The sequence below is a fragment of the Rhinolophus hipposideros genome (assembly GCF_964194185.1).
Source record: "Rhinolophus hipposideros genome assembly, chromosome: 7".
Taxonomy (NCBI): Eukaryota; Metazoa; Chordata; class Mammalia; order Chiroptera; family Rhinolophidae; genus Rhinolophus; species Rhinolophus hipposideros.
In genome coordinates, this window is record NC_138053.1 from 54,706,767 (window position 1) to 54,955,980 (window position 249,214).

The following is a 249,214-nucleotide window of genomic DNA, read 5'->3' on the forward strand; positions in this document are numbered from 1 at the left end:
GATTGAATCCTCTTCTTCATCTAGTCTGCTGGTGATTCCTTTTAGTGCATTCTTCATTTCAGTTATTGTGTTCTTCACTTCTGCCTGGTTCTTTTTTATGGTTTCTATGTCCTTTTCTATGCTCGCTGGCTCTCTGTTAAAGTTCTTACTAAGTTCCTTGAGCACCCTTATAAGCATCATTTTTAACTCTGTACCTGGCAGGTGCTGGCCTCCATTCTGTTTAGTTCTTTTTCTGGAGTTTTCTCGTATTCTCTCACCTGGAATGTATTTTTTTGTTTCCTCATTTTGGCTGCCTCCCTGTGTTTGTTTCTATGTATGATCTGCTACGTCTCCCTGTCTTGGGCAGGTGGACTTATGTGTAGTAGGGGCCCTGTAGGGCCCTGGCAAAGTCTCCCTGGTCACCTGCTCTGGGTGCTCCAGGAGTATCCCTTGTGTGGGTTGTGTGTACCCTCCTGTTATAGTTGAGCCTTGATTGCTATTGTCATGTCAGTGGTTGGGACTGACCCTCAGGCTGTCTGGCTTTGGGATTTGGCCACATCCACAGCTTATGGGCTGCTGTGCAGGAGCCTTACCCCACTGAGTGGGATTCACCCCAGCAGGCTCTGGTGCCTGTTGAGACTGCCCTTTGTGTGTGCCACTTGTGGGGCTAATTGGGTGGTTCTCTGCTATGGTCTGAAGCCCACCTCCAGGTATGTTTGTTCTGGGGCCTCTTGGGAGGGGCTTTAGCACAGCTTCTGGTTATCCACTGCCTGTGACCAGCCGGGGACTACCTGATAGGAGCTACAAAGTGATCCATGGTTGTTTGCTGCCTGTGTTAAATCTGGAGGCATGTGGAAGAGTTCATGCCGTGAACCGAGGATAGCTGCCACCAATACTGGACCTGGAGTAGCTCCGCAAAATGCCATGACACCCCAAGGTCTGCTGCCACCTGCCAGCTCCCTTAAAGTTCAGTCACTGATAAAGCCTTGTGGGGTATGCAAGTTGGGTGAGGCAGGGTCTCAGGGAGTCTCTACAGTGGGAAGTGTTGTGGTCACCAGGTTAATGTAGACTCTGATTTGGTGCCAGTGCTGAGCCCGGAACTACTCAGCAAAAGTCTCAGAGCACACCTAGGCCAGTCACTGCCAGCCTGCGGCTCGTGGACTCTGATATTAATAGTTTTCCAAGAAAGTGAAATGTGAGCGGGGCTGGCTACTCACAGAGAAAGTGCCTCAGGCATTGGGGAATTGAGTGGGGCAGGATCCCAGTGAGTCTGCAGGGCAGAGCCCTGGAGCTCACCAAACCAATCAGATCCAAATTTGGCCATAAGTGTAAGGGGAGGGCTCAACACATTAAAGATGGCTGCCACCTGCTGGCTGCTGCACAGGAGGACCTCACACAGGGGAAATGGGACTGTCCTCCAGCCCTGGCCTCGAAGCTACACACACCTCAGTCTGCTCCCCATTTGCCTCTGATGCTTCCTGTGTCACTGTCCCTTCGTCAGAGCCGAATGTGAGTGCCTGTGAGTGAGTGAGTCTATGGGTGGACAGACTCTTTAAGAGGACATTTGGGTTTCCCTCAACCCTCCATCCCACTTAGATGGTTGGAATGCCCACTGTTTTCCACAGCCAGATGCTGTGGGGCTTCTTCTCCCAGCACTAGTACTATAGGCTGGGGAGCCTTGTTTTGGGCTGGGGTCTCTTGCTCCTCTGGGGAGAACCTCCACACCAAGATATCCCTTCTGATTCTCAACCACACACAGAGGTTTAGGGCCAGCCTTTTTCCCATCTCTGCCTACCAGTCTCATCGTGACTTCTTCTTTATATCCTTAGTTATAAAACTTCTGTTGAGACAGACTTCAAATGGTTTTCCAGTTTGATTGTTCTATAACTTGGTTGTAATTTTAATGTGTTCACAGAAGGAAACAGGCACAGTGTTTATCTACTCTGCCATTTTAGGTCTCTCCCTCTAGGGCTGTTTTTAATTGAAACACCTCAAAGATACAACAGAGAATGTGCCAGCAGCTGTTTACCTATTGCTTTTCATTTATTTCAGATTTTATCTTTAACTCCACTTTTTTTTTTTAAATTTATTGGGGTGACAATTGTTAGTGAATTTACACAGATTTCAGGTGTACAATTCTGTATTATATCATCCATAAATCTCATTGTGTGTTCACCACCCAGAGTCAGTTCTCCTTCCATCACCATATATTTGATCCCCCTTACCCTCATCACCCACCCCCCACCCCCTTACCCTCTGGTAACCACTAAATTATTGTCTGTGTCTATGAGTTTTTCTTTCTCATTTGTTTGTCTTGTTCTTTTGTTGTTTTGGTTTATATACCACATATCAGTGAAATCATAGGGTTCTCTGCTTTTTCTGTCTGACTTATTTCACTTAGCATTATACTCTCAAGATCCATCCATGTTGTCACAAATGCTCCTATATCATCTTTCCTTGACGCCGAATAGTATTCCATTGTGTATATATACCACAACTTCTTTATCCATTCATCTATCGAAGGACATTTTGGTTGTTTCCATGTCTTAGCCACCGTAAACAAAGCTGCAATAAACATTGGAATACACGTGTCTCTATAGAGAAATGCTTTCAGATTTTTTGGGTAGATACCCAGGAGAACGATTGCTGGGTCATATGGTAATTCTATTCGTAATTTCTTGAGGTACCTCCACACTGCCTTCCATAGCGGCTGCACCAGTCTGCATTCCCACCAACAGTGTATGAGGGTTCCCCTTTCTCCACAGCCTCTCCAACACTTGTTACTATTTGTCTTGTTGATGAAAGCCATTCTGACTGGGGTGAGGTGATATCTCATTGTAGTTTTCATTTGCATTTCTCTGATGATTAGCGATGTTGAGCATTTTTTCATATGTCTACTTGCCATTTGTATATCCTCTTTGGAGAAATGTCTCTTCAGGTCCTCTGTCCATTTTTCAATTGGGTTGTTTGTTTTTTTGTTGTTGAGTTTCATGAGTTCCTTGTATATTTTGGATATTAACCCCTTATCAGAGGCACTGTTTGCAAAAATCTTCTCCCATTCAGTTAGTTGCCTCATTATTTTGTCAATAGTTTCTTTTGCTGTGCAGAAGCTTTTAAGTTTCATATAATCCCATTCGTTTTAGTTTTTACTTCCATTGCCTTTGGAGTCAAATTCATAAAATGCTCTTTGAACCCAAGGTCCATAAGTTTAGTACCTATCTTTTCTTCGATGCAGTTTATTGTGTCAGGTCTTATGCTTAAGTCTTTGATCCATTTTGAATTAATTTTGGTACATGGTGACAGATAGCAGTCCAGTTTCATTCTTTTGCACGTAGCTATCCAATTCTGCCAGCACCATTTATTGAAGAGGCTGTCTTTCCTCCATTGTATGTTTTTTGCTTCTTTGTCAAAAATTATCTGTCCATATTTATGTGGTTTTATTTCTGGGTTCTCAATTCTATTCCATTGATCTATGTGTCTGCTTTTCCGCCAATACCAAGCTGTTTTGATTATTGTAGCCGTGTAGTACAAGGAAAAATCAGGGAGTGTGATACCTCCAGTATTGTTCTTTTTTTTAAATATTGCTTTGGCTATTCGGGGTCTTTTGTGGTTCCAAACAAATCTGATGATTTTTTGTTCTATTTCTTTAAAAAATGCCATTGGGATTTTGATGGGGATTGCATTAAATCTGTATTGGGTTTGGGTAATATGGCCATTTTAACTATGTTGATTCTTCCAATCCGTGAGCACGGAATGTCTTTCCATTTCTTTGTGTCTTCTTCAATTTCTTTCAAAAATGTCTTATAGTTTTCAGCGTATAAATCCCTCACATCCTTGGTTAAGTTTATTCCTAGGTATTTTATTCTTTTTGCTGCAATTGCAAAAGGAATTGTTTTTTCTATTTCTTTTTCTGAGATTTCATTGTTGGTATATAGGAAAGCAATGGACTTTTGTACGTTGATTTTGTAGCCAGCAACTTTACTGTATTCATTGATTGTTTCTAATAGCTTTTTGGTGGAGTCTTTAGGGTTTTCTACATATAGCATCATATCATCTGCAAAGAGTGACAATTTAACTTCTTCATTCCCAATTTGGATGCCTTTTATTTCTTTCTCTTGCCTGAATGCTCTGGCAAGGACTTCCAACACTATGTTGAAAAGCAGAGGTGATAGGGGACAACCTTGTCATGTTTCTGAACGTAGAGCAAAGGGCTTCAGCTTTTCACCATTAATTATGAGTTTAGCTGAGGGCTTGTCATATATGGCCTTTATTATGTTGAGGTATTTTCCTTCTATACCAATTTTATTAAGTGTTTTAATCATAAATGGATGTTGTATCTTATCAAATGCTTTTTCTGCATCAATTGATAGAATCATATGATTTTTGTCCTTTATTTTGTTTATGTGATGTATCACATTGATGGATTTGCGAATGTTGAACCATCCTTGTGCCCCGGGGATGAACCCCACTTGGTCGTGATGAATAATCTTTTTAATGCATTGTTGTATTCGATTTGCTAGAATTTTGTTTAGGATTTTAGCATCTGTATTCATCAGAGATATAGGTCTGTAGTTTTCTTTTTTTGTGTTGTCCTTACCAGGTTTTGGTATCAGGGTAATGTTGGCCTCATAAAATGGAACTCCACTTTTATTGTCCCACTTATAGGTCATTATTTAAACACCCTTGGAAATTGGTTCAACCATACTCAAGGGCCCCTATGGGTTCATCAGTCTATGACAAGCTCCACACTTGTGTTCACCTTTATAAAGTTGCTTTCCTTGATCTCATCTCGTCTTCCTTAATAAATCAACTAAGTAACCAACCAGTTACTATAGGGTGAGTCACTCACCTACTATGTACTCTAAGTTTCATGAATATAAGGGAGGAAAATTATTGCTTTTATCCTCAGGGAGCTCAGAGCACATTTAGAAATGCCCAGAATAAAATAAGAGGCTAGGTAGAGAATAATGCGAGGTAGAGTTAAGTGCTAAATAGTATTAGGAGGGGAGAAGTCAGAGTGGCTGGAGTCGAGGGCTTCTTGGAAGGAGAGGACCTAAGCTGGGCTCTGAGCATGAGGCGGAGAGTAAGGATGAGAGGGAGGTGTCGTGCGTCACAATGGCATCCAGGCAGACCAGGCTGTCTGAAGCAGAAGCTTTGTGTTGGAGATTGGTGGGGAAATTTGGATGCATTGGGGGCTAGGTACAGGGTGCAGAAGCGGTTATAGGAGGACTTTATTTGGAGAAAACCAAACGAGTCAGAGAGGCAAAATTCTGTGCAGCCTCCAGTGTGTGAGTGGCTAAGGATATGGGCAGCAGGGATGGGGGGAAAGAAGAACTGAGGAGACAGTGCGAAGGGTTTGGGACCTCTTCCCCTATTCCATGAATTGTCTAGTTAGCGCCCTTCCTATTCAGTATTTCTCAGAATATGCTCTATGAACCACCTACACTAGACTTGTCAAAAAGGTAGACTTCCACATTCTGCCTGGAATCATTGGAAATAATAGATTGGTAGCAAGTCTTCCCATATGTTACATATTAGGAAACTGAGGCTCAGGAGGGCTAAATAACTGCCCAGTTATCACAGAACTCAGCAAGTGATGGAGCTGGGGTTTCCACCCAGGCTCGGAAGTCCGTTCTGTTTCCACCCTGCCAAATGCCCATCTTTTTAGTTTCTCTATCGTCTGAAGAGGCTAGACTGGCAATGTTTGTCTTGTTGTGACTTTGATGTTTTTACCTTAAAAAAAATCTCTGCGTTTTCCTTTGTGGGAAAAACATTCTAATAATAAAGGCAATAAAAAAAGAAAGTCATCTACAGTATTTGATCTCATCAAGTCAACTGTATTCGTTTGTAATGTTTCTCATTGGCTGGTTGATCTTCCCTTTCTATTGTATGAAATATTCCTTTGTGTAACTTTCAGTATTTTCCTAGTTATAAAAAGAGAGACAAAACAAACATGGTAAAATAGCCACAACTTATAAATCTAGGTAAAAGATTCTAGTTCCATTTTTAAAAAAATCTTTCCATCTTTTTCTGTAGATTTGAAATTTTTCAAAAATGAAAAGTTGCTCAGAGAGAATGAAGCTGCTTGTCTTCCTCTTCCTCTTTGTACCTTCCCACTGACTGGGAAGTGCCAATTATCAAGGAACAGCCTTGCATTTAGAGACAAAAGCCATAAGTTGAGGAAAGCAAATTCTTCCCTGCAGCCCTGGGTCACGTACCTCTGTATTGTAATGCACAACCCAGAAATAAACATCTATCTTATTTAAACACAACACAACAAAACCCCAAAATCATGTGTGGTTATGAATGTGGTTTCTGCAGCCAGATTGCCTGGATCCAATTCCAGTCCCACTGCTTGCTAATTAGGCAAGTTATTTAAAGCTATGTCTCAGTTTACACATTTAAAATGGGCATACCACTACTTTCCTCATAGGGTTGTGGTGAACATTGAATAATCACAACATGTGAAGTGTTTAAAATAGTGCCTGGCATATAGTAAGAACTCAATAATGTAATTATTATCACATGTATTTAAAACATGTATCACACGTATTTCAATATAATTATGAAATGCCAGATGAAGTTGAATGATGATTAAACCCAGACCTGGCTCTGAGGGACACTAGGCAAGTTCCTGTGGTAGAGAAGGAAAAGGAAGAAAGTGATTTTCATTTTGGCTTGGGATTTGAGATAGCTCTACAATAAAAGGAATGTTGGAGCCAAACTAGGTTATGGATCTGAATTTTATGGAATAAACAACCTATAAAAAGGGCATGGGAAAGGAAAGCCTATTCATGTACGTTCAGACTCCTTGTGCTAGCAGAAGCCAAGAAGAACCTCTGGGGCTATCAGTCTGTGAGTGCCGGGGTTATACTGCTGTCATACTGGGGTCAGTGAGGGCAGTTGAAAGGGCTCTGGCCTGGCAGGTGGGGACCAAGACTATGGGCTGTGTGATTTCGCTGGCTTCAGTTTTCCTATCTGCAGGAGAGGGTCTGATTTTAAAGGTCTGTTTTAGCTCTAGGATTTTCAAGTAAGCATTGCCCTGAGGAGTTCTTTGAATTTAAATAGAAATAATTCATGACTTCTTCAGTTTTCATTTCTGATACAGCAGTCAGATATTTACTGATATGCCAGCCCTCTCATGTCCATTGACTCAGCCCCTGCTCTCACCTTCAGAGTCTGATGTACCTGGGTCTATCTGGGTGAAGACAGCTGCCTTCCTGCATGGATCCAACTGCACTCATTCACTCATTTATGCACTCATTCATTCAAAACATACGAATGTGCCAGGTTCTATGCTAGGCACTGTGTGTACAGTGATGAACAAAAGAGCCGTCGTCTCTACCTCTTGGCATTTCAAGTTTCACGGGCAAGTGAGACAGCCAATAAACCAGGAAACAAACAAAAGAACATATAACTATAAAATTGTCGGGTACTATAAAAGCCGGCGAGTTTTACTTAATAGGCTAGCTAAGAGATGCATTTAGGTATTCATGTAAAGGTAAGAAAGAAACAACCATTTGAAGAGTTGACGGTGGAGCTGGGCGCTTAACCCAAGTGAAGGGACTAGCCTGTGCAAAGCTAAAATTACCAAGAGGTCTTGTTAATTTTAGGATAGAGTAAGAGAGTTAATGCTTCATGTTCTTGTCATGAATATGGCAACTTAAACTTTTTCTCTAATATCTTTTTGAAAAACAAAACAGAAAAAAAATTAAAAATTATAGAAATAAACATGTTCATTATAAAAGATTTGGAAAATACAGATATGCCACAAAGAAGGGGAAAAAAACCTTTTACTACATCCAGATACAACACTTTGGTATTATTAGACCTGTTATCTATATCCATTTCTGCATCTGTGTCTCTGTTTCTCTCTACATTAGTCTATATCTATGTCCGTATCTAGTCTTGTAGTTACATCTATCTCCAAGGAAGCGTATAGCTTGTATTGTTACAACTTGCTTTTTTAGTTGTGAAGCAAATCTCAGGCATCGTATCATTTCATCTGTGAATATTTCAGGGTGCACACATCTTTTTCCTAGAGGTGTTCATACTCCACTGAGGTGCTGAGGGAAGTGACAATAATGTTGGTGTCACTCATTGCACTTGGGCCACGAAAAATAATTGGGCAAACAGTTCTCATTCTAATAGCTTTCCAATAATAGCAACCATCACTAACATTTATATAACAATTACAATGTTTTCACCCCCATTTTCTCATTTCATTCTGTTAGGAAGCATTTGTATTTATCTTTTATAGATGAGAAAATGGAGGCTCAGGGAAATGGCACAGACTTCCTGCAGTCGACATAATGCAGTCAGCGTAGGTCCGAATTCTATGTGTGCTCTGTCAGCACACTGTGATGCCTGCTGACCTCTGAGCAGGGTGCGTCAGTGCTCCCAAGTGCTGATCAACAAGATGCTTTGCGATTTTAATTGGATAGTCAGTCATTAATAATTTGGATCAGAACCGTTCTCTCATGACAAAGCAAACAAGACCAAAATGAATATTTGATGATACATTTAGTGAGATTCCACTTTTAAGAACTTACTGCCATATACGCAACATAAAGTAATTATTCCCTTCTAAAAATATACCTATGCTCTTAAATTCTAGAAAAGATTGCATAGTAACTGAGCTGGTTGGTTTCCTTTCTGCTTTTGTATTTTTGGAGCTCTTTGTAAAGTAACTAACATGGTCTTCCCTCGCATGTATATTTGAATACAAATTTTAAGCCTCAAGCCATATTGTTAAAGTAAGAACAAAGAGCTAGATATGTGATATATGGAAAGGTAGACAACAATGGATGTGTCTCCTATCCGGCAGGGGAAATCAAACTCTCCTCCTTGTTATTCCTGTCTATCAGAGCAAACTGATGACTTGGATGTGTTTTGAATAGTTCATCTAAAACAGCTCCAGGCAAGCAGACACTTGAGATTTTATAATCAGCCTTCAGCCTTCTATAGGTCATTCTTATGCACAGAAGGCGCCTTCGAGAGGCTGCCGATCAGGCCTGGCTTTTGCCGAGGATTAAATTGGTCATTTTTATATGATGCTAAAAAGATTTTCTGTCTGGGTTGACGGGTTTTCATGGAGATAGAAAAAGAAGTATTTTTAACTTGAAAACATCCCATGATTAATATTAGTAATAATAATGAACACTTTCATAGTGCTTTGGAGTTTATCAAGAGCTTTTAATTATCTTATTACAATAAGTCATTGAATTTGTCATTATTTCACTTTCATTTTTTTAGATAAGGAAACAGACTAAGAGACAGTGACTGGAAACTACATCTTTCAAGACAGATTCCAGTGTTTTCTGTAACAAAATCTGTTATATTTTTGCTTTTGCCTTGCATACTCAGCAATCATAGCATACAGTGAATTCAGTTCAAGGGACAATCCTTTCACGAATCAAAGTAATGTCTGTCTTTGATGATGAAGGTTATTCAAAGAGGAAACCTCCCAATCTGTCACTTTTTCATGCTCTGCTGTACTGAGGGGAATGCCTTTTGGCTCCAGGGCAGATTACCCCCCTCGCAGGCATTTCCCATGGATACCCTGGGCCTTCAGATACTCTGACCAGGAGCAGGCTTCCCAGGGCTACAAGCACACTGCATCTTTGGGCTCAGTTTCAAACTGGACACAGGCACGGAAAGAAAAGATCTTTCTCGTTCACTTCCCCGGAGAAGGCTTGAGGAGATGGCCCTCTTTGCTAGTGGTATCCAATTGCCCTGTGAGTGATTTTCAAATTGTGGGTCTTGGAGTGGTGTAGAGAGGTCTGCAAGAGGATAAGGGGCACCAAGCATGTCCTGTGGGTGAGATAAATGAAGTGGCTCCCATCTAAGTGCTACTATTTTTCAAGTAAATGAGGTTGCTATTGGGCTTAATTAAAATAAAAATTAATTTAAGAGCAATGCCGAGGCTTGGTAGCTTTTTGTCAGGATGTGTGTTCCTAACCAGTGGTTATGAAAACCACAGCCACCATCACATGGGGAATGGCATTGTTTAAGGTGAGCATCTCTTAGCAGGGCTGGGAACGACTGCTTCCCTCCAGAGGAGCAGGGCATCAGCATGCAGTTTATTACATTCTCTTTGTCACACTGCTCAGAGCCATTATTGATACCACACAGATTTTCCTCCTTTGAAGCTTGAGCCACAAGAATCCTCTGACATCAGCTAATCAGACTCCTCATTTTAACGAGGAAGAACTTGAAGCTAGGAGAGGTGACATGACTTGCCGGAGGTCACACAGTTGAAAGAGGCTGGACCCGGGTCTGAAATCCTCTGACTCTTGAATCCGGAGTACCCACTCTGCTGCCAGTGCAAACAGCAGTCCTTAATTATAATGGCCTTGTTATCTGAATTGATCTTCACAGCAGTCCTGTGAGGTAGACAGTATCATTCCCCCTTTATAGACGGAAGAGCTGTAAGATGGAGAAGCACTAAGCAATTAGGAACTTGCTCAAAGTCATACACAAACACACAGACTGGGTGACTTCAACAACAGAATTTATTTTCTCACAGTTCTGGAAGCTTGAAGTCCAAGATCAAAGTGGCAGCAGGGGTTGGTTTCTGGTGAGGTCTGTCTTCCTAGCTTACAGATGGCCACCCTTTTGCTGTGTCCTCACGTGGCCCCTCCTCTGTGCGGGGCCTGATCTTGTCTTTTCTACTTCTTATAAGGACACAAATCCTGCCAGGTTATGGCCCCACCCTTATGACTTCATTTAACCTTAATTACCTGCTTAGAGGCTCTAGCTCCAAATACAGTCATGTTGGGGGTTAGGGTTTCAATATATGGAGTTGAGGGACACAATTCAGTCCATATTTCTTTTCTCAGGAGGGAGCGATTTGCTTCAGTGTTTCTAAATAATACGCTTACACTACTATTTCTTGATTTTTCAATTTTAGACGTTATTCGTGGACTTCCTACTATGGAAGATAAGAATTTACCTGTCTTAGGTATTCCCACCTCCTAACCCTTCACATCCCTCTTCCCCAGATACTTTTTCTCCTTCGTTCTCCCAGTATAGATGAATAATAATTTGGGAGTCAGTCAGTATTCAGGATATACATTGTTACAACTACAAGAATACCATGACAGCTAAATTTCAAAATATATTATGATTATATTCCCTTTATTGTTCAGCTTTTTGTTTTTCCTGTAGTTCATTGCCTCAGTTTTTGTTTTTGTTGCTGATATAACTCCAGACTGTCTAGTAAAGCTGTAAAAAAAAAACCTTTCCACATAACCATAGACTTCAGATAATGTATTAATTCCATTTTATTTCTTGAAGGTCCCTTCTGAAGTCCCTGTCCTTCTGCTCTGATCTTTTCTGGTTGCTCTCTGAGCCTGCTGCCTAGCCATCCTGAGATTTTTCACCACCATCCTAAGCATTCTCTTCACCTGATTCCTAGCAGCCTGGATTCTACATCTTTCTTTGTTTTACTCCCTTATTTTTATGGAGTACACCCCCTACTTGCTTTCTCAAGAAAAGATGCAAAGAAGGTACATTTTTGACCACTTGTTTCTCCCCCGCCCCCCGCCCATTTTCCCATTTAATTGATGGTTTGCATGACTACAGAATTTCAAGATACTTCATTAGTCAGAATAGGCTAATTGTTGTACAAACAACTCTCAAATCTCAGTGGCTTAACACATAAAAGGTTTGCTCCATTCATTGCTAAGTACAGATGTGAGATGTTTTCTACTTGATTAGGACCCCGGCTTCTTCCATGTGGAGACTCCACGAGGGTCTTGGAGTCCTCTTGGCCTTCTGCATCCCTTCCAGTGACAAGGACAGAGAGCATAGAGGATCTTGTGAAAGGTTTTAGATGCCTGGCTGGACGTAGCTTTCACTTTCACCCACATTCCATTGGTCAAAACTCAGTCATATGGCCTGCCTAAGTGAAAGGTGGCTGGGAAATGTAGTCTAGTCGTGTATTTTAGGAAGAAGAGGAGAAACAAGAATATTATGAACACTAGCGTTCCAGCCACAGCTGGAAACATTTTCCCTTAGTTTTAAAGTCTTTCCTCTTTTGTGTTCTGGCTTCTCAAGTTGCTGATTTCTAATTCTTTTCTTTTTTTTTGAGAATTGAAATGTTTTATTTCTTTGTAAAAAGTTACCAAGAGTATTTTGAATAGTACTTGCCTTCCTGTCATATATAATTTATAATATAGAGCAAGCATGTTTTCTATGCCTTGGTGAACTATCATTTCTTTGTATCTTTGTTTCTTTCTTTTTTCTTTTCTTTCTTTCTTTCTTTTTTTCTTTCTTTCTTTCTTTCTTTCTTTCTTTCTTTCTTTCTTTCTTTCTTTCTTTCTTTCTTTCTTTCTTTCTTTCTTTCTTTTTCTTTCTTTCCTTCCTTCCTTCATTCCTTTTTTCTTCCTTCCTTCCTTCCTTCCTTCCTTCCTTCCTTCCTTCCTTCCTTCCTTCCTTCCTTCCTTCCTTTCTTTTTTCCTTTCTTTCTTTCTAGTTCCAGGTATACAAAACAATGTAATATTTAGACATTTATACCCCTCACAAAGTGATAACCCCCCTCCCCCAAGCTACTACCCGTCTGACATCGTATATAGCTGTTACAGTTCCACTGATTTTATTCCCTATGTTGTACTCCACATCTATATATAGATATTTCTATATATATTTATAGTTGACATTCATTATTATTCAGCTTCTAATTCTTTATATCTGGGATGTCTCATTTGGTGATTGATGAAAGTCCAGTGGAAAAATAGGTTGAATGAGGGAGAAAAGTCCACAGGAAATGCACTCCTTTGTTACATTATATGCTAACCCTGTAGTGGGTCATTTTGCTCTGTAGGGGATATTTGACAATGTCTGGAGACATGATGGTCATAACTGGAGTGTGTGTATGGATGGTACTAGAATCTAGTGAATGGAGGTCAGGGATGCTGTTAAGTGTTCTACCATGCATAGGACAGCACCCTAAAACAAAGAATCACTAGGCCCAAAATGTCAGTGGTGCCAGGGTTGAGAAACCCTGCAGTCAATGTTATTTTTGGGATTTTAGGTTAGAAAGAAGGATTACCACCACCGCAAGAGAAGCATGCACAATGGTAGCACACAGAGAGATATGATGAAATTTCCCTGAGGAGTGGGAGGATCACACATGTGGTCCTTGTCCCTTGTGCAAGGAGCCGGTCTTAACTACTTTGCTGTATTAAAGGCTTGGGTTAGTGGAACAGGTGATTCTGGTCAGTAACCAAATTAGATCAATTGGAGGATAACTGACATCTTTATGATATTGAGTTTCCATATCCATGAACATGGATTTCTGTTTTATTTTGGTATTCCTTAATGACTTTCAAGGTAAAATTTTGCAATGTCCTTCATTAACGTTATTTTCTACTTTTGTTAGATTTATTCCTAGGTATTCTTTTTCTATCTATCTATCTATCTATCTATCTATCTATCTATCTATCTATCTATCTATCTACCTATCTATCTGTTGTCTGTCTATCTATCTATCTATCATCACCTATCTATTTTTGTGGCCACTATAGATGTTATATCTCTGTTTTCTTTTATTTGTGTATTATTCTTTATTTTCAAAAATTTAGAATATATAGAAAGATAAAATTAACAATACAATGAATATTGACAAGTTAAAAGAGTTACGTTTTAAGTGCTTATTAATATATAGAAATACCAGGGGTGCCAAAAAATGTATACAAGTGGACACTTTGGTCAGCGTTGCTCAAGTAGTAGTTCGCCATAATCAGAAATGTCTGAACGCTAATGATAACCACTTTGAGCACCTTTTTAATTGCAGAAGTCAAACGTGATTTGTATTCATCTTTTGTTATTGGTATATATTGAATAGTACAATTTTAATACAGTTTTCCTTTCTTAAAATACGTATACATTTTTTGGCACCCTCTGTATAATTATTTTTGTATGTTGTCCTTTACATAACTTCTTGTAAAACTCTTCTATTAATTTTTAAAAAAGTGTCATTTGTTTTCTATGTAGGAGGTCATAATTGGCAAATAATGATAAGTTTTGTTCCTATCCGTTCTTATACTTCATATTTCTTTTTCTTGTCTTACTCCATAGGACAATATTGAATAGGAGCGGTGAAACAGCAGACATCTATTTCTTATTTCTGATTACAAAGGGAGTATTTCTATTTTGTCTAATTCCTGATAATTAGGAAAATTCTTCTATAAAGGTATTGTTCACTGTGGAGTACGAAGTTTGCTGCAAGTTTTCTGGTAGTTATCATTTGTTAGATTAAAGAATTTATTTTCTATACCAAGTTTGCTTAAAAGTTTTTAGTGAGAATAAATGCAGTATTTTTATCAAGTACTTTTCTGAATCTGTTGTGAAGTTTATGTAGTTTTTCTACTTTAATCTGTTAATGTGGTGAATTACATTAATAGATTTTCTTGTGTTAAAATACATTTCTAGGATAAATGAATCCAGTAAATATAGATTATTTTTGTTATACATGCTGGACTTGGTTTGCTAATATTTTGTTCAGGATTTTTGCATCTATATTTATAAATGCTATTGATCTGTAACTTTCCTTTCTTATACCAGTCTTATCTAAATTTTGCATTAGGGTTATGTTAAGTCTTTTAGAAAGACTTGACTATTTCCATTTTCCCCCTACTCTGGAAAATTTTGCATAAAACTGGAAAGACCTGAACTTTGAATAGTTGTCTGAAAATATCATATGGGTCTAATATATTTTGGGTGGGGCCAACGATTTTAATGGCTGAGTCTACTTCTTTAGTGTTAGAAGCTTATTAAGGCTTTTTATTTTGGTAATATGCTTTCTGGAGAGTTTTTCATTTTGTCTATGTTCTCAAATTTATTGTAATAAAAGTGTTATTATTCTTAGTGTCTTTTAAATCTTTTCTTTATCCGGAGTTATATCTAGCTTAATTCTTTATTTTTATTTTTAAATAATTTCTTGCTTGAGGCTTTTAAAAAACAACTCTGGCTTTAGTGAGCCTCTATAATTTTAGTATTTACCATTAAATTTTCAGTAAGATAATCTGCATGGTAGTGAATATGTTTTTCCTCTTTGAGAACAATAAAAGGACCTTAAAAATTTGAAAGCCACAATCCTTCTTTTCTGAATTCAAGCATTTCCCTTTTTTACTGGTATTTTAGCTCCACCTGTTTTAGTTCAAAACTTAAATCTTACTGTTTGACATTGCTTTAATACATCAATGTTTGTGTAGAGTTGATTATATCTTTATTATATTATTTATTTTTGTCAACATTTCTTTGTATGTCTCAAACTTCCTTCTGGAAAATTTCCCTTCTACTTGAAGTACATCCTTTAGAAATTCTTTATTGAGAATCTCAAGCTTTGTTTTTGAAAACATTTTTTTATTTCACCTTTATTCTTAAATGGCAGTTTTTTGAAGCATAAAATTCTAGGTTCACTTTTATAATATTTATCTTCTCTCAGCACATTGGAAAAACTATTCCACAATGGCTTCCACTGTTGGTGCTGAAAATCAGCTATGAGTCTATTGCCTGTCCTTTGCAGATAATTTCTCTTGTCCCTAGCTGCTCTTAAGATAGTCTCTTTATTCTAGGGTTTCTTCTAATTTATTATAACGTGTGTAGGTATTCCTTTATTTATCCGTTTTGGAATTCATTGTGCTTCTTCATTTGAGAATGCATGGACTATTCTTCCCATAATCTCTTTAAATGTTGCTTCTCCTTTGTTCTTTCTATAATCTTCTGTTCCTCCTGGAACTCTAACTAGACATATATCGGTCTTTCTCATTGTATCTTCTGTACCTCTGAACTTCATTTAGATATATGAAGTGTGTGTGTGTGTGTGTGTGTGTGTGTGTGTGTTTGTGTGTTTGGTCTTTTTATGCTGTGTTGTATATAATTTCTTTTTAGTTTATTAATTTTCTCTTCATCTATGAGTATGTCTAATCTGCTATTTAATTCATCCATATCTGAAGTATTATAATATTTCAAATGTTTGCAGGTCTGGTTTTGTTATATACTGTTTTTGTGATTTGAATTCATGGCGGCTTGTGTGTCTCTGTGGTGGAAATTTTGTTTGGAATTCTTAGAGTCCTTGGTTGTCAGTGTGCTTCTCCAAGGAAGATCTGTGTCTGCTGTTATTAGATATCTGGAGGCACCACAGACTTGGAATCACTTAAAACTACCCTTCTTACATGATAGTTTTTAAAGGATCACATAACTAATGTAGATTTGGGCCTTAAATCCACTTTAAGTACTAGCCAGTAGGCACAAATTGCCAGAAGAGACATTTTTATTCCCAACTTTTAGAGCCACGGTAGAGACAGATACTATTTATTTTTCTTGCAGTCTCTGTGGGTGTTTTCATCTTTTTCTTTTCCTATTTCCCTTTTATCCTGGCACTATATTAATTCCTGTATCTCAGATTGTCACCTCCCTCCACATGTCCAAGACTTTGTGTGCTGGGCCAAGGCTTTGTTTGTAGTCTGCCTGTGTCCCCATGCTACAGACTACACTTACCCAGTGGCTTTCGAACTTGCTTTCCTTCCTAGACTCATGTTTTCTGGGCTTTGGCAGGACACTCTCACCTTGCTATTGCCTCAAATATTCAATTAAAAGTATCAGTCTAACAGACAATAGTTTAGTGGTTACCAAAGGGTAAGGGGGGTGGGGGTAGGGAGATGAGTGTAAGGGGGATCAAATATATGGTGATGGAAGGAGAACTGACTCTGGGTGGTGAACACACAATGGGATTTATAGATGATGTAATACAGAATTCTACACCTGAAATCTATGTAATTTCACTAACAATTGTCACCCCAATAAATTTTTAAAAAGTATCAGTCTATCTATATATCATCTATCTGTCTATCTATCTATCTATCTATCTATCTATCTATCTATCTATCTATCTATCTATCTATCATCTATCTATGATTTATTTATATTTTATTAAGCATTAGATGTTTTGTAACAGGGCGTTTCAGGACCTCTACTCTGCCTTACGCCCTTCAGTCAGTTTTTTATATTCCATTATATTTGCCACTCTAGAACCTAAAATCTCTTTCTTCTAACCTTTTCTTTTCTTCCATTTTTCTGTAGAATCCCACCACAATGATTTCATATTGGGAGAACAGTATACACTAGTTCAAAATGTTGCGATTATGTGTCTAAAGTCATCAGTTGTCATCCTGGCTGTGCCAGTTGAGACTTACTAACCGTCCCGCACCTCACTTTTTGTCATCTATAAGGGATGGTGTTGCCCTCGGAGATCGTGCAGCCGCCTTCCAGCCTGACATTTGATACAGAGCACGGATTCCTTCCTGAGCCTGGCACCTGTGACTGTCAGCTCTTGATTTATGATTCAGCACACTATTTGTCCTTCTGAGTATTTTTAAACACAGAAATTTATTTCAGCTCGAGAAGACAGAACTCTTGTGTAGCTCCTCCATTCTGTTGCCCTGGCTAGCCTTGGAGATGTCACTGAGCCTGTGACATATTGGAGAAAGACTGTATGGAACCCTGGGGTTAGAACCCTCAGATTGCGGAGCAAAGCACACTAGAGGGGGAGGGCTTGGCTTTGGCATTTAACATTCTCCCTTCCTTCCTCCCATTCTCTCTTCTCCCCTTCTTTTCCCTTCATCTAATTCTCTTTTGTTCCCTTCTTCCCATAGATATTTATTGAGCACATACAGTGTGGTGTGTAAAATAGTCGTGGACAAAACAGATAGGGTCCTATCCTATAAGAAGCTTACAATGAAGTGAGGGAGATAGACATTAAACAAATGTAACAGATATAAATTTGTGTCATATCACTTAAAAATATCCAATTAATTTTAGCTTACACACATAATTAGTTGGGTCAAGGAATACATATGTAATTTTTGGGTAGCCTGTCTCCCTTCCCTGGGACTTGCAAAATCCAGGCGATAAGGAAATCCAGAGATTTGGGAAATCCAGGAAACTTAGGGAAAGCCCTCTGGTCTTCAGCTCTTTGACTGGCCATGCAATGATTCCAGTCTAAGCCTGCAGTGTCCACCTAAAGGTGAGATATGCGGCTGCTCTCAGCATTTACTCTCTTGAAGCCACAATATTATATTGGATTTATGGTAATTTACTCAGAAATATTTAAGTTAGAGGAGTGTGACGTAAGTATGAGCAAATTAATCTCAATCAACACTTTGAAGTTGGTTAAGTATCAAAAGAGATATCAGAATAATTTTTAATGAGCAATATTTGTTGTATTTAAGATATCTTATTGGTTAGGAATGATATGACAAGAGCCATAGCCCTGGCATGAATAAGGAATAAAAACTCAAGCTTGATCTTCTAAGCTAGGGGACCTACCTTCCCCACTTTTCAGAGGATGCTGTTGACAACCTCTAATGTTAGAAGTCTCCTAGTAGTCACCAAAATGTCCCTGACAGTTGTGATTCGGTGAAGCTGGCCCAAATCTCTTTCCCACACACTTGGCCAATAGTGTCTTGACTGAGGCCCACAAGGCCTGGGTGAATGGTGGTCATTACGTGGCTCTACATAGGCTCTCCATTAGAGACGTCACCATCTTGGAAACGCTGTGTGGAAGAGGTGTCCATCCTGACCCTCCTAGACTGCCCACCTCTCTCCCCTTCCTCATCTACTCCTCAATCCCTCCCTTCTCAGGTGATCTAGTTCTACATCTTTTGAGATGTAGAATTTAACACATGGTAGACTAAATTCAAAGGCTGTGTGTGTACTCTGCCCTGGAGAAAGGGAGGCCCTTGTCATCTTTCGAAGGGGAGGGTCTAATGCTACGCAGACTCTTCTAGAGCCTATTGCTGAGAAAAGACAGCCCAGTGTAATTTCTCAGTCAAGTTATTCCATCACACAAGTAATTATACAAATAAGGTTCTCACTTTCAATTCTGATTCCTCTGAATTGTCTATCCAAATTGAGTTAGCTATTTTTTAGGATCGGATGACATCTATGTGCTAGTTAGGACTTGTCCTAAAAGATATGAGAGAAATGGCAAATAAAGTGCTCGATGTGAAAAATTTATTTGTTTAGGCGCATACAACCTGAAGGATCCAGGGTAAGCATATTTCAAAGAAATCACCGATGTCCTTGGGATCGTAATAATGATTGTACCAAGAAAAGAATAGAAAGTTGAATCTTATATGCATTTGTATTATTCTCCAAGCAATTGGTCTAGTTTGGTCCTGGTGGGGTGTTTTGTTTTCTAAAGCCATGCTCATCCACACACGTTTACTGCAAAACATAATAAAATTCTTTAAAAGAAAAGAAAGCATGCTCTTCAGGGTTTTGCACTCTAGTGTGTTTTAGTACATAGAGATACTGTTTTTTCCCTTTTGGCTATGCAAATGAAAGGGGTATAGCGCTTTGATGAAAATACAAGATTTCTGCTCTGCCCAGAGCACATATGTCTTCCCTGCGGATGTTTATGCAATTGGCACTATGAGAACATTAAACCAGGAAAAGAAACATCAATTTATGCTTCCATGTTATGTCCTACAAAATGGTAAATGGCGTGAATACAGCAGTCATGCAACAAATTGAACCAAATATATAATAAACGGGTTGAACTTTTCTATTAGTATGTAAAACATTATTATATTTTCCCTGATTTGCAACATTTACATATCTCGTTATGAGTAGGATGTTCAAAATGCTGTAGAGGATTTCATTTCACCCCTTTTATGCAATACCTGGTTTCCATGAAATATTAGTGAAACAATCTCATAAATCTCCATTTACTGTGTCTAGTGTCTCCCCTAAGTTTACATCTGGAGACTGTGATTGCGTTATGTTCCTGGAAGTCTGGGATATGAATTTCCTGTTGTATATGCAGGCAGCTTCGTTAAAGCCTCCTTAATCAAGGAGTGATGGAGGAGGAGAAATAACCACTGATAAAGACATATTTGAAATTCATCTGAACACATTCTTTTGTATGTGTTTGATAGAACTTACACCTGCCAAAAAATTACATTTGTGGGTTGTTGGGTTTTTTTACCCCATTTTAAGGGAACTTCCTCTAAATTTTTTGAATTTATGCATTTTGGGATATCATATACATTCTGTTATCTGTAAAGCCATTCCTGAAAGGCTGAACTTTTAAAGTTAAGAAATAAAGAGTAGAGTACTAATAGTAATTCTAATACCCTCTGGGGAGATTGTGTTAACTTTTAAATTGCAGTGTATTTGCATTTTGTGGTGGCAATCATGTACGTGCGTCATCTGGAGATCAAACTTCATACCCCTCAACCTCTGATGAACTGTGCCGTATTTAGGAGGTGGACAAAAGGTTAATCTTAACTCCGGAAAACAGATTTTTCTTTAAAAACTTTCTCTGTCCTAGAGGAAGGGTGGGCATCACAAGGTTTTCCCCAGGGAAGGAACATAATCCCTGCCCTCCAGAAGCTCATGGAGTAAGTAAAGGGATGTTTTCCTAAGGATAGTGCTTTGATTGCTGGTCTTTCTGTAAATACGTTAGTAGTACAAAGACTTATCTTAAAATGTCATTAATTATGTATTTTTTATAATGCATGTTTTAAGAAAAACCATCTAACCCAGATATTATTTTTCAGGATATGTCTGAAGGAAGTGACAGTATTAGATGCATTGATATAAACAAATACATATTAGTTAAATAATAATAGAGGTGATAGACATGGCAAGTTTTCTCCACCTTCTGTCCTGTCTGAGCATCTGAAAAAGGCTTCCAGGGTGTTCTTTGTCAAACTCTTTCTTTCCATCTCGCTTGCACTGGCACTTTACTCTTCCCTCCTCAGACTCTAGTACCACCACCCTTTCCCCCGTCCCAAGTTTTGGGTGACACCATGGCCATGAGAAAGCCCCACGAAGGGGTAGAGTTAAATATAATTCAGAGTCCTTAGGTAATCTTCAGAGCAGTATTGCCAAAATGGGTCCAGGAATGGCCTATATCAGAATCACCTGGGCTACTTGTGAAAAATACAGTTTCTGTTCTGGGTTGTATCCGAGTAGATTTTAAATAAGCACCCCAGGTGATTCTGATCCTGAATAAAGCTTAACAGAGGTTTTATGGATAGCAATAACTCCGTGTTTCCCTGAAAATAAGACTGGGTCTTATATTAATTTTTGCTCCATCAGGGCTTATTTTCAGGGGATGTCTTATTTTTTCATGTACAACAATCTACATTTATTCAAATACAGTCATGTCATCTTCTTCTGGAACATCATTGTAACATACTAAATGCATTCGTCGGGCTGATATCTTACCTGGGGCTTATTTTCGGGGTAGGTCTTATTTTCAGGGGAACACGGTAAGACAGTTCCAACTGCTTATCATAGGGTAAGCAAAGGGGCCCAGGAAACTTGTGTAGGTAACAACTTCTTTATCCAGTGGAATATTCTCATCATCTCACTTGAAAATGATACCTGGAAAAAACAGATCTTTGTGGATGTTTGAGGTCAAGAGCCCTTTTCCAGCTGGCAGGGCTGCTGCCCTCTGCGGCTTGGTTCTGACCTTCTCGAACACCAGCTTTGCATAGAGGCTATGATGGCCAAGTAAGAGCTCTGGGAAGTGGCAAGTTCTCAGCAGGAAAGTGGTTATCCTGGGCGTGGCCCAGTGACACCTGCTGCAATCTTTTAAAAGAGAAAGTTCTGCAGTCACAGGGCTCCTACATTCCACTCTCATAACTTCTCCCAAATTAAAAAGGTTTCAATTTGCCAAAGGCTGGGGTAGGGGTAAGGGTGGAAGGGTGAAGGAGAATTGGGAGTAACTGCTAAACGTTCCTTTTATAAGGCAATGAAAATGTTCTAAAATTGTAGCAGTGGTTGTACAATTCTTTGAATATACTGAAAAACCTTTAATGGGTGAATTGTTTAATCTGGCCCCTTTCCCCCAGCCATTAAAAGCTTGGTTCTATAATATGGAAGCTCTACTGTGTGTCATTCAATGTACTTGATGCTTGAGATTAAAGAATCCTGAAAATGAGAGACAAGGAAAGAATTGCAAAGCCTTGGCTTTTGCATCAAAGGAATACTAATTACATTCATTTATGTGATTTTCTATGCCTGGATACCAGGTAGCACAATGATTGTTTGTGCTGGAAAATTTGAGTCAGGTTAATTTTATTGTGCATTTTGATGACTAACTGTTTTCCTTAAATGCCCTATTTTCAAAGCTTCTTATTTATAACATGGTCATGGCTTCCTATAGCTGAAAGTAAAATTAAAGGGAATAATTGTGTGAAATGTTTTCGACTAAACCTTGCCCTCCTTACAAGGCAATGGGTTAACCTGCCACAGTTTTATAGATGCTGGCAGAAGACCTGACACTCCTGGGTTAGAAACCAAGAACGGTTTATTACTCACAGCCATAGTAGCAGCTAGAGTATCAGCAATATTGAGCAGGGTCCCTGAGTCCTAATTCTCCAAGCTTGAGACTGCTACCGTGTTTCCCCGAAAATAAGACCTAGCCGGACCATCAGCTCTAATGCGTCTTTTGGAGTAGGCTCAGTTGAGGTGCGAGCTCTCAACAACAGGGTTGCTGGTTCAATTCCCTCATGGGATGGTGGGCTGCGCCCCCTGCAACTAAAGATTGAAAACGGCCACTGGACTTGGAGCTGAGCTGTGCCCTGCACAACTAGATTGAAGGACAATGACTTGGAACTGATGGGCCCTGGAGAAACACACTGTTTCCCAATATTCCCCAATAAAAATAAAAAAAATATAAGACCTGGTCTTATTTTAATAAATATATATAAAATATATATTTAATAATATATTTTAATATATATAATATATGATATAATACCAGGTCTTATATTAATTTTGCTCTAAAAAACATATTAGAACTGATGGTCGGGCTAGGTCTTATTTTCGGGGAAACACGGTAGGACCAGGTGACACCTGCACAGGCAGTGTGTGGCATTACAGAGAAGAATCCTGAGCTGAAGGAGCCCAGATCCTTTACAGTGGGTAACAGGCAAGCCTGACCGTGCTCTGGAGGGGGACACTAGCTCTGACTGCCAAAGCTTTTCTTTATGCAGCAGCCTTGAAAAGCTGCTCCAGAACAAGGGGCAGTCAGTGCTTCGCTGTAAGACACACAGGAGCTTGAGGGACCCACAGAGAATTGCCTCCCAACACTGAGGACGTACAACAGTAGGCTTTTCACTGTATAGTGGCTGGGAGAGAATTACACACTTCAGCACCATAATGAATTACTGTCAGATGTTTGCAGAGACCTGTGCTATCACGAATCGGCACCATACGGGTGTGCTAAGTAAGAGAGGTGTGCTTCTTTTACTTACCTGATGCCTGTCTTGTCTCTCCAGCTGTCTGTCTGTATGTCTCTCACAGAGAGCACAGAGATGATTGATAATCTTCAGGGCAGTGTAAGAATTAAAGGAGTGTTTCTTTAGTGTTTAGAAGGCAGCTCTCCCAGGCCTCCTCAGGGCTCAGGGTGGTAAGGTGTTAGCATTTTCAAGGTAATTTCTGCTGTTTTTCTAGCATTTTGGTCCAGTGTCCAGGAAAAACCCTTTTCAAAAGATGCCCACCTAGAAAATCTGTTCACCCGGATCCTGTCAGCCACCCTTTTGGCCACTCCCGTCCCGGAGGACTTGGCTGGGATCTTGTTTGAAGGGGGCAAGGATAGGTTTGTCCTCCAGTGTGAGGGGAGAAGACCACGCAGTGGTGAGGAGCAGAGGACGATGGGTCAGGAATGGGCAGAGGGGAGAGACGTCGCTGTTGCGCTGGAGCTAAGTAGCTGGGTGGACACCGGGGTCTAGTTATCTGGTTGTGAGCTGCAGAAATCACTGCCTTTGGAGGTCTTTTGTATTATTTTTTCCTTATTTAAAAGCATGTCTCTGTTGTTTTGTTTTCAGTAACATCCACCCTTCCTCCAAATGCAAAAATAATAAAGCTTAGCGTGTAAAATTTGGGAAACACAGGAAAGTAAAAAGAAAAATCAGACCCTAGCTGTTAGTCTCACAACCTAACGGCCCCCATCGCTCACATCTTGGTGTGTGTGAAGGCTGGAAGGAGGGATGGCAATGTGACCAGGGTGTGTGTCCGTCAGCCTGGGCTTCATTCTTCACTCCACCTTGAGTGATTTATTTAATCTTTTGAGTTTCAGGATGCTCGTACCCACCTCATAGCATCCCCACCTCACCGTATTGCTCTGAGGCTTAGTGACAGAAGTAGCACAGTGGCTGGCATATAGTAAGTACCCAACAAAGAGCTGTCATTGTTCTCACTAGTTTTTTCCTCCCAAAGTACTATCATAGCTTACATATTATTTTGTAACGCGGTTTTTAACTTTAGCGATATATCATGAATGTTGCTACTGATTTGGGGGTTCTTTCTTCAGGTAAATGTTATCTCTTGCTCAGCAGTGGATGTCAATCACGTTGACTCCACCAGCCCTCAGGAAACAATTAGCCACTCTCTGAAGATGTGCCCAGGAGACTCTGGGGCACATTGTCCTTGGGCCTGACTGGGGCTGTGGTCAGTGAGAAGGCACAGGGTCACAGGAGAAACAACGGTGTGATCCTTCTGAAACCTGTGAGGACTCTTCTAACTCAGCCTGGCCAGGGACTCCTGTCCTTTCACCTCCTTCACAGAAATGAAGGCAAACTTTGGTTTGGGAGAACAAAAGAGTTGTTGGGTCCAGCTCATGAAGCAGGGTGACAGTGTATTTACAGGTGAGCTGGCGTTAGACCCTTTTACGTCAGAAAGGATATGCTTTTCTTATTCCAGCTCCCAGCTCAAACCTAGGATATTCTCTCCTCTGAGCAGTCCTTTGGGCTTACAGGCACCCACGTACAGGGCTCAGAAGGCAGCTTTGTTACAAGAAAAGAAAATCAACACTCATATTCTGCAATAGGCAGGGGTCACCCAGAAACCCACACTTCACAGCTTTATAATAGTCACCCCTAAAATTACCCCATAGACACGTTCCCACAGTTTTCCATGGATCTCCTGTGTTCAAATCACAGCTCTGCCACTTTCTAGCTGTGTGATCTGGAGTAAGTGACTTAACCTCTCTGTGTCTTACTTTCCACATCTGTAAAATGGAGATGATAATAATACTTCATAGGGTTGTCACAAATATTAAATGCATAAGTAAAGTGATTAGGTCAGTGCCCAGCATACGGTAAATAAAGGATGATGATTTTTATTTGTCATCATCATGACACATGAGCCTCAGTGTTCTCAGCTTGATGAGGGTGGTTATTGCTGATTTTCCACCAGATACTTCAGCTCCAATACACACCAGGATAAGGTCCTCATGGCCTTAGCACCTAGGAAGGTGGATTTACTTCTTTGCCAAAAGGTAGCTTTCCCCTGCTTTGGGGCTCACTTTCCCTTTTGGTGGCGGGAGAAGCAGCAGGGTCCATTTTGCTCTTTATAGAGCCTGCTTATCACCCGCAGCCTAGTCCCATCTTGACGGTAGGAGGTGTGGCCCTTCTTGGAGTCAACTCTGCCGTCCGCGAGCCTCAGTTATGCTCTCACTTGGTGCAAGTGGTGAAAGAGTAGGGATTCTCCTGGAAAGCTTTTCCGTGCCCTGCAGCCCTCAGAGGCTCTCCAGTGGCAGGTCAGAGTTCCTAGAACTTGCTGTTACCAAGGAGGGCTCTGCGGGCATAACAGCAGCACGTGCTTTCAGGCATCTGTCCCCTTGCACAATTTTTAAACAAGTCACTTTGGGAATATGTCTATACTAATAGTCTTTTGCTCATGCAGAAGCTCCGTGGTGCGCCAGGGCCTGAGAAGGCCCCTCTTTGTCATGGTTGAGTGTAGGTAGGTACTGGATCTTGAGCCCTTCTCTGGAGCAGGAAGCAAACAGCGATGATTTAGGGACAGGCTGTGTGTAGGGAGTGGAAACGTGCTTCTCAGAATAGCACCGCGCTGTGTTTATCCTGAAAGAGAAAGCACAGTGGCAGGACTGGACATTCTGTGTTTCATTGTTAAGCTCTCAAGGTGGCCTTTGGTTCATTCATTGACAGAACAATGGTGGCCACCACCAGCTCTGGGGCTGCTGACTGAACACAACCCAGGGCTCAAGACTGGGCTTATACTTCTTAGCACAAAGAAATAAGAAGACAGGAATGGCTAAATGTCCAGGGCACGGAGTTCGTGGCTGGCTGTGGGTAACAGCCTGAGCTCCTGACCAAGGCACTGTTCCGTCCTCTCACCGGATTAGATTTATGCGTTTGCATCACTGCTCTGTCGCCTGTGTGACATTGGGTGAGGTACGTGACCTCTCTGAGCCACAGTCTGCGTCTCTATAAAATGGAGATAATAGTACCACAGTCGTAGTACGAGGATTAAATTAGACAGTTTATGTAGAGGCTGAGCAGAGGCCCACCCCATGGCAAATGCTCAGTGAATGTCAGCCAAGGTATCATAGTTCTTACTCCCTCAGGGACATGAGCGATGGCTTCCCAGGCTGTCAGCTTCTTGAGTGAAGAGTGAGCCTCCACCTCCCCTCGGGAGGCAGTGCAGTGAAGAAGGGAGCACACAGACCGTGTAGCCCCTCTGCTTGGCCCAAGCCCTGCCTCTGCTACCTTCTCGCTGTCTGACTTCAGGCACATTCCTTAACCTTCCTGTGCCTCAGATTCCCCTCTGCGAGTGGAAGAACAATAGGATCTGCCTTTTAGGGGTGTTGTGAGGGTTAACACATTCATCCACAAGAAGCCCTTCCGCTCAGCGCTGGGTGAGTGCCCAGGAAACAATGATTGTCCCGTGTCCACGCAGGACCTGGCACAGCGCCTGTCATCAATTTAGCACTCAACAAGTGACTCTTTTGTGTTGGATCCAACATGGCAGACCAGCTACCTTTGGCTCCTTCTTGTTCCCCACTTTCCCTGTGTTCCATTGAAAGTCTTTAAATGTATGGCCCATGAGAAACGTCAGAAGTATCCTGGGGTGACCAAATGCCCTTGTTTGCCAGCAGTCTGTGTGATTTCTCAGGATCCAGGACTTGCAGTACTAAACCAGTTCAGCCCTGGGCAAACCAGGATGACAAGGTATTGCGGGGAGGAGCAATGAAATGCCCTACTTCTACTCACATCTCCCCTCTGAAGTGCTGGATTCAGGTGTTTCCTCTTAGAAGCAACCAGAATGGAGGGTGACCTCTCCCCCTCCCTCTTTGTTATTAATGCTTCCTCTTTTCTCAGTACCACTGAAATCTGTATCCTGCCCCTCCAACCATAGATGCTGGGATGGGCTCCAAGGGAGTGGAACGTGTTGACCCGGCGTGGTGGAAAGAAATACCTGAAGCAGCTCACAGTTCATCTTAGTCCTGCTTCCAGGCAACCACACTGATTTCTTAGCAGGTTGGTGCTGAGGGGAACCTGAAGTCCTGTTTCGTACCAGACGGGAAGGTGACACACCTGATTCTAATCCTCTGAGCTATGTGAACTCGGACAAGAGACCAAACTTCTGAGGGAATCCAGCATCCTCATCTGTAAAACAGGAAGGAAATTAGGTGATCTATCTAGATCATTCCCTTGTACCCATCAGGGTGGTAGCATTGGCCATGCTTGCTGGGGCCAGAGCTCTGCCCGGTGTCACTGCTATGCTGTGCTGCTCTGCTCCTCCCTGCTGACCACTGGCCATTTCACTTTGACAGAGGCTCTCAGTAGGCTTGGTGACTTCACCTGCTGTTACATGAGGCCATGCCCTGAGAGTGTCTCACCTCGGGCATGTTACTTAAGCTCCCTTAGTCTCACTTTCCTCATCTGTAAAGTGAGGATAATTATAATACTCTCTTATTGAGCTGTGAGAATAATTCTTTAAATTATCAGGATTTAAGAGATGGATTTGCACATAAGCCTGTCAAATAAGTCTTATTATTTTATATCCGTATCTTATCCTTTAGTTCAGTCATTAAACTCATACATGTATTTACTGAGCACTTACTGTGTGCCTGGTACTGAGCGAGGCCCTGGGGACACAATGATGAAAAAGTGCAGTCCTGGCTACAAGGAGCTCATAGAACGTCAAAGGGATATGTTAGCAGGTCATTTCTTCTCCTTCTCCTACTCCTTTTGTCTTTTTTTTAAAAACAATAATTTATTAAGAGTTCACTGTGGCAAAGATTGCTAGGTCTCTAATGAGTATACTTCTTCCCTTTTTTTTTGCTAACAGAATCCCTCTATTTTTGGATGTGGCAAGGTGTTGGGGGGAGAGTAATGAAATAGAATTGGAAGTCATTGAGTGGGGCTTACAGGTAAAGCTTTTTAAAGGAGGATGACTCAGCCAGAAGGCCCCACTTGTCTTTCCCTGCGTCTTCTTTCTCTTTGCCTGGAACACTGAAGTGAGGCCTGGAGCTCCAGTAGCCATGTTATAAGCATGAGGACAAAGGTTACACCCTAGGGATAGTGGAACTTAGAGCTGAAAGGAGCATAGGACCCGCTGATATTTTGGGGTCACCCTATCCTTTCTGGAATACTTAACTTCTTATTTTGTAAGGGAAGAAGAAATCTCTGCTTGATTTAAGCCAGTATTTTCAGTTTCAGTTACCAGTAGCTGAACAAAATTTCTAGTTGACCTATCTAATAGATGCGGAACACAATGCAGAAACACTTGTAATTTTTTTCTCCTAAATGTCAAGAAGTGAAAGTCTGAAATCTAACAAATAAGAACTTAATATTAAACCATAAGACATCTGTTAATCTTTCCCAGTGTATACCAAGAGAAGCTGACTAAACCTGCCTTTTCCTTCTTTGTCCTCCATAAGAAAATTAAGTTTGAAATACCGTTAAATTCTGGTCTTTCAAATATGACACCAGGGGATTAAATTCACAGAATTAAGTGTTTTATTTCAGCTTTATTGGTATTAGATGATGTGCCTGAGTCATCTTTTATCTTAGTAGAGTGCTCACAAATGCTTTCTTAGAAATCCAGGTTGTTTTATTCATCTGCGTAGCCCCATTATGGTTGTGTTTTTAATAATGTTAATAGAACTAGAATCTTAAAATTCATCTAGCACACATTTGTACTCATTCTAAGCAATAATAAGAATAGCTTGCATTTATTGAGTACTTACTCTTTGCTAGTCACTGATAAATAGTTAACGAACATAGTCTCATTTAATCACCTCAACATTCCTATGAGATAGATGCTTTGTTATTGCATTATGCAGCTTGGGAAACAAGGCAAAGGGAGTTCAAGTAGCCTGCCCAAGGTCACACAGCTAAGACATGATGATGGGATGTGAACTCAAGTAGTCTCAAAAGTAAGTTATCCTGTCCTGAAATAAATGAGTGACTTTGAACAAAGCTGTTTCCTTATATATCAAAAAGGGGATACATTTTCTAGAAACTTAAATCTGCCCAAGGATATATTGAACTCACCCAAGAATTCTTAGTAAAGAGGATGCTCCCTTATTTGAAGGAAACCAACAACGTGTGCAACATGGTGCTTTCCCATCCTCATTTAGAACATCTGAATTCTATAATCATTCAGTTATGTAGGTCAGGAGGCAGGAGAGACATTCAGTATTCAAGGCCTGGTAAGTAACCAGATGCTTATTAGAACGATAACCTGTTTGATAAGACACCATTTATTGGCTTCCTTCTCCTACCTGTCTCACTTCCACTTCCCTACTCCCCATCAGCATCTCCTGGGATCACCTCCCAAGTAAATGACCTTGTCTCAGGATCTGCTTCTGGGGAACTCAAACTAAGACTCATGTGATTTACAACATCCATCCATCCATCCATCCATCCATCCATCCATCCATCCATCCAACCTTATTAACCTACCATATGTCTGGAAACATGAGGTACTCAGGATAAGAGATAAAAAAATCACTGCTCTTGAACTTAAAGTTGCTTACTTGAATGGCTTTATGTTTTTCCAAATCACCAGGCAGAGAGAGCCGATACATCGGCTGCCAAAGCAGCACTGACAGGACTACAGAGTTCCCCTTTTAGAACTTGAGTGTGCTGTACCAGCACAGCCGTCCCAGCAGGGGCAGACAGTGCCTGGCACATGGTGCGTGTTCAAGAAATGTTTACTGAGTGAGTGTACGAGTGGGCAGAATGAACAGTTGGATTAATTACAAGGTCCATCATGTTTTCTCTGGGATCCATCTCCCTTGCTGTCTGACACCTTGCCCCAAAACATTATAAATTCACAATTGAAAATACAGTCTCGAAAAAAATCAGGAAACTTACTCAGGTAAGGTGAGTGTGGGATCCTTCCGAGCAAAGATATACACACATAACAGAAGAGGGAACAGGGAGACAGATGAACCCAAAGGGACCTGTTCTAAAGGCCCTCTCTCCCAAGGGTCTGGAGAGATTTGGGGGTGGGAGTCTTTTCTGGTACCCCTCAAATCATAGAACACAAACAAGGTTAATCCCAGCTGCAAGAACAAACGAGGCCATATTTTGAGTTCCTGCATTACCAGTTATTATGTGCAACCCATGAGCTGCTGATGGTGATTCCTGTACACTTGGGAGTTCTGAGAATGACAGCTAGTAACTCTCTCCCCCTGCAGTGTGGAGGGGCCTGGTGAAGCCGGATCCCTGACAAGCTGCTACAGGGAGGAAGCGTGTAAATAGTCAGTGTTATTGAGGAGTTTATGACGGGCCGTTGGTTCATGGTGGGCTCTTGGAGGACTTTATGAAGGAGAAGGGGCCTGAGCTGGTTCTTGGTCTGTGGGTAGGATTTGGCTGGGTGGAGAGAATGGTAACAGTGCTTGTTTATCAGGCACTTACTGTGTGTAGGCTCGGGGGTAAGGGCTCCTAAGCAAAATCTCATTGAATCCTCCCCAAATCCCAACAAGCACTTATATCATCATCCCTATTTTAAAGATTAGTGTTAGAAAGGTTAAATAATACGTTCAGATCGAAACAGTGAATAGAAGGCAGAACCACGGCCAGAGGCAGGTGGTCTGCTTCCAGAACCTGCCCTTTTAGCGGCCATTTTGAACCACTTCACTGCTGTGCGATTTCTTGTAGGGCCAATAAGGAGGCAAATTAGAAATGGAAAAGAAAGAATAAAAAAAAAAGCATTCTGCAATGATTATGCCCTTGAGTGTCAGGAGAGATTCTGTCTATAGCTTCCTGCGGGCTGTGAACCAGAACTGGCTTTCCTCTTTGCAAGGGCTCAGCCAGAGACACCCTTGAGTGTCAAGCATTCTTGCGGTATCATGGCCTTGTTGCCAGAACAGTTGGGACACACGAAAACGGATTCCTCACAGGCATGCTTTCACATGTACCTCATCTACTGTCACCATTGTTTCTTCCTTGTTCAAATTTTTAAATTGTGGTAAAATACACATAACATAAAATTGACCATCTTAATCATTTTTAAGTGTACAGTTCAATAGGATTAAGTACATTCCCATCGTTGTGCAACCCATCTCCAGAACTCTTGTCATCTTGCCACATGGAAACTCTACTCAGTAAACAACTCCTCATTTCTTCTTCCCCCAGCCCCAGGTAACCACCACTCTACTTTCTGTTTCTATGAATTTGACTACTCTAGGTACCTCATATAAGTGAAATCATACAGTATTTGTCTTTTTGTGTCTGGCTATTTCACTTAGCATAATGTCCTCAAGGTTCATTCATGTTGTAGCATGTGCCAGAATTTCCTTCCTTTTTAAGGCTGAGTAATATCCCATTGTGTGTATAGACCACATTCTGTTTATCTGCTTATCCATTGATGGACACTTTGTTGTTTTTCACCTTTGGGTATTGTGAATAATGCTGCTATGAACGTGGGTGTGCAAATATCTCCTTGAGATTCTCCTTTCAATTTTCTTGGGGATACAGACCATTGTTTCTTGTGTTCGGTGGCCATAGTAGAAGGGAAAGAGGAAGAAAACTGCAAAAACAGCCATAAAGACAGTGTAACAGCCGAGCCAAGAGAGGAGAGGAGCCCCGCAGCTATATTAAGCAGTTCCAAAGACCGTTTCTAAGCCCAAAATATCAGCTGATTATTCTCGTGGGGCTGGAAAAGAACCTGGAGTTACCACATCTAATTCCCCCATGAACTCTTCAATGGTACCAGTGTTGGATCCATGCTTGTGGTCCTGCATTCTGTTGGGAATTATTTGGAATTTGTTCTCATGAAGAGCTGAGTCTGGAGACAAAGTCCTAGATCCAAGCCATAACAACCAATCGCTTCCAGCTGTGTTCCAGAGGCCCCAGATGGGGGTCAAGGGTCTTGAAAAAGATCTTGTAAACGTTCAGCTGTCCCGTCTCCTAGCTCTGGAAAGAAAGGCTCAGCCTATCACCAGAACCCGATTGTGTACTGTCTGAGCTCTCAGGCAAAGCTGTGGCCTTGCTGTTTAGTGCTAGATACACGACAGGTGTCCATTACAGAGACCATATGTATAACCCCAGCCCCCCAAACGTACCTTCTGGGAGAGAGGAAATGACTGTAGGGGGTCCCCTTTTCCCTTTGAGGACCCTGGTCCTGTGGGAGGCAGAATAACCCTCAGCACAAGGCGAGGATGCCTCGTGTCTCTGGCAGGGGCTGTCCTTTCTAAGGCTCAGAGCCACAAGGGTCAGGCTGCGTCTGGCTCCAGGGAGACAGGGAGGGCAGAAGGCAGTGGAAACTAGCTCAGGGCTCAACATTTTTGTGCAGAGAGTCCAAAAGAGAGGCCCTGGTGCTCTTCATACCCACTCTGCATGTAGGGGACTACTGGCTAGTGTTCCCCTGTGGGCCAAGTGAAACAAGCCTGGGAGGGAGCACAGTGTGACTCTAGTCCCACAGGCTATGTTCTCTGGCTCCAGAGGGCAAAGGGCTTCTTGTGGCTATAGCTAGCAGACTAGACCCTCCTCAGGGTCTGCACTTAGAATCCTGTTAGAGCTGAAAGGGGCCGTGGAGATCATCTGGGTCAAGGCAGCCATTTTATGGAAGCTTTACTCGAGCCGGACATATGAAATGACTTGCCCCAGGTCACAATGTTAAAAGAGCAGATCCAGCAGTGTAACCCCAAAGATTATTTCCTCTGCCCTGTCGGGCCTCCTCTGAAGTTAGTAACCAGTGTCAGGCAAGTTGTCTCCAGCATGACAAACACCAGCTTTAGTCAGGAATGAGGCCATTCTGAGGGCACATACTATGCGGGCAGGTAGTGACAGGTGCATGCAGGAGATAGGAAATTTGGCTAAAACTGGGCTTTGCTCAGTGCAGTAGATGACTCTTCCTGAAATCTCTCTGTTAATGAAATTCTCAAAGAATTCCCTTTTCACAGACAGAATCCATATTCTCAGGTTCCATTTGGTTAGTTTCTTGTGCTAAGCAAATATCCTCTCTCCTGGTCACCTAAGTAATAGTTCTCTTCTGAGACTTCGAATCTATATATATAAACGATCTTTTCTTTTAGCAATCTTTCTTCTGTTTCCTCCTTGGTTGGCTTCTCTAGACTTTGACATATTTGACCTGTCCTGGGGAAGCCAGGTCAGTACTTGTCCCAGTAATATAGCACCTCCCATATGGAGTCCAGACCGTCCGGATTGCCCAGCTATTGCCAATCCCTATGCAGGGGACAGAGATTGATTTTGAAGAGTGAGAGAGGATATTTGTGCCCAGGCCCGACTGTGAAGAATCTTTTCCCCATCCCACCTCACCATGCCCCAGCAGTGCCTGGTGAGAGACTCTTGGGGGCCAACTCAGTAACACACAAGACCTCAGGATTCAAATTGTTGACAAAGGGGGCCCCGGAAACTGGACATCAGTTGGCCCTTTGGTATTATTTGAGGCTATATCTGAGGACTGGACTTCAGGATGAATGGTCATGGGAGGGGTAGTCTCAGCGGCCTGTTCCCCCTGCAGCTTCTAAAGGGTTAGAGCTGAGGTACATCTGCCTGCATCAGGAATCTTCCCCCACTGGATGGGCAGGAGTCTAAAGAGGACACCATCTTCTCTCAGAGGACGATGCTGTCCCTTTCCAAGGACATAGCAGCACTTCCTATGCCTGTTCGTCCCTTCGAGGCATATCCATGAGGGAGCTTGTCAGGCCCTGGACCATAGAGTCACAGGGCTGGAAGGCACCTTGGAAATCCTCCAGACTAGTGATGTTCAAATGTGTGCTAAAAAAGTACAAGAAACTTGATCCCAATGAAGTCTTACAGGGAGGCTGTAGCACAGATCCCCTCAGCCCACCCCATGGTGGGCTGCAACAGATTCCAGGTGCTCCCAAGTCTCTGATTGGCCAGGCCCAGGTCACGTGTACTTTTGGGGGTTAAAGGAACAAGTTGGTCCCAGCTCCACATTCTGAGAATGAGGGAAGAGTTGGCTTCCTAAGGCAAACTAGAGGTGTTATTGGAAGAAGAGTAAGTGGACGCCAATCAGGCAAAAACAATAGATGTCAATTCCAGCAGTGTTACTCAAACTTTAATGTGCCTACAAGTCACCTGGGGATCTTGTTAGACATAGATTTCTGCGACTCACACTGAAAGATTCTAATTCAGAACACTTTGAGGAGGGCCCATGAATCTGCGTTGCTCAGAAAGCTGATGTTGCAGGTGTCTGATCATTGCACTGTGGTGCTCAGTGACCATTATGTTTCTCAAGCTGCTGCCAAAGCTCATGTAGCGGTGTGCCCCTGCAGGCATGTTTCTTGGAGGTTATTGCTGGCTGTGGCCAGAGAGAAAGTTGCTCTGCCATATTTTCCTGGGTATTACTATCCTCTCTGCTCTTCGTGTAGATCAGAAGATGATGGGACTTGGCCAAAGAATGCAAGTGTGGGACACCCAAAGCTATCACAGAAAGGGTTTCCCTCCGAGTCCCTGTGGGCAAGGGCTCTTCCCCCTCCAGATCCTTCCCTAGGTGGTCTTCTGTCTTAGGAAGAGGAAAGGGAAAGGGGAGTCAGTGGAAGGGCCCAGGGCTAGGGTGGGCCACAGGGGAATGATTTCCCGAAGAAGGAAGTTTCTGAAAGTGGAGATAGAGTCCTTCGCCTCTTAACCCTTCACATGCAGCAAAGGACAGAGAGGGCTTGGTCTTCTAAGAGACCTGAAAAAGATCATTGCCCTGGAATTGCTATATGTTGGGACAGAATCCTTTCCGACACATCCAGATGTACCTGAGGACTGATCCACTGAGGCAGGGGCTGGGTTGAGGTGCGATCTGATTGGCCGCATGGCTGCCAAGGCACCGCGCACGCTCAAGTCCTGTCTTACCTACTTGAGCCAGCGGAACTTAGAGCAGCCCAATAGGAGTATAATAGAGATGTCATATGAGCATATATACAATCAGAAATTTCTAGTAGTCAGATTACAAAAATGAAAAACAGGTGAAGTTGATTTTAATAATATATTGTATTTAACCTGATTTACCCAACATATTATCATTTGAACACATACTCAATTAAACAAATGATTACTGAGATATTCTACATTTTCTCATACAAAATCTTTGAAATCTGGTGTGTATTTCACAGTTCTGTCTCAATTTGGACAAGTCACATTTCAAGTGCTCAGTAGCCACGTGACGCTAGTGGCTGCAAATTGGACAGCGCAGCTTTCGTCCCAGCAGGTCAAAGCTGTCCTCCATGTCTTCCCCGTTTTCTTCCTCTTCTAGAATAAAGTGGATGCTGGACAGAGATAGTACCAGGCCCTGCAGAGGCTTAACTGCAATGGTGGTGATGGCTGCAAAAGCCGAGACTGAAGGATGGCAACCGGCCTGTTTCGTGAGCCGTTCCCTTCTGTTTTGGTGGCTCTGTGCAATGTGTGAGTCACTGTGGGGGCAGAGAGACTGGGAGGCAGGGTGGGCGAGGTCCTCTCTATTCTGAGACCTCCTGGGGGGCCTTTGTGCATGTGGGGGTGGGAGGGAGGGACTGACAGAGTGGAGGAAGGGATAGTGAGGGAATATGGAGGGATGTGTCAGGATTCACAAAAATAGACTTGTGTCTGTGGGCTGGTTACAAAAATGCAAAATACCATTTCCCTGCACAGGGGAGGACTAGGGCAAGGGACATGTTAAAGAACTACATGCTTTTATGATTAAAGCACGCAGGAAAGATAATAAAGACCAGGGCCCTCAGAAATGTCAGGATCTGGGGCTCTTTTTAAAATTGGATCCTAGAGTCGTTTCAATTTTCCAGAGTTGTGTCTGAGACCCATTTTTCTTTCCCGTGTCACACATCTGTTTTTAGTACTTCCCTTGATTTGAACATTTAAGAAAATTTGCCTCATGTACAGTCTTTCATTGGCTTCTAAAATGTGCAGATGTGTTATCTTCAAAAAGCAGCTGGTCAAATGCTCTTTCACAGGACGTAGTCACAGCCTAGAGTCTTTGGGAAGAGTGCTTTCCCTGAGAACAAGCAATAGTCATCCAGGGGCTACAAACTCAGGCGGGGTTTGAACCCCATCTTGTTGCTGGCTAGGTCTCTGCCCAGGTACTTCACCTCCCTGAGCCTCAGTTTCCTTTTCCACCATATGCGAATAGTAACAGTTCTGACATCGCTGGGATGTTGGGAGGATCAAAGGAAACAATGTGTGTACAGTGCTTAGCATGTTGCCTGGCACGTGCCATCACGACTGTTTCTCTGTAGGAAACACCACTCTTCTGCATTCAGTGCCATGGCCCGCCAGGTGGAATCTTTTCATTTACCAAACTGCTTTATGTTTGAGTTAGAAAATACACCATGACAGCTGGGGGTTATGATACACAGGTAAGAGGGATTTGGCCACAGCTGTTTAGGGAATTGGTGGCAGAACTCAAGACAAAACCCAGAATTTCTGTTTTCCAGGGCTTATTTACCAGGGTCTTCTGGGTCTCAGAACCTGCATCTCACATTTCAGAAATCACAGAGAGGAAAGGGATAAGGCAGGGTTTGGATACTAACCACAGAGTAAACACAACAGCCTAATATAAAAAGGCAAACAAGAAACCCTTAATGCAAGTACTAGACATTCAGTGGAATGGGCTAGTATGTAGTCACTAAAAATGCTTACAGTGAATATTGATTTGATATGGGAAAACGCTTTTGATCTATGTCAAGTGAAAGAAAAAAAGGAAATAACACTGCACATAATTTAATGCTAAAGTTAAATGCATATATGTATGCTCTAAACCAGAGGTTGTGTTTCCTTATCTCTGTTGGATAATAGTTTTTTCTTGATGCTTTGGTGTATTTTCTACAATGAACACTCACTACTTTCATAATCATGAAAAACAATGAAGGTTATGAAAGATTTCCAGTCTCCGGTTTCCACCAGGGAGTCTGTAGCTTATTCTCATCTCTCTCAGCCTTGCAGGACTCCTAGTGGCTTCAAAGCCTGCTTTGTTTACAAAAGGATGATTATGTGGGGTGTCCAGGGAGACTGACTGAGAGAGAACAGAGTGAGACATGTTTTATTGAAGATGCTAACCAGAGACAAGACACTCTCGCAAACAAAAACCTGTAATGAATTCAGTGGGTGGCTGTTCCAGGCAAAGTAAATTGGGTAAATGGCAAATGGGAATGTTAGCAAGCTCCATGAGAGACGGTGATAGACTTCTTTGTGTCTGTAGGGAAGAGATTACAAATAAAGTCCATGATGATCATGATTTTTATTTAGTCGGGGATAGGGTAACTCAGGTTTTAGGAAGTCTGACGAGATCAGTGGCCGAGGTTCATCCTCATCCCACTGGCTTTCTGACCACCTTCTCTCCAAATCATGAGTGGATTTTGCTTCCGTTCTCCCAAGTCTCAAGGTTTTGCCCGTGGCTGTCTTCCCAAACCTGCCTATTCTTTCTTGCTACCCAATTGAAGTTCTTTTGCCTTGGATCTGGTTGTTCCTCTCTGCCCAGCCACTTTGGGTCTGCCCATTGTCTCCACATTTCCTTTTGGCATCCAACCCTACATTTGACCTTTTGCCTGTTCCTCAGGTCCTTGCTCTGTATCTTTAGTGCACTCAGCCTGGCTCCTCTTCCATGTCTGATTTCAGCCGTGAAGGCCCCCACTGCCCACATCAGGGCCCTGCTCTTCCTGTGTGTTCAGGAGAGATGGCTGAACATCACTGACCATTTGGCTTTTCTCTGTGCTACAACTGTAGAAGCTCTGTAGACAGCCCTTCTTTAGCCAGAAGAGATGGCTATACTGGGAGATGGGGACTGATGGGGTGGGCTAGATCCATCTTATGAAACTGGTTCTGCCACTTCCTGGTTGTGAGACTTCAGGCAACTTATTTAATCTCTGTCAGCCTCAATTTCCTAATCTGCCAAGTGGTGATTAATAATAGTTACCTGATAAGGTGAGTTATTACATATAAAGTACATTTAACTTGTCTGGCACTTAGCTAGCATTCAATGAATATTAGTTGTTACAATGTTATTATTTTACCTTAAAAACAACCTAACCTATATGTGGTAAGAATGTGGCCACTGGCGTCAGACAGACCTGTTTAAACTGTTCTTCTGTCCATGGCTACCTGTGACATACCCATGTGCTTCAGTTTCTTCTTCCATAAAGTGGGATAATCAAGAGTACTGGCTCACTGTGGTGACTGAATGAAATAATGCATATGAAACTGTCGTGCGGGAGACCCTGCTCGCTGCGCCATTTGTTGTGCAGGGTGGGGCCTCTAGTCCCACTCCCCACATAAAAACACAGGATATGGTGAAGCCAAAAAGGAACACTCATGGAGCCATAGATAGGGGAGTCATACCACTATAGTCTCACTGAAGGCACTGTAGTTTCACTGGAGGCTGGATCCACATGACCTGCAACCTGCTATCCGCTTCTCTGCCTGCCAGCCAACCAACTGACCAACCAAGATAGCTGCGGCAGTTATATCAGTGGCCATTGGCTAGCTGGTTACAGCTGACGGCCAACTAGCCACAGCTGACTGCCATCTACTATCCGAGCCAGCACCCCTCCATGTGAAGCCGAGAACCTGGAAACTGTTCTCTGGGACTCTGTCCCCACAAAACACTACACAGCCCTGCAAAATGTACATAGCCCTGCAAAATGTTGGCTATCACTGGCATTACAGATGATGGATGGTCTTACCAGCTTTTTCTAGGAAGGATGTCTATGAAATTATTTATTATCCTTTTCTTAATAGTATTCCAGAGTTGACCTTTGAATTCTAAAGTAGACCAAGCTTTCATGGCTATGCTGAAGAATCATAACAGTATAAAAGTGAAATTAGGATTGGAATTGGCAAGGCTAGGTTTCCCTCTGTCCAGGAGAATGAGTTCATTGTGTCCTAAACCAGATTCTCTTTGTCTCCAGGGCCTGTGAACTGAGACCAAGGGGCCTCTGAATGGGTGGACCTTGTGGCTGACAGCCATGTCTTTGGATGTGAATTATAATGTTAAAGATCTAATCTCTCTGCTTCATATTATGTAAAGTGAAAACAAGAATCCTTTTAGACAATTATCTATTTTGTTCAAGACTACATAAGTGACTCAGAATCATTCAGGGAATCACTAGGAACAGGAAAATATGGCCTCATGGAGTCAGCGAGGGTGGCTAGTCATCTTCTAGAGAAAGCAGTTTGCCATCATTACAAACCCTCCCTAGTTTGGAATAATCATAGGAGGAGAATTTTCCCCCTTGAAGGAAACGTGCTTTATGAAAACGAAGTTTTGCTATCACTTAAATCAGCCATACATGAATTCCCATTTCCTGAAAGCCAATGTAGTGAAATCTACCTGTTATAAAACATCGTAACTGAATTCTCGATTTGCCAAAACAAACTACTCAAGTATTAATGCAATAAGAGGGTTGCTTTGTACATGAAATGGGGCTTTTATGTCAGCTATTAAAAAGGTTTTATGTCCATTGGCTCATTAATGGTGACTGGGCTTTGAGAACCAGGTACCAGACATTTTTTTTTTCCCCTAAGAAAAAATAAGCATCCAGGAATCCAGAGACCAGGGCTAAGTTCTGAGTCTGTCAGCGGATAGTTGCACATCAGATTGAGATTTCTGTTTTCAAACTTAGACTCTGGGGCCATATTATTCCCTCACCCAACACGTAGATGATTGGTTTCTATAGCAGGGAAGAAGTACTTGAGGTTGAACCTGTTTACAAAGAAGCTTGGCAGAAAACAGCCGGTGTTCCTGATCTCAAGATTTATATGGATTCAGTCGAGATGGTTAAAAAAGAGGGTAACACCCCAAGCCAAACAGAAACACAAACTCAGCAGCTCTTCTCAACTAAAAGAGTGTTTTGCTTAGCAGAGACTTAAGTAAAAGTGGAAGAGTGTTGTGGGGACAGAGCCAGGAGTGCAGTTTTCAGGCTCTCGGCCTCATGTGGAAAGGTGCTGGCTCAGTAGTAAATGGCCATCAACTGTGATTGCATGGCCATCAGCTGTGGCTAGTTGGCGGTCATCTGTAACCAGTGAGCCATTGGCCACTAATATAACTGCTGTGGCTATGCTAGCAGCAAAAATGGGGGCTAGCAAGAAGATGGTGGCTGGCAAGCGTGGATTGCAGTTATCATGGCGGGTTGCAGACAGTGTGGCTCCTGCTTCCTGTGTCTCCAACCCAGCTGCCAGCAAGACTATAGTGGTATGACTCCCCTACCTATGGCTCCGTGGGTGTTCCTTTTTGGCCTCACCATGTCCTGCGTTCTTATGTGGGGAGCGGGACCAGAGACCCCACCTGACACCCTGCATGACAAGTGTGCTTTAACAATGACAAAAAACCACTGTAAGGCCTTGTGCAGTTATTACAGTCAGCATCTTCTGCCCCCCCCCCCAATGACAACGATCAGATAGTGTTTATTAAATGCCCATGTTTGTCTAGTGCTATGGTGCATGAATGCAACTCAGTCTGAACACACGGGAGTCCTTCTCTTATACTTTAGTGGCTCACACTTTGCTGCAGGTGCTTGTTAAGACCACTGATTCCCAGGCACCACCTTCAGAGGCTCAGCTCCAATCGTCTCAGGTGGGTCTGGGGATCTTCATTTTCCTTAGAGAATCACATCAGGTGGTGCTGTCATAAATGGTCCAGAGACTGTACTTTGAGAAACACTTGATTTAGCAAAAATGTTAAATTATAAAGCCAAATCAGAACGCGACACATTGTAAACGGAGGAAGACTAATAAATCCAACAATATAATAATGTAATAGTTCCATGAGAAAGCCAATATACTTAAAAGCTGTCTAAAATCTGTGTTTTTTAAAAGTTGCTGATAAGTGTTTATAGGGGCTAGTTAGCCCTTATAAGAGGTATGAAAGTGAACCCAAACCAGCTGTCTTATTTTATAAATGATATTGACCAATGCCATGTCTATTAGTGTTTAGTGACAGTCCAGTGGTTCTCTACCCTGGATAGATGCATATTAGAATTATCTGGGAGCTTTTAACCAACTGATCCCTGGGCCACAACTCCACGGAGTGGTCCAGCTGACCGGGACTGTCCCCCAGGCATGGGCCTGTTTATAAAGCTGCTCAGGTGATTCTGATGTGCATGTAGGACTGAGGATCACTGTCCACCTCCTATATCCTCTCTGTCTGTCTGTCTGTCTGTCTGTCTGTCTCTCTCTCTTTCTCACACACGCACACACACACGCACACACAAACACACTTTACAAAAGTAACAAAATTGTAGTGCAGAGAGATTAAGTAATTTGTCCAGGCCATAAACCTAGTTGGTATACACTGAGGTAGGTTCTGATGTTAGAAAATTAGACAGCAGATGGTCAGGGGAAGGGAGATCCCCTGACTGAGAAGAGATGTGTGAAATAAAGCTGCTCTGGTCTCCCTGCCATCCAGGAAATGAAAAATCTGCACCGAACAAAGGGAATTGCAGGAAAGACTATCTTTTTTAAAAGGATGTTTTTCTTTGATGAAAAGGGACAGAAAAACACTGGGAAGTATAAAGTAGCATCCCAAGGAGGCACATTAGCCCCTTCTCTCTAGTGAGTAGAAACTAGGTTGTGAGGTTGCGTGATATTTGGGAGGCGGCTTGGCACCTACCACCCTCTGCCTTTGTCTCCACCAGAGCCCACGTAGATATTACTCATCGTTAACAGCACTCTCTCCTCTAAGCCCAGGCTCAGCCTCAAAATGTTTTTTTAACACAGCACTCAGCTACCACCAATGCATCACATTAGGCACATAAGTTAAAATCTATTTGCCTTCTCTGGTAGAGTGAGAAAAGGACAGTCTTTGGACTCAGACCTAACTTGGAGTACCAGCTGGGTCCATTCTTAGCTGTGTGGTCTTGGACAAGTTACTTACATTCCTGAATCTCAGTTCCCCCATAAGTTCAAAAGAAGAAGAAAGAATCCATCTTATAGTTTCATAGAGAGTAAGTGACGAGTAGAATGTCTGGCACATAGTAGGCCCTTAATGCTGGTAGCTAGAGATGTAGATTGTCTGTAAAGTCATGGGCGTGAATGTGATTCTCAATGACCTTGAGGTAGAAATAGAAAACTAGGTAAGACTCCAACATGGAACCTTATAAGGCCTCATCCAGTAAGAACCCTAGCTGCGTGGAATCCTATATTTTGCAGGGAAGTTTCAAGCTGTGGATGGAATAAATGGGACTTTCCAAATCACACGAGTTCACTGCATGACCCGCTAACTGCACATAGAGTAAATGCTCTTTCAACATAGCAATTCTCTGCTCTGTGATGTTTGCATTTAGTCACCGGATTAAGAGAGCAGTGGGAAAACAACAGGGGTGAGAAATATGCTGGGGCCAGAGCCTAAAAAGGGGAAGCAAAGGGAGAGGGGTCTCTGACCATGCCCTTTTCCCACCTCCCCTGTCCAAATTCCCTGTCATCTTCTCTCTTTTCATCCTTCTCACAGCCCAGCAAGCTGCATTATTGTGGTGATGGTACCTATTCCATTCATCAGAACACTAAGGTCAGAGAAGGTAAATAGCCCTGTGGAGGAGGCGGTGCTAAGATATGATGAGTTCCTGCAGTTCGACTCCAGAACCTGAGCTCTGTGCCAGGGACTAGACTTCTTGATCAAGATAAATAAATAAATCCATCCAGAGGGGCATATATGTCATATTCTGTGTGCCCTGATCACTCAGATCATTGAAATAATCTAAGCAGCATCCTGCCCCCATTAAACAAGAGGCTCCATCCTTCCCTGTCAGTCATGCTTAGTTCCACTAGAAAAGTATAAGAGGTCACGGAGTTTTAAAGAGGCAAGCAGAGGTAATTTGTGGGTATTTGTCAATTTGCTTTGATCTTTCCAATGTAAAGAATGAAGAGATTCAAATGCAGTCTTTATCAAATACCCTTCCATGTGAGAAACATCATAAAGTAACACTTCGGCTCCTTCAAGAGTTAGAACAGCCATCATTGGCAGGCAACGCAGAACGCAATATAAAGAAAGTAACATAAATACAGCACTTGTATAAGCTATGCCCTACAGAATCAAGATGAATTTTCACAGAACAAAAATCAGATAAATAACTAAGCATGCACAATGATAGTTTGTCCTTTAAATGGATTTTTATGGGCTGCGTGGTTGTGACCTCTCTGGAGTGGTGGCCACAGCCTTGGACCTCACTGCCTCCAAGATGTGGGAACTTCTGTGTGTGGGGGCTGGGGTTCTGGGAAGGTGTTTGAAAGAGAGCAGGGCTGGCAGATGCTCAGAAACCAGTGGTTTTGAAACCTGCACAGAATGCACTTTCTTTCTTTTCCTGCAGCTACAAGAGAGAGGATTTTATTTTAAAGAAGGATTTATAGTTTGAATTAAAATAGCACTATAGTGACAATGTTAGCTTTCAGTCTAAGTGATGTATTTGCTGAAAAATTATATCGATGCCTTCAGTGGGAGCTCAGAGTGGGTTATAGCTTACTTCTATGTTTTGAAAATAAGTCTATAAGCAGCAAGAGAGCAGAAGTTTTTTAGAGTGATATTGACTTAAATATCATTTTCCATCAGCCTAGGAGTTGTGATGATATAGGTTTGGTTCCCTGGATGAATACTGAAGGTAGTTTGTTAGTATAGTAGTAGAGTTTAGGATGCTTCTAGAGTTTCATGGGAAAAAAAAAGGGGTATTTGGTCATATTTGGACTATAACCTTGAAGTGCTTAAAAATGTGCTGGGAAATTTGGACCAAATTTTCTAAAATGGTGTCTATTTCTCTCTCATAAATCCACCTTTGAAAAGGCGAAGTGAAATGTCACATTGGGTAGATCAGGGATTATTCATTTGGAAAGTTTATGAGATGATATGGTCCAGGCAATGAATAGGATTAAGTATTCAATGACACCCAGAGAAACATCAAAGAGAGTCAGACCATAGATCTCAGAATACCAAATAGATCTTCAAACCTATCGGTTTTCTTCAAGCTCTAAAATGCATGGACTGCATGACCTGACAAATATTAATAATGGCATCTAAGATCATTTCTGCCTGAAATCTCATGTCCTGGGAATTGGATTGGGAATGGACAGAGAGAGGTATGCAAGGCCTTGCTGGAAATGCTTAAACATAAAAGTACCCAGAAATCTCAGCATATTTAGGATAATGCTTTGCTCATTAGGAAATTAATGAAGTGGGGACAATTATATCCTCAAGTCCTTAAGGATTTTTTAGAGAAAACAAGGCTAAATGATGGTTATCTTGAGTTGCAAAGATAGAAGCCAGAAGTTGCTAGGTTTGAACATTTAACCTATACATTCTAAGAAAACTAAAAGAAACCAAAAGCAAATTGGTAATGAATTCATTGAAGATACAAACACTATTCTCAAAATGGGTTATGAATCACTCAGATTAGGGACATCAAGAGGCAAGTAGATTATGGTATTCTGGGGATTTTGCTTCCTTTTCTACTTGTCTTTATTATTTAATTTGGCTTGGTATATTTTACTATTTCTAATATTGGATTTTTTGCTCAACTTTCCATAACTTTTTAATGAAACTAATCCATCAGGTTGTAATTCAATTTGGAAAATAAATAGACAATAAAATATTTTGGAAACATTTTAATAGCAAGATTTGTGGGGGGCAGGGAGAGAGTAGTAATAAACAGAGGAAATAAATTGCATATTGCTGATCCTAAAATATCCTTTCATAGTTTACTATGTATCTTTTTATATTTAAAAATTTGAGTTTTCTTTGTTTTCAAGAATGAATTGACAGTGGATATTTCTTTTAAACATTTCCATATGTATTTCTGCCTCATAATTACATCAACTGTTTATGTTATGTTCCACTACATAAATCAGATTTGTTCCTATTTCAAGAACCTTGCAAGATGTCTATCAAGCAATAATTTGGAAGAAAAATGCAGGCCAAATAATCGTCAGCAAAATAAAACCTGGTGAATGCGGAGTTGTTCAGATAATCCCAGGGAACTCGGTGCCCGTTGTTTGGCCACAAGGACATCAGACTTAGGTGGAACAAGTCAGGCCTCTAATATTTCCAAATGCTTTGCCTGTCTCTAACTTTGCCTAACTTCTGGATTAGGGGGACAACCAGCATGTCCTATCCTATATGTACACAGGCATTCTCTGCATCTTTGTGGTGCGCAATGGTAAAAAAATAAAAAATAAAAAATATAACCCCGATAATTATGACCAGAAGGGAGTAGTAGAAATTTTTAAGTTCTCAGGTTTTAAAAGGCCACATTTAGAAGTGTTATATTTGCTTTCATTTTCAAAGAGGGCGTGTTCTAGGGCGATTCTCAGCCTGGCATGGTTGTTACAGAGCTGCTGCAAATGCTAGCTGGGCCCCTCCTTCAGTGCGAACTCAAAGAACAGTAAGCTGTTCCTAGATGATTTGTTCTCATGAATTATTCTTTTCTAGCTGCTCAGCCTGTAGTAGAAACAACTTTACAAAAAGACTGAGAATTATGCATGTTTATGATAACCAGAAGTGGTTAAAAATAAACTCATTCTGTTGGCTGAATTATGTTATTTTACTGGGCTCCTTGGCTATCCTTTGGTGATTTTCTGTGGACAAACACACTTTGCATCTCCAATTAAAAACCTGCCTTGCCCCATATTAGTTACTATGAATGTCATCTTAATCCACATTGCCTCATAAACTAGAAGCCTGTGATCCTGCTACCTACCCTTGCTCCCCACCCCCAACCCTTACAGCCAATGGCCCCTGTACTGTGGATCCTTAAAGCTATCTCTCAAATTCATCCCTGTTCCTCTGTCCCCACTGACAATATCTTGGTTCAGGACAATCAACATTAACGTGGATTTGTGCACTATTCTACAGACCCTTCCATTTCCCGGTCTCTTCACACTGTCCCTTGTGGGATCTGTGTTTGAAATCTGTGGTGGAAAGGCATTCAGAACTGTCATTACTTAGCCTCCAATCCATCTCTCCAGCTTCTTTCCAAGCTCTACTGTTTATCTCTTTGTACAGGCCTCAAAGCATGGAGGAATTTGCGAGGCATGTGGACTTTGGGCGTAGACCAGGGTCCTCATTCTGACTCGTGTAGTAACTTTGGGCCAGTTATTTACTCTATATTTCATGCAGTGTTCGGGGTGCCTTGGATGGGATGAAGGTCTAGAGTGAACCAAACAGATGATGTTTCTTCTCCCATGGCACATATGGTCTGGTGGAATCAGTAAGTACTTAGTGGTGGCGTGTTTCCAATAGGCAGATTGTGTCAGAGACTGTTAGTTGCTTATTAAATACCTATTCTCCCCATCTCGGATGGAAATGTGTTCTGCTGTTCCCACAATTTCCAAACTCCCTATTGCTTGAGGTGGTCAATGGGATGTAATTGAAAATTATTGAGTAGGGCTTCTGGGGAAACTACTTAAAACAGTCTGACTCAGCAGGATAATATCAATTTGCCATTTTCTTCTTCCTTTTTCTTCCTGGCTAGAATACAAATATGATGGTTGGAGTTCCAGCAGCTGTCTTGGGCAGTGAAGCAGCTTTGAGGATGGAAGCCTTTTGCTAAGGAAGGTGAAACACAAAGATAGAAGACAACCAGATTACTGATGATTATGAGGCCTCCCTACCAGCCTTGGATTGCCTGTCTTGGGACTTTCACGGGAGAGAAAAATACAGTAAGCTTCTATCTCATTCAAGTTTTCTTGAATTAAGTTTCCTGTTCTGTGTAGCTGAAACTAACCCCAGTTTAACACACAACGTAACTACCGTGTTTCCCCAAAAATAAGACCTAGCCAGACAATCAACTCTAATGTGTCTTTTGGAGCAAAAATTAATATAAGACCCGGTCTTATTTTACTATAAGGCCAGGTCTTACATAATATAATATCACACAATATAATATAATATAATATATTATAATATAATGTAATACCGATTCTCATATTAATTTTTGCTCCGCAAGAGGCATTAGAGCTGATTGTCTGGCTAGGTCTTATTTTCGGGGAAACACGGTATACACAATCACCAATTTAATACTAGATTTGGAAACTCATGACTTTAAAGGGTAATTAACAGATCACTTAACTATAATCTTGATAATCATCTCTTATTCTATTATCATTTAAATAATCACAATGATGATGATAATGTCTAATGATAAGGTAATAGTTATAGAAACAAATCTTGCCATGACATAATCTATCTTACACCAATTCTCAATCATCTCTAAATTGAGGACACAGTTACAATACCATATCTCATCCCTGCTTCAAATTGGTCTTAGTTTTCTCTATATAAATCTGATTTTCATATTCCTTTTAATTTCTGAATATGGCCCAGAAATGCCAACTGTTTAACATACATGCCGCCACTACCCAATCCTGTGTCCATGCCAGACATTAATAATTGATGATGGTGTTTTCTCTGTCTCAGCCTCTTTCTCATAAACTTTTTCAGTATAGTACCAGGCATCTCCTACCATTTGATGAGAATTAGCAGCAGACATACATTTATTTTAAGCCACTTTCAATAATTTTTAAAATGTTGGGTAGGGCGGAGAATGATAAACTTTTTCTGAAAAGTGAAATACTTAGAGTTTTCTTTGAGTAATAGAAACTAAGTCAACTCCCACTTCATTGAATGGACACTGGTTTATGTCTTAGGTTTGAAGGAAAGGCAAATGGGGGCACAGCATGCTTACAGGAGCTCTGATATCAGTATAGATTCATAAGCTTTCTCTTGGGCACCTATTATTCACAAAGCACTAAATGAGGATGATATAGTGGGAAACATAATGGTCCCTTCTCTCCATGGATAAATAATCTAATAAAAGATATAGGGTAAATCCAAAACTTTAAATGTACAAATATTAACAATAACAGCTAATGGTTTGCAAAAGATCTTTAGGGATGAGGAACTTAAATTCTAAATGCTACCTTTGTCACAGCCATTGAAATAATAATGGCTAACACGTCATGGGATTTCTGTATATTGGGCCCCATATGCTATGGCTTTTCTACAGGTAGTGGGGGCTACATGGCTCATCCAGATTTCTCTTCCCCAGGACTGCCCTTTAGACATACCAAGGTGGTTTTGCAGTGCCGTGTCCCCTACCTGACTGTCGGAACCTCTTCCCATCCTAACCATGGTTGGTCAACTCAGTATATTGACCTGATCCACGTTGAGCCAATAAAATTCTCGCTCCCTGGAACATGTATTGGGAATGAAGAGGCCATGGACTGTAACCATTGAGCCACATATCCACATGTTCCAGAAGGAAGGGGCGCAACTGCTGCTGCCTGGATCCTGGATTTGCTGGTTCCTGCTCTCTCGGAGATTAACCAAGCTTGAAATTATTAAGAACTAAGGTGAGGTCTATATTTGATATAAACATTTTAATCTAATCTTTCTTCACTTCTTCCTTGAACACTGAGATACCCCAGTATTTTAAGAAATACTCTACTTCTCGTTTTCTTTCTTTTTCATCTTTCTTCCATCCCTTCCTCCTCCACCTTCTCTCTCTCCCTCTCTCTCTCTCCCTCTCCCTCTCCCTCTCCCTCTCCCTCTCCCTCTCCCTCTCCCTCTCCCTCTCCCTCTCCCTCTCCCTCTCCCTCTCCCTCTCCCTCTCCCTCCCTCTCCCCCTCCCCCTCCCCCTCCCCTTCCCCCTCCCCTCCCCCTCCCCCTCCCCCCCCCCTCTCTCTCTCTCTCTCTCTCTCTGTCTCTCTCTGCCTGATTTGCAGGAATCATTCATCACACTCGTTTCCCTCTCCTGCCCCTTTAATGGGATCTCTGTGTGTATTTTTCAGGTGACATCCACACATCTGTCTGTAGAAAGACGAGAGCAACTGTGGATGTTGACTCTTTTGGGGACAAGCACATATGGTGTTTGCTCTGAAAATTCTGTTCCATTTTAATTCTTCAGATGACCTGGACAAATATGCACAACCCTCAAATTTTGGGGCAAAACCAGACTTTCATCCCAGAGGTCTCTCTAAATTGTCACAAAAATTGTACCTAACATTCTCACAACCAAATTAGAACTGACCTGATCATTAGAGACTGACGTGGCTTTCTTTTTCCTCTGTTTTTTTTTTTCCATACTTGCCAATTTATAGTTAAAAATGCAGAGACTCAAAAAGTCAGACAAGATCATCCAATAGTAATTTCTTGTGTCCAAACTGTCTTTGAGTTCAGTTGTGTTGCCCACAGTGTGGGTGATTTGGTTATCCGTGGACATTACATCCTGAGAAATGCTATTGATTATGTGACCTGCTTATGATGGTTTGATCATGATTTAGGATATAGCTAGCTTTATGCAGACTTATTCAGATTTTGTAACTGAACAATTTCTCTATTGGGGGTGGAAAATTCACGGTGTAATAAGCTGATTGAATGACAGACACAAACGCCCTGAAGTTTAGGGCAGATAATCCATGCAGAAAATACAGCCTCAGCGAAGTCATCAGTGCTGTTTTGCTCAAGAGGGATGGAAAGTGCACTCGATCGTACTCTAGTAGATGTGGCCTGGCCTGAGAATGTGGGCCCTCAGGAAGGAGCCAGGGCTCTGTTTTTCCTGGCTGAAGTTCTTGAGTATGTGGTGGAATTTCCTCATAATTTATTATGCAACATCATTTTGTCTGTGTACCATTTCTTCTGCCAAATCACCTATTCTTTGAATGGCTTTGTCTCGAAAGGCTATTCCCAATTTCTAAAATCATATGTACATGTGGATCAGTATTCACAAACAGCCATGTTCTCAATATTGAGTCCCACCTCTAGAGTCGTTGCCAGGACAGTTGCTCTTAACAATGAAAGAAAAAAGAAGTGGAGATTTTAGAGAGTCTGCTGGCTCAGGATTGAGAGAAAGGAAGATGTGTGTGGCAGGTCAGGCTTCCGTGAAGCAGACTCTGGGATGCAATATATTTATGGGGGAGTGAAGGAAGCAGGACTGGGCAGAGCGATTAGCTGGGTGGTGACGCAGCCACAGCAGAAGCTTCAGAGTCTTATGGTGGGACTCTGGAGCTGGACTGGCCTCGCAGAGTTGTCCCCAGTTGGGGCAAAAGGGCAGACTTTCATACTGCTGTATACCAATGATCAACCAGGCTGCCCCAGGGAATGGGGGTGTGGCCTTGGGTTAGGCAGCTGTCCTCAGTCTAGGCAGTCACTGGCATGGGGGCTCAGCTGTGAGCTAGTGACATCCAACACTCCACACTCCCAGCAGCTGCAGGAATGAGTGCTTCCGTCCTGAAGGGGTGATGACCAGCAGTGACTGCTGGGAGCTGAACCCAGTTGTCCCCCTTGGTCAAAGTCTCTCCATTCTGCCTAGTTGCTTTGTCACTTAGCTAGGAATGTGACCAAGTACAGAACTGCTGGATTAGGAAATATTCTCTTTCTTTTTAAATTGTGCAAGAATTTTCTAAGATGACCACTTTAAAGTGCAGAGCAGTTTTGTGTCAAAATGTAACTGGACTTACCACATATATTTTCGTAAAGAAAACGTCCCCAGGGACACCCCCATTACATAAGGCTGAATGCACAGCGATGGGCGTGGATTGTGTACACTTCACAGTGGTCTTTTCCAGGGGATTTTAGTTCCTGTGAGGTCAAGGCTCACCCTCCTCGAGAAGTGGCTCGTGGTCTGGTCCTTGGGAAGTTACTGCTCTCTACTGACTATAACATTTGGGTTGGTTAACTGGAAAACTCACTTTTTTTGGGGGGAGGAGGTTAACTATTATTGAAAAAAATCTCACTTTTTTCACAATAGATAATAAAACACAGAGGACTTTTCCTTTAGAGGCAGGCTGGTTCCAAAACCAGGGACATGGCTTTGAAGTCAGCAACCTGGTTCCCAAACCTGGCTCTGCTATCTATTAGCTCTGTGACCCCCCCCCCGCCCCCCCAAGCAAATCCCTCATCGTCTCTGCATTCCAGTTTCTTCAACTCATGAGTTGTAGTGAAGACTGGGTTAATTGATGTGTAAAGTCTTTGTAAATTGTAACGTACACTTCAAATGTCTTGTTCTACTTGTTAGAGCTGAAAGAGAGTTGGGGTATCATTTTGGCAAGTTCTTCAGTGCTCAGATGATCCACAGAGTCCCAGGGAGGTCAGGGGACTCCTGTAAGCTTGCACATCTGGCTAGTGGCAGAGCCAGTACCAGCCCCCAGCTCTCCGGAATCCTCGGCTAGTATTTTTCCATTGATTCAAGTCTGCCTCTCATCTCCCCCCCATGGTTCCTCTCACTGCAGCTCCAGGAGACTGTGTGTTGCTCACAGTCAGAACCGTCAAGAGGACTTCAGAAGGCACAATGTTTGCCAAAGCTTTGCGTCTATAATCTGGAAACAAGACGCTCTTCAGATCTGAAGAACTATTATTCAAAAATTGTTACCTTAGTCATTATGTGAAAATCCCCCTTGGGTTACAGTAAAGAGAACAGGAGCCCATCTTGTATCGATAATAGAATTACTGAGCATGCATATCCGTGCACATGTGTGCATGTATGTGTGTGTGCGTGTGTGTGTGTGCGTGTGTGTGTGTGTGCGTGTGTGTGTGTCTAGTCAGAGAGAGGGAGACCAGGAAAGAAGGGAAAAGAGAAAGAGAGATATTACTGAACCATATATCTTATATTATTTTCTACCCCCCTTATTGAATAAGTCTTAACTGAGAGTGCTTGTCATTCTCTCGCATCCGTGAACAAGCTCTCAGCATCCTCAAGTCCTACAGGGCCTGCAGTTTTTCTGCTTTTCTGTAGATATTCATTTCCAAATTTCATTACCATCCCACATGTGAGTCATTCACTCCCATGCAATCCGTTGAAAACATCCAGCACACTCGGGGGACAGAAGGAGACAGCTCAGAAAAAGCCAAGCCGATTCCTTTGCTGTGCTGAGGACAGAGTGAAACACGGGAGAGGAGACCCAGCAGGGTGCCCCCAAGGTAACCAGCAGAGAATGTGGCAGCATCTCATCCCCACCCCCCTACCCCCTCCAGGAGTACGCCCTTTTGTTTTGCTGTATGTTTCCTGCGTGGGAGACTGGGGGCAATGCAGTTGATGAGAGAGAACAGAGATGAGAAAAATTCCTTTAGCAGGATAACCAACATATAAGCTGAATTTTGTTAAGAGACAAATCCATAGGCCACATGTGTGCAAGCACCTCTGATGGGGAATCAGAGGATGAGCTGGAGTGCTGGCCTAGCCATCCAGCTGGTCCTGTGATTTGGGGCAAGTTTTTTAACCTCCCTGGGACCTCAGGGTCCTCTGTTATTAAATGAGGATAATGACACTTGCTCTCGCGGTTGCACAGTGAATGTAAAAGGTCTGGGGAATGGAAACAGCTTTATAGAAATGTAAATTTATTTTATACATTTACTATGAATTATATACCTGATTTCAATCAGTTCTTCTATATGATAGGCAAGCCCGTAGCTTCTAAGGGGATGTTTGTAGCTCCCTGTGCCTTGGAAAGCACACAGCAACACAGCACTGCTGGCCTGCTTTTTCTTATGAAGTCGGAAGTCATTTAAGACATAAATATGATAGGTGCGTCCCATGGAAATTTTCAAGCTAGTACCTTGGGATGCGTGCGTATTGGCGGTAGGCAGCTGGGGCTGTCATGCTAACCAGGCCAGGGCAGTCCTCACATCAAGGTATCACTTACCAGTAGGTGCCACACTCCTGGTCCTTCGGCATCACTCATTTCCAGCTGTACTTAGCTGTACTTAGGAATTTTTCATCTTCCCCTAGGAGTGCCAGCTTAAAAAACACAGTGTGAAAAATGCCCAAGGGATGGCCATCCTCGGCCTTCCTCTGTGGAGAGGATCCACATGGAGAGTCCTGCTGCCGGGGGTGGGGTGGGGGGCAGAGGGTGGGGAAGGGCTCCCACAAATAAGCTATTGCCTCAAGGAGCAGGTGGTGAAGAAGGAAGGGGGCATGCTTCCCACATCCTTATTAGCAGTTTTCATTGTGTGGCATTTAAAACCAAAGGAGGAGTTAGATATTAGCTCTTGGCTGAGTTTAACACTCAGAAATTCATGCCATCGTTTACGGCACTCAGATACAGCATGGCATGACCAGCATAGTGTTCTCCACCCTCAGAATGGACTCAGGTTTCAGAAGGCGTTCTGTTCTTGCACGTAAATATTTTCTCTGTCCTCAAAAGTTTTCTCATGGGGAAGAGTCATATTGCCCTATAGACAAGAAATTCAGCATATGGGTTGAAGAAATTTTGGGGACTGAATATATTAACACACCAGAATTGGGTTGGGGTTTCCATTGACATTTGGTGGCTAAGAGGTTCTTTCCTTAAGCTTTTCAGCATCCAGCAAAATTGCTTGAATTTTTATATTAGAGGAAGAAAATAGAGTTTGTGGCACAGCTCACTTAAACTTGGAGAGAAGGGGAATTCCATGACCTTGGCATGGAGTTGGGCCCAGGGAGTGCAAGGCAAGTCTTTTTCTGATTCACATCATTTTGTGGTGTGGGTCCTCTCAGATTCTAGGAGCCTGGGTTCCTTCAGATCTATCTATTTAGTTGGTTCTAGAGGGAGAAAACTCCAAATGGATTAGAGGCTATACAGAAAATCTAAATTAGAGACAGCGGCAAAGCGAATTGTAGGTTTAAGGTAGTTGGAGTAAGGGCCTGATGATACAAGCTAAAATCCTGATTTTATCATTTATTAGCTCAGAGATGCTAGAAAGTCACCATTACTTGTCTGAGCCTCCTGAAAATAATGCAGATAAATTGTATCTGCCTCCTCCACCAACACCCTACCCATCTCACAGTTGTTAGGATGGGCATGACATTTTTTTGCCAACTATAAAGCACAATGCTTCCAGGATTGGACACATCTTACTTGTGTGTGTGCATGTGAATATGGTTAAGTGAAGAGCAGGCAAGCGCAGTGTTCTTGTATGTGTTTGAGATTTCCATTTTAATTTTCTGTTTGGTTTGCTAATGGAGTAAATTGGATATAAGCAGGTTAGGGACGGGACGTTGCCTGCGATGTTTATGGCAGGGTGGAGGCACCAGCCAATCTGCACTTGCCTAGGGACTGAAAATCTACAACTGCAGAAATTAGGCCTCAGTTAGACTTTGTCCGGAGGTGGGTGTCACATTAGATTTTGAAAAAAGACAGGTGGGTCTGTGACAAGACTCCAAGAGTCAAAGACTTGCAAGCGAAGAGTGTCAAAGGCACACAGTGGGGACTCAACATTGCTTTTCTATTCCTAGAAAGTCCCATGATGGTCTAAACTATTTTCCTTCACATCTCCCTGGCCTGACAAAGTCTTATCTAATTTTCATATTTTGATCTTGAAAAAAAAAAGTAACCTAATAACTATTTTAGTTTGTTTTGATTTGTTTTTGGATATGATTCTTAGAGACAAATCTTTAGATTTTTCTTTTATTTTAAAAATAGGCATTTTTATATGAAAGTCCTCTTGAATTAAAGCAATAGTATCCATATAAGGAAAGATCATTGCATAGTGATAATTGTGGAACTAGTCATAGTCTTTGTACACTCGTACAATTTAAAACAAAACAAAAGAATGTTGTTTCCCTTCCACTGCAGGGAAACTATCAGATTTCAACACCACAGCATTAGGCCAAGTTTACTCAGTACGGCTTTCAGGTGCAACAGACAATTAGTGTGTTAAATAACCCTCCCATCGGCACTGCCCTAAAATCACATTGCTAAACTTGGAAGCTAAAGCAGTTGAAATTAAACAGGTTAATGTAAAGACAACCTATTGTGTTTCAGTGAAAAAAGGGCCCTCAGGTTGTCTTGTGAAGTTCAAGAACAGTGAAGGCTTGAAAATGTTGCCCAAGAACATTTTTGAGAGAGAGAGAGAGAGAGAGAGAGAGAGAGAGAGAGAGAGAGAGAGAGAGAGAGACTTAGAGAGTACCTGAATTTTGGAACAACTGGTAATAAAAGTATAAATTTACACTCTTATATTGCACCTCTTTTATCCAGAGAACCTAACCACAAATATTAAGCACTTACCAATTTCTTAGTCCTTATAGCTTTAAATTCATTTTATTCATAGACGATGTAATTTTCTATCAGGTTTCAGATATCCACGGAGGTGGTAGTGATGAGAGGAGCCCTGTGCTGTCATTGGACCTGTTTATTAGTTGAATGGAACTCAGATTCAAAGGATCCTTCTTTCTACAGGGATCATGCTAAGATTTTATTTTATGTATAACATAGAGTTTTGTTAGCAACAACCTCTACTTTTGTCGATCTGAAATCTCAATGGTCTTTTCCAAAAGAATATTGCTATATGGTCATAAAATGCTTGAACCAGTAGAACGTTCATTTGACCTCTTTCACTCTCACTTTCATGATAACCAAAGCTCTTCACCCTGGCCATTGACGTGAATGAAATAAGCAGGAGAAGGTCTAGGAGGTGGTTGGTTTCTTCATGTGGTTATGCTGGGCTTTGATTTGTGACTGGAAAATCAATGACTTCTGCCTAAGCTGAGTTTCTGCATCTTCATTTTTAACCAAATATTGCTCTCCTTATTCAACCTATAGCTGTCTATAGTAAATAAAATCATTGTCAATTATGACACAGTGAAGCAGGAGATGTGCACGGTGAAAATGTAACCTGTGCATCTTATAAAGTACTATGAATTGTCTGTCAGCACACGATAATATCTTGCAGTTTTAATAGGAGAAAAAAATGTTAGCCTGTATTTTGCTGACTAAGGCCTTGCCGCGACCATGTTATAATTGAGAATGTTCAAAATGTTCTCATTTCAGTATTAGCGTACATTGAGAATCACATTCCAAGAATTAAATCAGATGAAGACCTAAGGCCTCATTCCAACAGTATGAAGAGGCCAGGAGAAAACTGGGACCTGACTAGTCATCTGCACTACATGCTTCTCACAACTGTGCCAAAGGTGTCTGTGAAACCACGGTCAGCGGCAGCCACCTCAGAGGGAGGCACTCTTGACCTTGAGGCCATCTCTGAGCACTCACCTTGCGGCAAATGAAGACTGAAGCACGGTCTGTGTTTTTCCATATGCTCAACTCACTCTAAGCCCACAAATGATCACCGTGCTGCATGAATTTTGTAACTAGCCTGTGAAATTTGGCTGCTGCCACATGGGCAAGTTAGAGAGCGGTGGCTGGTCCTGGTCCAGGGATAGCCACTCCAGCTGTGGTTATAAATCACTGGGAGGTTGTGAAAGAGCCTCTATCAGAGAGGCTGGCTACTTAAAGCCCCCTTTCTACTTGGAGACCGTAGAGAAACGGATACCAATAGCTGAACCTACGCTATTCAGAATAGGGCGCCAGCATCAGACCTTCCCTCTCCATTCCAGTCTCAAGCCCCGTCCTTCTCTCCTTTGTTTCCTTTTAGTCTATGTTTCCTCCCTTTGGCAATTACTGCCTTGGTTTTTAAAGAACATAACATTCTGCCACGAACAAAGCCATTTTGGTTGTTTTGAATTCCAGAGCATTTGATTAATGTGGCAATATCCTCTCCTCCATAGCATAAATCCCCAGCCCCTCTTTGGGAAATTGACTCATAGTCAGGCTATGACACTGAAGTGTGACGACTGGAGGTAAAAGTGGTGCCTCCAGTTAAAGCTGGAGGTGATAGTTAGAAATCACTTTTTGAAACCCTGAAAAGAGAGTGTTACCTACTGACTCACTGATCCTATTTCCTTAGGACTCTCAATTCAGGGTGATATCATTTACCCATAATTATCAAAACATTTCTTGTTTTGATAATTATAGCAATCAGTGTAATTGAAATTCATAACAATATAATATATAATATATAATTTTAGAAAGTTTCTAATCATGTATTAAAACAAATCCTGACACTGAAGGAAGGGGGAAAAAAATCCAAGGGAAATAATGAAGAGAAATAGATTGGCGGCACAAGAACCTTTCATGAGACATTAAAAAAAAAACCAAACACCCCAAATATTTTGATTTTATTTTTACCTTTCAGTGAAGGCAACCATGCTGTCTGAAACTTGAGAAACCATTGGTAGAGAATTGAAAATGAAACAAAATAAAATAAAACAGAACTGGGATAAAATTTTCACCAAATCTGTTACCCTCTGTAAGCCAAATGTAACTTTGAAACTTGATGCCAGTCCCCAGTGGTCCAAGTTACTGCCTTTGCTCTTTTTAATACATCAGCTGATTATGGAGTTAATAATAAATGTAATTGAAAATCACTGTTGGTTCCTTTGAAGTTTGCTGCCAAATAACGTTTTGTGGAGGAATGTTAAAGAAAAAAATCCGAGGGAAACTTCAAACAATATTTTAAATATTCAGAATCAGCAGTCATGGTGTTCGATTTACCTCAAGAAATTCATAGTGATTATAAATATAATATCAACTCAAGAAAGCACTGTAATTTCCCATCTCTAATAATTGTCACCAGGGCAGTCATTGTCCTAATTACTTAATCTCTGCCTAGCTCTGAATGAAGTTAATTTTTTATTCCTAAACAAATATATGACCAGAACAAAGTACCCAAATTAATAAGCTATTGTCAGTCAATTTCATCCAATACTGTGGGAACAATGTCACTAAGACAATGCAGTTCTTTCTCAGCAACAATGTCATTCTGCCCAGACTTTCATTTTAGGACAGGGTTCCTGCAATGAATTAATAGCCTCTGGAAACGCTGCAGAGCTACAACAACAACTTTCTGGTTTTGATTATAAGGCAGAATGGTTGTTGGTTTTCTGTAATATTTGCATTATGAATGGGATTTCATTTTTTTTCTCATCTAGATGCAATATTCAGGTGAGAGAAACCTGAGCTTTGTTCGATCAAAGCCCTATATTGTAACCAGAATAGAAGTCACTTGATTCTGGTTCTTTAAGAAATATAGCTTATTTCAAAACAGAGAAAGTATTAGGGTAATATACAATTGAGAATTTGAGATGGTGTGCATATTTAAGATGAAATCCCTGTGTATTGCTCTGGGTTTCATGGTAACTAGCTGCATACCCCTCCACCAAAATGCTTTCATGACACTCCTTCTAGTGCATTGAATTTTAAAAATTTAATGTATAAAAAGAAACATAGCTTAAACAGAGGCAGGTGGTGGGTGAAATGTTATCCCAAATGATTGCCATATTTATAACTCCAAGGAGATGGCTATTGGAGATAAGAGGCATCAAAGTCCATTGATTTCAGCAGGCAGAGGTTTGAAGAGATAAAAATGGAGTGGTGAGTTCTAATCTCCCTTCAGACTTGGGAAAATTACTGGAGCACCTTTCCTTTAATTTTCTTCCCCTGAAAATGGGATGGTGATGATACGTACCTAATCACAAGGCTGACCAAAATCTATATAAAGGGCTTTTTCAGAGAGATGGTCCCCCATGTTTAATGATCAAAAAATGGCTCAAGGCTGAACTAGACTTTCTTTAGAGTGAAACCTCTTATTTCACTATTACTGTTTATATTTTCAATCAATTAGTACCTCTTCCAAAGCCCTGGAATTTCCTATGTGGAAAGATTTTATACACCAATTTGGCTCTACATTGAACAAAACTAATTCCTCTCCCATGTGACTGTCCTAAAAATATTTGAAACAGCTGTCGTGATGTCCATAAGAATTCTTTTCTCCAAGCTAAAAGAGTCCAGTTCTTCGTAGGCCATGATTTTAAGGGCTCTTGTTGTCTTAGGCTCTCCTAGCTGGATGGGTTTCAGTTAACAAAGGCCTTTTCTAATGCAGAATATGGAGCTCACATCGTGGTCTGTCCATGTGAACTGTGGCAAGAATTGTTGCTTCACGTATTCAGTCTACCATGGCCCTTCAAAGACAGCCAAAGTTGAATCAGTTATTTTTGGAGGCCACATCAGATCATTGGCTCATGTTGAACTTGGAGTCAATTAAAACCACAAGTCTTTTTCACACATTCTCCTGCTAAGCCACTGCGTGTATACAGCTATATATAGTTATTATCTGTTGAGTACTTACTATGGGCAAGGCAATGTGCTAAATGCTTTGCATCTCATTTAATCCTCACATTAACCCAATGACGTATCATTAGCTCAGATTGTGGACAGGCTGATGCTCACATGAGTACAGACTTGCCTAAAGAGGTCTGACTCCAAAGCAGGTGCTCTTGAACTTGACACGCTTCTACCTTCTCTACTGGCACAATGGTTTTGTTGCTAATCTTTCTTGGAAGGGGGGTGCAGAGGACCAAAGATCAAAGAGTACAACCATTAAATATAAATCAGGTTTGACCTCCCCATCTTTTTAGCCTGCTGAGATTGTTTTTGGAATCTTGGTCTTGCCTTAAATATATTAGCCATTCCCTTAAAGCTTCATGCCACCCATGGATTTCATCAGTTGCCATCACTATTCTCATTGAAGTCATTGCTGCAAAAAAAATAAACCGAGGCTAAGGACAGAGCCTCAGAGTCCACACTAGAGCCCCCATCATATTGGCATTGATCACCACTCTGATCAAGTTACAAATCCATGGAATTGTAATTTAGCTCAATTTTTTTCTTTTCTCCATCATGAAGACCGTGCCAAATTCTTTTCTAAAATTCAGGCGCAAAATTTCTAAGTCATGCATCTAATCAGTCTAGCATTACTGCCACAGAGAGTAGGATGGAGCAGTCTGACAAGGTTTTTCATTGTGAATCTGTTATTTTTAACTGATCACCATTTCCTGTGCTAAGGAAGCAGGGGCCAGCCCTAAGTCGTCAATCTAGACTCTGGTCTAGGACTAATATCAAGGACATCATCTAGTTTACAGTTTTGGCCTTCTCCTCTTTGAACATTTGTTCTACATTTGACCATGTTTAGTTTTCTTAGTTTTCAAAAGAAACGTCAGTGACAGTGGTTGGGTGCCCTCATGTGTAAGTTCTTTCATATCTTGGAAGGCATTTTTTATTGGCGATTTGAATACAGTTAGGACACCTAACCATATTTATTGAAACTTTTCCAACTAAATATAATTTTATTTTACAAAAAAGACAGAAATAAAATGATGGTCAAGTGGTTTGTAAGGTCTTCCACTCCACGATCTGCATTTTACTCCTTTTAAGCTATTGAGACGCATTGGTCGTATCAGTAAAGCATACTGCATCATTACTTCTCAGTTTTGGATCTGCTTTTTAAAATTTATTTATTTTAATTTTAATTTTTAATTTATTGGGGTGACACTTGCTAGCAAAATTACATAGATTTCAGGTGTAGAATTCTGTATTACATCATCTATAAATCCCATTGTGTGTTCACCACCCAGAGTCAGTTCTCCTTCCATCACCATATATTTGATCCCCCTTACCCTCATCTTCCACCCCCACCCCCCTTTACCTTCTGGTAACCTCTAAACTATTGTCTGTGTCTATGAGTTTTTGTTTCTAATTTGTTTGTCTTGTTCTTTTGTTGTTCTTGGTTTACATACCACATATCAGTGAAATCATAGGGTTCTCTGCTTTTTCTGTCTGACTTGTTTCGCTGAGCATTATACTCTCAAGATCCACCCATGTTGTCACAAATGTTCCTATATCATCTTTTCTTAACACTGAATAGTATTCCATTGTGTATATATACCACAACTTCTTTATCCATTCATCTATCGAAGGACATTTTGGTTGTTTGGATCTGCTTTTAAAAATGGTGTTCCAAGGTGTGTACACACTCTTCCAATGTGAAATGAAGATAATAATAGAATGTATTACCAGTGTCCTAGAAAAGCAGCAGATTAGAAGGTAGAGCTCATACTGCACTGGATATTTGCAAACTTTAGCATAGAGTACAATTCAGCTAAATGGAGAGAATATAGCTTTAATTTTTCTGTAATTAAGTGCTCAACAAATAATAGCTAATTTGATTTTTCTACCAAGCCCTTACACTAAGTTGAATCTGATACAATAATTTCAAATGTTTCTCTAGGAAACAGTGTTCTTTGAATAAAAACAATCAGTCTCTGAAGGTTGCTTTCACCTCTCCCCGCTTTTATCCCCAAGATGGTATCCAAGTGGGAGGGGAATTTATATGCCATGATGGCATTTGCAAAGATGAGATGATTAGCTTTGTTTGTTCTCTGTACTGACTCATTCTTGATTGGCCTCTAAAATGATGGCCTGGGTACTTGACTTTTGGCTTTCTGGGTGCTCTGGTGGCCTTCAAAGTTGCTATATATGACCAGTGAACTTGTGATCCATTCTTTTGGCTTGTATGCGCTCCCAGGAAGTAGAAGCCATTCTCTCTCTTGATTACTCCACTGTCTTTTAGCTCTCACAGGAGGCAGACCCTAGGGTTTCTGTGACTTCTCCATTCAGTACCCCGGGCAGGTAGGTCATCCCATCCTCTGCTACTAGGTCAGCTTATCCCAGCAGGGTGCCTCATGGCTGGCTTTCAATTCAGTGTTGATCCCATGCAGCAACTGGGCTTAGCTCCTGAGTGCCAGTCAGAGCCTCTCTCTGTGTGACCACACATTTTGACCTCTACTCCTCAATGCAACGTGAGAACTGAGGGAAATTAACTTTGCCCTTGATGCTCCCTCCCCTCACTGTCTTTAACACCCCCACTCCGCCCTGCAGGCCAAGGCTCAGTGAGCGGAAGTCAGGAACAGGTCTTACTGTTTACTGCCCTGACTTCTCTCTCTTCCCCTTCTGACCTCTTTCCAATTTCTCCAAGGCAGAAAAAGAGCTGGCATTTCTTTGGTTTCCCCAACATTAAGACCTATTTCTTTCTAGCTCTAACTAAGCTATAAGAGTGGGTGTGAGTATCTCCTCCTTGTTGTGGTGATTCTTTCTCCCTGAGCTGAGTTCACAGAGTTCAATTGTTGATAAGGTGAGGGGAAGACAGAATAATTCAAACAGTTTTGTCTGAAGGCAATGAATGTCCTGGCTTTGAAGGCTATCCTCCTGCTGTTCATTCATGAGCATGCGTGCGTATGTATACATATAAAACATATGTTACTCTATACACGTGTATATGTATGTATGTTTGTATGTATTATAATTTGTTTAAAGGTTTATTCCCTTGGGTGAATACACAAAGCTTCTTTACTGTGACTCTAGCTGGCCTCTCTAATGAAGTACCTGACACTGCATGAATGGGACACTTAGTTTATATCCCTCACCATTTCCGGAAATGGCGTGGGTCCAGGCAGGAGGATGGATTTAAAATTAGGAAGGCTGAATTCTCAACCGTTGGTAGTAACTTGCGGGGCTGACTCAAACCAGTCACTTGATCACTGCCTACCTTGTTTCCCTGTGTCTAAAGGGAGTCCAGAAATGCTTGCACGGTTAACACCTGCAAAGTAAGCCGACACTACGTAGGAAAGGAAGTGGCTACCAGTTGCCTATGCTTTGCCTCTGTCACTTTTGACCTCTTTTCCATATATACTTTGCCAATTCCCTCTAAAAATATATATCTGCTGGTTCCACAGTTCTAGAGCCATGTGACTGTAATCCAACGCCTTGACCAGAGAAAGTGAAAATATTCCTCTCACTATTCTGTCCTTTCATCAATGACACAGACGGTAAACAAGGCCAAGATCAAGGGACAGAAACACCTAGATAATAAAACTAATTTGTCTCCACAAAACAATAGGGAAATTTATTTATATATATATTTATATATTTACAACAGATGAACTCCATTTATTTCTTTTCAGTTTTTAAAATTTGTGCTCGTTCTACACGTAAAGATAGAGAAATGGGAAAAAATCTTTTTTCCTGTTATTCACCAATGATTATCAGTGCTTTGGGTCTGTTGAATCACTACCTCCAACCAGCAGTCTGGATCAGCATCACTTGGGGGTCAGTTCTAGCACCCGGAACCACATGCTAGCGAGGCTGTGAGTCTACTTCTCTGAGAGGGAGCAGGGAAACCGGGATTCCATCCTGGAACTTGGCAGCCTCTCAGTTCACCTTAGAACTGGCAAGGTCTGAAGGCACTCCCAGGGCACTTGGCAACAGACCTAAACTCCTGAGGAACTGGCATCTCAGGTGCCAGAACATGAATTTTTTTCCCCCTTGAAGTAAAAGTTTAAACGTTGATAATTACCCCAGGTTACATTAGGCCGAGACACAATCTTGGGAGCCAATGCAGGTAGCAAAGATATTTCTTTCCTGTTAGCAAAGAGGGTAGTTCCCCACCTTTCACGTCTCAGTGAAGTCACAAACCACAGTTCATGGTGGGATTTGCTGTGGGAACAGCCCAAATACCCTCGGCTTCCAATCTACACACAGGAACATTGTTATGTGGTTAGTATAAACCTGTTCTTTTTATGTCTCTCCCCATGCTCTGTAGTTTTTGATTGATTGTGGAAAGGAGGAGGAAAACATTATTAATAGATGCATGCTTTCATATTTTTCTCCTGCTTATGTCATTATCTTTACTTCTTCTTCCTAGGAAGGTTTTTTCTATGTATTTCCATCTGCAAGCTGGAGACCCAGGAAAGCCAGTGTTGCAATCTGAAAGGCCGAGAACCAGAGAGCCTGGGGTATAGATTACAGTCTGAGTCTGAAATCCTGGGAACCAGCAGCACCAACAGTGGGAGAAAATCGATGTCCCAGCTAAAGCGGTAAGGCAGAGAGTCAATGCCTCCTTCCTCTTGCTTTTGTTGTAGTCAAGCCCTCACTGGGTTAGGTGATGCCCACCCACATTGGGGAGGGCCATCTGCTTTAGTCAGTTCGCCAGTTCAAATGCTAATCTCTTCTGAAAATACCTTCCCAGACACATCCAGAAAGAATGTTTAACCAGCTATCTGGGCATCCTGAGACCCAATAAGTTGGTATTTAAGATCAACCATCACATCACCTCCACAGGGGACATTTTTGTTTGATTTGAAAGAAAATATTATCTGTGCAAACCAAATCCTTTGCAAAATTAAGCACCCAATATAAAGATAGCAGCCACATGATTTATTTACAATTTGGCATCATCCACACGTCTCTGAATGGGTCTCTCTTGGTATACTTCTGTTAGCTCACTATAATAATCTTTCTCAGATCTCCTTGCTTAATTGATCAATAAATATGTCCTTTGACCGCCTTAGTAGTAAGGTTAGAATCTTAAAGCAAAGGTAGTATTTTTTTGTCAGAGCATGCAGAGAGGAATTTAGGGGAAGGAATTTGGTACCAGGAAAGTCCCCAATACTCTTCAGTGATTACCGATCACCATACTGTCGCATGAGTAGGTGCAGAGCTCAGATAAGATACTTTGACACTACGATCCTTAAGCACCCCTGGGGACAGGATTCATTCCACTGACCTAGCACAGAATATGGGCTCAGTTTGCTTCTCGGGTAAATGAAGGAAGGACAGCCTTGGTGCGCTTGGACTTGACCTGCCTGCCCCCACTTGACTTGCCCCACCCTTTCCCAGTCTTAAATCTCAGTAACTGATGTACTCAAAACAGAAAGCATTTTTTTTTAAAAGCTGGGTATAATTAATTGAATGCGTTAAGGACCAAAGCTCAAATGCTATCTATGCAATAGCTGCTCACCTTGGTGATTATTTATGAAACTTGAATCCTATTGACCAGCCACTTTCCAGTTGTGAGCAACATTAGCTTGAAACACACATTGGGGTTTAATGATTCTTCACATTTACAGGGACCTAGACTAGGAAATATTTGGCTCTAATGATGGTGAAAAAGATGCAATATAGATTGCATTATTATATAGATTTTCCTTTGCTGTGTCCCTTTTTTAAAGTTACAAAAGAACTATCTTAGTCTTAAAACAGCCATTTAGAGCACTCAGGCACATTGCATATTTAATGTTCCACTTTACCGCTTAGTGAAAGAAATAAATGCATAACAAAATGCTTTGAAAAATGCTTAATTTTTCAACTGTTGATTTAATGTGTAATGGTTCAATAAGGAGATGAATCACCCTGGTCTATAACTACTGAAAAATAGAAAAATTACCTACGCTGGTCTGTTGAATCTGTGAATATTAAGTTTGTCAATGTAATTTATGACTCGGCAGGTAATATACCGGTAATTTGCATACTAATTGCTATGGTGGAAGCCAAACGACTTTAATTCAGTAAATTAGTCTGCTTAAGCAGAAGCCAGCAGTTGCCTCTGTGTTGGGGAGAGAGATGAAGCTTGATTTGGAGAAAATGGGGCTCTGGCCAGGGGGCCTTTTGGAGCTGGAGAGGCCCCCTGCTGGCAGACAGGGCTCAGGCTGCTGAGATCCTAGGGTCGGCTTTTCAGAGCCAAAGCGGTGGGTTAGCCAAGTGATTCAAATTCAGAAAACAGAAAACAGGTCAAAGGAGTTCTCTCTGGGTAAAAACAATACATGCCTGTGTGTCCATAGGAGAAACAAATAGAAATTTGAAGGCAGAAAAATAATTAATTCCAGCTTCCTAAAAGAGGTTCTTTTGATGATAGGCATATATTCTTTGATTCTTTCAAAAACAGGTTAGATTCTCTCTCTCTCTCTCTCTCTCTCTCTCTCTCTCTCTCTCTCTCTCTGTCTCTCTCTCTCTCTCTCTCTCTCTCTCTCTCTCTCTCTCTCTCTCTCAACTAAGAGTGTGTCTGGAGAATTGTAGGCGAATCAAATGTTATTTTAAATGCTACGAAAGCAAAATGCATACAAATAGATGTTCAGCCTTTTCAATAATAACGAAAGAAAAGCAAATCAAAATACCGAGGTGTAATTTGCTCGGGAAAACTAAAAAGATTAAAAGCTTTTATTATTGTCAAGAGTGTGGGGAAATGAACATAGCATAAATTATGTGGGCAGTGTAGTGGTAGGTACAAAATTTTTTAAAAATGCACATATGCTCATATGCTTTGACTCACCAATTTCACTTGAAGAAATGTATTCTGTAGAAATACAAATGGATAGTGGTAACCATGTGAGATTACTGCAATTCAACCATTTTGATACGCAAAAACAGTAATTTCAAATGATTCAACCTATAACAAGTGTGTTCATTGTAGCGTCTTGTAATGATGGCAGTTTGAGAAAAGCCTAAATGTTTAGCAATATGAGACAGATTAAATCAATAGTGGCACATATTTTATGCAGCTTTTAACAAGCATGAGGTGGAGCTAATCTACACGGAAAAGGAAAGGTGACTGTGGAATATTAAGTAAACAGACCACGTTGTGTGACATGGATAATCCCAGTTTTGTTTTTAAAAAGTGTTTGTATGTGTGTATATATTTGTATATTTTGATTTGTGTATACTGTAGGTATAGAAAAAGATTGGACAGGCCGGCCCAGTGGCTCAGGCGGTTAGAGCTCCATGCTCCTAACCCCGAAGGCTGCCGGTTCGATTCCCACATGGGCCAGTGGGCTCTCAATCACAAGGTTGCCGGTTCAATTCCTCGAGGTCCCGCAAGGGATGGTGGGCTCCACCCGCTGCAACCAAGATTGAACACGGCACCTTGAGCTGAGCTGCCGCTGAGCTCCCGGATGGCTCAGTTGGTTGGAGCGCGTCCTCTCAACCACAAGGTTGCCGGTTTCGACTCCCGCAAGGGATGGTGGGCTGTGCCCCCTGCAGCTAGCAACGGCAACTGGACCTGGAGCTGAGCTGTGCCCTCCACAACTAAGATTGAAAGGACAACAACTTGACTTGGAAAAAAAGGCCTGGAAGTGCACAGGGTTCCCCAATAAAGTCCTGTTCCCCTTCCCTAATAAAATCTAAAAAATAAAATAAAATTAAGAAAAGATTGGACAGCTAAATCCTAACATTTAACTGTGGCTACCTTTAGAGAGTGGCACTCAGGATAAAGGCTGGAGAGAAGCATCTTCTTTTATATTTCTGAATTGTTTCATTTGACACAGCCAGTGTGCCCTTTTTATGGCTCAAAAAAAAACCCCAAAAAACCCCACAAAACAAAAGATAATGAAAATAAGACATAAAAGTTATGGGGGATCTACCCAGTTAAAAAGAATACGTTGTGAACTAAGCCAATATTAAGTAATATAATATTTGCTCTGTTGGGCATGTTAAGATTTTTATATATTAAACTTTTAAAAAAAGTGGGGTGCACCTTTATGTTTTGTGTGTAAGTGTAGTTTAAGAGTGGAGGTAAAATTAGGATAAATATTGTGTTAAAAGTAGTTATATGTGAATTAAATAAGCTCAATATTGTCGGTGCTGTATTCTGTCACTAAGAATTTCTATGGGACTGTACCAATTCATGATGGTTGTAAGCCATTTCCTCATGGTTTTCCAAAAGAGCCATTTCCAACTGCCATAGAACTACTATTTTTACAAAGAAGGAGGGAAACAATGGGATCTTGAAGCAGTTGGCATTCTAAATCATTACTTCCCATTGGAAACCCACCCCCGTAAATTCTGATCAGCATTTATTTAAATGTATTGTTTGGGGCTAGGTGAAAATTGGGAATGGATTTCAGGGAAGAATTTCTGACCACTTGTACTGATTGTATTTTTATTATAAGCAGAGCTAAACTTTTGGGTTAAAATGAAATTCTATCGACCCAGCACACAGCCTTCTTCTTTCAACCAGGAGGACTAGCCCAGCTGAGCCTTGAGACCCATGGCCTTGAGCGCTGGTCAAATGGTTGTCTCAAGTGCCTTTGGAGGCAGGTTTGAGTTTCTGCAGCTTCCTGCTTTTAGGATGTGGCCTGTCTCCTCTGCTCTGGTGTAGCTGCACTCAGATGTCTGGTTGTCCTCTCTCCTCTGCTCTGGGATGGTACTGGGCTGAGGCAGGGCAGCTTAGACTGTTGAGCCCATGGAGACTCCAGGGGAGAGAGGGAGTGGGGACAAATTCCATCACTGCATCTGCACTGAGGGCATGCCTCCTGTAGGCTGCTCCCTACCAGTGACCACCTGTGGCAGGGATACTAAAGCAGACCCATTCCAGGGAAACATGGGGATTCCTTTTCCAGCCTACTCTGGGCTCATGACTCCCTAAAGGCTTTGCTGAAGCTTCCTTGAACTGTATGACAGTCTACGGTGTTTTCACCTAATCTGCCCCTTCTGTCCTTCACTCAGGGTCAGAATTGCATCTTGGTGATGCTCTCCTAGCCTTCTCTGGCTCCCTCCCTAGTTCTTTTATTCAGGCATTTCCACTAATAAAATCCTTGCACGTTTAATCTTTGCCTGACATCTGCTCAGAATATCCAGACTAATACAGGCTATTGAAGCACCTCCTGTAAGCTACTAGGGAAGGATAGTAAAGGCGGGATTCTACATCAAGCAGATAGTTACTTGCTGACCTGTAATTCTCCCCCAACACTGACATGTAGGATCCACTTTTCCAAGTCCCCTGAAGTGCCTGCCCTCCCTGTCTTTGGCTGAAGAGGGGCTTCTCAGCAGGAGCAACAGGGATCCTGGCTGCTGCCCAGCGGAGAGATGACTGTGGATGAGCAGCCCCCAGCATTGCCTGGCAAGGCTTCCTTCCCCAGAATGTGGTCTCATCTTTTCCTTATCCGCGCCATCTCTGTGACATGCAGGACACCTCCTAGGCACTAAAGGGAACCTGGACTTGAAAGCAACAGCCAGATGTGGAAATCTGGACCAATATCCTCAGTTTCTCTAGAATCAGCCAGAAGACAAAGGAGTGCTGTCCAGACACTGGTCCTTCCAAATGAACGTCACAGAGGGCAATAAGAGTTTTGCAGCCAGGCCAAATTTCAACAATAGGCAGCTAGAGGAGCCAAAGAACAAGAAAGAAGAGACTGAGGCTCTTTCCACAACATTTCTAGCTCCCACATTTAACTAATTGTTGACAATCTCATAGAAAATAGCAGAACAAAGATCCTAAAGCAAATATGTTCCATCCTCAAAGGGCCACTGACTCATTAAGTGCAAGAATGTGGTCAGATTCAAAGTGGGTAAAGGAGGCTGCTTTCTTTCTGGTGGTTCAGTTCTACCAGAACTGATGATTCTGGGTCCCTGGGATTCCTCAGGGGTTGTTTTGTACCAATCTGACAGGGACAGCTAGTCCCTTGTCTAGTGGGCCCAGAGCCCAGGTCAGTCCAAGGCCTTGCTGGAGACACTCAGAAGAGAGCCACGGCTGGATCCAGCTTTTGAGCCCAACCCAACCAGATTATACTCGGGGGACTGGGCTGAGTCCTATTTGTATCTGAGAACTGGAGCAGGATTTGGGACTGGGAAAGGGTGGATGATATTTTCCAGGGCTCACACTTGGTCCTCAGCACAATCAGGCTTGGCTGGACCACCCCAACTCGCTCAATTTTGAAGTCTCTCTGGTTGTAGAAAGAAGAGACCCTTGTGTTCCAGGCCATTTCCTTCTCCTTCTCTCACTGAGGGTTTCATCAAGGCCAATCTGCACATGTGTAAACCACTGCAGAAAGGTGTCCAGTGAAACTGTTGGTCTTACTTCAGTTTACAAGTCAAATAGGCATCTTTTCATCAAAACGATGAACTGGAAAGAAGAAGCAGAGACGGGATATAGGTGAGCCAGAGCAGTTTGGTATTTGCTTGTTAAACCATCATATTTTGAGAGGAAAATCAAGCTGTCCTCCGGACCCCATTCACAAGGCAACCCTAAGCATTTAGAAACACGTGGCTGACAGGTACTGGTCCCACTAAATTAGCTCCCAGATGCACAGTCTAAACTCTAGGCATACAATTTGAATACCAATTGTCTCTTGGCCAAACCTAACAATTAACACAGCTTATTGGGGAAGATGGTCTCATTTCAGTGTATCCTGCTCTTGGAATCTTCGCAGCCAGTGGAGACTTGACATCTGTATCTTTCCTCCTCTCTGAGGAAAGAAGTCGTTTCTAAAGCTAAGTCCCCTGGCAAGGTCCTCAAGGTTGCTCTTATTATGGACCATGGGACATGAATTAATTCTCTCATTTCTATTCTGGACACAGTTCTACGCATATGAATTCCACAGGTGCATGCTTTTTATTAAAAAAAAAAAATGTCAAGGGAAGTGGAGTTAGACCTTGGAACAATTTGTTCCCCAAAACAGAGTGAATCATCTCCTGTAATGAGCAGTGTTGGCCAGAGCTGCAGCAAACACTGAACGGTGCCATTCATCAATTATTGAAGGGCCCTCTGCCTACCAAGGGCATTCATTCATGCATTGAGGACTGATTAGTTCTCTGCCCTGTTGCTCATTGTCCATCTGAAGGATTTGGATTGCCATTGTGGCTCCACAATGGCGTGCAATTCCATGGAAGATAAAGGGTTTAGTCAAGGAGAATTTTCATCAGGATTTTTTCTCCGCATGGCTGAGAACCTGATACCACATTTTTGGAGAACCAGGAAGCAGAGGCGGGGTATGTTCTGTGAGCTTAGGTTCCTGGAGCAGTTCTTGTCCAGCCAGCAAGCCTGTGAGCTAAGTCTTCGCTACTTAATGTGCAGTGTGTGGTGTGCACCTGGGAGCTTGCTGGAAACAGATTCTTACCTCCACCCAAGACCCACTGGACCAAAATCTGCACTTTAATGCAAGTTTGAGAAGCACTATAGGAGGTGAGAGGGTACTGAATACTGGGGATACAAGGTGTCTTGACTGCTGCCTTCTTAGAGCTGCAGTCCGGAGGCAGGTGGAAGTCTGTTGAAGAGAACTCATTCCATGAGGGGGAGGGCTGTGGTACAAAGTGCTGGATAACAGAAGAGGCAGTGGTTAATTCTTCCAGGGGTGATGGGAACTCTGGGAACTGATGGCTTGTCAGGTGAAGAAGGGGCAGTAGATCTCCCTGCTCCATTATTATCACCTCATTACCTTAGGCCAGGCCTTCATCGTTTCTCAGTTGGATTGTGGTAAGAGTCTCCTTGCCTCCACTCTTTGGAGCCCCTCAAATCCACTTCCTAAACTGATCCCCGAATTATCTAGCTAAACACAAAGTATCCCATCTCTGCTTAAAGCAAAGTACAGACTCCTTAGTTGGCACACAGCCATTTGTATGGCACACATAGACCTTTCTAGGGCCAACTCCTGCCATTCTCCAGCCTGTCTCCCTCTGCCGAGCCATCTAGAATCACCCATCACTTCCCTCACGTCACTTTCTGTTTTCGCCACTCTGCCTTTCCAGTGCCTCTTCCTTCTGCCTGGTTTGCTTTTCTGGTAGTTTACTTGGTGAACTCTTCATCCTTCAAAGCCCTTCTCTGGCATTACATCCTTTGTGAAGCTTTTTATGAACTACTCCTAGAGGGAGTTAGCAATTTCCTACCTTTCTCTACTTCTGCACTTTGAAAATCTCTTATTTGATGTATTCTATTCTATAGCAAATTCCATTGATAGTATTTGCTTCATGGGAGCTTCAGCTATGATGGTAGCTGTGAGTTTATTCTGTGGGGGTAGGGAATGGATTCATCTGAATCCCTGAAGTGGCACATAAAAAGCTCTCAGTATTGGCTTCTTTTTTTTTTTTGCATTAATTATAACTTGGAAAAATCTTGAAAGCGTGAAGATGCTGCGCATGTTGAGAGATATGCAGTTCTCTAAGTCTGGCTAGAGCACACAGGGAGTGAAGAAGGGTGGCTATTTAATTGCAAAGGGAGGAAGAGCCAAACTTGAACTCTGAGAAATTGCTGATGTTGCTTACAGCACGAGAAAGATGTGACCAGTCTTTGTTTGGATAATTGGCTGGGGACAGATAGGATATGGGTGTCAGGACAGTGGGGAGAACAGGAAGCAGTGAGACCTGAGAAGTTGCTTTCGTACAAGCCTGAGTGAAGAATGACGGAGGCCTGAAGTAGAACATAGACTAGAAAGAAGAGGAAAGAGTCAAGGCTTATCTCCTAGAAAAGTATCTTAAAATGGGTTTAAATAGCGATCTTGTTGTTCTGAATGTTTATGCTAAGGCCGGTGTGGGATTGGCAGAGTTCACTGTAGTAGAGCAGAACTTTGAGAAGTTGGGTTGATGCGATTGAAGCACAGCGTAGGGACCCAGTTTGGGGGGGTGAACAAGGTGGGGGTTCTGATTAATTTAATTTTCCGGTTAATTCAGTTAATCTGAAAACTCATCCTTTTTGTTTTCATCAATATTGAATTTTTTTTCTACAAAGACTTCTTTCCTGCCATAAGTTTGATAACAGAAAGAGCATCTCACACTGCCGTTGGTAGGATGAACACCAGTGTATTTCAGGGGATTTGATTGTAGTTCTAGTTTTATTGTGACTTTGTGAAAGTCACTTAAACTTCCTGGGCCACAGAATTCTTATTTAAAAATTGAGGCATTTTCCTCATACATTGCTGGTGGGAATGTAAAATGGTGCAGTCACAGTGGAAAATAGTCTGGTAGTTCCTCAAAAGGTTAAACATAGAGTTACCTTATAACCCAGAAGTTCCACTCCCAAGAGAACTGAAAACATGTCCAAACAAAAACTTGTACATGAATGCTCATAGCAACATTATTCATAATATCCAAAAAAAGTGGAAACAAGTCAATATCCATCAACTGATGAATGAATAAAAATGAATTTTAACATGTGGTATATTTACATAACAGATATATTCGGCCATAAAATGGATACATGCTACAACATGGGTGAACCTTGAAAACATGATAGTGAAAGAAACCAGAGACAAAGGTCACATATTATAGTGTTCCATTTATGTGAAATGTCTAGAACAGGCAAATTCATAGAAACAGAAAGTAGATGAGTGTTTGACAGGGCCTAGGAGGAGGGAGAAATGAAGAGTGACTGCTTAAGTGATCAGGGCTTTTTTAGGAGATGATAAAAAATGTTCTGGACCTAGATAATAGGATTGCTGCACAACTTTATGAATATACAAAAGAACACACCGAATTGTACACTTTAAAATGGTTAAAATGGTACACTTTATGTTTGTGAGTTTTACCTCAGATAAAAATATGAGAGGTTAAACTCAAGATATCTTAAGGTCTAAGACCCTATGATTTAATGAAACCACTCTAACATACAATAAATATTTGGTGAATTGAATTGAAAGAAACACTGGAGTGTGAATCTTTGGATGAGAGACAGTACTTTCCAGCACTTAAATGTATCTGGATCAGATGACATCTTCAGGGTCTTAATATTGTGTAACATGTGGGGCAGAATCACCTTGAAATGAATTCAGTTCACCAGTAGTGCTGGCGAAGGTTTAACAACCACAAGGAAAAAGAAAATAGCCTACATATGTACATAAGTTTATTATAAATTTTACTGATATATAGGACGTACAGCCACAATTTATAAATAATGAAATATGCAATACTCTTTATTGTAAATTCCATAGAACAAAATGACTCTCTCAGAATGCTTTGATTGATTTTTATTGAACTCTTGCATGTACAGCCAAGCTATCGTTGCAGTTGAACCGTGATTTAACAAATGGACTTGCATCTTCTCTTTTCCCAGTAAATTTATCATCAATTATATTGACATAAAATCTACTGTTAAACTATTTCTTACCCTTTTACAATGATATCGTTAAACTGAAACCTCTTTCCGTTTTGGCATTATGCACGTCAGAACTTCATTCATTCATCCATGGTGTTAGTAATTTCTGTGCTGGATTGGTTTATAGTTTTTAAACACTGGAAGAATATTTCCTCAATTTTTGTGTGTGTGCTATTCATAGACCAACGTCCATAGAATGACAACTTTTAAGTTTAATTTACATTATTAACATTTTCTCTATCTTTTTAAAAGTCTAGACAAACAATAAAATAACCAATCAAGCCCTGAGGTACAGCATGTTCTGACTTCCCCGGTGTAAATACTCCCAGCATAACTGATTTCAAGCTACCAGTGTACCATCACTGAACATGGAATTGGGAGGAGAAGCACAGTAACATCGGCATTACATAGTATTTCTACTATACAATAGACACGAATCACCAAAGAACACAGATAATAGTAAAATAACTACATAGTGATGAGTTTTCAATATTTATTACCTCTGTTTTTAATAGAACATATTTAATTACAAGTTAGTATAATTTTTTTAATACCAACCAGCTTTTAAAATTCTAGGAAATTTGACATTGGCTGTCATGAGCCAGTGCAAGCTGACATCATGAGCACACGAGTGCATGTTACAATATTTAGGGGCTTATCATACTTTTTTTTTCAGATCTAGACCTCTCTGGAAATTTTATAAATATACCCTCCTAGAGATTACAACACTCTTTTTTTTTTTTAATTTACTTTTTTATTTATTGGGGTGACACTTGTTAATGAAATTACATAATTTCAGATGTACAATTCTGTAAGACATCATCTATATATCACATTGTGTGTTCACCACCCAGAGTCTCCTTCCATCACCATATATTTGATCTCCCTTACCCTCATCTCCCACCTCTACCCCCCTTATCCTCTGGTAACCACTAAACTATTGTCTGTGTCTATGAGTTTTTGTTTCTCATTTGTTTGTCTTGTTCTTTTGTTGTTTTTCGTTTATATACCACATATCAGTGAAATCATAGGGTTCTCTGCTTTTTCTGTCTGACTTATTTCGCTTAGCATCATACTCTCAAGATCCATCCATGTTGTCACAAATGTTCCTATATCATCTTTTCTTACCGCCAAATAGTATTCCATTGTGTATATATACCACAACTTCTTTATCCATTCATCTATCGAAGGACATTTTGGTTGTTTCCATGTCTTGGCCACCATTCAACACTCTTCTAATTGCAAATTTTTTAGTTTCATGTCTTAAACTTTGGGCTATAAATTTTTTTCCCCCTTGAGATTGTAAGAGGCAGTTCACATTAAGAAAAATGGGAAAGGGTGGTGTTCTAGACTCAAAGAAGTCTTGAGAAATGTTGTAGGACTTCTCAATGCTAAGGACACACTTTGAATCTTCCAGAAGAGTATATAATATTCAGTTATAATGGTTATTTAGCAGGATATAGTTTTAAAAATGCTGCTAAACCATGAGTGAACTTGTGATGACTTTGCACCTTCCCCACACCCATCTTTATACCTCTCCGCCAGCACTCTTGAGGCCCCCAAGTCCCTACAGCGGAGATTAGTACTGCCCTCCTGTAGATTCCCACACCACACCATGGTCCTTTGCCCCACTCGTAGGCTCTTAGGGATGTGGGGGTCAACCATGTGGATCATATGGTTAATGAACACCTGTGTTACCACATTTATTATCCTCCCAGGATGGAGGCCTGGATCACACAGGTTCCCAGGTCACTGTATCTGCTTGGGGACTGATACACCCTCATCTAGAACTCTTCTTCGTCCTATTCCTGTAAGGGGAGCATGTGCAGAGGAGGTGATAGGGAAAACTGATTCACACCGTCCCGTGCCATCTTAGGCCAGTTTGCTTTCAGATCCATGCCTTACCATTTCCCTGCTTTGCTCTGCATCATGGTAGGATAAGGGGGTTGCTAAGAAGAGAGGGGCAGCCACTAACCTATGAAGGCTCCATTTTCCAGCTCCCATGTTAGCTGGCTCCCAGCTAGGTTTGGTCCTTGGTGAGAAACTGAAAAGGGGGAGGAAGAGAGAAGCCATGGTATTTGCCCCTACTTCTGCCTTGGGCAACGTCTCTGGCAATGGATGCCTCTTCTCTATTCTGCCCTTGCAGGACCATCGCTTTTTCCTTGGTCCCAGTTACTGCCATGTGGTCCCAACCCTTGGATCCAGGAACACGGATACCCACTTTTGTCTTTCTGGCCTAGAATTGGTAGATACTTTCTGCTGTTGATGTGTTCTTGGGTGGCCTCACTCTCTTTTGTTTGCCTTCTCAGCTCTTCCATTACCTGTTTAGCAGACACTGTGGCACAATGTCCTTATCCTCTAGGTGTTTACCTTTACAAGCCAAAGCCTGCTTCCTGAAACACCTGGGACCACTGGCCGAGTCTGGTTCTGGCCATTGGAGCGTGCTGAACCTGTGTTCAGAGCAAGCTGGAGAATTAATGTTCCCAGAAGCAGCCACAACTCAAAAGGAGTGGTGATAGATAAATACCCTAGGCTGTTCTACGCCGGCTCCCAAGGTTCCCAGCAGTATGAAGCTCTAGTTTCACACTGGGAATATGCTTGATAAGGAACTTTTAGATTGGTTTCCTTTCCTTGCCCATCTCACTACTTCTCCACTTGTAATTTTGGGGATCACCTTCTAGCTAAACTACTTGCACACAAATCCTTGTCTCTGGGTCTCTTGGGGACCCCAACGAAGAAACTTGTATAACCTGTTTCCTGCATTCAGTTCTCTCTGCTTTAGGTACTTGTACGATTTCTGTTTCTCTGGTGAGGCACCTGGATAGGTGCCCACTGACACACCTGCACTCTGACACAGGACCCCTGCCCACCTTTCTACCCTGTCGGGAGGCAGGAAGAGACCTGCTACGTCACGGTTCCTCAGAGCAGCCCTGAAAGGTAGGCTGGGGCAAATTACGTAAATTGAGAACCTAACAGGGACAGAGAATCCCCATCACCACTATGTATGACATCATTTAACAACTCTGCAAGGCTGATGGAAGGCATTTAAATCTGGCCTGTGTCTATTTGAGATTCTTTCAGATACTGTTCTCTGGTGATTCATTTTCCTAGAAGGCAAGTCTTCATGCTCATTTTACTCTTTTCTTAGAATGAGATTAAATATGCCCATTCTAGTTTTCTGGTACCCCGGTCACCTGCCAAAGCAGGGAGCTGCCAGGAGCCTTGTGGTAGGTTGCTCAGTGTTCGGTTACTCAGTGGGTGGGTTACTCATGAGTGTGTGGTTCCTAACAGAGTGCTGGAGGGGAGCCTACATGTGCTATTTCCAAACAAGCAGTAAGTAGTTATGAGGAAAAACCCAGAATTTTGTGGCCCTTTATTACGTTTGGTTTATGGCCTAGCATTGTATTTGTTTTTCACAACATCTGTGCATCATGTTGTGCGACCGTCCGATAGATGGTCGGCCCTGTGTAAGCTGGGTGGGGCAGCAGCCCTGGGAGAAGGAGGCACGGGCATAAGTTTGAGGCCGATGGTCTCCATAGATTTCAAACTGATTTGGGGCCTTCGATATAAAGGTGGAGTAGAAATCAAGACATGATCAGTGACTGCATGGCAACCTGACCCCTAGGAGGTCAAAAGAAGCAGAAATCTAATAACAAACAAGCAAACTAACTAACCACCAAGGTGTTTGTGTAAAAGAAATCCTTCTCGTCAAAGGGAAGCAGGCTTGATGAGAAGTGCCCAGGAAAATCACTTACGTAGGGTGTCAGCACGTGGAGAGGCTGAGCAGAAGAGAGGGCCCATGGCTCCCATAGCTCATTGCAGCAGAAGGAAGAGAAAAATAACATGATTAGTATGTTTCTCTCCTTCCCTTGATTGAGATGACAGAAGCAGGCAATCTGCTGTTTGTGCAGAAAGGCCACTGGGAAGGAGGGAAGAGAGCATCTGTTCTAAGAAACTGTTGTTTAAAAATGCAAGAAGTACACAAAGCAAAGGAGGAACTCTCCATATTGCTTGCCAGTGGCTCAGTAAACAGGGAGAACCAGAGAGGCACTGCTGAGAAAGCCTCAGGTTGCCCCAAATCCCGCAATGGGGCTTTGCGGTCCCGTGGAGGGCCAGCATGTCTTTCCTCCAGAGCTGTGGCTGTTGGCCACGGTCCCTGACTCCAAACGCCCTTCCTAAGGAGAGAAGCTCCATCCCAGCCTCCTCACTCTCATTGACCAGTGCTGTCCATCTCTGGAACGAATTACTGTGCCGACCCTTATACCTTCTCCTCTGTTCTCTGTCCAAAGGGTGATGGTAACTATTTTTGATGGAAAATAAGGCAAGCCAATATCTCTAATGGGACAAGGTCGCACTGAACCCCCCAAGTTGGAAAAACCTGTATCTAGAAGAATAAGGGAACTCATTCAAAGGTGCCAGCAAAATGGCTTGCCACTGGGCCAAACTATCTGAGGCCCTGAGAGTTACAATTGGCCTCTAAAGTTCTCTCTCTTCCAGGAGGCAGTTGGGTGCAAAACAAAGTCCCCTCACCAAGCATCTCCAGTTGCTTTTGATATTTCCGGCTCTTGGTTGGAAGGGGTATAGTGTGACTCCAAAGTCTTATAGGTACTTTTCTGATGGTGTGTGCATTCTACCTCTGTTAATTTGTAGGCCGACTAGATTGTAAGGTGTGTAGACAGCAGCCCTCTGAGCATTCTTCTCGTGATTAGCTTAATGCTGTTCTCACAGTAGGTACTTAATCACTGTTCACATTTATGACTAATTGGCCTTCAGGTCTTGCCCCTCTCCCAGTTACATTAAACCAGCCTTGAAAATAAGAACAGAAAATTGAACAATCTTCTTTCTTGAGTCCCAGGGGTCTTTTTTCCGTCTACTCAACTGGCCTAAAGGATCATTTTCACACATAGTTTCTCATAGTAAAATAGGAATAATAATAGAACCTCCTTACACGAATTTAATGAGGTCAGGTATATAAACAGCACAGCATCTAATGACTGCTATTATTATTATTATATTATTATTATTATTATTATTATTATATTATTTGTAACATGAAGCGTATTTTATCTAGGAATTCTGTGAGCAACATGGAAGCCCTCTGGCTCTCCCCTTTGAAAGAGAAGAGGGCACCCTATACATGTGTCTGATGCAGATGGAGCCCAGTGGTAGTCACCGTGATATCCCATCAGCTCCTAGCAGCCATTCCTCAGTGACAGAGCATTTGCTCACCATAGCCTGTCTGCAAACCCAGTAGTATCCACAGACACATATCTTTTCTTTTATTATTCTGGCCAAGCCTTGACAATTCCTTGAGAGAAGTACTGCCTGCAGCCCTGCCTGGGGTCTGGATGGGCACTCTATTTGCTTTGGCTTGCTTTGAGGTCCAGACCACTTCTCAGATTTCAGGCTGGGAAGGTTATTAGCCATGGTAAAGGAAGGACTCGTTGGTACACCTGTGCTCTGTGAAGCCACGGCACCCACAGCCCTGCTCAGCCTCATCTTACCTGCAAGTTCAAGAGGCGAGAGGTCGGCAGGGATGACTTTGGTTCTGAGACCGGCCTTGCAAGAAAGGCCTTTGCTGAATTACTACATGATTACTAATGTTGCATCCTAGGCTTTTAAAATCAAGGGCTAATGTAATAACTGTCATTTGAAGAATGTTTTTGTGTCTCCTATAAAACCCTCACAGAACACGTTATTATGATGGCCAGTGTTGATATCCTGTCCCAGCTCTACTAACAATACCTTACATTTGTAATGTGTTCAGCGGGGCAGGTCACATTACAGATGAATAAATGAGGTGAGAGAGCTGAAGTGATGGGATGAGGCTGTGCTGAGCCTCAGGCCCAGGTGTTCCAGGTGTTCGAGCTCTGTATCCCACCATCGCTTTGGACCACACCAGCCAGCATGCTGTTCTGTGGAGAGAGAGATCTTTATGAATTAGGACCAGAACAAAGCTTCAGTCACCTGTGTCCTTGTATCAGGTATTTTTTCTTTTGGCTTTGGGTTGCCAAAGAGTTTAGAAGGTAGCATAAAGATCAACCACAACCATATCAGTCTGGGCTTTGGAATTCAAACTTCCCCATCTGTTTCTGTTTCTTTTGATTTTCTAGTTCTCTTTGAATGGTCTGATGGTTTGTGCCTTTTATTTTATGCCTTTTTAATCCTTTTGGGAAGTAAATGGAGCTACATTTTAAGAAAGACAAATCAGTCAGCCACTGCAGTGTTATCCAGTAGGAAAAAGGACCACAGAACTTTTCCTTTATTCCAGTTGTTTCGTTGCTCTGCTCTTTAAGGAATGATCTATTCAGAGTAGGTTTGCCAGATAAAATACAGGACACTCAGTTAAGTCTGAATTTTATATAAATAATGAATAATTTTTTTGTATAAATATTGTCTCATATTACATCCCAATTTTTTATACTAAGAATTATTCGTTATTTATCTGAAATTTAAATTTAACTGGATGTGCTATATTTTATCTGCTAAATCTGGCAACCCTAATTCAGAGTGACAAAGATCTTAGATGTGTAGCTTGCTTTTGCACCTGTGCATAAAATGGCTAAGGATAAAGGGGCAAAATTAAAACAAGTTTGTGATAATAGTTAAAAATCCTGATGATGAGCTGGACGCAATTAAAGTCAAAGTTTGAACAACTGGCCTTTGGAGACATTGAGGTTCATGGGCCAGAAGTGTATGGTCCGTCCCAGAGGTGGCATGCTCTACTGAGGCTGGATCTGACTTCGGCTTGGGACCCTTGAGGACCACGTGAACCTGCCCGTGGTTTCCCAGGAGCTGCTGAGCAGCACTTGACTGGGTCGGCCTCGCCACGATATACCAACACGAGTTTTGGCCAGTGTCCCCAACCTTTGGTTTGGAATTTTTAAGTCACAAATTTAACTCCAACTTCCATGTAAAAGAGGCCAAATTCTTTTTCTGCCCCAATCAGACATGTCTGCCAGTTGCTTCTGGGATCGCTGGTAGTATTTTATAGGAACTCCCAGAGTTCTTGCTTGTCTCGCCTCCAGTCTCCCCGTTGTGGTCACTCATAGGAGAGGCGCAACATGTGAGCAAAGAGGGCATGGCTGCTTGGTCCCTCTGCCACTGGCCCCAAAGCCTGAAACCCCATGAGATGACCTTATAGGCCACATTTCCTCTGGCCTCCCTGGCCTGCTGTGCTCCGGGGGTACGGGGGGATGGAGAGGACCATCTCCCCTGAACTCTGTCCCACTGCTAACATGTGGCCCCAAAGCCACTCTGCGTGGGCCTCTGCAGGCCCTAGAGTGCTTCAGGACAACACTCCTTCTGGCCTTTTCTGAAGTCTTCTCTACAGGGCTTACGTGACCGATGCCATGGGGTCTGGCAGGGAATAGTGTCCCCGAGAGCAGTGCTCAACAATAAACGCCCTCATACCGGCTGATAATATGGACTGGTCCTGAAGCTTTTCCAGCAGTGTGCTAGACACACTTAAACTTAACTAAAGTTCAGCGGGGAGCAGAGCCTAACCTTACTCTGTGATCCTCTTGGCACAAACCATGTCTGACAAGGGGAACACTAGGTGGCCTTAAAGAAGGTTGTGGTTGGGATCCCAATCTGCTTAAATCCGTGTTTCAAGGACATTGGTACAAAAGGACATTAGGCTGCCTGTCAGACGCTATTCCCCTTCCCCTTGATGCTGCTCTTTGAAGGATATGGAGGATATGAAATCCCAGATTTTTCAAATTTACCCCAACTATACCAACAACCAAAGCTGCTACAGAAGTTATCCTGTGTCCAGGAACAAAGCATCCCCCTGAGTCACAGTGTGTGCTCCCCACTGAAGGCAATCAGTTGCTAAAACCAGGCCTTTACAGAGCTCTCTGCAATGGTCTCTCTTTTTCCTCCTCTACTCTTCTCTCTCCTCCTATACACGTTATGAATAATGGTGCCTGCAGAACACTTAGGATTTCCATCTCCACGTGCTAGAGCTTCACTTCTCAGCACAGGGGCTCTGTCCTGGCTTTTCCCTGTAGGTGTCTCTGGGTGTCTTTGTTCCACGTTAAATTCTGACTTAAAGACACTGACAGGAGAGCCACAGGACGCATTTGTCCTTCCTAAGCAAGGCACCTCTGGTTTTCTCAGTGACGCTTACTCTAGTGACTCTGCAGCCTCAATAATAATACAGATGCCCCTACGACTACCCTACGACTGCCCCAAAAGCAGATCCTGAGACAAGGTTTTGGGTACAAGTAGTTTATTTAGAAAATGATCCCAGGAAGCACAGTGAGAGTGAGTAACTGAGACAGGGAATGGAGGAGAGACAAGAGAGAGCGTTAACGACATCCCTAATGTGGGTTCAAGAACTGAGGCTCAGTTCTATTGGGGAGCCTTGAACAGTCTGTAAAGAGCACACCTCACACTGTCCCACCAAAGAGTAAGGAAGCTAGGACATTTACGCACTACCCTCCACCCCTCGTGGGCTGAGCGGCACTTCTGTGCATGAGCCGAGCATGCCATGGCCAGAGAACACGTGAGGCACTGAGAGGCTGGAAGTCTGGCCTGGACGGGAGCTGTCTGCAGGCGACCTTGGGTACACGATGAGTGCGGCATCAACAGCCTCTGCTGCAGAGATTGTCTTCTTGCCCTGCCTCATCAGCACCTAGACAGTGCCTGGTACTTCACAGATGTTCAAAGGCATTAGTTGGATGAGCAGAAAAATAAATGAAGAGCACATGTGTACCAATACCATCTAATGGTTCAGCAAATGCTTCTCAATTGTCAAAAACTATTTGGGACCTTTTGAAAACAACTCAGTTGTCCATGACAGTGGCTGATAGTGGGCGTATCAAGATAATCTGCTTCCAGTTTGAAGTCCTTGACCAGAGTAGATGGGGAAGAACTCCCAAGACCATCAAACCCAAACTAAGAAGGGGAGTCTCCTATAAAGCACCTTGGAAATTATAAAGGGGATGTAAACTTTTTATTTTGTTTTTAAGATTTTTATTAAAAATACAGCTAACATATAATATTATATGAGTTTTAGGGGTACACCGTAGTTTTCAACACTATATACCTGAAAAACTGATCACCATGATAAGTCCAGTAACCGTACTACGCTATCACAATATTATTGAATATGCTGTATGTTACATCCCCATGACTTACTTGTTTTATACCTGGATATTTGGACCACTATTGCCCTTCACCTCCCTCCCTTTTAATTTTTCAATTACAGTTGACATTCAATATTATTTTGTTTTAATTTTAGGGGTACAGCATAGTGGTTAGACATTTACATAATTTAAGAAGTGATCCCCCTGATTAGTCTAGTACCAACCTGGCACTATATACAATTATTGCCATATCATTGACTATGTTCCCTATGCTTTACTTTACATCCCCATGACTATTTTGTAACTACCAATTTGTACTTCTTACTCCCTTTGCCTTTTTCACCCTGCCCCCAACCCCTTCCCATCTATTATCCCAACAAATCTAGTATGCACCTGACACCATACATAATTTATTACAATATTCCTTATGCTATACCCTATATCCCCATGACTACTTTGTAACAACCAGTTTGTACTTTGTAATCCCTTCCCCTTTTTCACCCACATGCCTAACTCCCCTCCCATCTGGCAACCGTCAAAATATTCTCTGTATCTATGAGTTTGTTTCTGATTTGTTTATTTCTTTATTTTGTTCTTTAGATTCCACAGATAAGTGGAATCTTTCTCTGTGTGACATACTCCACTCAGCCCAATACCCTCCAGGTCCATCCACGCTGCCGCAGATGGCAAGAATCCATTCCCTTCCATGGCCGAGCAATATTCCATTGTTTATATGTACCACCTCCTCTTTATCCATTCCATCGACGGACACCCAGGCTGCCTCCACATCTTGGCCGTTGTAAACAATGGTACAAAGAACATATGGATGCACATTTCCCCTCAAAGTAACATTTTGGGTTTCTTCAGATAAATACCCAGAAGTGGGATTACTGGGTCCTTCTTTGTCTCTTGTTATAGCCTTTGTTTAAAAGTTTCTTTGTTTTAGAGTCTATTTTGTCTGGTGTAAGTATGGGTACCTTAGCTTTGTGTGTGTGTGAGTGTGTCCATTTTTATGAAATATTTTTTTTCATCTTTTTACTTTCCGACTGAGTGTGTGTCTTTCAATCTGAAATGATTCTCTTGTAGGCAGCATGTATAAGGGTTTTGTTCTTGTTTTCTTATCTATTCAGCTCTCCTATGTCTTTTGATTGGAACATTTAATCCATTTACATTGAAAGTAATTGTTGATAGATATGTAGCTATTGCCACTTTATTAATCATAATTTTGGTTCCCCTCTCCCCCCGTCTTAAAGAAGTCCCTCTAACATTCCTTATAATATTGGTTTGGTGGTGATGAACTCCTTTAGCTTTTTCTTGTCTGGGAAGCACTTTACCTATCCTTTGATTTTAAATGATAGCCTTGGTGAGTAGAGGATCCTTGGTTGTAGGCCCTTGCTTTCCATCATGTTGAATATTTTGTGCCAGTTCCTCTGGCCTGCAAACTTTCTGTTAAGAAATCAGCTGACAATCTTATGGGAGCTCCCTTATAAGTTACCAGTTGCCTTTTTCTTGCTACTTTTAGGATTCTCTCTTTGTCTTTAACCTTTGGCATCTCAATTATAATGTGTCTGGGTGTGTGCCTGTTTGGGTTCATCTTGTTTGGGACACTCTTCAAATAGGTTCTCAATCTCTTGCTTTCTCCCTTCTCCTTCTGGTGCCCCTATGATCCAAATGTTGTTATGCTTGATGGTGTCCCAGAGATCTCTTAAACTATCCTCATTTTTTTTTTTTGGATTCTTTTTTCCTTTCGCTGTTCTGATTGGGTGTTTTCTGCTACTTTGTTTTCCAAATGGCTGATTTGATCCTCTGCTTCATCTAATCTGCTGGTGATTCCATCTAGTGCATTCTTCATTTCAGTTATCGTATTCTTCACTTCTGACTGGTTCTTTTTTATGGTTTCTATGTTCTTTTTCATGCTTACTATCTGTCTGTTGAAGTTCTCACTAAGTTCCTTGAGCATCCTTATAACCAGTGTGTTGAACTCTATCTCTGGTAGGTTGCTTGCCTCCATTCTGTTTAGTTCTTTTTCTGGAGTTTTCTCCTGTTGTTTCATTTGGGATGTATTTCTTTGTTCTCTCATTTTGGCTGCCTCCCTGTATTTATTTCTATGTATGAGGTAGATCTGCTGTGCTTCCCAGTGTTGGGCAGGTGGTTTTATGTAGTAGGTGCCCTGTGGGACCCTGGCCCAGTCTTCCTGGTCACCTGCTCCACATGCTCCAAGAGTGTCCCTCGTGTGGGTTATGTGTGCCCTCCTGTTATAGTTGAGCCTGGATTGCTATTGGCATGTGAGTGGTTGGGATTGACCCTCAGGCTGACTGGCTGTGGGGTTTGGCCACATCCACAGCTTTTAGGCTGCTGTGCAGGGGGCTTACCCCACTGAGTGGGATTTGCTCCAGCAGGCTCTGGTGTCTGTTGAGTCATCCTTTTGTGTGTGCCACTTGTGGGCCTAATTGGGCAAGGCTCTGCTGCGGTCTGAAGCCAACCTCCAGGTATGTTTCTTCTGGGGCCTCTTGGGAGGGGCTCTGGTGCAGGCTAAGGTCACCCACTGCCTGTGACCAGCCAGGGACTACCTGTGGCATGTGGTTTTTCACTGCCTGTGCTAAATCTGGAGGCATGTGGGAGAGGCTACACTGTGAATTGAGGATGGCTGCCACCAGTACCAGGCCTGGGGCAGCTCCACAAAAAGCCTGAGCCTGCTGTCACCTGCCAGCTTCCTTAAAGTTCAGCCTCTGATAAAGTCTCTTGAGGTATGCAAGTTGGGCGAGACAGGATCTCAGGAGTCACTACAGTGGGAAGCATTGTGGTCACCAGTTTAATGCAGACTCCGTTTTGGTGCCAGTGCTGAGCCTGAAAAAACTCAACAAAAGTCTTAGAGCATACTGAGGCCAGTCTCTGCCAGCCTGGAGCCCATGGACTCTGATAGTTTTCCAAGAAAGAGTGCAATTTGGGTGGGGCTGACTGCTCACAGACAAAAGTGCCTTTGGCATTGGAGGAGTTAGGTGGGGTGGGGTCCTAGTGAGTCTGCAGGGCAGAGGCCTGGTGCTCACCAGACCAATCAGATTCAGATTTAGCCATAAGCGTAGGGGGAGGGCTCAACACATAAAAGATGGCTGCCACCTGCTGGCTGCCACAGAGGAGAACCTCACACAGGGGAAATGGGACTGTCCTCCAGCCCTGGCCTCAAAGCCACATACCTCAGAGTGTTCCCCATATGACTCTGATGCCCCCTGTGTCACTGTCCCTCCGCCAGAGTCCAAGGTGAGTGCCTGCGAATGAGTGAGTCTGTGCGTGGGCCATTTTTAAGAGGATGTCTGGTTTCCTGCAGCCTTCTGTCCCACCCGGATGGTCAGAATCTCCCCTGTTTTTCACAGCCAGATATTGTGGGGGCTCTTCTTCCCAGTACCAGTACTCTGGGCTGGGGAGGCTGGTGTGGGGCTGGGGTCCTTCACTCTTCTGGGGGAACCTTTGTGGTCTAGGTATCCCTCTCAATTTTCATCATGGAGGTTTGGGACCAGCCCATTTTGCATCTCTGCCCTACCTACCAGTCTTGATGTGGCTTCTTCTTTATATCCTTTGTTATAAAACTTCTGTTCAGTCAGACTTCAGTAGGTTTTCCAGGTTGTTTGTTCTAAATTTAGTTGTAATTTTAATGGAGAAGAAGGCACAGTGTTTATCTATTCCACCATTTTGAGTCTCCTGGATGTAAAATTTTAAAAGATATTATCACTTCTTTTCCTGGATGTTTCTGGGCATAAGGGACTCAGAACCCCACAGGACTGTTATGGGTTTTGCCACTTAGACAAGTCATTTTATATTGAACCAAAATTTCCTTCCCAGTTGCTCATTGGTTTCCAACGGCTTCAAATTCTGGCTTCGTCACTATTAGCAGTGTGTCCATAGTTCAGTGGCTCATAGTTCTGTGCCTTATTTTCCTTACCTGTAAAATGCCTCTGAAAATGCTGTACAACATCATGCATAAGAGCTGGACTCTGATTTCCAACTATCTCTGTTCAAATTCAGCCTCTATCATGTATTTACTAGCTTGACTTAGAATGGATTGCCTTAACCTCTCTGTGCTTTAGTTTTCTTATCTAGAAAACAGGGGTAATAATAATGCCTAACCCATAGGGTTGTTGTAAAGCACTTGGAAAATAATATGTGTTATTGTTTTATCTCTTAAGGGTGTTGTAGTTTTTCAATAAGATAATACATGTAAACCTTATGTAATGCTTAATACCTTATATAGGTTTAATAATTATCATTCAATTTTTTTTACTGTAACAATATTAAAATACTTTACTGTTATTTATTTGTTCCTCCTACTTCCTCTCTTTTCCAGGATAAACATCTATTCCTCCTGGCATACATAGTAAAGTTTTCATTCCCACCTATGATCTGAGCTGTGCAACTACAGTGTGACCACCATCCTGCCCTCTATACACTGACTGCAATACAAAATTTCTGTGGTTCAGTAAAGTATATCCCTTTAACCTTCTTCACACTCACACATCAATTATCATCAGAAATGGCATCAAATTTATATATCTACAAAATGATTGGAAAATAAGCCTGCACCCTACAGTTTCTTTTGTGTCTATGGAAACCCAACTTTGTCTTTTGGTCAAATAACTTCATTCCCCCCGCCCCCAAACAAATACGGCCACATTTGCCCAATTTCAAAATGAACAACAAAATCTATGTTAGGAACGGATAGAGAGATTGCATGCTAGAGTGAGACTGTGGTTGAATTGTGAGATTATGGGAAAGGAGGAAGGTGTGAATAAAAAGAAAAAAGGAGGAAGTTTGAGACTCTGGTGAAGGGTCATGTTATAGGAATGAGGTTTCAGGATTCAACTTGGACAAGCTTCTTCTATGGCTACATCCTGGACACTGCCATCCATTTGACATTAGTTTTCTCTGAGTTCTAATCATCAATGCCCTTTAGGTTTCCCTTGCTCCAGCCTTTTGACTCTTTGAGATGTTGGACCTGTGGTTTTATTAACTGCCGTCACCCTCTTGTGCTCCCACCCACACAAGGCCTCAGGCACCAGTGTCTCTCCTGTGCCTCTAGGAGCTCTTTTTCAAGTTCTTTCATGGGCCTGCTTGGAATCTTAACATCCTCCTCTATTCACTCCCTCATTGGCATCCATGCCTTCAACTACCATGCATGCTCTGACAACCCCCAAATCAAAATCCCTAATCCAAACTTCCCTCTTCCCTTTGAGATTGGCCCACACATTTATAACTTCTCACTAGATATTTTAATCTGGATTTTGTGCTGGCCCCAAAACTCCAAATGTCCAACATGAAATTCTTTATTTTTTTTCCCATGCCCGACTTCTGTATCATGCTGCATTTCCTATTTGGGTAATGACACAACTGTTTAAGCCTGAAACCTAGGAGTCATTGCCAATTGCCTTTTCTACTTCAGTGAGATCCCATTGATTGCATTTATTATGTATCTCACGCATCTGTCTCATCTTTTCCATGTCCCCGGTCATTGCCATTATTTAGACATTTTCCCACCTGGACCATTCAACAGCTTCCAAAAAATTTCCCTGCTACCACCATCTCCCCACCTGCTTTCCCCTTCTAGCCCCATCCTCCATGCAGCCATCAGAATTCCTATGCTGCTCATGTTATTGTCTTCTTTAACATGGCATTTATAACTCTTTATCAGCTGGTCCCTCCTTACTTCTCCAGCTATACGTTAACACCTAAAGATTAATATTTTATCTGTTGAAATCAACCAATTAGAAATATTTCTTGAACTCCTTCTATATGCTTAATATTGTGCTAGGTCTTGTGGAGGACATAAGAGAAATTTAGTACTTCAACTTCGAAACTAACATGTAAAAAGAATTAGTGCATAATTAAGTGCTTAATTGTGTAGTATTGACTACAAAAGTAAATGAAGTATATTTCTAGGTTGGTTTTCTTAGGTTGGTTTTCTAAGGTCCATAAAATTCCACAAGTATGTGTATACGTATAAATTATACATGTGTAATTCCCTGATAAAAAGTTTATAATACAAATTTGCCTTGGTAACGCTGGTTATTTACACTATGAAGGGAAGAGGGGGTCATCTCTTTCAGGCAACAAGCCCTCATTAGTTTGAATGCTTACCTCACAAAACTACTTATTTTATCACATATTCATCCTACTATCATTTCAGTAGGAGGGAAAATGGTCTGTGTAATTGAAACCAAAAATGAACCATTGCTTACACTTTTTAGAGGGGCATAGATCAGACAAAATCAACATCAGATGAAACAGGCAGGTAAGGAAGAAAAACTACTCATAACTATATTATGCACCTCATGTTTGTTTCCCCTAAAATCCACCTATTGTAGCCTAATCCCCAAAATGATGGTATTTGGAGGTGGGTTTATTAGGTCATGTGGGTTGGGCCCACATGAATGGAATTAGTGCTCTTGTAGGAAGAGACAGGAGAGGGATGATCTCTGTTTCTTGGCTACATGAGGATCAGGCGAAGGTGACTTATCTACAAGCTGGGAGGCGGGTCCTCAAAAGACATCAGATCTACCGGCACCTTGATCTTGGACTTCCCAGAACCGTGTCCAGAACTGTGAGAAATAAATGTTTGTTGTTTAAGCCATGGGCTATGGTATTTTTGTTATAGAAGCCTGAACTGATGAAGACAAACTCTTTAGCATTAACAACCTAAATCAGTGTACTGCCCAGCTTCCAGCTAAAGAAATCTAGCTCGAAGCAGAGAATCCTTCAAATGATAAGAACTTTCTGCAACCTAATGGCTGGCCCATTGTGATGTTCCCATCTTGTTAAATCCCAGTGCAGAACTCCACAGGGAGCCATAAGCACCCAGCTGTTCTCCCCCCAAAATAAATGGAGTCAGCTTTGCGGAAAGGAGACCAATGTAGATGAAACAGGGTGCCCGTTACTTTCCCTGTGAAAATTGTTCTTAGGCGAGGTATCAGAAGTCCTAGGAAGTGGTATCATCTCTCCTTGTTCCTGTTCATTAAACTTGCACTGGCTTGAAATAAAGGAAACTGTGCTAACGGGTTTAAATCATGCTGGACGGTTTTCCTGAGTTTTAAACTGGGAGCCAGGAGGCGGGAGCCCCAGGCCTGGCTCTGCTGTTAGCCAGTTGTCTGTGCCTCGTGAGCCCCTTAACTTCCAGAGTCCCAGGCACCTGTTTCCTTATAAAGTCTTGCTAGCGATAAACACATTTTATGTGAAAATATTTGAGGAAGTCAGGGGCCCTAAAAGCCGTAGGGTATCTGACACTCCTACTGCAGCCCTTTAAAGTGCTCCTGGGCTATTTATAGCTGAGGGCCATAATCCTTTCGTGACTTGCCTCTGGGCTGAGTTTATTCTGGAGAGCACCTGCTCACTTGTTCCAGTGCCAAAATGAGATCTAAAAGGACCTATTGTATTAACATAGTGTTTTCAAGTTTTGAAAACACTTTTACGTACAATCATTTCAGTTAATCCTCACAACATCTGTTTGAAATAGGCAAAGCAAGGATTATTCTTATTCTTATTTTCGGGATGAGGCAACCAAGGCTCAGGGTCCAGGAGTATTTCACATCTTTTGACTCCTACCAACTCCCCAGCTGCTCTCTCTTACTTCCTGTAAGGTTCACATCAGTTTTTCAGGTCCTTCTTCACCTCTGTGCCTTCCAGCTTAGAACCTAGTAGCTTGGGTTGGCCTTCCCACCCCACCCTACAGACAAATGTTTTCTCTCGCTCCTTTTAATCTTAGGTTATCTACAATTTTTTTTTTAATCTGGGAGAAAAAGGAAAATCCCAGCTTTTCTACAAGCACATATTTGCTGCCTACCCTCTCTGCCTGGTGTTCTACCCATTCTCAATTTTCCTCCCTTCCTTTTACTCTCTGTCACTATGAAAATCATTTATTTAGTCTGCAAATGTTCCTCAAGTTCCTACTTTTTTCAGGGCAGCATTTAGATATTTAGTAATGAAGGTAGCAGATACATGCAAGGTGCTTACAGTTGGTGGGAGCAGCTACCTGCATTTTAAATGGTGTGTCTGTTTTATGATTGCCCTATATTTCTCTATATTTGAATTTTCAGTCTTGGATTGTGTATTACACAGGGATGGGTCCCTGCATTTGAACTCACCCCTCATTAGTACACGAAGAGAGAAATCTCAACAGGGCATTTTTGTCTAACTCCATGATTTCCACTGATGTCAAAAGCCAGGACTAGTAGAAACATGAGAACAAAACAGAACAGTTCCATCTCAAAAGAAATAGCTGAAGAAATGGTGGCAAAAACAAGATCATTTTAAATATTGAACGGTATCTATTCTTTAGTCATTATTTCTAACACTACAGAGATTCACCTACACCCAGCTGCTGGGTTAATGGAAATTTTCTACTAAGAACCAGCTACATTTACAAATGCTCATTTGTGCATCTGCTTCATGAAGCCTGTACTGACGTGTAAGTTCAAGACCTTCTTAATTCATTAGTTGGTAACTTATTGATTCTGAAAGCTACAGACCCTGTGCCTTGTCATCATTTTCATAAAGCATTCCTCAGGGTAGTGTTCACTGTAAAATATTGAGCTTATTAAGAGTTTTTGGGCCTCTGATTAACTTTCACAGCAAAAGCTATGTTAAGTAAATTAGGTACCAAATAAATCTAAAATGGTTGTGGAAAGTCATCAGCTAAATTAAGATGCTGACAGCTCACATAATAAGATGCTAAGCATTGGTAATTAAGAAAAATAATCACCTCTGCTGCTGAGAAGACAGGTTTGACCCCCGTGTAGTAACTCCCAAGGCATCTGTTTTCTAATGGAAAAATTGTGCTATTTGGTTGCTGTGAAGGGGGAGAGGGACAAAGGATCCCTTTCTGTATTCCAATATTCACTATATACCCTAAGGCAGAGAATTAGGTTTGGGGAATGATCTTGTTTGAGGCGGGAGGACTGATTCGCAGAATTACCCAAGATGTCTTATAGTCCTGTGTGTGGCAGACTCACAATTCTCTTATCCCTGCTTTCCTCTCTTGAAGAGGCAAGCAAACAGAAAAATTCTCCTTTTTAGACTCCTTTACAGGTTGGGATGGTCATGTGACCTACTCTGGCCAGTGAGATGTGAATGAGATCACTGGCTACAGGTTCTGGGGAAGCTTTTCAAAAGGGAAAGCTGTGACTGGGATGGCCACCCTGCTTTTGCTCCCTCGCCCTTCTGTGTCCTTTCTGCTTGGGAGGTGACCAGGATGCCCGCTGGAGGTGCAGCAACCGTGTTCAAAGCGTGGCAGAGCAGGAAGCCAAAAGGAGCCCGCCTGTCAGCTGCATGCTTTCTTACTTCAGAGAAGAACCTCTATCTGATTAAACCATTTTCAACAGGGTTTTGTGTTTGCCATCAAACACAAACCTAATTTTAGTCGTTTTCAGCTCAGAGGATAATTCCTCAGCAGTGCTGTTGGGTTTCGTACAAGTAGAACAACCAGAACAACAGTAATGACAAACAACAACAACAACACACTTACGTCCTTTAGGGTAACAACTTACATTAGGAATCTTCAGACACAGATGTGAATTTCTCTGAAGAACTCAGGGCCAGACCCATGGATACAGGCCCAGAGTCAGCACTGTTCTCATCTGGCGCTTCAACCTCTCAATCTGGTGACAGTTCTCTTCTTGGGAGATAACTTTCCATCAATCACAATGGACTTATTTGAGAAGCAGGGTTATGTCTTCCTTGCTGGCTTCTTGGAATCATGCATCTGTGTTTGCTTTCTTGGGATCTAGCATTTAAACCCCTCCTGCTCCAAGGAATGCTTCTAAAGGTATAAAAACAAGATGAAGTTTCCTGGCTATATTGCTTTCATCTACCATACTTGGGTTCTTTCATTTAGTCCAGGAAAATGAAACAATGACAACAAAGATAAATCGAGACCTAGGAGGGAAGGAAGAAGGGAGAATGAGAGGATGCCAAAACTTAACTCCTGTAGAATATGATCCCCTAGGTCGCAACATGCTTGCCATGCCCCCCCACATATAGTTTGTACACTCCTCGAGCATTCGAGTAAGAGGACGACAGTGGTAACTGGTGCAGTGAATCATAATACCTCTGCTTGCTTCCTCTGTAGTATGTGTCTCTGTAGAAGACATATGATTCAGAATGAAATTGTCTCCCTGCCCACGGCCTAGTTGTATACATTTCAGGAGATATTTTTGTACTTAATTATGGGGAATACTGGGCTTTAGTTGTATTCCTTCTTTTTTTTTTTTTTTAAAGTTATACAGGAGTGATGGTTTTATTCCTCATTAGAATTAAGTTAGTCTAACTCTGAAGTAGATGCTGATAAGTTAAGATGAATATGTATATCCTAGTGCAACTACTACAAAAATAAGTTTAAAAATATAGTGAAAAAATTATGAAATGTACTAAAGTATTATAGTAGAAAATATTGGCTTAAAGCAAATCAAAACATTAAAGGATAATTGAGGAAAAAATAAATGAGACATAAAAATAAAAAAGCAATATGGCAGACATATTTCCAAATATATCAATATTAACATTAAATGTGAATGAATTAAACAATCCAATCAAAAAACAAAGACGGACATATTGGACATAAAACAAGTTTCAACTATATACTTTCTAGAGAAGATACAATTAGATCCAGCAATAGAGATAGATTGAAAATTAAAGGAAGAAAAAATGATATATCAAACAATAAAATAAAAAAGCTGGAATGGCTATGTTCCTGTCAGACAAAATAACTTTTTTTTTTTAAAGTAATTTATTTATTTATTAGTTTCAGGTGTACAAAACAAGGTAATACTTAGACGTTCATCATTTATATCCCTCATACTGTGAACCCCCCTCCCCCCATCCACTATCCCTCCGACCTCACACTGAACCATCACATTATATATATAAAATTATAGTTGGCATTCATTAATGTTTAGCTTCTGGTGTACAATGCCATGATCAGGTATCCACAGTATCCCTGAGGTGGTCTCCCAAATAGGACGCATGTCCATCGGATACCCAACAAAATCTTTACAACATTATAGAATACCTTCCCCAAATTAATTTTCAAAAAAACCCTGAGGCCATCTTGTGGTTACCAGCTGCTTCCAAATCCCTTCACCTTTCCCCTTATCCCCAACCCCCTCCCACACACCCATCTAACCACTCTCGGTTTTTTCTCTGCGTCCCCAAAACTGTCTCTGATTAGTTCATTCACATAGTCTTTTCTTTAGATTCCATATATAAGTGAGATCATATGGTACTTGTCTTTCTCTTTCTGACTTATTTCACTTAACATAATGTTCTCTAGATCCATCCATGTTGCTGCAAATGATAAGATTTCTTTCTTCTTTATGGCTGCGTAATACTCCATTGTATAAATGTACCACAGCTTCTTAATCCAGTCATCTACCGATGGGCATTTCGGTTGTTTCCATATCTTGGCTATTGTGTAAAGTGCTGCAATAAACATAGGAGTGCATACAGATTTTTGAATTGGAGTTTTGGATTTCTCCGGGTAGATGCCTAGGAGTGGAATTACTGGATCATAGGGTAGTTCCATTTTCAGATTCCTGAGATACCTCCATACTGTTTTCCATAGTGGCTGCACTAATCTGCAGTCCCACCAACAGTGCACTAGCGTTCCCTTTTCTCCACATCCGCGTCAGCATTTGTTGTTTGTTGATTTATTGATAATAGCCATTTTGACTGGAGTGAAGTGGTATCTCATTGTGGTTTTTATTTGCATTTCTCTGATGGTTAGTGAGGTTGAGCATTTCTTCATATGTCTTCTTGCCTTCTGTATGTCCTTTTTAGAGAAATGTCTCCCCAAGTCCTCTGCCCATTTTTTAATTGGGTTGTTTGTTTTTTTGGAGTTGAGTTGAGTAAGTTTTTTATAGATTTGTGATATCAATCCCTTATCAGATATATCATTGGCAAATATCTTTTCCCATACAGTAGGATCCCTTTTTGTTTTATTGATGGTTTCCTTTGCTGTGAAAAAACTTTTTAGTTTGATGTAATCCCACATGTTTATTTTTTCTCTTACTTCCCTCGCGCGAGGGGATATATCAGTGAAAATCTTACTCCGGGTAATGTCCATGAAGTTTCTTCCTATATTTTCTTCTAGATATTTTATGGTTTCAGATCTTACATTTAAGTCTTTAAGCCATTTTGAATTTGTTTTTGTATATGGTGTAAGGAGGTGGTCCAGCTTCATTTTCTTGCATGTGTCTGTCCAGGTTTCCCAACACCACTTATTGAACAGACTGTCTTTACCCCATCGTACATTCTTGCTTCCATTGTCGTAGATTAGATGGGCATATAGGCATGGATTTACGTCTGGACTCTCTATTCTGTTCCATTGATCTATGTATCTATTTTTATGCCAGTACCATGTTGTTTTGATTACTGTAGCCTTGTAGTATAGTTTGAAATCAGGTATCGTTATACCTCCCACTTTGTTCTTATTTCTCAAGATTGCTGAGGCTATCCGGGGTCTTTTATGGTCCCGTATAAATTTTAGGATTATATGTTCTATTTCTGTGAAAAACGTCGTTGGTAGTTTGATAGGAATTGCGTTGAAAATGTATATTGCCTTAGGCAGTATGGACATTTTAACTATATTAATTCTTCCTATCCATGAACATGGAATGTGTTTCCATCTATTTATGTCTTCTTTCGTTTCTTTCTTCAGTGTTGTATAATTTTCTGAGTACAGATCCTTTACATCTTTGGTTAGATTTATTCCCAGATATTTTATAGTCTTTGGAGCAATTGTAAATGGAATTGTTTTTTTAATTTCTCCTTCTGCTATTTTATCATTGGTATATACAAATGCAACTGATTTCCGAATATTAATTTTATATCCTGCTACTTTACTGAATTCATCTATCAGTTCTAATAGTTTCTTGGTGGAGTCTTTAGGGTTCTCTATATATAGTATCATATCATCTGCATATAATGATAATTTTACTTTCTCCTTACCAATTTGGATGCCTTTTATTTCTTTCTCTTGTCTGATTGCTGTGGCTAGAACTTCCAGTACTATGTTGAATAGAAGTGGAGAAAGTGGGCAACCTTGTCTTGTTCCTGATCTTAGGGGGAGTTGTATTCCTTCTTGAGATATGAGTTACTTAATTTCCTCAACAAATATTTATTGAACACTATATTAGTCATCTATTACTATATGACTTAGTAGCCTAAAACACTTAGCAGCCTAAAAAAAAAAAATAAGCATTTTTCTCTTACACAGTATTTGAGTGTCAGGAATTCAGGAGCAATTTAGTTTGGTAATTTTGATTGTGATCAAGTATCAGCAGGGCCGCAGTCATGTAAAGGCTTGGCTGGGGCTGAGAGATCCACTTCCAAAATTGCTCACTCACATGGCTATTGGCAGGAGGCCTCAGTTCTTCACAAGCTATTCATAGGAGGCCTCCCTAGTGCTATTCCTTCCCAGAATGATTCTCAATGGCTCTTGGCTCTACCCTCATGTCACTTTTCTTTTTCCATTATAGGTAACCCATGCGAGCAGCTGCATGGTTTTCTCAGCTTGCGTCCTCTTATAGAATTTGGGAGTCTAGAGTCCACTTTTGCTGTTGTACTGTCTCTGCCCTCTTAATACTAAAAGCTAGCCACACTTCTGACAATACAATATGTGGGTCTGTTTGTGAGTTTTTGTCATTCTATTGAGGTTCATTCCATTAGATAAAAAACCACGTCCACAAATTGCTTCCAAATAAGCCCTTCTCTATTTGAGCTTTGTGAAACTATGGGGGTACAACAACGACAAACATTTCAGAAGCACTATTGTTTCACGGAATAGTTCTCCAAGCACAAGCTTGGATTTTTCTTAGATCTTAACAAAGTATTTTATAGTCAGTTCCTTGGCTTCATCTTTAGACTATGTTTTTCTGAGAGCAAAGCCAGAAGAATTTGCTAGAAGAGCATACGGGGGAACTTGAAATATAACACTTCCTGGGTTCTTTTTGTTTATCCACCCTTCCTTTAGTTTATCTCTCTCTTACATTTTACCATAAGCAGCAAGAAGAAACCAGGCAGCACCTTCATCGTTCTGACTGCAAATCTCCTTAGACAGTTTATCAGGTATATTTTCCATTTTCCACTGTGTTTTCAACATTGCCACTTCATAAAAAGGATCATCTTTCCTCTAATTTCCACTGACATTTTCCTTACTTTCCTGTAAGCCCTCACCTACAGACTCCTCAAGGGCTATCAAGGGTCTACTATCAGACCCTTCAAGGTTCTTCAGGCTTCTCTAACAGTTTCTTCGAAGTTCTTCCAATTTCTGCCTGCTTCCCAGTTCCAAAGCCACTCCCATGTTTTCTATTGTTATTATAGCAATACTATTGCCCTTTCAGGTACCAAAATCTGAATGAATCTATTGTTGTACAACAAGTTACTCAAAAATTTAACATCTTAAGATAAGAAGCCTGTATTATCACACAGCTAATTTCTGTAGGTTAGGAATTAGCTGGGAGATTCTGGCTCAGGTTCTCTCATAATATTGGAGTCAGGACGAGGGCTGCAGTCATTAGGAGGCTTGATGGGGGCTGGAGGTTCTATTGCCAGGAAGGCTTACTTGGCTATTGGCCAGAGGCCTCAGTCGTAAATCTGCCTGAGTGTTCTTGTGACATGGCAGTAGGCTTCTAGAGTGAGTGATCCAAGAGGGAGCAAGACAAAGCTGTAATGTCTTTTGTGACCTAGCCTCAAAAGTCACAAACCATAACTTCCTCAATATCCCTGTTGGTGACATAGGTCACCACTGTTCAGGGTAGGAAGAGACAACACGTGGTATGAATAGCAGAAGGTATGGATTTTTGAGACCCCTGTCAGAGGCTGATTACCACAAACACTTACCAAGGCCAAGGTTCTATGCAGGGAACAATTGGAGACTGAAGAAAAAGTCCCTTTCCTCAAGGAACTTCTACTCTAAATTGAGAATTAGACAGATACACAAGTAATGTGAAAAATACCATTGAATTATATAACGGAATTCCTGGGACTATTAGGAAAAAGCACTCGCTTGATGCATTTCTGTATTTATTTCTTCTACTAGTTTGTGAACTCTTGGCAGAATATCACTCATCTTTATTCCCCACAGGGCTCAGCTCAGGGCCTTGCCAAAATAGGTGTTTAGTAAATATTTCCTGAGTGAACAAAACCCTGCAGTAAGATCAAGGAAAACTGAAAACTAAGAATAGGCCATTGGGTCTAGTGATTATATTACTATTATTTTAATTTTCTAGAGAAATGATTTCAGGACACTATTTGAATAAAATTGAGATTAGAAGGACTTAAGGAATGATGAAAGTAAATCAAGTTTGGCAATAAAAGGAAAGGTAGAGATGGGGTTTCGTTTAAGAGGAATTGGCCAAAAGATCATTTTCTTAGTTTAAGGGAAATTGGGGCATTTTTCTAGGTAGTAAGAGAGGAGTCAGAAAGAGGAGAAGAGAAAATGGAACTGAAGAAGAGAATGTTGATAATTGATGGAGCAATATTCCAGGAAGGAGCACAAATAGAGGACTAGACTTTGAAAAGAAAAGGAGCCTTTCTTCCTTTGAAAAAGAAATGAAGACCAAGAGACATATTAGAATGAAAGGGGAAGTTTTGTTTCATCATGTTGAATGATTGTTTTTCAGTGAAGTTGGGGCAAGATCATTCTACAGACTGAGGAGATCAAGAGGGGATGAGAGTTTGAGGACACTGGAAGGTGGAAGAGCTGTGGGAAGGAACTGGAGAGGGAGTGACCCTCTGAGGACCCAGCTAAAGTTTGATCTTCTGGGTCTGTAGGAGAACCAGTGTACACGGTGGCGTGATGCCCTCTGGCTTCACTCAGCAGGCTGTGAGCAGAAGGATAGGAAATAGATGGAAAATAACAGCTGCCCACACAAATGGCCATAGAGGGAAATCTCGGGAGACTTGGGCCATTTGATTTCCACCCTGACTGATTGTTCCCATTACATGGTGTAATTACTTTCCTTTGAAAATCACTATGAACTTTGGGCTGAGAAGAAATGGCATAATCTGTCACTGAAATGTGTGCTGTGTAGTGGGGAAAATATGGAAAGAGTTTGAAATCTTTTTAACAATTCTTAACATGAACAATTTAGAATTCACTTACTGATTAGTGCTGCTTCAGATCAAATAAATGATGTAAGTATCCTCTTTATAATTCAGCCCACAGGAAATAAACACTTAGTTTTCATGATCTTCCATAGAAAGGTCTTATAATGAGCTACATAATGCCAACTGCATTTTATGAGAAATAGTCTCAAGAGTATAGGAAATAGTACTGGACTAGGGTTTAGAACACCTGGGTTCCATTCCAGCTCTGCCACTATTTAAGTGTTTGACCCTGGATGAGTCACTTAATCACTCTTGGGCCTTAATCACTCATCTATAAAATAGCAAACTGGATCAGATGCTCTCTAGTGCTTTCCAGCTCTAACATTTCATGGCTTTATGGTTTCCAGTCCATCAAATCACCTGGATTTTCCTGTGTGAGTGTCACATGAGTTGGATACTAGGGGTCACATTTAGAACTCAAAAACACACGTGTCTTAGTAAACATGCCCCATTTCCTTCAATAAATGACTCTCAGCAGCTAGATGATGATTGGCCTGTTTCTCACTAAAAACATCCTTAAATGAAATTGTGTTGTTTTCCTTTTAGCTAGCTGAGGATTGTGGGGAAAGTGAGAAGCCCAGGTGTTTCTGACTCAGAGCTTTCCCTTTGGCTTAATGCTATTTTCTTTCTTTCACACATGACTCCAAGGTAGTTCAATCGTTCGGACACGGGGCAGATAAATTCTTTCATAAGCTTTCATTTTTTTCCCTTTTCCAGTATTCCTTCTTGGCTGGGTAGGTGGTAACCCCAATGAAATCACTTCTAAAAAATCAGAGTTACCTTCATGGAAAACCATTTTTAATAGCTCCTTATCGAATGATCAGTGTTTCTTCCACAATCTGCTTTCATGGTCTATTGTGCTTTCAGGAGAAGTCACCTAGCGAGATGGGCACCTTCCCAAAATTCTTTGCCAGAAGGTCCCTGCAATCTTTCTTTATCATTTTCCAATTTAAGCATTCCTCTGTCTAGCCTTGGTCACATTTGCCCTGTCTTAATGCTCAATTCTCAGGGAAGTTGGGAAATGAAAAGTCATCATGGGAAAGGATAATGTTATAAACCATTGTACCCTTAATAGTAATACCTCCTTGCGTTTATATGGCTTTACAGTTTTCAAAGTGTTTTTACAGGTATTGTTTCCTTTTAGTATCACTTTTTATTCTCAACCACCCCCACCCCACCTCTCATCTCTCCTTTGCTAAGAAGTAAAATCCAAGAGGGACACAGGAAGGAAGGTACAGCAGAGAAGGCAGGCAGCCTGGAGAAGTGGGTGAAACACCACAACCTGGATTAAGCCCTGACTCTCTTTCTTACCAGTGATATATCTTTGGGCAAGTCATGCTCACTCTCTGAGCCTGGATTTCCTCATCAGCAAATTGTGGATATGAATGCCTACTCTACCCACGGGCTCTGGACTTTAAGGAAGATGGTCATTTCTCACCTTCCTGGAACCAGTCATCCATGCTCAGCTCCCTGGATGAGCGTTTAAAGGAAATGCCAATCTAAGGTACAGTATTCACTGCTGGGCAGAGCTACTGTGCTGGCTGCCTCCTTCCTCTCACTCTTTGTACCTTGAGCTATGTAAACAACCTGGAAGAAAATCAGGAGGACCCTTTACTCCTAGAGATAGCGGGAAGACATGGTTCCCTGCCTCCTGTCCTTTGGAGCCTACCTTCCAAAGCACAAAAGACAGTGCTCTCCTCTCCCTTCCTGCTCTCATTCCCCCAGAAGGCCCAGTGTCTCCACCTTTAGTCATCTTGCTGCCCCCAATCCCTCAACTCAGTGGACTCTGGGCATGAAGCGTGGGTGCCACAAGAGACGATGGCTTACAAGCTCTTTGCTTTTCCCACTAAAGCTTTATTCCTGCTGCAGTTTTATGGTAACTCTCCCAGGGTAGGAAGTTGTTTAATTTCCTCCAAATATTTTCTAGACTTAGAATATCCTCTTTTACAGCAAAACGTGGTGGAAAGCATTGGCGTTGGAGTTAGAAAGATTTCTGTTTGCTTTCAAGATCTCCAGGCTTCTCATTTGGCAAGTTATACGATTTCTCCGAGTCCTGGTTTCCTGCCAATGCGGACATGGCCCAGTGTGGAAGCTCGGGATGCTGAGGGGGGCTTTTCCTCTTGTTCCAGAATTGTGGCTCCACCAAAGGTGAGCAGAGTAGGCACTAAGCACTCAGCATTCCCCAATCAGTGAACAGCCGGTGTGCTTGGGAGGAAAAGAGGGGGAGCCTCCACCCAATCTGTGGGCCTGGAAGGATGTAGAAAGGGATTTCTGTGTTTATACAAAGGACCTCAAAGTGTAGAGGAGAGGCAGGAGCTGTGGGGCTGCCAAGTGGCCTCTGGGTTACATGGTGGGATGCCCAGCAGAAGTATCACAGTGTATGCACAGGTCCCAAGGGAGATACAGCTGCCCCTTGGAGAAAGGGGTTCAACAGCAGAGGGGAAGGAGTGAAGCCAAACACCACCCTCAGAATGGTACCTGGAGTACCGTTTGTGAGTAGAACACCCAGAAGCAGAGGCCACCAGAAGTATGTAAGAGTTTGGCCCAGAGTCTGAAGGGTGGAGGAGAAAGTTCTAAGTCAGAAAAAAAAAAAGGAGGAAAACAGTATAAAGAGCAGACTTCCTTTACTCTCATCCTAGAACTGAGGGGAAGAGCTGAGATTGGAATGAAGTTTTAAAATAAGTAAGATTGAGTCTTAAATAAAGCAGTCCCCCTTATCTACATTTTTTGCTTTCTGCAGTTTCAGTTACCTGTGGCTAACCACAGTCTGAAAATGTTAAATGGAAAATTCTAGAAATAAACAATTCATAAGTTTTAAATTGTGCACTGTTCTGAGTAGTGTGATGAAATCTTATGCTGTCCACCTCCATCCCACCCAAGACGTGAATCATCCTTTTGTCCAGCATTTCCATGCTGTGTATGCTGCCTGTCCCTTTAGTCACTTAGTAGCCCTCTTGGTTATCAGGTTGGTTATAAGAGAGAGAGAGAGAGAGAGAAAGAGAGAGAGAGAGAGAGAGAGAGAGAGAGAGAGAGAGAGAGAGAGAGAATGAGCTGTTATAATTGTTCTATTTTATTATTAGTTATTGTTGTTAATCTCTTAACTGTGTCTAACTTAAAAATTAAACTTTATCATAGGTATGTATGTATAGGAAAAAACATAGCATATATAGGGTTCAGTATTATCCCCAGTTTCAGGCATCCACAGGATGTCTTGGAACGTATCCCCCCCTGGATAAGGGGGGACTACTAATCAAAATGAGATATAGTTCCAATAACCTTAAATGGTAAGAGTGTTACAAAAGCTGGCCAAAAAATATTTATAGACCAGCTACCTGATTGGAAAGCATGGTGTCATGAGAGCCTATTTAGGAAAATTTAAATATTTTAAATGTTTATATCCTAGTTAACTCTTCAGTAATCCAGTAATATCGATGATTGGTAGTTTATTGTTTTGGTGGCTCTTAAGCTCTTTCTAGCTGCTGCTTTCCCTACCATCTAGGTTCTATTTTTCAAAATAGTGTTTCATTATTAGACCTTTTATTTGGTTATCTTACAAATCAGTCTGCTGTTTCCTTCAAAATCCCTGCCTAACGAGTTCTGTTTCTTCCTCATCTTGAACATTTTAAACATATTAATTTTAAAATCACTTTCAGATTAATCTAACATTTATAGTTCTTTGAATATAATTTATCCTATTTTTGCACCTGTTGGTTATCTGAGCAAATTGCATTTCCTTATTTGTTTTTGGCTCATCTAAAGTGGAAATTATCTTCAAGTATGTTCTGCATACCCTGGCTGTAGAGACAGCCCTTCCTCTCAGTTTTGAGTTTCCATCTGACAGGGTCCTAAGATTTGCCAATTTATCAACTCTATTTATCTCTCTCTCAAGTCTGGCCACCCAGCTGCATGCAGAGCAGCCTGGGAATTCTGATTTTTCAAGGCTAACTCTTCTATCAATAACAGGGATTGGCAGTTGCTTCCAAGCCAAGTCCTTGAACTGTACACAAAGATTTCTCCAGTTTCCAGCCTTGTCCAGGGAGTCCATTTAATTTCCCCACCGTGCAGGACCCATGGCGTCTGCGCTGGTCCCTCTTTCCCACACACTCCAGCGCCTAAATTGTAAGAAAACCTGATGTAAATTTTGCTTACTTCTTGGGTCACAAAACCCCAATTCCATTAGCACCAAGGGGCCCCCTCTTCATTTCTGGCACCTAGAGCTTTCTCTTTGTTTTTAACTTAACAAATATTGTTAAAATATTTACCCAATATTTCTGTGTATTTGCCAGGGAGGGAGCTGGATCCAAGGAATATTTTGTGTTTCCCGTTTCTTTAGTTGGAGATGGGAGCAAACTTGGGAAAAAACTTTGATAGATTTTTAGAATCTGGTCGCCTTAGAGGGTGTATAGATTACCAGCCTTAGAGGGTGTATAGATTACCAGCAGCGGTGACCCATGTATTCTCGAATGGGTATGAAATTAGTCTTGGTGTATTTATTGTTAAATGTTCTGTAAATTCCTGAGGGAATTCAGAAAGGTGGAAAAACAAGAAGATTAAGAGCTGTTTTCAGCACTGGATTTGGGGAAGATATAATCTAATTCTGAGAGTAATGGGCTAGTGCCTCTTTGATTTGGGGAACTATTTCAGTTTTGGAGCAAGATGTTTAGGCTGCAGTTGCTGGAGAAGGAACCCACAATCTGATGCAATAAGCACCCATCTCACCCTCGCTTCGGAATAATCAGAATGAGAAAAATAACAGAAGAAATGCTTTTTGGTATGTATCTTAGGACTTCACTTTTGTGTTTTAATCTATAAAAGAGCTTCTCAACCTCAGCACTCTTGACATTTGGGCCAGATAATTCTTTGTTTGGCAGGGGTGGGGTGGCTGTTCTCTGAGTTGTAGACTATTTCATGGCTTCTGTCCACCAGACATGAGTAGCAACCCCCAACCTTAGTTGTGACAACAAAACAATGTCTCCAGACATTGCCAGATATCCCTGAGTGTGTGTATATGTGTGTAGGGGTTGGGAGGAAATATCATTGAGAATCTCTGATCTGTGAGAACAGGGGATTGTCAGCCTTATCTAATTGGATCAATCAATTTGACAAAGATGTACTGAGAGCTTTCCAGGTAGCAGGCCATGGCACACAAAATGAGCTTAGATCCTCTCCTGAAAGTGTACACAGCCTAGTAGCAGCTGAGACACATATGGGAACAAATGTGGAGATTATACTACAATGTCACATAGACTGTCTGGGGATGGACTGAGGAGAACTTCAGAGAGGCGACAGCACTTGTCTGGAGTTCACCCAGGGGGCAGTTCAGAACCAAACACGCCAGGTATGAAGGTAAGAGAGAGCTCGCTATGTTCCGAAAATCCAAAATATCAGCTTCAACATTTGCGAGGGACACTCTCCTTGAAAATCTCCACTTTTGCAAACACCATTTATAAGGCAGAGTTTTCCCCATAAAATTCATTAATGTTTTAACCAAAACTTCTGAGATAGCATCTCATATCCTTAATGGATTCTACAAATGGGGACCTAAAGTGTAGAGTCTGTGTAGGGAGACAGTTCATGGTTCCTGAGTTCAGATTCTCACTCTGCCCGTTACCAGTTGTGTGACTTTGACAGTAACTTTAACTCTCTGTTCCCCAGTCTTCTCAGCTGTGAAGTGGGAATAACAACAGTTCTTACCTCATCAGCTTGCTGTGATGATTCAGAAGGACCCACCTACCTGTAAAATACTTAGCATAGTTCCTGGCACATGGTTTCAATCATTAAAGTCCTTGACTTATCCCTCTGCTGAAACACTTCCATTAGCATTTAGAGATGCTATTAAAATCTAATTTTAAAAAACCTGTGGACCTCACTACCCTATTGTTCTCCTTTTTATAGCAAAACCCCTAGAACGAATTGTCTGTAGATTTATTACCACCTCTTGTTCTCATTCTTTCCTGAAGCCCCACCAATCAAGCCTTTGACTCCATCACTCTACCACAATGGCTATGATTGAGGTCACTAGTCTCACAGGTCTAACACTGTACCTATATGCTGAAACTCCTACATTCCTAGCTCCACTCTCGACATCTCTAAACTCCAGACTCATTTAGCTTACTGCCTATTCAGTACCTTTAGTTCAATGTTTGGTGAGCCTCCTAACATAACAGGGCTGAGACAGAGGCCCTGGTTTTCCTTCTTTCTGCAAACTGCTCCCTCGAAGGCTCTCTCATTTTAGTTGAGGGAAACACTCTTCCAATTGCTCAGGCCAAGGGTTTTGAAGTCATCCTGGACTTTTCATTTCCTCTCCTGCCCCACCTCTAGTTTACTAGTAAATTCTATCAGCTTGACCTTCAAAATATATCCAAAATCTGACCATTTCTCATCACCGCTGCTGCTTACCACTCTGGTCCAAACTACCATTATTACTCATCTGGATTATCCAAATTGTCACCTTCCTGATCTCCCTGACTCCATCCAAGTCCCTGTGATGGCTGATTGCATGTGGCTGGGCTATGGTGCCCAGTGGTTTGATCAAACACAAGTCCAGATGTTGGATTCAAAGCTGCAGCACCACATCTTTTTGTTTTCTTCAATTTTTTTATTGTGATAAAATATATATACAACATACAGTTTACCATCGTAACCATTTTAAGTGTACAGTTCAATGATATAAAGTACATTATAATGCTGTGCAGCTATCACGAACATAACTCTTTTCATCTGGTAAAACTTAAAATGAGTACCCGTTAAAGAATAACTCTCTATTTCCCCTTCCCCCCAGCTCCTAGAAACCATTTTACTCCAAATACCTCATATAAGTGGAATCACACAGTATGTCTTTTGTGACTGGCTAATTTCACTTAGCATAATGTGTTCAAGGTTTATTTATATTGTAGCATTTTAAACAGCACAAACGCCGAGTATTTACAATAACCTGTGAGGCCCTTGGTGCTGGGCCGCCTGTCCTTTTGTAATGCTGTCTCGTACTCTCCCTTTCAAGCAGGTTCAAGTTAAAAAGTGTTGTTATAAAGATAAAGTGAATACTGGTATGGACATATGTGGACAATACAATGACAGGAAACAAATGACATATCAGAGGCCTAGTGAGAGCCAGAATTGGAAACTGGTTAGTTGAGGGTCAAGGCTTTTCTTTCTCTCAGGGTTCATGGTCTCTTTGTTCTGCTTCCCTCCCATCCCACCACCATCTCTGCTCTCTTCTCCTCTGCCCTCCTCTGCTTGCCCATACTGCTCATGAACTCCAAGTGGCTGATTCATGCCCCAAGTCATCCGGTCATTTAGCAAGTATTAAATAAGAGCCTAATCTGAGCCAGACTCTGATCTACTCCTTGTGGATAAAGCAGTGAAGAAAGCCAACAAAAATGCTGTCTTTTTAGAGCTTCCATTAGATATGTGTCTGTGTGTGTGCGGTAGGGGGAGTGTTGAGGCTAGAGGGGAGATGTAAAAATATACAAGGTGCATATGCAAAGTAGATATTACATCACATGGTTAAAAGTGTTTCAGAAATAAAGCCGGGAAGAAGAATAGAGAAAATCAGAGGGGTACGATACCAAATAAGGTGGCAAAGGAAGGGCTCCTTGAGATGACTATAAGAAAGCCTGCAGGAAGGAAGGAAATAAGCTAAGAGAGCAGGGCAGCTGAAGAGAGTAGGGGTGCGATCAGATTGCTGCGAGGCAGGGAGCAGATTAGGAAGCGCCCCACAGGCTCTGAAGGTTTGGGCTTTTATTTTGGGTGAGATGGGGAACTATTGGAGGGTTTTGAGCGGAGGAATTCTGTGCTCTCTCTCACACGCTAACAGGATCACTCTGAGCACCGCATGGAGGGCAGACTGTAGGGAGACAAGGACAGGAGAAGGCCGCCCATTTAGAAGGTAATTCCAATAATCTGTGAGCTAGGGCAGCTCAAACCAGTGTGAAAGCAGCGAGAGCCCCTTACTGCTCTGCTGTGATTTGAAGCTGATTCTTCGTAAAGGAATGGATGAGGCAGAGGCCAAAACATGATCAAAACATGATCAAAGTCCTCTTTTAGTACTTCTGCAGAAGGTTGCCACACCATCTATGAGCAGACAATCACCACATTTGACTACAAAAGCCTCATCTGTAACCCACCTTATCCTTTCCTTGGGGTATTGGATGGCATGGTTCTAAATGGGGAAACTAAATTTTAACAAAAATTGTTCAAAGAATTAATTAATTAGAAAGGAGCCTTTGCATATTTCACAGGCTTTTATCTCTATTCTGAAATTACTTGATAACGCCTTCCAGGAGTTATCCTGTTGATATGAAACAGATCACAATTGCCTTAGTGGATACCAGAGAAAAATTATGTTGGAAGGTATTAATCTCTCACAGACTTCACCATTTATCTAGTTGATGCAAAGGGCCTTGAGATAATTTTAAAACTTTTTCCCCATCGTATCTTAAGAAGATAAATGAAATGAATTGAAACATTGGAAAACGTATTAAGATAGTTTGAGGATTATTCTAAGTAAAAAAATAAGATAACCTCCAGGATTCTTACTTTGGAGTACTTTGTCATTCCCTTAACTCACTGGGCCTCTTCCTTTTATGCATAGTAGGGCCTCCCAGGACAGGGGGAGGAGGAGGCTGGCCCTGGTAATATGTCATCTTTGCAGCTGTTAGATGGTGAGCGTGAAGTTGCTTCTGTTCAGGACCTACAAAGAACAGAAGGAACGAGACATCCCAGAAGCTGCACCTGCTTCTCAAAGTCACCCCGCATCGTGCCTCAGAGTTTGGAGTTTTGGAGGAGGGAAAAGAAGGCCTGAACAATGGCTTGGGAACCACGTTAGGTGTAGCTTTGTAGGCCTTGAGCACAGATCAGTGTGGGCAGCGCACAGGGAGAAAGTGACCCATCCGTCTTTGCCTCGGTGTCCATAGTCCCATTCAGAATAAAAGATTAGAAATTTCCCTCCATGTCACTGCTTCTCAGACATGTGGATATTAATCTTTGGTGCCTAAAAGGCCATGGCCATTTTTCTTTGGCTTTCTCCTATTCATTAATATACATTTAAGTTGAAAGACTACACAGTCCCATAGGAATCCATGAAGCCATGCTCACTTTAAAGGAAATAGAATACAGGTTGTAAAAATATATAAACTGACCCTCGAACAAAAAGCTATTGCTCACCTTGGGATAAAATAAAGGCCCTGAAGATGAGTAAGGAGGTTCAGGATGCCGTAGGGCCGACTTGGGCTGCTGCCTGTCTCTGGCATTCCCTGTGGCAGAGAGGCTATCCAGACGCATCTCTCATTTGGATGGAGTGCTGGTTGGGGTACCAGTTTCATCTTTAAGGACAGCTTGACAGCTTGTGTACAGTGTGTGTCAAATGACTGTCAGCTGAGCTGAAGGGAATCTCTGCCATGCCGATGTGTCCTGCATGAAGATATGCCAAACCTACAGGCTTAAGATGACTATGAAAGGAGTATTGGAAACCACTGGGAAATTCATACCACAACTGGTGGTAGCCCCCTGGTTCCCATAAGAAAGACAGAAAGTAGGAAGGAGAATTCCAGGCTGGGTTCAAATACTATGGGCCCAACCCCAGCTTCTCCTTTTGGGTTGAATAGCCAGGCTGAGCTTAAGAGGAGAAAGAGAGAAGCTTGACTTTCTCCAAAGGGGCCTGTAGTGGGTTAGGAGGAGGTGGTTTTGTGACCATAGTGAGTACCCAGGATGCTCTGAAATTCATTATAAGGCTGGAAATAAAATTATTCATGCATTCATCACCCTCAAGAAGGAGAGATTTCCTTTCTCTGAAGACCCAGGCTAAAGACACCACTTGTTCTGGGGGTTGTGTTTTGAAATGTGTTTTGTTTGCCTCTACTGGAATGAGCTAGAATGCCCTGAGGTTTGGTTCCTGGGGCAGGAGACACCTTTCTGGCATTGTTTTTTGGTTGGAATCCCGAGGCCAAAGCCAGAGGAACGTGTTAGGCTAAGTTCAGCAAGCAGGCTTGGGAGCAAACTGGGGATGTCCAAAAGATGGAGGAGGCAAGAGCAAAAGAGTGAGCAGGCAGGTGGAATGGGTACTGGGAGTGGGCACTGGGACAGCAGGCTGAGGCTCCCAAGGGCCCAGCTAAATGGGCAGCAGCCTGGTGAAAAATGAGGGACCAAACAAGCAGTGGGCTTTTATTCTTCATGCCATAGTGAGGTGCTCAGGAGAAGCCTTATCAGTCTCAGTGTCTTTTTACCCTCCCCTTAGGAAAGAGAGCCCAGTGCCATGTTTCTAAAATCTGAGAAGCCCTCAGACAACAGCCTGTGCCAAAAGGACAGTACACACACACACACACACACACACACACACACACACACACCCCTCTGGGAGGGGAAGTAAAGAGCTTTCATGTTTTCAAGAGGAAGTTTAAACAGGGTAGTCCCTGGGGTGGGGAACAGTGGGGGGAAGGGATTCAGATGATAGAGGGTAGATCTTGACCCAGTGAGGTACAAGTGGCTGAACCCAGAGTGTCTTGCTCAGGGAGTCCCCTGACCCTGGGAAGATGGAGGGAGAGCAGCTGGGCGTTGTGGCCTGAGAAAGCAGACTGGAGTTGCACTTGATCACCAGGAGCAGCCCACCCTCCTTCCCTTAGGGACGCGTCCACATCCCACTCCACACTAACTCGTTCTCTGACTTATAACCCAGCATTCAGGTTTCTCAGTCTTTTCTAACCATCCCTTTGTCCAGACTTTGCAAGTTCTGCTTTTGCATCTAAGTGTCAAGACCCAAGAACCTTTTCAAAGGGCAGCCATCCTTGGGAATTAAACCTCTTCCTAGTAATCTTTTAAACTGAAAACAGATTTCAGGGTTGGCATAAAAGATAGCCCCAGTAAAGCCAAATCCCCACTGTTTAGCATTTTCCAAAGTTCTTGTCCTCTTTTTATCTTTGCACTATATACCTGTGTTTACATGTCGTCCAGAAATATTCTGCGCTAAATTATGGATTAAGTTTGTTTTCAGCAATAATGCAAATGCCTGAAAGTCTTCAGACTCTCAAACAACTAATTTCTACTTTCTTTCTGCTATTCATATGTAAAAAGGGAAATTTTACTTGATGCTGTTTTGAGTCCTCACCATAAAAACAGTCATCTCAATTGATTGGCTGAAGTAGAAAACTAAATGTTAGTTGATTTTCAAAACAAAGTTTCCACTCTGAGTTCCCACTGTTCACAAGTGATCACATGCCATGTTGTGAAATTAAACTCGAAAAGAAAGTCCCTACTCAGTGTATTAATTCCAAAAGATAATGTGGCCATAGTAACCTCCTAGTCATCACTGTAGTAGCCACACAACTTGGAGTAATTTTTTCTGCATTCATTTATTACGTCTACACCTCTATTTCCACAAAGGGTCTGAGGCAATCCTTTGGAATATCAATAAACGTCTATCTCCACCTCACATACGTAACAATAGCTCACAATAGCCCAGAGACATTTTCATGTCAAAGGTATATTTAAATATTTTTTATCTAAAGCTACATATATAAAACACATATTGAAAATAACTATACTTTTGTATATTACCATGTTCCTGAACAATGTAACTCCATGGTACTTGAAATTCACCATTTTGAACTTCACATTATCATGAGCAAGTTGACCACATGGTTTAGTTATATGTGAAAGCCATCCAGAAAACTCAAGATCACCACTCCTTCCACTATTGTCTTGGACCAGCAGCTGGTGTCATATTGGTTCCCACACATAATCATCAAGTACTGAGGAGAGTCTTATCAGTTCTCTTTTTGCTCAGCTGGTTGGTGTGGACTCTACTTTAATTGGGACTCCATCTTTGCACACTCTAGAAGACAGCTTTCCTTCTCATCACCCCTCCCTTTTTTGGGTATCCTCCGAAAACTTACCTTTAGCCCAACTATCTCTTTCTATGTGATTAACTATCTCTGAAGTTTTGTCATAGTTTTCCACTGCAGCTTCCAAGGCCATTTGATATCTGTGCTAGTGACAATTACCACTCTGCTAGAATGTTAGAGTAAAGGCAGAAATTATCATTTGTTTTATACTGGCCTTTGTCAAACCATACTCCACACTAGTTCCCCCAAATGTTAACATACATTATGAACAAAGGTTCCATGATTAATATGGTTTGTGAAAAGCTGGTGATTCTTATGCACATTCATTAGCATTTTAAAGACTCAAAGAAGACCTACAGTAAGGGCTTAATTTGGCTTAACCCAGCATTTCCCAAATTTATTTGCCACAGGCCCTTACAGACCTCTCCACCCACAACTATTTTTATGACATACAGTTTGGGACATGAATATTCATGGATCTTGCAAGGTATAGATAGTCATTATTCAGATAATATAGATGAGGATATATTTACAAACTGAAATAATTACTATCATGACCCTGACTTTGGCTGTGGGTTGGAGAAGATTTTCCCAAGGATGTCACTCTTTTGCTGAGACCTGAGTGGTGAATAAGAGTTAGGTACATGCTGGTGAGAGTGGAGTGAGATGAAGAGCTTTCCCCAGATTATGCAGTCCAACCTTCTGTCTCAGTGGAGTGGCTTCCAGGCTTCTAGGTCAGCTCAGAAGACAAGGATTAGGAAAAGATACTTCATTTTCTCTGACATATGGCCATCCATGCTAATCTCTGGTAACATTGAGATTTCCTTAGAGAAAGAAAATGAAAAGCCAGAGAAGCCATTAAAGCTTTTTTGGGAAACAAAAATACCCTCATAGGATTAGGAGACAGCTGTGATGTAGGAGGTGGTAGTTGGAGACAGTGAGGAGGGAGACGCCAAAGATAACACCCATTTTTATAGCAAGACTCGGTTATTTTTACAAATAATCGTACAGATTTTTCAACTATGGTCTATGAAACATAGACTGTCACTCATCAGTAGTTATAAGATATTGTATAGTACAAACCTCAAGAGTTTAGCCTATTTTCCACATTTGTTAATTGAATGCTGAAATTATCCATTTTCACCAATGAATCAACTGAATTTAGTGTTTAAAGGATTGAGACCAGGTGCAAGAAGCATTCACAATTAGGGAAGCAATTATGGGTTTATTCGAAGACCATAAAGTTGAGGCTTCTGACTTTTTTTCCCCCCAATTTTCAGGGAAGATGATCTAAACATTCTTCTCCCTTTGCAGAGAATCTAGTTTTGAGAAATCTGATGTTCACCCTCTTCTAGGCTCCCCTAAGTGCACTACAGTACAGTAAGCCAGACTTCCGTGCAGCGTTAACAGATGGTGATGGTTTGCCTGGAGTGACATGCATCTTCATGGTTGACAACAGAGCACTACTGACAAGTGATTTACCTGAGCAGGTACCACCTCTCCTGTGAGCTCACATGGTCAGAAATCCAGGAAGCTAGCAGAGGGAGGGAGAGAGAGAGAGAGAGAGAGAGAGAGAGAGAGAGAGAGAGAGAGAGAGAGAGAGAGGCAGGGAGCATGCAAAAGAAAGTGCACAAACGAAATACTTACACCTGGGTGTGTAAGTAGGATGTATTATCATGAAAGGATGGGGTCTCCGAGGGTTTAAGCTTAAAGGAGGGGCAGTGAACCAAGAGCATGAGGAAGAAACTATATTGTTCTCAAGCAGTAGCAAGCCTAAGTGAGCAACTTGAGATTTCAGCCTGCATTAATGGTGCAAAGTCAGTGCCATGAGACTGCCTCAGCTCATAGCAAATCCAGTTCTCCTAGATTGGCGCTGAGGGTTCTGAGAGCAGAGTCAGAACAGGGTAAAGTGTTGTAGTGCCAGAGGCAGCCCTTAGAAATGAACTCCTCCAGCTCCATTTTGACCTCTGGGTTTGTGGCTTTGTAAAGTTTACTCATGACGATGAGCAGTGAACACACGAAGTGCGAAGCCTTCTCATGGTCTTGCTCTGGGAGAAATAAAACAGCACTAGTTTGCAGGTAAGGTTCAGAGAAATCTGTCTGTGACTTCACTGTCAATATATTGGGGTCTTTGGAGTGCGGGTTCTAGAATCAAATGGACTGAACTCTGAATCCTTACTCAGCCACTTAGTAAATGCTGTTGTCAGTCAGAGTCCATTCACGAAAATGGAGCCATGACAGTTACTAGAGGAAACTTAATATGGAGAACCAATTACAAATGGAATGAAAGAGCCAAAAAACCAAACAGAAGACAGTGACACCTCCCAAAGACTAGCAAAAGTAGGAAGCCCTAGGGCTGGAGAGTCAAAGGCAGAACGGGGCTGCGTGGTGGGAGCCGGGAACATGGAAGGAAGGCACTCACGTGGGGTCTGGGACATGAAGAAGAGGCAGGTATTGCCAAAGGGGAAAATAGCCTGGCTTCTCCTTTTCTCCTGCTATTCAATTTCCAGCCAGTGAACTTCATGGTGAGTCAGAAGCCAGTTGGCAAGGGAGCCTGAGAAATATAGTTAGCAATGCCAGCAAAGCAGAGGAAAGCTGGGAACTGGATGTAAGGGCCAACAGGTAAATGACCAGCCTAGGAACTGTGTGATCCAGCCTCTTAATGTCTTACAGCCTCAATTTCCTGTTTGTAAAATGGGAATATTATTCCCACTCTTAGGATTGTTGGGAGGATTAAATGACTTAATATGTTTCAGTTGGGTTTTCTTGGTTGTAAGGAACAGTGTCATTCAAAGAACCTCGAGTAATTGGAGTGGGAGCAGGGAGACAATTATAAAGATCCCTGTAAAACCAAGGAAGTATGGGTCCAAGCCCAGGGTCAAGTTTCACTGTAACTGATGAGGAGCCAAACAAGCAGCCTCCCAGAGGAAGGGCAGGAATCACTGCCAAGTTAGGTCTCCTGGTGGCTGGAATCAGAAAGACCTTCAGAAACCGGAGCACTTCTCTGGATCTCAGTTGTGGGAATTGTAGAACCTTGCTTTTCTTTTAATATATTAATATGACTCCAAATTTCTCTGTGGACCTGGTTTCCTCTTGCAGCTGCCAAATGGCATCTTCGTACTTCACTCTAAAGCTTATATGTTTTGTGCTCTCAGAGTCTCTGCTTTCTCATGACTACGTCTTAATGGTGATTCATCAGAGCCCTTTGCCCCCTCTCTGCCTCAGGATCTTTCAGCTTTAGTTCCCGCTGAAAATTATTTTCCTCTCCACATATTTTCTGATCTGATTTCATTGGAACAAGGATTCTGTGGGGCCCGTTCTTTTGCCTTTGGTAGATCTTCATTTTAGGCCTCTCATAGGAACCTTACAGGCTTAGATTGCCTTGGTCTTTGGTCCAGTCAGCAGTTTTGAAGAAAGTAGGAAGGGTGATATGGTCCAAAATATGACTAACCAACACTGTCCCTTCAGAAGGGGCCATGGATGAGTAACTAGCCTGTTCCTCACTTCTGTCCCCACCTGTCTCTGGCATATTTTGGATCCCGTAGCTCCACAGAAGTTAGAACACCTGGCTACCTCTGCTTACTTGTGGTTCAGACCCCAATTGCTCCCCTTTCCATTTTTTTCCTCTTATGATTCTAGTAAATAGAGATATTTAGCTTGTTTTGAACGTGGCCAAGCATTTTCTTTTCTTTGTTTGTATTTTACATATTACAGAAAGCCCTTAGGAGCAAAACAAAGCCTCAAATTTTGAACTTACAACATCATCTTGACTAGAATTCATGCCAATAATTCCTAAAATTTATGACCAATACAAAGCTGGAAGTTATCAAAATTAAATTCTTATGAGAAACTCTTTTAAGAAGAAAGGGTGACCAAGTGGAGAAAAGAGAAAAGAGTTGAAGATAATCTAGCTCACAGATTAAGAGAACATGATTAAGAGAAGGTGTTGATGCCATTGAAGGTAACTGGAAAACTAGAGTATAACTTCAGGCATAGTCAGTTTAGAGACTGAGGTAAAAATGGACTCCTTATCTTAAAAATCAATAACCTCACAAAAGCAAAACAAAAACATTTAAATGACAATAAAATCAGTAAACAAGTGGCTGAGTCAGGTGATGAAGGGAAAATGAGCTCAAAGACAATTTTAGAATTGAAGTGAGTGACATACTTTGTCTTAAAATTGTTAAATTCTACTCACCTCCTGCCACCTGACACTGGCCAAAAATCCCAAAGCAACCAACCGAAAATCAAGAATATACCAGGATGAGCAATATATGGAACCATGTGAAAAAATGAACTGACCGTGGGATTTACTGCGGAGTGAATAGAATTTCTAGGGAGAAAAGAATCGTAGCAACGGATTTCTCAGCACATCTCAGTTTCTGCAGTGGGGGTGGACAGAAGGCAGGAGAGGCAGAACTTACCCACTCATCTCTGTCTGCCACACTTCAGAATCCGTGCGGGTCCAGAGAAGTGCCGCAGACTGGCTGTGAATGAGGACATGGCCTTTCCTCAGCCTCCCTATGGCCTGTCAGGACTTACACCTTGTTTTCTTCATCAAAGCATTTGGGGGCACCTCTTTCTTTCTGGAATGGGGGATAGGGCAAAAGATAAATGAGAAGGGTCTGGCCTTGGCAGTCTCAGGGAGAGAAAAGCAAAGCTATTCCTACTACTTGTCAGACTTACCGAGTGAACCCAGACTGAGAAGCGAGTGAAGGAACTGTCTTCAGGGATGGGACACTTCCCTCCTTGGAAATATTCTGGCTGGACAGGCTGACTGAAGAACGAAAGGCTTAGTTAGTGCTGCCAGAAAAGAAAGATCTTGGCTGACATCTGTGGGGTTGTTCTTGTCTTCAGAGCAGACAGAATATCGACTAACTGCCTCCTGAACTATTGTACTGGGGCTGTAAAGTAGGTCAGGCCCTGGTGAGTCAGAGAGGACAAGTCAAAGGTATTTGAATTTAATATAGAAGAATGGAAGTTTAGCTGGAGAGTCACGAGACTTGGGACCCCTTTTGGTTCCTGAGACCCTCTCACAGTGTGGCCTGGCCTTTTCTTTCCACTTCAACAAAAGGAAGGATCAGACAAGATTATTTTCAAAGTCCTTCCAACCCTAATTCTCAATCACATAGATGGGGTGGGAGGATGAGGGCATACAGAGCACAGAAAGTGGTTCAGTTGGAAGCCAAGGAAACAATTTAAGTTTAAACATTAAAATGGCAAAAATGGTAAAGAAAAGAACCCAATTTCTCTCCCCCCAAGAAAGATCAGAAGATTTTAGATTTGAACTCATCAAAGTTTTTTCTCTCTCAAAAAACCACACTTTGTTTTACTCATAATCCCTTCTAGTGCCTACAGTGCTTTACCAGCCTCTGTGTAGCTACTGGTTTTCACATTTATGGTCAGAGATCTTCATTTAATGCTCTTAAAAGTGTTGGTATGAAGCTCACTAATGGCCACACTGGGAAATTATAGAGATTCTGTCTAATGTTTTTGTCCCTTTACTGTTTATTCAGATCCATCCCCTCACCTTTTCTCCCAGATAAAGGAGTCCAGAGGAAATGCCATTTTAGATTCAAGATGTTAAACTCATTCACTACGAGGTGTGGTCAAACAATATGTTGAATGTTTTAAAAAAAATTATTACAACAAAAGACATGCTGCATTAAATCCCTCAAAATACTCCCCCTCTCTTTGAACACACTTATCCCATCATTCCTGCCACTTTCTGAAGCAGTTCTGGAAGTCCTCTTTCGTGAGCGTCTTTAGTTGTACTGTCATGGCTGCCTCAATGTCCTGAGTCATTTTGACTTTGGGGAAGAACCAGAAGTCACACGGTGCCAGATCCAGTGAATAAGGTGGATAAAGACACACCATAATGTTTTATTTGACAGAAATTGCTGCACACCAGAAGTGATGCGTGACACGGAGCATTGTCATGATGGAGGATGATTTACGGCTCACTTAACCACACCTTCTCTCAACCGTAGCTCACACCCTACTGACTGCACCAAACAAGTTGAAACTTGTCACACACTATTACTAAGCTTTGATGTACCACTTCCGACATTGAAGATCCCTGCTTTTCCATTGGATGGCACTCTGCAGGAACATTCACTGTATTTTGTCATCACAACGGAAAGGTTCCGTGTCACACATAGCCTCTGGTACAGCAATTTCTGTCAAATAAAAACATTACAGTGTGTCCTCATCCACTTTATTCACCAGATCTGGCACTGAGTGACAACTGGCTCTTCCCCAAAGTCAAAATGATTCAGGACATCGAGGCAGCCACAACAGAACAACTAAAGATACTCACGAAAGAGGACTTCCAGAACTGCTTCAGAAAGTGGCAAGAACAATGGGATATGTGTGTTCCAAGTGAGGGGGAGGATTTTGAGGGGGGTTAATGGCAATGTGTCTTCCGTTTACTCTAATAACTTTTTCATTTAATCATTCACTGTATTTTTTGGTCTTACCTCGTACTTATTCAATATTTGTTGAGAACTGCTATGTGTTGGGAACTAGCACTGAGATAGATACTAGTGACAAAGGAGAGAATCAGATGTGATCCCTGTCTTCTTAATACCAGTAGACATGTTCCAAGGGGCACAGCCTGGAAACAGGAAAGCAGAAAATAAGTTACGTAATTATTTATTGTGATAAGGCTTCTGAAGCAGACAAAGGGCTGAGAGACGAAAGGGCAGTGTGATGGTGTACCCATCTGGGTGTTGGGAAGGGGTGAGGGGAGCTTTTCTGAGTGTGTGGTCAGGGAAGGTCTCTTTGCAGAGTTAATATTCCCTCTGAAACTTGATAAGGGGAAGCAGCTATGCCAAGGTGCAGACCTGATTCTAGGCAGAGGGAAAGTGCTGGGGCCTCCGGCAGGTGAGAGTAACTGGTGGAAGGAACTGATGAATTTCCAGAGAGGCTGGGAAGATGGATGTATATGTCCTTTTTACATACTAACATGGGTGGAATTTTCATATGTAAGATTTAGTTTAGCTACTGACAAAAATTTCCTAAGTTCATGTGTATGAAACACTGGCAAAGGCTCCTATGGAACCGCTCAGCAAGCCTCATCTTCTTTAGCATAAAACCCAGCAGAAGCTGGCTCCATGTGTTGGCTCTTTCAGTGTGAACACCAACCAGGGATACTTGTTTGCAAATTGAGGACTAGAAAAATAGGAGCTCAAAGAATGGGAAGTATATCCAAATGATAATAGTTAACCTTTATTGAACCTAATCTGTGCCAGGCTCTTTCTAATTGTTTTTACATGTTTATTTTAAGCCTTGTTTCATTTCTGTGAGGTAAGAATTATTGTTATTCCAATTTTACACATAAAGATAGTCACAAATAGGTGCATATGCTTACCCATGGGCCTGCAGCTGTGGGACTCCAGAACTCATTCCCTTAACCACTAGGCAACACTGCTTGAGGGATCAGTTTCACGTAAGGACTTCGGCTAGCACATTAGTAAGGAGGGGTGGGGATTGTCTCTCTGGAGTTCTTTAATTTTCCATCCAAGAGAGAGATTTCTTGGCCCTTCATATATGCTAAATTACAATTTCCAGGGGTAGAAATCAGGAATTTGCATTTTTCAATTGCTGTCTAGTTGATTCTAAATGATATCCGCTAATGTCTGAAAAGCAAAGACATGGGCATTCACAAGTCTGGAGCCAAGAGGCCAGACTCTGAATTCCTCCAATGAGAATAACAGCAATAACAGTAGTAGTAATAATAATAATAGTAAGAATGCCAATTCATGAATGCCTTCTCTGGGCCAGACATTATATTAGGTGTTTCCCCATGGGATTATATTTCATCTTGATTTAAAAAAAATTCTGCAAGGAGCATATGCTTTGACATTTTATAAGTGAGGAAGGGAATCAATCAACTCAGAGAGATAAGTAACTTGTCTGAAGTCACGCAGACAAGGAGTTGCAGAACTGATGTTCAACCCCTTCTGCCTATTCATGTCGTACAGTATCATTGACATATGTAATGCTGTAGGGTTATGTTTAGAATACAGGGTAACTTGATCAACCGCAATGGTTTTCTTGTCTCATCTCGAAACATAACCAAATAATTGAATAAAATCTTTCTAGATACATGGCCTTTGACAAATTGTTTAGCCTCTCATTTTCTCATTTGTAAACTAGGGAAAAAAATAATGCCAACCTCATAAAATCGTTGTGAGGATTCATTAAGGGAGTCTGTGTAAAGCCTATAAAGAAGTACCCAGCATTTGGTAAACACTCAATAAATTGTAGCTGCTACTGCCTCACTGCTATTACACTCTCCAACTCTTTCTCAAATGAATTTGCACAATTGTTCCCTGGTCAGACTTTCGTATGACCAAGATTGATTGCTAGTCTTCTCTTGGTCCCCTTGAACTGGCAAAAATCAGTATACTCCTTAAAAAGCAAAACCAGAGTCGTCAGATATTGTGTTTGACCACTCTTCACAAGATAGCAGCATAACATTTCTGGGCTCAGAACCCTTCAATGACAGCTTGAGTTCTAGCTGTGCACCTGCAAGTTCACTTTCTCATTCCTGCTGCTTTCCCTTGGTCAGGTAAACTGCCACTTTTCAGTAGTTATTAACATCCCAGCCGGCCAACCGGCCAGCCAGCAAATATTTACTGACGACCTGTTCTGTGCCAAGCACTCCCTATTCTGGGCGCTGTAGATGTAGCAGTGAACAAAACAAAAATCCCTACCCTTTTGGAGCTTACATTCTAGTGGGGCTGAGACACTGACATAAAGAACCAAGTCAAGTATAAAATACGTTTGTTGGTGATAAGATCTATGCAGGAAACTAAAGCAGGGCAAGGGTATAAGGAAAGCCAGAGACGATTGGATGCAGTTTTAAATTGCATTGTCAGGGAAGCCTTCACAGACAAGGGACTATTTTAGCAAAGGCAGATAGGAGGTGAGAGAGTGAGTTTTGTGGATTTCTAGGGGACGAACTTTCCAAGGAGAGTTTCATCAAGTGAACAGTCCTTGAGGCAGGTTGAGGGGGGGAGGGGGTAATGGCAGTGCAGTGAGAGGAGCCACTCAGCGCCTTAGACCACTGTAAAAGTCCTTGACTTTGAGTGAGAACATATACCATTGGAAGGTTCTGAGCTGAGAAATGTTATGCCATGAGCACGCTTTCACAAGAACACTCTAGCTCCTCCATTGAGAATAGACTATAGAAGGGCAAGGGGTGAGGTCGACAATTACATTACTGTTGCGATAATCCAGGTTCACTTAGCTGTAAAGAAATTTTTTATTAAAAGGATATTGGGTAGCTCATCAGATATCTGAGAGGTCTGACAGCTACCTCTATCATAGTGTAGAGTGGCCCTGCAATGCCCTTCCACTGCCAGCACTGCACCCTCAATGTTGTGGCCTGTACCCCCAGTGCTGTTCATGCTGGACCCGTCTGCTAGAACCACTGCCTAATGCTAACAACATGTCATTCCTGATCACTGGCCTTCTGATTCTATGTCTGTAGGTTACCTGTGATTGGTGGAGCCTAGGTCACATGGCTATGCCAATGCCCGAGCTGCAAGAGCAGCAGGCAAAATGAGTGTCTGACATTCTTAGCTTCTATAGTGGGAGGTGGGTGATTCCACAGGACAGGAATTCAAAATGTTAATTGGCTGAAAGGAATAACAAGTGTCCACCACTGGTAGGTTCCTTCTGTTCCTTAGCCCTAGCACTTCTGCCTGGCTGTGCACCAAATGGCAGTTTGGATTAAGTCTTCTCATGGTCTTTCCTCAATGGCAGCAGCAATGGAATATCATTGTCTCCATAGCGATCTGTACCACACCCACTCAGCGTTGGTGATTCAGGTACATAATGTGAGTCATGCTGAGATGTTATTTCCGTACTTTTCCATCATTCTGTAGCATTTTACTTATTCCATCATTCAAGCCATATTGATTGCCTCCTATGCTCCTTTCTTATCACTATAATTGACAGTTCGGAATGGTAAATAGATGGGGAAAGTGAAGAGATATGTGGAGTCAGGGATGAGTAATAAACAGCCTGGTATTCTCACCCCTGTCAGTATTATGACCTCAATCACTTTGTCAACAGATGACTCATGTTATTGAATGAACCAAACATTTAAATAAACAGAATTTAGAATCTGCCACTCCTCCCTTATCTTAGAGAGACTGGACAACCAGGCATTGTGTCACATCCCTTAAAGACCCCTTCTCTCCTTCCACCCCGCCCATTTTCCATTTAAATTCGATATTAATAGGTACACAATGACCTAGGAGGAATTCATACATATGATTTTCAAACCCAGAAGCTGAAATGGCCCAAAGACTAATTCATCGCCCCTACTTGCAAAACTGTGAACTCAAAAGATACTATTTGTAGACAGTTATTAGGGATTGGGAATTATTACCCTCTTCTACTCTTGTTTGACATTATGCTTTCAATTTTTACTCCTTTTTTAAACCTTTCGGTTTTATAAGTAAAACCTTGACAAGATTTTAGAAGACAGTTTCCCTGGTAAAATAAACTGGGAAGCTATTAAAAATGCCTACACCTGGACTCACTCAAGATCAGTTACATCAGGCTGTCCAAGGCCCAGCCTCCTACCTCCACCCCCTTTATTCTAATGTGCAGCCAGGGAGCTGAGAACCACTGGTCTAGACCTTGGAAGCATTTGGATATTGAATCAAAGAATATCCAGGCGGTGGCTCAGCTGGTAACTGAACTTGACTCAGACTAGACTTGGGAATGTACCTGGTGGTCTAAAGATAGTGTAGGAAGGGATAAGGTAATAACTTGGGGCTGTGGGGGGGATGCAGTGGTGAAGTTGCAGGGAACGTTGGTGCTTCCTGCCAAGGTTACACAATTTTATTCTCAAAGAAGAGTTAAAAAGTTGAATTTCACCCAAGGGTGGAATCAGCCTTAAAAACAGGCAGATGACTGTCTCAAATAAATCAAAAATTATGGAGGAAAGTGGGTCACAGAGGGTAGGTCTTGCCAGGGCCAGAGAGAGACCTTTAGGGATGATAACAGAGGGAACTATCAGGTTGTGCGAGACTTTGGTTTGGACTGCAGTGCTGCGAAGGTGGTATCTGGAGAAGTCTAGCTCTAAGAAACAGCAGCAGCAGAAGCCCTAGTGAGGCATTGCCAGCCTAGGACTGTGCTATAAGCTGTGGAGCCCATACCAGCTGCTGCAGCAGAGGCCCCTCCTGCTGCAGGAGCACCTGGTGGTATAATTTGGGAAGCCTTCCTGGCTTCATTGCCTCCAAGCCCCATTCACCAGCCTTCCTATGGATTGTGGTCCCTCAGCATACCTTAATAAACTGCTGTTGTGCTTAATCCAACATGGATAAGGCCGTGTTTACAATGAAAGACTCTGAATGAGACACATACATTCTTATTTAATAATACCTATTCAATTCAATGGGATAAATGTATTCTTATTTAGTAGAAAGGAAAGCAAGAATCAGAAGTTAAAAAGCTTGTCTGAGGCCAGTCAAAAAAAAAAAAAAAGGCAAAACTAAAGTCAGATTTCCTTGTGAATGGGCCTCAGCCTATGCCCTTTCCTCTGTACAGGCCCAGAAGGGGTCCACAGATGCTGCATGGTGGAGGATTGAATATCTTGGGCTTGGCATCCTTCTTCATGGTTCAGCCAAGGGAAATAATCTGGAGTTCGAGGTTGACTAAAATTTGCTAACCAACGTCTGTCTTTTATTGAAGTTATTCAAAGAATGTAGGGTCTGACTGATGCTTCTATGGTTTTGTGTTTTCATGCTTTATAATTTCCTAGCAAAAAGTTAGATGAAAAATTTATTCCTTTTCAGGGTTGAACATATAGGAGAGGGGATGTTTCCTACACTTCAGCCAGTATTAGAGTGGTCACAAGTGTATGGCCTGGTGACCCAGTTTTAGAAGACTTGGGGCAGGCAGTGAGTGTCCAGGAGGGAAGAAATTGGGGTCATTGTAGGTTGGCTCTTCTTCCTGATAGCTGCTCCCAGATGCCACCCAGTCATGACCTCCAGAAACAAAGCATTTAGACCCCAAAACCACTGTAGCTGGAGCAGCTACACTGGAGCTACACTGGAGCAGCTCTCTCCAGTAAATAAACTCCTTGGAAATTTAAAAGCTACGAGGAACCTTAGAAATCTCATTTTGCACATGACAGAAACTAGCTCAGAAGGATTTTCCAGAAGTCATGCAATTAGTGGCCAGTGAGGGTCATTGCTTTGGGTTGAATACAACAGAAACTACAGAAACACTTTATAATGAGAGAGAGAGAGAGAGAGAGAGAGAGAGAGAGAGAGAGAGAGAGAGAGAGAGAGAGAGAGAGAGATTACAATTTAATTTAACTGGGAAGCACACACTGAGAGATGAGAGATCCTGTGAACCATAAAAATGCTGCAGGAATTCAGGAGCGAGGGTATCACGAAGGGCCACGGCGGTCAGAACAGGCTTCAGGGGAAGTGGAGGGACCACCAAGAGAGCCTGGCAACGTCTGTGGGTTGGAGCAGAAAGAGCAGCTGGTCCCAGTCTGGCTGGGCCTGAGGAAGGGGAGGAGCCCTGCTCCCTTTCCGCATCCCTGAGCTAAAATCCTGGATTCTGGAGCCAAAATGGGAAAAGCCAGGAAGACGGCCCTACAGGCTGACCCCTCGCTCTCTCAGCGAGTGCGAGAAAGCCCTGGGAGCGGCTTTCGGGTTCGAGCGGAGCTCTACCTACATCCAGGCTCAGGGAAGTCGGCTCCCAGTGCCTTCTCCACCCGCTGCCTTGGGTGCCAGCGGTTGCTTTGGCGGGTTTTGCATAAGGAGGCCCAGGACCACAGCCCATCGCCTTTGCTCTGCAGCAGGTCTTAAGAACGAGATCCTGCAACTGAAGGTCGTGCCTTCAAACCCCGGTTTCATTATTTGTGTTTCCCATCTACCGGGTCCCACCACTGCTGTTTGTGCTGCAGCAAGGGCGGGGGAAGGTCATCCTTCTTCAATTTATTTATTGAATAATAAATAAACAAACAAATAAATAAATAAATAACCATGATGTGCAAAGAACAGTACAATATAAATAGGGCTGGAATAGGGCTGCCAAAAGAATGGGAATAGAGCTGTCAAAAGAATGGGAACAAGACAAGCAGGAAACACAGCCAACATTCCAGAAAGCAGAAGGGACCTTGCCTTCTGGTTGCGGCCTCTGCCTCCTCTGTAGAGGAGAAGGGATTCCCCACTCCACCCACCTTTGCTTTCCAGTTTGAAAAAAAAAAAAAAAAAAATATATATATATATATATATGTATATCAGTCTCAGTCAGTTATCCAAGTTTTGGTTGGTTTTGCCTTTTGAAGCCCTCAGTAAGGGCCCAAGACTTTTCCAGGGTTGATTGAAAGTTTTTTCCACTGAAATTTTCATTCATTCGTCCCATAAATATTTACTGAGTGCATAATATGGATCAGGCATTGCTCTAATGAACAAACCTAACATCTTTGCCATCATAAGAATTTACGTTCTCATGGAGAAAAGAGAAAATGAAGAACAAACCCAACAAGTGAATTGCATGTTAGAAGATGAATTGAAAACATTGATTAAGGATAGTAAAAGAGTGTAGAGAGGGTCAACTACTCGTATATGGTCATGGAAGGAGAACTGACTCTGGCTGGCGAGCACACAATGCAATATATAGGTGATGTATTACAGAATTGTACAATTGAAACCTATGTAGTTTTGTTAACCATTGCCACACCAATAAATTTTAATTAAAAGAAAATATTGATTGGGTAAGGAGGATCAGAGTGTCCTGGGTTTCAATTTAGAATCAGGTGGCCTGATTAGGCCCCCAGAAGACCACACAATGAAAATCCGTCAGACAGAAATTAGGCCACTAGCAGATTAGCTTCCTCTACCCCAGGACAGCCCTTAGGGGCACTTTTTGTTCACATTTGCATCACGCTGGAGGTGCTTGAAGAGGGAGGCTGCCTTTTACTTTCAGAATAGAATGGGAGGGAGATCATTAATTATTCATACTTTAATAGATCATTATAGCTCTGACTTCCCTAGCTTCCATTCATAACCTCTGGGAAGCTGGAAAAAGGGTTGTGACTTTTGAAAACCAGTAGGGAGGTTGGGGAGGGGAAGATCATAAAATATGAGGAAGGAATTCTGTGCTCAGATAGGTACAGAAGTCCTGAGATTGGCTTCTGAGAAGGCTAGTGCCAGGTGATTCCATCTTTAGGGTAGGAAACATCTCTATATGGTGTGAAGTCAAGGGACATATTTTAATCCTAAATTAGATTTTTAAATTCAGTTGATAATAACAACAATAACTAAAAGAGCTATTTATTGAGTGCTTACTATGCAACAGGCATTGTGCACAGGTTTCATACCGTGTTTCTCTGAAAATAAGACCTAGCCGGACCATCAGCTCTAATATGTTTTTTGGAGCAAAAATGAATATAAGACCTGGTTATATTATATTATATTATATTATATTATATTATATTATATTATATTATATTATATTATATTAATGTTAGACTGGGCCTTATAGTAAAATAAGACCTGGTCTTACATTAATTTTTGCTCCAAAAGATGCATTAGAGCTGATGGTCTGGCTAGGTCATATTTTCAGGGAAATACGGTAGGTAACCTCTTAGTCTTTGGCTTTTCTTCAACTAGAATGTTAAGGGGTTCAGAATAGGCCTCCCCAAGATGTGCCACTTTGGCGTGTGAATCATTTTGAGTTAAAGGCAGTCAAGATCCTGTGGCCCAAGGAACACTTTCACCTCTTTGTTAAAGAATTTAAATTTGGGGCCTTGCCCATAATAAGAGTTTTTACCAGAAATAACTTTTTATGACCTATCTATAAGGCAGGGCAAACATCTAATTACTGAACAGATGTTCTTATCATCCTGCAATGACCTTCTTCCCCTTTGAAGCCCTACAGTGCCTTACCTCATCCCTAGCTCAGAATGTCATCTGTACCTCAATTTCTCTTTCTGTTTCTGAACTTCTCATGTATATAGGGGTCTCCTGACTCTTCTGTATGTGGAGTTCCCATATGTACACATGTAATGACATCTGGTTATTTTTCTCTTGTTAATCTATTCTGTTTCATGTAGATTTAATTATTAGACCAGATGACAGAATGTAGGAGGGTAAAGTTTCTTCCTCCCCCACAAAGGTCATGTAAGCTCCATGACAAAGAGAACTTGTTCTTGCCCTGCTGTGCCTGAAACAATGCCTGACACAGCTGGTACTCACTGAATGAATGACTGCCAGGTGCTGCTGCTGTGGGCCTGACAGTGAGATGCTGAGGAGGTTTGAGGCCCTTCATATTTTCGGGGTGCAGCCAACATAATACACTTCTTTTTTTTAAAATAATATTTTATTGGGGCATATTGGGGGAAGAGTGTGTTTCTCCAGGACCCATCAGCTCCAAGCCACTGTGCCTCAATCTAGTTGTGGAGGGCACAGCTCAGCTCCAAGTCCAGTTGCCATTTTCAATCTTTAGTTGCAGGGGACACAACCCACCGTCCCATGCGGGAATTGAACCGGCAACCCTGGTGTTGAGAGCTCGCGCTCTAACCAACTGAGCCATCCGGCCGCCCATAATAACCCTCTTCTTATTGTTAACCACTCTGCATGTGACTCCAGGCCTAATTAGATTGATGTTTCTTCTCCTAATCGTGTTTACCACCTTCGCCTGCCCCATGGTGGTGGATGGGTGATTAGAGGAAGAAAAGGAGTTGTGAGAGGAAAAACAAACCCTTATCTTGCCATTTATCCATGACTTCATTTAGTTCGTACAACACATTTTACAGAAGTGGAAACTGAGACTTAGGAAAGTAAAGCAGTTGCCAAGGAGCCTGGGACTCCAGATCTGTGCTTGTACCCATTGCGCTGGCTGGTAGGGCAAAGAATGCAGATCACTGTTTTGCATTGCCCTCATTGTCCTGCTTACCCCACCTCCAGGGGGGAACGCAGTGTAAGGCAGGTTCCTTGCTGTTTAAGGGTATCTTTAAAAGCATGCCAAATTCTTTCACAATGAATTCAATGCAAGAGACTCCATTATTTTATTTCTTGGAATGAAGAGTGAATTGGGTTGAGTTCACTATTACTTAGAGTTGGCTCAGTGCTTGACTATTGGGCCAGGAAGATAATTTAGAAGCTGGGTTTAGGTTATCACTGTTTGGCCTGTTTACCTCCTGTGAGGTTGTCAAGGAAAAAGGGCTTATTAGTGCCCGCTGTGCGCTCGGTGCTAAGCAAGTCACTGACTGGGGAACAGCAGAAAGAATGAGATTGTAGTGTGTCATGCAGGGCGGCCTGTGGAGTCTCTGCTCCCGCTCCCCACATAAGAACGCAGGACATGGTGAGGCCAAACAGGAACACTCACGGAGCCATAGGTAGGGGAGTCATACCACTATATTCTTGCTGGTGGCTGGGTTGGAGACACAGGAAGCAGGAGCCACACTGTTTGCGACCCTCACTGCACCACTTGCAGGCTCAGCCACCATCTTCTTGCCAGCCCCCATTTTCTGCTAGCGTAGCCATGACAGTTATATTAGTGGCCAATGGCTCACTGGTTACAGCTGACAGCCAACCAGCCACAGCTGATGGCCATTTACTACCTGAGCCAGCACCTTTCTATGTGAGGCCGAGAGCTTCTGGGGCTCTGTCCCCACATAGTGGAAATCCTCCTATGCAATCCGACTGCATTGATGATTGAAAGTTACCGAGGAGAGCAATAAAAAAATGACACTACTCAACGAGTTTTATTTTAATTGTATGCATTGATGTAAATTAGTATGTAAACATATTAGTTCATGTAAATAGGGATAAATGTAAATTCACTTGCCATCTTTTCATGTTAGGCTAAGACCTTTGCTTTGATTATGATTTGGCTGATTGGAATTCTGTATTGTCTTTCTGGAATAAGTCATACTCATGATGAATTATCTGCCTTTTCCCAATTTTGGTTTTTTTTCAAGTGAATCCACAACTTTAAGACAATTTTCATCTTTTAGAGTTGTCTTTATCACACCTAATTTGAGGTTTTTGTGTATGTGTGAGGTTCAATTTTATGAGTCTTTTCAAAACATTCAAATTCGTTTTGATAGAAGCATTTCTTTTTTTCTATTCACATGCTTTGAGTTTACCTATGAATTAATTAAAGTATGCAATTATAATAAAAGCACTCCTGGTATAAACAAATGAGGGAGCAGACAAGCTGATCCTTGCAAGTAGAGTGACAGAACAGTTGGGGCTGAAGACTCCACGATGGTCTGTAAGTATGTGCAGCTATGAGGAAGCAGTAAGTATGATGAAACAGATAGAGACAACTTAGGGAGGGGGCTAAGGAGCCCATCTGCAGAGAGAAGCAGGATCTCTGGGGATCTTATGATCCAGGAAGAGGAGGGAGTAGCTGAATTCTTGAGGCATCTTACTTCCTGAGAGCATTCCAGTTCTAAGTTGTGTTCTAATACATATAGGTTCTTTCAGTAACTCCTTTTTTCCCCTAGGGTCATGAGTGGATCTCTGTTCTTTAAAGCCCAAAGGATGGAAATAGAAAGGACCCTTACTGAATAGTGTGTATAGGTCATCAGAGGTCCGAGGTGTCTAGGGCAGAGGGCCAACACTGTAGATTTGCAACCTACTCTGCTCTTTGGGCTGCACTACTTATCCTTGGTTGTCTTCTGGATTTCCCCAAGTCCCTTCTGTTCACTCTTGGGGAGTCTATTTCTTCCTGAATCATCAACATTTCTAGGCTTTGCTCTGGATTCTCTTTTTTGCCACTCGCTTCTCATTTTTCATCACTTTTTTTCTTCTGTTTATGTCCCACCTAATTCTCCTGGGCTTCCAGCTTTTGACATTCTCCTTGGTTGGCTTTTATAACCTTCGGAGGTCCTGCTCTCCCTGAGTGTGCACTGTTGTCTGGGGGAAGAAATAGTTGCCTTGTGTCTGCTGTAACCTTCAAGGTTTTAATCTTCCCAGAGGGCTCACTCCCAGAGGCCTTTGGGGATATTTTCAGGTTTGCAGCTGTTACCGAGAATAGGAGGTGCCAGATGTCAGAGTAATATCAGTTGACTCTTAATATGTTATTATTATTTTATTTATTTTTGGCAGCAAAATCTTGCCTTTGGAATCCCTTGCCTATTTTTAAATTGTTTGCATTCCATGAGCTCAAACTAGTTAAGCTGTGGGGGGCAAATAAACCAAGATGTTTGTTGGGCTGAATTTAGGAAAAAGTCAACTGACCTCAGGTAATGAACAGAATAAATATTATTAGGTAATTAAGAATTGTATCTTGATAGTGTTGATTCTAATACTACCTAGGAAATACCTGATCACAGTATAAGCAAGCAAAATAGAATAATTCAGAGGGAGAATTTTTAACTTGCCAAATGCCAGGCAAGCAAATATCCTCTCAGGAAATCACTTACAGTCCATTTTCTTGAGACATTCGGAAACCTATTCTCTGTGTAGTTTCTAGATTCCTGTGGGTCTTTTACATCTGACATAAAGGTGGAACTAAAGATCATAAGTTGGCTTATAGCATGAGAAAATAAAGTGACCCAACAACATCTTTAAAACACCACTTTCTCTGCATGGTTTTAGAAAGTGTGGAGCAAACTGGTTCAGGGCACAGCTTTCCATCTCCCATTTCCCTTCTCCCACTTAAAAAAGTAGAAAAACAGACATCTCAGCCATCCTCAGTCTTACTGTGGAGCATTGTTACCCTGGAGTGTAAAAGACTTCTGGGCTCCAAACAAATAAACAATTCAGGAATGCATTCCTTCTGAGAGAGAGTCACATGAAAGCAAAGCAAAGAAAGCATTGGGAGGAAATATTGAAGGTGCAGGAATAGGTTTCATTCAGGGGAAAAGGTCATGATGAGTTTCCATGCCTCCATGCATTTATCCATCCATCCAGCTACGTAGCTTAGAATTAAAATTTACATGTAATGTTTGCTAAGGGATGCATGTTAACATGTTTATTTGAAATGATAAAAATAAAAAACAGAAAGCCGGGTCTCAATGAAAGTAAGTCTGAATTTGCTAATTAATTTTTAATGACAGCTTTGCCAATTATGTAATGTGGTAGACATTTTCTATAAATTATATAAGCTAAGCTTGTAGTTTCAATGTTTTAAAAAATACTAAAGTATTAAACAACTTAAAATATGGTAGAAATTTCACTCTTTTATTGAAACTAATGATAAAAATTTAGGATGCCAGCATAAAAACGTGTGAATGTATGTAGAGTTTTTCAAGACTATTTCACCCTGGAGATATCAGAGCAAAAGAATAGGGTACAATTGCCATAAAGAATGGTCAACGGAGTGATGATATTTTGTTTAGCAAAGATGAAGAGAGGTGGAGAATTGTGGAGGGTATGTGTGGAGGGGGTTGTTCTTAAACAGTTTAATGCAATTAAACGAAATTTCTAATCACTCTCTTTGTGCAGAGCAAGATGAAATCAATGCTGACAACATTGCCATGTCCTTAAACCAGGTTAATTTTTATTTAAAAAAAAAAGTCTATGTCATATATCACTTTGGGAGGAAGTAGGTACCCTAATGAAATAAAAAGAAGGTACCACAAATCCAAAAATGTTGTGAATCCTGGGAATGAACCATTTTCCTAGTTGAAAGGGTCAGCGCCACAACGGTCAGTCCTGCATCAAACTTTTAACGTATGATCTGGTGTGTGCAAGAATGTTCATGGCAGCACTATGCATGTGGTCACAAACCAGGCCACAGTGTCCTCTCCAGTAGAATGCATGCACAGATTCTATAGGTTCAGGCAACAGAATACTTTACAACAATGAGCACAAGAGCCAATCAGCTGCAACTACACACAACATGTTCAAACCTAACAAATATTAGGTTGAGTAACAAAAATGACATTAAAGAGTATGCACTATATGATTACTTTTTATGCAAGCTCAGAAACAGGCAAAATGAATGGTCATTGTTAGAAGTCAGTCAGGGTCATGGTTATATGTGAGGAGGCAGTGAGGGTGTGCTGGGTGATGACCACGTTCCATCTCTGCATCTGGCTCTGTATAAAGCTGACTATGATCTCTGTGTTTCTATGTATATATGTTACACTTCAAAAAAAACTTTAAATGAACAACAATGAATGAAGAAAAAATCAAACGAAAAACAGCAGTATCTGGTGTTAAATTAGTTCTGAGTCAAATGGATAACCCTGCTAGTCTAGATAATTGGACCTTAAATATGAAATAGGAATAAAAAATGCTTCAGATGATGGGAAGCCATTCTGAATAGAGTTTAGGATTTGGAGTACACATTCCAAGTTTTACTGTTGCTGTTTCTACTCCCACCAGTTGCAAACCATTGTATTCCTTCTTCTTCCCACATTATGACAAGGCCTTTCAGACCTCTGGTTCTTATTTTAAGTGTGTCTGGCACACAATTTGGAGCTTACCTGCTGGGTCAGAGGCATGGCTATATTCCACTTCCACACATGCGTTTCCTCAGTTGTCTGCAGTACAAACATCCATTCCCTTCACTTTCAGTCAGAATCTGAATAAGCCATGAGATAGCTGGAGAGTAAGCTTCACCAGCGTGAGCGACCTGATGAGAAATCTCTCCTGGGAAACCTCATTGGAGGGACTTGTGCATTTTAGCTCCAGACACCTAGTGGGTGATTTGACAAGTATTAGAGGATGACTTTTCATATGATTGGCAGAGCAGGGAAAGAAGGAGAAGCCTGTTTACAGTGAGCTGTATGAATGGAACAGCTTGGCACAGGCAGCATTGAGAATCCCTTTTGAAAAACTGTGGCTGACATTCTACGACCCATGCTGCTTCCCAGTAGTATTCTGAAAACAAGAGAAATCGCCGTGCAGTGTTTCCAGAGGTGATGTCGCCAGATCCCGACCAGACGCCACTCCATTACATCAGCTGCACAATTCAGATGGCACATGTCCCTGTCCAGACTGTCTCTGGGCGGGTCAGCTGGCTGGGAGAAAACAACACGCCTCAACGTGACAGTCCCCACATTCTGCAGACTTAAAAGGGAAATCCTCTGGAATCTGACTGGGCTCCTGGGGCTCAGCCTGGCCTTGCCCTGAGGCTGCAGAGGAATAAAAACATGGAAAGGGCTGCGTGTGGCTGTCACTGATTCTCCAGGTGTGCAGAGACTTTTCAGGCCTGGCAGGATTTTGTAGCCCGAGTGTGTTTGTTCCTTCATAGCCCCTCATTGCCTCTGCTGGAGATGCCACAGAACCTAGGGCAGCCTTTCCCTCCTTCTCCTTCCATACCCTCCCCCCACTCCCACCTACTTCCACTTTTTATGGTACATTTCAGCAGAATTTACCTGAATTTGCTTCACTGCCCTCACAATTACTTAAAGGGTTGCCCTACAGTTGCTATTCCTTTAAAAGAGTCACTTTCTGTTCCTTCCCCACTGCATTCTCTCATGCTCTTCTCTTTCTTTCTTAGATTTTCATTTTCATCTTCCTTCCCATTTCTACAGCGGCAGGATGTAGAGGAAGGCCAGCAGAGGGCAAAGAGCCCTAGAGCTGAACCGGGAGATAGATGAGTACTTTGGTTTTTGCCGCTGAGGTGTGTGACCTTGGGCAAACAGTACAGACTCTTTCTTCTCTGGGCATCAGTTTTGTCCTCTGTAGATGGGGTTGGGTCACCCATGCCAGAAACCCATGTGTTGTGTCAGTATTGGTGCCATGGGGAATGCGGAGAGTAAGTCTCTGTCCTGGGTCTTGCAAACCTACTGAATCATAGTATCTTATGTTCTCTCTCTCTGTCTTTCTCTCTCTTTATACACACACACACACACACACACACACACACACACATACGGACACACTTTAGAGGCTGGATCAGAATGTTTCTTATCCCCGCGTCACTTTAGTAACTCCTTGCTATCAGGTGTAACTCCATTCCCCATTTAATTTTTCAAAATTTGATGAAATGAAGATATTAACTCAATGCTGATTTTCTTTTGCTACCATTAATGTCTACATAATTGCTGGTTCCTCCTAGTGGTGAAAACGGACTGTTGTCCTTATCTCAGGTCAGACAAAGGACGTGACAACCAGATCCAGAGAAACAGAATAGACAAAGGAAATTAGAAATTTATAGAACTGAGAAATAAAATTGCATTAAGGAAGAGCACAGGGTTAAATTTGAAGTTTTGCAGAATCCACTTAACCACTTAACTTGGTTTCTTGTAGCTTCCAGTCACCTCTGTGCTCAAAGGGCAGTCTTCTGATTAACCAAACCCAAGTTCTTCCTATACTTGCACTCAGACCCTGATGTGATGTGAGCATGTTTTGATTTCCCTCAAACATCAAGGATTATTTAGAATAAATATTTCTGACTTTCTCAACAATTTACATGGAAATGGAGTTTTGTTTGGGAGTAAGGGATGAATGTAAATCGGGATATCTGTATGAATACTGAAAATCTAAGCCAAAGAGAATCTCAACTTTATTCTGGACTCAAGACTGCAATATAACTTTCTTGCTTATTCAAATGATTTACAACTATTTAGGGCTTTATAGTTTACAAAGCACTTTCAAATACAATATTTGTTTCATCCTGACATTAGACATTTGAGGTAGAGAAGGGAGGGATTAGACGTCCATTTTACAGTTGAGGAAACAAAGGGTAAGCAATTTCTACATGTTTATGAGGCTGGTATATTGTGGAACCAATGCTAGAGCCAAAACCATTTCATATTAATTTCATCCCATAAAGGTCTTACTACTTATACTACTGTGTATAAAATTGGAGCTAGGCTCCAAGAAAATTGATTATATTTTTTTGAGCGTTATGTTCACCCAATTTTATGACCAGCCTTAAAGAAGCCTGCAAGGTAGCAATTTAACTTCTTCTGCTTAATGTTTAAGAGTTTAGATACTGTCATCAGCCTACCCAGGCTTCACCACTGAATCTCTATAAGCTTCAGTTTGCCCAACTCCAAAATCGAGATAATAATTATACCAACTTCATAGGCTCTTTGTCAAGATTTAATGAGAAATATATATATATATAATGTATACGAGATCAGATAATTAAATTGGCAAATTCATCCTAGAAAAACTGCTATATATCTCATTGCTGAATATCACTGTGGTCACCTTCGAAGTGCTCCCCTTGGGAAGCTATGCGCCGATGCCTGTGCCTAGTCCACCCTTCAAAGCAATTTTGTAACTCTTTCTGGAATGGCCATCAGAGCTGTTGTCGTATGAAGTCATTGATGTCCTGAATTTTATCAAAATGTCTTCCTTTCAATATTTCCTTTATCTTCGGGTACAGAAAAAAGTAACTGGGGGCCGATCAGGTGAGTAGGGAGGGTGTTCCAATACAATTATTTGTTTACTGGCTAAAAACTCCCGCAGAGACAGTGCCGTGTGAGCTGGTGCATTGTCGTGATGCAAGAGCCATCAATTGTTGGCAAAAAGTCAGGTCATCTTTTTCATGCGGTCTTTTCAGCACTTCCAAATGGTAAACTTGGTTAACTGTTTGTTCAGTTGGTACAAATTCATAATGAATCATCCCTCTGATATCAAAAAAGGTTAGCAACATTGTTGCAACAAGTTCACGAACTTAATTATCAGAACTTGTATCTACCGGGGGTGCCAAAAAAATATATACACATTTTAAGAAAGGAAAAAAACTATTAAAATTGTAACACTAAATATATACCCATAACAAAAGATGAATATGTCACGTTTGACTTCTGCAATTACAAGAGGTGCTCACAGTGCTTACATCAGTGTGTGTCTCTGTGTGTGTCTGTGTGTATACACACAAAGATTTAGCATAGTGCTTCATTAAATATTAGCAATTATTCCATTTTTGTTTTTGTTTGTTTTGCTTTTCTTGTAAATCATTTGCCACTGTTTTGAAACTTCATTGGTCTAACTCTTTCTTTAAAGCTTTATTGAAATGTAATTCACATGTAATAAAATGCACCCACCAACATTGTATCAGAGGTTCGGTTGTTCCATATTCTTACCAATACATAGTACTTTCCATCTTCTTTATTTTAGCCAGTCTAGAGGGTAGGTATACAGTTGTATCTCATTGTGGTTTTAATTTGCATTGCCCTAATGATCAGTGATGTTGAACATCTTTTCATGTGATTATTTGCCATTAAAATGTTTTCTTTTGTGAAGTATCTACTCAAATCTGCCCATAATTAGCTGATTACTTGTTTTTTCATTATTGAGTTCTGAGAGTTCTTTATTCTGGTTCTTCATCAGACATATGTATCATGAATATTTCCTCCCAGTCTGTGATTTGTCTTTTCATTTTCTTTTTATTTTTAAAATGTTTTTCAAAGATTATTATTAAAATACAGCTAACATGCAATATTATATTTGTTTCAGGGGTACACTGTAATTGTTCAACATTTATATACCTAAAGAAGTCTCACCATGATAAGTCCAGCAACCATCTGACACCATACTATGCTATCATAATATTATTGACAATATTCCCATGCAGTCCATGACTTATTTGTCTTATACCTGGAAATTTAGACCTCTTATTCCCCTTCACTTCCCCCCTTTTTAATTTTTCAATTACAGTTGACATTCAATATTATTTTATATTAATTTCAGGTGGACAGCATAGTAGTTAGACATTTATATAATTGACGAAGTGATCCCCTGACTAGTATAGTACCCACCTGTCACTATAAATAGCTATTATCATATGACTGACTACATTCCCTATGGTTTATTTACATCCCCATGATTATATTGTAACTACCAACTTATACTTCTTAATCCCTTCACTTTTTCACCCTGTCCCCAATACCGCCTCCCATCACCCCAACAAATCTAGTACATATCTGACACCATACATAGTTATTACAATATTATTGACTATATTCCTTATGCTATACCTTACATCCCCATAACTACTTTGTAACAACCAATTTGTACTTCTTAATCTCTTCCACTTTTTTCACCCACATCCCCAACACCCCTCCCATCTATCAACTATCAAAATGTTTTCTGTATCTATGAGTTTGTTTCTGTTTTGTTTGTTTTGTTCTTTAGATTTCACATATAAGCGAAATCACATTACATCTGTCTTTCTCTGACATGCCACTCAGCACAATACCCTCTAGGTCTATCCATGCCGCTGCAGATGGCAAGAACACATTCCCTTCCATAGCCAAGCAATATTCCAGTATATAGATGTACCATTTCCTCTTTATCCATTCTTCCATTGATGGACACCCAGGCTGCCTCCACATCTTGGTCATTGTAAACAAGGCTGCAATGAACATATGAATGCACACGTCTCTTTAAAGTAGCATTTTGGGCTTCTTTGGATAAATACCCAGAAGTGGGATTACCGAGTCCTTCATTGTCTCTTATAGCCTTTGTTTTAAAGTCTTTTTGTCTGGTATAAGTATTGCTACTCCAACTTTTTTGTTTCCATTTTCATGAAATATCTTTTTCCATCATTTTGCTTTCTGTCTGTGTGTGTCTTTCAATCTGAAATGAGTCTCTTGTAGGCAGCATATGTAAGGGTTTTGTTTATTTATCTATTGAGCCCTCCTAAGTCTTTTGATTGGAGCATTTAATCCATTTACATTGAAAGTAATTTTTGATAGATATATAGCTATTGCCATTTTATTATTCATAATTTTGTGTTTTTTTCCCCATCTTAAAGAAGTCCCTCTAACATTCTTTATAATACGGGTTTAGTGGTCATGAACTCCTTTAGTTTTTTTCTTGTCTGGGAAGCTTTTTATCTGTCCTTTGATTTAAATGATAGCCTTGCTGGGTAGAGTATTCTTGGTTGTAGGTCCTTGCTTTTCATCATGTTGAATATTTTGTGCCAGTCCCTTCTGGCCTGCAGAGTTTCTGTTGAGAAAGCAGCAGACGGTCTCATGTGGGATCCCTTATAAGTTACTAGTTGCCTTTCTCTTGAAGCTTTTAGGATTCTCTCTTTTCCTTTAACCTTTGCCATTTTAATAATGATGTGTCTTGGTGTGGGCCTGTTGGGTTCATCTTGTTTGGGACTCTCTGTGCTTTCTGGACTTGTATGTCTATTTCCTTTACCAGATTAGGAAAATTTTCAGTCATTATTTCTTCAAATAGATTCTCAATTCCTTGCTCTCTCTCTTCTCTTTCTAGTACTACAATGGTGCAAATGTTGGTACACTTGCATGTTGGTACTAAGAGGTCTCTTAAACTATCCTCATTTTTTAAAATTCTTTTCTCATTTTGCTGTTCCAACTTAATTTTTTCTGCTACTTTATCTTTTAAATCACTGATTCAATGCTCTGCTTCATCTAGTCTGTTTGTGATACCTTCTAGTACATTCTTCATTTCAGTTATTGTATTTTTCACTTCTGACTGGTTCTTTTCTAATGGTTTCTATGTCCTTTTTTATGCTTGCCATCTCTTTGTTGACGTTTTCACTAAGTTCCTTGAGCATCTTTATAACCAGTTTTGAACTCTGTCTCTGGTAGGTTGCTTGCCTCCATTTCATTTAATTCTTTTTCTGGAAATATTTTCTGTTCTTTAATTTGGCATGCACTTCTTTGTTTCCTCATTTTGGCTGCCTCTCTTTGTTTCTATGTATTAGGCAGATCTGCTATGTCTCCCTGTCTTGGTGGGTAGCCTTATGTAGTAGGTTCCCTGTGGTGCCCTGGCACACTCTCCCTGATCACGTGCTCCAGGAGTGTCCCTTTTGTAGGTTGTGCGTGCCCTCCTGGTATAGTTGAGCCTTTATTGCTATTGGCATGTCAGTGGGTGGGATTGACCCTCAGGCTGATTGGCTGTGGGGTTTGGACACATCCACAGCTTATGGGCTGCTGTTTAGGGGATTTACCCTACTGAGTGGGATTTGCCCCAGTGAGCTCTGGTGCCTGTTGTGACCTCCCTTTGTGTGTGCCACTGTGGGGCTAATTGGGTGGTGTTCTGCTTTGGTCTGAAGCCAACCTTCAAGTATGTTGGTTTTGGGGCTTCTTGGGAGAGGCTCTCATGCAGGCCCAGGTCAACCACTGCCTATGACTGGTTGGGGGCTACCTGGTAGGAGCTACAAAGCAATCCATGCTTGTTCACTACCTGTGTTAAATCTGGAGGCACATGGGAGAGGCCACGCCGAGAACCAAGGACACCTGCCACTAGTACCAGGTAGCTCCACAAAAAGCCAGGACACCCTCAGGCCTGCTGCCACCTGCCAGCTCCGTTATGGTTGCTGAGTCACTGATAGAGCCTTGTGTGGTATTCAAATTGGGTGAGGTGGGGTCTCAGGTAGTCTCTAGAGTGGAAAGGGTTGTGGTTACCAGTTTAATGTAAATTCTGGTTTGGTGCCAGTGCTGAGCCTGGAACGACTCAACAGAAGTCTCAGAGCACACCAAGGCCAATTGCCACCCACCTGGGATCTGCCAGACTTGCGTAGTTTCCCAAGAAAGAGTGTAGTATGGGCAGGGCTGGCTGCTCATGAGAAAGTGCCTCAGGCATTGGGCAAGTTGGGTGGGACGGGGTTCTAGCAAAGTTCACCTGGCCAATCAGATTCAGATTTGCCTGGAAGCATAGGGGGTGGGCTTAACACAGGAAAGATGGCACCCGCCTGTCAGCTGCTTGGGAGGAGGATGCTTCACAGTGAAAATTGCACTGTCCTCCTTCCCTCGCTCTAAGCCACACACCTCAGTCTGCTCCCTGTATGTCTCTGCTGCACCCCCTGAGTCACCATCCATTCTCTGGAGCCCGAGGTGAGTGCTTGCAAGCGAGTGAGTCTGCGCGCACTGTTTAAATGAATGTCTAGGTTTCCCACAGCCTTCTCTCCCAGCTGGCCAGTCAGAATCCCCACTGCTTTTCACAGCCAGATAGTGTGGCGGTTTCTCTTCCCAGTACCAGTACTCTGGGCTGAGGAGTATGGTGCAAGGCCCGGGCTCTGGCTCTTCCAGGGGAACCTCTGTAGCTAAGATATCTCTCCTGATTCGCAACCGCCACACAGAGGTTTGGGTCCCGTTCATGTCTCTGCCCCTCCCACAAGTCTCAACATGGCTTCGTTTTTATATATTCAGTTAGTGGACTTCTGTTTGTCTAGACATCAGGTGGTTTTCCAGGTCAATTGTTCTGTAATTTCGTTGTAATTTTAATGTGTTCATGGAAGGACGCAGGCACAGTATTTATCTACTTCGCCATCTTGGATCTCCTGTCTTTTCATTTTCTTAATGGTACTTCCCCAAGAATATAAATTTTTAATTTTGGTGAAGTCCAATTTAATAAATTTTTCTCTTATGGTTTGTGTTTGTTGTGTCCTATCTAAGAAACCTTTGCTTACTTCAAGGTTGCAAAGACTTATTACTCTTATGTTTTATTCTAGTTTTATAGTTGTCACTCTTAAATCTATGATCCATTTTGAGTTAATTTTTGCATATCATGGGAGTTTAGGGTTGAGATTCATTGTTTGCCTGGGGATAGTAAATTGTTTCAGCACCATTTGTTGAAAAGATTATACTTTACCCATCGAATTGCCATGGCACCTTTTCAAAAAAATATGTTTGCCATCTATGTATGGGCCTGTGCCTGGACTCTCCACTGCTCTATTTGGTACATCGTTCCACTGATATTAGCGTGTCTTACCTTTATAGTATGTCTTGAAATAAGACAGTGTAAATCCTCCAGCTGTGTTCTTCTTTTTCAAAATTGTTCCGGTTCATCTAGGTTCTTTCTATTTCTGTATAAATTACAGAATCAGCTTGTCAATTTCTACAAAAAAGGAAAAAAAGCCTGCTGGGAGTTTGATAGGAATTGCATTGAGTCCATATATTAATTTGGGATTTGGGGAGAATTCACACCTTAACATTAAATTGAGTCTTGCAATATTGAGTGTGGCATATCCCTCTATTTATTTAGGTCTTGAATTTTTTTCAGCAATGTTTTCTAGATTTCAGTGTAAAGCTATTTCATATGTGTTGTTATTTTTTATATCTGCCTCCTTTTACTTACTCTTCAATGCTTTCAGGTAGTGAGTTTTAAATATTTGGTCTGGAGTTTATAGTTATTTGCAGAAGAGTTGATTTAATAGGAGCTCCTCAGACATTGCTGGAAGTGGAAACTGTCCTCATGGGAGATGTTTAGTTTCTACAAGAATTCAAAGAGGATCTCAGAAGAGAAATGATGTTAATCTTTTTTTACAGATCATGTAATAACTCACACACACGTGTATCTCTACAGTGGCTCTTCCTGTTAGTTTTTAAAGACTGCCTTACATTTACACAAGTTAATTTTCTCTCAGAGGTCATTTGCCAGGGTGCCTTGCCTACTTGCAGAAAAATGCCCACAGAGTCCTCCCACAGGCTAGGGTTGGGTAGGCAGAGCCAGCTTTCTAGAACAGCAGTCCTTTAAAATTGTGTCCCCAGAGGTAAATGCAGACCTAAAAGCTACCTCTCCTACGTGCTGGGCTGTACCCTCTAGTGACTGCCCGGCTCCCCAGGAAGTCTGTCTCTGGGCACATTTTTGCTGCCTGGTAATTGGTTCACCCTGTCGGCAGAAGCATCCAAATTTACTCCAAGTGGCAGGAATTCAAAACAGCTCTCCTCCTCAAGGAATATTATCAGCCATCACAGACATCAGAGAGGGAAAGAAAGTTCAAAGCTAATAGAGCTAATAGAACCACTCTCTGGCAGCTCATGTTCTTCTCAGAGCCCTGTATGCAGCTTTGAGACTGGTTCTGATATACAATATTATTAGATTGGAAAGAACCCACTCAGTATGCCCTATTGACATCTTTCCACCCACACTGAACAATGTAACACTTCCTTCTCCCAACCTTCTCCCCACTTCTGCTATATGAGTATTACTTGGTTTTTTTAAAGGTCAGGCCTCAGGAGATACACTGAGGGATGTCATCCCCGTTCCCAACGTGTAACCCCCAGTCCTCCCATCCCTCAACAAAGGAAAGGTCAATCATGATTTATTCTTTGAAGCACGTGGCCACAGGCTAAACAAATGGGGGCTCTATTGGAAAAGAAGAAGGAGGAAGAATTTTTGAGCAGACAGTCAACAGCATCAACTTCACCTGGATGTTCTTTATTAAACGTATTTTGATATGAATATTTTTTTAAAGTCTCTTTTAGCAACAGCACCGTAAATTTCATAATCCACTTATTTTTGCTTGACTACACATAGTGATCATGTGGGGAGCTTTAGAAAATGCTGATGTCTGGGCCCCTCCTCCAGGGATTTTGGTTTAATTGGTCTGGAGCACAGCCTGGGCACTGAGCTTTGTATATGCTCTGCAGGACATTCTAAAAACAGGACAATTTGAGAACCATCATCATAGTCCATCATTGTTTTATACATTCCACCGAGAAAAGAGAACCAGAAATGTAGTTGCAATTAAAAGCTAATGTCAATAACTCCAGACTGTCAATAACTGGTGTTTGGATTTTTTTGGTTTGTTTGTTTTTTTACCTTCTGTAATGGACATAGCCTGCTGTGTGTACAAACAAGTTTAGAACTCAATGTAGCTGTTCAGAAGAATCGTCTACGCTCTCCCTACCCACCAACCCTTCCAACCTAACTAGCACTAATTCATAGAAAACCTACACCACTCTCTAGATATCTCCCTCATTCTGACCTTGGAATTGTCCAAGAAGACTTCTATACATTACTCAGTCAAAAGGGCCAGTCCTGATTCTAAATATCCCATGGAGAAAGAAATGTGGAATTTATTCACTCCTCTAGCAGATCCTCCATTTTTTCCTGCCATTCTGTTACTGCCACCTGACACCCCTTAAAGTAGGTGTTCATGTACTGTCTGCTACATGGATGCTTTTGCTGGAAGCAACAGCAATAGCTTTCAGCTATTATAAAAATAATAAAGTTACACATCACCACGTCACCAGGTACCCCCTACGTCTTTTTATTGACTCTTCTAAATCTAACTGAAAGAAAACATGAAAGGTCTTTTTTGTTGTTGTTTATTTGTTTTTACTTATGTTTTGTTAGCTGATTAGACCTTAAGCCAGAAAAACTTTCTTTAAAAATTGCTACTGATTTCTTTGCCTGTCTGGGACCCCAATGTCCCTTCTCAATTATCCAAACATAAGGTGAGTTGGTACCTAATACCCTAGATGGTAAAATGGCATTTATGACCTAAAAAAATAAGTTTACTGCTCATCCCAGTGGCCTTTGTTATACAGAGGTTTGTTAAAGTGTTATGCAGTGGTCCATAAAGAGTTAAAAAAATTATAGGGAGGGAGGTGAAGATGGCTTCTGGGAAGAGAGAGATAAACTCTCTTCTGTTTTGATGTTCATTGTGGTCCTGACTGAATTACACCAGCAAGAAAAGACATGGATTGCCCTCTTGGTGTAGCTCACAGGAGGGAGGAGAGTCTGGCTGGTGGCCTGTGCAAAGTACTAGGCCTGGATGTCCCTGTGAGCAGAGCTAGTCCAGTTCAGCATGAGATTGAGGCACGCTTGGACACCACATACCCAACTCCCCAGACATAAGGGGCTCAAAAAAAATGCTTATTTCAGAAGCCCCAGCAGGGGGCCCCCCCTAGTCCATTTCCAACCCTGAATGCAGCAATAGGAAGGGCAATGCAGTCCCCAATACAGCCTGCCAGAGAACCTTCTAGATCTACAGCCACTCTGAGCTCTTGAAATGTGACTTGTCTGAATAGACATATGTGCTCTAAGTGTGAAATGCACACTGGATTTTGAAGATTTCATATAAAAAAAGATTGTAAAATATTTTAATTTTTATATTGGCTGCATGTCAAAGTGATCATTTGTGTGTAGTAGGTTAAAAATACATTATTGAAATTAATTTCCTCTCAATATAGCTACTAAAATATGTTCAATGACATATTTGGCCTATATTTGTGGCTTGCATTGTTTTTCTCTTGGACAGCGTTGTTCTATATGATCCTGTTTTTACTGCTAGAGCCATTTGGAAGCAGGTATTATCAATTAGGATGCTTTTGTGTTCAAGTCACAGAAACCTCAACTCAAAGTGGTGTAAATAATAAAGAAATGTATCATTATCTTACAGAGAAAACAGTCAGAGGCTGGGAAGAACCGGGCTTGTTAACACACTGGCTCAGTTGTATCATTGGGACCTGGTGCTTCCCACTGTCCCACTCCACTTTCATCTGGCTCAGTTCAAGGTCAATATATATCTGTGGAAGTCCCAAAAGTCACATCAGACATTTTCAATGTCCAGGGGAAACAAAAGGGGAGTTGCCTTTCTTATCTCTCTTATTAGGAGTGGGGAAATCTTTTCCAGAAGTATTCCCTCTTGCTCTCATGTCTACTTGACTAGAGTTGAGTCACATAGTCCACGTAATTGGATACTGAATGGCTTGGAGTAATCTGAAGTGAGACATCTGTTAGGGAGAGAAGAACCAGGACTATGATAGGAAGAATAGCTATTTTAGATCAAATAACCCCTAATGTTCTTGGACAATTCAAGAAGAAGCAAGGTCTTGCAAAGGCCACTTGCAGATGCCACTATCCCAACTGATTTGATTAAGTTTGAAATACAAAAGAGATACTATTATTTTTGCATCCCCAGACTACTGAAGCTGAATAAATAAATAACTTTACATAAATAGACAGAGCAAAATCTCATACCTCAATGTGGGAAATGGAGAGAACACTATCTTAAGAGACTAGGATTTAATAATACCTTGCTGTGGTACCTATGAAGCTCAACTAACTCATCTGGGCTTCAGTAGGTTAACCTTTTCAATGAATGTCCAAAGATTTTGAGTCAAGATGGCAAAGTAATCACATGAATTCTTCTCCCTACTCTAATACAAACACATAGGAATGGTGATATCAATGGAATATAAAACTTTAAAAATACAAGTCATAATCAGAAACAAAAGGAAAAATCTCTTTTTATAATTGAAAAGAACAAATGTTTGGGAAGTTGAAGTCACCGGGCAGGTAGAAAGTAGGGTCTGTAAAAGTTCCTTTGGAAATGGAGGCCAAGTGAACTCCACAGAACAGTTTCCCTGAGGTTAGCAGGGAGCTGTGACAGCACCTCCGCCAGGGAACTGGGACTGAAGTAACTCTGCCTGACCACCCAGTGGTGGCTAGACATGTTTCACTTGCCAGAGAGAGGCAAGGACTGGAACGAGAGCCTTTGCCTTCAGAGACACTACACCACACTGCCCAACCTTTCTGTTCCAAGGATCTATGGCTGTTCAGTTCCCGGGTAGCCCTAGGATTCATGTCACTCTTAAGGTTAGCCTCCGGGACCTAGATTTTAACTAGGCCTGGGGTCTCGAGATTTCTTTGTTTGTATAATGCCTCTCCCCACACTGAGCATAGATTTCCAAAATGTCTGTTTGTCTGATAGTTTGTTTACTAATTATATACACAAGCTATCATATTAGTTCATTTTAAAACAAACACAAAATAAATTTTAAAAGAATGGAAAAAATGTAATAAACCATACTTTGAGGTTTCTGCTAATTATGATGGCCCCATTCTATCATGAGCCGATAATAGCTGATATTATTTGGGGTTTTTGTTATTGAAACTTATATTTTATTTATATTTCAAATAACCTTGATAGTGTTTAGTACTCTCAGTAGACTTCTTTGCAGATATGATTAGATTATCACTGTTTTTACTTTGTAATATGATTAAAGAAGTAGGAAAAATGTCAGCTCTGCCATTTTCTTGTTCTTTGCCTGAGCTTGCACTATCAATACTCTTTAATTTGCAATTTTTTGGTAGGAATCTTCTTAAGCCAATTGTCTAGCTTGTTAGTTGGCAAGATATAAGCTATATTCTGTTTCAATACACTGAAAGTCAGTGAAGAAATGATGGTATGAGGGTCAAATACTTCAGGGTGTGGAATTCCCATTTTTAGGATAACCCCAGCTCTGTTTGTGACCTGTGACCATCTTATGTATGGACCAACTGAGGGCACCAGAATCACTATATTAAATGTTGATAAATCTAAGTTCTTATGGGGGAGGATAAATATAAATAGCTTTAGAAGTTCTGCCCACCCTTCTTTAGGGAACAATGCATTGTATTTTTTCATTGGCTAACTCAAGTATATCATTGTTGAAGATCCTGGCAAGAGTATGAACATTTAGTATGAACATTTAGTATATATGAACATTTATAAAGTATTTATACTATCTTTAAAAATGGCCTCTCCACTTCTAACATATACGATTTCTATATGTTATCGCAGGTATCTTGCCCAGTTGCTGACAGATGCTTAAGAGAATTCAATTTTATCTCAGCAGAGGGCGTCCCTTCCTTCTAGGAATGTGACAAACCCTTAGCAATAAGAGGCTATCTTACGACCTGGGACCTATGAAAAGAGGTCATAAGAGCAGTCTCTGTGTCTGTGAGGGCTGAATGAAGCTCACTCATTATCCAACCTAATGTACTTATTTCTTGGGGAAGATGAAGTGCAGGGAACTGCTCAGAATTCCATAGTTAGCTGATGATTAAACATACCTGAATTCAGGCCTCCTATCCTTAGTGTACTTTTAAACAATAATAAGGCTGGCCCATTTCCATTTAATGTAATTACTGATACATTTGAATTTTAATCTATCATCTTATTTCATTATTTCAATATGTCCTACCTCTTCTATGATTCATTTTCTTTTGTTCTGACTTGTTATGGATTGACTAAGATTCATCATTTTTTCCCCTTTACTGTTTTGAAAGATTTACATTAATTATATCTTCTTTTAGTGATTAGCTTAAAAACTGTTTTTTCCTATTTATTATTTTATTTTTAACCTTGCATTGTTAACTTATTGAAATCAAATATAAATACTGATCTTTATTATTACCCTATACAATTCAGAAACATAAGAACAGTTTAACCCTCTTTACCCACATCCCAACTCATTTGCTATTGTTGTCAAAATTTTAAATTATACAGAGTTTTAAATTCCACAAGATACTTCTACTGTTTGTTTGTTTTTGGTTTTTGTTTTTGCTCTTTATTTCTTTCTGCATCTCAGACTTTCCATCTGGATCGTTTTACTTCAATCTGAAATTTATCTTTAAGAATTTCCCAAACTCTCTCATTTAAAAAAATGTCTTTATAGCAGAGATTTCCCAGTGAAGATGGCAGAAAAGGTAAATGCTGTGTTTGCCTCCTCTCATGACCACATCAAATTTACAACTAAACTATAGAACAACCATCATTGAAAATTGCCTGAAGTCTTGCTGAACCAAAGCTCTACAACTAAGGACTTACAGAAGAAGCCACTCAAGACTGGCAGGGGGGCAGAGACATGGAACAGACTAGTCCCACACCCACATGTGACCATTACAAATTAGGAAGGATATCTTGACTGCAGAGGTTCCCTACCCCCAGAAGAGCAAAGGGACCCAGTCACACACCAGGCACCCCGACCCAGGGTGCTAGTGCCAGGGAGAAAGGCCCTCATAAGTTTGGGTTGTGAAAACCAGTGGAGATTGTGGCTAAGTGAGATGGACGGCAGCTGCAGTCCGAGGTGCTCCTGTTTAAGGGTCCACATGTAGCTTTACTCATGGATAGACTTGCTCTGAGCTCCAGCAGTAAAGTAATAGCTCAAAAGGTGCCAGGGACATGTGGGAAAGAACTGAATTGGCTGGCTTCAGAGCAAGGGTTGGAGGGGCAGCGTACTCCCAGACCAAGAGCTGGTAGAAGCCATTGTTTTTTTGTTGACACAGGTGGCAACCATATCTGAGTTTCGTCAACCTGGCTAACACTGTTCCTGTGCCTTGACCTGGTGATTCTGGGACCCCGCCCCACCCAATATTCAGGTACACCCAAGCCACTTCCAGTGGCTTTTCCTCACAAATGGCCTGCCTTGGCTTATGATGCAGACTTTCCTAAAAATCTCTCAAAGGTTCACAAAACCCCCAAAAAGCAGCATCTGGCTTCAGCATGTCCTGTATTTCTAGCTGAGCAGCCCTAAGACCAGCACTAGCGGCAGTCAGCCTCAGTTCATGACTTGGCCTCTTGAGGTACTTCTAAGCCTAGTGTAGGTGTTGGTCATCTATGGATTGCTTTGTGGCTTATATCACATGGCCCTGGGCAGGGCACAGGATGTGGTTAAACTTGGCCTGTGGTGGTATCCTTACAAGGCAGCCTGGAGATGGCACGCCCAATAACCATCTTCAGGCCAAGCTGGATCATTACCTTGCTGTCTCCAAGGCCAACCCACCCAAAGGGCACACTGGGTAGGCACCATAGCCCTACTAAAGTGAATCCTGCTCTGTAGGTCAACCCCTTCACAACAACGCCTCCACTGTAGTCACAGCCACTCCTCACAACTAATCAGCCTAAGGGTCAATCCTTCCCACTGATATGCAAACAACAATCAAGACTCAACTACAACAGGAGGGCATACACAACCCACAGAAGGCACCTGGAGCTCCTGGCTCTGGTAACCAGGGAGACTGTGCCACTAGGCCCCACAGGACACCTACTACATGAGGACTCTACTAAAACCAGGAGACACAGCAGTCCTACCTAATACATTGAAACAAACACAGGAAGGCAGCCCAAATGGGGAGACAAAGAAACATATCCCAAATAAAGAGCAGAACAAAGTTCCAGAAAAAGAACTGAACAAAATGGAGGCAAGCAATGTATCAGACAAAGAGTTTTAAACACTGGTTATAAGCATGCTCAATGATCTAAGGGAGAACTTCAACAAAGAGATAGGAAACATAAACATAGAGGTAGAAAACATAAAAAAGAACCAGTCGGAAATAAAGAATATAATAGCTAAAATAAAGAATACAGTAGAGGGGGAAAAAAAAGAATACAGTAGAGGGAATCTACTGTCAATTAGATGAAGCAGAGGATCGAATCAGTGATGTAGAAGATAAGGTAGCAGAAAACACCCAATCATCAACAGCAAAAAATAAATAAATAAATCCGAAAGAATGAAGAGAGTTTAAGGGGACTCTAGGACAACATCCATCATACAAACATTCCCATTATAGGGGTACGAAAAGAAGAGAGAGAGCAAGAAATTGAAAACCTATTTGAAGAAATAATGACAGAAAACTTCCGTAACCTGGTGAAGGAAATGGAAATACAAGCCCAGGAAGCACAGAGAGTCCCAAACAAAATGAGCCCAAAGAGGTCCACACCAAAACACATAATTAAAACACCAAAGGTTAAAGACAAAGAGAGAATCTTAAAAGCAGCAAGAGAAAAGCAGTTAGTTATCTACAAGGGAGCTCCCAGAATACTGTCAGCTGGTTTCTCAACAGAAACTTTGCAGGCCAGGGGGGAGTGGTACAAAATATTCAAAGTGATGAAAATCAAGGACCTACAAGAGAGATTACTTTACCCAGCAAAGCTATCATTTAGAACCAAAGGACAGATAAAGACCTTATCAGGCAAGGAAAAGCTAAAGGATTCATCCCTGCCAAACCAATATTACAAGGAATCTTAGAGGGACTTGTTTAAGAAGAAGAAAAAGATCAACAATATGAATAATAAAATGGCAATAACTACTTATCTATCAATAATTATTTTCAATGTAAATGGATTGAATACTCCAATCAGAAGGAATAGTAGCTGAATGGATTAGAAAACAAGACCCTTACACATGCTGCCTACAAGAGACTCACTTCAGATTGAAAGACACGCACGGACTGAAAGTAAAGGGAAGGAAAAAGATATTTCATGAAAATGGAAACAAACAAAAAAAGCTTGGGGTAGCAAAACTTATACCAGACAAAATAGACTTTAAAACAAAGGCTATAACAAGAGACAAAGCAGGATCCAGTAATCCCACTTCTGGGTATTTTCCTGAAGAAACCCATAATGCTGTTTTGAGGGAATGTATGCATTTATATGTTCATTGCAGCATTGTTTGCAATAGCCAAGATATGGAGGCAACCTGGGTGTCCCTTAATGGATGAATAGATAAAGAAGAGCTGGTAGTTTATACAATGTAATTTATATAATGTAATATATACAATGTAATTACTCAGCCATAAAAAAGAAATGAAATCTTGCCATCTACAGCGTGAATGGACCTAGAAGGTATTGTGTTGAGTGTAGTAAGTCAGACAGAGAAAGACAAATGTCATATGATTCCACTTATAAGTGGAATTTAAAGAACAAAGTAAACAAACAAATAAAACAAACAAACTCATAGATACAGAGAACATTTTGATAGTTGCCAGATGGGAGGGTGGTTGGGGGTGGGTGAAAAAGGGATTAAATACAAATTGGTTGTTACACCGTAGTCATAGGGATGTAGTGTATAACATAAGGAATATAGTCAATAATATGATAATAACCATGTATAGTAAAGGTGGGTACTAGACTGGTCAGGGGGATCACTTCTTGCATTATATAAAGGTCTAACCACTATGCTGTACACCTGAAATTAATATAAAATAATATTAAATGTCAACTATAATTGAAAAATTTAAAAAGGGGGAAAATGGTGTAGGGGACTAAGAGGTTCAAATTTCCAGGTATAAAACAAATAAGTCATGGGTATGTAATATACAGCATAGGGAATATAGTCAATAATTTTTTGAGAGCAGGGTACCTTGTCAGATGGTCACTGGATTAATCACAGTGGTCACTTCTTTAGGTATATAAATGTTGAATAATCATGATGTACACCTGAAACTAAAATAAGATTGTGTGTTAGCTATATTTTAATAAAACTCTTAAATAAAATAAAAAATTAAAAATGAAGTCTTTATTCATATTTTTATTGATATATAATAAGATATATATAATATACAAATATTTACTGGGAATATAATTCTAAGCAGGCAATTGTTTTCTTCCAGCATATTGACAATATTATATTACTGTCTTCTGATGTCCATTAGTGATTTTTAGAAGTCAGCTATCAGTTTAACTTTATATCTTAGAAGGTAATATGTCCTTTTCCCTATGGCTGCTTTTAGCACATAGTATACATACTGTTCAGTTTCTTTGGGTTCTTAGGGTTTTACTATAATGTATCTGAGAGTGCTGTGGAGATATACTGTGCAGAATCTATGGATTGATTTCTTTCATTAGTTCTGAATATTCTCAGGTATTACATCTTAAAATATTACCTTTGGCTCTCCCTGTTCTTCAAACAAGAGTCTCTCTCTCTCTTCTTCAAACACAGCGAGGTGGTTTTATCATTTGTGGAATAATTCCATCAGACATTATCACCAGTACTTATGGGCCTATCTAAGTTGTCTATTGTTTCTGCTGGTTCTTGGCTCAATATGTTTTGTTTCCCTGTATGACTGATAATTTTTGACATTGTGGTAGACATATATTTTAAATATCATTTTTAACACTTATTTGATGCTTAGATTAAAGCATCTTATTCCAAAAGGAATTTTAATTTGCCTTAGCCAGACACCTGAGGTGTTACCAGGCCAGATCCATCTCAAACCAAGGTCAAGGCTTAAGGTTCCCTGAACCACCCAGATGACACAAAGCCAGAAGGAAATTCTTTGCAGGGATTGATTTATGCGTGATTCACCTTATCTGAAGCTATAACTCTTTGGGATCCCGGTTTAAAGTAGAGGTGGTTTATTAGAATCCCCACTCCTGGTGGGTTGCAGGTCTTACCTTTTGCCCATTGGACCCAGGAATTTGTTGAAAGTATAGCTCAGTTTTGCAGCAGTTTGTTTAGGATTAGCAATGTGCTTAAGGGCAAATCAGATTTGAATATCAGTCTTGTTCTCTGTGCTCTCCTCTTCTAGATTTTGGCTTTTAAATACCTCACTCCCTTGTTAACATTTTGATGCTTCCAAGGAGATTAAAAAAAAAAAATGTTTCACCTAGTTCTTTAGGTTTCCCTAGTGGGAGGGTTGGTCCAAATTTCCTAGTCACCAATTATTGGGAGTGGAAGTTACAATTTATTTATTCATCAGAAGAAAGGAAATTTTTTATAGTCTTCTTTTTCTACTTCATATTTATCAATTGTTAGTCCCTATAATGCACTTTACATGTGTCAAGGATATAATATATCCCACAGAACCAAAATTATTACGTAGCACTCATCAAATCCTTCTAAAGAACCCAATCTGGCATGATATGAAATAGTTTATAAAATAATTTTAAGTTATGACTACTTCTGGCTTTTGGGATTCAGAATGAATAAATTGTACTCCATCAACTCATAAAAATATAATGGCAGATCCAGTGATCCACATATAACACACATACACAATAGCATACTCTACTAAGGGCATGTGCTCTTCCCACTGAATGAAAATCTCTTTCCCTACCTTTGGCTCTTTCAGATGTTTTCTCTATCCTCCCCTTCTCATTGAGGCCTTCCCTAAATATCCTATTTGAAATTGCAAACTCCCCTCATTCCCACATTTCTTAATCTCTTCCTGTCCTTCTCTTTTCTCCATCATCGTACATACTATATATTTTGTATTCTGGCTCTATTTATCATTGCCTTTCCAATCTTGATAAATCTTCTTAACCTCTCAATTCCTTGTTTTCCCTAAATGTAAAATAGGATTAAGAAAATTATCCTACTGTTCTTCATGTGGATGTTTCACAGATAAGTGTGGTGATAGATCAGAAAGTGATTCTAAAAAAAAAAAAATTATTATTTTTTTAAATAGAACCAACTGAAAATTCTAAACTGAAAATTACAGTATCTAAAAATCTTTATTGGTTAGGTTTAATAGTAAAACAGAGAGAACAGGAAAAAGAAATCAGTGAACTTTAAAATAATAGTTCAATATAAATGATCCAACATTAAGAACAGAGAGAAGAGAGATTGAGAAAAATGAGTGGATCCTCAGAAACCTGTGGATAATATCAAAAGGCCTAATATACTTGTATGTGCAATTGAAGTCACTAAAGAAGAGAGAAAAATGGGGCAGGAAGAATATTTGAAAAAGAATAGCTAAAATTTGGAGAAAGAGTTAAATTTATAGATTTAGGAAGGAGAGCACACCCCACACAGACTAAATTTAAACACACACACACACACACACACACACACACATACACACATACACATAAGCCAGGCATATCAGAGTCAAATTGCTGAAAAATCAAAGTTAAGGAGAAAAATCTTGAAAGAATCCAAAGGATTTTGTTACAGACTCATTTCACAGCAAATAAAATACTGCAGCCAAAGTTTAGTGAATTGGAAGTATTGGGGGACATTTTTCAGTGGAGGAGAAATTGCTGCTTTTCACTACATAGCACAGCCTGTATGTGAAAACCTCATTGAGGAGGGGCAGGTACGATGGAGGTGGGTGGCTGGAGAGGAGGTTAGCAGCCCTTCATTTCCACATAGGTTGGGCAAGTTCTAGAAGAGACAGGTACTGTGGGCCCTCTGGAACACAGGAAAGATTTTGATACAAATAACTCTAAAATCAGGGAAAAGAGAGAAGTGAGATCCTCATGGTAAACTTGCAAATGACCTGATGAGAAAGTCTAGTGCTTGTTGGAGCCTGGGGATTTTTTGAAGTGGATTAGAGGAAAGAAGTTTCGGGGAAATTGGTAAGACCCAGAAGATTTTGATTATTTGATAGCATTTGTTTCCTCAGCGTGATTATCTTCCTTCATTTCACATTGTAGTCTAACTCTTCTCAGAGTGGGGAGGCCTGTGCTTTGAGCAAGTGCTTTGAAAAGTAAGAAGGCAGATTCCCTTCCCTTTCCCAAAGAAATTGCAGCGTTCTGGAGGTAGCTATAGAGAAATCAGTTTTCCGGGGCAGAGTTCTGGCCCTGTTTTGGCAAATGTGGGCTCTTTAGTTCGTGGAGAATAATTTTCACGATTGAAAACAAACGAATAAAACCCCAAATACAACCCAAATTTTGCTACTTGTTGTAAATATATTTTCCACACTAGACTGGAAATAAGATCGTGGTGTTTTTGTTTGTGATGTAAGCCTCTTTTCCTCTTTTTGTTCCCCTTCCCTGCCCACTCCCCCTCCATTCCTCACATCTTTATGCTTTAGGACCGTTGTCCCCAAGGGAAGGGAGGCTGGAGGCTGGTTGCCTGATGTGGAAGCCAGAGCCCAGTGTCAGGCCCTCCACTGGATCTGACAGAGAAAGGTACAAAGGCCTGTGGCATCTCGGCAAGTCTTCAGGCCCGTCTGTGACTCTTCCTGTAACCAAAGGCCTTTTCCTGTGTTTGAACTCTGCCACCAATGGCTGTCCTACCAAAGGTAAACAGCAGCAGTCTAAGCAAACGGCTCTTTTTCCAAAAGAAAGCTTTTAACTTTTCTTTTGGAGGAGGCAGGAGGGGGTTGTTTGAGAACCGGGTGGAGGAGGAGAGGGAGGAGGTGAGAGCAGAGGAAACACAAGTGACCCTGAGTTCTGTTCTGCCCCGTGTGGCTTTTCTTTCTTTCTTCTTTTTGTTATTTCTTTTCACCTCCCTCATTATTTTTGGCTGGCTCCTTTGTGCAGGCCGCCTTCTATTCACGGACAGCTGCTTTGAACATCAGTCACATCAGGTCATTTGCCAAGCTGTGCGCCTCAGGTCGCATCGCTCTGAAGCCTCTGGTTTGTCAGCTTCAAAGTGCCTCGCAAATGGCGACTTGCCTCCTTTGGGTGAATATTAAAAGAAGCAGAAGCCTGGACAGCTCATGACACTTCTGGAATTAAGGCTGGAAGCTTCTATCATTTCGCAGAAGAAGAAAACAGCAGTGAAGAAGAGCTGTGAAGCCTGCTACCAGGCCTAATGGCCAGTAAGTGGAAGGACAGGGGGCCGGGTCTGCTCGCGCCTCGTCCCAAAGGGGTCTTCCTGGTCCTCACATTTCTTTCTTTCTTTCTTTCTTTATTAGTTGGTTGGTTGGTTTTGAGATTTTTATTAAATATAGCTAACGTACAATATTATATTAGTTTCAGGGGTACACTGTAATTTAACATTTATATACCCAAAGACGTGACCACCATGATTAGTCCAGGAACCATCTGATACCGTACCGCGTTATCACAATATTATTGACTATATTCCCCACGCTGTACATTACATCCCGTGATAAATACATCCCGTGGCTTATTTGTTTCATACCTGGAAGCTTGAACCTCTTATTTCCCTTCACCTCCCCCCTTTTAAATTTTTACAGTTGACATTCAATATTATTTTATATGAATTTCAGGTGTATAGCATAGTAGTTAGACATTTATATAGTTTAAAAAGTGATCCCCCTGACTACTTCGAGCAGACGTGTGCACCCATATGTTCATTGCAGCCTTGTTCACAATGGCCAAGGTGTGGAGGCAGCCTGGGTGTCCATCGATGGAAGAACGGATAAAGAGGAAATGGTACATCTATATACTGGAATATTGCTCGACTGTGGAAGGGAATGTGTTCTTGCCCTCTGTGGTGGCGTGGATGGACCTAGAGTATTGTGCTGAGTGGAGTATCTTTGACAGAAAAAGACAGATGCATTATGATTTCGCTTAAATGTGGAATCTAAAGAAAATAAACAAATCAGAAACAAACTCATAGTTACAGAGAACATTTTGATGGTTGCCAGATGGTAGGGGACTTGGGAAATAGGTGAAAAAAGGGAAGGGATTAAGAAGTACAAATTAGTTGTTACAAAGTAGTCATGGGGATGTAGGGTATAGCATAAGGAACACAGTCAATAATATTGTAATAAATTATGTACGGTGTCAGATGGGTACTAGATTTATTTGGGTGATAGATGGGAGGGGGTTGGGAGCAGAGTAAAAAAGGTGAAGGGAGTAAGAAGTACAAATTGGTAGTTATAAAATAGTCATGGGGATGTAAAGCATAGGGAATATAGTCAATAATATGGTAATAACTATTGTGCCATGTGGGTACTAGGCTGTTCCTTACATTTAAAACTGTTTCTCAAGGAGTCTTAGCCTCCTCTAAGATACCTCAGAGATGATGACATTTGAGAGTGCATGGGGGAAGGGAAGGGAAAGGAAAATGCCCAGTGGGTGATAACTTCACCCTCCTTCTCCAAAGGAGCCTGTGGGGATGGCGTCCCAGAGAGCAGTTTCCAGGCTCTTGGCCTCACGTAGAAAGGTGCTGGTTCAGTTATTAGATGACCATCAGCTGTAATCAGATGGCCGTCAGCTGTAACTAGTTGGCCATCAGCTTTAACCAGTTAGCCATTAGCCACGAATATAACTGCCGTGGCCACGGTGGCAAGGGGGTTGGCAGAGAAGCGAATGACGGAGTGCTGCTAGCAAGTGTGGTTAGCAAGTCTATTGTGGATTGCGGGTCCTGTTGATCCTACTTCCTGTGTCACGCCCGGCCGCCAGCGAGAATATAGTGGTATGACTCCCCTATCTATAGCTCCGTGGGTGTTCCTTTTTGGCCTCACCATGTCCTGCGTTCTTGTGCGGGGAGTGGGAGCTGAGACCCCGCATGACAGAGCCTCTTCTCTTTGGTTTTATTCATCCAGTCAGTCACTCATTAATTCATTCCACAAATGTCTGTTGAGCAACTCCCGCGTGCTAGGAGACTTCCAGACATAGGAGATACAGCAACGAACCAGCAAAGTCTGGGTTCCTGTGAAACATACATTCTGTTGTCTGTATTAGTTTCTAAGTAAGATTAGATTATTTTTTGATGAAAGGTTTTTGTTAATTTTTTTCTTTTAAATACCAGTATCTTTCCAATATGTAGATTTTAGTGGATTACTCATCAAATACAACGCCAAGAAGATTTTACCACCACATAAAGTAAATCAACTACTCATCTTCTGACCTCTGACCATTTAAAATCTATCAAGAAAAGATACCTACAAAGAAAACTTGCCCCAGATAGCATCACCTTCACTCACTGACAAATGTGGGAGAACAATAAGAAACAAATTGATAATATAGGTGATGAGCTGAGCTCATAGTCGGTTATATCCATGCCAGAGGTCACTAGTACATTCTCCTCTCAGGTATTCCATGTAGGAGAGGATAGGTGTGGGAACACTCTAAAGGTGACCCCCTTTGTATGGTGTTGGTGTGGAAGCAGATGTAGCAGTTAGCAGCCTTGTTGAGTTTCAGGGTCAAACCGTGATTGCTACCAGCAACTATTACCACCTGGGTTTTGTGATTTGAAAAGTTAAGGTCAAAAATTGTAAATTAGCACCTACCCCAGTATTAATTATCTTTGGACTATAACAAATTACCCCAAAACCTAGTGGCTTAAGAAAATAAACCCAAAATTTATTATCTCACAGTTTCTGGGAGTCAGGAATTCAGGAACAGCTTAGTGAGATGGTTTGGTTCACGGTCTCTCCTGAGGTTGCCGTTAGAATGTGGCTGGGCCTGCAGTCGTCTGAAGGCCTGACCGAGCTAGATGATTTATTGCCAAGATGGTGCACTCACAAGGCTGTTATAGAAGACCTTAGTTTCTCTCCATGTGGCCCTTTCTATAGGTTACTTAAGTCTCCTCATGCCATGGCAGCTAATTTTCCCCAGAGCAAGCCATTGGAGAGAGTGCTCGAGGAGGAAACCTCAAAGCCTTTTGTGACCTGGTCTCCTCAGCCACTCCCCATCACTTCTACTTTATTCTGCTTTTAGCAACAAATCACTAAGTCTAAGTGATTAGGTTTCAAGGGGTGGGGAATTGGGCTCTATCTCTCAAAGAGAAGAATATCAAAGAATTTAAAAGATGTAGACATATTTTAAAAACGTCAAGCTTATGTTTCCTTTGCATGTAAAATTTATTTTTTCTTGTAGAATCTTAAAACAAATCACATTTCACCTGATAATAGTGCACTATATGTTTTAAAAACAAAGCCACCATGCCATTATCCTACCCACCTCAAATTAATAATAATTCCTTAATATCTTTTAAAAAGTCTTTTTTTATTCTAATATTTTAAAATCAAGAAATTCCACATAAAAATCCAGATTTCTGTCTTATTTTTTAAACTAAGATGATCCAGTCACATGGCCTATGTTCTCACATGATCACAAACCACATTAAATGGGACACAGACTCTTCAGTTTGCCATGCTCTCCACCACATCCTCTTGTATCACACATGGAACACTGATTTGTGTTACCTGCTTGGTCCACGTGTAAAGAGATGGAAAGGTGTGGCAATGTGGTTGAGGAAGAGAAAGGCCTGAGCCCCAGTGTGAGTTGTATGTCAAAAGATCAGGAAATGAGACATGTCCTGGGTTGCCCGAGAGTAGCAGCAACCTTGGATCTCACATATGTAGGGCTATAGAGATGACAAGGCTAACTGTAGAGATCTGGGCATCAGTCAGTATGGTCTTGGGTGATTTGATGGATTCCTATGACAGAACTTGGCACTGGGAGGGGGAAGGTGGGTGGGGAGGGGTAGAGCCAAGAGCAGAACCAGCCATGTCTAGGGCCCATGGGTCAACCCACATGGATCAAGACTCCAGGCTATTTTCCTTGGACCCTGGAAGTCCTGGGTCTGGTAGAACCTAAGGAGGGAGGTGAGAGCCATGAACAATAAAGCCATAGAACACTTAGCCAGGTTTATCAAGGAGGGGGACCACTAATCATATTTAATTTTAAGTATAAAATAAAGTTGTTTCTTGTCCGTTTTGTGCCACAGACACATATGATCTTAGGATGCTTGGAGAGAACCTGTAAGTAGAAGAAAAGGCCACTCTGAAGGAAGGCTGTGAAAAGATGAGCTCTACTGAACTATGAAAGAGAATACTGGATGAGAACGCTTGCTCACTTCTGGCCTGGTAATAAACCCACAGTTGCTTTTTAATACAACTACTGCCATTTTCCAACTTAAAAATGCTTATTTGCTTGTATCAGATATTTGGAGCTCAGAATGCATTTTCCTGTAGAATCCACATGTTCCTCAGTGATTGAGTCCACAGGCCAGTTCTTAGAACTCATACTGGCCTTAACTCAATCATAACACTACCAATTTACCACATATAACAGACTTCTCTTAGGAAACTTCTGCCTGGGTTCTAACATGGAATGCCTAGAGTACACTGTCTTCAACCTTAGTAGTTCAAACACCAAGTTCTACTGCATCTCTCAAACTCATTACTCCTGGGCCAGCTTTGAAGATGTCCCTAGCTTTTCAGTAATAGCACTGGGTATGTGATAAGGTAAATGAACCCTGCTGGGTGAAAGTTAAGAAATTTAGGCGTAGGGATACACCTTAGGACAGTGACAGCAAGGCAAGCAGATCGGGATGCCGGGCTGGGACAAAGGCAGGGAGGTACTCAGCTTTAGAGGCTCTGGAAACTGGAGGGGCTGGGGCCATGGGGGAAGGGGTGGCCATTCAAAAGTAGGAATTTTCATAAGCCAGCTGTTTGTGTGCCAGGAACTGCCTGTGTTCATTCTCCACCAGACTCTTGCACTACATCATATCAGCTAGCCCTCAGACTGTATCTTCCCATGACCTCTCTAGGTACTGACATGTCCAGAATCCCAGCATATTTAGAAGAGTGTCTGCCACATGCTAAGTATATGAAAGATGTTAGCGATTCTTCTCCGTATTCTTCTTTACTCCTAATAGTATATTGTTGTCATCCCCAATTGTCAAATGAGGAAACTAGATGCATAAAAGAGACTTTCTTCAATAACTTGTTTAAATGAATCCTTCATGTCCACTTTTTATGCTAAAAAAAAAAAGCCAAAAAGAAAGAAAGAAATGAATGTTCTCACATTTTGAGAGTTTAGACTTGGAGGATATTGGGGTTTGGCAAGACAAAGAGAATAAATCAAAGAAACAAAGGAAGTGTCAAAGCAGTTTCAGGCCCGAGGCTTGGCCCTCTCTTCTGCACATTAATATAATGAAACTCAGCCTGTCCATGAGAAGCCCAGAGGAGGGAGAAGAGACCTGCTTTCCACAGAATCTGGAAGGGGGATGGAGAGCTGATGGCTGTGGCTCACAGCACCCCTGAGGAACTAGCATCTCCAGGTGGCAGCAGGAAGTGAGAACAGTGGCTCCCACCTCCTTCCAAAGCTCCCCAGGAACTCTGCCAGTATCTCCAAGGGCATCACCGTGTCCTCAAACAGAATCCATTTGAATTTTTAAAAATTCATGTATACCATGCATCCCATGTAAGAGGAAATTGTTGCTGAAGGAAATCAAACAAAAAGGTTATGAATCACTGGAGTGGACAATCTTTCTGGAGAGAAGTGAATCCTGCATTGGACTTTTAAAAAGATATCTGGCAGGAACAGGAATATTCCTGGCAGCCCATTAGAAATGACCCTGAACTAGAAACAACCCAAATGTCCATCTTCAGTAGAGTGGATACATAAATTGTGGAATAGTCACAGAATAAAATACTCTCCAGCAACAAGAGTGAATGAACCACAACTACATTCAACAATAGAGGTGAATTTCGCAAATATAATACTGAGACAAAGAAACCCAAAACAAAAAGTACAACCCTGTTCCACGTGTTATATAAATCCAAACCAGGTAACATGTGTTTAGGTCAGGTGTGGGAGTTAGGACCCTGTGATTCTTTAGGGGAAGTAGTAGCTAGAGGGTCACAGGTCTTCTGTGTTTTTTGTTTTTTGTTTCTGTTACTCAGATGTGTTCATTTTGTGAAAGTCCACTGATGTGTACACTTATTTTGTATACACTGTTCTGAACATATGCTGTATTTCAATCCATCATTCACTCTATTACTCTCCATGATCAGGGTTCAAGTTAGTCCTGGGTGAACAGATGGCCCTAGATTTCTGGATAATCGCAAGCTGGAGGAGTACCAGTTAGGATGCTTCAGAAGTGGGAAGCCATTTTGAGTAGAGCTTATATTTCTTTGGTTCTGAGTCTTGGATCACTGTTTTGGTTTCACTAAATTTTAACCTTGGTTTTTCTCCTTGTCCCAGAGTGTTACAGCGCTCTCTCTCTACTCAAACGACCTCTAATAGCCAATGCATGGTGTAGCTCACCTGCTGGGTCAGAGGCATGGCTATATTCCACTTCCACACATGCGTTTCCTCAGTTGTCTGCAGTACAAACATCCATTCCCTTCACTTTCAGTCAGAATCTGAATAAGCCATGAGATAGCTGGAGAGTAAGCTTCACCAGCGTGAGCGACCTGATGAGAAATCTCTCCTGGGAAACCTCATTGGAGGGACTTGTGCATTTTAGCTCCAGACACCTAGTGGGTGATTTGACAAGTATTAGAGGATGACTTTTCATGTGATTGGCAGAGCAGGGAAAGAAGGAGAAGCCTGTTTACAGTGAGCTGTATGAATGGAACAGCTTGGCACAGGCAGCATTGAGAACCCCTTTTGAAAAACTGTGGCTGACATTCTACGACCCATGCTGCTTCCCAGTAGTATTCTGAAAACAAGAGAAATCGCCGTGCAGTGTTTCCAGAGGTGATGTCGCCAGATCCCGACCAGACGCCACTCCATTACATCAGCTGCACAATTCAGATGGCACATGTCCCTGTCCAGACTGTCTCTGGGCGGGTCAGCTGGCTGGGAGAAAACAACACGCCTCAACGTGACAGTCCCCACATTCTGCAGACTTAAAAGGGAAATCCTCTGGAATCTGACTGGGCTCCTGGGGCTCAGCCTGGCCTTGCCCTGAGGCTGCATGAGGAATAAAAACATGGAAAGGGCTGCGTGTGGCTGTCACTGATTCTCCAGGTGTGCAGAGACTTTTCAGGCCTGGCAGGATTTTGTAGCCCGAGTGTGTTTGTTCCTTCATAGCCCCTCATTGCCTCTGCTGGAGATGCCACAGAACCTAGGGCAGCCTTTCCCTCCTTCTCCTTCCATACCCTCCCCCCACTCCCACCTACTTCCACTTTTTATGGTACATTTCAGCAGAATTTACCTGAATTTGCTTCACTGCCCTCACAATTACTTAAAGGGTTGCCTTACAGTTGCTACTTCTTTAAAAGAGTCACTTTCTGTTCCTTCCCCACTGCATTCTCTCATGCTCTTCTTTTTCTTTCTTAGATTTTCATTTTCATCTTCCTTCCCATTTCTACAGCGGCAGGATGTAGAGGAAGGCCAGCAGAGGGCAAAGAGCCCTAGAGCTGAACCGGGAGATAGATGAACACTTTGGTTTTTGCCGCTGAGGTGTGTGAGCTTGGGCAAACAGTACAGACTCTTTCTTCTCTGGGCATCAGTTTTGTCCTCTGTAGATGGGGTTGGGTCACCCATGCCAGAAACCCATGTGTTGTGTCAGTATTGGTGCCATGGGGAATGCGGAGAGTAAGTCTCTGTCCTGGGTCTTGCAAACCTACCGAATCACAGTATCTTATGTTCTCTCTGATACACATATGAGAGATAGATGATGATGATGATGATGATGATGATGGATAGATAGATAGATGATAGATAGATAGATAGATAGATAGATAGATAGATAGATAGATAGATAGAGGATAATAATGGCAGAAGAAAACTGTTGGGATTAAAGAATAATCTTATAGGCCATACAACCAATAACAGTGTTACAGAGAGACTTAATCAGAATGGCTTTCCCTGACATTACTTTAATTACTTTTGTGGTTAGGTATAAACCTCCACCACCAACCCCCTCCCCCTTTTTTAACCATTGAATGAAATAGGAACTACCTTAAAACTGCTTTGTCTTTTGCTTCCACAAAGGCCCACACAACTGCTGGTTCCTGTTCGTGGTGAAAATGGTCTTAACCAGATGAATGAAAGGCACAAGACGCACAACACAAACCAGAGAATTTTAAGCCAAGCTTATTCCTAAGTACGTAACCCTAAATGGAACTCATGCCTGCCCATTGAACTCCCAAGCACCCCTAACTTGGTAAAGGATAGGCCCTGCATTTTCTCTCTCCTAATATTCAGCCTCCTCATCCCTTTTTAAAAATTGTGGCCTACTGATCTGAGACTTATGATGCTTAACAGTATGTTGTCATTCCAAGAAGCATTAGGGATGTAAAAGATCGGACAATAGATACAACACTTCTGAGAAAACTATGTTCAGCAGCAGTGTAGTAAGTTGCTTTTTAAATTTTTTTTATCCTCTGCAAAGAGGGAAGCTTGGTTTGGTCCATGGCATAAAGCTCAGTGAGCAGTGCATAAATGTGCTCTTTGATCCTGGAAGAAATCTAAGGATGTAAAGTCAAGCTGAAGAATTGTAGCAGTGCTGGGATTTCCAAAGGCCTAGAAAGAGCCAAGCGTCCTGGCTGACTGGCCGTCTTCTACTCTTACAGGCCGTAGGTTTGCCTCAGTTAGCACAACAGACCAAACTTGCCTTTGCTCAGAGTCGATACAACTGATTTGTTCCCTTTTGGCTGTGTCAGTTCTGCAAACCAGATACTAGAGACTGCAAGCTCAGGAGAGCCTGTCTTTCTGGAACACCATTTGTTTGGACAGGCCAGGCCAGTAAGGCTTTTCATCTCGTTAAAGCTCCCAGGGCAGAGAGCATTTTTGAGGAATTCCTTTTTTCAAAGATTTTTTTTTTTTTTTTTTTGCCCCTTCCAACATTTTGTTTAAGAGAAAATGAGATGTCTATCTTCTGTTTCCTTATTTTTTTTCAGGAAAGCAAAGGGTTGTTGACTTCCTCTCTCTCCCCTCCCTTCCTTCCTTCTTCCCGAAGGTACTCATCTGAGAAAAAAAGAGAACGAAGTATTGTTCCTGTTCTCTTTCTTAAGTCATCTGAAACACTGTCCCTGCGAGTTCCTTAAGTTCCCTGCAATCTGTACACAAGAGAAGGAGGGAGAGAGGGAGACAGACAGAGAGCAAGGGATCAGGTAAAGCAGTGGGGCTGCTGCAGCCACTCAGACTCAGGAGCTGGTAAGTTACTCATGCAATTGTTTCTACTTCCATTTCAATGTCCCTGGGATGGATACTGCCCTGGGCATCTTCAACAGAAAGTGCCTAACTGGGTATAATCCTTAATCAAAGGGTATGACTGATGGAGGACCCAGAATTTAAGCTTATACTTTTTTTAAAAAAAGAGAATACTTATGATTTTGCAGAGCTGAGGCTTGCAGAACTAGAAATAGAATTGCATTGGAGTTAAGGAGGATATTGTGTTAAATCTGAATGTCATAGATAACAGCTGGCTTAACCAGGAGCCACTAAAGTGTGTGATGTGTCTCATTGGCGAATTCAGCTCTTCCTCAGTGCTGTCTTGGGAACCTTATCAGGGTGTCCACTAAGAATTGCGTTTTGCTCCGCAGCTTTGGTTACCTGTTGTCGAGATTAAGGTGCCCTTCTCTTGTTCTTTTCTTTCCACTCAGTACCCCTCAAGAGGAAATGTTAATTTATAACTGTTATTCTGCATCACTGAGGTAGGAGGGGGAAAAGAAGGGAATGTCACTTGGAATTGTAGTTTGTGTGTGTGTGTGGGGGGGTTGCTTATGTGTTCAGGCTCCACATGTGGGTTGAGTGTAAATTTATAATCCACTGTCAATGGAAGATGTCATCTGCACACAAAATAAGGCAAAGATTTGGGGGCATATGGCTTTAGTTTTGGAAAACAACACACAACTGGAATAGGAGGATTGAGATTGATTGCTTTTGTCAGTAGGAATAAAAAACTAAGCTATACATATAACTGAAAAATATTCACCCAGAATCAGGTTTCGCAAGCACCAAATAGGACACAGCAAACTAGTCAAGCTTATACACACAACTCTGTGTTTTAAAGTTTAATTGCTTCAGTTAAATTTGTCAGAAAGGATATTGTTATCAAGAACTCATCATGGAAAGCCATGAGGGAGCCAAGATCACACTATCAAAAATAGGCCAGAGAGGTCCCTCAGAAAGACTGTGTATATTTATTTGCTAATATTAATCATTTAATTCAAAGAGGTATCGAATGGGTGAAAGACAAAGACCATACAGTTTTTTAATATTCATTTCTATGAAATTTACTGATTGAAGTCACCTGGGATGTGAAGAGTGTAACAAAAATAACTAGCCTCTCATTTATAAATTAATTTGACCAGTCTATGCAGTAACCACAATCAAGTAATTAATCTTTATTCAAAACCGAGCCATCATCTTAAAAGAGTGAGAAAATATTATAGAACTGGACTATTATGTAGGTTTTGTTCCATTAGTCAGACTTCTTTTTTCTTCTTTTTTCAAGAGACTTTCCTTCGGAGCACTAGAAAATGAGCAATGTAAAAGAGACGTGATTAGCGTTTTACTGCTTGAGGATACAAAATCATTCTAATAAGAGTTGAAAGTGCTTTCCGGCTCCCCAGCCACATATACCCTAGTCACCCCATTTCATAAATCTTCAGGTCAAAGGTAGGAGGAACTGATCGAATTGGGTATTTTGCATCTTTTATCAGCAATTGTGACCCTAGTGAAAACTCAGAGCTGCGATCTTGATTTGCTTCTTTCAGTTTCATTTTTCCTTGATAATGTATTTAATTTTGTGCTCAATTAAAACAACATCACAGAATGCTTTCTCGTTTGGATTATTGGATAAAAACATAGATGCAACACAATATTAAAAAAAAAACACCAAAAACCACCACCAGCAGAGTCACACTGACTAAAGATGAGTAAGGCAAAAGATGGGTATGCCCACAACTCACAGAGCAGCCCCACTTCTGACGTGAGGCTTCACTGTTGCCTAAGATTAAGGAGCTCGGGACATGTTCTTTCCTTTAAAAGAAAAGATATCTATTCAGTATTTCCATTTGAGTTGTTAAGTCATTGCCTTGAGAATATTTGATGGGAGAAAACACTTTCAGCTACCTAAAGAAAAAAGCCATTGACTGGCTTAGTCTGGTTGGTACCAATCTGTCTTCACTCAATTCCGAGGAGTGAGTTGGCATTTATGGAAACTTCGAGCGTGTGATTCTTCTCTGGGGTCATCAGAGGCTCTTTTGTGGTATCATTAGGGGAACTCCAGCTTGGAATGATCCAGAATTTGACACACAGAGATTTTTATTAATTAATTTGTGCCAAAGCTGTACGTATCTTGTAACTAAGTTACACATTTGTCTTACAAATGTTATGTTAGGACGTATCCTATAGGTCTGTGTGCTGGGATATGACTCTAATTAGAGGAAGCGGGGCATCAAAAGTGCAGGCTTTGTTGTTATACAATGTTGAGTTTGAATTCCAGTTTTGTCACTTACTGACTGTGGACCTTAGGCCAGGTAATTAATCTCTCTAAGCCTCAGTTTCCCCAAATGTAAAATTACATCAACATAATAGAGTTGTGCAAGGATTAAATAAGATTATTTATGTTGTGCAGTTAACACAATGTATAGCAAATAGTAGGAGTTCATCAATGTCAGTTGTAATTTTTAAGAGTCATATATTAATACTTAAGGGTATTGTATTTTTGGAATGTAGAGAATAGAATACCTCTCCTATAATTTGTGTCGTTATTTTTTATCAGGGTGTATATACCAAGGGTGTATCAGAACAAAAACTTTTCCTTATAGCTTTAGAGTTGGGCGCACATTAAGTGAAGATAGCCTGAACCCTAAATTCTTATCAAATAAAGGAAGGCAGAGATTAATGTTTTTATGTTCATCTCTGCTAATGGCAGAAATGCCAGATTTAGCCTCATTAAAATGCCATTTATGTTTAATAGAGTTCCATGCAGGGGAAAGTTTACCTTGGGATAAATTTTTCAACTTAGATGAATATTTGAAGAGACTGCAAGTATATTGTAGATGTTTCATTCTCCCTCTAACCCACTTCCCCAAGCTCTTGAGCTCCGTGTCATTGGTGACCTTTTCCCTGGCCATGAAGGGCTAGCAACACTTTTGTTGGAGACCATCGTGGCAGTTCCATGACTCAGCCAGAGAGTAAAGGACTTGAAGTGACATGTTCTATCCCCATTGAGGGCTAAGCGTGTGTGGAGATCCCTCTCAAACATTTTAGTAGCGAGCTACTTACCTTCACATGGATAAATAGATACCATTTCACCATTTTGTGTATGTGTGTGTGCATGTGGCTGGGGGTGTTGATCAACTGCTATTTTTCTCTCACTCTAAACTTTAAAATATACATGCTGATTAATTTGTCAAATAATAATGATACTTTAACTTAAGTCGTAAACTTCCCTCTTCACTTTCGAAAAGCAAAACACACAACTGCAACAACATCCAAAAATCACCACCAATAACCTAAACCTGTGAAATTTTTTGGTTAGAATAAGAGGCTCTGATACGATAGAGATTTGTTTGGAGAACTTAACCTTCTTCAGAGAGTAAACTAAAGCTGGGTTGTTCTACACTTATGTGCAAAAAAAAAAAAATATCTTCTATCTGGCATATGGCAGTATGACAAGGACCAGACTGGGAGTCAGAACTTATGTTCTGCTCTGGTCAACCTCTGCCACTCCTTACAGGTGTCAATTGACAGGTTTCTTTACTTGTTTGGACCTCAGTGTCCTCGTCTACAAAATGATGGAAGTACCAAATCAGTGATTCTCATGGTAGCGTGTCTGTGTGTGTGTGTGCGTGTGTGTGTGTGTGCGTGTGTGTCAGAACTTGTTTATACTCATCCCCTCCCCTGCCCACTGCACTAAATGATCTATAAGATTCTGACGTGGACATCCTGTGATTCTCTAAAATGGATAGCCGTCATCTTGTTATGCTAGCCAATCAAGCAATGTGATGGGACTGATCAATGTTCTATAACCATATATAAATCATAAAAATAACTATTACTTCGCTCTATAAATGTCATAATTCTGTATGAATAGCACTTTTTGATTTATGCATTTCTACATTGTATCTTATAGTGAGCATGCATTCTTTAGTCAAGGAAAATACAGCTACTAAATTTTTTTACTTTAATTATTTTAAGATATTGGTAATGTCAGTCTCCTAACTTTCTTATGGCTTTGTTTTGTTTTTCCCTTTTTACAATGTATGCTGTGCTGAGCCTATTTTAGAAGTTAGACCCAGTTCCTAAGTTAATGGTGACATGGAAGGGCAAAAGATTGATACGGTGTTTCAAAAACTAGCACTCACAGTCATGTTAAATCTGCTTTAATTATAAGAAAAATCTGTAACTTAGAGAAAAAAAGTTTTGATTTCCATGATTTCATTTCTACCTAAATCACTCGACATTTTTCCTTATATGTTTATATGGCTAATTAAGTAGCGCAGCAATGGATACAGGTCTCCATCTGACAGGAACAGAGAGGCAACAGATATTTTGATGTGCACTCTCAGAAGCAGCTAGCCAAATATCAAATACATCTAGATGAAACATTTGGCATTTAGATGAAAGAATATGTCTTCATCAGAAGTCATGTGTAATATATCATCTCACTAGAAAGTAAGAATCATGAGGACTTCATGTGTGCACTGCTGTATGCCCAGAGCCTAGAATAGCACGTGGCATATGGTAGATGCACAATAAATATTTGTTGAATAGATGACTTAATAAATAAGTGGGCTATAGAATGAAATATGCTATCTTTATATAAAGCCACATGAAGCAGTTAAAAAGTAAAAACGTTAGTCAAACTTTTCTGGGGTCTGCACAATCCCAAACTGCCAGCTTGACATATTTGTCCCCCATCTGAATTGACTGGAATTATGACTGGTTCCACCATTATGTGCATGGGGCTGCTACACGTGCATGAATGTGTCATCTTGGCTAGGACCCCCTCCACTTGCTCGTGGAGATAAACATTTATCAGATACACAGAAAAGTCTGTTGGTTGCATTTTATTTTTCATTTGTTTTCTGGGCAGATGTTGGGTTAGCCAATTGTTTTTGGCTAGAGAGAGAATGGTCATTTGTTTTTCCTTGACTAAAAGAGCTGTGAGCCAGGATTCAGCCTTGTAGGAAATGCTCAGTGCGCCCTGGATTTTTATAGGCAAGGCTGTAAATCCAAGTTAAAGGGATGCCACTTGGGCTGAGTTTACAGAAACACGAAGGGGTGAATTCAGGGAGGGAAATGTGATATCCTTGTGGAGCACAATACCCTTTCCTTTATATAATTAGGCCATGGAGTCAGCCAAAATGAACAAATACTGAATTGAGGCAGTTTTGCACTTATTTGGCAAATTTAAAGTGGTAAATATAAATATAGATACAATAACAACATTGGGGTCTAAGGTTTCTGTTATTTGTGGTAGAAACGGAAAAATCTCTCTCTATGCACATTGAAAAGGCCTCTCTTTTTCGTGCCAAGGACCAGGGCACACAAAGGCAATTCTGACCCATTCTCCTTATTTCCTTTGCTCTGTTATGGCCCCACGTTGACCTCATTTTAGGACAGCTACTGATATTAAGTACAAGGATGAGATAAGCACAAGAGCACCAGCACCACCGATGGCAACATTATGGAGCCGTTATTGCCAAGTTTGGGGTCAGCTAAGAACGTTACAAACATTATTTCACTTAATTCTCTCCTTCTAACAAGTAGGTGCTTTATTACCCCCATGTTAGACAGGAAGAAAGGCACCACCTTGTTTAACAGATGAGCTAGAAGTAAGTGAATTGCTCCAAGTCACCAAATTGCTGTTGCCTTTTTCCAGGTTTCTCCTTGAGAAGGAAGTGTCATCTGTAACGAATAATTTTTTTTTTAAAATTAAGTATCCCTTAAGGCAATGCTCCTCAAATGTAGTCCAAGAACCAACCGCCTGGCATTACTTAGGAATTTGTTAGAATCTCATGCCCCACCCTTTACCTCCTGAGTCAGAATCAGCAGGTAACACAATCTCCATGTGATTCGTTGCGCATTCGGTTTTGAGAAGCAGTGCCTTAGGGTTCTGACCTGCTGTGTACACACTGATTTTGGAATGTAGGTCCCTGTTCCAAGGAGTTACAAGGTTAACTTTGACCTTGTTTAAGACCATGTAACCCCCCCTTGGACAGTGGTCTTACTGACCAAGTCTCGGGTCTAACCTATTCGGAGCAACAGTAGGCGTGATTTGTGTGGTTTCACCCAGCCAGTGACCCATCCCGACGGATCCTAGTATGTCAGATAGGAATGGTCCGCGATATCGTTTTTCAAGTGTGTTCTGAGCACCAAATGTCAGAATCACATTTGGGACGGATTCCTTGGCCTTTTCCCAGATTTTATACACCTGGGAAGGAGCCCAAGGCTCTGCTTATTCCACAGACTACTGGCTAAGGGTAAGAAAGGCCCAGCACGGGCAGTGACAAGTATTTTGGGGACATCACCCCAAAAAGATGTTCAACTTTTTCAGCACTTTGAAAAAATATTTAAAACTAACAGAGAGTATCTCAGAGTGCTTCCAGGAAGAAGAGGTACTCTACCAGCTTCTTCTTTGAATGCTTGAGAATGGGGACAAGAAACCCTGCTACCTGCCTTGCATTTTTCTCCCGGAGAAAGGAGGGGGCTCGAGGTCTCCAGCATCACCGCCAAGGAGCAGATGCCAGAGAGCACACCTCACTCTCCCCAGTTAGAAAACTCTGTGGAAAGAATCTTTAGAGTTTCCTTTGCATTGGGGACTCACCGTTCTCTTTTGGAACAGAAATCAAGAGGGGGCTATTGTTGGAGGGGTGGGGAAAGGAAGCAAGGCCGGAAGAGAGTGAGGGAGAGGACCGGAATAGCCTCTGGTTTGCTTCAGCCTGGATAAACCAGGGCCTCTGCCTGGATGGAGATGGTGGCGTCTCCCTCTTAGTGCAGGCCCTCTGGCCTTCCTCCACGGGAAGTGCAGGGAGAGGAAAGCTCCACATTTTCAGTGCTGTTTTATGAACATCCACCACAATACGCCACCACTTTGTTTCTTGCTGTATCTCCAGTTCAGGCAAATTTTTTCCCCAAAGCATAGTGGAGCTTCTTCCCCTAACCCCACTCCTATAGACTTTTTTAGTTAAAAAAAAAAAAAATCTACAAAGGGACGTCTTCTAGCATTATCCTAAAAAATGCATATATTTAACACTTTTAAGGTGCTAAAGAGCACTATATTTAATCCATCAAGATGGGGTTTCTGAACTATAGAACTTGAACTCTCAGCTTGAGGGACATGCAAAAAGGTCTACACTGTTACTCCAAGGTATATCCAGAATCCTGCCTCTTACCGTATCTTTTGTGGGAGCTGGGCAAGAAGGAACTATTTCGAGCATCAACTTTCTTGACCCTCAGGAGATATTCAGTAGTGCAGCAAGCACGTCAGCACCTCCTGTCTTCTCCCTCATCACCCACAGCCCTCCTGAACCCCAGTCACATGCCTTCTCAGCCGCCTGTCTCAGGCTCCATTAAGGTCCCCAGGGATGGAGACTCTTATCTCCTGGTTGCTGCCTGGGCCCCAGGTTGGAATGGAGATGTTGGAGAAGGAGTGGAGAGCCCAGTGTTTGGAAAAGAAGGTGCAGCCCAATACTATGTCATTTTGCAGAAGGCAATCCCATTTGGTGTGTCTTCACAACCTTTAAGGGCGCAGACATCCCACTCTTGACCGTGGCTGACCTTGGCTCTTTTGTGCTCCTTCTGAGCCTCCTTGGAGGGGAATTTCAGCATCACATATTTAATTCTTACAATTGGGAAGGCCACTGAACCATGAGCAAATCCTATCCCAGAAGGATCAGGAGAAAGTGCCAAATTTATTTGCTCTTCAACCATTATGGATTTCTGTGAAGGGGGTGTTGTTTTACTTAATAAAATGCTACCTCTTCTGTACATGGCACAATTGCCTTACACATGTAAACACACACCACACCATACACATACAGAGACAGCAATCCAAAATCATTGGCTCTTATGGAAGGAAACCATGGATTAACACTAAGTTGTTTATTTGACTTGAGAATGTAGTATCTGATTCTCAGTTCCCTGTATTCCAAAAGATTTACTCTCCTAATTATATTTTTCTTAACAATGTTAAAAAGAGTTTGAATTTTGTTAACTAATGGTAGTGGGGTAGAAGGTGAGAGGAGATGTGTTATTGTAAACAATTCATGAAGTGCTTCATTTGCTTACCGTGTGTCATTTTGAGAATGTAAGTAATACAGGACGGAAGGCTACACTTGGATTCAGAGAGTAGAGGTTTGAGTGTGCTTAGGCCACATAAAAAGATGGCAAATCAGTGAACCCAAATGCATATGGAAATTTACTATAATAAAAATAGCATTGCATATCAGATGGGAAAGTCGGATTATGTAATTAATGATGTTGGGACAGTTCAACAGCTGCATGGCCTTTTGTACCTGATCAAAGATAACTATTGAGAGAGAGGGCAGACAGAGAGAGGAGTTTTGAGCCCTCACCAGCTCTGTGATCATGGGCAATTGGCTTTGCCTCTATTTCCTCCTCTGTAAAATGCAGGAGTTAGACGGTTGATCTCTAAGGATACTTCTGATTTTAAGTTGTGTGTTCTGAGAATTTAGTTAAGGATGATTGTCTCATACCTGTCTGCTTTATACTTGTCCTTTCCTTGCTAGCATGTCGTCAACTGCCACATATACAGCTACAACCCAAGGCTTTGTTCTTTCTCACTCAGCTGCCTCTCACTTTATTGGGTTCCCCCATCCTCTTGGCAACATGTAAAACATGGATGGGAACCGCGGTGAGAAGACAGCCCAGAAAGCCAGGCTTGGGGGAGTGGCAAGCCAGTATAGAGGAGAGGTTACAGCCCATGTCCTAAGGACAGCTGCTTGAGAGCAAGTCCCAACCCTCTTGTCTGCCAGTGATGTGACCACAGGTTGTTGTAATTTCTTCATCTGCATGACAGGTGTGAAATAGCGCCACCCTCTTAAGGTCTGTTGTGAGGATTGAGTGATAATTCATGTCATTGCTTAGCACAATCCCTACCTCATAGTAATAGTCAATAAATGTTAGCTCTTTTAATTATTAATCTGAACTCCTTCTGCTCATGGGCCCTGGAGCTTTCCTGGAGGGTGGGAGTGGGGTAAGAGGCATATGCGTTATCAAGCGGTAGACTCTCATTAACACTAGGAACTGGGAGTCCTGGGGTGATGAAATGGCTTTTTTTTTTTTTTTTTAATCCAACAACTCAAAGAGACAGACTGGAGTGATTTCTGCTGCCCTCAAGACAGTATCATTGAGGGAAACTTCCAAGATTCCATCCCCTGGAGGCAATTAGATCCTGAAAATTTGATGAATGTAGGCTGTGAAATTGCAAGATTGTGACATTATGCAGGCGGGTGAGCCAGTTAAGTTAAACAGCAAGTTTCAATTTGCATGCTAAATGTGCCTTAAACTACATTTGGATCAAGGTATCATTAAATATTAATATAAGGGCCATTGTAAACCTCCTCTCCATGGTAGCCATTCAATAAATATGAATTGCAGCTTCAAACCAAAAATCTTCTATCACCGTGATATGTGCATGTCCATTTTCCCAATTTCAGCCTCAGTGCAGTACAGCAAGGAATGTGTATGTACACCAGCTACCTGTGGGTTCCCGTAACTTCAAGCATCTCAGCCATAGTTAGCAGCCCTCCCCCAAATATGTATATATTTAATAGTTCTTAAAGTGAATCGCATTCCCCTGTGTAAGGTGGTAGTGAACTCCTTTTGTGTGCACTTCCTGCCTTACACACTGTGAAATCAGGTTCTAGATTCCAAAATTCAGAGTTTAGTTTTGTGGGTTGCCCTGCCTACGAATTCTTTCATGTGTGTCTGTTCTCCCAAACTACATAGGAACAATATTTGTCAGGGACTGTGTTTTTTAACCATTTTTGTACTGTCTAGGACAAGAGCCCTCCAAATTCTTGCTGGTCTCACGTGAATTGTCTCTGAGAGCCTCTGGAAAAAAGCTCTTATTATCCCTACTTTAGAGATGAGGAAACAGGCTCAGAGAAGATAAACAGCTCTGTGAGTGTCCGAGAGGCAGAGTTATGGCAAGGAGTCAAGGAATCTGTATTTAGTTGTCAAGTGCCCAGTGTTTACATGCTGACTATAGTGTTTTGAAAGTATATGTACCTCTGCTTTTCCAATCTGGTTATAATGTAGTAATTAATAAAATGTAAATTAATTTAAAGATGTTACTAAACTCATAATAGCTTTTGGCCATTTTGTATTTTTTTCTAACTTACTGGTGATTTGCAAAATGGGTTTATTTTTAAAATTTATGAAGGGAGTCGTCATGCTGAGAAGCCGGGGAATCACTGCAGTAGACCAAAGCCAGGGTTCACTAATAAACTGATGGGAGGTGCTTTGAATAATCTAGGTCTTCTGGCGGCAATGAGCTTTTCCATTCTTAAACTGCTACCTATAGTAAGTTTGTATATTTGAGAGAAGTCTAGAAAGCATCTGGACGTATTCATCATTATTTTGTTCCTTCATCTAACAACTATCTCCCAAAAAACTTCTGGTTGCTTCCTTTATTACCTGTGTGAACTTGGGCAATTTGCCCTCGATTCCTCATTGGCAAAATGGGGAAAAGAGTAGTACCTACCTCATGGGACGCTGTGACAGTCACAGGAGTTAATGCATGTGCTGTCTCTAACACATTCGTGTTGCACAGGAAACACTCAGCAAATATTGTTGGGTGTTGTGTTATGTGCCACTTGCCACTGTTTTTGACACATAGTCAGGACTTGATAGACATTCTTGGAATCAATTAGTGAATAAATGAAAATGTGAAATAGGAATAAGGGGCAATTCTAAATATGTAATTCCTCACCTGTACTTCCCTAGTCACAGGCAGACAGAGCAGCTGACTTTATGCAGATGCTCCATTTGGGAGCATTCGCTTCGGTGAACTCAAGCTAGAGAGATGGTGATGCTTCTAGATCTTCTGGCCCAGCAGAATTTACAGGTCTATCGACTTTATTAGCTAGCTTCATCAAGACACACATTTAAGGGATTAGGCAGAGAGAGTTTGGGCTTGGAACCGAAGTCAAGTACAGGTTTTAATCTTCATTAAAAACTCTAAGAGGAAACAAGACAGTAGACCATTAGATAGGTGGAAAAAAGCCATGCTTTCTTGCCACAAACCAACATTCTGAGGACCACCGTTATAAGAGGGTCAAAGGAAGTTAGAATGACCATTCATGGCAGGCTTAATGTTTGTCTGGCTTAAAATTTCACTTCCAGAACATCCCCCAGATAGTTTGTTAGCTTTCTTACATGAAAATCCTTTGAGCTTGATAGAAACTCTCTTTTTCCTTCCGTGCTTGCAAAGTGTGGTGTTGAAGGTAGTAGAAAAGAACCTGTTGCTAGACTTTAAAAAATGGGCTGCACTGAGTTTCACTGCTGCCTGACATAGTTGTTTTCACAAAGATCTCGGGCAGCAGGGTCAATGAAGAGATCAGAATCGGCTGCTTTTTCTAAGACCAACCAGTAATAATTCTAGCAGCTGTTGCTCTTTGGCTGTGCCCTGTGGGTGAGGCTCCTTGCTGATGCTAGAGACACTAAAGTGTATAAGATACAGTTTAAGCCCTCCAGAAGTTTCCAGTAAATTAATGGTTATACCGAATGGAAATGAATGCTTCCCTTGTCACCTCCATCTATTGGCCCTGTTCCTGCCCACTGGGACCACAGGAAACAAATCCAGTCCATCTAAGTGTTAACTCTTTGAAGTATTTAAACAAGCTATCAATGCCCCAAGCCTCCAACACACCTCCTTCATAACATGCCAGGGGCCTTCAACTGTCTCAGTAAGATATGGTTTCACCTCTCCTCACCAGTGGGTTGCATGCCTCTGCGTACTCTCCAGTTTGTCCCTGTCCATATGTTTAACCCAGAATGCTCCCTATCCCTAGCCCAATGGTTTGGCCAGCGTACAATATAACTGGGCTCTCTGAGGCCATTTTCAGAGTTATAGCCACTACTGGTATTCTTCCCCAAAAGGTCCAGATGAAGGGGCCTGGAGTGGAAAACAAGGAGCTTGGAATGAGAATTATTGATTTACCTTATTATTTTTCTATCTCCTCTTTCCTCTTTACAGCCATGAGATTATCTTCTACCCTGGTTGTTAGGAAGCCCAAATACTGTTATACATACTATTTGTTGAATGCCTTTTTTCTTTTCTTTTTTTTTTTGGAATCAGGGGCTTTACATTTCTTATTTTATGAAATTTCATAATACCTTGTAAGGTGGGTTATTATTTTTTATTGCTGTTTTTAATTTTTAATTTATGATTTTTTATTTTTTATTATTAGCTTCAGGTGTACAAAACAACATAGTGATTAGACATTTACAAACCTCACAAAGTGATAACCCCAACAAGTCTATTACTCATCTGACACCAAACATAGCTATTATAATACTATTGACTATATTCCCTATGCTGTACTTTACATCCTGTGACTATATGTGTGTGTGTATATATATATAAAATTATAGTTGACATTCAATATTATTTTATATTAATTTCAGGTGTACAGTGCAGTGATTAGGCTTTTATATAATCTATGAAGTGATCTATCTCCCTTATAAGTCTAGTACCCACCTGATACTATACATAGTTTTTACAACATTATTGACTATATTCCCCATACTGTATTTCACATCCCTGTGGCTATTTTGTGACTACGATATTGTACTTCCTAATCCCTTCACCTTTCTCACCTATCCCCCAAATCCCCTCCCATCTAGCAACCATCAGCTTGTTCTCTGTGTCTATGAGTCTATTTCTGTTTTGTTTGTTCATTTATTCTGTTCTTTAGATTCCACATATAAATGAGATCATATGGTATTTGTCTTTCTCAATCTGACTTATTTCACTTAGCATAATATCCTCTAGGTCCATTCATGTTGTTGCAAATGGTAAGATTTCATTCTTTTTTATGGTGGAGTAATACTCCATTGTATAAATGCACCACAATTGCTTTTTTTGTTTTATTTATTTATTTTGTTCTTTACATTCCACATATAAACAAAATCACATTGCATCTGGCTTTCTGTATCTGACATACTCCATTCAGCACGATACCCTCCAGGTCCATCCATGTTGCTGCAGATGGGGAAAACCCATGGCTGAGCAATATTCCATTGCACATATGTACCACCTACTCTTTATCTATTCATCTATTGACAGACACCTAGCCTGCCTCCACACATTGGCCATTGTAAACAATGCTGCAATGAACATATGGATGTACATGTCCCCTAGAAGCAGAGTTTTGGGTTACTTTGGATAAATACCCAGTAGTGGGATTACTGGGTCCTTCTTTGTCTCTTGTTATAGCCTTTGTTTTAAAGTCTGTTTTGTCTGGTATAAGTATGGCTACCTCAACTTTTTTTGTTTTTGTTTTTGTTGCCATTTTCATGAAATATCTTTTCCCATCACTTCACTTTCAGCCTGTGTGTGCCTTTCAATCTGAAGTGAGTCTCTTGTAGGCAGCATATATAGGGGTCTTTTTGCTTATCCATTCAACCACCCTATCTTTTGATAGGAGCATTTGATCCCTTTACGAGGTCTGACACTTAAGTTCGCAAACTTGTTGAAATGATGTTTCTAAACTTTTTTGATATCAGAGGAATTATTTATTATGAATTTGTACCAACTAGACAAACAGTTAACCAAGTTTACTATTTGGAATTTGAACTTTTTCACTCAGCTGAAAAGGCTGAGTGAAAAAGTTAGACTACTGAACTTTTCACCAACAATTCATGGCTCTTGCATCGCAGTGTACCAGCTCACACCACACCGTGAGGGAGTTTTTAGCCAGTAAACAAAAAACTGTTTTGGACGACCCCGCCCCTACACTCACCTGATCTGGCCCCCAACGACTTCTTTCTTTACCTGAAGATAAAGGAAATATTGAAAGGAAGACATTTTGATGACATTCAGGACATCAAGGGTAATATGACAACAGTTCTGATGGTTATTCCAGAAAAAGAGTTCCAAAATTGCTTGGAAGGGTGGACCAGGTGCTGGGGTTAGTGCACAGCTTCCCAAGGGGAGTCCCTCGAAAGTGACTATAGTAATATTCAGCAATGAGGTATGTAGCACTTTTTCTAGGATGAGTTCCTGAACTTAGTTGTCAGATCACATACTTTGAAAGTAGTTGTTAATAGATACGTAGTTATTGCCATTTTATTATTCATATTTTTTATCTTCTTTGTTTTCTTTTTCTTAAAGAAGTCCCTCTAATATTTCTTGTAATGCTGGTTTGGTGGTGATGAAGTCCTTTAGCTTTTTCCAGTCTGAGAAGATCTATATCTGTCCTTTGATTCTAAATGACAGCTTTGCTGGGTAATCGTGGTTGCAGGTCCTTGCTTTTCATCGCTTTGAATATTTTGTACCCTCCTGGCCTGCAAGGTTTCTGTTGAGAAATAAGCTGATAGTCTTATGGGAACCCCGTTGTAATAACTAACTGTTTTTCTCTTAATGCTTTTAAGAGTCTCTCTTTGTCGTTAGCCTTTGGCATTTTAATTATAATGTGTCTTGGTGTGGGCTTCTTTGAGTTCATCTTGTTTGGGACTCAGTGTGCTTCCTGGGCTTGAATATATATTTCCTTCATCGGGTTAGGGAAGTTTTCCATCATTAGTTCTTCCAATAGGTTTTCAATTCCTTACTTTCTCTCTTCTCCTTCTGGTACCCTTATAATGGGAATGTTGGTATGCTTCATGTTTTCCCAGAGTCCCCTTAAACTCTCCTCATTTGGGGGGATTTATTTATTTATTTTTTGCTGTTCTGATTGGGTGTCTTCTGCTACCACATCACTGATTCGATCCTCTGCTTCATCTAATCAACTGTTGATTCCCTCTAATGTATTCTTCATTTTAGCTATTGTATTCTTTATTTATGACTGGTTCTTTTTTATGTTTTCTATCTCCATGTTTATGTTTCCAGTCTCTTTGTTGAAGTTCTCCCTGTGATCATTGAGCATCCTAATAATGTGTTTGGAACTCTGCATCTGGTAGATTGCTTGTCTCCATTTTGTTTAGTTCTTTTTCTGGAGCTTTGTTCTGTTCTTTTATTTGGGAAATGTTTTTTTGTCTTCCCACTTTGGCTTCCTCCCTGTGTTTGTTTCTATGTGTTAGGTAGGGCTGCTATGCCTCCCACTCTTAGTAAAGTGTCCTTATGGAGTAGGTGTCCTGTGGTATCCAGTGGTGCAGTCTCCCTTATCACCAGAGCCAAGTGCTCCAGATGTGTCCCTTGTATGGGAGGTGTGTGTCCTCCTGTTGTAGTTGAGCCTTGGTTTCTGTTTGCACAGCATGGAAAGGATTGGCCCCCAGGCAGATTGGTTGTGAGGACTGGCTGTGACTACAGTGGAGGAGCTGTGGTGCAAGGGCTGACCTTAGAGAGAAGAGTTTGCTTTAGCTGGGTTCTGGTGCCTGCCCAGTCTGCCCTTTGGGTGTGTCATCCTTGGAGGCAGCTGGCTGATGCTTCAACTTGGTTCAAAGCTAGCCACCAGGTGTGCAGCCTTGGGGCCTCCTGGGAGGGACCCTGCTGCAATTTCTCCCTGTATGTCCCTGGCACCTTTCGAACCACTGCCTCAGTGCTGGAGCTCAGAATGAGTGAGACTTTCGGTAAGTCCATGCATGTTTCCTTTAAGAGGAGTGTTTGAGACTCCAGATGTCTTCCATGTCACTCAGCCACAATCTCCACTGCTTTTCACAATCAGAAGTTATGAAGACATCTTTCCCTGACACTAGAACCCTGGGCTGGGGGAGTCTGGTATGGGGCTGGGACCACTTGTTCTTCCAGGGGACTCCTCTACAGCCAATATTTTTAATGGTCACTAGTGGGTATGAGATGAACCCATTTCATGTCTCTGCCCCTCCTACCTGTCTCAAGGTGGCTTCTTCTGTATGTTCATAGTTGTGTGGCTTTGGCTCATCTAGACTTCAAGTGATTCTCAGTGATGGTCGTTCTGTAGTTTAATTTTAATTGGCGTTGTCATGAGAGAAAATAAGTGCAGCATTTACCTACTTCTCCATCTTGACTGGAACTATTTTTATTGCCATTTTCCATATGAGGAAATCGAAGCTCAGAGATTAAGTAACTTGTCATATTTGAAGTGATGTCAAAGGTGGAGGCTCTGTCTCATTTATATTCCATTTCTCTTTCCTTCCCTTCTTCTCAAAATTTTCAACAGTTTGGAGACACACAGCTCTAATGACTGCCTTCTAAATTGATCAAGTAGGATTTACACTTTGAGTAATTTTAGGTAGGAACTTTTTCCCTCCAAAGTAAATTAAATACCCTAAAAAGGTATTAGGTTGATGGTCTAATTGAATGAGTAGTTAAGTGATTAACTCTAAGGATTTACCCAAAGCGGCAGCAGTGGTCCTGTTGGTTTCCCCTCCCAGACTTATAAAGCTACAGCCTGGATCAGGTGGCTGAAGGGCAAGGTCTCTTAAGTTGTCAGTGAGGTAAACTCTAAAAGCTTGAGGTCTGACCATCTTCATTCTCCCTGAAACAAAAGCTGGTATTAAGGAGAACAAGGCCTTACCTCCTTCCGGGACAGATAGCCTGCCAAAGGAGAGTCGGAACGGGATCCCCATGAGATATCTGTGCCCCAATCCTAGTTCCGTGATAGCAGCACAATGCTGTGGGGTGGAGTAATCTCTGTGGTTAGAACTCTTCAGAATTCATTGGTTTTATTTTCTGGCTGATTACTTTAATAAGACCCTTAGCTCCTTTCTCTTTTGTAAATTTCAAAAGCCAGTTCTCTTCCCATCATGGGAATTCCCAACTCTACTCCACTCAGGATTCTCTAATTTTTTAAAGGGTATTAGGGAATACTTTAAAAAGTCTTAAAATAAAGTCCATTTTCATTTTTCTTTCATTGAAAAAAACTGTCTGAAGAGTAACATAGCTCAGGGCTGATAAGGAAGGGCTGGGAAGGATCACAAAGCAGAGAAATTTGGTGAAGGAGGAAAGAACTGACATTTATTTAGCACTTGCTATGGTCCATGCACATACCTATTAAGTGTCTCATTTTAATTTTTCTCCAGACCCATGAAGCAGTGTATTCGCCAGGATAGGCTAGGTTATGCTTTAATAACAACCTCCAAATTGACCCGGTTTCAAAAATTAAAAAAGAAAAAAAGAAAACAAGGATTTATATCTCACTTCCATTACATATTCATTACATGGATTAACTTGCAGCTTTGACCTAGGTCATCTTAACTTTAGGCCCCAGGCTGACAGAACAGCTATTATTAGAAATGTTTCAGGTTGCTATGGCAGAGCAAAAGAAAATTAGGTGGAATCATGGACTATTTCTCAAAGATTCCACAAGGAAATGACACATATCACTTGTGCTCACATTCTGTTGGCCAAAGCAAATCTCATGGCCATATTCTACATATAAAGGGAATACAGAAATGCAATCCAACCATGTTCCCAGAAGGAGAACTAGAAACATTTGATGAATAAAGTGTTATTATGGCTGAGAAAATAGATGCTTAGGAAAGTTAGTAGGTGGTGAAGCTGGGATTCAAAGCCAGGTTTTCCAACTTCATCTTTTGAACTCTTCACTCTCCTACAGTGGATGCATTCTACAAGCATGTTACGTACATGATGCTGTACCTTCTCTCCAAATGCTGTGCTGGACTAAAGTGTCCTTGAGGCTAAATGAGGTGCATGCATGTGCACCTGGGTGTGGACAGGTAAAGGCAAAACCAAAGTTATTATGGCTCAGCCTTTGTTTTATTTTACCCATTTCTATTCCCTTTAAAGGTCTTCAACACATTCAGTGTAAAATCATTATATAACAAAAAGTTTCATCTTTGAACACATGCCATATTTTTCTTTCTAATCATAGGTCTCAAGTGCAATAGGTTTCCTTGCTTATTGCTTTTCTTTGCTAAATAATGAGGAAAGGGCTACTATGCCCTTAGTTTAGTGAGACTGCTGCCTGGTGGATGTTCAAGGACCAGGGGAAAGGATGGTCCAAGTTCCCTTCATTACTTTCAAGAGAGTCTCCAGGAAAAAAAGAAAAATAAATTTTCTTGCTCAAAGAAACAATAAAATAACAAGAATGATTCCATCATCCCTTAGAAAACCAATCCCAATATTTGATCTCCCTAGAGCCGAGAGAAAATGTTGTTAATGTCAGTTCTTCTCAGACTTTTCTAATCTAAGTACCCCTAATGGGAAAGAAAAAATAGACAAGAAATCCTAAGTGATCAGCCACAGGTGAAATTTCAGACTTTAACTTGTCCTGGTTTTTTGCATGCTGCTTCATAACATATCCATATTTGTTTACATTTAAATGTTTTAAATTACTCACAACTAATTAAAAGTGGTAGGCCACGAAGACACACCAACTTATTCTATGGTTTTCACCACCTCTGCGAACTTGACCTCAAGCCTGCCCCATCCATCAACAATTATATTCTTATCACCTGAAAGTGGGTCCCAGAAGGACAGGGATAAGGGTTCCTGTCAGGTTGGGGTATTGTAGGTTCCCCTGTACAGATAGAATACCCCAGAAGCTGTGAGAGGATAAAGGCAAGGAAGAGGTGGAGGAAGAGGGGTAGGGGAGAAAGGAGAAGAGGAACGGGAAATGGTATCCGGAGACAGTGGGGAGCCAGTACAGCCAACAGAGCAAGTCACAATATGGCCTTAAAAAGCACAGGGCAAGAACTCGGAACTAATTTACTGATGAAAACAGCTATTAAAGGAACACATTTTTTATTGATTATATTCTCCATTAAAAAAGAAAGACAAGGTACTTGTCTGAAGCACAGCTAGCTGAAGCCTTAGGCAAAGTGTTTAACCTTCAGGGTGTCCCAGACATCAAGCATGAACTCAAGTGCTGCTCAGCCTAATGGAGTGTGAAGTTGGCAAAACCCTTTGAAGGCAGAGAGTGCAATTTAAGTATTATGTACTATTAAATAAAATGCCTATTTAGGAAGGGAACTCTCCATTATCATTATGGATGCCTTAACTAGTAGCCAACACCTGGTAGAGCTGATTGTTGAAAACTTTTTTACAGAAGAGACTAGGCGTTGATCACTTAAAATAGAAAATAAAAGAACAAAGAAACAAGTCCAGGCAGTAACAAATGGCATGCACCATTAAGGCATGGCTTGTTTCAGAGAGAGATTCCTGAGCTAAAGAAGGCCTCATTTACTGGAATGGAAAAATATAGGGCCAGGAAATTGCTCAGAGGTCTCCTGTCTTTTCCTGTGCACATGCAGATGCACTACGTGTTGCTTCTGTTTGGGTTCAAAATCTCAGCTTTAGAAATAGCCTGAGATGTGTCCTTGGAAAGGCAGAGGGTTGTGTGGTATATTTGTGTGTGGTGGGGGTGGAAGGAGGATGTTGGGAGGAGCCATTTAGATGCTCTCTGGAACCAAACTGCTTCCTTGGGCCTCATAGTTATTAGAGCTGAGCTGGGAGACTGAGTAGCTGAGCAGGGCTTACGAAGTCTCCAAGTCTCCTGAACTAGCTCCGAAGTGGAGCCAAGTCTGCACCCCTGAAAACACAGGCCAGTTCTCCATGTTCACACTAGATGGCTGGTTTCATGCCCAACTATGTTTCAGGTGCTTAAGCTGAGCCTTAGTCTTTCCTTCAACTTCAAGAAACGTTTATGGAGCAACCATTTTCCAGCAGACACAGTTGTAGGCCCTGGGGGAAAAAAGTCAAACATCTCTGTGCTCATGGAGCTTGCATTCTAGCAGAGGGAAATGGAGAATGAATAAAATAAGTTATATAATATGTTAGAAGATATGGAGGAAAGGGAAGCAGGGAAGGAGAGAGAATAGGGAGTGCTGGGTGGGAGGCAGGATTAGAGTGGCATGACTGAAAGGGTGATATTGAGCAAACACTTGAAGGGAGCAAAGAAAGAGCCATGGAGAGTTAGGAGGCTATTAGGAAATGCTTTACTATCTATTTCAGAATAAAAGCCAAAATTCTGAGAAGAAGGTTGTTGTGACTTGGACCAGCAGGGTAGGGGCAGTGGAGGTCGTGAGAAATGGTTGGATTCTGGATAGACAATGAAAACAGAATGCATACAGTTTGCTAATCCATATCCTGGGGTCCTCAGGGGCTCTGTCCAGGAGTATGTTAAATGAGACGTGAAGGAATGGTGATGAGGCTGTTCCCTCTCCACTAAAGAGTAGTGACGGAGGAAGAGGCAGGGTTCTTGGTGGTACAAACCACCTTGCCTTTCTTTCTTTGTCCTTCCTGTTAATTGAGGGCCTGTTATGTGCCAAGCGCTGTGCAGGAAGACAACAGTGGATGCAAAGTAACAGGCTTAATGCCCTCATGGAGCAAACAGTCTACAAAGGAAGCCAGACATTACGTGAATAATCACAGAAACAAATGTAAGATGTGTACTCTGATATATGCTGAGTGTCAAAATTAGTACATCTGCCTTGGATAGGAGGTGCTGAGGAAGGAACACTTGAACTGGGATCTGAATAAATATGTATCAACGGGGCAGAGGGGGCGGAAGGAGAGGAAGAGTGTCCAATGGGAATGGCACCTCTGGAGGTTCTGAAGGGAGGAGGAGCATAGTATGGATGAGGAACCAAGAGAAGACCAATATGAGTAAAATGCAGAAAGCTTGGGGACCTGGGCAAGATGCAGCTGGAGAAATGGATGAGGGTCAGACCCTGTCAGGTTCATGGGCCATGTTCAGATTTTGAACTTGATCCTGAAATCAATGGGAAGCTACAGCAGGGAAGCAGGGGAATGACATGGTCCTTTGTGCTTGTTGAGAAGCTCACTATGGCTGCTTTGTGGAGAAAGGATTACAGGAGTGCAGTGAGAGTGACGTGGAAGAGCACTTTGAGTTTGGGACAAACGCAAAGCTCACGTGAGATTGTGGTTGCTTGGACCAGAGAGTTGGTTGTAGAGATCATGGTGAGGATGCATGTAGAGATCTGAGAGGTATTTAGAAAGTATAAGCTGGTTTTGAATTGACCACGAGGGTTGATGGAGAATTCACGAATAATTCCTAGCGCTTTGTTTAAAATCATTGTACAAGTGGATGTAAAAGTTCCTACAACTTGTATTAGATCAAGCCCCAGGAGAAGTTAGAAAATTATTTTTCTACAACTCTTTAAAAAGAATATTTACTGTCAGATGGTTTAATTAGTGCCAAGCCTTGCCTGAAAGAGAGGGTGGGATAGATGATTCCCCTGCAGTCTTCTCCAGCTCCGTGGCCTGTTGCATAATAAATTGATGGAATCCTTCATTGAAAACACAATCTCTAAACCAGCATTGTTCAATAGAAATATGATATAATAAAAGCCGTAAATGTAATTTTATATTTTCTAGTAACTATATTTAAAAAGTAAAAAGAAACAAGTGAAATTAATTTGAATAATCTGTTTTTATTTAACCCAATAAATCAAAAATATTATTTAAACATGTACTCAATAGAATAATTATTAATGAGGCATTTCACTTTACTTTTTACTAAATTTTTGAAATCCACTGTGCTTTTTATATGCACAGCATGTCTCAGTTCAGATTCGCCATATTTCATGTGCTCAAACACCACATGTGGCTAGTAAGTACTGAATTGGACAGCACAGCTCTAAACCATCGAAGCAGACACACGGGTCTTAAATCAATGTACAAAGCACTGGAAATGTAGGTCCTCCTATAGTAACTTGAGAGATAATAATACTTTACATAGAGCATCTTAAATTTGAATGCTTGACCACTCACCTAGAATTACAGAGCAGATGCTCATTTTCACTCCCAGAATAAGATCATTGCTGATGTCTAAATAAAACAGTGTCTACAAAGAGAGAACAGACTCAATCTGAGAATGTTTTCCTTCTGCATTTTCATCAGCCAAAGGCGTATTGAGTTTAGGGTACCAACATATGGTACAAATGTTAATTTTAAGAAAAATTTGGCACACTGAACATGCTAAACCATGCTACTTTGTACACACGTGATACTTGACTTCAGTAGTGGTAATACATTGCCAGATTTTCTTAAATGTCAAGCATTTTAAGAAATGGTTTCTCTGAATTTAAAATCACACACACACACAATAAATGGAAATGCTACTGAGATGTTTCTAAATAAAATAAATTTGACCTTTGAGGGAAAATAAAGCAACAGCTAACCAGAGGCCATCGTGGACCATTGGTTGAACATCAAATATCAGCAGTGCTGTTTTAATTTCTAGCCAATATATTGTAATCCCACAGTTCTTTAACCAGATTTTAATCTGCAAAGAGTGTCCAAATCTTTGGGGTTGAAGGAGCCATGAGTTTTCCTTGAAGATTCCTCCTGTCTGTTGACAGAATTCACCTATGCTACCTAAGTCACATGAGCAGGTGAGAATTAGCCCCCTATGTCTCAGCATACTACAGCATTCAGCCATCCTCATGGTCAGAAGTGTCTGGTAGTAAAATATGTTGAGCTTGGAACCCTAGACTTGCTCTTGCTAAGTTTCCCTTGACCACTTTGGTTTATCGAAATCATCCCAAGTTCAGACCTGATGCGCTCAATATCACTGGCTCATTGTTACCCGTGTGCTCTTGGGGGTTCTTCTCTGCGTCATCATACACTCACAGATAAAGTACTCATTTCAAGATTGCTCTGTCTCTGCTTATGAGTCTGAGTCCAGATTTTCGGTTATTTGCAAATCCCTGTAACGGGAAGAGATTGAATGGAGTACTTCCCAATGGATTGATAAAACAGTGCAGGGCTGGGGGTGGGCAGGGGGAGGAGGAAATTGGGAATGACACAAAGCCTTACAGGGACCAGTATAGAATCAAGGTCACGCAGTGGGAAGGTAATATACGAACTGAGATTCCAGACACTTAAGCTCTAGAACTTTAAAATTCTCATATCCTCCCTGCGCTTCTATCAGATGGAAACACTAATAAAATGTGACAAGATGATGTCTGAAATCCTCTCCCATACTCGAAACATTCTACATTTAGTTCTCTTTTATCTCATGGGGTTTTTGTGGGGACTAAATGCAATAATGGGTATGCAAGTTTTTGAAAAAGTTGAAAATTATCTCAGTGTAAGTTACCACAAAATCGCAAAATAATTCTCTCAATAAACATGGAATTGTTTCTTATTCCTATTACAAAAATGCTGGGTCAAGTTTAGGAGCTTATTTTATTTCAGATGGAAAATAAAAGGATCTATAGAAGGTTAAAATTTCATTTAAAAAAAAGAGTAATTTAAGTATAAATTAGGGTGATCTTTCTGGAAATCAATTTAGCGATAGGTAGTAAGGCCTGAAAATTTATATCCTTTGATACAGTAATTCTAGAGAACCCAATCTAAGGAAGTGATAACAATTCAACCAAGATTTATGTATAAAGTTGTCTACTGCAGTGTTATTTGTGTATTGCATAGAGATGTGTAGCAAATAGTGTTGTAAAACATATTCATAAATATAAAAGACGTGAAAGAAGCAAACCAAAATATTCACAGTTACTCTTGGTGGTGGTATTATTGATTATTTTCATTTCTTTTTTAAACATTTCAATATTAAATTTTGCAATGGTAAAGAATTTATATTATTTAAAGGTTATTAAAAATAAGATGTGTAGAGTAGGTCACCTTAATCTAATTCTGGTGCCAACTCATTTTGTCTTTTAATCCATCTTGATGAATAGCAAGCTTTTCTCAACTGCTTTCATGATTTTCTTCTCTTTCCTCTGCTAACCATGACACCGTGTGCGCTTTATATTCTGTCTGTCATTTGCCAAAAACCTAGATAGCACTCAGAGAACTGAGTCGCCTGTCAGTTTTAGGGTGTCCACAAATGGTGCTCATTTCTTTTTTGAATATCCCACCCGTTCTTTCTTTATGTGAAATTCACGTGAATTGGCCAAAGCTTGTCTCTTCTAAAATAAGACATACCAAGCAACACTCTTAAAGTGTGGCTTGCTTGATTCTCCCTAAGAAAGTCTTAGGCAGGAGCATTTGTCACTCACGTTGAATTTCCCATTAATTCCTACACAATAGCTGTTTACTCTGAAAACCAAAAGGTTTTAGAAACTATTTTAGAAGGCAATTCTTTAAACTCGAGATTGAATAAATATTCTCATAGTTTGTTATTGTCAAATGGATCCAACTGAGTTGCCGCTTACCAGGTGAGACTGAGTAGAGAGGTGTTTTGTTATTTATTCACTCTATTATTCACTCATTCAAATTAGTTCCATCTTAAGTTAGCCTCACCATTTCTACAATCAGCATAAACGGAGCTGAAAACTTGAAGGCGCCATGTTCCAAAAGTCCAATTAAATAATGTTATCAAATGTGTCTTTTTTATAAGATAGCCAGAGAAGTTTAATAATCTAACGGAATCAGCCTATTGCTGGTAACAGGGAGGAGGTGACAGTGTGGGGGGGGGGGTGTTGGGGAGAGAGAGAGGAGAGAGACAGACAGACAGACAGACAGACGAAAACCAAGTCATTCCCAACCACTCAAAGTCAAAAAGCTCCAAGGAGCAGAACATAGGCTGTGGGAAAGCACTTAAAATAACTTTTTCTTTTGCTAACCCTTCCAAGGAAATACTTTTTACCCAGAATCTTCTACATTTAGTGTTGTAGCATTCAGACTCTCAAAACAGGCCCATCAGTAAGTACCTTAACTGGCTTTTCCTTACCACCTCATCAATTTGTCACACAATTCTTATTCAATTTGGATCCAGCTATTTCTGCACATTTTTACATTGATTTGGAAAATGTCCTTCACACTTTGGTTTTGGTCTCTACTCATGAAATGTCATTTGTATTAGGATGATTTAGTTTCAAAAGGATTTTCCCCTTGAGATTTTGCCTTAGATGAGCCTCAAATCTTGTGTACTTTATTCCAGACATTGTTGGAAAACTAGAGTTTGTGAGGCTGCCTCAATCTTCTTCCCTGAATATATATATACAGTCGACCCTTGTACAAAGTGGAAGTTAGATGTACCAACACCACTCTCTCTTCACCCCATGCAGTTGAAAATATAACTTTTGGCTCCCCCAAAACTTAACTACTAATAGCCTACTGCTGACATAAACTGTTGATCAACACACATGTTGTATGTTATATGTATTATATGCCGTATTCTTACAATAAAGTAAGCTAAAGAAAATATTGCGAAGAAAATCATAAGGAAGTGAAAATACCTTTACTGTATTTATTGAAAAAAAATCCATGTATAAGGGGACTGCTGCTGTTCAAGCCTGTGTTAGTCAAGCGTCCACTGTATGTATTTCTTTCTCTCTTTGTCCAAATTCTCAGACTTGAAATCTTGGTTATATTTGTATATGCTTTTTATAAATTTTAAATCTGAAATTCGGTTCACTCCTCATCTCCAGTATCATTCTCTCCAGCCATTTAAGATGTCTCAGGCAGATGCAGGTTTATAGAGAGAGATTACACACTACCACACACATACACAACTTAGATATACCCGATAAAATCCTGTAGGTTTTGTCAAACATTTCCACTACTGGTGATCTCATGAGAATTGGGTGTCTAGTGTTACTACAAACTACCCAAAAGAGTTGTTCGTTTGTTTTTTTAATTTGTCTTTATAACTGTTCTTGTGCATTGCCTTTTGATAACTTTAGTCATCCACTTTAGTTTTAGTTTTCCACTTTAGTCATTTTTCTGATTGATTTGTGGAAGCTCTTAGATATCAAATAACATTTCTGTGTTATATGTTGCAAAATTTTTTCCAGTTTGCCATTTCCTTTTTAATTTTATGTGATTTTTGATATACAGGATTTTTATTTTCCTTTTATAATCAAGCTACTCAACTTTTCTAGTTTCTAAATTTTAGCCAAGGCTTTGAAAGGTCACAGGTTTCGGGCAAAGACACATGAAAACCCTCTCACCAATGCAATGGAGCTGCAGGCTTTGAATGAAGCTGGTGTCGTGTTCCCTACCCCATCGTTGGAACAACTGGGCAGGGGTGAGGTCTGGGAGAAAAGGCTGGATTTACACTCATCCCAAGGAGAAAAAGCCCATTTTGCAACTAGAGGAATAGAAGTAGGAGGAGAGTGTCTTGGAAGGACAGTGGTGTCGGGAAGGATGGATGACACTGGTGTGTGTTTGTGTTTATAAGAGTCATTTATGTGACTAGAAATTGGATGACTATTCTGTAACCTTTTCCAAGTTTCTGAGATTTGGGCTGATTTCAGGGGATTTTTGGGGGGCCAATTTCTTCCCAAACTTGGGCAATCTGAATGATTCAGTGGCTGGGAGCCCCTGGGTACACAGAAACCCTTTCTGTGGCCAGCAATGTGGTGAGGAGGTGAAAGAGCCTGCCTCAGCGCAACCATGACGAGCTCCCTGACAGATGCCACCACTACGTGCGCAGCATGTCTCCCTTTGCAAGGATCTGTCACGTACTCTACCTTGTTTGATTATTGCAGCCACTATGTGAAGCAAGTAGGGTACACTAAGTTTTCTTACTCTCCTTTTTACAGAGTAGAATTTAACAGAATGTGAACTCTAGATGATTTTCCAAACTTGCGTAGTGATTAAGTAATACAGCAATGTGAGGTGTGCCGTCCAATATAAAGGGGTAACGTGGCCAACCAGAAAGTGTACAGGCCAAGAAATTGGTCACATCTGGGATGAAACGCCAGCTCAGCCACTCATTTGCTCTTAGACCTCAGGCAAGTAACTTCCCTCCGAGCTTCTATTTCTCATTGATAAAATGGACTAATGGCACCTGTCTTGCAGGGTTGATGTAGGGAGTAGATCACATAGTGCTCTATTTTCTTCACTTCTTTGATCTTGTTGGTGTTGTGTGTTTTTGAGTGAAACCTTGAAGCTTGCATGGAAGGAGTGGTATGTAAAGCATCTAAAGTGGTTCATAAAGAAGAAATGTGAGAGCGTGGCGAGGTCCTGCACAGGGCCTGGCACAGAGTGAATGCTGCAAAAACCTAACTCCTCTTTCACCATGCCAAGTTACAAACTCCTGAGAACTAAGATGCACTTAGGGTTTTCCTCTGAAGGATCCTTGTGTAGTTTATAATCCCACTCATTCAAAAGCCCTTTCCCATCATAACATTTAGAGTGTTGCTAGCATTAGGAATATGATTCATTAAAAACTCAATTATTTACCCAGTAGGCCATTGTATAAGACTCGATAAATGTTTGCAATAGCTCATACGTAAATGTTGATCTTGAAAGAAGGTTATTGAAACAAAAGAGTCCAGCAACAAGCCTCAAAAGAGAGTTTAGCTTCATGGCTAAGAGCAGGAGTTAGCAAACTACAGCCCCAAAGCCAAATTCAGCACACTGCTCATTTTTGTAAACAAAGTTTTATTGAAACACAGCCACTCCCATTTCTTTACATGGTGACTAAGCCTGCTTTCATTATAACAGCAGGGGTGAGTAGTTGCAACAGAGAATATAGGCCTCACAAAGCCAAAAATATTTCTCTCTGACCCTTTACAGTAAAAGTTTGCCAAACCTGGCTAAGGGCTGCTACTTCCAGGCTATGAGTATCATTTATACTCATTGTGTCTCAAATTCCTTATCTATAAAATACAGATTATAATAGTAATGATTGGAAGAGATAATCCATGTAAAGATCTTTCATATGGTGAGTTCTCAATTAATGATAGCTATAATTATTACTACTAATACCATTCATTTACAGCAAAGTCCTTTGGGCAAAACACTCACCCTGACCCAGGAACAAAAAACCTGATTGTTCAATCCAGTTTCAAAGGTTCCCCCTGCAGATAATAACAGTAGCTCGATCCTTTCCTGCCACAATCATGTTTTCTTAACATCAGCTGTTTCAATGCCATTAGCTCAGCTTCCAGGATATTATAAGTATACTCTACCTTTCCTCTACACTTATTGTAGACATTTGGATTAGTGTCATTGAATATTTTCCAATAGTCTGTATACCCTATCTGGGAGAGGAGGAATTGAATGAGGCGTTTTGTTGGAATTAAATGTCAAGAGAACAAGCTGCTTCTTTCTAAAAATATGAGCTACATATTCCAGAAGGTGTGAACCATCAATCAAAGTATAAGGGAAGAGTTTAGATTTAGTTGTTTATTTTTAGAAAAAAATGTAAAGAAAACCAAATTTGACAAATGGCATTGAAAGCTAATAAGGAAGCTGAAATAACAGCAGCCCCACTTTGCCTCCTAAATATAGTGGGGATTGCTTTCTCGATGTAAAGAAATCTTATCCTACAGTCAAGTAGCATATGGAGGTGATTTCCAAGAGAGAAGTGAAAAGAAAAAAAAAATCCCACAGCTCAACCTTTCAGAAGTATCATAGTCATGCAGGAAGAAGACCTTCTTACATCCTCTTCCTCATTGTCAAGTGTTGTAGGCAGGGCCTTAGTGCAGGGAGGAGGAAAAGGGGTGGGGAGACGTCTCCAGTCTAAGACCCATATGCACGCAAGTGGTGCACTGGTGGTACACCCTCACCACCAGGGTACAGCGTGACCTGTCCAGAATGCTTCCTTTTGTGGGTTACGTGGACCCCAAAGTAGCCATTTCCATGGGCTGTGCTTCATCAACTTAGCCTTGGCATAGAGGAGAATCTTCTCCTCCCCCCTCCCTCCCGCACACACACACCCCATCACTAGTGGCCTGGGTAGGTGCTAAGAAGGCAGGGGTGACTGCAAGTCACAGGGCTTCTTCCATCAGAATCCCTCCGCTCCCACCCTATGACCACTCATGCTTCTCTTAGCGTATAGGTTCTGTCATTTACATGCAACAGAGCTTACTGAGCACCTCCCTAACCTTAACCTTGGGTGGCCATGATAATTACCCACAGAGCTCTTAAAATACATCAGTGTTGTGTAAAGAACCCTGACGTTTTGTAACTTTCTAATTAAAGTGTTAAAAATGGTGGGAAAATATGCGCTAGTGCCTGGGCCCTACCCCTAGAGATCCTGGTGTAATTTAGGTCTGGAGAGGCATGTAGGCATTGCATTTTTTTAGGCATAGGTGAGTATCACAAGTTTAAAACTTCTCAAGTGATTCTAATGTGCTGACCTACTATATGTAGGGCATTCTTCTAGGTGGGTATAACAGTGAATAGCATAGGCAAGGTACCTGGTCTCATGGAACTCATGGTCTAGTGGGGCAAAAGAGAGACTAAATAAATGAATCACCAAAATATTTTCTGATAGTGCTATTAGGAAAATAAAATTTGGGGCTGTGTAGGAGAGCTGGAGGATGGGGAGATTTGTAACTTTAGATAACATAACTTTAGATAGAGTGGTCAGGGCATCATTATTGCAGAGTCATACTTTCCTTCTTTGCTTATAAGTTCTGTTAGCACTGAGGGCTAGCTACAGGTTCGTGGTTGGACGCCTGCTCCTTGTTCAGGACAATTGCCGTCCTGTGTTCCCTGAGCCCAGTTTCTACAGGCTGATGAAACAAGGGAGACCCTCCCTGATTGGGCAGCCCAGATCAACCACTGTACCCAGAAGCTGTCTCTCAGGGCATGCTTTCTTCTCAGTGACTTAATTCTAGAATGCCCCCATCTTCTTTCCCACTCACCTCATTGACCACCTCATTCTGAAGTGATATCCTCTTATCAGCATCATTGATTGAACACAATTTGCTGACTTTTAATAATGTAATAATGATAATACTAAAAGCAGATTGAACTATATTGTGTGCAGTCACCCTGCAAGATACATTATCTCATTTAATCCACTGCTAAGGGGGGCATTTATCAGCCCCCATCAATGTGGAAACCAAACTCTGAATGGTTAGAGACTTACGATGTGGCTTACCTTTTTAGACCTTCTAGGTCCCCTCTAACTCAGAGTTTGTGATCCTATCATCTCCAGCTCGTTTCCTTAACTAGTTGGCAAGCTCCCTGAGGAAAGGTATTACATCTTATGTATCATTGCAGGAGAGCCCCTTCTCTCCTCATTGCCATAAGCCTTGCTTGTGACAGGCAATAAGGCCACCAGAGATCTATCTGTGGGGGCAGCCTGATTGTCACTCCTGAGTCCCTGAGGCTTCGAGGAAACCTTTGAGGCCTACAGGCCTCAGTGCTGTTGCCTATGAGCTTGGACTCACCTTCACTCCCAAGACTACCTGGTGGGGTCCTCACCTCTGAGACCACAGAGGGCCCCACAGCAACTCACAAACATCTATACATGGTTCCTGTGGGCATTTGCCCCAAGGTCTGTCCCATGGAAAATCTAAAAGAAACAATTATTTTATGTTTCCTGTAGTTTTGTTTCTTTGTTTTGCTAATTAAATTTTTAAAAACTGAGATTAAAACACCAAATAAGGAAATCATTGCAATTCCTAGACTAAGGACTGTTATTCAGTGAGGCAGACTTGCACTAATATTGTAAGGAATTAGGAGAGCTCTATCTTTAAAGAGAAGTCTATTTTTTCAGCTTTATTGAGGTATAATTGACAAAATGATAAGAGACTTAAAGTGTGCAACCTGGACGTTTTGACGCACTTATACATTGGGAAAATATTCTCCCATCTAGTTAACACATCCATCACCCCACATATTCCCTCCACCCCTTTTTTGGTGAGAACATTTAAGTTCTACTCTCTCAGCAAATTTTAGTTATACAATACAGTGTTATCAACTATTGTCACCATGTTATTCATTATATCCTCAGACGTTATTCATCTTATAACTGAAAGTTTATACCCTTTTATCAACCTCTTCATATTTCCCCCACCCCTCAGCTTCTGGTAACCATTTTTCTACTCTGTTCCTATGAGTTTGACTTTTTTTTAGATACTACATGTAATTGATACCATGCAGTATTTGTTTGGCTTATTTTAGTTAGCATAATGCTATCGAGGTCCATCCATATTGTTGCAAGTAACAAGATTTGCTTTTTTTAAGACTGAATAATATTCCATTATATATATATATATATATATATATATATATATATATATATATATACATATATATATATACACATTTACATACATATATACGTATACATATATACATATATATGGATTTCTTTATCCATTCATCCATTGATGGACACTTAGGTTGTTTCCATACCTTGGCTATTGTGGAATAATGCTGTGATGAACATGAGAGTACAATCTCTCTGATATAATAGTTTCATTTCCTTTGGATAAATACCCAGAAGTGGGATTGCTGGAACATATGGTTATCCTATTTTATTTCTTGAGGAACCTTCATACTATTTTCCATAGTGGCTGTACCCCTTTTTTGTTACTATAACACACACACACACACACACACACACAAAGAATATAGCAACACTTGTGAGTATGTGTACATGTATGTGTGTATATGTTTGACACAGAGAAAGAAAGTGAGAATATGAATTTAGTGATATCTTATTGAAGAAAAATATGGTTAGGTTTGGGTTTTCTTAATATAGAAAATTAAGAAGTTTCAATAACGTTCATATCTGAATGTGGATATCCCGACCCTGCACTGATGTCCTTTTTGATTTTCAATTGAAGTGGTTAAGGAAGAACACAAAACTGTCTAAGATATAAGTCCTATGATTGTTTCCATTCCATAGAAGAGTAATGAAAGCCTCAGAGGTTTAATTAACAGTGGCATTTCCCCTTCTTCCCTCTCCTTTCTTCCATTGCATTCCACAGAGGAGTTGCGCTGCCCTCTAAAGAGTCTCCCAGGCTGGATCTGCCACTGCAGCTATCCTGCCCCAGCTCAATGCAGGGACTTGACAGCAGATTTGTGGCCCTTGCCCAAGCCGAGCTTTTTAACTGGCTTTTGTTCCTTTCTGAGACAGGGCGAAATGGGCACCAAAGAGTCCTAGTCTCAACCTCTTGATGCTGAAAACCCAGATGTAAGGGGTTGGAGGTTGACGTCCCATCCCAGCAAATGCTCTATCAACATGTGAATCCCACATAATGCTCACAGCAATAAGGAACCCACAGTGATCATGTTTGCTGCTGCAAATTTCTCCCTGTGGCAAATTAATTCATACTGATTTTGAACTGGCAACCAATGGTAATTATTAACTTACCAGATGAAAATACAACCTCAATTCACATGTGCTCTTAAAGCCACAGGCAAATCTGTTTTAAAAGGCAGATATAGGAATGCATAGTAACAAAATCCCAACCAAGTAACAGCTCTGTGTGGAATATCTTCATAGTGATCCGTATCATGCAAGAGGCAATGGGAGGTAGAAGAGTGTGAATCCCAGGCTGAAGGGAGCTCATGCAAGTGTTAGGAAAACAAAACCTAACCATGAAATAATCAGAGTGTAATACAGGGAAAAACACTATATTTAAGCCAGGGCTTCATGGGGTAGTGCAATAGGATTTGAAAGAAAGGAGAGCTAATTGGGCATAAGATTAGGGAAAAAAGGCTTCCAGAAAGCAGCTGAACTTAAGTTCATCCTGGAAGAATGGAATGGATCAATAGAAAGAATACTCCTAAATGGCTGACCAGTGTAAACAAAGGCAAAGAATCATGTATAGAATAATGAAAGCCTGGGGTTAAGAAGATTTTAGAGAGAAGGGGAACTGAGTTGGACTTATAAAGGACTTTGAAAGTCAAGGAGAAGAGTTTACATTTGATTTGCTTTATGTTTCAGGTGGAGATTGTGTTTAGCTACAAGCCACAGAACTCTGAATATATTTTCTTTTTTAAGTAAAGTTTATTGGGGGGACAATGGTTAGTAAAGATACATAGATTTCAAGTGTATAATTCTATAATACATCATCTATATATCACATTTTGTGTTCACCACCCAGACCAAGTAAAGGATTTATTTCTTCATATAAGAAAACCAGTACCAAGCGAGCACAGTACTTCCACAGTGACACTTGCTGCCTTCCCCTCTACCCTACTTTGCAGGAGGCATTTTTGTTAACCTGGTTACTTCACAGTTCCAGTATGACTGCACCACCTCCAGCTTCACATCCACATTCCAGGGAGAAACAAGAGAAGCAGGAAAGGATAAGCAGGTGGTTTCTGCCTTAGGAATGCAAAAGCTTTCTCAGAAATCTCTAGCAGTCTTCTGCTTACATCTCACTGGCCAGAACTGTGGCAAACGGCAACCCCTAAGTGAAAGGATATCTGGGAAGACTAGTGTTTTTGCTGAGCATATGAGTATTGTCACCAGAAACAAAATCAGGGTTCTGTTTCTTAAAGAAGAAGGGGGAATGTAGATTGAAGTTGCAATTAGCAATCTCTACCCACTCTTGTGTACAGTAATGTTACACGCTATTATTGTAGGTTCCTGAACAGACAATTAGGACAAGTTGTCCTTAAAAAAGTGAAGACATTTTAGAAGATGGATTTGGCATTGGCATTCAAGGGCTTTGGAAGAAAGGAGAAGAAAGATCAGGAAGAGTGGATGGAAACTAGTGAAAGTAATCTAGGGGTGGCCACTTGAACTAGAGTTCTAGATATGGGAATGGGAAGAAGCAGAGAAGCTAGTATTCATTTCCAAAGAACAATGAATAAGATTTTGTAAAAATCATCCAGGAATGAATGGTCAAGGTGGAAGGTGTTGACAAACTGACTCTTTGATCCTTCTTTTTTCTATGCATAAAAAGTAACACTTGGGATGGAGAACATATTAGAAAAAACAAATTGGTAAAGGAAAATCCAAGAATCAGAGACATGTTGAAGCAATAACAAATCCTGGAGTATAATTACATTTTAAGGTCATAGGCACCTGAAGTGAAGAAGAGGGGTGAGTTAGATTCAAAGTTAGGGGATTCTAATAGGAATGTGGTCTTTCTAGGGAACGTGAGCATTGCTTTGCAGGGCCATTCTCTAAACACAACACATAGCAGACCGTTAGGATAGCCTCTAGAATACATCTATGCTTAAAAAACAAGATGAACCACATCTGAAAACAAATTATCTTCCTTTTGATAACTAATCCTAAACAACAAAAAAAGCATTCTGCCTATTTGTTAGAAAGGGAGGAGTATAAGGAAAGAATTCCACAGATTTTTTTTTTTGTAGTTTTATCTATGAGTTAAAGAACAGAAAACCATTTTAAGACTAGAACATTATTACAACTTGAGAACTCATCATTAAAAATGTTAGTGCCAGTCATTGTACATGACATTAAAGACACAAGAAAGTTTAGGCTCTGTGCTTTGACATATTATGATTCTGCAGTGGCATAAGTAGGATTGAACTTTTTGCCTGAAAGGAACTTTTCTGCAACCCAATTGCCTTCGGGCCCTGAGGGAAGAACTGACATTGTCCTCCATCCAACAGACTCTTTCTTGACATCCCAGAGTTCCTTCTCAGCATTGAGGAAGGGGCAAGGGAAAACTCGGGCATGGGTAAAATGGAGAAACTGGATTAGTCATTTTGCCTTGTGTTATTCTGTAATTACTATGACTCTTCACATCGGACTCATCTTTATCTGAACTTTCATAGTTGAATGTAATTTAGTTTTTTTTTTTTTTTTTTTTTTTTTAACAGTTCAGGCATTTAATTAGGTCTTTCTTAATTAATTTAGAACACCAGTTTGTGAGGATAAACCCCATTTGTGAGAGCAAACACAGAGCGGAGGTAGCCCTGGAGCTGAGGAACAGCTTTGATTTTTGGCAGAATTTGCGAGTCCACGGCTTTCTGATCAATTTTGCGCTGCTCTGTAATTTCATATTTCTCTTTCTCTGTGTTGAAGATCTCCCCTTCCTGGTGCCTGGGCTTACGCAGCTTCTTCTTTTTGAAGTAAGCGTCAGTGAGATGTTTGGGGATTTTCACACCACTGATATCAATTTTGGTGGAGGTGGCGATGACAAATTTCTGGTGTGTTCTACGCAGAGGAACTCGATTGAGGGACAGAGGTCCAGTCACAAGTAGCAAGCCACTGCTCAGCTGCTTCAGGAAAACCACCCTCTTGCCTCTATGGCGCCCAGTGAGGATGATCAGAATGGTCCCGGGAGTGATGCTGGCCCGCAGTTTTCTCACGTGCTGACTGAAGGGTTTCTTGCCATGGCTCAACAGTTTTCGAGGCACATCTTCAGTAGGATAGTATCTAGGCATTTTGCGAAGTTTAACCACTCGGGTGCCACCATTCTTGTCGCCACCAACTGGTTTTGTGACAGTAGCAAGAACCTTCTCCTTCTTTTTCTTTTCAATCCTGGACTTAGCTGCCGAGTACTTCCTCTTGTACATGGCCTTTCGGGAATACATAGCTGACCGGGAATACCTGCCGATTCCTCGGACCAGGACAGGGTTTCGGCTGCAGTGCGGCTTCCCCTTCCTAGGCGTCTTGGCCTTGAGGTTGGCCTTCTTCACCTTGCCGCCAGCATCGGCCTTCTTGGCGTCAGGTTTCTTCTCCTTAGCGTCCGGCTTCCCAGCCTTTTCGCCCGCCATCTTGCAAGTTGGGAAAGAGAACTAAGGCCCCGGCTTCCGGTCTATAAGCCAATGTAATTTAGTTTTGACTTACACACACCGGGCTTTCTTAGTGCAGGTCATCTGAGGTCCACCCGCGGGCAAGGCTCCCCAGTCTTCTTCCTCCGGTCCGCAGGACACACTGATAGTGAAGGCTGGGCGCTGGCTAGGAAGGGGGCCATTTTTCTCACTTCCAAAGCTGTTACTTCATCTGTTTTGTGTTACTCTGAGGTTTTAACGATAAAAAGGGGAGAAAAAGAGTCTCTTGAAAGAAAATATTTTATGTCAGTCAAAGAAATGTCATTCAGCTTCTTGTTCTCTCATATTCGGCAAATCAATTTACACATCCGTGATTCCTCTACTATATCTCCTAGAACATTTTCCTCCACCTCTGTTTGTCCCTTTCTTCTCCCAGATGGTGTGTTCCTTGGAGCTAGCTTCTGGCTTATGAGACATGGTCTTCCTGGCCCCCAGAACAGAGGAGGCACCTGAAGTGGTTGGCCAAGTGAATGCCTGTGGGCAGGATTCTCCAAGTCTGAGCCTTTGCAGTCGCTTATATTAATTTCTCTGATGACATAAGCCTGGGTCATAACACTGGACGCCCAATGTATAAACCACAGTGAACTCTGCCAAGAGCATCAAAAGACCTTAGGCAGAAACATGAAGGATTCCAAAGAAAGTCTGCAAGAGAATTCATAAAAAGAAGAGAACCCAACATTAATTTTATCTGAATGTTTACTGTTAAAAGTCAAATGAATTTTTATTTTTAAATGCAAGTATTTGAATAGCTAAGTGAGTGACAGTGTATGAAAGTACAAGTTGAAAAGGTGTAGCACCAAAACTCTCCTCTCCACCCAGGGAGCTGCACAACCGCAGAGGCACCTTCGTCTAGACTCCGAAGGAGTAACTTGGCTGCTGGACTCCCAGGCCGTCCCTCCCACCCCCCAGACATGCAGTGTTCCTCCCCAGAAGCAACCAACATCACCAGGTTCTTCTGTTTTTTTCCAGAGATAGGCTATGTGTCCATGTACACGAGGAGCTAAGTATACATATTTTATAAGTATATATATTTTCCAAGAATGATTTCAATGAGCAGAATCAATAGGAAAAAAATCAACATGAAGCAGATTAATCAGATCTTGAACTATAAAGTTTAAGGGAAAAAAAGATATCCAAGATGAAGAATGGACACTCATCAAAAGGCAGAAGTAGATCAGGAATTCTATCTACATTAAAAAAAAAAAAAGGTGAGGTCACAGATCTACCTGCCCTTTAGGATAAGCGTTTCCACAAAGTTAATGGACATGTGTCTGAAGGTCCTGGGGAACTTGCAGTTGTTGAGTGAAAGAAATTGTGGTGGTTGCCCTCCTGGGACATTGTCTGCCAGAATGTGGGCATGTTCTATTCTGCTGCGACAGACTCCTTCAGGGGCTCAGTGGCATTTGATCACTGCCCCCTAGGCATTTCCAGAAGCCTTCCACGTTTATTCATATTATTTCAGTGTAACAAAACATTCCACGTTTATTCATATTATTTCAGTGTAACAAAACATCTTTCAGGTCAAAGGAATATGGCACAGACTGGCTAAGCATCCTGAGTCTTGAGGAAGCGGGAGGACAGGGGCACGCTTTCTGAAGGGCTCTAGCCTGGTCATTGCTATGCCTTAGCTAAACTGCCGTCCACACTGGACATGTTCTTGGCAGTTCATTGATGTAAAGTTGGCTTGGGATGGACTCGGACAGGCCAAGTCAACCAGTTATTCCTTCTTTTAGGTAATACCAAAATTCTGCTTGGCATCAGGGAGTAAGAGCAAGAAAATAGGTATTTGTCAAATAAATTCTCAAGTAATTGTTGGATTCCAATAATATATAAAACACCAGGCAGAATCTGACTTTTTAACCAGATTCTGTTAGAGGTATAACCCACCCACAAAGAAAAGTGACAAGTGACACAGGGCCCTATCAATGAGTAGAACATCCAACAAATGTGATAGACTTCAGAGAAGTGAGGGATTTTCTTCCACCTCTGGTAGAAAGGAAAGTTTCACCCCTAAGTCTCCATAAAGCCTCCAGTAGATGAGATTCTCTCTACTTCCTGCCCTGTAGAATCTTGGGATTCTACAGGGCAGGAAGTCTGGTTGACGTATTCCATGAAAAATATCAAAGAAAGAAGGCAGATGGCTGCTCAGGTAGACTTTGTGGGATAGCAGTGCCTGGTCAGGCTGGGGATTTGGCCTGCGGGTTTGGAGATTCATGAGTTCCATTTTGTAAGAGCACTGGTTAATCAAGCTTAGGGAAAATGATTCCCAAGAGTGTTCTATGGACCTGAATGTCAATGCCAATCTATTGATGTATGAGGGATAGGAGTTTATTTTCTAATCACCAGAATGATATTGTCCACTGATAGTAGACTACATTTTAAAGAGTGTCGGAGCAACTATAGAAGATTGTTTACTGACTGCAATCAGGACCAAAGATTAGAAGACCTTGACGGATAACTTAATGCCCCATCCCTACCCCATGATATTCTTGCTGAATAGAATACATACCAAAAAATAATAATAAAAGCTGTTTTCTGTCATTTAAAGTATCCCCTTTGGATAGAGAAGAAATTAATATCATCAAATTCGTATAATCCAGTTCCCCTCTTTATAGACCATATGCATATTATTGGATATATTCCATAGATACAAAATGATTAGATGGTAGATAGTGGCTGGTCACCTTAACTGTTGTTGGATATTTCCCAAATATCCACCATTACTCTTTTTATAATGATGTGCAGAGCAACACTTTTTTTAAAAATTTATTGGGGTGATAATTGTTAGTGAAATTACATAGATTTGAGGTGTACAATTTTGTATTACATCGTCTATAAATCCCATTGTGTGTTCACCACCCAGAGTCAGTTCTCCTTCCATCACCATATATTTCATCCCCCTTACCCTCATCTCCCTCTCCCCACCCCCTTTACCCTCTGGTAACCACTAAATTATTGTCTGTGTCTATGAGTTTTTGTTTCTCATTTGTTTGTCTTGTGCTTTTGTTGTTTTTGGTTTATATACCACATATCAGTGAAATCATATGGTTCTCTGGAGAGCAGCATTTTTTTGGTATGATAATTGTATATTTTAAACTTATTTTTAATGTACATAAAGTAAAATTCATCCTTTGACTTTTATAAATTTTGACAAATACAGAGTTGTGTTAACCACCACCACAATCAAGATGCAAAACAGTTCTTCACTCCTTGAGTTACACTTTTAAAATGGATTCCTTCCACAGGTGGTTAATCTCCTGTATTGTGTGTTGATTCTTACCACTTTTGTTCTCAGAGAGTCATATTTTCTGGTATTATCTACTAATGCTGAGACCCACGGGACCAAATATGCTATCATTCCGAGAGATGGATAAAATGAAGCTTTCTAAAAGGCATGTGTACATTTGCTTAGTGAAGAGTGGATATATCATGTTTACTTGATCGATGAACATTAAAAAAAATTGACATATATTTTAAGGACATTTCCCCCAAATAAAGTAGGAGAAAAACTCTGACATTACAGTTGGAGTCCCATCCACAAGAGACATATTAACTCTGAGGGTTGGGAAAGAGAACTGCTAAGTCATATCTCCAGTTCATTTCCTTCCTTTAAATGGGTCACGGGGACAGAGATTACCCCAAATGCTAGCAGCTGCTCTCGTGCTCAAGTAATTATATTCACTCCTGCTTTCCAGAAACTAGACAAATTACATTACAAACTTTCCTAAGGGAAACGTGCATCCATTTAACCTATGCAAACTAGCAGTTGAATTTGTTGTTGTTTTAATAAGGGCTCTTTAACAAACGTATGTATAAAAATGGCGTATATGCATGCTCATTATGGACAGTTTAAACAATGGAAAACAAAACTTGGCTTTAGGTTATATCTTGGTGGTATTTAGTAGCTTTTTTAAAATAGTGAGTTCAATTGACTATTTCACACACGAACAGGTCTCATTAATATTTCTGATACCCAGAGGGCTCAGCCTATACCATGGGCTGACAGATTACTTTTTATAATAAAATGGGAAGAATCGGGGTTTATAAATTAAATGGTGGCCACAAAGGTATCTATCTGGAAGGGTCCTGTGGTGCCTGGCCAGCAGGCATCTGGTCGCCGCTTCTTGGCTCTACCACTAATTCAGGGAGTGACAAGGCAGACCGTTCATTTCTTTGAGGACATATTCCTCTATCTGCCAGATGTGTACACAGACCCTTCTATTCCTGCCAACTGCAGGAAGGCAAGACTGAATGATTACTTGCCAAATACCTGTAGATCAAGAACTCAGCAGTACAGCTACATATATATCAAGACTACATATATGTTGAAGCATTAGAATGTTTAATTCTAAGACTCAAAGTTTCCATCTGTTATCACAAATTCCGGTGATCCAATAAAATCCTATATCAGAGGAGTCTTATAATAAGATCTCTTTGCGTGAACAGAGAAAGGTTAGCGGTCTGTCCATGTATTTCCCATCCTGCCTTCCTGTTATCCTCCCTCAACTCCCCACCCTTTGCTGCTCTTAGCACTGCTTCTAATTGTTAAACTTTTCTTCAACTCTGACCTCCTCCCTGTCTCCACTTTTGTTGAGAGCAGAGCTCTAGGGTCCCCCACATAAGTAAAGTGCTATTCTCTCAATTTAAAAGGGAAGCCAGTGTCTTCCATAGCAAAATGTAACATTTTCCCATGAAACTCTGGAAATATTCATGGAATAAAGAATGTGAGAGAATACTCTTTCATGAATTTCAGGATGAACAAAAAGAAGATAAATAAATCTGCCCCTGGCATGCTGACTCACCATGACTCTTCTACTAGCATTTACTGGAATGACCTTCGATTCTAATGAGAACCACAAAATACCAGTAATTTTATCTGGGGAATATTTATAGCTTGGTGCAGTAGGTGAATTCCCAATTAAAGGGCATTATTAGAAACCTTTTTTTTTTCCCCCAAACTAAATGTAGTTTCATATTGGTTAGGCCTTGCATATCTAACTGGTTGTTATGGTTCAAAGAGGAGATTTTGTTTTTGTTTTTAAAACCCTTTCATTCCCCATTTCCTCATAGCTAACTCTCATGGATAATACCTGTTAAAGAATACATCCTGAGTCCCAGATTCGTCTAACACAGATCAACCCAATATTTTCCTCCCTGAACAATATCCTTCCTGACGTAGAATCTATTGGGTTTGGTGACTGAACGTACATGGAAGAAAGCCAGGAACTTAGAATATTCTCTGACCATAGCAATAAAAATGTATGATTATTCTAAGGCCTCTCTCTCCACCCCCACATTAGTACAAAGGGTGGACCGATACTAACTTCCCAAACATTTCCTTTAGGTGGAAGAATGCCGAGTGACTACCCACTCTTGGTTTATGTTTCACATTCTGAATCCAGGGGTCTTTCTTTCTACCTCCTACTGCCCATTGGACTTTTTAGGCATCTGTTTTCTGACTGGGTTGCAGAACTTTGTGGCACTTTGCGGATGGCTCCCTAGCATTAGTGGAGCTAGGATTTAGGGTTTACCCCTCATCTGGGGGTCCATTCAAAGAATGGTGCCCTTAGAAACTCAGGAGGGTAAGCAACAGCACGCACAAAGTATATCTATCTCGTTCTTCCCACAATAACTACTTGAGAATTTGTGAGTGTGCTCATGATCTGATTAGGAACATCCCCAAAAGTCACCTACAGTCTAAACAATGTAAGATAAAATTATACACTTTAAAGTTCCTTAAGGAGACTTTCAAAACAAGAACCATTCGTTCCTTCTCTCATCCCACAGCACTTTCCTCGGCATCTACTTTGTGCCAGGCACTGTGCTGGGGGCTGAAAACACAGCTGTGAATGAAACAGACCCAATCTCCGCTCTCACGGCCTAGCAGGAATTGCAAGAGCCAGTGTTGACTCCTCACCGTTCCAGTGTCTGAGACTTTGGGTTTGACAAACAGGTCCTCCTGTCTCTAGGAAGGTGACCTTTGGTATTAGACTGGGGGCAATTCTTCAGCTTCCCGTACATCAGCTAAAAGAGTTCACAAGGTCACCCAAGCCCTTTGTCCCCACTCACTAAAGCCACCTGTTATTAATATAGGCTTGAAGATATTTCCATAATAGGAAAGACAGCCATAGAGGAGGGATGGGGGGTGTTCTTAAACTAGGTTGATCTCCACACTGAATGAAGAAACTCACTCTAGCCTTACCCACTGGCTGTTTTGAGTGCGGTTTACACTCACTGCTGAGACAAGACCAGCTCAGGGTCAATCGGCAAAGTCCCGGCTTTGAACTTGCAAAACAGAGGCCCAGATGCCAGTCAATAGTGACAAGAGCAAGGAGACACAATGTCAGTTAGCTTGGCCCATTGATCATCACCTCCGCCCTCCTCTCCTGTCCATTTTTTCTTACCCCTCAAGAACACCACACTGTCTAACGTTGAATACATTTTCTTTTAACTCAAGTGGATTGTACGTGTGTGGAATTGGTAATCCATTATAAAAAGGCCTATTTTTGTTTTGTGCTATAGTTCTCAAACGCCTCATAAAGACACACATGTGATTTGGGAATATCTGGGTACTGGTAAAAACAGCACTTTATTTTAAATCTCACACTCTATTGTAAGTCTCCAACAACCCAACAGGGATAGCCCAACCCCCATTTAATGGATAAGAAAATCAAACCCCTAAATTAACTTGCTCAGTTTCCCACAACTGCTAACGCAGAGCCAACATTCAGGCCCAGACCCTTACGGTCCAAAACAATGCTCTTTCCCCTGTCCCATAGCCTCCTGCTTACCATTTCAGTTCCTTCTTTTTGCATCTTGTCTCAGCACATCCTGGTGGACAACTATCCTAAACCTGCTGGTTTTCTGGGAGCAGCCACAGATGACTGAGCAGGGGAGGGCCTGCAGCTCCCCAGCCCCCTGCTCCCTTGGCCGAGCGGATCATTGCTGCCCCACCCCCCACCCCCCAGCCTCTCTTTCCTCCTGCACAGGAATCCCATATCTGTCATGGATGCCTGTGAACCTACTTTCAGTGATAGAGGGGAGCACATGGGTGGCACATACTGAGGTTCTCTAGGAGTCTATTAGTATTTTTGCAGAGGCTGCTCAGTTTTAAGCTGATTAAGTTCAAGATAAATTACCTCCTGAGGAAGACATCTTTTCCCTGCTCTTCTCGTCCACACTCCCCATCCACAATATGGATTTGTTTTTTGGGTTCTTTTACCCACTATGGCTTGTCCATAGCACCGTGTGCTCAGAAGACAGGGAAATTAAGTAGCAACAACTACAGCTGATGTCTCTCTCAAGAAGGCCAAGAGGAGCAGGTCTAGCTGTCCTCCATCTCCCCAGGGATTGGCAGTGCTCCTTAATCGCTTGATGCAGAAGGGGACTGCTGTTAAAGGTCTGGGGAAATGTCCATGGGCAGACCCCAACACTTCCTTAAACCTCCTGAGTTAACAACCACTATTTTAGAGGTAGGGTGTATATATGTACTAGTCAGAAACTGGAAAAATTTTATCATATTAAAATATGGAGGAAATTAAAATGTACATACATAGTAAAGTCTGCATTTGGGGGACATAATTCTGCCATTTATGTTTAAAAAAACACACATTACCTCTGTTCGACAATGTTTTCTTTGCCTTTACTAGGTCAATGGTGACAAAATAAAAATGCAAACACTGAAATAAATATGCTTTTGAACTTAACATTATAAGCGTCACTTCTAAAATATTAAGACCAGTCAATTAGTAGACTGTGTCACAAGGAAAAATAAAAATATTAAGCAAAGGCAATAGTGATGTGTATAAACTAAAATAATTTCAGTTTCAAAATTAGTGGTAACATTCCTTTCCAATTAAGTAGCTTTCCAGTATCAGATACACAACATAGCATAAAGATATCAGACATCATTAGCCATGCATCTTCAAATACCTTCTTAACAATAAAATATGCAAAAAGTTCAGTAAGTCCTGAGCCATGTTCTGACATGTCTCTTTTTTATTAATTCTAAAATCAAGCTCTCTAACATAAAGTGGGAATCACTGCCTCTTTTTACCAGTTCAGAATAAAACAGACAGAACCAGTTTGTGTTTAGATGGGCTCCGCTGTGGTTTGCCATAGTCACTTGTAGCCTGGAAGAGTTCTCTCCAATCTGAGCAGCCTTTTTGCAGATAGGATCTTATCTCCAAAAAAGACATAAAACCAACTGTGGCCAAAATGAAACTCCAGGGAAAGAAGCGGCCATTTTCCCCCCATTTCAGGAGGACACATTAGCCTAGTCTGAAAGCCAATTATTTCTATAGATGCAACAAATTCTTGGGGGCAGGGCCACAATATCTATACCTCTATGTTAATTTATGGCTCAGGGCTTGCTGAATTACAGCCAAGAGATGATCTAGTAAACATGAAAAACCATCCAAGAGCCTCTGCCCTCTCCATCATGTCCTGGTCCTTTCAACAGTGACAGTACCACTCCCCTCATTTTGATACCCTCCCCCCACCTACCCCAGTCTTATAAAGCTAGACATTTCATTCTCCTACTGCACTTATCACTTCCTACAAGTGCCTGGTCCTTGAGGCAGCAGTGGTAGAAGACCTAGCAAATAGTTAATACTTTTAGAAAGAAGCACAAGAAGGATGAGAATAGGCCTGGGCCTCCCTTTTGCTGGACTGGACATGCAAGTTCTCTCTCTCTCTCTTTTTTTTTTTTTTTTTAAGGAGTGTGCTGCTCACAGTGGCCCATGCACGGATTGAACTGGCAACCTTGGTTCTACTAGCACCACACTCCAACCCACTGAGCTATCTGGCCACCCCTATAAGCTCTTTTAATTACTCTGCCCAAACCCATGGCAAGAAGGCAAGCCAGGACTATCTGTCCACTCACATAAACACAAAGATTAGTGGATATTATTTTTCAGTTTTCTGACACTTTCCCATAACAGCTTTAAATAATGTCCAAATATTCATATAATAAGGACACAATTTTTTTTTTTTTACTCATTTGGATTGTCTGTGTATGGAATTGGTAATCCAACATAAAAAGGCCCATTTTTGTTTTAGTTGTACTGCTGTAGTTCTCAAACCTCTCATAAAGACACACATGTGATTTGGGGATATCTAGATACTTGTAAAAACTGCACTTGCCTCACCAAAGACTACAGAAATCCTTTGGAAGCTGTTGACCTTCTCACCCCTGGGACCCTCAACCTGTCCTGTTCAGCATGTAACTATTCCCAAGGGCAAGGGCCCTGAGTTAGTCCCTATCCGAGCCCTGTCTTCAGGGACCCAAAGCCAGACCTTACACCTGGTGAGGGCAACTGGCTCTGAGGAATCTAATGAGCAAAAAGAACCAATCCCATTCCAACTCAGAGTATTTAGGTAGCAAGGGCTCTCCTAAAATGTGGAGGCAGTCACTTAGTTATTTCCACCAGTGTCCATGTGAGGAAGATAGAAAAATGCAAGGAGATATGAGAAAGGAAGCATGGCCCCTGGTTTTGACTCTGGCCCCACAGGCTCTCCCAGGCATACTTGAGGTAGTCAACCAGACTGTAGTAACTGGCTCATCAGGGAAATGTCAGGCTCCAAGGAGTCACCAAAGGCCGCATTTTACTCTGACACCCGTGTGAAGGGGAAGATGCAAGTGTCGTTTTGAAAATCGCAATCTTGAATTTTTTCCCCTAAAGTTGCTTCAGGCGGAAGATTAGAATGCATATATTGCCAAGATGACTTTGCAACACTGGGTTATATGCTTTTCTTAAGTCACATTGATCTCATCCGCTCAATACACCCCAGCAGTACACCTTGCTTGGGGTGGATGCTCAGAAAATCTGAAATCTGAATTAAGTCCCTTCTCTTTCATGGCCTTGAATATCCCCATCTTCCAGCAGGAAAGGCCTCAACACAGAGAGAGGCAGTGGCTATCATTGGTTCCCTTGGAGAAGAAATGCCCCCAAAAGACACACTGAAGTCATCATTAACAGATACAATTCCATCTCAGGCTGAAGTCACAGCTGACCATGTCCCAGTTCTGACTCCTGAGTAACTGTAGGACTTGAGCATATCGCTTCATCTCTCTGGGCCTTGGAACCCTCATCTTAAGTGGGGACAATGACCTGATGAGTTCTCAGGTTTCTTCTTCCCAATCCAGTCCACCAACCCACCTCCCAGCTATGGTTCTGTGGCTGAGGATTTACACTCGAGCCCTAGGGGCCCACTCCTGGAGGCCCGTGCTCTCTACATTGGCAACCCAGTTTGCAAGGGGGGAAAACGGTGATATCTTGAACAGCCCCTAAGATAAATGAGGGTCAGTATTAAGAAAGCATTATTCTTCACAAGTTAGTGCTGGCATCTAGCCAAAACCCTTAATGGAAAAAAGGATTTAAAAAAAAAAAAAAACCAATCAGTTTCTTTCTCTTTAAAGGAAAATTGCCAAGGATGCAGAAGGAAATGAAGATGATCAAAGATGAGGATGTGCATTTCAATTTGGGTGTGAAGAGGACCCCCTCCTTTCCCCACTGCCTGCAGCCAGTGATTTCCCGAGGGAAAGCTCCCCAAAGACACCCCTTCCCAGAAGCTCTCCGGGGGCCTTTTTCTCAGTTCCGGTATGAACCTCCTCCCGGAGACCTAGATGGATACCCGGGGGTCTTTGAAGGAGGAGGGTCTCGGAAGCGGAAGAGCATACCCACCAAGATGCCCTATAATCACCCGGCGGCGGGAGAATCTGCTCTGGCCCTCCAGGCTGAGGAGAGCAAAAGCCAGGCCGCGCCCAACTTCCCTCTGCTGTTCCCGCAGCCCCCGCGCCCCAAGTACGACTCGCAGATGATCGACCTGTGCAACGTGGGCTTCCAGTTCTACCGCACCCTGGAGCCCTTGGGGGGCAAACCCGTGAAGCAGGAGCCCGTGAAGCCCAGTGCCCTGTGGCCCCAGCCGACGCCCGCCCCGTTCCTGCCCACGCCCTACCCCTACTATCCCAAAGTGCCCCCGGGCCTCCTGTTCCCCTTCTTCATGCCCTCCGCCTCCCCCTTCCCCTTCAGCCGGCACACCTTCCTGCCCAAACAGCCCCCGGACCCGCTGCTGCCCCGCAAAGCTGAGCCCCAGGGCAGTGAGGAGACCAAGCAGAAGGTGGAGAGGGTGGACGTGAATGTGCAGATCGACGACAGCTACTACGTGGACGTGGGCGGGGCGCAGAAGCGCTGGCAGTGTCCCAACTGCGAGAAGTCCTACACCTCCAAGTACAACCTGGTGACCCACATCCTGGGCCACAGCGGGATCAAGCCGCACGCGTGCACCCGCTGCGGGAAGCTCTTCAAGCAGCTCAGCCACCTGCACACCCACATGCTGACCCACCAGGGCACGCGGCCCCACAAATGCCAGGTGTGCCACAAGGCCTTCACTCAGACCAGCCACCTGAAGCGCCACACCATGCAGCACAGCGAGGTGAAGCCGCACAGCTGCCGCGTGTGCGGCCGGGGCTTCGCCTACCCCAGCGAGCTCAAGGCCCACGAGGCCAAGCACGCCAGCGGGCGGGACAACATCTGCGTGGAGTGTGGCCTCGACTTCCCCACCTTGGCGCAGCTGAAGAGGCACCTCACCACGCACCGGGGCCCCATCCAGTACAACTGCTCCGAGTGTGACAAGGCCTTTCAGTACCCCAGCCAGCTGCAGAACCACATGATGAAGCACAAGGACATCCGGCCGTACATCTGCTCGGAGTGTGGCATGGAGTTCGTGCAGCCCCACCACCTCAAGCAGCACTCCCTCACCCACAAGGTACCGCGAGGATCCCAGCCGGGGCAAGGGGGCAAGGGTGGGCGGCGGGGGCGGGGGCTGGCTGGGCCACGGGGAAAGCGAGCAGAGCCTTGGGGGCGAGCGGCCAGGAGACCTGTGCTGCTTCCCACCTCTGACCAGGCGAGCTGCGTTACCCTGGGCAAGACGCTTCCTTTCCTGGAGCCCTGACGTCTTTCCTCACCTTGAAATGGGGAGAATGAGGAGACTAGTAATCAAGTCCTTTCCCATCCAGCCTTCTAGCGTTGGAGGTGGGCCTAGAAATAAATAATGTGGATCATTTGGAGAGGAGGGTGAGGAAGGATGAAGGAAACAGCTGGTCTTTGTGCTGTTGTTTCTTAGCCTCCTAGAATTTCTAAATGTCTGTTTCTGGAAACTCCATCCAGGGGACTAGCATGAGTGTGTCATTAGGCTCTGTCTACCGAAGACCAGCTCTGTGCCTGGGATATACTAATCAGAGCCTTTTTCTAGAGAATTCTGTTGGCCTCTTGCTGCTGAAGCAGTGGCTATCCTTTGTGCTGTTTTCTCCCTCAATTGTGAGACCTGCTTTATAGGCCAGTGGCTCTGGGGAAACAGAGGTGGCCCAGGTCCAGGAGGACCTGTGCTTCCCCCAGTGGAGCCGCAGCCTGGCTGGCTGCAGTGCGCTGTGCTTTGTATTCTTAGAGGCAGAGACAGCATCCTTCTCTGTTTAGTTTGTTTTTATCTTCCCTGGTCTTCAAGGAAAAATACAGGCCCACAGGTCTAAGTTCAGCATAGTTTGTAACCGAAGCCCTGGAGTCATTCAGGAGGAACTAAAACAAGGCCCCAGAGACGTCCCTGAAATCTTTCCCAGCTAAACTGACTTGGGACTGCTTTGAGCTTCCAAGAGGGGAGGTTTGCCCCCTGACCTTTACCCTCACACCTTTAACCTCAAGTGGTTTTCTTGGCAAGAGAGACTTGTAACAAGCCAGAGTTTCGAAACATTCTTTGGTTCTGAAAGGTCAGTGGAGGACTTGGCTCAGCCAACATACCATTACTGCTCTGTCATAGTAGGTTTCATTTGATAGGTTAGGACAAAACACAGGGTGTTTCTGGCTCTGCCACAGAAACGACATGTGTGGCTGCCTTGTGGGCTCTGTGCTGACAGCTCCTGCCCTCCACAAGGCCCTGCAGAAACCATCTAGAGAGGATGTGCCTGCCGAGGGCAGGGACCATTAACAAAGAGCCTAGACTAGGATTCAGCCACCAAGGGGCTCATTAGCTGATTTCAGGGGCTCCTACAAATGTGGGAAAGGAATCAAAACTGCATTTTGTAACATATACAAATTATATAAGATCATAGGAAATGAAGTTACAATGGGGAAAAAAGCCTGGTAGCTGAAATAAGTCTCATTTAAATTAGGAAACAAAAGGCATTTTCATTAAAGGTGTCAACAAACAGCAAGAAGTAGTATTTATTGAACACGTGCTCTGTGCCAGCTGCCTCACTTCTCATTTAATGCTCTGCAACAATGCTAAGAGCTACCTACTGGTGTCATTTCTCCCGATTTGTAGATGACACCCCAAGGCATGAGGAGGTCACCCCGAATCTCTGACTCCAGCCCCTGAGCCCTGGAACACTATTGTCAAGACTTCCCCTTCTCCACCCCTTTCCCTCCCCTCATCCTTAACTACTGACCCACTGACCAGCAACCACTGACTAACTGCAGGCTCCCCTCCTGTGACTTCACTAATCCTATTAGGGACACAGCAGCTTCCTCGGTTCCCAAAGTCGTGTCCTCCTCCCATTCACTTGGGTTCTACACCAGCCCACATGTAGATTTTACTTTGGATAGAGAATTCTCTTTAGAGAATTCCCAAAACAGTGATAAGTAGATACTTCTCCTTGGTCCCAGGACAACGAGATCATAACCAAGTATAGAGACAATCTTGAGAAGAAAGATGCTGAAGTAAATTTTCCCACGCATCACAAAAAGCATTTTCATTAATTTCATAATTTTAAACTCACTGTTTGAATAGGCAACATGTTTTTAAAATTCATCTTTTAGCAGGATATTAAAATTTAGATCTCTTCAGTAGCATAAACCCATACTCATCGGCAATCATCTAGATTAGAGAGCATTCTAGCTGGAAAGAGTCCCCAGGATCTTATGACCCACCACTTGATCTTGAGATGAGGAAGCCTTCACCACCAGACTTGGAAAGGCCACCAGACTTGTCTTAAGTTATGCAGCCAATAAATGGATGGGCAGAGAACTGATTTCACCCTGGAGTGCCATGGGCTCACCCAAACTGAGGAGTGGTACTTTCTTACCATGTCCCAAATTCAGTAAATGGAAATACAGGCAGAACAAATCAGAACTAAGCATGGAACTCCTCCAGCCATAGATCACAATGGATACAGCCGGCACGGGATTTATACAGTACACTTGTTAGCTAAACAACTTGTTCTAATCCTGTAATAACCTTAGTTTGAAAGTCATGGTTCTTTTAGTTTTCCTTCCAAAAAAGCCGTTCTGGGTCAATATTTCTTGCAAAGGCCTTTTCAAGGAAGCGCTGGTTAATGAGGATTCACTACTACTCTACCCATGCGATGAGTCCCTGGAAATGCTTTCAACTTGAGGGCATCGATGCCTAAGTATTCAAACACCCTCCACAGTCAGCATCGAAACTAGAAAATCTCCTTTTGTCCTGTTTTCTGCTTCAGAAAGCTATCTTCTGCCAAATTTCTCTATAGGACAGAAGCCAGCTTAGAGGAAGTTCCATACCCAAATTACACAGAGGTCACTGTGGCCTGTGGGAACCCAGGGGGACCATTGTAAGAGGTGATTATCCAGTTATAATTTATTGAAGTTGTGGATATGATTTGTTCTTCTGGGATTTTCAAGTCCATTAATGAGAACTCAAGAGAACATTGACTTTCATATGGGAAATTATATTATCGGTTTAGGAGGTTTATTTTTTTCATTATCATGAAAGCCAGATTACAGACTCATTTCGCGAATCATTCCACAGTGCTCTTACCAAAATCCCATTAATCCCCCAGAACTGTTACTGTAGAATTAGCCCCAACAGCAGCAGGAACAACAAAAGCAATAGTTTTCTTTTCCTCTAACAGTTGGGGTAGTTTATGGTTTTCAGAAGAATAAAAAAGATTCTGTAATCAACACTTTTCAAGAAAATAGCAGTTTAAGACGGCTAAGCCACACCATTTGGAACACAGCATCTATCTCCAAGTTCTTTGTGGATTTATGTGGCAGAGAGAAAAACAAAGACTGGTGAAAGTGTGTTACCTACTAACCACATTTTTTTTTTTTTTTTTTTTTTTGAATCTTGCTTTCCTCCAGGGTGTGAAGGAGCACAAGTGTGGGATTTGTGGGCGGGAGTTCACTCTGTTGGCCAACATGAAGAGACATGTGCTGATCCACACCAATATCCGCGCCTACCAGTGTCACCTCTGCTACAAGAGTTTTGTGCAGAAACAGACCCTGAAAGCACACATGATCGTTCACTCTGATGTGAAGCCTTTCAAGTGCAAGGTGGGCTGGGGCCCCTGGGAGAGTGCAGAGAGGGAGGCCTCAGAGGGTTGTACAGATGCCCAATGAGGAAGAGTCTCCGGGCAACCTTCTCCTCCATTTCATCACTGGGGCCCCTGAGGCTTAGAGTAGGTCCACGGCCAACCCCAGGCCCCTCTGCTGCTCTAGCCCTTTTTCCACCACACGTAGGCTCACACCAGCCCTCAGCTGGACCCTGAAGAGCCTGCCTTGTTTGTCTCACTGTGGAATCAGTGCCCAATGGTTGGAGGCAGCCAGTAGGGGAGGTCCGAGGGTGGAAGGCCCATTTGGGGGATGAGATTGGTAAAGGGTGAAGGTGATGTGGAGCACTCCTGTTCTAGAAAGGAGCAATCAGGTGTAGCCCTCTTTCCTTTACAAGACAGTGAGGACACTACAGAAAGGAGTAAGAGAAGCTTCTAGCACTGCTCTTTTTTCTTCCCACTCCTCCCCTCCTGCCCTCCTGAAACTTGGACTGAGCAGTGTTATTTGAGAGCAGGTCTCCCAGAGAGGAGACTCACATGACCTCAGAAGTGCTTGCTTGGGAAATAACTGTGAGCACAATCATCTGAAACATTGCTCATTTATTCCTCAAGACCATGGAGCATCTTTGTTAAAATCTGTATCACATTAACTTGGTTGGATTTTTATTTCATCAGCTGAGATAACATGTGAGCTGGAGATTTGTAAAACCCAAGCCACTGACTGGTGTTACTCAGAAATTCTCGGGCTTCCGAGGCTTTTCCCCTCCCCACACTGTTTCCCTTCTCCACTTTGAAGATGAAAAGGAATCTTGCCCCAGATTGGGTAGTTTCATTCAAGGAATGTACTGGCAATGTCATCCTGGTCATGAGGAGAGGGTGAAGGGGGAAGAAGAGGGAAATCACCACACTCAGATATCATTAGAGTCTCTCCGTTTGAAATGGACGTTTTCCTTCTCTGTGTTGCTCCATGTCTGACGGGTTCTCAATGATATTCTCAGTCGATCCCTATTTTCTAAAGTAGGGTGCCTTGCTTCCAGAGGCTGTACTTGCCTTAATCCCTCTGCAGCATGTCTCCCCACTTGAAGGAACCCCCTGTGAAGCTGGTTTCTTTCCTGTGTTGGCCACTCCTGGACAGGGTGAGAGGGGTCAGGAACCAGAGCTTCCCTAGACCTCTGTGGGCATTCTCCGGAGGTGGGGGAGGGAGGTTTCTCCCTCCAGCCCTTTTCCTGCCACCTACTTATGTTTCCCCTCCTTTCCTTCAAGTTCCTAGTGGTTTGAAAGTCAATTTATATCCATCTTGAGTCATCTGAGCTGAAGGGGGAAAAAGCTGCATGCAGGATGGGACTGGTGCAAAAGGAAAGTACAGGGCCCCTTGTTCAAATGTTATGAAGAATTTCAAGATGGTAAAAGCAGGGCATTACACCAAACTCAGGACCCTTCTGAGTTTGGGGCCCTGTGTGACTGCACAGGTCGACCCTCATGAAGTTAGCCTTGTCTGCATGAGCCCCTGAAAACAACATACCAGCTCTTTTTTCTTTCTTTAGGCTCGTCTTTGATTTTCTTCACACTTCAATGAGACCCATGAGCACTTCACTTTTAACAGAGCTGTTCCCACTTGCCAGGGGTATACCGTCTCCTACAATGGAGGTGCAAACAGGAGCTCTTTGCCACTCTTCATTCCTTGTGTTGAGTTTACTCTTGAACTTTGAGCATGTACTGTTTTTTAATCTTAACAACTGGTGGTAAAGAGCGCAGAAAGTTGTTAAATAAGAAAGGAGCCATTGCATAGCTTGTAATCCCTTAAATATTCACATCTGTCCACTCCAACCCACTCCTACCTCCACCTCATCAATTCGAGTCCATCAGTAGTGATTAAACAAGGCAGAAAATGTCTCTGAAACAGAGGGATATGTCAGGGAACAGAGCCAATACCAGAAAGGGGCTTGTGTGTTATTTGGGGGCACAGAGGCAGTTCTGTTTCTCTATGTCAAGGGCCTCAGAGGGGCCTAAAGGATTTCTTGGACCAGGTGGTATCTGAGGATTCAGAGGCTTCTATCTGGTACCACTGCATAGAAGACTATACAGTGCAGTGCAGCCTGGGCCCAATCATGCAGTGAGCCAGTCTAGCTTCATGTTTCCGGCCTCCCTTCATTAGTAACTGCCCTTTCCCTTCCACCTCAATGACAGTGCACCACATATGGTTCAATGGGCATCTGATGATCAACTTTATGGTTCAGAAACTCAATCTGACCTCTCCTTGAAGATGCATTAGGCTCTGGGTGTTTGGTACACCACTGGGCCCCATGAGAGAGCAGCTTGTAGCATGCAATGCCATCTCTCCAATGATGCATAGTTTATACTCTCCCATGGGAGACGGGCCTGGTGCAGGAACTGGACTGGTCATCTGCACAGGTCACTTGTTCCGGGTGGGTAGGATCTCTCAGCAAACCACACTGTAGGTCAAGAGGCTGCCTACCAGAGTGTCTCCATCATGAAAACAAAAATAATTGTATGTTAAAGGGTATTTTTGTCAAACTTAGGTGGCCCTTATCCACTCTTAGATACTTCTGAAACAAGAACCAGGTGTCAGTCACTTCAATCAAGAGACCTCTGACTCCTGGAAAGTGCCAGAAGCATGCTGCCAGGTCCTGCCTCTATTTGTTCCCATCTCCCTGCAAAGTGCCACTCTGCTTGGTGTTCTCTTCCTTCCATCACCCTTCTTCATTTCAAAAGAATTTCAGAGCATGACTGAGTTTTCAGATTATGTAATGGGGCTTGGTGTTGGTAAACTAGCTCCAGCTCTCATGGTGGGATGGGCCATCCCAAGATGGTGTCTTGTGGACTTTGTTTCCCATCCATTTTGTGCTGGGTTCTTAGAAATATGGCCCTGAGTGGAGGTTGTTGGGAGTTTGGGAGTTGGGAGAGGAATAGAGGGCCATTTGCTCATCGCTATGCAATTCACAGCCATCTGAGATAAGCGGCTGGCTGGCTGCATAGTGATGGTGGAGAATAGACCCAGACAACTAAACCCAGGCTTTATCCTAGTAATAGGGGCAGCGTTATTCCCTTCACGTGATATGGCCAGAAAAAACAGGCAGGCCTTGCTCCAGCTATACTCCAAGAATTCGTTCTGTTTCCTTTACCCCAAAACTTGCAAAAATAAAAAAAGGGAGATTTTTTTTTTTTTTTAAGTAACAGATTCTTGGGACTCTCACCACTAAAAATCCTTCCTAAAATAAACCCCTCCCCCTGTTGCAACACAAACTGGTTCTCTCCAGCCCCGTGCTCAGTGGAAACAGCTGTCCACAGCAAGCAGCAAAGTTCACTCACTGTGGGATTAAGCATTAACAATAGAATGGAAAATTAGAGAAGAGGAAAGGTTTCCATTCTGTTTCTTTCTTTTTTTTTTCTTATAAAAAAATTACCACCCTTCTGAGCTCTTTTTCTATTGGCTCGATTTCTGGACTCTTTGCTTCTTGGAGCCAGCTGGAGCTTGTCCAGAGACCTGCGCCTCTAGACTTAAGCCATGTTTTAGAAAGATGCTTCCCAGATTCTGCGTAAGCACACAGGGCTGGGTTTGGATACTATCCTTGTAGCAGCCACACTCCATAAAAGCAAAGAACCAGCTGCCGTCTTTGGGAAACCTGTCCAGGAAAAGCAGCCATCCAGAATTTCCGGGACAAATTCTCCTTTGAGATGGGTGAAGCCGGGAGCTGCCTAAGTTATGAATCACCAGGTTATCTGCAACGTGGTCTGAAACAGAGGCCTGAAGGCCAAGGGCAGACCTGACAGGAGAGGATAAGGTCTCCTCAAAAAAGGACCCTGCCACCTCCACCAAACAGGCTCCATCTCCCCCGCCAGCTCTTGGACATCTCATAGGAGAGGAACCAGGTCAGGACTTTTAGAGGCCCAGTACTTGAGACCAAGGTTCTCAGGCTGGCATGGAGGGGGTTAAGGCAGTGACCAGATAGCAGCCTTTTGGCAGCAAAGCCCTCCTCAGCAGAAGGAAGGATATAGCTGTATGAACTGCCTGCTTAACAATGCCTCACATGTCCCCAGAGGCCCGCCTGCAAATAGATTTCATCTTGCTTTCTCTTGTACTTTTCAAAGCTTCCTGTTTTCTCACGGCCCTTTTGGATAGTTTACAGTCTCTCTCTCCCTCCCTCCCTCTCTCTCCCTTTGAGGAAAGGAACACCCTTCTTATTAAAAGAGAGAGAGAGAGAGAAGAATGTAGGGGAAGGGCAGTTTAGCGGAGGCCATTCTCCTCAGCTGCAGGCTGCAGCTCTTTGACCTTTTCTCTCAGAATAGGAAAACGCAGGCTTCCTGGTGCATCTCAGACCTCAGGCTCAGGTCAGGCTGGGTGGCGTGAAGTAGTGTGCCTCTTCTTGGCTTTGTGGGTAGCCAGCCCAGTGGCTACCCTGTCTCTGCACGCAACCCACTTGGCTTCTCAGTGTCTCTGGCTGTCGGCATAGTTACTGGGGCTCATAGGAAGTTGCCTAAGGCATCACCAGGCGCTGGACCAGGGAGGGAAGGGACACCAGGAGGCTAGAATTTGGAACTCCCGTGAAGATGAGGAACAGAGCATCTGCCAGTTGTTTAAAGGGCTGACTACAGATCAGGGAGTCAGATAAGGGGCTCTCCCAAAGCCTGCACTCTAGAATGAATCTTCTCTTTCCATCCACACTTCCCAATGCTGGGTCAGGCACAAATGCTTCCACTTCTACTATGCCTCAAGGAACCTGGCAGGTATTTACTCAAAGGATTTCTTACCTGCTCCCTCCTTTAATATTGCCTCTAAATAGTTGGGTTTAAAAAGACAACACCCTCATCTTCAAAGGCCTTTCTATTTCTGGAATATACCAGAGTCTACCATGTGCATGACAATAGTAGTAACGAGAGCTAATATTTATTGATCTCTATTTGCCATACCCTTTACATGAATTATCTCATTTGATCCTTACAACTGTCATAAGAAACTATTATCATCGCCATTTTACAAACGAGAAAACGGAGCAAGTTCTCTTTCCCACTGGAGTCTCACCATCACCTCTCTGCTCTGCCATCTCAAATCCTCATGATCCATGCAACCCATTTTTAAAGAACAGTGCAAAGCATTTGTTCCAATTTTCTATTAAATCTTGAGGTTCACCCTCCTCTTAAAAAGTAGGTATAAAAGTGGGTATCCGTGGAAAAACTGAGATTTAATGTCAGACACACTAATACCCCTCATTAGAGCAACCGTGATGACCACGTGCAAGATGAAATCTGAGTTCTTACCATTCCAGCAGCTTCCTGTACCAGTACCTGCCCGTATTTTGATCTTCTCAGGTCTTGGCAGATGATTCAGCAAGTATTGGCTTGGGCAAGCTGTGAGCCTCACATCTCATGGTTAAAGGGGGACTTGACATAGATGTCTGCTTTTTCTAGGAGAAAAAACTAGAGTTTTGGTGCTCTCTCTCAACCTTTCTTTTTCCTTCCAGTCTAACTCTCCTCCTCTACTACAGTGATTCTGCTTAGAGCTCATATCTCAAACCACACCCGAGGGTGCCATGTTTAATTGGCCCAGTCTTCTCTCTCTGGCCCCTCTTCACTGACGGTGACTGAGAGGCCTCTCTCTGAAATTCGCAGACACAAAAGATCTCCATACACTTGTGTATTGACAGGCGAAGACAATATTCCGAGAAAAGATAAACAGGCCAAGTGTTATGGATAAGAACCAAAGGGCTTTGTGGAAGGGTCAGAGGCTGAGAGGAAGAAGCTGGTTCACTGAGCTGTGAATGGTACTGAAGTGCCTTGGGTCCTGAGTTAATTGTCTCTATTCTTCTGCCACTGAGGATTTTGGTTTACGAACTAGTGTGTATAGAGTTATACACACTATAATGGGGAAAGGAAGAGAGTGGGTGATGGTAGCTTTTTGGACTTTTTGCATGGGCTAGTAATGTTTTCCTGACTTGTTTGTTGACTCCCCCAACAAAATACTTAGCTAGCTATTGCTGCTCTGTGTATACCCTTTTGCTTGATACTGAGGTGAGTCACTAAGAAAAGGAAAGGTAATCCTTTCATTTCTGAAGATGGTCTTGGCGCCTTTTACTGCCCCAGACATCTTGCATTGTTGACATACCTCCACTCAGCCCTGGGAAAGCTCCCGATTGGCTGGCCCAGTAGACTACCATAAACCGTGAAGAGTAAGTCTGGTATATAAAAACTAAATTTTACCAACAGCACAGAAATCGATCTCCTTTACCAATCATACATCAGATAATATAGCTGACCAGTCATGCCCCACAATGGACCTTCCCTGAGGCCATAGACCTTAACTTGAGGGGACAATATTATTTTAATGTCCCAAGGTCCCTATGTTCCACTGAAATGTCCCAAGAAGTTCAGTAGTGATGACTTGAGCCAGAAAAGACATTAAGATAGAAAAACATATACTAGGTTATGATAAAGGATTATAAAAGGTTGCTTGTCTAAGGCTGGGTAAGATTCTGGAAAATACCATTGGTAGCCATTGTAATGTGTGCACACCTCTGTGTGGGGGGTGGGGTGAAGAGGAAAGAGGTGGGACCTTGGGGCAGGTGAATTGCAGGATCTGCTCTAACCCTAAGGTCACAGCAGCTGTGGCAGTATCACATAGTTGATTATTATCACAACAGTGATAGTTACCTGACCTGTAGTTTAAGGATGAATGAGGTGTCTAAAAATATTTAATGAAAATACTTTATTCTTCTGTCAAAACAAAACAAAAGGCACTCTACACATTCTTCAAGATTGGACTAAAATTCAATTTCCTTTATAAAACCCTTTTGGACCAATCCAGCTTCTAATACTTCAACAACCATAAATAATAACTAAAAGTGGAATTTCGCCCTTCATGGGAGTCAAGTGCAGAAGGCACCTATGTCATCTTTCCAGCTCTCTCTGTCTGGCCTGAGGACAGTGAGACCCATTTAGGCTTGGACTAGTGCAGTAGCCTAATTGATCTTCCAGCCTCCAGCTCTTCTCCCCCTACATGTCTTGTGCTTAACCACCCACAGATTTTGCTGTTTTCAGATCTTCTGCTACAACATTAATCCAAATAATCAGGAACCATTCTATGAACCAAATGAAATACACTTTTTGTAAAATGCCCCGCAAATGGAAGCACCTAAGGTAGAATCTCTAGATTCAAAGCTTTTTTTTCCTTAGCGAGGATGGAGAACTGCATAATCTAAGCTAATAAATGGAACTCTACCAGAACTTGTACACATGTGCAAAAGTGGACCATGAGTTTATATATCTTAATAAATTGTCTCTGTTGAGAATGAAAGAAAGCAAGTATCCATCCCACATGTAGGGCTTCTGAAGACATTTAAATTACACCCACTCTCTCAGCCTTTCCCCTGTTAGGTCACCTTTTCCAAATGAATGTGGTGTGCAGATATTCTGGATACTGAGTGTGGGACACCAGTGTGCTGAATTCATTATTGCTAGTAAGGAAGTAAAAAAGGGGAAAAGTAATTAAAACCCCCCAATATGAATCATTTAAAAATACAGAACCAAGCATTCATTACCCATGCATGGATTATCTGTGACAAATTTGTAATCATAGGCTGGCTTCCTCCTACCAACCACCCAGCATTCTTTTGGGCTAATCTCCCAAGGTCACCATTTGTTGGGTCTACCTATTCTTCTAAGCCAGATCAATTGTCACCAATTGTCACAAAAATGGTGACTTCATTAATAAAAGTTCAATCCAGAATTCCCAACATTGGCCCTGAAAATACCTCTCAGTGAGAGAAGAAAACTGCTGAGAGCTTTGGAGGAGGCTGTACTACAGGTCCTTTCTCTGTGGCATCTCTCACTCCATATTGCTGTCCTCACAACATGGGCCTCTGAAGTTGCGGAGGAAAGGACAATGTTCCTTTCTTAACATTCTGGCCCAAGCAGAGACACAAAAATCTTTCTGTGCATTCAGCTCAGTACAGCCAAGGAAGGGCTGGAGTTTCCAAACCCAGCTCTGGTAAGGTTTGGGGACATCAAAAGCAAGCAAGGCATCCCAGAGCACTGGCTTCTGTTTCACACCTTTCCCACCTGTATACAGTGTCTTTGAAAAGGCAGCTTATCTTCTGAAAAAAGTTGGAGAACCACTGTTGGAGGTCCATCATGCATGTGCACTTTGATGGAAATCATGAGAAACAACAAAGAAAAAAATGAATACAACATGTTTACTTTTGGTATACCTGAGATATTTTCAGTACTTCACATCTCTACCCAGAGAAAAGCGACACTCCTTCCTTTACGTGTTTCTTTGTTTCTTTTAAATTTAAAATTCATCCCAATAATTAGCAAATTTAAAACTTAGGAAAGCATTGCCTGATATAGTCTAACAGAAGAGATCTATTGGTGGGGTGGGGGGGACACAGTATGGTGTGACGATTGACCATGTGGCCGCTGGTGTCCGGTGACCTGCGTTCATTATCTCGGCTCCAGCACTCACTAACTGTGTGCCTTCGCCAATCCCTTCAACTTACTCCCTTAGTTTGTCCATCTGCAAAATGGGGGTGATCACAGCAGCCATCTCCTATGGCTGATGTGAGACTTAAGTGAGATAGTCCATGGCAGGCTCACGACAGGCCCTTCCGTACTGTAAATGTTCAAGGAAGCAAGTAATTGTGTCTTTATTATTCAAGTGAACTACACTTTCAGCAATTGCTTTTCAGAGCAGCTTTTCTCCTTTCCAACAGGCTGTATTCCGAAGAAGCTTTAAGAGCTTTGTGATTTTTCTTACTCTGACTTTAAAAAATCCCTGTACAACAGGAACAAAATCTCATGGATCCCTCCCTGTCTACGCCACCTCTGAGCCTGTGCACAGTCCAGCCCTCCCTGACTTCCATGGGGCCATTTTCTTTGGAAGCTGCTTAAAATGCCCAAATCTAAAGTAGCAGCGGCTCCGTTCTCAGCCAGGCCTGGCTTCACTTGGGCAGAGTCCCCTGCCTGCGACTAACCTGTGTTGTCCTTGTCACGGTCTGACAGCTGTGTGGGAAGGAATTCAACCGGATGCACAACCTCATGGGCCACATGCACCTGCACTCCGACAGCAAGCCCTTCAAGTGCCTCTACTGCCCGAGCAAATTCACCCTGAAAGGGAACCTGACGCGCCACATGAAAGTCAAGCACGGGGTCATGGAGCGGGGCCTTCATTCTCAAGGTAATCTCTCTTCCAGGAAACCCCCAAGGCTGTCGAGGCCAGTGGGTAACAAAGGGGAGGTGACCCTGATTTTAGGGGCTTTATTTTGGGGGCTTATTCTTACGGTGGGAAAAAAAACAGTGAAATTCTCAAGACCACAGCAGAGTAGCAGAAGCGGGCCGACAATGTTATTAGAACAAATACTGATGTAATTCTGAAATCTGAAGGCAGTAAGTAAAAGTGAGTTCTAGAAAGTGAACTGGAACATGCTAACGACGCCAGTCTATACCGTTATTAGTTCTTTGTTCCAGACACTGCATCAGGTGCCCTGCCTCCTTGAATCTTCACGGCAGCTTCAGGCTGGAGGAACTTCTATTGTCCCTATTTTACAGGTGGGGGAGCTGAGACTTCAAGACATTAATTTACCCAAAGAGTTGCTCAGCTGAAAAGTGGCTGAGTCAGGATTTGAACACAGACCTTCCTGACTCTAAATCCTTTGTTGGATACACTTCATCGCATAGCTGTTAAAAGGCATGTGATTTTTCTTTCCTTTCTAGAAAACAGGTTTGCAAGCTTGGTTGTCAGCAGAAGTGTATCTGTGACAAACTAGGTCTTCTCTACCTGTTCACAACCAGATACACTCAAGGATAATGTTCCTGCTCCCTGCTCAGTAGGGCTGGTGGGCTCACGTGCACAGCAGGGGCTTCCATCTCCCCCACTGAGTCCTAACTGAACTGATAAGGTCTCACATATGTTTTCTCAGTCCCAGGGCCCTCAGCAGTAAAGAGTTAATGTTCCAGATCTACTGAATTCTTAGTCACCTAATCAGGTAGTAAATGCACTCTGTCCCACCCAGTGTGCTGCGTGCCGTGGCAGAGATTAGGAGAAGGAGACCATCTGTGCCCTCTAGGAGATCTGTGTGGAGGGCAAGAAGACATACATGTATGTCACTTACAAAATCACATTAGCTGGCTACAGTTTTCTGATCACTAGTATGATCAAAGTGCAGGGTGAGACACTTTAGAGCTCATTCCCACCATGCCACAAAGTAGACTGTGTAATTGTCATTTTCTATAAGAGGACACCAAGGCTGAGAAGTGTCATAGTAACTGCTCAAGGTCAAACAACAAATCTGAGGGCCAAACTGGGCTTCCAACCTGAGAATTTCTGAATCAAGCCAGTGCTCGCCACACTAGGTGAAAATATGGCGTGATTCATTTCTGTGTGCTGTTTCTCCCACCCCTTTACAAAAGATGTGGTCAAGTGGGCACACACATTCATAAATAAGACGCGCATGTGCACACACAGCATGCAACAGAATGATTGGAGCGCTCAGATTTTTCACAACACCCACTGGGTTTATGGTGACTCCTGAGTGACAGGGAACTGTAGTCATCATAGAACAAAGCCTGGAGTTTGTGCAAAAGCCCAGAAACAATTCTGGTTAAAAAAACCAAAACAAAATAATTTTTTTTCCCCCTGAAAATGTTTTTCTCATGAATTATTCTTTGTATCTGTAGTTGCCTGAGGCATTTCCCAAGCTAGGACTAGATTTTTCCAGAATAGATGAACTTTGTTCCGTCTCCTGGGCTGGAGACATAGAAGGCAAGGATGAGACTGTCCTCCATCTGAAAGCCTACCCTGGTCACCACGATTACCTTCTATGATGCTCAAACCCGAAAAGGCATCCAACGACTTTGTCATTGTGGAAAAATAAAGAGTATCGCTCTATATCAGAGTTGCTTTGAAAGTTTTTAACAGACTTTCAACAGTTTTTGATGTTTCCATGTACAAAAGGTGTTAGCATTTTTTCACTCCAGTTTTTGAAATGGCTCAAAAATCATGACCCAGATGAAAAGACCCTCCCTGGGTCCCCGACAAGATAAAAGCTATAGACAGCTGCATTGCCTGACTTTATCATAAAGTAGGCAAAGCTCATCAGCTTCCTTTATATGCATGTCCTCACCCAGAAGCCTGGCTCTCAGGGGTGTAGTAGGCTCTGGCCACACCTCCGAACGCTTCATTCCTATTTCCTCTCTCCGGTAGTCCCCACCTATTCTTCAGGGCCTGACTGTTGGCTCACCACAGGCAGAGGCCTTCAAGAGCAAATCAGGTGGAGCGCTACCACCCATCTGTTGTTGGCTGCTGAAAAGTCTGTCCTTACTGGGTCCTCAAACTGAAACTGAAAGTGAGACCCCGTCTCATCACTGTGCCTGAGGGCAGGGGCATTGTAGTTAGGCAAGGGGCTTTGGGGCTCCTCAGAAGACCGCTGTGTGCCCTCCCGAGTCTGGCTATGCTCAGGAGCCCAGCAATGGGATGGCCGCCTTGGCCCCAAATGGAATATCTTTTTTTTGCCAAGAGGGAAATACCTTTCTTATTGTTTTTTTTCTTCTTATGGTAAAATGTATGCTCATTGAAAATAATAAAATAAATGCATTAGAAGTAAAAACAGTATCAAAATCGCCTCATTTTTGAGATTTGACATATATTCTTCATTTTTTTTTTTTGAGAGAGAGAGAGAAAGGTAGAATTGGGTTTACACTATAAATATATGCAATAAATACACATTTTTTACTTAAAATATTTAAAGAATACCTTTTTATGATCTCTACACCTTCTTTACATAGTTCGTTGTAGAGATGTACTATTATTTATTTAAACAAGCCTCTATCATTAAATAGATGGTTTTCACAGTTTCACTATAAAAATGTGGTGATGAGCCTCCTTCCACACACATTTTGTGCACCTGCCGGCCTATTGTCATAGTTTAAATGCTCAGTAGTGTAATTGCTAAGTCAGAGCTATACTTATTTTAGGCTTTGGGTGAATGTTGCCAAACTCACCTTCAAGGAGTCATTCCCATGTAGACCGCATCTGGAACAAGGCCCATCTCCACATCCTTTCTGGGAATTTATAGTAAAAATGTGAAATCAGACTACCCTGAATGGCCCCCAAGTACCATCCAATGCCCCATATTCCGAGGCTTTTCCTGGGGCATGAATTCTGCCTTTGCTCTCGCAGGGTTTGGAAGGGGAAGAATCGCCCTGGTGCAGACGGCGGGCGTCCTGCGGGGCCTGGAGCAGGAGGAGCCCTTCGACCTGTCCCAGAAGCGCCGGGCGTTCCAGTCTGATGGGGAGAGCGCCCGGGGCAGCTCCTGCCATGAGGAGGAAGATGATGACACCTGCTATGAGATGGAGGGGGACAGTCCGGGCCTGGCCTCCCAGAGCGGGCAGTTCTGCACACCCCAAGATCTCTCCACCAAGTCCCAGCCGGCCCCCGGGGCTCTCCAAGAAGCCTGCGAGGAAGAGAAGGAGGAAGAGGAGAAGAGGGACATGCCACAGGAAGAATGCCAGGAGGAGAGCAAGGACAGCCTTGGGGCAGAGGGCTGCCAGGAAAGAGACTGTGCCCACAGAGACGACTGTCCCAGCCTCAGGGCTCTGCAGAGCACCCGGCGGAGTGCCTCCTTTTCTGATTACTTATACTTCAAGCACAGAGATGAGGGTTTAAAAGAATTACTGGAGAGGAAAATGGAAAAACAAGCAATGCTTTTAGGTATCTAAGTGGGCAGTTTTAGAAATGCATTTGGAGAAAAAGAGCTAGGTGGTTCAAATATAGCTTTCTGCATGAGCTGTCATTTGCTGGAAGCTGGCAAATGGCACGCCTCTTCACAAATGGCTCAGACTAAATGAGCAGGGACCGTCTTCAGTAATGCAAATGCTTCTCAGGTCATTGATGAGGCCCTGGATTTTTAATACATATGCAGGGTCTTCTTCAGTGTTATTCAATGCATCTCCAGTATGATAAGCTGTACATATTCTTCTAGATACCTAACTGTAAGCTGATACTGAGGTGCTTTTAGAAATTCTATTTTTCTTTGACTAATACACAATATATGGTAAATTTCTTTCCAGTTGCAAAAATATGGTGCTTGACATGTTACCTTCTTAATGACTATTTAGTTGAATGTGTGAAAATTATAATATTTTTCTAGATAGATGAAAATATGAGTAGTTGTATGTCTATAAAAATTGCCTTTATTAAATAATCAAAAGTTCCAGAAATGACACAGGAGGGTGAGTTATTGAAAAGACTGTTGTCACATAGTCACTGTAGAAATAAGATAAAATTTCAAGAGAAATGAATAATTGTGACTAAGGAAAACCCAGTCTGGGCCTGCCTTGTTCTGCTTCGCTTACCTTCATCAGATGTGGCATTAGGAGCATATTTTCAGGTGGCCCAGCACTGCACAGCGTCTACAGGCAAACGCCTTGTGTCCTGAGCACAGCTCCGTCCTGGAGACCTGGCTCAGAGGCCTCATGCCCCACGAAGCAGCTGCAGGACGAGCTGTCACGTATGAGCAGCAGGTTTTTCCTCAGTGCTGGAGCTGTAGGAGTGGGGGAGGAAGCCTCCCCGAAACCTAAGCTCTGACTTACTTGGAGTATTAGAATAACCATCAGCTAATCACTAGTAAGGGAGATTCTGGGCTGTGTTCTCAATGCTGGCTGTACATTAGAACCATCTTGGGGAGGCTTTTAAAGAATATCAATGCTGGGGCCTCAGCCCCCTGAGATTCTGATGTAATTGGTGTAAAGTGAAGCCCCAACACTGGTTATTTTCCACATTGCCCCATGATTCTTATATGCAGCCAGGGTTGAAAAAGACCGACTGGGCTAAAACAGTGGTTCCCAGGACTCCATAAATATTTTTGTTTCTGGCTTCAGACTCGTTGTGGTAGAGAGCAGGAGAACTCGAAAAGCTGACTTAGGTTTTTTATCTGTTCTGTAGAGCCTCCCTCACAAGGGGACATACACACACACAGTGTAAACACACACTTTTTGTACTAGAAGATGATGTTTATAATGTTTATGGTCACTCTTAATATGTTTAAAAATATGTAGCCAGCCTATCGTGACTTTCTTCCTAGATGCTTGAGTCATGCTTCCAGTAAGTGACAATGACTGTAATGGGCGGTTGAGCCCAGCAGGTAGGCTTTCCTTAGGCACAGGCGCCGAGCAAAGCAGTACTGACAGGACGTCGCATACGTGTGACTGACCATAAGCAGTAACCCTCTGGTACTGTGTCTGTGTTTATATAAAGGCTGCCTCTTTTTTTTTTTTTTTTTGGTAGTTTCAACTCTTATTTGTAGAGCTAGGTACTGTTTATTATTTTGCTTCCTCTCCTCTCAAAGTTCCTAATATATTGCGTTAGAAGAACTGGCCCATCTCTGACTGCTGTGTGCTGGCTTTTTCTCTTGGCCAAGAGGCTTCCCCAACAGCTTCTTCTAGCTCTTATCATTCACCCGTGTGCTTTCCCATCACTGATGCATTTCTCCTGCCACTTTGCTTAAAGCCCCTTCCGTCAGCCTCACCACCACGAAGTGCCAAAACTGCTTGGGTTCTCTCCTGCCATCCATGTCCTTGGGCACAGGTACAGCGCGTCTGTAAAGGGGATGGTGAGGTGAATATTGTGATTTCTGCAGTGACAAACACAACTCTGGACTAAGAACCCATTCCAAGTCTTCAGAGGGCAAAACTGCCTTCCATTCGTTATTAATATAGCTCATGAATTTCTCTGATGAAATCACCCAGGAGGCTGACAAAGTGGTCTGTGAGGTCTCCAGCTCTTAGGGTCCTGTTACATACTCATTCTTTCAGCAGCCATGTGTCAAGGACCTACTTATAAGGGCTACAGGCTTCCCATTTGTTTTGGGTCTGGCTAGCTGGAATAAGAACCAGGAAATGTAGAAGAGCAAGTTCTAGGCCTTTTCAACCAAAACAAATCATGTGGGAATGTTTGAGGAACAAGGTAATGTTGAGATGGAGAGAGTACTGTCTAGAAGAGTGGTTTTCAAATTGTGTGTTGAGGAGCCAGAGGTCTCTATTAGGCCCCTCCAGAGGTGCTAGGGGGAGAAGGAGAACTCTCAGCCCTCATGCCATGTCGCTCAGAGTGGCTCAAATTTCATCTGTTTTAATATGTTAGCCTTCCAAGTACAATTTCATTTGGAGGAAGAAAAAAAAGGTCTAGGAAAAATAATTAAAAAATTGTTATGGAGTATATTCTAAAGGCTGTTTTTAGTTCTTGACTCTGGGTGTAAGATATTTAATTAGAGCTATACACTGACCTTCTGAGAACCAAGGTTAAAATGCTGTTTTTGTAAGTTGTTGAGTGACCAGCATTCTGGTTTGCCTGAGACAACCCTGGTTTATACCAGTTTATACCCTGGTTTATCCCAGGTGATTACCAGTAGCGGCACCTTAATTCTTAAAAGTGTCCTAGTTTGGGTAATAAATTATATGGACAGCTGTGCGTAAGTGCAGAGCTCAGGAAAGGTTGGCCAACCTTGCCTAATGAGCTAATACCAGAATGCCAACCTGAAAGAGAGCCCCTGGGGCCATCCTCAGAGAACTACGAGATGAAACCATCCAAGGTTACCAGCATTCCAGGGCCAGGACAGCATGACATTCATCACATGGTGACACTCTGGAAATAGGTCACTACCAAATGCTTTCTAGGCCTTTGACCACTGTCACTTTAAACCAACCAACTGACCAGCCAAATGGCATATTTTTCTTTTATACTTTTCTTTCAGGCCTATGATTACCTCCTCTTATTGACTTCTAATTCTTTTATTTTCTTTTAAAAAAAAAATAATGGACTCCGCACTAGCCATGAGACTGAGGCTGACCTTTCACAACTCCACAAGGGTAACTGGTATATTTGTATGTGAGTAGTTGCATGAGAAAGCCCAGTGTGTGTACTGTATTTATTAAGCCCTGAAGGCATTTAATAAAATATTAACATCGTGTTTTGAATCATGATCTTTGCTTTTCTGGAACAAAATGTAACAGAGCTAACATTTAAAATCCTTCACATATTTGGACAACATTACACCAAATGTTGATTTTGTACAGAATTCTGGCTTGCTATTTCAAAACTAAAACTCCAAGTGTGTAGCAACCGAAGTTGTGAATACTGCTTTCTGCTTTAGTGAAAAAGCAGTCTACCTGAAAAGAGCATGTAACCTATATTTTGTTAATTTAAGCAAATAAAGCCATGTTGAACAAGCTGAGTTAATTATTTGCAGATGCATGAAATTTTGCAAGGAAGCTGCCATTGTCAATGTGTCACTCATGCCTTCTTACCCTCTGCGAGGGTGGCTCCCATTGGCTGGGGCCTCAGCCCCAGGGACTCGGATGTTGGATTCTCCTTCCTTCATGGGTTCGGAAAGGATTAATAACGATGCATCTGCAGGCAGGTGACATCCTCATTCTTTTCTTTTTTCCTATTCAGAAAACTTAGTTCTGGAAGGGTATCATGGGGAAGTGGGAGGTTAGAGGTGAGATGGCCTTATTCCGCATCAAGTTCTTTGTACAACAAAGTTCAGTCAAAAGGCAGGGTACTCTAGTGGGCAAGAGCACAGATTCTGGTGTCAGGTCCCCGGGTTCAAAGCCCAGCTCCCCTACTTCTCATCTTTGGAACCTGAGACCAATTCCTGAACGTCTCTGTGCCTCAATTTCCTCATCTGTAAAATGAGACTAGGAACGATACCTTCCTCACCAGGTTGTTGTGTGGGTTAAATGAGTTAATATTTGTGAGATGTTTATGTGCCTGTGTCACAGGTTATGCTATGGAAGAACTAGCCATTACTATCATCAACGAAGTGGCCAGAAAACAGAACACTCAGCCCTCCCTCCTCAGCCGAGAACGCACAAAGCTGTGTTGGTGTGGGCAGTTGTCCCTTTCTGAGCGAGCCTCCCTTTTACACACTGTTGTTATATGTTGAGCAGCAGGCCAGGTGATTACACACTCGATCTCATTTAAGCCTCACACAACGTAGAGAGACAAATATTGTTATCTCCATATTACGGATGAGGAAATGGAGGTTCAGAACAGTGACATTAGCTTGTTCCAAATTACCTGCTTGGTAAGTTTCTTCTTTGCCTTCAAAGCATACAGCATGGAGCAGGTTGAGTTCTCTGGAAGTAGATACTGAGGCAAATGTGGGTGCAAGATGCCTATTAGGGATCAGCACCTGTGAAAGGAAGGAAGAGAAAAGAAGATTGAGCAAAGGGCAAAACCTAACCAAGCTCCGCAGGCAGCACCGGGGCAAGGATTGCCCGTCAGAGTTGTGCCACAGTGGGTAGAGATGTGCAGGCCTTTGCACCGCCCCCAACCCCACCCCACCTCCGCCGCTGTGCTCAGTCACCCAGAAAGGGCATGACCTCAGGAAGACATGACTCTTCAGCAGGGGCAGACCCTCAAGCAGCCAGTGGCTGGAGGCTGTCTGCTCACTGCACACCCCACAGCTCAGTACAAGTCCTTCCTTGAAGAGAGACTGGTGACCCATCTCGGCATCCACCAGGGTCCACCCTCTGCATCACTCCAGTCCAGTTCTTCATGTATATTCATGGAGCAACTCCTCCAGGATTCCGGTGGGCCTCCCTTCCTGAGGGAGAACTTAGAAGATGCGAGTTAGTGGGACAACCTTCAGCCCCCGCTGCTGCAACCAGTCTCACACACAACTGATACTCATTTTCTCCTTCCTCCTTTGCTTGTCTAGACCCCTGTCTCCATCGGTCTCAGTGGCTTTCCAGGTGGCGTGACCCAGATTCTCAGCCCCAAGGGGTCTGAGTCTTGGTCATCATGCTGCTATGGACTGAATTTTTGTGTCCCCCTCCCCCAATTCCTATGTTGAAGTTCTAACCCCTAGTATGACAGTATTTGGAGGCGGGGCCTTTGAGAGGTAATTAGGTTTAGATGAAGTCATGAGGGTGAGGCCATAATGGGATGAATGTCCCTACAAGAAAAGTGGTAGAGCAGAGCCCCTCTCTCTGTACCATGGGAGGCCACAGCAAGAAGGCAGCCATCTGAAAATCAGGAAACAGGCCTTTACCAGACACACAACCTGCCGACATCTTGGTCTTGGCCTTCCCAGCCCAGGACTGTGAGAAATAAATGCCTGTTATTTAAGCCACCCCGTCCGTGGTATTAGTTATAGCAGCCCAAACAGACTAAGACACATACCCTTGTGAGCCTGGGGTTGCTCTACCTGTTCATTTACAGTCACAAATGGAGAAGGAAGCACCAAAAGAAGCCCAAGTGAGTCAAGTGGGTTCTACACATACTCCTCCCTGACCCATTATGCAACAACAGCTCTACTCCCTCCTCATGATCAGAAACACAGCAGAGAGAGAGAGAGAGAGAGAGAGAGAGAGAGAGAGAGAGAGAGAGAGATGCAAGGAGAGGCTGACGTGGAAAGCCAATGAGCAGGAGGGTGAAATAATGAGTTTGACATTTTCTAAAGCTCATTCTGGCTGTACTGTGGAGGATGCATTGGAAGGAAGCCAGAAGGATGCCAGGAAACCATTAGAAGGCAGTTTTAATAGTATATGAGAGATAATATTGGCCTGGATTAAAGAGGTAGCAAGGAAGAACCTAGAATTAGGTGGTTTGAAATTTGTTTTGAAGGTCCAGTTGACTTGGTCTACCAAAGGCAAATTTTAATAAGATAAATGCATATTTTTCAAAGTATAAAAAAAAGACACTTAGTATAAGATTCATCTCCTCGCATAATGACAGAAGAAATGCTTTAGATTTTTATAGCTGTCCTAAAACCCATGCTCTTTACTTGGTTGGCAGGAGAGCATATTTACCACATGTGTAATGTATGTAGCATTAAGTCCATCAGATTTCTCTCAGTTTGTTCTGAGTTACAATTGGTGAAGAAGTAAATAGTCAAGACTGAAGAAGACAGTGAAGCTTCTCAGACACAGATCCTGGGAAGAAACAGCAGAAGTGAAGACAAATGAACAGAGCTAGAGATCAGAAAAGCAAGGGAGAGAGGCGAGAACTCCCAGACCGTAAGGTGACACTACAAAGACTCCTTTTCATCCCCACAGGCCCTGAGGACATCTCTGACCCAGCCAGTAAAATAACACATGTTCACAATAATGAACTTGAATGGTCGAAGAACAATTAGTTAATCTCTACCATATTTGTTAAGTAAATGCACTCCCGATATATTTTCATTTTAAACTGTTCAGTTCTCAAATGGTGACAGCCCAGTGATCTGGAAAATTCTATCCAGTGCACACATTATTTTGTAAAAAGGCAGAATAAATGAGATGTTGTCATATTTTAAGTCCCAAAATGAATTAGCCCATGGCACTACAGACAGTACCTTAAGAAGAAATAAAAAACAAAAACGTATGGAAGGCGTTTGTCCCTGCCCTTAAGGAACACACAGATCTGAGCAGGCCAACGGAGGCTGGCAGGAACATGGCTAATGGTTTTTCAAATCTCCTTCTCCAAACCTCCAAAGTCTTAAAGCTAAAAACTGTCCTCTCTGTGAAAATCCAGGTGTGAACACAGTCAGTTCCTTGAAGCATTGTGGTGTTTCTTTTTTTTTTTTTTGTGCACAGCAGAGCTGAGCCAAGAGTAACTTCCAGTCCCATTACAAACCTGCTCTACAAGTGGAGGAAGACATGCTCATTTGATAGCTGGGGAGTGACCCTTATAGGGTCCCTGGGGACCCAGTATCAGTGGCGCTCACTGTTTCCTCTTCCCTGGATGCAACAATATATTAAGAGAGACAGAAAAAAAGGAGGTTGGCTCTTTTCATGATTTTCCTTTTTAATTTTTGTTGAAAATGGAACTGTGTTCTCTTGATCCTTCAAACAAATGGAGGGGAAGTGGAAGCCCAAAAGTTTCTCTTAGGTTCCCCAGAGAGGGGGGCTGTGTTTGTAGTTTGATGTGGGAAAAGTCTTTGTGTATCTGCATTGTCACGTCGTACCAGAGTGATTTGCAGTAGGAAGCTTGGGATGAATACAATGTCTACATAAGAGAAAGTGATGGAGCCACAGTCTTTGAATCAAAGATCTCGATTTGCCCTTCATCTCCAAGACATGCTTCCCCTGCCCTCCACCCCTCATCCTTATTAAATGATGAAAGAGACACAAGAACCCTCTCTGAACTTGACCCAAGCAGAAAGTCCAGCCAAAAATGCTTGCTATTCAGAATGCACTTGGACGGGGGGAGGGGGGAACGAGGAGGAGGGTGCTTGGAAGACATGCCAGAGATCACAGAAGCTGCTAAAGCTTCTGGCATTATACCCGAAGAATCATTTTAAACTGATGTTTGAAATATGCATTGTGAGTCTTTTCATAGGGCAGATCTTAAACAAATGGTTTTGGGGAGGAAAATGAAGAGCTACGAGGTCTGACAATTAAGTTCACGAACTTGTTGCAATGCTGTTGCTAACCTTTTTTGATATCAGAGGAATTATTCATTATGAATTTGTATCAACTGGACACACCGTTAACCAAGTTTCCCATTTGGAAGTGCTGAAAGGCTGCGTGAAAAAGTTAGACGACCTGAACTTTTCGCCAACAATTCATGGCTCTTGCATCACGACAATGCACCAGTTCACATGACCCGGTCTGTGAGGGAGTTTGTAGCCAGTAAACAAATAACTGTATTGGAACACCCTCCCTACTCACCTGATCTGGCCCCCAATGACTTCTTTCTTTACTTGAAGATCAAGAAAATATTGAAAGGAAGACATTTTGATGACATTCAGGACATCAAGGGTAATACGACAACAGCTCTGATGGCCATTCCAGAAAAAGTTTCAAAATTGCTTTGTGGTGTGAACTAGGTGCTGGCGTCCATGCATAACTTCCCAAGGGGAGTACTTCGAAGGTGACCGTAGTGATATTCAGCAATGAGGTGTGTAGCACTTTTTCTAGGATGAGTTTGCGAATTTAATTGTCCTATCCCCTATTAATACATATCTGAAAGGATTAAAAGAATACCTCTTTCATTTTAGCAATTTACCATATTAAGATACTGGTAAGTAATTTTGTTTCTTCTCCTAGAAAGTAGTAATAATGAACCTGGTCTCCAACCTGTGTCTGATGAGGGGGTGGATGAGGTAAAATCTATGAATCGTTCTGGACTTGTAGAGATGACAGCTGTGTCATTTGCCATTGCTGAAGGACAGCTTCCCTTCCAACCTAGAGCAAGTCTAGCGAAGAAAACAGCTTCACTTGGAGTGGCAGGTTAACCAAGTCAGAAGACTTTAAAATCTTCAGCTGTGGTTTTGCAAGACTGTATACAGAGAGCATTGAGTGAGCTGCCTCTTCTCACCCCCCGGAAAACCAATGGAAAATAAAAGAAATATGAAGTCCCCAGCAATAGCAAAGTCTTTTCAGGAAGAAAAAGCAAAAAGTAAAGTAAGGAGATACAGTGTTAGAAATAGATAATTGCAATGTCGGCTTCCCAGGGGACACTCAATAAACATTCATCGAGTATAATGATGCCTGTCTGTGAAGCAAGCACTGCCGACAGGGATAATCCCCTCAGAAATCACTCTAAGCCACTATCTAAAGACACAGGTGATCGTGTGGGTTTCAAAGGGCTTGTCTTGGCCAAAGCTCTGTGTGCCTCCATGCTGCTAATCCCCTTACCTTCCTGCAGGGACACTTCACTTTTGATCTCAGGTGTATGTAACCAGATCTTTGCCTTATTCAGACTGTTAGCTCTCGGAGCCCAGGGCTTGGCCACCACTATTCCATCTGCAGCAAGTTTTTAGACAGACTTGAGACCGGATGTGGCCACTGTGTCTGCTTCTCCTTGGGATTCTATAAAAAGGGTATAAGAATGATGCATGAACTTACCAGGAAGATCCTTCAAGAGGACCTGTACAACATGCTGTCCAAAATATGCATCTTTCCATTATTGGCAATTAAAACTCTATGGAGAAGGAGGGGTTGCTTGGATGTTGCTGTGATGATCCCAGTGAAACCTCAACCCAGAGAGACATCTATTAAACTGGTAAAAATTAGCAAAGACAATCACCCAAAATCTCTGGAGCTTGACCAAAGGGCTTACAGCAATTTAAGAAATATTTATTCAACAAAATCTATGGAAACTCAGTAGGAATAATGGAAGGCATAGCTGCACTCATCCCACCAACCCAGATCCATGTTGTGGAACATCATTCCAGTGGGCTTGACAGGCAAGGGACAACTCCTATCCCCCTAGCTCCATGCAGAAGACCTATCCTGGCACGTGGCCAGGCAGTGATGCCGTCCCCCCACCCCAAACCCCTGCTCAGTATGGAGCAGCTGAGTGGGCAGCTGGCAAGGACAGTCCCTCCTTACCCCACAGCCCTGTGTTGTCCAAGAGCAATTCCAGTGGATTTCCAAGTAGATATTCCAAGTGGCAGCTCCCATCTTCCCCAGTTCCTGATGTAGGAAGCATTCTCAGCCAGCCAAGCAGCCAGTGAGCATTGGCAGATTTCGTTTCCCCTGGTTCTGGGCTACGGAAGACCTATTCTGGGGGAGGTGGCCGCAGCTGGTGGTGATATTTGTACAACATTGTGAATGTAATGTATTTGAAAGTTTTATAATATGTTCTTCTTTTATTGTGGTAAAATATACATAACAAAAATGACAATTTAAGCCAAAAATGACCATTTAAACCATTTTTAAGTGTGCACGTCAGTGGCATTAAGCCCATTACTAATGCTGTACACCCATCACCACTATCCATTTACAGAACATTTTCATCATCCCAAGCAGATCTCTGTGCCCACTGAGCAATAACTCCCCACTCTCCCCTTCCCTTAGTCCCCAGTAACATATATTCTCTTTCCTTTTTTAAAAAATAATTTTTTTAAATTTTATTGGGGAACAGTGTGCTTCCCCAGGACCCATCAGCTCTAAGTTGTTGTCCTTAAATCTAGTTGTGGAGGGCGCAGCTCAGCTCCAAGTCCAAGCATCATCTTCAATCTTTAGTTGCAGGGGCCGCAGCCCACCATCCCATGCGGGAATTGAACCGGCAACCTTGTTGTTGAGAGCTCGCGCTCTAACCAACTGAGCCATCCGGCCGCCCCTATATTCTGTTTTCTGGCTCTATGAATTTGACTACTCTAGATAACTTTATATAAGTGGAATCACATAATATTTGTTTTTTTGTATCTGACTTGTTTTACTGAGCTTTATGTTTTCAAGGTTCACATGTAGCGTGTGTCAAAATTTCATTCCTTTTTAAGATAGTAATATTGCATCTATGTATATACAACATTTTCTTTTTTTAATGTAAAATATTTTTTCAGTTACAGTTGACACACAACATCATTTTATATTAGTTTCAGGTGTACAGCATAGTGGTTAGACATTTATATAATGTATGCAGTGATCCCCCTGACTAGGTTACTACTTGGCAGTAGATATAGTTGTTGCAACATTGTTGACTGTATTCTCTATGCTGCACTTTACATCCCCATGACTATATTGTAACTGCCAATTTGTTTTTGTTTTTTTTCCAATTTGTATTTCTTGATCCCTTCATCTTTTTTATCCAGCTCCCGAGCCCTCCCTCCTCTCTGGCAACCATCAGTTTGTTCTCTGTATCTATGAGTCTGTTTCTGTTTTGTTTGTTTGTTTGTTTTGTTCTTTCGATTCCACACATAAGTGAGATCATATGGTACTTGCCTTTCTCAGTCTGACTTATTTCCCTTAGCATAATGCCCTCTAGGTCCATCCATGTTGCCACAAATAGTAAGATTTCATTCTTTTTTATGGCCAAGTAATATTCCACTGTGTATATGTACAGCATCTTCTTTAACCAGTCATCTATTGATGGGCACTTGGGTTGCGTCTACATCTTTTGTAGATAGTGCTGCAGTGAACATAGGGGTGCATATACCTTTTCAAGTTAGTGTTTTGGATTTCTTCGGATGAATAGCCAGGGGTGGAATTGCTGGGTCATAAATTAGTTCTATTTTTAATTTTTTGAGGAACCTCCAAACTATTTTCCACAGTGGCTGCACCAATTTGTGATCCCACTAACAGTGCTCAAGCGTTCATTTTCTCCATATCCTCTTCAGCACTTATTTATTGATTTATTGATCATAACCATTCTGACAGGTGTGAGATGATACCTCATTGTGGTTTTAATATGCATATTTCCTGATTATTAGTAACTTTGAGCATCTTTTCATATGTCTATGGCCATCTGTATGTCCCTTTTGGAGAAATGTCTATTCAGATGCTCTGCCCATTTTTTAATTGGATTGTTTGTTTTTTGGGTATTGAATTGCATGAATTCTTTATAAATTTTGGATATGAACCTCTTATCAGATATATCACTGGCAAATATCTTCTCCCATTCAGTAGGCTGTGTTTTCGTTTTGTTTGTGGTTCCCTTTGCTGTGCAAAAACCTTTTGGTTTGATGTAGTCCCATTTGTTTATTTTTTTCTTTTGCTTCCCTTGCCCGAGGAGGTAATAGATCAGAAAAAATTATGACTAAGAGCAATGTCAGAGAGTTTACTGCCTATGTTTTCTTGTAAGAGTTTTATGGTTTCAGGTCTTATGTTTAAGTCTTTAATCCATTTTGAGTTTATCCTTGTATATGGTATAAGAAGGTGGTCCAGTTTCTTTTTCTGGCATGTCTCTGTCCAATTTTCTCAACATTGAATAGAATGTCTTTACCCCAATGTATATTCTTGCCACCCTTGTCATAGATTAAATGACCATATAGGCATGGATTTATTTCTGGGCTCTCTATTCTGTTTCATTGGTCGATGTGTCTGTTTTTATGCCAGTATCATGCAGTTTTAATTAGTATAGCCTTGTAGTACAGTTTGATATCAGGTAGTATGATACCTCCAATTTTGTTCTTCTTTCTCAAGATTGCTGTGGCTATCCGGAGTCCTTTAGGGTTGCATATAAATTATAAGATTATTTGTTCTAGTTCTGTGCAAAATGCCATTGGTATTTTGATAGAGATAATTATATTGATTCTATAGGTTGCTTTTGGTAGTATGGACATTTTAACGATGTTAAATTTTTCTATGAGTACGTTATTTGCTTCCATTTATTTATATCTTCTTCAATTTTGTTCTTCAGTGTCTAATAGTTTTCCAAGTACAGGTCTTTTACCTCCTTGATTAAGTTTACTTCTAGGGTTGTTTTTTGTTGTTGTTTTGTTTTGTTTTGATGCAATTATAAATGGAATTGTTTTCTTAATTTCTTTTTCTGACAGTTTGTTATTAACGTATAAAAATGCAACTGATTTCTCAATATTAATTTTGTATACTGCTACTTTACTGGATTATTTATCAGTTTTAATAGTTTTTTTGGTGGAATATTTAGGGTTCTCTATATGTAGTAGCGTGTCATCTGCAAATAATGACAGTTTTGCTTCTTCCTTTCCAATTTGGATACCTTTTACTTCATTATTATTGTTGTTGTTGTTGTTGTTGTTATTATTATTATTATTATTATTATTATTATTATTATTCTTTTTGCTGTTCCAATTTGGTGCTTTCTGTTACTTTCTCTTCCAAATCACTGATTTGATCTGCTTCATCTAGTCTGGTGAATTCCTTCTAGTGCATTCTTCATTTTAGTTATTGTATTCTTCACTTCTGACTGGTTCTTTTTTATGCTTTCTATGTCATTTTTATGCTTGCTATCTCTGTGTTGAAGTTCTCACTAAGTTCCTTATAACCATTGTTTTGAACTCTGTATCTGGTAGGTTGCTTGCCTCCCTTTCATTTAGGTCTTTTTCTGGAGTTTTCTCCTATTGTTTCATTCGCGATGTATTTCTTTGTTTCCTCATTTTGGCTACCTCTCTGTGTTTGTTTCTATGTATTAGGTAGATCTGCTATGTCTCCCAGTCTTGGCCAGGCGGCCTAATGCAGTAGGTGCCCTGTGGGCCCAGGGGCACAGTCTCCCTGGTCACCTGCACCAGGTGTCCAGAAGGGTCCCTCATGTAGGTTGTGTGTGCCCTCCTGTTATAGTTGAGTCTGATTGCAGTTGGCATGCCAGTGAGTGTGATTGACCCTCAGGCTGACTGGCTGTGGTGTTTGGCCACGTCCACAGCTTATGAGCTCTGTTGCCTGCTGAGACCACCCTTTGGGTATGCCACTTGTGGGACTAATTGGGTGGTGTTCTGTGTGGTGATCTGAAGCCAACCTCCAAGTATGTTGGTTCTAGAGCCTCTTGGGAGGGGCTCCGGTGCAGGCCCAGGTCAGCCACTTCCTATGACTGGCCAGGAACTACCTGGTAGGAGCTACAAAGCAATCCATTGTTAGTTGCTGCCTGCACTGGACCTGGAGATGTTTGTGGGAAGCTATGCTATGAACCGAGGATGGCTGCCACCAGTACCAGCCCTGCAGTAGCTCTGCAAAAAGCTTGGGGCATCCCAAAGTCTATTTCCGCTTGCCCGTTCTGGTAAGGCTCAGCCACTGATAAAGCTTCTTGCAGTATGCAAATTGGGTGTGGTGGGGGTCTCAGGGAATCCCCAGGGTGAGACAAGCGGTGTTCACCAGGTTAATGTATATTATAGTTTGGTACCAGTGTTGAGCCTGAGCTACTCAGCAAAAGTCTTAGAGCACGCAGAGGCCGGCTGTCACCTGTCTGGGGCCTACAGATCGCCGACAGTTGTCCATGAAAGAGTGCAGCACAGGCTGGGCTGACTGCTGGCCACAAAAGTGTCTCTGACATTGCACAAGTTGCATGGGGTGGTGTTCTGGGAAATCAACAGGGTGGAGTGAGCGGAGCTCCCTAGGCCAATGAAATTCAGATTTGGCCGTTTGGGGGCGGGCTCAGCACAGGAAAGATGGCGCCTGCCTGCTGGCTGCAGGGGAACAGGATTCTACACAGGGAAAATGGCAACTTTCCTTTCAAACCTCTCCCTGATGCTACACAACTCAGTCTCTGCCTGTCTCTGACACCTCTCAAGTCACTGTCCCTCTACTGGAGCCCAAGGTGAGTGTTTATAAGCAAGTACATCTGTGCCGGCCCTTTAAGAGTCTATCTGGGTTTCCGTCAGCCTTCCGGCTCACCTGGTCAGTTTGAATCCCCACATCTGGCTGTCATGGGGGCTCTTCTTCCCTGCAATGGTACACTGGGCTGGGGTCCCTTGCTCCTCCAGGAGACCTCCACAGCTGAAATATCCCTGCCAATTCTCAGCCACCACACACAGGTGTGGGGCCAGCCCAGGTTGTGTCTCTGCCCTTCCTACCAGCCTCGATGTGGCTTCTTTTTTATATCCTTAGTTATAGGACTTCTGTTCAGCCAGACTTCAGATGGCTCTCCAGGTTGGTTGTTGTCTAACTTAGTTGTGATTTTAATGTGATCATGGGAGAAGGCAAGCACAGCATGTGCCTACGTCGCCATCTTTGACCTCCTTCCTATACCACATTTTCTTTATCCATTCATCTATCTTGTAATGAACAATTGGGTTTTTTTTCATCTTTTGGCGATTTTGAATGATGCTGCTATGAACATTTGTGTAGAAATATCTATTTAAGTCCCACTTTTAATTCTTTGGGGTATATACCTGAAAGTGAAATTGCTGGGTCATTTGGTAATTCAGTGTTTAACTTTTTGAGAAACTACCAAGTGGTTTTCCACAGTGGCCACACCATTTTACATTCCCACCAGCAGTGCACAAAAGTTCCCATTTTTCCACATCCTCTCAAGCACTTGTAATTTTCCATTTTTAAAATAATAGCCATTCTAATAAGTTCAGTGAAGTGTTATCTCACTGTGATTGTAATTTTTAAAATTAAAACATTTAAATTTCTTTATCTGTTCAGCTATTAATGCCGAAATCCATTTCTAGTTTTAAAACCTCCTTGTGTTTTCTCATGAATATAAAAATAGAAAATAAAAGATGAACTAGAGCTTTCTCCTTGTAAATAGAAACTGAATGCCACAGTGGTTATGTAGGTTTTATTTCTGTTGTCATATACCTCCTATCCTTCAAAGGTCAAGGACTTTGCTTGAGTTTTAAAAGAAGTCTTTATTCCAGTTGTTTTATTCTGTTTTACCAGTCCACTTGGGAGGTGTGCTGATCCTATTTTCCCTTGACCCCAAGTTGCAAGTTGACCTAATAGCTGTAGTAAAGTGGCTATACTCTTCGTTGGCCCTTGTAAAGGTTGTACCAAAAAATATTGGGATTTATCTTTCCTGGGTCTTGTCTGTGACTAGTAGGGCACAATTGTGTCTTCCATTTGGGTGAGGGTGGGGCACATGCAGTAGAACAAGCATCCAACCAGTATTCAAGTTCCTAGGGACTATCTATCCTCTTCTTCAAACCTGAAAATTTTGAACTGGAAAAACTCAGAAAAAAAATAAACCAAAAAACCTCTATGAGACATTTGTTTGTTTAGAGAGAAAGAACCAATGTGGCTAATTTATTACTGATGTCAGTCATTTAGTGATCAAAGCCTATATTTAGCCTTTAAAACTATGGAACGGTGTTCATTCATCAAAACCTGATACTTACTCCTGAGGTTAAACATTTTCCTGTAGTATTGGCCAACCATTGTTTTCCCATTTGAAATTTAAAGGGGAAGGGGACCAAAACTTTATTTACTCATTCAATAAATGTTTATTGAGTAACTGCTATGTGACAGGCACCGGGCTGAGAGGCTGTGGAGATACCAGAATGAGCACTACAGACACAGTCACTGTCCTAAGTGATCTTGTGAGGCCATTATATTAAAAGGCTATTGATATAAGTACCCTAATAAATAACAATACATCAGTTATATAGAAAGTGCCTAAATTATAAGTGGAATAATTATGTTCCTGTTAGGGCGATGATTCTAGAATTCTGCTCATGTAAAGTAATTATGTATAATATTAACAACTATTAAAACTATGTCTTAAATGCCTTCAGTGGTATTGGTAGAGGTTGTCCATTTGAACAGCTCCCCTTTCCCTCCATTTTAAATGTCTTCCCTTGTACTAGAAATTCTTTTTCTGGAGCTTTACAGGATAACAGCCGAGAACGGCTTAAGTGCTAAGTATTCTAAGAATCATGCAGCGTAGGTCCTGCCCTCCAGCCGCTTGTTTCTACTTTTCTAAGCAATGAAGTTAATATTGTTCTTGGCCTCTCATAAGGTACATGGGTTAAGAAGGAAATATAAAAGTCAAGTCTTTATCTTGAACTGAAATTGTTTCAAAGCCCTCACACCTTTAGGTTTGATTCTTCAGGAGCGCAGAAAGTACAGGAGTTTGCATTGTTACTAGTCTGAAGACAAAGGATGACTTATCTGAGATCCACCCCCTCACCCGCCACCCCTGGCAAACTTGTGGAGAATCAGCACTAAATATGCATTTTTCAATAGCAGCCCCGTGGTCGTTTCACTCCACCACTTTCAAGCTTGCATTCCTAGAAGAACCACATCTCCCCTTAAATTATTCAAGGTCATTGGGAGTTTGGAATGCAGGAGTGCTGAGTAACTCCAGAGAAGGAACATGGTGTCAAGACAGACTCCATGTGAATACCAGCTCTGCCACCTGTTGGCTGTGTGAACTTAGACAGACTACCTAACCTTTCTGAGCTGGTTTTCTATCTGCCAAATAGAGATGATGGAGGGAGGTGGTAACAAGTAAAGGCTCTGGGCTTGGGCAGACCTGGGCTCTAGTCCTAGCTCCATCTTATACCAGAGACATAACCAGGAGGAAATTATTCTCCCTCTCTAAGCTTCAGTTTTCTCATCTGCAAAATTGGGAATCGTGCAGCATCTGCTTCATAGAATTGTGAGATGTAAGTGGAACAATGCTTAATACATGTTAGCTCCTATTACACTTTCTACAGTGACCACATCGGAATGTGTCTACAGCAGGACCTGACATACAGGTTATTTACAAACCATGTCAGTTTCTCTCCCCTATCCTCCTGAGCTGACCTGAACACATATGTGGGAGCATTGATACTGCTTTGGGGGTAATGGCGTAAGTTTAGGGAGAATTCTCCCACACCTGCCCCCCTTTCCTTGCCTTCTCATTTTACTCCATTCCCCTGGTTTCCCCCACACAGCAGATCACTCTTCTGAGTGACAGAGACACACACGCCTGTCTCTGCCGTGTAACCCAGTCATCTACAGGGAAAGTTTCTTGGCCAGAGCTGACTAGCATGCATACTGTTCATTGACTGCATCAAAGGGCCTCTGGAGGGAAAGTACCTCTCCAACTGTGACAAACAATCAAGCAGAATGACAGAGCCAGGTGTACTTACTGATATTCCCAGCACTAGCACGAAATTACAGCACATCAATGCCAACTTCTGAGAAAGTCTCAGATTTATGTTGCTTCCAGTACATTTAGCGAGGATAATTTTTAACTTTTAAAGCAGCAATTTAGCAAGCAGACAGCACAGGCTTTTAAGATATTTATTACACAAGGCAAACAGCTGAATTTTACCCCAGGCCTGTGGGGTGGCATAGACAGCAGTGTTTTTCACCTACGGGTTGTGACCTGCTAATGGGTCATGAAATCAAGTGGGTTGAGACCAGCATTTTTATAAAATGGAATAGACTAGGATAGAAAATATCTGAAAATTATGCATAATAAGGCTTAGTGCTTTTGGTGATACCATTTTTTTTAAGATATATATAAACAGATGGGTGGTTGGATGGATTGCAATGTAAATGTTTTTCTTACTGTTGGTCACGATTAAAATAGTTTGAAAGCCACTGAAATACTAGATGTACAAAATTACATATATGCATTTTATCAAAACAAGTGAAAACACCTCTTCAGGATTAAAGAAAACTGTGTCATGGGCAAATTACAAATTTCCAGATTAATATGTCTCTGAAATGAAAAGACCATTTTTCCCCCCAGTTTCCACATATAAGTAAAATCATATGGTATTTGTCTTTTTCTGTCTGACTACTTTTACTTAGCATAGCACCCTCTAGGTCCAACCATGTTGTCGCAAATGGCAAGATTTAGTTCTTTTTTATGGCTGCGTAATATTGCATTGTATATATGTACCACCTCTTCTTTATTCATTTGTCTATTGATGGATACTTGGGTTACTTCTATATCTTGGCCATTGTAAATAATGCTGCAGTGAACATGGGGGTGCATATATCATTTCAAGTTAGTGTTTTAGATTTCTTTGGATAAAGACTCAGAAGTAGAATTGCTGAGTTATATGGTAGTTCTAGTTTTATTTATTTGTTTTTGAGGAACCTCCATACTGTTTTCCATAGTGGCTACAAGCAGAAAAAGACTCATAGATACAGAGAACAAACTGATGGTTGCCAGAGCGGAGCGTGAGAGAGAGATGGGTGAAAAAATGTGAAGGGTATTGAGAAGTACAAGCTGCTAGTTATAAACTAAATCATGGGGATTTCACGTCCAGCATAGGTAATGTAATCAACAATGCCATAATAACTGTGTACGGTGACAGGCAGATACTAGACTTACTATGAAGATCACCCATAAGGTACATAAATGTCTAATCACTACGTTGTACGCCTGAAACTAATATAATATTATACGTCAACTATAATTTAAAAATAAATTGTTTTAAGAGGGTGCATCTCCATGACATGTTCCAGTGTAAAATCCTAATAGGGCTCTGAACTTATCTTGGCATTGGTGGCTTCTCAAGAGTCACCAAACTTCTCTAATAAAGTCCAAGTCTTTCTGGGGTTGATGACACTTACATATGACATTTAGGACTATTTGTTTGCCCTGCCTCAGTTTTATATGGTTCCTGCAAGAAGCTTTAAAAAATAATCTTCCAGTTCTACCATCAGTGTGATTTATTAGGCAATGGAGATCTCCAAGAAAATATGAGAAAATTCATTTATAGAAAAACTTATCAAGGAATTTTGTTCTTTTCTATTACCGTTTATTCCCTTAATCTCATCCTTCCAACCACTATCACCACCTCCTAAGACTTTGTCTATTAATCAATGATTCTAAGAATTGCTCTTACTCCTCCAATATCTATATGAGTATGCCCAGTGATATTCCAAGTGGAAGATATGGAAAGAGCTAGCCTGTTTTGACCCATTTAGAACTGGGTTATCTGCTTGGAGGATGTCTGAAAAGGAGAGTCTGCCTTAAGTGAATTACCACATAGGAGTAAATGGTAAAATTAGAAGAAACTTACATATCTCTGATCTAGATAAGAAATTTAAAAACTAGCCATCACAATAATTTTTTAAAACTATTTGTTAAAGACTCTGTTTTTAAAGAAGATGTTCATGAGAAACAAGCAACTAGCTACATGGCTGACATAAATTTCTGGCAAAAATTGAGGGTCACTTATGAAGCCTTGAAGGAACACATTTAATAGGATAAAGGTAAATGACATTCCTGAAGCTATGGGGAGGGAGAAAAAGGCTAAGCAAAACTGTAACATCAAATGTTATGAGGGGTACCAGGTATGAAAGGAAGATGAGAGAGAACATCAAGAGGTCCATAGTCAACACCCACAGAGAATAAGTTATTAATGTTATTGAGGGGACAATTAATAATTTCCAGAAGGAAATAATGGGAAAGATTCAGAAACGATATTTATGATTTCCAATGTTTTTATAATAAGCCTAAAATATGATTGTTCAAGTAATTCAATATATTAATATGAGGTTAATGCATTTGTTTGTTGATACTACTAAAAGATTTGGGACCACAAGTAAGTAGAATCTCAGAGGTATTGTTGAAACTGGCATGGAGATTACTGGTATTCCTGGGACTTCCACTATTCAGATACCTGTGGGAAGTCTCATCTCACTAAAAACAGAGCAGTTCATAAATTCCTAATGCCCCTTGCTAACAACATCCTTTTTCAGAAGCAAATGGATCAATAAAGGTAATGCTGGCCAATGCTTAACTGTGAGAAAAATGGTAGAACTTATTAGTAAAGTGGAAGTGAGGTAAACTTTGGGAGACAGTAGCTAGTGGACAATTTGTTCTTCAGCATTTTATCGTGCATTCACCCTAGTATAGGTGACCACACCCCAGTTCCCTCTGGAGTGATTTCCTCCCACCATAGCCAGCAGTCTTATTGGGCATGTCAGTCGGGGTCCCCTGCCTTCCCCTAGCCAAGGGACCGGCATCAGACTTAACTAGGCCAATCAGACTCACTGTCTTTCCTAGCACTTTTCATCTTAAATAGATTGACAAAAGGACAGAATGATTTCTGCTGAGTGAATCCTGGAGCCACCCTGGTTTTGTCTGTTTCAGAGCCTTGATCTGAATCTTCTTATCAGTCTGTGAGCTTCCTGATAACCCTCCCAACAAATTCCATTTTTGTTTAACTTAGCCAAAGTCTGTTTCTTCTGCTACTAACCTTATAACCGCATTGAGTATGACATCCATACACTCAATTGAATATGACACCCCTTATCATCCTAGCCCAGAGGAAAACAGAGGGCATAATGAGGCATCTACCAGAGAGTTCAAAAACTCAAAGGAGAGATAGGTGTGTTGCTACAGCTGGATCCTATAAAGGGGGAAGTGACTTAAGACTCTCCAAAAACAAAATAAACCTGAAAGATATGATTTTTAAAAATGATATTGATGTGGAGGGAAAGAGAGGGAAATGTAGGGAAGCAAATGAGCGGCTGATGGGCCACTTCAGTGAAGTCAGACTATAGAATACTAGACACACACACACACACACGATCAGAGGACAGTGCATTACTAAAGGGAAAAAGAAGATTGGTGTAAGAGTAAAAATCACAGCTGGAAGACTGAAGCCAAGAAAAAAAATGAATCAGAGTTTATGACAAAGTTTTGAGGCATCAAAAAGGTCTTTTGTTGGATATGACCAGCACAAAAATGGCCAAGACTATATACTGAAGCCAAGAAAAAACATCTTACAGATGACAATAGGCAGAGGTCCAGGAAAACAAGTAATATCGGGGGCATCTGAGAGCAGAGTGGGGACCCAGTCATTTCTGGTTTGGGAGCTGTCCCATCCCTGAGGAGTTGGGGTACCAGGCAGGCAACAAAGCAAGCAACTCAAAAATGGGGATCAAGTGAAAGATTCAGTTAGCACCAACTAATGGTTCTCAGACTAGCAGCACTAGTGTTACCTAAGAACTAGCTAGAAATGCAACTTCTCAGGCCCATCCCAGGCCGCCTGAATTAGAAATACGCAGCAATCTGTGTTTGAACAGTCCCTCTGGGATTCTGATGTATGCTCAAGTTTGAGAACCACTAGCTGAGGGATTAAGCACGGGGACTCTAGAGCTAGAATGCATGGGTTTAAATCCCAGCTCTGCCAGTAACTAGCTGTGTGATCTCAATTTCATTGTCTATAAAATGGGGATAAAAATAATACCTACCTCTTAGGGTAGTTGTGAGAGTTGAATCTCTCTCTCTCTCTCTCTATCTCTCTCTCTCTCTCTCTCACACACACACACACACACACACACACACACACACACACACACACACACACAAAGAAGAAAAGCAGCAGACCCCCAGAAAGACAACTGCAGGGGCCTTGTTTTCAAAGGCCCAGATCTCTCTGCATGGAGAAAGCCGTTTGTGTTTGAAAGATAAAGGAGGAGAGTGTTCCTTATTGGGGTTGTTGGTTTCCAGGATACTGGGGGAGAGGGAGTCCTTGCGGGTTCCTCGCAGGGCAGGCTCCGGCCCAGAGGCTCTGTGTAATGCCTACGGAGCCCAGATGCCAAAGACCCTGCCAGCCTTCAGAGCAAGGCTGGGCCCTTCTGTCCAGACCGCCGGTGAAGGCAGAGATCTGCTGGCACTTCTCTGGAGCGGACTGACCAACAGACAGGGCCGGCCCTCCACAGCAGTGCTGTGCAGCTGCAGGCCAGTGACGTCAAGGGGTCCAGGGTGGAGGGAGAACCAGATGCTTCTCGCGTCCCCTCCACACACACGCACACACACACACACACAAACACTCACACGCGTGTACACATTTCAGAGACACTTCTAGGAGGAGCCGCCGTGCAGGTGCCAGCCAAAGACAAAGGAGAACATGAAAAATTGCAGATATTAGACTGATATTGACCCTCCCAAATGGGATGTTGGGGCCAGAATTTGTTCTTGAAGCTGCAGTTGTCTGATACAACTGGTACATGTTATAAAGCTATAATTCTTTCCTGAGTACCTAGGAAGTGACATGACATCAAACATTATGCTGGACTCTGCCTGCCTGTCTCTTTTGGAAAATAAGTGTCTGGAAGTTATTTCAAAGGCTCAGAAAAGTTGCAAAATGCCTCAGATCCCTTATAGTGCCCATGGGGCCTTTCTGTCTTCATTTTAGTTACATGGGGAAAGAAAATACAAATCAGAGTCCAGCGGTGGGAAGGCCGTCTCTGTCTTTGATTTGCTGAGCCCCTGCTAGTGTGAATCGAGGGCTGAGGGCCAGGGACAAGTGGCTGGCTCTGCCTCAGCTGTCTGTAAATGAACATGAGCAAACTGCTTCCTTTCTGCAGGTCCTGTAGGTTTCCAGTTATGCAAGGTGATGTTGTCTGATCTGAATCCTGGATGTGTTCACGGATTACTTTATTTTAAATCTGTGTAGACACAGACCTAAAGAAGCTGCCTCGCCTGAGGAAGGGGAAACTGCAGCATCTGTGGCGTCTTGCCGAGCCCGAGGCGAATCTCCTCTGTGTCTGAGCACACTGCCAGGGGTGGTCACTTTATTGTTCTCCTGTGAGAAAATGATTCCCCTATCTTACTTTTGAGTATATATAATGCTGAGTGTGCTGATGTGGTTACCTTCAAAGACAGTACTCGTGTACTCATTGTCTTATCATTAAATACACAGACACACACACGATACCTACTGTGAGCCTCGTACTGGGCTGGACTTGGGCATAGGAAGCCAAGGAGAAAAGGTCTTCTGAATGTTTGCCATGCAGCAAGCTGAATCACCAAGCCAGGGAATCAAGAGGGAAGAATCTGTGGGATCCACTGCTGGATTTTTGAGTTGCATCATGGTGCAAGTTTTGACAGTGATGTAAGTTCAAGAACTCAGGAGAACAAATATGCAAGACAAGTTTCAAAGTTCAGAAAGAAAATGAACACTTGTGAATGACAACTCCCACTTTGCATGTAATAGGGCAATTCATGCATGATTCCACTCAGTGTCTGAGTGCTCACTGATGAATATGAGGCCCTTGTTAACTGGTTGTCACTGAGTGATCAATTTAGAGGGGATTTTAATATTTTAATATTTTTCTGTTTGCTTTTCTAGTTTCCAGATTTCTTACAATGCATATGTATTGCCTTTGAAGTTAGGGGGAAATGTCCTTTGTTAAACTAAAGTACTCAGTTCTAGCAACAGTGTTATAAGACAGGCCCTCATTTCTTATATTATGGTGAGATTGTACATTGGTAGACACTTTCTAGAAAGCATTTAGCTACGTAGCAAACCCTTAGACTTCCACACACGTGTGCCAGTCTTTGTCCATTGGCCCTTAGGCTGCT

At 41.8% G+C, this 249,214-nt stretch overlaps 2 protein-coding genes across 3 annotated transcripts; one reads left to right on the forward strand and one right to left on the reverse strand.

Annotated features, from left to right (window-relative positions):
- Positions 1-100,034: 100,034 nt before the first annotated feature.
- Positions 100,035-229,041, forward strand: ZNF366 (zinc finger protein 366). 2 transcript variants are annotated; one of them, XM_081054553.1, is made up of 9 exons: positions 100,035-100,224; positions 100,729-100,868; positions 152,473-152,682; positions 152,924-153,204; positions 157,032-157,170; positions 207,931-209,279; positions 212,621-212,812; positions 221,824-221,998; positions 224,999-229,041. In XM_081054553.1, the coding sequence occupies exons 5-9, from the start codon at positions 157,143-157,145 to the stop codon at positions 225,535-225,537; spliced, it is 2,283 nt and encodes a 760-aa protein (XP_080910679.1). In that variant the 5' UTR covers positions 100,035-100,224; positions 100,729-100,868; positions 152,473-152,682; positions 152,924-153,204; positions 157,032-157,142; the 3' UTR covers positions 225,538-229,041. The 2 variants fall into 2 exon arrangements, with proteins under 2 accessions (XP_080910679.1, XP_080910680.1); XM_081054554.1 differs by lacking the exons at positions 100,035-100,224; positions 100,729-100,868; positions 152,473-152,682; positions 152,924-153,204; positions 157,032-157,170 and adding an exon at positions 162,009-162,199.
- Positions 196,003-198,698, reverse strand: LOC308500250 (large ribosomal subunit protein eL6-like). The gene has a single exon (XM_081054555.1). The coding sequence runs from the start codon at positions 197,451-197,453 to the stop codon at positions 196,587-196,589; it is 867 nt and encodes a 288-aa protein (XP_080910681.1). The 5' UTR covers positions 197,454-198,698; the 3' UTR covers positions 196,003-196,586.
- Positions 229,042-249,214: the final 20,173 nt, after the last annotated feature.

What these genes read in the sequence shown, in the direction of transcription:
- ZNF366 (XM_081054553.1), top strand. Translation starts at nt 157,143, where the DNA reads ATGAGAACGCTTGCTCACTTCTGGCCTG. An exon ending in AGCACTCCCTCACCCACAAG is followed by an intron (nt 209,280 to 212,620) that starts GTACCGCGAGGA and finishes GCTTTCCTCCAG; the next exon opens with GGTGTGAAGGAGCACAAGTG. An exon ending in TGAAGCCTTTCAAGTGCAAG is followed by an intron (nt 212,813 to 221,823) that starts GTGGGCTGGGGC and finishes ACGGTCTGACAG; the next exon opens with CTGTGTGGGAAGGAATTCAA.
- LOC308500250 (XM_081054555.1), bottom strand. Translation starts at nt 197,453, where the DNA reads ATGGCGGGCGAAAAGGCTGGGAAGCCGGACGCTAAGGAGAAGAAACCT.